The sequence below is a fragment of the Myripristis murdjan genome, chromosome 18 (genome assembly GCF_902150065.1).
Source record: "Myripristis murdjan chromosome 18, fMyrMur1.1, whole genome shotgun sequence".
NCBI lineage: Eukaryota > Metazoa > Chordata > Actinopteri > Holocentriformes > Holocentridae > Myripristis > Myripristis murdjan.
Window position 1 is genome coordinate 14,357,196 of NC_043997.1, and position 288,050 is coordinate 14,645,245.

At 41.5% G+C, this 288,050-nt stretch overlaps 2 protein-coding genes across 5 annotated transcripts; one reads left to right on the top strand and one right to left on the bottom strand.

Moving 5' to 3' along the window:
* Nucleotides 1-13,519: 13,519 nt before the first annotated feature.
* Nucleotides 13,520-174,805, bottom strand: arap2 (ArfGAP with RhoGAP domain, ankyrin repeat and PH domain 2). 4 transcript variants are annotated; one of them, XM_030076540.1, is made up of 34 exons: nucleotides 174,555-174,801; nucleotides 173,439-173,517; nucleotides 170,142-171,040; nucleotides 169,015-169,097; nucleotides 165,500-165,576; nucleotides 165,132-165,196; nucleotides 163,922-164,296; nucleotides 162,407-162,476; nucleotides 153,971-154,091; nucleotides 142,118-142,311; nucleotides 125,939-126,045; nucleotides 114,683-114,882; nucleotides 108,633-108,718; nucleotides 107,334-107,516; nucleotides 100,817-100,991; nucleotides 89,219-89,344; nucleotides 78,488-78,632; nucleotides 71,888-71,990; nucleotides 70,926-71,124; nucleotides 63,429-63,492; nucleotides 62,741-62,904; nucleotides 61,199-61,411; nucleotides 60,654-60,759; nucleotides 58,374-58,521; nucleotides 55,597-55,674; nucleotides 49,749-49,823; nucleotides 48,800-48,917; nucleotides 46,716-46,844; nucleotides 45,194-45,327; nucleotides 43,337-43,419; nucleotides 41,529-41,564; nucleotides 40,091-40,154; nucleotides 37,908-38,033; nucleotides 34,550-36,656 (listed from the first exon to the last, which is right to left on the bottom strand). In XM_030076540.1, exons 3-34 carry the CDS (start codon nucleotides 170,948-170,950, stop codon nucleotides 36,303-36,305), a joined length of 5,010 nt encoding a protein of 1,669 aa, XP_029932400.1. In that variant the 5' UTR covers nucleotides 170,951-171,040; nucleotides 173,439-173,517; nucleotides 174,555-174,801; the 3' UTR covers nucleotides 34,550-36,302. The 4 variants fall into 4 exon arrangements, with proteins under 4 accessions (XP_029932402.1, XP_029932400.1, XP_029932399.1 ...); XM_030076539.1 differs by lacking the exon at nucleotides 173,439-173,517; XM_030076541.1 differs by lacking the exons at nucleotides 173,439-173,517; nucleotides 174,555-174,801 and adding an exon at nucleotides 173,937-173,958.
* A 4,083-nt stretch (nucleotides 174,806-178,888) lies between these two features.
* dthd1 (death domain containing 1) lies at nucleotides 178,889-193,589 on the top strand. The gene is made up of 10 exons (XM_030075732.1): nucleotides 178,889-179,321; nucleotides 180,893-181,439; nucleotides 183,010-183,340; nucleotides 184,038-184,217; nucleotides 185,311-185,570; nucleotides 185,742-185,900; nucleotides 190,183-190,523; nucleotides 191,974-192,224; nucleotides 192,350-192,407; nucleotides 193,276-193,589. The coding sequence occupies exons 1-10, from the start codon at nucleotides 178,889-178,891 to the stop codon at nucleotides 193,587-193,589; spliced, it is 2,874 nt and encodes a 957-aa protein (XP_029931592.1).
* The last annotated feature ends 94,461 nt before the right edge of the window (nucleotides 193,590-288,050 follow it).

The following is a 288,050-nucleotide window of genomic DNA, read 5'->3' on the forward strand; positions in this document are numbered from 1 at the left end:
ATCCACTTGTTTCCAGAATTCTCCTGAATCAAGACTTCATTTTCATGTTATTGGTGGGCTGATCTGTCTTATTCTGCCTTGTTTTAATATGTTTATACGTTTATATTTATATAAACGTATAAATATATTTATATGTTTATATCCCTGAAAAATACCTGAAACAGGTGAAGCTGCATTGGAAACAAGTGGGATTATCTCATCCCATAGGCAAATGTTTCAACTTGCTTGTCAAAAAAACAAGATTTCAAAACTGAAACTGACTTGTTGAGAAGGATTTTTTTCTTGAAATTTTTTTTGCAGTGTAGCACGTAGCATGGATGATTGCCTTTTTCACGATAATGCCGTGTCTCCCCACCGCGCTGCTTAATGAATTGGCCAGTCGCCATGTCACATAGCATGTTAACTGCTGTTTGTCTCCGCATGCTTGATGAATAGCATTCACATGGCATCAATTGGACATGCAGGAACAATGAATTAAACAGTCGCATGTAACATATCTAGTGCTCTGTGACGAATGCAGGGCTAAATACAACATGTCAGTTACGTGTGATAACTGACACCTGTTGCCCTAATTTGACGTGCAGTGCACAGATATCCTTGATAATTTAAGCAACATTTAAGTGAATTACTTGAGACTACTAAATTGAATATGTTGTTTTTTCCCTTTCTAGACTATATAGAAGGTTGCTACTGCTGGAGAAGACTTGCTACTGCTCGTAATGTGTTAATTAACGCATACATTGCACGTTGCCTTGAACAGTGAAAGCACTCAACAGAAACAACAAGTTTTGTTCAGTGTGTATTTCCGTGTTGAGAGTACTTGAGTACATACTATGTCTTTGTTCTTGTCGCTTTTATGCCCTGTGTAGCACAATTGACTGGAATATGCTGTGTCTTGTTTACTACTACAGTTACAGCAAATGCCATTTTGGATAGATTCTCGGGACCCTAGGGATCCCAAACAGAACAAAGATTTGATTTTGTGGGATGACCTATCACAACAAAGAGGCAAGGTTTTGCTCTAATAAGCAAGGTTTTTTTTTTTTTTTTTTTTTTTTTTTTTTTTTGGACAACAACCAGAATGAAAATGGAGAGAGTACCGGTAGAAAAGTTTCCAGGAGTTCATCAAGAGTCAGTACGGGAACACCTTGCCTGTTCTGCCATAGCTTCTGCTAAGTGCCCGAGTTAAACAAAGTACTGTCTGCGGATTGTGGCAGCTGGTCTTTCAGGAGACAAACTGTGCATTGCATGACCCATTTACTGATATATTTATTTTCATCAGCACAAAATGTGGTTGAAGCAGTGCATTTCTACCAGAAAAAAGTAGAATCACAAAGGGATTCCTGATATGAAAAAGTCTGAGAACCTCTGGTCTCAAACAGCCAGCCTATTTTATCACCTGAGTATCCAGCATCACAAATCACATAGCAGATAGATCATAACACTAATTCTTCATAGGTTAAACAGTATAGTATAATATATTTGCAAGTGTTGCAAATGTGACAGTGAAAGCTGTCCTAGATGCTCCCATTGCATCCTTATCCCTTGTTGATTTATTTATGGATGCAGTATGAGGTTGAATAGCACATAATCCTGCATGTCGGTATTGCTCTGCTTGCAGCTGTCTTGTGTGTTGTTGGTGTAATACACTCCAATCACTCCTAAAAATGCACTAAGAACACAGCCCTCCCCCCTTCTCGTAAACATACAGTACACATGCTGAGGGAGAAATCTGTGTAGGGCTCGGGAGCTCCTGTGTGAAGCATGTTTTTTACTGGATTATCCCGTCTCCACCTCGCCTTTGAAATGCTGTAAGTTGGGCGAATGCTCCTCCCTCCCCTGATGCCATGCTGGCTTAATGACTAATACACCCTCTTTTCGGGTGCACAAAGTCAATAGTGGAGCCAGCGCAGGGAAAACAAACAACTCCAATAAACAGCACTAAAAGCAACCTTAAAAGTCACCATTCTCTGCCACGGAGAGCAAAAGCTTACAAGAACACAAAGGGTGCATGTGTTCATTTTTCACTTGACTGCAAAAATTCTTTTATATCAGGTCTTTCTGGACTGAGACAGCTGCAAAGCCGAGTTCAGACTCTGCCTCTTGAGTGTATTATTACCCCCCTCTGCTGGCGTAAAGATGAAATTAAATTTTAGAGATCCACATGGGAAGCAGTTAAAACATCTTTACCACCTCATTGTTATGACCCAACACATCCCGCCTTGGTGTTAAACAAGGAGAAACAGTTTAAAACTTGCTGTAGACTTTATCGGTCAAGCAGGGTACTCTTACTCATTTCCAAGTCAGTGGATGGAGGAGTTGGTTCAGTATGCGCTGTGCTGCTCTCACAGGATGACTTTCTCACTCCCTCTCTCCTCACTGCCTCTCAGTCCTCCACTCTCAGCTCAATTCATTAGCTTCATCACCCTGAGGCCTATAAGTGGAAAGTATATCAGTTAATGTAATGCAGCAGAAATTAACAGCTACAAAAGAATCTAACACTTATCCACTGATATCAACCATCAGGAATAATCTAATCAATAAACAAAACAGAGGCTCTCTCACTGATGCTGCTCTCTCCATAATCCTTCAATGCAAAAACATCAACCTTTCAATACACTTCAATGCAAAAAAAATCTCCATCTGAGTATGTCATTGTCTCATAATCCTGCTTGTTTCCAGTTTTTTTTTTTTTTTTTTACTTGTTCACTGAAAAAAATCCTAAGAGATTGAGAGTGTGAGATTATCTCATCCCACTGGTGGACTTTTTTCCTGTTTCAAATTAACATTTTAACACTGAATATGAGACTAAACGACTTGCTAAAATGGAGATTTTTTTTTCCTGCAGTGTAGCTATTCCTGCTCCACCCGTCCCTCAGTCTTTGTGTCAAACGCACACTCTCTTCTCTACCTCCCCTCAGCCCTCCCTCCATCTTCCTCTCTCCATCTGCCCACCAACACTGATGGATGTAAAGCCATGTGGCTAAATAACCGTCTCCCTTCTTATTACGGTCAATATTTCACACGGAGAAAGGTCATAAAGGCGAGATAAAGACGTTCAGACAAAAGTGAAATGATGTGTACGAAGGGGAGCCCTGGATGAGAAATGCTCACCTGGACTCACCAGGGATGGTTGTCAAAGAATGAATAAGCCTGTGACTCACGAGTGACTCATGAATCTTTATTGTGCACGAACAAGCACCCTCATATAGACATTCGTCAGCAGGTTTACACAGTAGTGTCAGACACATGCACACAGATGCACACACACACACACACACACACACATCCGCCTTCCTTTCCTTGTATCTTTCACCTGCCTTTGTCACTGCACACTGCTTGGTTTAGGCTGCATGTGTTAGCCATTTCCCAAGAGTTTTAACTTCACTCCGCTCCTCTCCCTCTCTCCCCCTCTCTCTCTCCCTGTCTCAGGAATCAGACACAGGTTTGCCGCTGCTGAGGAAGCAACCGTGGTAATCCTTGGGCTCAACTTCAAAAAGAGCCTCTAAAAACTACACTCTCTACGGTTCTGGCAACTCAGCCTGCTACCTCTGGTTGGGGGAAAAAAAAAAAAAAAAAGAAGAAGCACGCCTCCCCTCTCACCTGCCTGTTTCTCCTCCTTGCAGATTCCTCCTCACTCAAACTTGCTTCTTCTTTATCAGCAACTAAATGTTCCTGAGCTCAACACCACCCTAAACCCAGCTCTCACCATATTCTAACTCACTTCCCTGTCCTTATCAGCACATCTCTGGGAAAGCAGTGTGAGTGTGTGCATGAGCGAGAGAGAAAAAGAGAGAGAGAAAAAGAGAGAGAGAGAAAGAGAGAGAGAGAGAGGGAACGGTGGCAGAGAAATGGAAACTCTTGAGAACAGGCATGAAATAATAGGATTGAGAGTGGAGTGGAGGGGGGAAAAGTGGAGGGCAATGTACAGCAGGGGGATAGCAGAGAAAAAAAGGAAAACAGATGTGGAGTGCAGGAGAAAAGAGAGGAGAGAGAAAAGACCGGGTTCCCAGCTCTGTGCTCGGTCTCAGAGGGGAAGCTGCAACACTGCAAAAACATCTCCATCTTAACAAGTCATTTAGTCTCATATTCCGTGTGAAAAATCTTATTTTTCTTCAAAAAGGGAATAAAATCGGTCAGTGGAACGAGATAATTCTATTTGTGCCTAATGGTAAAAGGCTTATTTCCAGAATTTTCTTGCATCAAATGCCAGTTTCTTGATACTGCCTTTTTCTGCTTTGTTTCAACAGATTTATTCTTGTTCCCAGAAAAATTCCTGAAACTAGTGAAAGTGCACTGGAAACATGTGGGACTGGCTCATTGCACTTGCAGATTTTTTTTTTTTTCTGTTATTTTAAGATAAACAGGATTTTGAGACTTGAATATGAGACTATAACTTTAAATAACTTTTTTTGCAGCATGGCACACTGCCAGTGGATTTTCTGGTGTGCAGGAAGAAGAGCAGAGCAGAGAAGATGGAGGTGCTTACAGCTGGAGGGACAATAATCATCCAATCCTTCCTGATCATAGATTTGCTACAAGTTCAGGGTGGTGTGTGTAGGTGTAGGCGGTTAAAGCAAAATCAGCAGCTGAATATGAAGTTGTTGTTTTAATGTTCTTTTGTTGGATGACCACTGGCCTCAACCCATCTGGTGTGGTAACCTATGTGACCTATCTAACTTATTCAAAATCAAGGGTCACACACACAAAGTCTTACTCTTCTGTTTTACTTCATCATTTTCCCAGTTTACAGTTACAGTTTACTGTAATGTGCATACATATAAGAAGCAATCCACCTCAATTTAATTTACAGCCTTTTTCTAACCTAATTTTCTGTATAGAGTATAAATATGAAGAAACACGTGGGATTATCTCACTACTGGCAGAAGAAAAACAATAATTTAACACTGAATATGAGACTAAATAGCTTGTTACAATGAATATTTTTTGCAGTGTATGTGTGCTCACTCAGAATGTGGATCTTACCCAGAGGGGCCATACTGCCACACCCAGCTGCCGAGTAACAACTACATCTGACCCTACAATCACCCATCGCCTCCGTGTCATTAATTCAATCTGTCCCCATAGATGGCATGTTCACTGAACATGGCTTCTAATGAATTATTAATTTCATTACAAGAGCCTTCCCTTCCTTCCTCAAGAAAAAAAAAGAAGACATGAATTACGTTATTGTTTAATTCTGCTGATGCCACAAAGCTGTGCCTTCTCGTGGGCAGTGAGGTGCTTCTGCTCTTATTGTGAGTCGACAGCGACTTTGGAGGCGGAAGAGTCAGACAGGCGCTGCTTAAACATTTAAAATGGTGGAGGCCCACTTCAAAGAAATGGCCTCGTACAATCAGTGTAGCCCTTTTCCCTTTCAATTAGCACACAGTCTGCCGGGCCGGCGTGCTCACCTAGGGGCTGGGCTAAGGCTGTGAAATATTGATAGCCCGTTCTTGGGAGTGAGTGGAAAGCTTTGTGCTTCGTTCCCCTGGGAAAGTTTATGTGTTTAAGATTTCTGACAGCAAACGGTCGAGTATATGATTTTGTTTGTGTGATCTGGGCGGGTGGGTGGTGATGCGCTGGTAGTGAGTGTGTGGAGGGGGGCACGAACTTCAATCAAAAGTGTCTCAGCAAATACAGCAGCGATCTCTTCTAACTCAGCACCACATTAATCTTTTACAGCCATAATACAACAAACAGCTCTTTGTTCGACCAAATGAATCCCTTGTCTTCCTCTATCTTTCTTCCACAGTCTGCCAAGCCCCAATTTTGAAAGCCTGACGATCAAACTTATCTAAATGAGAATGACGCGTACTTATTATACGGTGTGCTTTACAAATCCATCTATTTCACCTCTGGTTGCACCAGGCATGCTCAGAGAGGGCAACTTTTGTTGTAATCAAAGCCTTTTGCCTGTACCCACTAGTAAACAAGACCTCATTATTTGCAGTTGTGTGATCCTGCAATCATCTGGGATGTTGAACATCTGCATTGGTAATTGCAGGAGCACATGTGTTCAACAAATGAACAACACACAAAATCATTTGAGAGCTTTAAAGCTTTACAAAACTTAAACTTCTACTTTGATTTTGCCAAGACTTTTGCACATAGAAGGACAAAGTATCTTATCAGTTTAGCTCTCTGTTTCAGGGCTTGGTAATTAATTTAAAAATGACTTTGTCAAAGGATTTTTTTCCCACTAGCATATACATAATGTTGGCTGTTTTTCTTTTACCTGGTGACCATAGAGCATTGGTTTAAAAAAAAAAAAAAGTTTATGTTTTGGACCCGCAAGTTGACTTTCATTAAGCCATGGACCCTCACTTGAGGTCACTGATAATTAATAAGAAGATAATTTGGTTTGTGTTGAGTATTAAAAAGTTGAGATGTCAAACTTGAACGCCGACAGATTCAAAACGGTGAGGATAAAACACTGTTGAATATTCACCTCATTTTTTGTGCATCAATATTTACTGAATTAAATAGGCACTATGCAAATTTGCCAACAGTTGACTGAAGTGAGGACCCCGTAGACGAGTGTGAATTTTGATGTTTGAGTCTGCATGGATCTCCACACAGGCCTCACTTAATGATAAATTAACTTACTTCACTTTTTTTCAGTTGAGTGTAAATGGTCCTTACTTCAAACTACCTTTAATTTTGCACAATGCACCTTTAAATTACAGTGAAATCACATTATTCATCCTTTTCCTGAGGGCTGCCTGGAGGGCTCGAAAAGACCCCTGGGGGGGTTCCTGGACCCCACTTTGAAAACCACTCCCACAGAGGTTTTCTAGCAGAGGTGTGTGTGAGAGTTTAAGATACTTCAAAAAGAAACAGAATGCAGCGAATTAGTCAGAACGGTGCACATCTGTCACGCCGTTTCAAACCATCAGAAAGAAGATCTGCACAATAATAGTTTGGCTTTGCTTTGTCTCTCCAACTTCTCTCTCTCTCAGTCGCTCATGGTTTGTGGGCAAAAAAAAAAAAAAAAAAAATACTTTCCACACTTCTCCCAATACTTACACTTAATGCACCCAGACCTTCAACTTCAAATCACGTTCCAGAAGTTGGGGTTTGGAGGGGGGAAAAAAAAACCTTCTCAAATAGACATGCTGTGAACATTGACATGCATGACATATCCCTGAAGACATCCTGGCACGGTTTGCCAGGGTGTGAAGCAGGAGAAGAGAGGGAGAGAGAGTGAGAGGAGCAGATTGGGCTTGATATTAGCGAGGGCTCAGGCGAGCAGTGGGGTTATATACTTAGTCATACGATGACACAGGCCCTAATGGGGCAGAGAAGCGATGCACTGATATCCTTAATTGATGGATTAGAAGCATATAACTCCCTGGAGAGAAAGGAGGATGAAGAGAAGAGGGTGGAGAGCGAGAAGGAGAGAGAGAGAGGAGAGAGGGTAAGGCGAGGGAGTGGGAGCTTGCACGTGACCCGAACGCCTAAATGAACGGGGAAATTCCCAGGATATTTTATTTAAACGAGGTTAGAGGAAGACATGAGCATGGAAGGGTGGCGGCGGCGGTGGTGGTGGTGGGGTGGAGATAGGGAAGAGCAAGCTGGAAGATGGGAGGGGAAGCGAGCAATAAATGAGTTTCTATGTCAACATAGAGTGAAGGCATGGAGACATTTAAGTTAATAACACTCCTAATGAGTATTAAGCACTTCAATAAATCGAGAGAGGCGGAAGCTAGGTACATCAAGATGGATGGGTGAATGAGTGAACGTACATGTGTACCGGTGATGGATGAGGTAAAGGAGTGAAGCGAGGGGCCTGGGAGAGGACAAACGTGAGTGCACCATTTGTACATCAACAGTGAAAGGTAGATCCACAGTACAGATGTGGATGGATGGGTGGGGGGGGGAGGGAGGAGGGACCTCCAGAGGAAGACAGCAGATCCCTGTCTAAAACTCGCCTTTCATCTGGCCCACACAGAGCCAGATCAATCCAAAGGCCCGCCCATCATTAAGCATCAAAGGGTTAGAGGAGGAGGATCCTGTCGGCGCACAGCTAATCCCTGTTAAGTGTGTCTTCTCGAGGAACAAAGCTGCCATTACTTCAACAACGCATTTCCGAATGATCTACGCTTTTTCTTGGGGTGCTCCACCATGGCAGCAGCTGTGGCAGAGACCTGGTTTTTATGGGAGCCACCTAATAACTCATGATGTGCAGCATCTGCCGCCACACTGCCAAGAAAATCTCCATCTTACATCATTTAGTCTCATATTCCATGTTAAAGTTTTGTTGTCCTTCAAACAAGCGAAAAGAAGAAAATCTCACTTGTTTCCAGTGCTGATCAGCTTGTTTCCAGAGTTTTCTCAAATCAAGTGTCATTTTCTTAATACTAGTAAGATGATCTGCCTTGTTTCAACATATCTGTATTTGTTCCTGGAAAAAGTCAGGTGAAACTGCAGTGGAAACAAGTAGGATTATCTCATCCCATTGGAAGATGTCTTTCCACTTCTTTGAAGAAAAAGATTTTGACAGTGAATATGAGACTAATTGACTTGTTCAAATGGAGATTTCTGCAGTGCATTTACTCTACACCTTCACAAATGTGCACTAACCACTTTTACACTTTAAATGTCTCCATTTCAGCCCAGCACTCCTGGTTCACCATTTAAGACATTGATCAATGTTCTGACATGGAGTTAGGGGACATGTAAAACAAAGGTCAGTTGCGTTCGCTGGGAGAAAAAATCATTTCCATTGCAATGGATGACAAATGGAGCAGGTTTCCTGCATTATTGTCAAGAGATTCTCCTCTTCCCCCAGTCCTCTCGCTCTCTTTCTTTTCTGTGTGTGTGTCTTACTGTTCCCCCCTAGAATCCATGAATATTTAATTCAAGCCACAGATTTTTCATTTTACGACTGAATATGATATTTATCCCCTACCCTATCTTGCCACCCACCCGCCCCTCTGAAGGCACACATAAAACATTGTGTCTCTTTACCTGAGACAGAGACAAGACTTTGTAAAAGCCCTCAACATTTTTTTTTGTGCTGCTCAAGGATCATCTCTTGAGCTCTGAAATGCTGTCTCAGCACCACTCAAGTTGCTTTGTTTTGTCTTAAGTATCCCTCCTCTCCCAGCCGCCTCCCCCCTCCCTTGCTCCCTGCCTCCTTCACGTACCTCCCTCTTGTCCCTCCACTGCCCTCCTCTACGCATCGCGCCATGAATCTAAGACAATGACAAACTCCAACAGGAGTGCCGGAGATCTTGATACCTCTCTGCATCTCAATAGCTAAGCAACTTGATATGAAGGCCTCGTTATCAGGGCCCTCTTGACTCGCTGTGTGTCGCAGCTCATCTGTCAATAGGGAAACAGAGAGAAAGTGAGAGAGAAAGAAGGGGAGACATGCGGGAGAGGCAGTGGGAGGGAGGGGGGCTATGGTTCGGTTATCACAGCAATGGGATTAATGGATGTGTGGGGTTTAAATTGGCTCTCGATGACAGCGGAGGCCTTACCGTGTTTCAATCAGTTATCGGCAGGTTTGCCCCATTACTCTGGCGCTTTCTCACTCTCTCCTTCCTCACTCTCTCTGTGCTTCTCCCCCTGCAGCTGCACCTTACTTCTTAACTTCTTATCATTTCTCTCTGAATACCCCCCTCGCTTTCCATGTGTCAACCTGCACAGCATTCTGTGGATCCAATCCCCCCAGACAGCATGATGCCCAAATTACAGCATGTGATGGAAACCGATGAAAGAGCATAGTCTGGCGCAGTAAGTCGAATGTATAAATGGGCTAAATGAGCATTTTCAATATTTTATAGATGAAGGCGCTGTCGGGTGTAGTCAGGGAAAACATGGTAGGACATTCTCACACACCTAAGCACACACTCATTTGAACACACAAAATCAGGTGCCGTACTTGTTGGAACTCATACAATATTGTTCAATTTTAAACTGGTCTAATTGGTGAAAGGCCTGTTACTTGCTCTACACACGGCATGCATACACAAACCAAAGCTCTTGACCTAAGCAAAATTTGTTTACCCTTTACATGCATGCACACAGACATGGCTACCAGAGTTTTTCAAAGAGGATTGTATGAATTCTACCAGATTCTCTTCAAAGTCTGCCAACATTGCTATTTGTTTAAACAAGAATCATCATAATGACTTCTTCTTTGCTGATAGTTGTTCTTTAGAGTCCCTACCTGAAAACACATGCACAGCACTGTGAATCAACTGGATGCAACTTTGCACAGACTATGTAATGGGCCTAAGGATGCATGCTGTATCCTGTATTTTGTTGTAAGAGATGTTAATTCACTGCTCATTTTGGTTTAAAAAGGCTTAATTCACTGAAGGAAATACCCATGGCAGCAGATGGGCTCGGAAGGAAGAAACAACACTATCAAAAACTCTTCCTAATAACCTAATTACTTCTCACTCTTGTCAATGTCAGTGTTTCACACTGAGGGAAATGGAGGAAGAGGTTTTAGCGTGGGTAAGACCAAACTCAATGTGGGGAAAAGAAAGACCAAAATGCAGCCATTTCACTGCTACAGAGCTGGCTGAGATCAACAGACGTTTGAGGCTATAAAGCATTCTCAGTCTTCATGGTGGGCCTGTGTTGATCATCTCGGTCCTTTTTGGATCCTGTTTTCTTTATGTCCCACATCCTCTCCGCTGCTTGCTTCCAGCAAAAGTCTCCTGTAGGTCTCTATTATCCCTTGTGATTACTATCAGTTCCAAAAAACACAAGGGGTACTGCATTGCCTTTGGGATTGGATGATTGAATTTGCTTATTTTATTGCAATAATGTGAGCAGGGTAGGCCATTGAGAAATCCATGTGGATTCACAAACATCTGCTGCTGCTGAAAAAGATACCCGCAAGCTTCAGCAAATGTAGAGTGAAAGTTAGCTGGTGTGAGCAATATGCTGCTGCTGTTGTCTGATGAAATGTCAGCTTTTCAGGAATTAAAAGAAAAAAAAATGCTGGATTTTTAGGAGTGAAAAGCATTTTTTTTTATGACACAAGGGTTTATGAAGACTTCCATAACCCAAAGGGATGGGATTTGAGCATCCCGTAAAGGACTGTATCATCTTTCAGGACAAGAAAAAAAGGGAAAATCACCAAAATCAGAGTTACAAGGTTCTCACCTGACAGTAGTGAACTGCTAAAAACTCTGCGTGACATATCTTTATTGGAGTTTGCTTTGAAGGCTTTCATTATTGTGGCACTGTTTGACATGTAACAGAGCTGAGTGCATGGCGTGGCATCCAGTGTCTGTGTTTTGTGTTGTGTGTTTTGTTGTGGGAATGGGGTGAGCTGCATCTTTACACATGGCTTCCCCTCAGTGAAGGCAGAATGAAGGGGAGCCCTCAGGGCAAACACAAAGACAGCAGGATCTGGAAGAGACTTAGATGAGTATAAACACACACATACACACACACACAAACAATAAGCACTTGAGGAGGTGGAGAAAGCACATGCACACTCAGGCTCGCACAAACATCAACACATCCTCAGTCCTGTCCCACAGTTTTCAGCACCATGGACAGCAGCCGGCCCTGCTCACATCTCTCTGCTAACGTTAGTGGGTAGCCTCCACCCAACACAAGCCAAACACACTAACGTCCACACGATTCAGAAATCTCTACACTAACTATCCATTCCAGCTAATAAAAAAGTAACCGCGCACTTTGACAACTTTTCCAGCACCTCCAGCTTTTAAGCTTTTTTAGCTGTGCTGTCTAACCTCCCCATTAGTAATTACCAAGGTCAGGATTTTTGAAAGCTGACTTTCATTAAGATGAAGACCGCAATTTGAAATGATTTTACCTGATACTAAAAGATAAAATGTTTTTTGTTGTTGTTGTTGTTGTTAAGCATTAAATTGTTTAGATGTCAAACTTGAACACGATCATATAGAAATGCTGCGATTAAAACAAGTTAACATAATTACTCATTTTTTTATATATATATCAGAACAATTTCTAGTGAATGAAATTACAGAGAAATTGCCCATTTTGCTGAAGAGCCACTGAAAGCCCTTCAAGACTCCCTGAGTGAGGTATATATTTTAAACCATTAGGGGATAAATGCTTGATTATGTCCCAGACACGTAAAACGCTACCAGGCAGACGGTTTTTGCCAGTCTGGTCTTTTTTTATTGGCTTGTATTGGCTGCTGTGTTTTTGAATTGCGTATGTTTTTCTGTGTGGCGTTTTGATTGTGATGCTCTTGCCCAAATGCCAATAAATGATACCAATGAAATGACCTGACATGACTTTGGGTATTAAAGCAGGGAGCGACCTAAACAGGGTAATTAATTTGACTCATTAATCCCAAGCCCCTTCCAAATGAATGAGAGTGAAAAACAACAGATTGTACCAGCGGAGGGACCCGCAGCAGACATAACGCTTTCACACTGTTACAATCTGAGGGACAAATTCACTTAATGATTTATATTAGGTCTGCGCGATACGACCATACATGTCATCACAAAAAAAAATGATCCTATTTGTCAATAACAAAAAATTATTTCAATTATTATGTCACATTTGGAGGCTACTTTTTGATTCTGAGTTAAATGTGAAGAAACCAGAAGGCTCACTGCGCATGCAACTGGATCTTTCCTGGTTCCCACAACCCAATAAGCTGTTTGTCTGTCAGTCATGAAATATAATTATTTTGAAACCTATTGGCATTCTGTGGATCATTTTTATAGGTATATTGTGTTGTTTGTTTTAATACCCAGCCCCATTTTATATGTTATGGTTATGTCATTATAATTACTGCTTTTATTGCTTTTCCTTTGTAAAGTAACGCTATGCACATAGAAATGGTAGCTCCTATGCAGTGAATACAAAAAACAGAGGTCCTTCACTAACACACACACAGCCATACAACTATTCTCCTCTTTTTTTCTTCTTATTATTATTGGTAATGGTAGCAGTACTAGAAGCAGAAGTAGTATTAGTTAACTGTGGTGCTTTGGCAGCGTTGTTCATCTAACGTTCACTCTTCATTCCATTAAAGAAGATTAAACTCAACTGACTTGAGTAGCAAAATACTTCATGCAGTCTTTTCCTGGTTGAAATGATGGAAAATCCTCTTGTTTCACTGAGACTGTTCCTGGTTAGTGAAGTGGGATAATTGGAGTGGGAAGTGACTTTTATGCCAGTGTTTAAAAAAAAAAAAAAAAAAAAATCAACAACAAAATCCTTGTAGTTTTTATTTTTTAACTCAATTGTTTGTGGTTTGTGATTTCTATGTTCTGAGCAGCAGCTTGAGCATCACACAGAGCTATTACTGTTTTTTCAGAGGGAGAGTTTTGTGTCCCTAGATTAAGTTTAGCCATGAGAGCTTTTTTTTAAATTATTTTATTTATTTATCATTATTTTTTGCCCACTTTACATCTGTTTGCTTTGGGGGTACAATAAAGAAAGCAGGCAAACAAATTTGTGATACATTGAAAACTACTGTTACTATTCAGTTACATTAATCACTTGACAAATAAGGACACAGCACTGTGAATCAACTGGATGCAACTTTCCAAGTATTATCCAAATAACAACCCTAAAATCAGGCACAAAACACAGCAGTGATGATACAGCCATAGCTGCTTTGTCAGGACCCCCTGCAGTGGGAAAAAAAAAGTCAACATTTCACTATTGACTGCACTGTTTATGCTGGAAAGCTATATTCAGTCAGGGTGCTATATGTACAAAATGTATCTTTTCATATTAACCTATTAACCCAGCACTGAAGAAGACACTATTTCCAATGTGGTGAGGAAGCAGCAATGTTGACATGTCACTTGGATTGTACATGATGTTTTCACATAATGTTCTGATTACAGCATGCATTTATAACCTTAGTGAGTACATTGTCTGCTGGAAAGATTTTCATTAACTACTTACAGAAAATGACTGAGTGCTATGTATAGCACTTTTGCACCGGTTAATACAGCATCACCAATGCTACTTATCAGGGGTGAGAAGGAAGGACAGCAGTAAGAGAGAGAAAAAAGGGGGTTACAGATGGATTAGTGTCCGCTACACACAGTATGTGCATCCATCCCTACATGTGTGTGTCCTGCGATTCCAGACACAAGCTACGCCAAAATCTCACAGCCACAGCTCCCTCCCGTCGTTATCTATTATGCTCTCAGCAAAAACTCACAAGTAAACCATCCAAACTTTCTCCTACAGCTAACAGCAGCAAAGGTATTTTATCGCCTCCATCATTATTTTTGTTTGTGGATTTATTTCTCTCTGTCACCGCCTCATCCCCCTCTGCTGATGATTTGTCGCGATTTCAAGAGACAAAACAGGGAAATTGCACGGAGGGGATCAGGAATTTACTTCTTGATAACATCTGTTACTGACTATTCCGCTCGGCATGCAGAATCAGTTGCCCCTGTAGACCCGTTTTCCCCCTTTATCTTATTTATTTGGAGAAAGGCTTATATTGTCTCATACGCCATGAGGTGCACCTAGGAACCTCTGTGCATGGCTAACGGGAACTTTTATAGCCGTCCCTACCCAGAATGGCAATTAGCTGTGGTAGACTGGGGAAAAACACAGAGCAGTGTTGGTATGCAGAGAGCTCTGCAAAGTTAATGGACTTTTAAATCGACACTGTGCACCAAATTCCCTCATTAATGCCATCCCTGGTCCCTGCCTACACGGCTGTTTGATTTCAAAGGTCAACTCTCAAATGTCAACACAGAAACGGTAAATAGAGTACACTTTTATGATGCACATACTGTACACGCTGTATGTGCAGTAAAAGGAGGGGGCAAATAGCAGAATGGGGGCCTCGTTGATCTCTTTTTCCCCCTGTTTTACATTTATTTTTACTGGGAAAGGTTTTAAAGGGTATGCATATTCTTCAGCACCACACTGCAATGCCTTTGTAAGGTTTTTTACGGCCAGTGCAATCACAGTCCTGTAGTGTAGGTCACTGAACCAATTCACTGCAACAGTAAAGTGCTAAGCGCCTTGCCCAGTGGCACCTTGGCAGTAGCGGTTAAGGAGCTGTGAAAAAAATACCCTTGGTAGACTGTCCCAGGTGGACAGAAGAACTGAATCTCTGTCCTGCTAGTCACTAAACCACTTCTTTGACATTTTGGTTACTACCACTTCAATCTTAGGTGACTAATTAAGGAAACTGTTTGATGTGTTAAGTTGCCGTCAAACTGATTATTAAACCCACTTGAGGTATTTTCCATTCCACTACTTCATTTCTTAACCTCACGAAACAGATATGAACCCTGTCTACCCGGTTTAGCGGCTTACTGAGCTGATACGCAAATCTACCTCATTGCACTGCACGATTTCTTCACATGGGACTGACAAGCATGTTTTAAGGTGTTATTTATTTGTGAATAAACAAATGACACTTTTTTGACACTAAATGTGGATAAAAGAATATTACAGTGATTTGATGTCACTTATGGGTGATTTAATGGTTGTGGTAGTTACTACTGAGGCATAATTGCATAGCAGCAGAGTGGGCTATGAAACATTTAAATGCAAGCAAGTCAAATTAACAGTGAGGTACAATTAGAGTTACAGTTAAATAAAGTGGAATTTCTAGACCAGTGATACGATGAGAAACCAGTAGTAAGGAGGCAATGTAGTATAAGGGTCAAATCCCAGGTTAATACAGCATTTGTTACTCCTGAGGTACTACAGTGTTTTTTTTTAGATTTTACAAGTGTGTTATTTTGAATGCAGGTGCTCTGGGCCTACTGGTGATGCTAGAGGGAGAGTAAACCACTAAATTTCCTTGTGATCGAGTAGATTTTGAGATATGGCACTGTCGACCACATCGCTGACCAACAAGTCATCCAAACCAAACGACCACATAGCCCTGGGTTGACTGTTCCACCACTATAATATGACCCAAAGGACCATAAGAAAAGCTTATTGTTAGGGTAAGTTAAGTTAGGAAAAGGAAAGGGTTAAGGTTACAAAACATTAGCTAACATTCACCAATATTAGCTTGGATTTGAACTCGGGTTATAATGAGCTGCTGTACAAACAACCTGTGGAGTTGTTGGTTTTTTTTGCCAGAGGACAGTCTCTCCTGCTGGCAGACTGACACACCAGCCAACCAACACTGGATGTATAGGGGGAAAAAAAACCTTAAAAAACATTAAAAACATACAACTTTAACAGCCAGTTTTGTTTTGTTTTTAACCTAGTCTGTTCTTTCAATCCATTGCCCAACTCTACCAGCTTTGTCCCTGAGATAAACAAGAGTTCTGTGGTATTTGAATTTGCCATATAGTCTTATTTATCTGTCGATTATATGCCACATATAGACAGAGTGATGGGATGTTGCACTGAAGAACAAAGAGAAATGAACTACTTGGAAGCTGCTATGTATTTGGACTTTACCACACCATAAAAAACATTGTTAGTAATGAAAATCTACACACACATAGATAGTTTTTTTTTTTTTTTTTTTTTAAATTATGCTTTCCATTTCCTATTCAGTTGGTGAGGAAGCAGAGAGACACACTGGAGACAGGGGAAAAAAGTCAGGGATTCATTGTGAGGCTATTGTGGCATGCATGAGCCTTCAAACAGACCTGGAGAATGTTACTTTTAAAAACAACTTGTTACATTACTGTCATTAAAAGTTACTGGTTACATTATGGTGTTGTCTATCAAGAAAAGTATTGTGTTCGACGACTTCAGCGTTAATAATAAAGCCCATTGCAATGCCTTGCACAAGCTTATTATTCCCACTACTCCCGTCTTAACCCTGTAGTCTGTGTAGGGCATACTTGTCTACGGCCCGGCCCGTAATTAACTCTGCAGGGTGGCAACGGGAATGACAGACACAAAAAAATAGCAGGAACGCTTCCACAATGTTAAGGCTGTCTTGTCTTTGTCAGTAGCATTTGCTGGCTGAGCTGCTGTAAACACTGGTTGAAAAGCAGTCAAGCTACACAGGCGACGTGCAGAAACAATGGCTGGAGAGTGAATCAGGGTAAAATAATATTGCAGCAGCTTGTGCATTTGCTGATGGTTTACTTACGTCGAAGCATTACTATAAAAATCCAAATAGTAGCCCGTTTAAAATGTACTCATAGTAAAAGCTGCTGAGATGCAATAACGTCAGATTTTTTTCCCCCATGCAAATCGAAAAAGGACAGTATAAAGTTCAAACTAGGTTCTGTTAATTGGAAATTTGGAAATTACAAAAAAGTGCACCAATAAAGTAAAGGCAGATTCTTCCTCTACAGCAAGTTATTTCAACCCTGTACATAAGGTGTTACCGCTGACACAGGGTCCACAGCAAAGGGACTTACAAAGTCGACTATCTCTTGGCACAGAGATTCCATGAGTGATGCAGACAGTAAAAGAAAGCTGTTGCCAGGGAGGTATCAAAGGGATGCTGTGGGAGCCGTCATCATGATGGACATCTCATGATGGACACTGATAAAGTGCCCTAGGTCTGCTCCACCGAGTACAGAGCTAGAAGGGAGAATATGCCATACAGCAAATCTTTATGCCCAGCCTGAAGCTATAAATTGCAAGTTCTCACCCCATGGCTTTGATGGACCTTAGAGAAAATAATGCCCGGGGCACAGTCATTGGACACTGACACGTATACCATAAATGGAAAACAGCGAATCATTTTAGCTAGCTCACCCAAAGTCCAGGACACACAGACACAGATCCATTAATCTGTCGAGGTGAAGATGTGCTGTGAAAACACACCTTGGTATTGATTGCACTGATGTAGCTGAAGGTGCGGCGGGACACGGGAGCAGGGTTAAAAAGAGTGAGAAATGCAGGAAGAGAAAAGGGCGGAATCCAAACACGGCCTCCGGCGAGCACACTGTATCTGTCTATTTTAATTTGCTTTCCTAATTATCTGATTACTGCCTGTACCCATGGACGCACTCCCTTCTCTAAATATAGACGCAGATTGTTCCAAAGCTGCACTCACAAATTCTCTTTGATTGTGTGCTGGTGAAAACCTTCCACTGTTGCATGCAGCAAGGGGGCCCCGCTAAAACAGCATCCCACAGTCCTCCGAAATGGGTTTCTCAGAGATGTCTTCTTGTTTTTAAAGCATTTGTTAGTATGCCTGGAAGGCAAAAGAGTTTTCATCTCAGCATCTCCTGTCCCACTTGAAAGGCGCTCATCAGACGCTCCAGATGTTTCCCTCTGCCCTTTCATCTACTCCCTTTCTTGTCAACAAAACAGCAAAGTTTTGTCTCGTTAATTATTGTTTGCTCGCCCGCCTTTGTGTCGACGTGTCTCAAATGCCATGTTTGGCGCCCGTAACAGAAGTTGTGTTGTGCATCCTCATTCTCCTTGGCCTTCGGGATGTTAAAGTGGAGAGGAAAAGTCAAAAAATAGACAAAGCAAGCAGGAGGGAGGGAGGGGAAGTGTCAGGGTGTGGTGAGAGAGAGCGGGATAAGGCGAGAAATAGGGATATTAAGAATTCAACCCGCTGGTTATCAGGTTGAGGGCAACGGGGTGAGTGTGTAAGTGGCAGCTGTGAACGCTTGTCAAAGGAAATTTGGGTCAACATGCAGCAATCTCCCTGGGACACCATTATGACCACAAAAGGGGATACAGCTTATATGTGTTTGTCAGCTTTTTCTGCCCAAGTGTTTTGCCTTTGCTTATTGATCCCCCCCTACTCCTCCTCTTGATTGATAAGCCAGGCACATTCATCCATTAGTTTTGGTTCTCACAAGCTCAAGATGAAAAGGATAGGATGTTTTTTTTTTTTTTTTTTTTTTTTTGGCGACAGTCCGCATGTGTGTGTCCGTATGTGCGCTCAGAGGCAGATGCCTGTCTACCGTTGTCTAGACAGAATCATGTGCCTGCATACTGAGAGAGGAGGTGACATCCAGAAAGCTGCCTCTGCTAATACTTCTCCACGACACTCATTTGCTGTGACAGAGATCCGAAAGTTGGTGGCAGAACTAAGTTAAAAAAAAAAAAAAAAAAAAATCTATATCTATCTACATATAGATATTTTTTTCATATGCATTTAAGCAGTTCAGGGAGTTTAAGTGAAGCAGGGTGCTCCACAAACAGCACTGTGGGTAAGTGCATTATCATGCAGCTCACTAAATCTTCGATACAATGCTATCAATTGCACGCACACTCCACTGTATCTTCTGTTGGGTGTATTCCACAACACGAGGCAGAACTGATGTCATAAACTCCACATTATTCAGTGTATATATCACAACCAGACATGACACGATACAGTAAAAAAATACTTTCAGTGTTCTTGCATAAAGAGTTTGACACACTTTCCGCTGCCAGCCCCCACCCCATCCTCTGCATCTTCCCCTACATCTTTAATGGAATCACCACACACACCATCCCCAATCAGCCCCCATAATGCTTTGCTGTCTGTGTGCCCCCTGGTTATTGCTGTGCCACGCTATAATGGTTCCCCCTTATCTGACACAGTTATGCAAATATTGGGTTCCACCCGAATGTCTGGTGACAGGAGTCTCTCTCTCTCTCTCTCTTTCTCTCTTTTCTCTCTCTCTCTCTCTCTCTCCCCCTGATTATGCAGTGATAGGCCTGCTTGGCCTGGAATAGACTACTAGCGTGTAATAGTGATTAGTCATATCTCATGTTCGCAGCGGTATAAAACTCATCGCTGCCTGGTCTTTATTGTGCACGTGCGTGGCTCTGTGTGTGTGTGTGTGTGTGTGTGTGTGTATAACACAGACTGATGGACAGTTGGAGGCAGGGAGTTGGAAAATCATTGCTCATGCCACCGGCTCAGTTATATTTCATAGTGATTTGTGACCGATTGACTATGTGAGTACACACAGTGGATGCGCTGGCATTTATTGACACACGCAGACAATCACCCACACACATGCAACCACATGCAAACACACACACACACACACACACACACACACACACACACACACACACGCACACAGCTTACTCCAGCATCTCCCTCCTCAGCACTCTAGTTCTCACAACCCAAATTTGGCCAGGTCAACCAAATTGCAATTTTAATCTCCACTAATCCTTTTTATATTCAAATTAGTTTTGATGCTGTCATGCTACAGGAAAACTTAGCCTACCTTAGGGCTTTTTGTCTATTAGTTTGCAACGAGCGCCTTGATATGCTGACATATAAAACTGTCTGATAGCACTTTAAAGGAACAGCTCACCCAAAATACAAAAGAAGATGTCTCCTGCTTCCCTATGTGTGATTTGGTGAGGTTTCCATTCTGCCATTCAATCCTTTGTCTCCCTTCACTCCAATACAATGGTCAAACGTCAAAAATGTACACACTCAACAGTGCAAAGTCTACAGTAATAGCTCTTTGCAAAAACAATGATATGGATACCCAAAATAATTTACAGCCCTCGGGGGCAAAGAGTTTTCTTAACTATTTCCTGCCAAAGAACACCAGCGAAGAGAATCTGTCCACCCCCCTGAGTACAAATTAGTTTACCGATATTCTTTGGCAGGAAAGAGTTCTCAGCTGAACTCTTCACCCCTGAGGGCTGTGGATTATATCAGGTATCCATGTCACTGTTTTTGGAAAAAGCTGTTGCTGTAATTTTTGGCGATCTGAGCTAAACAAAATGAAGACCGAGGGTTGGCCTCGGTCCCTTAATTCCAGCAAAGAGAAATCTTAATGCTTCTGCTCACCAAGACATTTTGGACAATTCTCTGCTTCCAACTTTGTGAGGACAGTTTGGGGAAGGCCCTTTGCTCCTCCAGCATGACTGTGCCCAAGTGCACAAAGCAAGCTCCATAAAGTCATGGCTGGCTGAGTTTGGTGTGGAAGAACTTGACTGGCCCACACAGAGCCCTGACCTCAACCCCATCCAGCACCTTTGGGATGAACTAGAACAGAGGTTGCGAGCCGGGCTCTCTTGTCAACATCAGTGTCTGAACTCACAAACTCTCTCCTGCATGAACGGGCAAAAATTTCTACAGACACACTCCAAAATCTGGTAGAAAGCCTTCTCAGAAGAGTGGAAGCTGTTCTAGCTGCAAAGGGGGACCAACTCCACATTAATGCCTATAGATTTAGAAAGAGATGTCGTGTCGGTGTAATGTGTAAGTGACCCAATTCTTTTGCCCATATAGTGCAAGACTGTACCTGCACATATCTGCAAGTTTTAATCAAGAGTGTAATCTAGAAAAAAAAAAAAAGTTACAATTACACAATTCTCACCCTATTCATTCAGAATATTAATGGACATATTTATTGACTCAAACAGGATTTTTTTTTTTCAATAATTGGCTAAAGACCCTTCCACATGTGCACACATTTGCAGACACACAGACCTAACAATACCAAGCGATGCGGTCAACAGGGAAGGCTTGAGCTGCAGATGTGAGATAAAAAAAAAAACAACCAAACCCTTTTACACACACTCTCTCTCTCACTCACACTCTCTCACACACACACACACAAACTCCATCTCCCCAGGGAGTAGTGATCTGTGACTCCTCAATGTTCTGTGCACATCTGAGATGACAGCACACACAACATGGCCAGCGCCCGAGTCTGGGTTCCACATGATCACCCACAGCACTACTGTAACAGCAAACAAGATTCAACCTGACTGTGTACAGACAAGGAAATAGGCCAGGACTTACAGTATACTGCATCCTGCACTACTGGACTCCTCACTAGGTCAAATAGGATTTACAACCAACATTTATTTGCTTAAGGGTCAAACGCATGTGCTTTCCCACATAGGACAATGCTGTTTAGTTGTTTTCGTTTTACCACTTATGTATTGTGTAACATGTTTTAACCTCATGTCTCCATGTACCAATCCAGCACTGTGTGACAGACAAACTACCCCATGAGGACAGCAAAATACATCCGGTATCATATTGCATCATGTCATATTGTATCAAATGGCACTGTACTGTATCGTATTGCATCACAGTAACTGCTAGTAAGACTATAAAATCATAGAAACATACTCAAATATCTCTTTCGATATAGCTCTGTCCAAATATTGACAGCATTTATTGGCAGTAACTAAACTGTCTGGTATGGACAGGTATCCAGGCACATAATCATTTTCGTAACAACTAAACTGTATACTGTATACTGTATTGTGTTAATGTTGCAGTTGTGCTCGCTAATATGCTGGAAATACATGTGCTGAATTAAAGAGGAGGAGAATTAGGGTGATCTTGACAAGACGCAGTTCCCAAACAGCTCCTTTGTTCTCAGAGAGACAAGCAACATTATGTCAACCGCTAGACATAAAATTATGTATTATAATATTATGTTGTTATTGTCATTATATTGTTAGCTTAAACATTTTTTTTTCCTGATGCAGGGACATCCTTAAGAAGAGAAAGTGCTCATTATTATCCTAGATTCGATCGGCTGATCTTTTGCAGAGAATATAAAGTAGATGAAAATTAGATCTGTGGAGTCGAAGCCTTGAATAAAGACAGACATTTATTTTAGGTTTCTAGTTATTACAGAAATCAGTGCAAGCCAGAGATTTTGGCATTGAAATCAATTTTCCATGACACACAACTTTGGCTTGGATTTGGTGCTCAGCATAAATTTGTGCCAGGTGCCCATATAAATGAAGCCCTAGGATACCTACAACAAAGAGGGAAGCACTGAGATGCTGAATGCTAAAGGAGGCGCGATGCTACACTTCGTTCTGGCCGAGACAACGGAAAGTTGGGGGAGAAGTAACTCCCCGCAGTGCTTCATGAAAGATGCGTTTCATACATCATGCTAGCGCGAGTCCCACATGTAAACGTGTACATTTCCATCTCTGTAATTTGAACTTGAAATAATGTTTTCTCTACTATCAGGGAAGGGAAGGAGCAGACCAGATTCAATCTGAGGTGAGGTAGTGGATCATGAAGGCATGTCTCCATTCTGGAACAAATTTGATATCTGTCTGGAAGTCAAGACCCATAACGGCAGAGTTGTCAGGAAAAAAGTAAAATGTTGCTTTATTTGCCATTCCAACTCCAATTTCATATCAGTCCTCAAACTTTTCTTGATCGTATCACTTCTGCTGACTTTTCCTTAAATGTTTGCCTTGTGTAAGTTTTCCCCACTTACCTGTATAGATTCACAAATCAACTAAACTTTCACTTTGATAAATCAGACTATTTACAGTCAGCATTTACAAATTTCAGTAGATTTTAAAAGAGCAGATATAGGCAAAGGGTCAAAATTTGCTCTTGTTTCTGTTCAAAGGCTATAGAAACATACTCTATATAGTGTACAGTACATGCTAAAAAAAAAAAAAAAGTGATCTCTGTTTATAGCAAAAAGCTTTTGGCAAGTCGATAACCATTTACAAAGCCTCCACAATATTGTTGTGTTGATGCTATATTGCTTTTTCTCCATTTCAGCTGTGTGTGTCATTGTTTCTCTGAGCCCAACAGCGTGCGGATGAAAATTGAATGGTATTGACAGGGGTCTGTTTCATCTTGGCCGTCAATAACAAAATTGTGTTATTCGATGTCTGGCTTGAATGCTGATAATGACTGCCAATGCATACGCTGGATGCAATATTGACAGTATTGAATTTCCCCACTAGTCTTCCAAATTGTTTTTTTTTTTTTTTCATATCCATAAATTTGAAGAATGAATCAAAATCTACGAAACTCGTGGATTTTTCCCCTTATTTTGTATTGTTAGTTATTTGTTTAATCTGTTTCCCTGCAGCTTTACCTACAAACCTGACTTTCCCCTCACTGACCCAGGTTTATATTTGCTCATTTATGAATAATCAGCGGTTACACAGTGCCTCTGTAATTGCTCATCTCTCATAGCTGTGGAGGTTTGATAAAGTTTTCTTGCTGAAAAGGAAAAAAAAAACATAAAACAAAACAAAAATGTAAAAATCAAAATGAAAAACCGACTTTTTATCCATGGATTGCCTAACAATGTGAGCAGTTTGTTGGGCATAATTTTCAGTTGTGCACTTCTGAAGGTGTAATTATCAACCATATCTTCGAAACAAAAAGAAGCAGAGCCGACTTCTGCTCCCAAAGACGTCTCCTGGTTCTTTTATTTCAGTGATACTCCTTTTTAAAATCTTTGTTGCTTTTCCTCATGATGTTCAAATTATCCCAATATTAGCTCTGCATTCTCCTGTGTGACTTCCTCTACATACGCAATGGTGAGAGGAAAACATCTTAATGTGAACAGTTAATGCTAGATAATTAACACACGGCAAAAAAAAAATCTCCATCTTAACAAGACATTTAGCCTCACCTTCATTGTTAAAATCTTGTGTTTTTCTTCAAACAAGTGAAAAAATATGCCTGTGGGATGAGATAATCCCTCTTGTTTCTGATGCAGTTTCACTTGTTTCAGGATTGTTTTTTTCAGGAACAAGTATAAATATGTTGAAACAAGGCAGAACAAGGCAGATCAGCCCATTAGGATCAAGAGAATGCCACTTGATTCAAGAAAATTCAAATCTGCTGATTAGCGCTGGAAATGAGTGGGATTATCTCATCCCACTGGCAGATTTTTTTTTCACTTACTGGAAGAAAAACAAGATTTTAACATTGAATATGAGAATCAATGAGTTGTTGAGATGGTTTGTTTGTTTTTTGTTTGGGGTGCAGACAGTTCCAAATTTGGGCTGATTTATATTGTGGGCATGTGTAGTGATTTTTTTTCCCCTTATTTGAGGCAATCTCTTGCTCTTCTTTTTCTTACCTGCCCATTAGCACACTCTCTGGTAAGGAATGGGGAAAAAAGAAGGTGGAAGGAAAGCTGGAGTGAAGCATCGGCTTGGAAACACACAGAAACACAAAGAAAAAGAGTGAGAAGGGAGCGATGAGCGAGGAAATGTGATCGAGATGAGGGTATCGGGGGAGTCCAGAGATGCAAAATGAAAGAATAACAGCAAGAAAGGATGTGAGGAAGAAAGAGAGAATGAGTAAGGTGTTTAGCTGCGGGAGTTTGTGTAGGAGTGATGGGAGGCCCCACAGGGCCCTGTGGTAATCTGCCAGTTTGCGCGCCAGCTCTCCAGGACCTCGCAGGTGTGCTACACCAGAGATGTCACAATTCAGTTGTTCTTGCACGCATACACACACACACATACACCCACACAAAGGAGGAGCGAATGCATATACAAACACATAAGCATAAAGCAGAGTGTGAATCTGCGGTCAGCTCATCACCTTGTCAGTTCAAAATTTACCCAGTTCAATAAAGAGGAGTGCGAATAACAACAGCACAACACATTCCTCTCCTAACCCCCTTACCCCTCCCGTTTTAATTTCTTCCAGGCTCTGTTGGCTAGCAATATTAATGAAATATCTTTGAAGAATACAAGTTATGCAGCAATGTGGTTAGCCACGACCTGTAAACACTGTTTCTCATTAAGATAAAAAATACATGCAGGCGGTACGCAGCAGCCAAATGTCCCTGGCTATCTGTCTCCACGCAGTCCAGACCGTTATATCAGATGTTTTCACGTCTACTGTCTATCTGTGCCTTTGTTTTTTCGCCCATAGTCACACACACTTCACTTGCAATCTTTAACTAGCTCAGATGGAAAAGACTAACATTTATATAGATTCCTGCACTGTGATGGGCCTCCCTTTCCCTCTTTCTCTTTGTCTCTTTCCTTTGCAGTGACTGAGATGGAAAACAATGAGATTGAGTCAGCCCATTCTCCTTTAGCAAACAATTAGATTATGGCTTTGTTTTCTTTCAATTTGATAACGGAATCTGACACCATTCTTTCCCACAATCCGCAGTCATACATTATGGAGACGGTGGCGCGTGCTTTTGTTAATATGAATTGACAGGAGCTACTGCAAAAATAACAAGCACCGACTTCTCCAGAGTCTCATGCCCCACCCAAAACACTGCGCATCCACATGCACAGGCGCCCGTGCACCCCCGCACACACACAAACACGCACACACACACTCTCCACCATCAATGCACAACAGCAGTGGGACATCCACGAGACATCCTCATCAATTATGAAGGAGCTCTGAGTACCATCCATTACACCCAATCAGCTGGAGAAATCACTGTTTTACCACCATTAGCATTCCTCTATTCATTAGGAAACCTCACGCACACACACACACACACATCTACATGCACACAGACAATGCATCCGATAAGCCAGGATGAATATGGAGGAACTAAATAGTTCTCAGAATGCAAAAGAAACCAGTTCCAGTCCCTAGTTTATTCATGACCTGAATAGCATGTCTGCACAAACAAGCCCCGACTAATGTTAATTAAGCAGAAAAGAGGCTCGTTAGAGAGCGAGAGAGAAAATGGATTAATCCAAGGACGGCTGGAAGGAAGCGTTCGATTGGAGTTGGAAGTTATAAGAAAAACATTGGCTAACTTTCATGCCTCGAAGAAAAGACAAGTTTCAAAGAAAACAAAAGAGAGATGTCAGACAAAAATGCAAACAGCAGGGCTCAATAAAGTCCGCTGTGCAAAAGCCAGATGAGCAACGCTACACAGGTCGCCACGTTCATCCTGTCCCAAAGCAGGGATATTGTTAAGCGAGGTTCATTTGGAAGTCTGGTAACATGGGCAGGGCGTCCCAGTTGGGTGACAGCTCTCACTCTCCCCACCCCGATGACTGTCTGAATCCATTTACCGAAATCAAATCCACTTCCCTCCAATGCATCATCATCGGGTAATTGCTCATAACTCCATTTGGAAAATGGCAGACCAATTAAAGAAGTGAAATTAAGCTGAAAGTACACCAGTGGGAGCACAGACAAGGGGATGCTGCTTGAGGAACGGGTGTGGGGAGACTTTTGGACAACGTTTTGTTTAATACCTTCTCAGTGAGAGACAAATGAAGATGCCAAGAGATAAAAAGTCTCGTTTTTAATTAGGATAGGATATGAAACTGAAGTGGGTGCATTTTGGACATTAAATCAAGTGTGAGACTTTCATAGACGTCCATCGCATAGATGTATATTCCTTATTAGGCAGCTCTTAGAGCAGAACCGATGGTCTATATATGTCCTACAGGTATGCACCAACTTCATCGGCAAGCTTTTTGATTGCATTTTTGATGCCACTGCATTGTGCTTAATTATGCATGCCATATTGAACCAAACCAATAGGTAATCAAGGTGAATCAAATATTCATTGGAACACATTTTGCTAGGGGCCATGGAGCGACCCCAGTCAGAGCAAAAGGGACACATCAAAGTCAGCGAATCTTGTCACTGTATGAGAAGTAGCCTGAGGTCTGAGATTTACTTTAGCCGAGGAAAAAAATGAGCTCAGAGGGTGATGGGCACAGAGCAGGCATATTATACTCTGGTGTAAGGCAGATCCACCTCTACAATTTCAAAGGTTTAAGTGTAAATGACAGTGATTCTAAGGATTTAGAGTGACTGCACTTGAAAGTTTTGAAAAAAGAAAAAAAAAAGGTAATTTAACTACATTTTCTGGCTCTAAAATCTGAGAGGATATTACACATCTCACTTTTTAGCATCTCCTAGCAACAGTGACAGTAACAATTTGAGCATACAGTAACTACTTTCTCCAAAAAGTCTCTTCGAGGCGCATGTCGGTGAGCGGGGAGTGAAAGTGACGGTGCCGAGGAATCAGGTGTCACAATTTTTTTTTTTTTGCCAGGTTGAGATGAGTAATACAGAAGCCCACTGGTCAGAGTCGTCAACGAAAATGTGTGTCTGCAATAGGACTCAGTGGTGGGCTGAAAATAAAACAGCTGACGTCAGTGAGCCTGAACAACTGTCATTGCTGACTTTCTTCTCATCTTTCCCTTTTGCCTCTCTGTCTTGCCACTGGCCCCTTAGCTTCGGTCCATCTCGATCTCTTTTATATCCTTCAGGGGGAAATCAGCCACACGCACAAACACAGGCATGTACACACACATCCCTCCCCCTCCCCTCACACACATGCACACACACACACACACTTCTGCTCCACCACGGGGCTGAAAGAATCCTCCATCAATGCAGCTTTGTCTTTCAGGTGGTAATTAGCAGTCATTGTTGTTGTTCTGCTAATCAGAAATCTCACACACCAATGAGGGTCATTATCTCACCATCAGATAAAAGACCAGTCTGGCTCAGGGAAGATGCAGTGTGGTGTGTGTGCGTGTGTATGTGTGTGTGTTATGTGATATGTATTATGATAAGAGTCCACAGGCTTATTGAGTAAAACGGCAAGATTGGATCTTTTTCAATCATTTGCATATGATAGGACTTAATATGAATTAAGAGATGGGAATCTGTGATTTCAGTGTTTCAGCCTCCGGCTAATTGTGAAATATTGTAAATCTAATGTAAAGACTCAGCTGTACCCTCAGACTTGCAGGCACATCGTTTTGAAATGGCTTTGAGGCAAACTGCAGCATGAAGAAAAGAGCAGTTAAAGAGCACTATAGAAAAGTTGCCCAGGGTTGATTTACGTAAGGATGCTTTAGGCTCAATTGACCAAAAAAACGTGGAATACGGACATAATTTATCACCAATTCAAGCTGATGATGAGACCTACGTAGGCTCAATTGTCAATTATGTGCTTATTCCACCATTTTCTCAGTTGAGAGAGTGTCCTTACTTAAATAAATCCTCAGTAACTTTGCATTGTGCACCTTGAAAATATAATAAGTCAGAGGGTTAACCAAAGCCAAATATTCCTACTTAAATGTCCGCACCTTTTATTTAAGGCCAGATGTCCGGAACAACTGGCCATAACAAAATAACATTTAATCAACTCACTTGTAAGTTTGAAGCAACATATCTTCAAATCCAATACCGTCAAGATAATCAAAATGCATTTGAGCCTAGTGGGAGAATGGGCATCGCTTGCCTGCAATCAGTTACTTGAGGTCCACACCTGATTTTTATTTAAGGTCAGAGGTCTGGAACGATTGGCGACTGCAAAATAACATTTAATCAACTCACTTATAACTTTTAATCAACATACATTCAAGTTCCAGACGGACCCTTGAAAACTTGCATACCAGTAGGCGACTCATTATTTATGGTCGTGCTGGCTTCGTTCTCACACACACACACACACACACACAAACATACACACAGAGAGAGCTGATCAGAGGAGACACAGTGAACCAGGTGAAGTGAGGAAAGTGCTACTCGACTTGACAGCTGCACTCGTTACGTTACTGTAAGTACAAAAAAAAGATTCACACCACTGCCAAAGCAAATTCTTGAGTGTAATATTAATGCGTGATCTCTGCAGCAACAACATACAAAATAGAAAACTGTACGCTTCATAACGTTCTGTATTCATAACACGAGGTAAGGGCTGGGACCGCCTTGATCGGCTGAGGTGCGGACTTAGGGAAGCTCTGCTGTGCATTGATGAAATGCAATCTGTGATCATTCACCAATGCTAAGGCAGCGCATCCCTGCATAGCTGTAACGGCTCTCCAACAGCGCTGCCAGTTCTTTGTTTGTGGAAAATATTCATCATTCTGGGATGAGCTTTTGTTGAAGTCCATCATTAAAGGGGGACAATATGCAATTGATAACAGTGAAGTGAGAAATTTAGCACAACAAAAATCTATTCTGGGTTGTGCTCATTTCTTGTTTGACTGTGTAGCCAAGAGAATAGCACTCATTCCAACACTCTGTAAACACACTTGCGGCTCCCAAACAGTATGTTCATGTGCATGTCTTGAACTCACAATGGCTAATTAAAAACTTGTTCATGCTAAGAAAAAAGTGTTATATTGTGAAAGTTATTGGAACAACTCAAACTGTGCAATCTTTGTATTTGAGAAACACAATCATGAATTATGACTGAAAGATCTAAAAACTTACCAGAAGTGTGGCTATGGTAACTCTTTTCTCCTCGAAAATAATCGAAAATAGCTTTATTGACAGCTACTTAAATAAGCCAAATCATCTGGGCTGGCATTAATATTGACTCGCTAATACCACCTAATTACTTTCATGCAATAATAATGAGATATGCACACTCTGTGATTGGTGGGTTTGGAGTGTGTATAGACAGTATGTCAGCCATCAAGGATCTCAAACACCAACCAAGGACACATAAACTTCTGAGGAGAGTGCTACTCTATAGAAACTCTATGCATCTTTAACAAGCAAATGTTTAAGTCCTTTTCAATTTGCCCCTTCTCCACTCCCAGTGTTGATAGCGTAATTTAGGCCAAACAGTCCTGAAATGAAGGTTACTGTGGATGGACTGGCATGCTAGATTAGAAGGGGATAAATAAATAATGGATTCTGAATGAGGCAACAAATGATGCTGGTCTCTCCGATTCAAATCAATGGTGTCCAATCTATAGCTGTGTCCTTGGGATGGGGTGGTTTGGACAAGCCGGGGCATGATTGTGCACTATGAAATGCTGACTGTCTGATACGGTGCGCCGCTGGTCACCCCAGGGAGCTGGCTTTCTGCTTTAATAGGCTACTCAAGGTCCCACACATGAACACGGAACCAATAAGGGGAATCTAGGCCTGGGGGTCAGGAGATCATCAGGCATATTCTCACGCTCGCACTCTGTTAAATGCTCATGCAGGCAATCTTGCTCCAGCCGTTGTTCACATTTATCTGATTCTCGCTCATTTCCTTCTCCCTTGTTCTTCCCCTGCCCATGCCTGTCCATTTGTCCACTCCCTCCCCTCGCTAGTGAAATAGGCAGCCCGCCGGACAGCAGTACGCAGAGGTCAGCCGGGTCTCACTTCTCATTCCACCTCTGGAGTGGATTACTAAATGGAAATGACCGCAGAGTTCGCAGGTCCACTCTGATCAGCACATCGCTCCTCTCTCTCTCCCTGTCTGGTTCTCTTTCTAACTCTCTCTCCCAAGGTGCTGAACCCTCACTAAGCCCCAGAGGCCTTCCTGCAGCCTCCCAGCCACGGCTTGTTTGAATCCCCCAGCACTGCTCCCATCAATAAGGGAATTGTCCTCTCCTGCTGCACCAACTCACAGCGGAGAGAACACAGTTCTAAAAAGGACATGATTAAACCACATCTTTTTTTTCATCTTTAACAATTTATCTAATTTTCTTTGGCTGAGCAGCGACCCTGTGAAAGCACAGATGTGACCTGGTGTGCCACGGTGTAAGTTATAAGACCAACAACACCGCTGATTTGTTTTTCAATTTAATTTCATGACCACAGGCAGGGATTTTGTGAAAAAGGTCTCTGTGTGTGTGTCTCTGTGTGTGTGTGTGCTCAGCACATACAATGTGTTATGCTCACTATTCAGCTCCCATTGGCTTGAGAATGGGTTTCCATTAAAGGTACATTATGTAATGATATATAATGATTTACTTGCTCAAATGTGCAAATGACTGCAACACAGCACCGGGGGCTCACAAGTGTTTGGTGACCAATACCTGTCAATCAACAGTTTCTATGATGGCTGCTGAGATTTCTAGCTCTCAAAATAGCCTCGTTGGTCTAACCGCTTTGTTTTGTTTTGAGGACACATGATGTTTGTCAGGCTGACAAAGATAGTGTGGGCCATCGCATGTCTGTCAAGTCTGGTGTTAGTCACGCTAACACACCTGCAACACTGAAAGGTTCATAATTAACTGCCTACATCCATTGAACTGACGATTGACATTTACATTTATTATTCAGCTGAGCAACATATGCTGTATTTAGCTCTCCTTAGCCATGCTGTAACACTACGACTGCTTTCTCACTCTCACCCTACTTGTTGCTGCTAGTTGCACAGCATTACGACTTGGTGTAGTCTCCATTTGAGAGCAGATCAGGCAGCATATTTTTGTCCGAACCTGAATTGAGACAGAAGCATAGTAACTGAACCTGACCCAAATCTGACAGGCATTGTTTTTTTTGTGTCCAAACACGAGCGACACTCTAGCCTCCATGTGTCATGGAATACATTTTTGCCTTGTTTCCAATGACTGTTGCTTGACCTGATACTTGTAGCTTTTCTAAACATTTCTAACCTAATATGCAAGCCTAACTTGAGGTGTGGTGCAAAATCATTGCCACTGTGTTAAATGAAACACTATTGAGCTCATAACTCCGGACCACTTGAGTCTTTATACAGAGATGGATAGTTAGAGCCACTAGAAAATAGAATGAAATTACATAACCTAGCTTTAATATACATAATATACTTACATAATATAGCATATAACATGTATAATGTAGTGAGCAATTTTGTGGAAAAAGTGTGCGAGTATGCATTTGCCCTAAGCACATTCATCCAGCAAATGCTCACTATTCATCGCCAAACAGTTTGGGAATGGGAATATGCTTCACTTAATATATGTAATATAGCAAGGTTATAACCCAAACAAAAACTGTGTTATCTCTGAGGTGACCTCCTCCATCTGGCAACTTTCATATAGTTTCAATAATGGAAAATATGAAAATGATCTACAGTCTTGCATTCATTCGCTGTGTTTAATTGGAATGTTTAACATTCTCCTCTTTATTAGCTTTGCGGTGGCCTGCTCCTTCCCTCATCCAGGGGGGAAAACTGATTGAGGTTTTAAAGACTCAATCCCAGTTGAATTGCGATTGCAGAGGCTTTTAATTAGATAAAGCTTGGCTGGTTTGCACATATACTTTACAGCCATGTCAGGCTAAAAAGGTCCATGTGTCGTAAATATCACCCGAGACATTAATAGAATTGAGATTAGAGGGCAGAATGTGTGGATCAGCGTAAAAAAGGCAGTGAAGAGTGGGACGACTTCATGCGGTGTGCTATTTATAGCTGCTAAACTGGACGGCTCCATTAATATAAGGCTTACCCTTTCTGGAAATGTAAATCACAAGGGCCATGACTCTACATGCATGTTATACAGCTGCAGTGTGTCAGGGAACAGCGGCATGTCTCTGATTTACAGCGGCCTGGGACAAAGCAAAGACTGCTCCATTTTTTAAATTATTTTTTTTCCCCCAAATCCTAATGGATTTCTCTATCTTTGCTGTCTCTCCCTGTACATCTGAAAGCGAGTAAGCATTTAAGATGGAGAATATAGCTGCAGAAGACATTCTTTAATTGCATGCCTGGTTGAATAAACCAGCGTGAGGACAAGCTGGGCTATCATAACAGACACGAATACAGACATCTCAACTGGTATTAGAGCCATGTTGAGCCCTGTCGCTCATGTACCCTTTCATTTCTGCCCTTGATGTTTATATTATTCGCAGAGACAGAGTGAGCGCACGAGCAAGACGGAGAGTAAGAGAGAGAGGGAGAAAGATCAGATCACAGCCTCGGTGGACACTTAAACAGGGCAGAGGGCTGATCAATAACCCCTGCATTACAAAATCACATCGGATTCAGTCCAACATCCCTTGTCTCTAAAACCACAGGCTCCATATTTAATTGAGAAGCATCTCACGTTGAACCAGAGGGCTCATGTCTATTTTTCTGAAATAACTGTCATCTCTCTCTCTTCCCCGAGCCTATCAACTCACTCTTTTTTATATCGCCTCCCCCCCTCCCTCCTGCGTCTCGTCTGTGCAAGCAGTGCACACAGCTAAAGCGCCCTGCTTCGGCACACATGTACTGCATGACTCAAAGCACATAGATCCCAGCTGTGACCTCGCTGGGGCCACATGGTCATTGTCGGCACTCATAATAATGTCCTTAATGACTTTGCAGGGCTTATTCACTGAACTCTCTTCCACCATATGGCTGCTCTCATACACTTGAGGCCTCGGAGGGATTGCAGAAAACGCTGCGCTATTCACACGCTGCCATTGGGTGAGGATAGCAGGGGCAAAAACACACAATACAGGTGACAGACCGGGTGAAGACGCAGAATCCCTGGAGCAGTGGGATCTAGCAACAACGTGGCACCAGAGCAGGAGGCTTAAAGTGGCAACAGAGAGGCTTCTTGAGTCCTGTGTGTGGCGTTCAAAAGGATTGTTGGCTTTTCTACTCTAAAGCATAGATGTTACGAGCCTGAGAGGAAATAGTTATTCATTGTGGGACAAATGAACCACAGAAAAAGTCACGTGAGGTACATTTTCGCACATCAGGACTGAGTGTTTACACAAAAGTGAGATTCCTTTGCTTCAAATGACTCTCAACAGACCAATGAAAGAAAAAATGTACACATTTCTACAAATGAAATGAACACAGTGGGCTAATACAAGCGTACACACATATTTGCACAGCCCTCATAAGATACGCTCAGACCATGAATGCAAAAATCGGCTCGCTCTATGATTAGAATATAAGGACATGAGGCAGAGGACAAGAAGCTAGACTATGAGGCATAATGAAAATAAAATGTTAAAATGAATTTTTCATGGAGGAACCTGTGTGACAATTGCCTACGTGTGCATTTTCCGTCTGGTATACATTATTCAGAGGGAATGACTTGAGACCGAGAGTTTATTCTTACATTTCACTCGAGAAAAGGCGGCATTTGATGAAATCTATGAATAAAATAATGATATGAGTTTTGTGTGTAAGTGGCAGGTGGTTTATGGAGGAGTCTTTTAAATAGGTTTCATGTTGAAATCCGCATTGGGGCTTGATTTGCTGTATGTGCTTCTGGGACCCTGTGTTAAATCTTGCAGAAATGCTCTATAAACAGGATGCAGAAGGAAATCTGTCGAATGGAATATAAAAATCACTATTTATTGTGCATATTTGCCTGAAAGCTGAAACTAGTATATTAAATAAACCAACAGAGGATTATTAAAATACAGATAAATATAGATAAAGAGCTCTCAGCAATTTAAATAAAAAAATCCTATCCTGATGAGTAATAAATCTGAAAACAATACTTTTTCCCTGGAAGGTAATCATTTTTAATGAAACAACAACTGGTGTTTATCGTTTTTTGCTTCATACCATTTCCATCATGGCACCTGAGCTTTTCTTTCAGTTGCTAATTTAAAGGGGGGAAAAAAGTTGTTTTTTAATTTTTCATAATTTAATTTCACAGATGAGCCCAAAGAATCTGTTTTGTTTTCTGACATTTTGATTATTTTATTGTTGATTATTTTAATGGTTTCATTTCATCCTGTATTTTGTTTTACCCCACCTGTAATTATCTGATTGGATGAGTTAATTTTCAAGTTAAATTGCTAGAAACAGTTTAAAATGGCCCATTTGAACACACACATGCACAAGGGCCCGTTAAATCCTTTCTGAAACATTCATCATCTTTTTTTGTCCCTCTGACTCAGCTTTCACACAGCATTTCTGTCTCAAACCTAGGAAAGGCAGCTTTAATTTTTTTCCCCCAGAAGCTCGGTTAAGTTGGAAGGTTTTGTAAGTTATATTGTCGATCTCACTGATGACTTTGTCATGTAATTTACATATCATTTCTCATTTCAGGAAACCTGATGTTGCTTTTCTTCCCTAGATGCCTTGTTCTTGTACAAGAGGTAAAACACAAAACAGTCCTATTCTCTTCAAAGCTAAGGCAAAATCAGTAATGGAGCCGTAAGTTCATCCTGGATAAATGTTAGACAGTACATCATCAGATCCTTTTAATTCAAATGTTTTAACACTTTGGAAAAGAACAAAAGTTTTTCAGTAAAAACTTGTATTGTTCATCATCTGTTCAGGGACATAATCTTGGAGCAGAACTTGAACAGAAAAGCCGTAATAATATTGCTTTTCCGAATGGAACCAATCCAAAACGATTTCATTTTCAAGCCATGCTTCACACTGACTTTGGAAATGATTTGGAAGTGAATATATGCTGGTTTTTCAGTTTACTGGGAACTTGTCAGTGGCAGATAATATGTGAGGTTGAAGGATATAAGTAATACTAAATATGGAATTAAACACTGTTTGCATTAAACCACACTTAGTGGATCTACAATACCTGAAAAAATGTTTTTTTTTTTTCTTCAACATCTGTTGAGAGGATAATAAACACATTTTGCCTAAGCAGATTTACCATAATTCACCTTGGATGTAAACAAAACACTGAAGCGTTTTCAGGGCAGCTGGAGTAACACAGCACAGAGAAGGCAATGTGGACTATTACTGGAAACTTTTGAGGTTTGACAGAAGGACATATTTTTATAACATTCCAGGCTTTGAAAGAGCGGCATATTGTAGTGCTTGGGTCAGCGCCACGTCCAGCTGAGGTCTGCATGACCTCCAGCATATCCTGCACCTGTTCTCCACATCCCCTCGTGCACCAGCATCTTTTTATATATCCAAATCCGAAAGTAGTCTTCAGGCCATTATCCTCCCTCATGGAAACAGGTCATCCTGCCTTGGTCTGAATTACTTGTTCTTTCTCTGTCACTCCAGGCATCTTCCCATTACTCAACCCTGTAATTTTTTTTCTTTATCGCTCCAACTGACCATTTCTGTGAGTGCTTTACTTTCCTGCTGCCTCTCTTCCTTTTAGTCTTTCTTGGCACTGCGGCCAGTCCTGCTCAGCACTGAGTTCAGTTCATTCAGCAGGTTCGGCGGCATCATGCCCTCCCCGCCCAGAACAGGCCTCCTGCTGGGGCTCTTGGAGACACTCGGAGGGGGAATGGGCAAAGTTGTACGGTCTGGCTGTCTGGATGGGGACGGGGACGGGCAGCGCTGCGACTGGCAAACACCGACAGAGGATCTTCTGTTCGCGGCCCCTGGGACGCCGAGGAGGTCGCTGTGCCTGAGGCAGTTGGCCACCGTGTTGGTCTTGTGTTGGAGACTGGCATCTTTGACGATCCTTGGGTTAACATCGCCAAGAGAAAACTTCCTATCTGTCAGCTGTGGGGAAAAAATGACAGATTGAGATGAACTGTTGTGCCTCGACTACAATTAACCTGACGGTAATCTCGTCCGCGGGGGTCCAATGTTACCAAATATTTTTAACGGTAAGACTTGCTCTTGCACTTCAGATTTACATAGTAATTTACATTAGGGATGCACGAATGCTGATCCAGACACAATTCACTGATGTTACGGATCAGCATACCGATACACAGCAGATGGAGATACACATTGCCGCCTGTAGTATTCCTACAATATTTCTACAGTTAATCTACCGCTACTGCCTCTACAACAGTCTCTTAGCCAGCCTGGCTGTAGCTAGTGAACACAGAGCTTTTCTTCTTCTTTTCGCAGAATCTTCCCAGATGCATTGTGCTGATTACAGTATAGCCTCACAGTGGCGTGTGCCGGTATTGCAGCCAAATTAGAAAATTCTCTTACACTGGTCATTACTGTGAACGAAATCTACTTACTAGTAGTTGATTATTTATTGCTTTGCACTTGATTTGTTCAGGTTGTTCAAAACATTAAAGGAGGTGCCACAGCAGTTTTTGCACTCCTGCTTGTATGCGAAGTCTACTTAACCTACAGTTCAAATAAATTGCTTTGGAATACATTTAAATTTGATGCATTTTTGTATATTTTTGCTCTTTTAATTGGAAAATTTGTGTGGTTTACTAGAGCCTCATGTAACCTTGCACATGATACTAACAACAGCAAGAAGAAGAAGAAAACTCAAGAAAAAAAAAACTCATATCGGATCAGTCTTTGGTATTGGCTGATAAAAAAGTGTAAAAGTGGATTGGTGCATCCCTAATTTTTATGTGGGAAAAATTAACGATTTCTTTACAGTAACAGATTTCAGTGTCTTTAAAGGTGCACTATGCAAGATTTAGGGTTGACCAAGGTGAGGACCATTTAGATTGTGAAAATGCGAAATTTATCAGTAAATCTGGCTGTTGGTGAGAACGATGTAGGCTCAACTGTAAAATTTCATTTCATTGTAAAATTTCATTCCATGTTGTCTTTCAGTTGAGTCCAATGGGTCCTCACTTCAACTGACCCTCAGCAATTTTGCAAAGTGAACCTTTAATTCCTAACAACCATGAAATGAAACCAAACCCCCGTTTTCAAAAAAGAACGCATCAAAAATGACATTTTAAACTTAAAACATGTTGACAAATGGGAACCACTGACGGAAGTATTTGAAATGCTTGTGTGAAAATAACGTTTGCACTGATATCTCACCTGCCTGATGGGATTGCGGTTGGGCTGTGGAATCCTCTGGCCTTCAGTCACAGCTCCCCCTCTGGAGGATTTGTGAACTGCAGTTTCATTTGAGTTACTACTCTTCAAACAGAAGTCAGAACCGTACTGAAGACACACAGCCAACAACAGAAATTAGTAATGCGGCAATGCAAAACTTGTTGTGAGGGGAACTCAGGGTGATTAACTGATTGATTGAATGATTGATTTGTTCATTGATTGGTTGATTCTGTCTTTAAAAAGACTGGTTTGGTACAGGTACCGGTGATGTTATTTGGTGTTGGTCACTGGTGTTATGTTAGCTGCTGCTTTTAATGTTGTTTCTCCGTTTTCATCATTGCTATAAGTTCTGGAGAAACTTCTGTTAACCTTAAGGAAAAATAAAACTGGCATCTGACATCTGCCGTTCTTGTCTCTGTGTATGTGTAGGAGCAAATTGCTGTTTTTTTGGCCAGACTACAAGCAGCCATCTTTGAAAATGAAGGAAAGTCACTGGGTGGCGACCTTCTGTTCCATGACACCAGTCTGACCATGTTCTGATCTCTGGCTAAACTTTCTCTTTAACAATGTGTCCTGCTTTATCCTGATGGCCCTCAGAGCTGGCTACTGTCTCTCTTTAACAAATCCTCATTTCATCATTGGCAGGACCTGTCCTTGGACCTTTCACACCCTCCTACAACCCTCCACCTCTCACCACTAACACCACCACCCATTCCACCTCCCTTGAAAATAAAGTCCTCTATAGCCAGTTGCTATGGAAACTCTGTGTCTGAGCGCAATGCTCGCTAACAGGTAAGAGAAAGAAAATCAAGAACACTGAAGTGCTTTCTGTCTAGCTTCTCTCTTTCTTTCTCTCTCATCTGCTCTCTCTCTCTCTCACTTTGTCTGCCCTTCCCACAAGTCCTGTGTCCTTCCCACAAGCCCTGTGTTGGAAGCCGGCAATCCTAATACTTAGCGGCTTTGGAGGTGGGAGCCTAATATTTTTAGCCGGCTATAGTCTGCTATAGATTTAGTTGTTGCAGAGTTTCTCCGAAAGGGTAGAAAAAAGTCACAGAGCCTGCTGTAATAAACACCTTGAAACACTTGGAGAAAGAACACAAACAAACAAAAATTGGATTCTCCTTCAGATCAATCCTTCTTTAAGAGTATCTCCCATTTTTACTTGCTTTAACCTAAAGTAATGCACTAAAAGGTTTTTACAGTAAGCACCTGCGATAAACAGCACTGCGCTGGATATGAGTTCCCATAAGGGAAGTCGAGCCGAGGGCTAATGCAAATGAAATGTGCTGAGCATACAGATACAGCAGTGGAACGCCTACGTTTCTGTGAAATCTTGATCTCGGCTTAGTTAAGCGAGCGCTACAGTAACATCTCTGGTGGTGCCAGTGGGGATTCGGGATGATTGTGATATGCAGTCATTTACTTGGAAATTACGAGAAAACAGAAAACATGCATGGGCACATTATTTAATGTACTGAGAAACAAGATGCTCTTTCACTTAGAAGACAGAGAATGTGAGATGTATACTTTATATAAGACAGTAAGACAGAGAAATAATAAGAAAATCTGAACACGTGGCTGAAAATCTGAAAATCTGTGGCTGGTCTCCCTGTTGTTTGCTTTTCTGTGCATTATTTATGTCATATGTGCTGTGTCAGCGACTGACAGCAACAACACTTAGCTGTATCTGGGGGCTAAGTACCACAATGTGATTGTTACAGTCGCCTTGACCTTATTCTCACAGCTTTTCCACATAAAATGATTTATGTTATTGCTGAGTGACCTCGAAAACTTCACAGTACTTTCCCTGTTTATGTATTTCATCTGCCTTACAGTACAATGGAAATGGATGATTGGGGAAATTAAAGATTGATCTTTCCTCCTTTGTTCTGGGGTGCAGTTTGTAAAATATGTAATTTAGTATTTTCCATCCAAATAAGGAACATAAAAGGAGCTGGTGTCCACGATGTGAATTATTGTTACTGATATTTGGGTTTGGAGGTCATGGAGAGGATACACATACCTCTCTTGCATTCCCACTACACACTACCATGATTACCTTCAAAAGCTTGGTCGCAATTTGCCAGATGTGTTTTTTTCTGAGAACATTTCTCATTTTTATTCCAGCAGTCGTGCTGTACATCGTCTTACCGAAGCCCACTCACCTTCATCCTGATGATGTCAGTCACCCAGCTGACCTGAGCTTCCTTCTCCTCACAACAGAAATGCCTGGGGATAGAAAACACAGCCCAATCAATCACATATTTTCACTCGCATATTATTTCCACTCAGATTTAACCTGGTGACTGTTCGGATTTTGTGATTAAATGGGACCGGCTGCAGTTTCTTTAGATGGGATGGAAGTGCAAAATAGGCGGGCTGGACACCATTCGCCGGTGATTATATGAGTCCGCATGATTAAAGCATCTTTTGCATTGATCAGAAACGAGGCTGATGGTTGTCACGTTATGCGCTGTCTGCTAATGCGGTCATGTGCTGCATGTGGTAGAGCTCTCCCAAAGGACTGAAAGCGATTTCCATCAACCCTGGTCACCTGGCAATCATGACTACTCTTCTCTCAGGTGACAATGAATTTTGAACGCGCCAGCCCAATAAATTGTAAAATTCAAATAGTCACATTTTTAAAAACAAAATATGAGTGACAAGTGGGCCCAGAAAAACACAGCACTCATTATCTCAATTCAATTCTGTCTTTGAGGGAATTCATTCCCCCATACTGTACAGTGGGAAATACAGGGATCATACGTTTAAGAATATTAGCATTCTGTTCACAAGGATCTAATTTAAAAATACTCCATAATTAGACTTCCTTTCCTACCAACAATTGTTTAAGTGTAGGTGTCAATTTGTCTCAATAGAATTGGGTATCTCATCTTGGAACGCAAGTCTTCATTTATGACAGGAGGCCGTGGGTGGTAACAAGACTGATTGTCAACTAAGAACAGAGATGAACTAAAACAAAGAAAAAACAATAGATATTTTTTGCTCTGAACAGTCAACCAGAGCAGCCTCTCCAATATCCTTCATACACTTTAATGGTGCCAAGGCTCTCATTACAAGCCCATTTAAATCATTGCAGGGTGCTTTAACTTCAGCCTTTAACTCTTCAAATATCTGTGCAACCAAAAGACACAAGGGATGAAGCATTACTGCAAAGACTGTGCACAGTAACAAGTCAGCTTATTTATTTTTGAGTCTTTCAAGCTTTATTTTCTTCAAACAAGTACAAAAATCTGCCAGTGGAATGAGATAATGCCACTTGTTTCCAATGCTAATCAACCTGTTTCCAGAATTTTCTTGAATCAAGTGTCATTTTCTTGATCCTAATGGACTGATCTGGCTTATTTTGTCTTGTTTCAACATACTAACACGTGCTGAAATTGCACTGGAAACAAGTGGGATTATCTCATCCCACTGGGAAATTTTTTCACGTGTTTTGAGAGCAAGATTTTAAGACTGAATACGAGACTAAATGACTTACAGCATGGAGTTTTTTTTGCAGCTTTGTTTAAGTATTTAAGTGGAAGGTATGAAAGGCGAGGTCATCGTGACAGAATTGGAAAACCTCTGAAAAGCACTCACCATTGCTGTTTTTCTGTGAAGACTGTGAAGCCCCAGCTGTTAAAAAGTGAGGGACAGAGGTCATTAAATTTTCTACAAAGAGGCACGGCACACACACTTAAAAACACTTTACAACTCATATTAAAATAGGGCAAATAAAGTTCCTTTGTCAAATGCCTTTCTTATTTTCTTGTGAACATAAACAAGTGAACGTGAGGAAACTTCTTATTCCCTTCATTCCTCCACCTGTAAAGTGTCCTATATTTTTTCATTAAAGAAGGATAAAAAAACAGGTGTTTTTTTTAATTTTTTCAGAAAGAACACGTGGGATTTAAAAGTAGGAAACTTTAGAAACAGCAAAAGAAAAACTTTGAGAAGTTCTGTGGAAGATAGCAGCGGGTCAAAACCTTTGTCATCAAAATGCAAAACATCTACTACAAATGCAAGGCTCTAAACAGTGGAATGCATTAAGTTAATCAGTACTTTTCCGGCCCACATGTTTATGCATGGGCAGACCTCAATATGCTTTGGGCCAAGGTGTACAATACGCTGGGTACTGCTGTTCACCTAAACCTCAAAGTCTGTGAAACAAGAGATACTGAATCACCAGCATCTAATCTGGCAAGTGGAGGAATCTGTTATTCTACCATTAATAGACTATGCTCTATGTAAATGATCTTGTACGCATACAGGTAATTGCATGTAGCTACTATCTAGGTTCTATAGGGACCCTCTTCCTACACTCCATCCCAAGATGGAGAGGTGCTGCTTTGTGTTTGTGTATGCGTGAGGGCATGTATACGTGTGTGTTTGTTAACCTGCACAAAGGCAGTATAGGGTGAAAAGACCACCTTCCTGGAGAATACACCTTCCCTGAAACCCTTGCACAGCTGCAGATGAACAGGAGCAGAGAAGTGGGGGAAGAACAAAGAGAAAGAGGGGGCAGAGATGGAGAGCCGGCAGCCTGGAGCACCACTCCTGTGAGTTCAGGCAGCCCATCTGAGCTGGCAGTAGGCCGCTCACAGATAGACCTCTGCCTAATGAGGTACTGAAGCACTGCCCCTCCTAACCCTCTCACTAGGACTCTCTTCACTCTCCCTTTATTTCTTTATTCACACTATAACATCTCCCGCAGCCCACTCGGTATATCTGTGCTACCACTTTGTATCACTCCCTCTCTTTCCCTCCCTTCATCTCCCACTCCCTCATGCCGTTGTTCTCCCCCGAAGGACTGGGTATATGCAGACAATCGGTCGCTCGACTCATTTTTCACGCTTCCCCCAGACTCTAATTCCGACATGGGGAAAATTATGAGGAATGATAATTGGGTAATGTGAAATGCGAGGTTTGGCTTCTTGAAATTTCATACTCTTTGTTTGACCAACAAGAAATACAGTGGGTTTGGCGTGAGTCATAAATTACAATAATAGAAGATCATTAAAATAAAATGAAGTGGCGGCAACGTTTCCTATCCGCACAAGCAGGGCTTGATAATTTGTATTTGTTAAAATGCAATTACATTTAATCAATTTCATTACAGTGAAAAATAAGAGAGGGTCAGGAATGGTTTGGATATACCCCAGTGTTGCAGAACTTCAAGGGAAGACAAAGGGCGGTATATCTTTGGGGACAAACAGCATGCACACAAACACACACACACACATGCGCTCAACAGAAGCTTAATCAAAGACAGACAAATAATGCTAAATAATCATTAATTTATCATAATAACACAGAGATATTAATTCCACTCTCATCTATGTGAAACCAGACTTAGAGCAGTAATTAATGGCGAGAGAGTCGGGAGTTTTGTAAATCATGCAGTTTACCTGGTCGGGGGTTTGAGCTTCTTCTTCAGACCCAGGTAGCACTTCACAGACTTGAGCAGAACCTCTCTCTCTGCTTTAGCACTCTAAAAAAAAAAAAAAAAAAGAAAAAAAAAAGAAAAAATTGAAAAAACACCACAAGATCAGTTTCAATTGGGTAACAGGAAATGAGCGTGGGACTATTTCCAGAGGATCAGAATAGGGACCAAGTGTGGGCACATGTGGCAAATTATTCAAGTGCAAAAAGTGTTCAATGCAAGGCACAAAGGAATGAAGTCTGCACACTGGCCCGAGGAAGAGCTTACAGATCGAAATGTGGCCTCCAAAAACAGAGAATAAAACATCCCTGAAAAATAACAATCAATAAGCAGGGACAGTTTGTTTTTAAAACCGATAGAAAAATTGGCTTTCCTTTAAAATCGACAGAAACCAATATACTGAAGCTGCTGATAGCTGCTATTTTGTACCAATATTCAATAGATAAATAGATAGATAGATAGATGTACATTATTGATACCAAATTGGCAAATTATCATGTTACAAAAGCAAGTTATCCAGACTTTGCACAGGAACAATCGTAGACTACACAAAATATACCTATCAACACTAGAAGAAAGAAATATATATCTTCAGAACACAACAAATAAATAAAGTAGCTCAATACAAAGATTGTGAAGTGCCTTTAAATTTGAAAATTACAATGAACAAACAAAAATACAACTATTCATAGAGTAAATCTCCTCTCACTGAAAGAATATTGGAAATGAAAATGGAAAAAAAAGGGATGATAGATGGCCCAAAGTATTCAAAATAATTTCAAAAAAAGCTAAACAATATTGTCTGTCATATCACAACAAGCAGCCATGGACATGCTAATATCTGATATCTAAAAAAAATGAAGATATGGATGGATATCAGTAAACCAATACATTGGTATGATCACATGAACATGCACATCTTTCACTTTGAATGCTTCAAGCGAAAAAAAAAAAAAAAAAAAGGACAAACTTCTGAGATGATGCTTGTCTCTGACCCCAACAAATCACACAACCTTAACCTGTCTCATCCACTGTAATTTAACTCTAAATCCAGAACTGGCAAGAAACGTTGAGGCCAAAGAATATCAATTAAATTTTAGTGGCAACACTAATTTCCATTCTTTGCGCACTAATTAGCCACATTTTTGAGCAACCTGATATTACAGTAATTAAGCCGAAGGGATGCTTTCATTCAAAGCATCCTACCTCTTGTGCCCACCTCCACCCCCCCATCCTCCGCTCCCCCTCTCCCACCCCTCTCTACAGCCAGAATTACTCCACCGCCATCAATTATTAACACTTCTTCACACTTCTTTACGAATCCCATGTTTCAGCCTGAGAGATGTGCGGGGAAGAAAGGCCCTCCAGGGAACGCAGGCCTGCTGGCCCTCTCTGAAGTGCACGCGGTATTCTTCTATTCTTATTTTATTTTATTATTTTTTTTAAAGCGAGCTGGAAGTCCACTACATGAGTATCTTTTTTTTATTCTCTTAATTCAGAGAGTTGGAAACCTGAGAGGGAGACAGAGCCGGGGAAAATGTAGGAAAGAGAGTCTGAGCAGGGTTCGATCCATCAGCCAGAAACAGAATATCGGCTGTACAGGGTGAAATCTTCAGTGCTGCACCATCGCTGGATACGTACACTGCATCTTAAAGCGCAGGGCCCGTTCTGTTATTCCTGAGCAGTTGAAGCCTCTCGAATTCTCCGGCGACACAAGTTACAGTGCTTTCCGCTCTCCAGCTACCGTCTGTTTGTGCCCTGAAAACCTAAGGTGACGAGTGTTTACAGAAGATGATTAAGCCCCAAATAAAAGTGTACTTACTTTGATATCTCTGTAGAGTAGCAGCTTCTCTGCGCGCAGCACAACATATTTGTCCTGGAATTTGTGTCCCGAAAGCAGTTTGGAGGATCCATCTCTGAACTTCAAATACTCTGCTTTCATGAACTGCTTTAGGTCTGTTATAAAACACAGCACAATCAATACAATTAGAATATCCTCTATCACCTCAAAACAGGGGAATGAACAGAAGGTGCACTTGTGTGTATAATCCTGGGTGGATATGAGTCTATTAATGATAAAAATGGAAAAATACATGAGTGCTTTGTTGTTGCTGTTGTTGTTTTTGTTGTTTTTAAAAAAAATCATTCTTAGAAATGTTGTTAGATATGAAAAACAGCATGGACAAGACTGCCTGTTGGTAATATTATTGCAGTGGAAGCCTTTAAGAACCACAGCAACCAGTCACCAAGTGGCAGACCGCACAAAGTTACAAAGTGGGGTCACTGAGTGCTAAGGCGCATAGTGTGTAAAAATGGCCAAAGCTCTGCTGACTCAATAACTGCGGAGCTCCAAACCTCCTTTGGCTTTAACATCAACACACTGTGCGCCAGGAGCTTCATGGCATGGGTTTCCATGGCTGAGCAGCTGCACGCACGCCTTATATTAGCAAGCACAATGCCAAGCATCAGATGAAGCGATGTAAAGCACGCCACCACTGGACTCTGGAGCGGTGGAAACGTGTTCTGTGGAGTGACCAATCACACTCCTCTATCTGGCGGTCTGATGGACGAGTCTGGGTTTGGTGAACGCCAGGAGAATGTTCCCTGCCTGACTGCACTGTGCCAACAGCTTGTTTTTCTGGACTCGGCCTCGGCCCCTTAGTTCCAGTGAAGGGAAATCTTAAAGCCTCAGCTGACCAAGAAGACATTTTGGACGAATCTCTGCTTCCAACTTTGTGGGAACAGTTTAGGGAAGGCCCTTTGCACCTCCAGCATGACTGTGCCCCAGAGCAGAAAGCAGCTCCATAAAGGCATGGTTGGCTGAGTTTGGTGTGGAAGAACTTGACTGGCCCGCTACAGAGCCCTGACCTCAACCCCATCCAGCACCTTTGGGATGAACCAGAAAGGAGACTGAGAGCTAGGCTCTCTCGTCCAACATCAGTGTCTGAACTCACAAATGCTCTCCTGAATGAATGGGCAAAAACTCCCACAGACTCACTCCAAAACCTTGCAGAAAGCCTTCCCAGCAGAGTGGAAGCTGTTCTAGCTGCAAAGGGTGACCAACTCCATATTAATGCCTATGGATTTAGAATGGGATATCAGAAAAGCTCCTGTAGGTGTAATGAATAGGTTGTCCAATGCTTTTGTCCATACAGTGTAACTGTGATAGATGGAAGGATAAATGTATTCAGCAGTTACAGTTCCACTATCTAACTTCTCCTGAAAGTATTCTTGTTAAAAAAAAAAAAAATCCCAAGAACGCAGACAAGAATGATAAAGGATTAGCTAAGGTTTTGATTTTGAGGTGAAGGATCATTTTAATGGCACTGGTAGTGGTGCAATACCTTGACTATCAGCCACAGCTTTAGCTCCTGCAAATTTCTTTATGACGAGGAAGGGAGAGCGGGGATCGTCCAGAGTGCTCCATTCCAGTACCTGCTCAAGAATATTCTCCCTGTGGTGCAAGGGCCGCTCTGTTGGAAAGAGACAGAGAGAGAATGAACAGCAGATAGAGAGAAAGAAAAAAAGACATAACCCCCTCCCCCACCAACCCTATTCTCTCATGTGACCAGGAAAAAAAAAAAATCTTCAAATCATACATGTATTATATCAGCCGAAAATGCCATCAGGAAATCATATCATAAAATCCACAACCAGTGTTAGATTAACCAAATTATGTTGTTGTTCTCACACACTTTCATCATAGAGAAGCTCAAATTATCCCCAGAAAATCAGAACATGATTAGAAAAACACACTCATGTGCAAAATAGACCTATTATCTCATCCTAATTGGTGAACAGGGTACATGCTATCAGCAAAAAAAATCATTTGTATACCACCATCCCCCTCCTCACTCTGATGCCTCCATCTCCACACTCCCTAGTTTTTCATAACTGAGGGAAACAAAAAGAGTCACAATGGCATAACTTATTCATAACAGTGGGCTTATCTTTCCTCTGGAATCTCTGCAGACCCAGGCCATGGAATTAGTTCCTCATTTCCCAACAAATATTAGCTCCCCTTTTCTGCCTATTGTCCTCGATAACAGTGTTTATCTATAGTTATCCTCCAAAATGGCTAATTAACGCTCTTTCCCTCCTTTCTCTATAGTTTTATGAGCAAAACCTGTCACGCTACCGCCTTCAAAATAGCTTGACTGTTTACTCTGCCGCAAACATATTGTCTTGGCACGGAAAATATGCTGAACCGTCAGCAAATATATTCAGTATTCAACACACCTTCATTTTTAGAAGAGGACGGCCTGTCCTCTGTAACTTTGTGAGGAGGAAAATAAACAGAAGAGTGTGGTGTAAACTCTCAGTGAACTGATGAGAAGTGCATGGGGACCGCCAGCTAAGCAACTTCACGACAAGGCTAAACTTTGACTTCCCTTGCTCGCCGCTTCCCATGAAATGATCAAATGAGGCTGCGCCAGGCAGAGGTGCCGTCGATGCATAATTAACACAAAATGAGGTGGGTCAGCTCCCTAGGTTGATCATGCAAGGAGATGAAGGTAATTTATGACATATGATGATGAAGATGATTAATTAATGTACATATCATCAAACAGACGATGCCTGGCTAATTTCTCAGTATGCTTCCACGTTAACGGACACTGGTTCATTACAGAGATAGCATAATCTTCTAATCATGAGGTCCTTGGATGAGTGGAAGTGTGGTTTCTGCATATGCCCTGAATGAGAATAACCCTTTTCAACGGTGATGTGAAGCATCAATCACTAATTGGATATAGATGACAGGAGAAAGTTTAGAGCAAAGACTTTGACAAGAGCGAGCTGTGGGACTCGCGGGGGATTTGCGGTCTTGAAAGCAGGGCTGCCTTTATTTTAACTTCGTAAATAAAGGTCATTAAAACTCAAACATGACACTGCACTTTAGTGAGTGCAGCAGCAGCATGTTGTGCTAGCTATGCATAAGTTCAGTCATAACTTAGTTTGACCGCGAGGGTCAGAGATATCTTAGTATAAACAGGTTGCACCATCCGATTCATATACAACTTCAAAATTTTAAAAAACTGATTGACCATGTCCACACTAAGCCGGGTGAATTTTAGAAAAGCTGCATTGGTGTACCATCCACACCTCAAAGGCCTTTTCAGACTTTTCTAGAAGTCTGCCCCAAAATGCTTCATGTCCCCTATAGAACATGTGCAGTTCTACATTCATGGCCGGTGCAAGTCTTTATAGTAAACTAACACAGAATCCTACCCATAGGAACCAAGCCACTAGACATACTGAGGTGAAAATGGTATTGAACATCTTGTCTCAGTGTGGGTAAGTCAGAAGTTTTTTTTTTTTTTTTCCCAAAACATTGGAGTATTCCTTTAAATAGGTCTATGAGGGAACACCTTATTAACAAAATGAACAACTGCAAGAAAATGCTCTTTGACTGAGAACACATGCATACCTAGTTCTCCATTCTCAATTACTTCAAACGTGGTCCAAAGGTCATCAGTGTTGACGGCGATGTTCCTCATACTCAGTGCACTTTCTGCCAGCTCGGTGGGCCGCATGCTGGGAGAGAGCTAATGCCAGAAAACAAAACAAATAAATACATAACTAGGCAAAAAAAAAAGGAACAAATCGATGGAGAAACAATCAAACAAATTAAGCACATATATTCAAGCTCAGGTCTTAAACTCTGGAGAGTGGATCAATACCACTGTCTTTGCCCGTCTCTGTCTTTGAGGACGCTTGCAATTTTAAGAACTTCGAACATTTATTGTAATGTCTGATTAACAGCCGGTGTACACAGAGCATTGATTCAGTGCCTGAAGCATCATCAAATTTGTACCTGAATGGGACTGAGGAAAGCAAATGTGCCGCTTTGCTTCAGCACGAGAGAGAGAGAGAGCAGAGTATTAATGTCAAACTGTGTTGCTGAACAGCCCTCTTTAACCCCCTCCCAATTCTACCGCTGCTGCCGACCTGCGAAAGAAGTCCATAACCTACAGCTGCCTGCACGCCTTGTAAAATGCAATTACTCACACAATTAAATCAGACATTTCTTTGATTAGCTCGCTTTTGATTTATTTCAGTGGCGGTAATCCCATCAGGTTTAACCACCGATGTCTCGGCCCTATTCTATCAACCTCTCCACCTCTCATTCCACATACCCTCATCTCTCGCTCTTTCTCCTGCTACTCCCCTAACTGCCTTCATCCCACATCCTCTGCACTCCATCTTCCTCACCCGCTCCATCTCTCTAATATCACCTTACCACCCAGGAACCCATGGGTCCCTGTAGGAGGCATACACACAGACGCACGTGCCCACATACCCCGCTCAAGTGCAGATGCACACATTGCACACACACACACACACACACGCACAAGTATGTGCACACAGTTTTCTACCTTGATTAAACAGCAGTTCTCAGGCTCCCTCTTCTCCAAATATACCTCAAAGATCAAGTCCCCAGCTGGAGAGAACTAAGGAGGGGGAAAAAAGGGGAAAAGTATAGTGAGACAGAAATCAGCTGAATTATGAAGGGGGAAAAAAAAACAATGCAGCTGGATTAATTGGCTTTTGTTCTGAATTCTTGCCCCAGTGTGGCAGGAGTCTAAATGGAGAAAAGCAAAAGAAACATTAGAGCATTTGTGGAAACCAAAGGTCGTGTTCTGAGCTGGAGGCAAACTAAACCCTGTACCATTAATGGGATGCAAAACCTGGGTGGAGGAAGAGAACAAAGTCTGAGACAAAGTCATAAAGGTGGAAGAATATAGGGCACATGGCAAGCATTTCAGTTCAAAATTGAAACGCTCTGTTTAACCTCAGGTTTTCTGTCACTTTAATCATTTTTTGATGACATACCTTAAAATATATATCTATATTGCAGGAGTAAAAAAAAAAAAAAAAAAAAAACATTAAATGCTTGAATGGACCCAGAACAGATGTCACAATACACACAAAAAGATAAATCTTTTCTAAAATGAAATACCTCTGTACAGCAATTTTAGGTCTATAAACTGCAAGGGGTTTGACTTTTTTTTTTTTTTCCTGAAATAGTTACACAAGCCAATCGTTACAAAAAGGGCCGGGCGATATGGACAAAATTAAGTAGTTGGTCAGATATCTTGGACTGAATACCTCAATATTGATATTGTGATGATACTGTAGTGCTTTCATAAAAATTTACAAGCAAAAGATTTCTCATAAACAACTACTAGTAATATTCATATGATAGCCAAGTAGGTAGAGACAAATAACCCATTTGTAAGTTAGGAAAATTGCATCCCTTTACTTTAATGCAGCCTTTAATCACAACATCACAATATCGCTATTATATCAATATATCCAATCATATATACCCATCACAAACTGTAGGTGAACAAAAGGTTTAAAGGTACAGTATAGCAAGCATTAGAAACAATGCCATAACTATGTGACCAGATAGTAATGTGCCATAACTATGTGGTCTCTATATAAACCTTGATCCTAGATATCCATACATAGAACTATTCAAATAAATCAAACAATCAAGACACTGCTCAACTGATTATCACTGTAATCATCAGTTAAGTAGTGACTAATAGGGAGTGAATATGAAATATGGGGAATTACAGTCAAGATGCTCCTTCTCTTACACCTTCTTTTGTGTTTTTCACCTGCAGCTCTGCAGAGTGACGATGGCAGAGAGAGCGCACTATCCTGTACCCACACAGCCCTCACAAACGTACACAGTCTGCACAAAATGTGTGACCACATGCATGTGAAATGAAGAGGAAGAGACTTAAGTGACATTTGAGGCTGACATTCTGGAGGTCAAATTCCCTGTGCCATTGCTCTTTGTCGGTACAAATCACAGCACCTTTCTCCACGTGTTAGAGCAGTAATCTTCACGATATCTAATTTATGAGGGGTTTTATTTCTGGGGGGTTGAGAAACAAAGAAATCAAGAGAGAGACCGTGAAAATGTCAGCTTACGTTTCAAGCGACAGAGCAATACTGAAAGGGATCAAATCTAAATTTCTGGCATTCCCAAAAATAAGCAAATGAGCGGAGACGGAAAGGCGTCTTTTGCCTTTTCTGTGTATGAATTATAGTTTCCTTTTTTCTTCCAATGTCATGTCAATGTGCAGGTGAACTGAGGCCCATTGTTGGCATGAGAAGGGAGAAATATGGTACGGTAAGAGGGAGGAAGTCGCTGCTGACTCCCTTGGCCCTAACATGACATAGAAATTACAGTCATTCAAACCAATGGAGCCGAAGCTATAATTGTGAAAATGCCACGCACAGATATAGGGCCATTTCTGGCTTTTCGCCACGCTTACCCTGCTTCCCTTTCATCGCTGTAAGATGAGGGACGGCCTGGGCAAATTTTACATATGTAGCATGTCGAGCGACAAAGGAGGAAAGCAAAGAAAGATGTTGACAACTTGCACATTTGTTCCAGCTCAGAGTGCCGGAGCAAAGACGAGCAGCAAAGAGCAGGTGTTAAAAGGTTTTACAGCTGATGGAGAGATTTCACAGTGATAAGTGCAACACAGAAGGAAAAAAAATCTGAGGGACAGTAATGTTCTATTAGCAACAGGGAGCTTCATGTCCAAAAAGTGCGAGATGTAAACATATCACCCGAGTCACAGTCTCTGCACTAAAGACCCTGTGAATGCAACCTGAGTGCCACTTCTCACTTAAAAGGCATGGCATGGCCTTGCACCTCATTATATCGCTGATGCACTTGCTCCCTATAAACCCCACCATTCTATCCACGCTCAGGATGCAAAGCTCCTTTTCTCTCTGCGCATTAGAAGGAAAACAGCTGTCACCTACAGGGCCCGCTCCGTCTGAAATGAGCTTCCTGCAAATGTCAGAAAGTCGGACGCTTGTCTCAGTATTAGGCGTGCAACGGATCACGAACCTCACAGTTCAGAGAGTATCACGGTTTTTGAGTCACGGATCAGATCATTTTTCGGATCAACAACAACATAAAAAGATATAAAGACAAATAGAATTTGCATTCACTTTAGGAAATTTAGGAACATTTACCCATTAACTTTGTGTTTGGCATTATCAGTGGATTTGACTGGGATTTGGTTATACCTTTAGCTCAGGTGTATGTTACCATTTTACTACTCCATAACGTTGTTGCTCTAGTATTATGCTATTATTCTACTGGAATTAGTCTACTCTTGCTGTCTAACTGTATTGTTAATGCTTTTTGCCACAATGTGTTTTCAAATTGTACGTATTATTTTGTTGTTCTAGGATGCCGAATAACATCTTGCAAAGTCCGCTGGGACTGCCGATGAAAAGGGACCGCTGATGAAAACTACCCTTTTTGGCTAAATCAGGTATATTTACATTTGTTTGAATGTTGATTAATGTACACTGTCCCTTCTCAAATAAACAATAAAAATAAAAATAACAAAAAATGTTGCTCCCCATGCTCATGTTATGGCAAAAAAGCAGGCACCCATTTTTTTCTGGTGTGTACTATCATGCCACTAATGGTGACAAACTACATTAATTTAATTTAATTTCATTTAATTTATCTAATCTTCTTTAACTTATTCGCTTATTTATTCATTTTGCTGTTTACACTATAGATGAGGTACATAGGAGAACGGACCAAAGGCAGATCAAAGACAAAAATGTCGGCCACTTCATGCAACGCCCATGTCAACTTAACTGCACCAAACTGTAGCCTGAACCTTTATTATTTCTAATCTACGCTGAAACTTCATGGAAAACTACGAGGTGGGTGTTTCTTTTCCTCGTCCTCGTGTTTGACACCTGACCCTCCTGCCTTAGAGGGACAAAATCAGACTTGGGACCCTTTGAGCTGCAGTGTGAATGCAGTCTGTATCTACTTTCCTTTCTCCTTGTCTACGCCTTTCTGTTCTGTCGTTCAATTACTTCAGCTGCCATTGTGTACATTGTGCTTTCTTATCCACACACAAACAGGCGTGAAGACATGCTCAGGCACACACATACAGTGGCAGCCGTTGCTGAAGTCCTCTTTCATGCATTTGTGCTGCATTTATCCTTGATTAACAAAGCAAGGAATTCTTTCTTAATTTTGAAACAGCAAAACCCAGTGAATATGCTGTAAAACAAAATTCTGGTATTTTTCAGCCAACTAGTTAATTTGTTCTGACGGCTGAAAAGAGCAAATCTTGACTTTTCCAAACAATGCCTCATGGGGATGGAGCCCAAGTGCAGTAGCAGCAGCAGCAGCAGCTCTACAAGCATTCAGTAAAAACTAGTACTTCTATAATGGGTACATCTGCACACAGACACACACACACAAACAACAACAACGAGGTCGGACCCTCTTGAGGTAGCGTCATTCCTCATTGATCAGCTGGAGGGACACGGCCGGCTGCATGAATAAAGCTCCATCACCTCAACTGCATCCAAGCTGGATATGTTGTCACCCAAAGTACAGTGAGGCATTTGTTAAAGTTTCTCACTGTACTTGCCTCACTGTACTTTGGGTGACAACATATCCAGCTTGGATGCAGTTGAGGTGATGGAGCTTGTATCCATGCAGCCGGCCGTGTCCCTCCAGCTGATCAATAAGGAATGACGCTACCTCAAGAGGGTCCGACTCGTTTTTCCTCCGGTATAATGCCATCGTTTTCAAAATTCTTCTCAGGGTACGCATGCTTATATGGATGTCATCCACGGAGCCCAATAACTGTAAAATCTCCCCATGTCTCAAGCCAAGCATGAAATATGACCTAATGGCATCATGTAAAGCAGCCATGATTTACAGATGGCCAGTAGACAGTAAACAAAAACACGTTTCACGAAATACTAAAGACACATACACCCACAATTCTCTGGCCGCATTCTTTGAGTGTGTGATGTAATTGTTCAATCTCTTGTTTTTGTTTTGCCCTGTTTTATTATTTCTTGTCCTTTGTTTCTCTAAAGCACCAACAGATTTGCAACAAACCTGTTAGTTAAAAGTGCTTTCAAAATAAATCTGACTTCACTTCAAGCCAATAAATGAACCACAGCTAGAAATGTCTAGGGTGTGTGTGTGTGTGTGTGTGCATGTGCGCGGGCGTCTGTGTTCCCAAAACTGCCTACCCAGACAGCAACTTGCTTAATTTTGCAGTTTGCTTGAAGTCGCAAGTTTCTCGGAAACCTCTGAGGAGTAATTCTGACATTCCAGAGTCTGTCTCAGAGCAAATCACTAAGGTTTTTAGCCAAAATATTCCATCTAGGAGGAGAAAATGTGCACTGCCGAGTGGCTTGAGATTTGGCTTTAGCAAATGGGCTGACAGATGACAAATTCACATTTGATCACAATCCTCATGACTGGGACTCATTAAGCAGATACAGGTATGTAATACAGACATTAGACATAATGCAGATGCATGTTGAAGATAGTTAAAGAATTGCCTTATGTGCTGTTTTAATCTCATTAGCAACTTGTCACCTTTATCAAATATCAAATCATCCTTTAAATGAACCCACCCATTGCTCAATAGAGAAATCTTTTTCCATCTTTATTCATATTGTTCCAAAACATGGTCATTACTGAACTCATTATGCAATAAAAACCCCGGTGAAGGCATATTGCAGCTGTATACTTAGTTAAAAGTAAATTTATTCTTTTTTTTTTTTTTTTTTTTTTTTTTTTTTGCCTGACTCAATACTTCCACATCTTTTCATTTCAATCGTAAACTTTCCAGCTTACTAAAGCCTGTAAATTCTGGTCTGCAACCAAGATTTTGTCCCAATTTTCATCTGCAAGAGATTTATAATAGCACTTGCTTTCCAGTGAGTAACCCTCTTGCCCCACAGTGGCAGATATGTTCTGAAAGCATACAGACGAGAGAGAGGTGAGGAAGGAAGGAGTGGGCATAAAACAACTCATTTCAGATTTCAACAACGGCACAGGCGTATGATTAATTTGCTTTTTTTTTTCCGAGGTTATCTCAACCAAATGTTTCTCTCAGCTGAAGCATCCAGGCATAAAGTAGTTGCCATAAAGGTTAACAGGAACAAAGCCCTTTTTTCTCACCTGCTTGCTCCCGCCTCCTCCTCCTTCCCCAATCCACCCCTTTCTTCCCCTTCTCTCCCTCATTTTAACCAGAAAAACAGCAAAATGGTTCAAATGAATCCCCGACCGGAGAGACCCTGATGCATGCAAGCACATACAACACACACATACACACACACACATACACACAAATACAAACAAACCACCGTGGCTGCTTGCAGATCAGGGCGTGCAGGCTGACTTACTGTGGCGTCCTTCTTGTCGTTCCAGCGTGTGATGAAGCTGTTCTCCCTCTCCATCTGCTGCACTTGGTCCTCATTGACCTGTTGGGAGACGTCACCCAAAAACACACACATGCATAGAAGCACACACGCACACAAACACACATCATTCCTGTCAATTGAAGCGCACCTCAAGAGACTGCGTGATAAAGCAAATCGCTATAGGACATTGTGAAAAACATGAGGTTGCTACAGTGTATAGAACTGGTAGTATCACAAAAATCATCCCGGATAACAATGTCAAGTTGTCACTTAAATAAAACACATGACTATCTAGATGAAACCGGGGGAAAGGTGTCACTCCGAAAGTGCAGAATTGGGTCGCTCGACTCACACTTCTGAAACTCATTTCGAAGTGAGAAGTTTGCTGTGATTGTTTGACGCAGCTCAGCACCGACTGAATAAATGGGCCCCGCCACTCTTTTCTTTAAAAAGCTTTGGGTGGGAAAATGACATTTTTTATTCCAACATTTTTTTCCCTATCATTTTCAGAGAACAATTTGCTTTGTTAGAGTTATACGAATGGCAGAGAAGATTGGAGGGGGGAAAAAAACCTCATACGCGCACGCTCGTCGTGTGTGTGTTTAGGCCTGATAAAGGCCCCAGTCGACGGCATCCGGCACAGAACTGGCGCTTTAATTAGTGAAACGTCTCACTCGTTTTATGTCACAGTGTGTGTATTCACTGCTATTGGGCTCATGATTGGTTGAGCTTAATGGCTATTTGTCATGCGAATGATGGCGTCCCAAACCGATTTGGAGTGAATGCTCCTCCTTTAACGTCAGAACAAGAGGAATCCAGGCGTTCCACTGGGAATTAGCATTCGCTCAGTGCTGCATATCCCATAAGCCAGACAGCTCTCCAAGGGTAACACTGATCCCACACCCCCCTGCCCATCCGTTCATCAGCAAAGTCAAGCCTATTGTGTCGATTTGGCAACGGCAGTTTGGCTCCCCAGACGATTCAAGTGGCGCTGACTAAATAAAGTCATGGCTGTGGCTTGGTTTAAATATGCAATTACTACATATATTTTTCATCTGTCATTGATCAAGGAGACTGTCATTCGTAAACAAGGGAAATCCTGCTTTCCAGCAGTTACAGAGCAGGGAGAGTGAGTGTACTACCTGCTAACACAGGTAAGCCTGGAAAACAAAAAAACACAATTCTGACAGAAAGCTAGTTATGCAGAGTTATACAGCAATGGAATTTAATAAATCATATGAACAAAAAATTATATACAAAAAATAATCTAAAAAATCTAAATAAATTGCACTTTTTCTACACTGATCAAGTATGAAGCAAACTCTGAGGCAAACGTGTGTGGGCTACATATTAACTTTTAGGTATATCAAGTATGTCTTCTTGCATATATTGAGCATAGTATTAGTTGAAGCATGACACAAAAAACTGTTTTCTCTGGCCTCTGAGTGTTTTCTTTTTTTTCTCACCTGGCCCTTAGTGATTTCATGTTATCTCTACTGTGGTCTGCTGTTACAATGTTATTCATTTTTACTTTATTGTGCAGCATTTTGGTCAACTCCGGATGTTTTTAAATGCGCTTTAGAAGTAAACTTGACTTAACTCGATAAAGTCCGGCGCAGCTCGCGCTCAAAGCTTACGTCAGCTGATTCCCTTCTATGCATTCAATTGGCAAAGCTCAAACAGGGATCCTCATTTAAGTTGCTTTAGCCTGTCTACCCCCGCTGCTTCCTCTGCAATTCCTTTTCCGATCCACCTCCACACCAGCTCCCCCTTTACATGCTGTGTCTGACTTAATCAATGTCATTGCTGATGTCATTGATGCCTGCTCTGTTCTGTACCCCTATGGAGGGGGGTGTGGGGGTGTGTCGGGGGGGTGTGGGGGTCTTTGCCGCTGCTCTCACTGCCTTAAGCCTTCCATTTAGGCACATGAAAGGGCGTGTAAGTGTGCTCTCACCGCCCACAGGCTTCCTATATATGCTTATGGGAGGGCAAGGGGGCTCCGAGATCAGAGCCATGCCGCCAAATCTAATTTACTGCAGATGACAGTAAAGTTTTCTCTGACTAAAGTGATCCTGACTGAAATGTTCAAATTCTATCAACAATAACCGAAGCTGCACACAACTGGTCTCTATAGGTCTCGCAGGCAGAAACACGTGTGCAGCAGAATGTTAATCATCATGCTTATGCTGTGGATTTCGTCGACCTATATTCATGTCAGCAGCGTTTTAACCATCTTGACCAGAAATATCACTGGTATCTTTTTATGCCCAAAGCCAGCATGTAGACAATATTGATTAAAGGTTAGGCTATTTGTACTACTTTTACATTTCATTTTAAGTACTGCCATTATTTGTTTTCATAATTAACCAGGTAAACTGCTCTCAGTAATGGTGTTATATGTTAACACAAAGTTCTGGTTCTGTAGTGGGCTTGTGACTGCTTAAAGTGTTGAGTGAAAGGACGAAAATATCAGAAATCAATGATGTGCTGAATATACGGTCATTTTTTTTTTGTTCGTTTGTTTGTTTTTTAATTATTATTTATTCATTTATTTTTGCAGACTTATGGTGTCAGCTGGCTTAGGCTTATTCCACAAATCTGCAGTATCCTGGTTGTGACCCGGGGACTTTGCTGTGTATTATCCCTCTCTCTATCTCATTAGCTGTTTCTTTTGACTGTGAACTATCACACACAGGCCAAAAAAAAAGAAAAAAAAAAAAAAAAAACTAACAATAAACAAGAAAAAGTTTTTTACTCACTTTGAACAGTGTAACGTAGTTGTTGATGAGGTCTTGGATCACACTGATTTCCTGTGGCGTTTGGCCCTGAGTCTGGAAGAGACAGGAGGAGAAGACAGCGGCCAGCCGTTGGCTCGGCATCTGGTTGAGGTGGGAGCACTGCTGAATCCTGGAACGCGGAGAGAGGCATTTGTTAACCACGATTTAGAGACCGCAAATATACTGGCACGGACTCAAAAGCTCGTTATGGTATACACATAAACTATATTCACACCAGCACAAACACTTGGCTTACTCGTGCTTGCTCAGTCACTCTCCACCTCTCACATGCACACATGCACAGGAAAAAATCTGATGGCACGAACAGACACACACAAACACAGTGAAACACACTATATTGCACATGCATTCGGTTGCACATGCATACACACCCATTGCACTGGTTGAAACGCTAGGCCTCCGTCCAAATTCTGCAAAAGGTCCAATTAAGTCTTCTCCAAACAATCTACATCATTACCATAATGGAGCTTAATCACAACTATCCACTGCAGCTTTCTGAGGGATGCATGTGCGATGTAGGCATGAGCGAAGGAGACATCAAGACAGTAGAGTGTTTGTGTCCTAATAGAACTAGAGCCGGTAGAATTAACAGGATTGTGCGGACTAACTGCACAGCAAGATCCAAGCCGTAAGCTCGCTTTGTGTACGGCTCCATAGCTAGCCTGTTATGTTGCACGCATAGTGGAATGTGCTGAATGTGTGTTTGTGTGTGTGTGCGTATGAATGCATGTCTGCAGCACCAAGTTTTATCATTTCATTCCATAACACCATATCAGAACATCCATTTTAAGGAGAAATGTCACTGGATGTTCCTTTTTTTGGTTAGATATGTACCATATAATCCACTTTGGCAATTCCATGATGTCTCCAATGCTGCGGCTGAAGTTGAACAACGTTAACAAAATCAGCCACCAGCATCTCTGTTGCTGGAAATATTAAACTGTGCGGGCAGTAAAGTTTTATTTTTAAAGCATATCACTCCCTAAATCATCGCTCCCTGGCAAGTGGCCAGTGGTACAAGCAGAATAATCCACTCTCAGGGGTGTGTTTAGTGAGTTATGATTATGATGCACTCTGTGGACATGTCATGCATTAAAATCCCTTTAATGCACACCTGGTTGTGGATTATCCCTTACATATAACATTTGTTTCAGAAATCAAATTACCGTATGTAGGCACTGTATTTTACTTCCCGTTAGAATGTGAGGAATGGCTGTCACAAGGGAAATTGTTAAACCAAAGGTTCAGTGCTGGGAATGTTTCCATTTGCTCAGTCAGGTCAGCTGGTCAGACTTTAATTTCATCTGGTAGCTCATTAGTACAATATCTATGATACTGACAGCTCATAATGAGCAATAACACAATGACAAAAAAAAAAAAAAAAAACACACACAAAAAAAAAAAACCCCACAAAAATAAATAATTTACTTCCTGAGAACCAATTGGAAATGTGTGATTTTCGACGTTGTTAATTAGCAATTACTGCACTTATTGCGCTCATGATGAGATCTTCATGACTGATTTTCTGTTAACATAGCTGGAAAATGTAAAAAAAAAAAAAAAAAAACAGGGCAAATTCATGAGGCTGGTAAATGTCTCCATTCCTTCATCTTACTGATACATTAATCAGACTTGATAAGGGGTTGTCAACTACCTGCTCTGCCAGCACATGGACTGGGTGTCACCGGCTCTTGCTGCGGACACTGACTGTGTGTTTGTCGTAATTGTGTGCTTGTAAAAATGAGCCACTCATCTACCTTACTTGGAAATTGCCAGGAAATGGTGCAAATGGTCCACAACGAGACTGATCAATCATTACCATTCATTATCCTATGGAAACTGTTGCTTCAACGGCAAAAGAAACAGCCTCCTACTGTGGGTTTGTAATTTGAAGAAGGCCTAGCTCCAACCATGGTGCTCCACGCAACTCTGATTTGACAGAAAAATCTCAGCAGAGAGGCAAGTGGGCAAATAACGGAGTAGAGATGCAAAAATTACAAGCTTATTGTTGGGTGAAATAAATAAAAAAATAAAAAATGGAGTATTTTTTGGACATTGACGCATCCACTCCATTGACTGACTAATCCAACATCTTACTGGCCAAACCTACTGTCTAACCCTGCTATGTTATATGTGTGGGGAGGCTAAAAGGGAGGTTAAAAATAAGGATAAGGGTTAGACATGGAGGTGTGAGAGAAGAAATTCATTTGTGTGTATGTGCGTGTGTGTGTGTGTGTATACCTGTACAGATGTTGCAGCAAGGCTTTGAGGGTTGACCTGTTTATCTTTGGCAAACTCTGGATGAATGTGGAGTACTTCTCCACTCTCCGCCTCTCATCCTTCTCATCTACAAATAACAGCGTACATTAGACACATGCATATGTACACATACACAGGAACAAGAAACAAGAAAACACACTCTCATCCTCTCTTCAAACCATTCAAAGCACGTCTTTTTTTAGATCACTGATAAAGCGTATCGCAATTGTATTTTTGTTATCTTGCCACAACGTAAGCTACACCGACTGTTACATATTTTGTTGTCTTCGCTTCACACCGTCAAAGAATCAATACAGCATATATATGTAGTGATTTTCCTGTTTGCTGCAGTGCTGCACTGGATATGTATACGCCGATTTATCCAACTTTTGCATTGATATTAGTAAATAAAAAATCCTGGCGATGAAACCATTTAGCTGCACTGAAAAACAACTTTTCCACACACATCTTAGGCATCTAAGCCTCACTGGAGCTTTTACACAAGGCAGCATTTTTGCCTCACACACCCAGGGCCGACACCCAGTAGGGATAGAGCTCTTTGGTCAGCAGGGCGTCCTCAGCATGGGACAAGAAGTTCTTCAGGGTATCTGTGACGTCCTCTAGCTGGTGCTCTTTCTCCCGCAGCTTGACATTCCGGGCGTCCCGGTTGAACTCCTCAAGAAGCAGGGCCACGCGGTCAGGGTCCCCTGGCCGCTGGTAGACCCCCTCCTGACACAAACCTGGGTGAAGGGATACAGGGAGGGAAGGAGGGATGTATGCCAAAAACAATATACTGTATCATGCGGTTGAAAGACATTTAGTAAAATACTGTATCTGCTTGTGTCTGTCCACATAAACAAGGGTGAACACGCTAAGAAGCATTTGAAATCTGAATAGTTTGATCCACTCAGACTTTGAAAACATCCTGGATGCCTTTTTGGTGTGTTCACATTTGGATTTTTATGTACTAAGACACAATCGGACAGCAATATGATTACCCAAGATGCATTCTGTATTCAAAGTGTAAACATGGCCTAAATGTGCATTGCATGGCGAATGCAAATCCATGAAAAGTCTGGATTGTGGCATCTAGAGCCTGCTGTGTATGGACATTTCTATATACGGTAATTTAGAGGTGGAATAAATAAGCTGGTGCTGTTGATGCTGCAATAATCAAAATTGCTGACAGTCGATCTGAGGGAGGACTGTCGAGACTCAGCTGACAAAAAAAATGAGAAATAAGCATTTAATTTTATGGTTGAATCTACATGGCTCTCACTGATGAATTATGTATTTGTTCCACATTTTTTTGTCACTAGAGTCTACATGTCGACGAGCCCCCTGATCTGATTGGCTACTTGTGCAATGTGTAGGCAAGTGTACGTGGTGATTTCTCTTGTTGATCTGAAATGATTTTACCATTGATATTATGATTGGTATTATTACATATTATATTTCATTTTATAATTATTGTACTTTATTTCATTTTATTCTATCTTAACTTTTAGATTTTGGCTTTGTACAGCGCTTTGGTCAGCTATAGCCATTTTTAACTGTGCTTTATAAATAAATTTGATCTGACTCGACATGGTCCTTATTTTTGCAGTTTCAATTGTTGTAGCCTTAACATTGCATATTACTACACAGTATCAGCCTGTGGTGTCTTTACCTGAATCCACCGTTATAGTCTAGTCTAGTACAGTAAAGCACAAGCCATAGTAAAAGCCCCCCATCCTTTGATATACAGTACCATGCATTACTTCAGCACCACCCAATTTGTCACTTGATTATTTGTGAAATAGACAAATAATCAGACAAACAGAGCAATGGTTCAGTAGTGGTGCAGCAGCTGGGCATTAAAATTGATTTCTATGACTGCTGCATTTGTATGAATACAGTGAAGAAAGACAAGAAATGCTGTAGAGAATAATGTCACAGCGTTACATGAGACAACATTTGAAGCTGTGAAATTCTCAGCACAGAGAGGCACACTGGATGACTCAGCTCCTCTAGGGGGGGAATCATAATAATAGTTATGCAGTACTTTATCTTTCTTAAATGTCACTCACCATACTGAGTGACAAAAGCAATGCAACTGTCCAGTACAATAGGGACGCCATTTTTGCTCAGCTGCTGGTTGCCGAGCGCCCTGCCATCTGTGCCAGCAGCCAGCGAGATCGCAGAGTGCCACAGTGCAAAGTCCACTTTGTTGAAGCCATGGATGTAAACTGTTCTGTGAGACCGAAGAAAAGATTTGTCATTGTTACGGATAAATGCCAAAGGCCCAAGGCTGTTCACGACGTTAGAAAATGCAACGCTAAGTCATTCAACAAACACCCAACAAGATTAAACAGCTTCAAAAGGGCTTCTAAGAAACACATCTAAAAAGAAGCAGCAGTGTTTCCCCACAAGATTTTTTTTTTTTAAAAAGACAAATGAAAAGCAATTAGGGGAGTGAGTGCAACTTCTTATTGTGTTACTCGGAAAAAGGAGGAAAAAACTGTTGCCTTTTCTGTGAGGACTTAGATGTGAAACATGTTTTCTCACCTCTTGTGTATAACTGAAGCACATTGTTCTAGCAATTCTAGGCTAATTATATAAGTTGGTTACTACAGGTGAAGTACAGACTGACTAACAAGTCTCCCTCACAGAGGCAGAGCTAGAGCTTAAAGAAACCACAGTGTTGCATAATTCATAGTGGCACTGTATCACAAATAAGTTGCCAATTAATGCACCTTTGTTCAAAGACTGACATACCTTCCACCTTCCACCATCAGCAGGACTTGAATCTTGTCGTCACCCTCGGTATGTGTCGAGACAGCTAGGGAAAAGGTTGACAGGCTGTGGGAAATGTACTCAACAGAGATGCGTGCAACAGCAAGAGCAGTGTGATGTGCACTGATGCAGAGTAATATGCTAGGAAAAGTTCATATTCGGTGTTTGAAGTTGCTAACTCGCAATCAAAGGTGTGCGAGCTCAAAAGCTTTCCTGAAGCCATGCACAGAGAAACTTGATGCCGTCATTATCTGCCACTGAAAAGCCTCAGTGCTCTTAAGTACTAATTTACTTTTAGAGCACATCATGGCGAACAATATATGCTGCACAATATGTCTAGACATATCAGACTGGTCTTTTCAAATGTTGCAGACACGCAGTGCCAAGTAAAGAGCGGTAACACTACAGGTGAAGACTGCCAAATGCATTCCAATGGAGCTGACAGTGTTTCCTTGTTGTGGTGGGCAAAATGAATTCAGTATTAGTGTCTTTGATTTGATGGCGGGAGGTTAGAGCAGTGAGCATAAACACTGCTCTCAGTGGCCATCGAGCCTTAAGAAAAGATGGTCTGCATGCTGCTGAATGAGATCACAGTTTTTATACTTCAAACCATACAAAAAGTACACATTTAGAGCTTTTGTAGCGCCATCTTCCTCATCCATTTATCCATTCTTCTCTAATATCAAAGACATGACAAATAAGCTCTCATGTGAGTTGAGATCATGACAACAAATGTAAACAAGCATGTAGATGCCCTGTTGGTCCTACTGGTGGCGCTAGATGGAAGGTCACCAAAATTTTGAGGTTTCATTTCATCCAGGCCGCTGGTTCTCATGTGGGTTTGCGGTAATTCTGAGTAAACCACAGGCATGTGGGATGAAAAATAAAAAAGTGGGAGTGTGGTACTCCAGTGCAGGTGGGACAACCTCTGACTTAGGTGGTACAGCTCATGAGCAGCTGCTGTTAGTTTTTCTCTCACTCTGTAGCCGACGAATGGTGCAGCAGATGAGGTTCATTATATCAGTGGTAAAGCTGACCTAAAATTAGGCACACTAATATATATATGTCAATTTGTGAGTGTTGTATAGGCCTATTGTGTGTTTGAGAGCAGTGATGGGGTTTTTCCAGCAGAAATGTAGCTAAGGATAATGGCATGATCATTTCTAAAATTCTAAAAAGCCTTTTGGAATGACTCAGCTGCTGAGTCACTCTAGATTTTCATTGTGATCGTTACTGAGCGACTGTTACAAGAATAGCCTGGGGAAATCTGCTGATTCCTATTTTAGTGGCACACACTTTTTTTCTAAAATAACCACATCACCATGTATCATGGAGGTCCAGTGAGTGACGATGGTATGTACAAATGTAAAATGTAACCAGATAATAACCACACAGTAAACAAGTGTTCAGATAAAGCAGATGTGTAAATGTAGGTTACTGTGGAACATCTTGTCCTCTGGTTTCTAGACTTTACGAGCGGTGTGACTTGAGTCTAAGTTTGGACTTTTACATGTTCCAGACCCCAAAAAGACTTGAATTAAGCACAGACCCCTCATTTGAAGTGATATTGCCCCAGGGACCCGGTAATGAAAAGATACTTTGGCTTGTATTAACTATTAAATTGTTTAAAGCATAATAAAGTAATCACTCATACATTTTTTGTACATTAATTGTAAATTAATTGAACTATACCTCATCTTGTAGAGGACCCTCTGGGGGTTCCTGGACCCCACTTTGAAAACCATCAATCGAGTTAAATAGCCATCAGGTTAATTTTGCAGGGCATATATTATTACAAGCCACAACTACTGCTAACAGTTCCCTCAAATTCTGCACAAGTGAAGTTTTATTTTTTACTTTTTTATTTTTAATGCAATAAGGTACACTGCGTCTAGCATTTCCTGCCCCACTTCCAATTCTTCAGAGCTTTCTCACCTGGACACAGTTAAAGTTTATTTCTGCTAAGCAACACATGGACACAATTTCACACATAAACCTGCCGTCCAGCCCTCTGGAGATCATGACAATTACATTCCTTAAAGAAGTTTTAGAAACTGTAGGACCCAGCTTGCTCTCCATTGTCAACAGCTCTCCGCTTCATTGTTGTTTCCCTGGATATTTTAAGACTGCTTGTGCTCGGCCTCTTCTTAAAGGGGTGACAGTAGCCCCAGTTTGAGCCTCTCTCTCACCCTATTTTGTCACGGCAGTCGGATGGGAGCCGCGTGGCATTTTCTGCCATTCCATTCTTTTTACGCTCCTGGGCTATTTTTGCTGGATTCGCTTGAATCTGTGCAGTGTGGAAATGCACTACTTTGCCTTGTGGCTCCATGTATAGCTACACAATAAAGAATCAGAAAATCAATAATTTTATAATCTCTATTTATTGTACCAAAATATCAGTTTCACAGCTCAAACCAATGAATGAATGATGAAAGGCTGCATTGTAGCCCACTTTTTCCTTCTCTCAGTTCGACTGGGCTCTTTTGTCAGTCTCGTCAGCTCTGTGCTTAGAGATGAATATATAAAGTAACCTCTTTATTGTGCCAGGAGTTCAGTTTCCTGATTGACAAAAGTGTGCTGATACAGTAGAATACGAACGGATGAGGTCAATTAAAATATTTAAAATGAACCCACATTCTACAGTGATGCGTGGCCCATAACCGAGGCAAACAGCAACAAATACTGTCGAAAAAAAACCTCAGATGAACTAAAGCCTAGCTGTCGCTGCTCTGTGCTGCAAACCCTGCAAGTAGATATTACATCCATGACCTGAAAGTGATGTGAATGCCACAGAGCAGGGATGCACATGCACCAGAGCCAGTGTGCATTAGCCTTTAGCCACGGCTGCCCAGGAAACGTGGACGTCCACTGTGGCCGCTGGTGGGTCTTTTACATCACCTGAAAGCCCTCCATAGATGCAGAGAGGACACTGATGCACTGAACTCTGGAGGCAAAACTGCGTCTGCCCTGGTCTCCTCTAGCCTTCAATATTTCATACAAATGTGTGTGTATTTAAGACGGGGCTGCAGAGTGGGGGTAACAGAGCGGAAAGGAGATTAAGAATAATGAATGGATATTTTGCAGCATAAAAGTTCATAACATTGAGCCAAAAACAGCAGCATGGTTGAGTGATTTGTATAGTGGTGAGAGCAGCAAGTCGGAAATATATTCCATACATTAGAAGGGAAAAAAAAACGTGCAGCATCCACACATGCAAACGCTATATTGGATGTGCATATATAGATAATCAACTGTGTATGTACACAACACATGCATATTATCCATAACAAAATCTCCCTAAGTCTCTTCTATTCATTCGCCAAATCCCCCACAATCTCCGTATCCCTTTCTTTCATAAACACATTGATCGATTATCCGCACTGACTGGAAATTTAAATCTGGTTCTGCTGGTGGAAGCCTGGTGTGCGAAACAGAGAGCTTTGATAAAACTACCGCTATATCTAAGTCAGCCTTTGTATATGGAGGTTAACAACGAAAACAATTAATCCCCGATAATCTCTGCGGCAAATAATTTGCTGTTATTTTCTTTGGCAGATTTTCAAGGGCATGGCATTTCACTTAGATCCGAACAACAAGAGGCAAAAAAAAAAAAAAAAAAGAGAGAACTTCAGAGATTGTTGTTGACTTGAGAGAGCTTTATTAACACGGTGTTATCAGGTAAACGCAAAACACTTGTCGTCATTGTTTTGAACAAACATGTGGCAATCCTCTTTTATCCATCTTTCAGCTCAGCAGGAAAAGTTTTATTGCTTATTATGTTTCTGTGATAAGAAACTAACTCTGCGGCCTTGTTACCCCCATAATTAGCGTTGGCGTTCCTGTAAAAGAGATTTTCATGCTCTGTTTAGTCTTTTGAGAGACGGGATGATTTAGGATAGCGGTGCACATTTTTCAGCGGAAAGATTAAGCCGTTTTACTGGACAAGTATTATGGGGCGACCTTGTGGAATTATGAACTGTCCCCCAGACGTCATTTTCCATTGACACATTCACATTGAACTGCCCTTAACCAAGCGCACCGGCTGTTTCAGTAACAGTCCCTTGAATTTTACATTTTTCACAGTCAAATTATTTCACCCGATTCCTTATACAAGGTCAGATATGATATAAGGCAGCTAAAAGTTGGGATTTTTGAAGCTGTGAATGGTTTGCTTTTATACACAAAATCCTATAGGGCTGGTACATTCAGCTGCGGTGGGATTTCTAAGTTGTTAGAAGTTTATTTCTCATCAAGTTCTTCTTCACGATTGCTATATCAAAAAAATGAATGAATCACAATTGGAGAATGGTCTTTAATTTGTCTTGAGGTATTACGCGACCTTATCGTTTGACTGTCCTTTGTCGGCCACACTACCAACAGCAGTACACCCCACTTAAATATGCTGAACCGGAGTCTCGAGCTGATGCCTATCTGAATTTTTAGATGATTGAGCAGAGCAATGGGATTAATACTTTTCCTCTATTTAGCTACAGCCTTAAGAGAAATCCACTGAGAAAATGGCACTGAATGATTTCAAAGTAAGTGTGCTTATCTTGTTTGAAAACCTTTCATTTCAGAAAGTTCTGAGTGGGCGGCCTGAGTTGTGCACCGTGACAGGTTAATGATTATCCAACTATATCTGTCATTTTTCTCTCATTTTACTTTGCTTCCATTTATTTGTGCGGCAGACATCTTGACACAAGGCATTACAAAAGACCAATCTACTCCAAAGTACACAACTGAGCCCCAAGGAAGCCATTTTATGCAGAATTGCAGTCCCATTCTTAGGGGAGAGGAAATATATTTTTTGGTTTGTTTGCTTTATTTTACTTGTGAGCGACGTTATTCGTTTAAAAACACAGTAACAGTGCTTTGCAACAAAGGAAATAAAATAAATGCACAATTCACTTGGCTCAACAGAGCATATGGAACAGTGAGATAACAGGATAAAACAATCCTGATCATAGGGATACAGCGAATGTGCAAATGACAGACGATGTCGCAAGGATAAAACGTGTAAAAGCCAAAGATTACGGAAAAGGCCGCATAATAACAGTCCATTCTGAGAAGTGTTTTAAAACGCAGCCCGAGGTCAGAAAACTAGGAACAGCCCCCCTCACTCTTCCAACCAACACTTCCACTCCTAAAGTGCTACATGTTATAACTATGTCGTGATTTTAAATGAAATGTGTATTTATTTAATCCCTCGGTGCTACACGGGGGCACCTTTCATGTGGCGGTGTAACTGTAGAGTAAATAACAGTTAATCCCATGTCACAGACTGTGATTCCTAAAGGGATCCTTTCAATGCTCCGGAACCTTCCATCCCCTGACAAAACACAGTCCCCTCTGGCACTAAGGGCTCCCCAGCTGTGACAAATATGGTTTCAGAAAGCCGGGAATAAGAATGAGCACTGCGGCAGTTCTTTGCTCCCGCCCCAGGTGAGAAGACGGAGCGGGCACTTGCGTGATTTGATTCGCAGTGAGCTGTAAATGGATTAAAAAGATCCATTGATTTTTTTTTCTTCCCCTCCCTCCCTCTGTTTGCACATCACACCGGTGCAGCTGATTGAAATGTTTCCAATCCTTATCATGTGCCCATGTGTGAACTTTGTCTCCTGACACCCCCACTGGCGACTACCCTTCACTTGATTGTGCATTATAAATAATCTGGCATTTGCAAGACTCATTGGTGGGCAGTGGGAACTGAGCCTTGTAGAATGACTCAGCTGCTGAGTCACTCTAGATTTTAATTGTCATCATTACTGAGCAACTGTTGCAAGAATAGCTTAGGGAAATCTGCTGATTCCTGTTTTAGTGCCACTCACTTAAATGTGCATTAAGTAATTATGACCTTCACTGACCTCTATTGGCAACCATTAGGAAGTACAACATCAATCGGACAATATCTCCTTCCACACAAGCCTCTGGCGCAGTCCCATCGCTGGAAACTGCTCCTTTTATCTATTTTCCAACATATATGTACCTAGAGCAATTTTAAATGTGCAATGATTTTTTTTTTTTTTTTTTTTTAAATTTCATGCCTTACAGAAAGCGAAGACCACAAGAACTGTAGCCACTTCAGTTAGCATTGAATGATCAGCAACTTCAGCAAAAAGCTCAACAAAGGACAAAAAAAATGTTTCCTCTTCAGTTTCTACACCGACTGCAGCTACAGCCAGAAGGACTCCTGGCTTGGAAGCGGGTCTTTGTTTCATTGGATATGCAAGCCAGCTGCACACAGGTACATGTGCATGAGAACATTTTCCAGAAGTGGTATATTTGCCTATATATTTTATTTTTTCCACAGTTACACTGGTTTGGAACATACAAATGGCGAGTTGACACTTGGGTTGAGTTTGAGAGGCTGAAACAGAAGTTTTCATTTTCTTTTTGTGGCTGTTCGTAGGAGTCACTGATCAACTCCATGGCTGCAGTATTCGTGTGAGGCATGTGACAAAAGCTATCATGAATACATATGTGAGTGCATGATACAAAATAAATAGCTTTAGGGGAAGTATTCTTTTGCAGGTATATTTTTGCAATAGAGACAAGTACGCAAGCTAATTAAAGAAGGGATCTGAAAGAAAAGTCTCTAACGTTAAAAAGTTAAAATTACAAAATTACCACTGACACCAATCAATGACCTTATCATCTAATGATTATTTCTTTGATAAGTCAATTAATCTAACTTGCAATGTCTACATTATTACACATTACATTATTCTTTTTTTTAATTACTTGATTAATATAACAATTAATTTACCCCAAAATACATATCAAAAATGCTCTCATTAATATTTCAATATTCTATTCAATCATCTTCTCTTAAAAAAGAAAACAAATGTATGATATTAATAATGATAATAAAAGACCCTGTTTGTCAGATGTGTGATCAAGATAATACTGGATCCCAAATTCAAAAAGATTGCCGTGACACAAACATTAATTTAATAGCAATTATTATTAAAATAGCAGCTGTATTGCTGTGATAAGCCAATCTGCAGAGCCTGCAGACCAGCACACTGCTTTAATACTCCCACACTTTAGATGACAGTCTAGGTGATCTTTGGCAAGGTGCTTTAGGTGCAGCTTCCTCTCCAGGGGAATATATGCTTCGACCGTGTGCAGCCATCATTGTGTCAATGCATCTTATTTCTGTAATCATCGATTATGCCGAAGAGTTGCAACATGCCTAATAATAACTTTGTCGCACAGGGCTATAAAATCTTACTCACTGCACCTTTAACAGCTCCCCTGCAGCTATTCAGTGGACTGCTCGCTAATCCAGGGTATATGCAACACGAGTAATCTGTGGTGTTTTTAGACCAAAAATGATGTAAACGGATGAGAGGGAAAACACTGCGATCAAGCTGCCTCTTTTCGTAACATGTTCAGAGCAGGGGTGAGTGATCATAGGGAAAGAAAGCACTCAGAGATGGACAGAGAAATCATAAAATGGAAGGAGCAAAAGCTTACTGAGTTCTTGTAGCTGTTTGAGCTGGAGCACTTCCTCCACTCCATCTCCTTCTCCCGAGCTGAAGTGCAGGGCTGAGCCTTCCAGAGTAAACCAACCTATTCTCCAGTGGTAAAGATCATGACCTTCCTTGTAGTGGAGCCTGCCAATCAGCTCGCTGTCTCTCTGCACCATTCCCTCAACTTTAGATGGCACAAAGCACTACAAGTGAGAAATAACCAAAAAGAATTTGGGGGAAAAAAGAATAGAACAGAGAACAGAAGTCAACTAAAAAATGAAAAACTAACAATTATGAAAGTGAAACTTTTTTTATTGTACCATGTCCCCTCAAAAGTGCACCAGAGGAAACAACAGGAGCAGACACTGCCATCTTAAAGGGACAAACCTTTCCTCCACTCTCGGTCCCTGACTGAATTATCATCAAGTACATTTTCCTCAGTGCTGCTCTGTCTGGCCATTGTTCTGCGATTCAAATTGAAATATGGAAGTGTGGAAGGCCTACGGTACAGATGGGGAGACATATGGTGTAATGCAGCTATACCTCCCACTATCTTCCACTGGGTTGTCTGGGATTAAAGAGATAAAAAAAAGGAATAGGGGACACATTTATGTTGGGTGTTATTACAAGATCCTGTCAGCATGTGGGGGAAAAGATAGCAAGACCACTTGTCTTACTGAAAGAAGCACAGGCAGCATGGGGCTGGCTGAGCAGAATACATGTCTGTGTGTGTGTGTGTGTGTGTGTGTGTGTGTGTGTGTGTGCGTGTGTATGTGTGTATCCACATTCGATGGATCTGCTGCGGCTGTGCAGCACGCATACACATTGAGATTATTCTTTGTATCTCAAGTGAAAAACAAACAATTATAAAGAAGGCAATGAAAAATGTCTTCTGTTTTGTGTATGTGTGTGTGTGTGTTTGTGTGTGTGTGTGCGTGCGTGCATGCTGAATGCACATTATATCACCTTTGCGAGAGCCTGGAGCCAGTCATGCTGGGTTTCCTGTGTTTCAGCTCCCACCATCAGTACTCTCTCTGTCTGCAGGTACAACTCCAGTGTAAACACAGCCCTGAGAGGGAAACACAGCTCACTAAAGACACATACAGAGGGAAATCACAACCAAATACACACACACATACACACACAAACAAGACAAAACCAACAAAGAAGAACCCACTTGTGTGCACATTCACATATGCTGTGCAAAAATGTATGCAGACATATAACAAACACATAATCCCACATAAAATAGGATCACGCACGCATGCCCACATGCACACATGAGCGCACACACACAGGCAAAACCCTCGCTGTCAGAAGCAAAAAGGCAGCTATTAATCTTTGTTGGTCTTTCTCCCCCTGTCTTCCCTCTCTCTCATTCTCTCTCTGTGGCACTCTTCTCTCAGCGAAGGAAAAGGAGGTCAGAGTATCACTATCTTAATGGTTTCAACACACAGCCGAGCAATAGCTCATTTTTGGGCGGTATGGTATAGCGAGGCGGGCTCTAAGTGCTGCAGCAATGGCTGTTTAAGGTGGCGTGTCATGAGGGTCATGGCAGCGCTGAGTCGCTCTCTTCTCATGCGTGTCGGGGGAACATGCAGGACACGGGTGTTTGTGTGACCTTGTCTGACCCCCCTCCGACAGGTGTGCAGGTGCTTGTTAGAGAGGGTCCCAGAGGGAGTGAGGGAAAGAGAGGGAAAGAGAGTGGTGGTGGTGGGGGAGTTTGGGGAAATGTAATAGAATCGAATGATATGGAGGAGATCATGCACCTACATCCTCTGTTATTGAATGCGCTCCTCATCCTTTTCTTCTTCTGTCTCAATAACAACACAAAAGCAAGATTAACATTTAGCCTCTCTCACTTCTGGTTGGATAGGTAAGATAATAAAGCCCTTCATCCACCAAAGTCCCGGGGCCAAAGTTCCTGGGTCTTGCTCTTGAAAGAGAGTTCTGGGGGAAAAGCGAGCACCCTAAGCTCTTGCGTGTTTGTTTCTCCACTGCAGCCTGAAGACAGCAAACTTAATGCAAATGAGGAGGAGGTGTCCAATCGTTCTGCGTATGGCTGACAACAGCAAAACAGTAAACATGGAAGATGTCAAAGCTATCGTTACATTCATGGTTATTTACTACTGTGATGCTGCATTTGGTTTTGGGGAGGAGATGCATGAAGATGAATCAGATTGAAGAAGCAAGAAGAAGAGCAAGCTGCTTTTACGTTTGCGGGGATGTAGCGCCTTGCATCAAAATAGTGCACACACTTTGCACATTCCAAGACTTAAAACATGGGACTGCATAGTCTTGAGTGGGCCAGATTTCAATGGGTTGATGAGATGCTGAAGTCGATGTGTAGGTGTTAGCAATGACAACCTGGACATAATTTTTGAGGTGGTTTGGGCACACATGGTAGGTGCCAATGCAGTTTCATGGACAAGAGGAGAGCAACCTCATACCTGGAGAGGAATCATCAGGAATCAAGGGAAAAGACAGCTATAATAAGATAGGCTCCTTCTGTACCTATCACAAAATACATGTAGAGCCACCACAGCCTATTATATCCTATGATAATTTGTCACTTGGGGCTAACAGCTGCTGAGATCTGATGGGATTACAAACCGGAGCAAAGAAAAAAGTCGGCGCATACACAGCTCAGCCCAAACCCCAAACCGAACCAAGCAGTTAAGTCAGAATTTAAGCCCGAGCTAAAGCAAGCGTCAGGTTCAAGCGTGAATGTCAGACTCTAATCCTGCTGCAATCTATCTGGCCTGTGTGACAAACCGGCTGCTCGTACCCTCTTAAACTATGAGAACAACAGCAAAAATATCAAACATGTTTGAAAATAATCAGAGCGTCCCAGACTGCATCGTGAAAATCGGGATGCGGTGCGCTGACCCTCTCCCACTATGTGAGCAACGACATGCTGCTTCCTGCGGTGGGAGAGGGGTGTCAGATAGTTTGCGAGTTGTTGTCAAACTCTGTGCTCTCGCTCTCGCTGTGTTACTAGCAGCGCTCACAGCTGTGCTCGAGCATGAGAAAAAAAGCGTCCCATCTGATCACAGCCTGAAGCAACACTGAGAGCAGAAATAGAATGAGCAAGATGTGAGCTTGTGTGTGTGTTTGTAAAGGGGCAAGTCAATAACCCGCTACCAAAACTTCAGCTTTGGTAGATAGGTTTGCTTGAAGAATATTACTCTTGAGTGCTTCCAAAAGTGTGTGCTTTGATTTTTACGAGTGGTAGATTTCAGTGCTTCTTTTATGTAAGAAAAAAAAAAAATAAATAAATAAGTGGCATTATTCATTTGCAACCAAACAGAAATTACTCTGCTGTTTGCTCTACCACCTGTAATTGATAGCAACACTGTTGATATGAGCAAAGATTCAGCCTCTGGGAAAACTGGATTTGATTCTGACTGATCAAAGGCAAAGAGGTTAATTGTTTTGAGTGGTGAAAATTGTTCACACTTTTTTAAAAAAAATGAATAAATAAACTTCATTTTCAATTTAATTAAGTTCAAGTGTTCTAGAAAAGTACTCCAGGACTGAGGCTACTGCACAAGCTGTATTTCTGTAGGCTTTTTTTTTTTTTTTTTTTCCCAAAAACGGATTCTGCGCGCTCTGAGAAAGTCTTAATTCCCACATCCCCATGTATAACCCATCTTGGGCAAAGTTAGCACCTAAGCCCTTCTAAAAGTCCTTAAAAGCTCTGCTGTTTGTGTCAGTGTGTGTTTGTGTGTGTGTGTGTGTGTGTGTGTGTGTGTGTGTGTGTGTGTGGGAGAGAGAGAGGAGGAGAGAAACCGAGAGTGACAGAAACGGTGTGTAAAACAGCCAAAAAAAGAAAAGAGGAAAACAGAGAGAGAGAGAGAGAGAGCACCAAATTTGCTTCCAACATTCTCAGTAAAATCTGAAGGTCAGACCTAGAAATGCTCTTGTACAAAACACAGAGACATCCAGAAAAGTCACCAAATCACCTCAACTTATCACCAGCCAGCATATTTCCTTTGCATTAATTCCTAAGAAGTGGGTTGGTAATATTCCTACAAAGGTGTATATACTGCAGCTATGCTATAATTCAGTGTCCTCTGCCTTGGTGAAATTACCCAAATGCTGTGTTTAATGGAAACGACACCTACGGCCTCCTGTAGCCTGGTGATAGGCTGCTGGTGGGAGTGTGTCATCTGCATACGTTAATATTCATGAGCGGAAGACAGTCAAGAGGTGAGGCGTCCCTGCTCTCTCTGCGCGTAGGCATGCTGGGAACAGTAGAGGTTGCAGAAGTGAGGGGGAGTTTAATCTAGTAAGACTTATGGCCATTATGATGGGAGAATATTAGTGACAGAAAAATAATAGCTTCTCTGGAGCGGCGCTATGACCTGTAACTGATATGTATGCACATAGTTTAAAACGACGCATGTCGCTGTTGCTTTGTAGATTGGGTTAGTCACATCGTACACTCACAATATGAGCATCGTGGCCTGTCATGACTGTGTCTGTGTGTCCAGTTCATTAAAAAGGTCACAGTTTTAGCTAGCCAGATGTGTTTCTAATGGCTGTATAAATAACATTTACAAACAAAAAACATTGTTCCCTGCTCATAACATCTGCTGCTGCCAAAATGGGCCTGCCTTATGCTCTAATCATAAGCCATTATCACACTCCTCACTTTGGATGATAAACTCAAGCACACACACTTACACAAAGCCGTGGCCAAACACATGTACATCCACACACAGGCAAAATCATTGTGTTACCACAGGGTATAAACACACAGTCCAGTGGAGGAGTATTACAGGGTTTGTGCCAAAGTGATGCTGCTGTGTACACTGTTGTACTGCTGTTGATGGTGTTTCTTAGAGCATCTCATCTTTGTGAATTAGTTTGTTGTCCACATGGGCTGCCATTTGCATTTGTGGCCTAAAATGTCTATGAAATGATATATAGTATGGTTCCTCCCCTACCATTTTTCCACACAAATGTGCTGGCCTGGCTCTACTCAAACTGACTCAACGCAACCCCACACGGCTGGGATTTGCATTTCCATTACAACAGGGCTACCCACCTGAAAGTGTGCCTATAAACAGCGGCGCCCCATCGGTCACTTTGTGGGCATGCTGACTAGTTTTTCCTCCCCTCTCTAACAACATCCCACACAAGTGTTTTTAATTTAAAAAATAAAATAAAATAAATAATTCAACAAAACCAACACAGAATAGCTGCTTAACATGAACAATACTGGTGTAACTAAGAGATTCACTGAAAGAAATATTTTTTACATTGGTAGATTACTAATTAAGCTTTTGATTTTCCAGGTTGTAAGCGGCTCTGTTTCTCAACCAATGAATGGCGACAAAGCCCTCTGATGTCGCCACAGCCCGCTTGAGGACAGCTCCAGCACGCTTTGGCTCTACTGTGGAGACGGTCATCTCAGCACACCTCAGTGCGCTTAAACTGGTAATGGAGATGGAAACGGCCAAAAGTGCCAGTGGGAAAACGGTATCAGTTGCTTTAATAACCAATAGATAAGCACATGGCAGGTTACAAGGGAGGTGACAAAAGGTAATTACATCATCTCGCTTAGAAAACTGCTTTTGGTCAGTCTGCCTTCTCAGTACAGGCAACATGAGTGGAATGTTGCACCAGTTCGCCTGAACCCAAAACTTAAGAGTCCCTCTCCAGACAGTGAAGATCACACATTACAAGTCACCAAACCTGCATGTGCAAATGTATGTGCTTGTTAAGTGTGGTATGTTTGACTATCAAAATACATAAACTGTCGACATAGTTTGTCTGTCAACATTTTGTCCATCACCACACTGCATGCTGCTAAACTGTTGTCCTGCTGCTTGGCTTGCATTAGGCCATTCTTGTCCAAATGCTCATTTCTGTCTTTACCTTGCCATTTTGTTATTATCTTCCTTCCTGTTGCTCATGTCCGACTTGCTTCTGTCTGTTTCTGTGATTCTGCTTTCACTGCAATTTACATGCCTTTCATAATGATGTGATTGGCCTATTTACCTGGCCTGGGACTTCAGATGAACACTAACCTTCTGGCTAATTCCGGCATATTTACAGAAGTGTTTATTAATGTGCGGTGTCCCTGAGAAATGAACTGAATAAAAGAATAAAAACATAGCCATGGAAAAAAGTCATGAAAAGTTGTAAACTGTCAGTCACTTGAGACGACAATAGATGAATGTAAACAACAGCAAATAGTGACAGCCGACTAATGGAGTCTCTAAAGAATGAGATACAGTAACAACACTGTATGCAACAAAACAGTGCAAATGTAAGGCATACATCATACACACGCAACTGCATCATTGTGGCACAAATGGAAACCCATACATTTCTACCCGCCACACTGGAAAACATACAGAATAGGTTTGAGACACCCGCTTCTTCATGTGTGTGTGTCTCTGTGTAGCACTTCCATAAGAGATAAAGAAAGTTTGTAGTCAGACCAACTTTTTAACTGAATCATAATCTGACACAGGGACGAGGGAGGTGATTTGGAAGATGGCTCTGTAAAGTGAATGGAGGAGGGTAGTTACAGCTAAGCTGTTAGCCTGCATCTCTGCCCAAGTAAACAGGAAATATGACGCTCATAAAGCCCTGATAGGTTCCGTTAAAGTGAATAATGGTCAAGTTAAGTTTATGCTAATGAGACATATGACGAGTGAGAGTTAGGTAAACAGCGCAGGATGTTGTACGTGTGTGTGAGAGATGTGTTTTTGTGTTTATGTCCTTAGAGCAGGTTGAACCTCTATAATACTCAAATCCCATGTAAATTCTAATTTAGTTGGGTGGATGCAAATAAATCACTTAAAATGTCTGTTTGTGTATGTGTGTGTGTGTGTGTGTGTGTGTGTGTGTGTGTGTGTGTGTGTGTGTGTGTGTGTGTGTGTGTGTGTGTGTGTTCTGGTATTTAAAGCAGGTTGAACCTCAATAATATTTGATCCCCTTGTAAATTACACTTACCCCAGTGGATGCAAATTAAGCATTTAAACGTGAGTGCTTGTGTGTATGTGTGTTTGTGTGAATGCAAGGGGGAGAAAGAGAGTGAGAGAGAGAGAGAGAAAGAGAGAGAGAGAGGTAATGAATGTCATAAAACCTGGCTGAACCGCTGTAAAATTTGAATCCTGTGTAAATTGACACCCAATTCAATAAGACTGATGTTAAAGGTACCCAATGCAGTCTTCCTTGTAAACACATTTGCCTTTGTTTATTGAAAATTTCTTACCAAATCAAATTGTTTGTGTCCTTGAGGCCTAATAAACAAGCTGAATGGCTTTCCTACCTCAAAAGACATTTGCAAAGCTTTATTTTGAAATATTTTGCTTTTTTTTTTTCCATTGGTGTGTGTGTGTGTAATATGAGGCCTCCTTGTGTAGAGGAACTCGAATGAATTGCTGCCAAGTTAATAATACTCGGCCCAAAAAAGCTGTTTTTCACAGTTCTTGAAAAGTTCGAATTAGTTATACAAGTTTTAAAAGTTATATTTAGTTATAATAAAGTTATATGTTTGAGCAGTGGTGTGTGTGTGTGTGTGTGTGTGTGTGTGTATGGCTCTACCCAGCTCCAGTCATGGTCTCTGTGTTGCTGACCGCCATGCTGACCACCTCGGTGATGTCCACCCTGCCGATGGCGGTGGGGCTTCGCTCGCTCTCGTAGTAACTCAGGAAGCCGCCTTCCAAGGTGCACCAACGACGTACCATGTCTACATCACACACACACACACACACACACACACACACACACACAGGTTATTTCTTGCAGGAGACTGGCAGGTTATGTTACAGTATGACCGGGCTGCATGGTGTTATGGGATATCCTACACAGCGAAGCACCCACTTGATGTTTCCTTAGAATTTGGACAAATGTAGGAAATAAGTAGGATGTGTCCTGTGCTTCCTACTGTAAAGAGACTTCAAACACAATGCAGTGCAGTTGTGTTTGAACAGAAGCAGCCCCCTGAAAAATGTGCGCTTTAGTTGGTGGACATGACAATCGAGGTGTGTCTTCTCATTGTGAAGATTCTGATACTAACTTTGGTCAGTCTGCAGCTCCCGGTCTTTATCAATTGCTGATAGAAAACAATACACCTGCACACAAGTGCCAAATACATCAAATAGGGCATCATTTGTGGAGTCGCACATGGGAGAAATTAATTCAACTGTTCAGTATGACTGATTGGTCTGCGAACAATTAAAATGGTATATATGGCAATTTTATGAAGCTCGACTAAGCCATCAAGGTGTGTCCAGCCATTCATGAGCTTGCACTTCTAAAAAAGCTCAAGGGAGACCCTGACGTCTGCTTTGCAAATGTGACTGCTGCCATCAATTGTGGCAGACAAATGAAAATATTACGATGGAAAAAAATAAAATAAAATAAAATACACAAAACAGGGGATGGAACCGGCAGTAATTGCAAACAAAAGAAGGATTTATTAGGGTAATCAACAGACTTAGTGTTCCAAAGAAATAACAGCAAAAGCACAAAAAAGCCTTGGGAAAAGAACATGGATACACATAAGAACTAGGAAAAAAAAATGCATTTCATCTGAGCGGCTTCTTGAGGTAGAGGACCTGTTTTCTATTTGCAATCAGCAGTACACATTCGATCATCAAGGCTCCACACAAGAAGACGTTTTGAGGGATAGGAAAAGACAAAAAACACTCAGTTGGTATGTGTTGCCTTACTGTGAGGGTTTCAATAAATAACACAATCATGATGATTAGACTAAAATTGTTACTGATCAAGACATCATTTGATACACAACTCATTTTTGATGATTGTCACAATCTCTCAAGTATATATTATTGTGCCTCTAATTAAAATATTCAGTGTTGTGCACTGTTATCCTGAACAAAACTGAATCAAAGATGCACGGTATTTAGAGGCAGCGCTTCAGCAGAAAGACAGGAACAGGCAAAAAAAGATTTTCCACCATAACATTTGGAAGGGCAAAGACGCCAAGGTTTTGAATAAGCTTGTGCGCAAATGGTGCGGCTCAAGCCCAAGGATCTCACTGTGCAAGCCCTGCTTAATTTACACAGTGTGAATCAAGACCTAAATGTGCAACCCTAATGCTCATTCCGACTTAACATCCAACCCTAAAATGTCCTTACTGTGGAGAATTCTCCTCATCCTTCAATCCTTGTGAGAACATCTGGGCCAAGTGCATACGCAAGCATGCACATGCACACCAAGAAACACACACACACACACTCACCATCTTGCCCTTTTACACTATTACTAATGTGCTACTTTATTGAGAGTTAAGAGACTCCGAGTAACCAGCAGATTTCAATCAGCAAAAACGATCTCAGTGGAAAAGCTGGAAAACACACAATGTCTTTCATGACTGTCTGACTCTGCGATTTACATAGGCAATGAGCATGAAGTTCATGAAAACATACCTAATTTTGGATTTTCAAAGTCACCGTGCCATCTGCTTTTTTGTTCCGCAACAAACACACACAAACCCTCACATACACAAACAAGCCCCCGCCACTTACACACCCCCTGTCGCTTGCGACTCCAAAGTTTCAACTCTATTCATCTCATGAATATGCTAATTGTGTATTCCTCTGCCAACTGTGTGTGATGTTTCTGAAGGAACAGATATAGTTCCAATAAAAAAGGAAGTGTCTACAACTGGCTGTTAAAAGCAAAAGGATGTGATAAGCATAGGAAAGGAGGATGTCAGTTTCACTCTATCCACCCTTGCTCTGCCTCTTTGTATGGCTCTCTCCATCTCTTCCTTTCTCCTTGCCTCTCTCTATCTCGCAAATAACAATCTGGAAAACATTTGGCAAACAACTTTACGAATGCAAAATGACTAATATCAAGTTACTGACTGTGGCATTTAAAAAAAAAATAAAGTGCCTCTGACCTCGCCTCTCGTACAGAAACTAAAAAACAGAAAAGCATCCCAGCTGCCGAAAAATCATCATCTCTATCTGAAAGGAATCACACATTAAGTCCATCCATGTGCTGGGAGCAGAGTGTGTGTGTGTGTGTGTGTGTGTGTGTGTGTGTGAGAGAGAGAGCGAGAGAGACAGAGAGAGAGGGATAGAAAAAACGAGAGAGGGAGCTGGTATTTAAAGTCATTACCAATCCAATCTCTCTGACAGCAGAAACCGTTGTCTTGGTGACAGAAAAAAAAATCGTAATGCACTTTACCTGCGTGAAAACATGTCCCCAGATTGCCATGGTTTCGCACAAAATGTCATGTCCATCACTTTTCACAGGAGGGAAGTTCTTTTGTTTCGTTATACATTTTGTTGTCAATTCCTCTCTTCCCTCCTTCCTGCGTTAATAGGCTAATAAATGAAGCTTCCATTCTTGCATGTGCAACATTTGCACAATTGTCTCCTTAAGAGGCCCACTTGATTTCATAACTGAAGCCGAATGTCATCATGAGCTGTTAAAAAGCTGTTATGTCATTGATTATCCAGGCATTTCTGCTTTGAAATGGTTTCCGTGGTTGCAGGAGTTATTTAGCAGTTATGTTATTATGAATGAACAGTTGCTCTGGAAACTAGAGGCATTTGCAAGGTTATATGGAATATGAATAGCTATAAGGAGATATTGTATTAGATGACTCTAGGCTCTAAAAAGAATCGGGATTGTTCATATTTTGATTTTGGTAACAAAAAAAAAATAAATAAATAAATAACCAGATCCTCCAAGTTGAACATTCCTCTCCTTGAGTCCCTTCACTGGCTGTCAGTTAATATAGATTTTAAAATCCTATTACTGGTGTTCAAACCACTCAATGGACTAGCGCCTGGATACTTGTCAGACATGCTTTTAATGTATACTCCTTTTAGATCGCTCAGGTCCTCTGACACACACCTTTTAGTTGCTCCCAGGATGAGGACAAAGAACTACGGCGAGGCAGCATTTAGTGTGTACAGTCCTCGCCTCTGGAGCAGAGGACGTCAAAATCTGTAAACAACTTTAAAAGGAAGCTTAAATCCTACCTTTTTAGCCTAGCATTCTCTTAATCCTTTGCATTTATCTACTTACTGATGCATTTATTTAATTGGCTTTATTGTTGTTTTATTCATCTATTTATTATCATTATTTGTGTTTCAGTTCACTTTAAACCTTCTTCTGCTGTGCTTCACTTGTTCTTATTCTATGATGCCTCTTATTTCTCATTTTATCTTCACTGTATTGTTAAGCACTTGTATTGCAATTTTGCACGAAAGGTGCTAAATAAATAAAGTGTGATTTGATTTGATTTCAGCGGGGCAACTTCTAACGACATTTTATATCTCCCTGTAGGGAAAGAGAAAATGTTTTCAATTCCCTCTCTAATCCAAGAGGAGAGGGACTATAAAAGTTCCCACCAGGGATCTGGGAGCCGTAATTGCTGTGACAACCTGGTTCTCGACAGAGTGGACACGCAGCTGCTTCACAGTCCAGTTTCTGAGGAATTATCCTGTTATTGTCCAGCACGCCTACAGGTGCAGATGCTCGCCTGAGGTCGTGCCCCCCAGAGGAAGCAGTGGGTGGAGGGTGGACAGGCATCGAACGGGGGCCAAAAGGAGTACAGGCTATAAATGTTTGACAAATGTACCGCCAGAGAGAAGTCACCACTGGTGGATGAACCGACATTTAAATCGGAATAAACTTCTTTGGACATGAATGGAGAAAACAGGTGGACAGACAGCAACAGCAGGCATTAGGTTCTTTGTGCATATGGCATTAAAGTCACAATGAAACTTCAGCTTTTTTCGTTGATTTTTAATGCCTGATTACACACATATGATTACAACAAAACATTTCAAAGAATTTAGTAAATTTTGATTGTGTTGAAATTCTGATGTCATGTGTGTGATGTCATGCGGCACCAGTGCGCATGGACAAAAATTTCAACTGATAGAAACGCCACATTTTTGAGTGATCACCCAATTGGTTACACTCTCTTGTGTTAAGCCCCGCCCCAACAACCTGTTTCAAAATACATCAAATTAAGCAAGATGCCCTCCAAACGGCTGTTCATTGTGACTGCAAAGCAACAGACCTTTTTCACAGAGGAAATAACAGCGAAAACACAGGCATTACTAATGACATCGATAGGGTGACCAGACGTCACTAAAATTTTGGACAGTCCCGAATTACGAGCAGTCGTCCCGAATACCAAATTCTGTCCTGTTTGTCCCAAAAAATAGACTAAACTCTGAATTTTGATTGGTTATAGCCTAAAACATTAAATACTGATTGCTGTAAAACATTATTTTGGTGTTGCTCACAGATGGGCACTGTTATATCAGTAGCCCACATGAATTATGGCTCATCTGGTCACCCGACATTATCATTAACAAAGGCTCTGTTCCACGATCCTGGTGTTGTGCATGTTGGCTCACAGGAATAAAACCTCAGGTGGCAGCGTCAATGAGAATGGGAACCATTAATTAAATCATTAGTATACCTGTGTTTAACCCTAGCCTATTCCATGTCAAAATGGCTGCTGCAAAGAGGGTCTATTAATTTAACGGTTACAGCAAAAGAATATCTCCAGGCAGCAAAGCAAAGAAAGCTGAAGCTGAATCAGAATCAGAAATACTGTATTGATCCGCGAGGGGAAACTGGGTCAGGTGCAGTTGCTGAAATACTAGAGAGAAAAATATATATGAGCATAGATGAAATTACAAGAGACAGAAAGGGAAATTAGAAACATAAACTATGTGCATCAGGAATTTGTAAAAATATGTACATTATGTAAAAAAGTGCATTAATCCTACAATAATATTACAACAATACATACAGAAATAAGAACTTGAGAATATGTAAAAAGTATGCCTATATACTCCATTTTTACACCAGGGTACTGCACTACTGAATTATTGGACAGTTCTACAGGTATAAATTATTGCACAGTAAAATAGTTTACAAAACAGTTAAACAGTGCACAGTTATGCACTCGGTTAACTCAGACTGTCTAAGGGAGGCATTAAAAAGTCGGATGCCACACGAAGGAATGACTTCCAGTGGCGCTCTGTGCAGCATCTCGGTGGGATCAGTATCAGGATCTGACTGGCTCAGATACAGTAGCTGTACCTCCACAATGGATGAAAGCTACCAGATTTACCAGTGCTATGATGTGCTATGATCACTGCACATGTAGATCAGGTACAGGAGTGCAACAGAAACGCTCGTGATCACGGTGTCAGTTGAATGTAAGGATTACTATTCGTCGACTTTGGAATCTGCAGCATATAAAAGTTTTTCAAACTTCATTCCAGATAAGTGAATGGCTCTGGATACCTTCAACACATTACGCCAGGAAACTGGCTCTTTGTTTGTGGTTCGCCATTTCTTTTAGTGGGTGGGATTTCCACTAGCTCCTACAAAAGCAGCAGCACACTGAGGGGAACAATAGTGCTTGATTTACAATCAAGCAGCTGCGTCCGTCGCCAGCTGTTCCCCACACACGGCTACGGCCCCCCAGCCTAGCCGTTCACCACGGGGGTCCGCAACGAGCCGCCAGAGAGAAAAAGAGCGGAAGCCAACCAAAATACATCACTCCACCAGCTAAATTGGGCCAATTAGCTTGTGCACCAAGAGCGCTGTGTGCAATAGCATTTTCCAGGAGAATAAGGGCCGGCAAATCTACAATATGGACTCTCTCTCTCTCTCTCTTTCTTTCTCTTGCATTTTCTTTTTTCCCCATCCCAACTCTCACACTCATGCTCTCTCTCTCTCTGGCAATTTGTGAAATGTGCTGAATACTCCAAGCATGCAAGATGAGCAGATTGATTAGACTAATCAAGTCATCAATGTACCAATTAAGCCATCTTATTGTTCATCGACTGAGCAGCCAAGTTGGAGAAAAAGCATTGCATTAATAAACTTTCTCAAAAGTTTTGATTCTTTTTGTCTTGCATGCATATTTATTTTATAATACACTATTCCACATTTTCCCCGTGTCACCCTCACCATTTTATCAACACTGCACAGACACCCAGCTCAGTCCACGCTGAAACAGCAGGCTGTGCCCTTCTCCACTGAGTCATCCTCTTTCCTCCTGCACTCGTTTGCTCCCCCTCCTTTCCCCTTCCACCCATCTTGTGCCTATCTCGCCTTCAGACTAAAATATCTGCGATGAAGACATCTGTTGGACAGCTTGTCAGGAGGGCTGGAAATGGAAATTGAGAAACTGAAGGGATCTAAATGATCTGTCTGTGCCAGAATTACAGCCCACTTCATTACAGGGAAGAATGGACAGATATGGCAATAGATAAAGAAAAAAAGACAATAGCATCCACCATGTTTTTCTGCTCCAAGCAACAGAACTACTCATTTGTTCAAGGATATGAGGCATCGAAGAGCCACAGGAAGATAAACAAATGTAGTCTCTCAACAGCATACCAGAATAAAAGCAATCATTCAAATAAATCTCATGCAATTCTCATAATATAAATATTAGAGCCGAGCATCCCCGGCTTAACAGAGATTGAATTTGATTCACCAGTTGGAGCGAATCAATCTGACTTGAGTTTGTCAAACAAAATTTAGACTAAATTTTATATCCATTAGACACATGCAATAATTTAACACCATCCCTTTTTTTCCTATTATTTGTACAATTATTATTTTTTCAGAAAGTTGAAATAAACAATATTTTGTTATATAATTACAACATTAAGTCTTTTTCTTTCTTTCTTTCTTTTTTTTTTTTTTTTTAAGAATTATGACTGAATCAATTTAGGCGGATTCAGGCTGAAGTCAGACTGATCCATTCTATTTATTTCTTTTTGCAGCCTGATGCAGCCAGAATTCATCATCGATGCATCAATGTCACGAATTTTGTTGCTGATAAATTTGAATATTTATATATTCCCAATGACTGACATTCTTTGAGAGGCAACATTGAGCATATACATGTTACTGGATTGTTCATTTGTGCTCGAGGTATGTGTGCTTTCAAGGAAATTATTAACAGCAATGTGTCACACTGCCTCTCCCCCTCATCCCCTCACACATACACATACACACACTCACACAAACACACACACACACATCCGCCTCCCACCTGGGAGTTGTGAGTTAGCGTTGCAGCGAGGAGCAGAGCAACAATGGTGAGGAAAAGACCAAACTAATCACAAATTAGGGCTGCCATTTCCCTGCTGCCACTCACCATTTCAGAAAGTAACTGCCTACTGTCTGTACCTCCCAAGACTAACAGACAAGCACACACACCCACACACACACTGAGAGAGTCCTGATTGAGCATGAGAGTGGCTCAGGTCACTCTTCTGTCCATTTAGTGGAGAGGCTTCATTTACCATGGAATCAACTGCGTAAACCGCATACGGAGCAGAGCTCAACAAAACAGCAAACAGCAAATAAAGTGGCACCACGCTGGAGAATAAACCAGTTCAACCTTGATTTCAGCACAAACAAAACAACAACAAGGAATATTGTTTTTCTATTCCCAGAATCATCTGCGAGAAAGTTGGGGCTGCTAACTGCTCGGCAGCACAGTGCTTTATTTCACCACGCTGGATCTACACAGTGATCCCCTGCCACCTCTGCCAAGCGCATTACCGAAATTGCTCGCCAAATTAATTTATGGCTTACTCTGAATTTAGCTCCCATCAGTTGAAACACAAAAGCCTATTGGCGTTGTCTCCAGACGGGAAAAGCCTATGTTTAAGATGCTGCGGCACAGTGCTTTTATTAAGCCCTGAGCAGAGCCTATGAATTATTAAGAGCTTGGGTGTATCTATAGACCATCAAACCATTAGCCTGGGAGCGAAAGGCATCCAGGAGTACACTCAAAAATACCTCATCCCACCATACTCACAAAGTCCCGGCAGCACTTCCTCATGATTGAAGAAGTTGGAATGCATGGAGTTTTAAAAACCACCCCCTCTAAATTTTTCAACAGCTGCAGCTACAGTTAAAGCACCATTAACGCGCAAAATCAAACTTGTAAGGTTCTCCATAATAGATGAAATAACAAGGTATTTATCGGCTGAAATATTACGAGCGCTTGTCTGTGGATAGAGAACTTTGGGATGCTGTGGGCATTCACGGAGTACAAAATGCACAACTGAAGCTAAAATTGGACACCTGTGGCTCCACTGAGGGGACAACACACTCCACCCCTAGTGCGCTGCATGTCTTATCTGAGGCGAGCGCGCGCGGCACAGCAAGCCAGGTCTTATTCGTGCAGACCAATGTGTCTTCCAACAATACTGCACAGCATCTAGTGAACAGCAGAAATACCTTTGACAAGAACCATCTGTAAGAGTGAGTGCATTATGTAACATGAAGAAATGGCACTGGTTGCCTGGCACATGCTCCGATGAAACCCACTGGAAAGAGGGATGCTCTGTAAACACGGGTAACACAAAATAACCAGAGCCACACTAAATGGATTCCGTCTTCACAAAGGTATGAGAATTACCAAGGGGTTGCACTGACATAAATTCACAAAGCCCTCCACCAGTCCACTCCAGGTGACTATTTCGAAGACCACAAACTTGATTATTATAGCCATTATAGCAGAGTTTCTCAATCAGTGGGCTGTGGACCACAAGTCACACAAACTGATCTAATCGTCTGTGGCGGAGCCAGGTCTGCCCACTGCATAGCGTCTGTCTTCTTCTTTTATGCTTAAAAAAAAAAAAAAAAAAAAAAAACATTCTTAAAGGTGCACTATGCAAATCTGAATACTGATTTTGATAAGGAGCATTTAGACTTAAAGGACAAAAATGCAGAATGAGCACATGTGTCAGGCTGACAGAAATAGCCTTCAAATTTTGTACTTGAGCTATTTTTTTGGTCAGATGAGTCTGATTTTGTGTTCATGATGCATTATTTTGTCAGTTCCCTCTAAGGCCAAGTCCACACTAATGCGGAGAAATCATAAAATACCGGTTTCGAGTCAAATTGTTTTGTCTAAACTAGCATTTTCCCGAGTGGTTGAAAAGTTGGCCATGCACACCAAAATGTCAAATCTCTTACATTTTTTTAAACAGGCATGTGCAGACTGACACATGCACCGCCAAATTGATTGTTGTGGTTTCGCTAGATAGACTTGGGAGAGCATTTTACTTTTTTAGGATTATTTTTCACCAAATTTCCACTTTATATGATAGTGACAGCGGAGAGCGACAGGAAAGGCAGGGGAGAGAGAGGGGATGATATGCAGCAAAGAGCACAATGAAATAGAGATGCATTTTTACATTTCCTCCAGATTAGTGTGGACATGGTCTAAAGGGTCGTCACTTCAATGTGACGACATTGAAATCATTACATGCTTTTAAATTGGTTCCTATGAGAGAATTCAAGTGTAGAAATCTAATTCTGACACAATTAACAAAGGGTGACAATAGGAGCCAAAAGATTTTTGTTTTGTTTTTGTTTTTGTTTTTCAGGTGGGCCTTGCCTCATTCTAATTATAAATGGGTGAGCCTTGAGGTTGAAAAGGATGAGAATCCCCAAATTATAGCTCACACAACAGCCAATAAGAGGAGGAGAGATGGAGGTTAGGGAGCTCGGTGTTGATGGGGAATGATCTAGAAGGGGGAGGGCAGATAGATGCTTTTGTCAAAATGTAGGAGACTCAGCTCTTTCTGCTGTCACCCCCACCGTCTTCCATCCTCCTCTCCCTCATCCCACTCCTCCACCTTCCCAATCACCTCCTTCCCCAGGGGGAGCATCCAAAGCTGGCTCCTTCTCCTAATTACCCATGGGTCCCAGAACCACTCCAGCTGGTTGGAGAAGTGGGACCATTCCAGTGCACGAGGTGCAGCAGTTTGGACGAGAAAAACGAAGCCTGATTAAAAAGTTTTAAACGGCTTTGGAAGACGAGAGTAAGGTGATTTGTAAGTTTTGGAGGCAGCATGAGAGTCAGACCATGCTCAGAGTGCCATCTGTTGGGTTTAGAAAGGAGTTGTGGCATGATTCATTGTGGTTGTTTTTCTGTCTTTGTTTTTTTTTTTTTTTTTTTTTTTTTTACCTTGGCCTTGATTTACCCAGCACATCAGTTGTACACTCAGCGCCGGGTCTTCTAAGAACATACTTCTATCTGACAACAATTCTCAGTGGACCACAGCAGAAAGCATTTGAAAGACAGATTTATTGATCGTTTTGACTGGACTGTTTGGTGTACGGATTAAACGATTGGCAGTTTGACAGCTGACAGACTGACATTGATTGATCGATCGGTGCTTAACTGGGAGGAACCTACGACAAACAGGCAGTTTAAATGGCTTGCAAATGCATTGATGGATGATTAGCCTTGCTGGGGTTTTGTGCTGCACTGACACTCACCATCTCGTCCGCGGCGGTCCAGCGTGGCCTTGGCGGGGCCGGGGGAAAAATACAGAAACCCATCCATGAAGACGGGCGCATCAGACAGGCAGGAGCTCTCTGACCACTGATCCAGTTTGGGAAAATCTGCATAGGACAAACACAAAAGAAGAGCCAATGTGGAAGAATGTATGAATAATACAATACATTCAGCCAAGCTATTTATTTTACAGCCCTAAAACATCAATAAAAACCACTTTACAAAAAAAGCTATTCATTTTAATAGTATTATTATGATAGATAAGGTCAAGTGTGGCAACAATGAACAAGGCACAAAAGTGATGGAAGAGATAATCTCAGTGAAAATAGAAAGATTAAATACTGAAATTTTAGAATGTGCACTGTATTTTCATCCAGCTATTGTTGGCATGGCTCCCGCTAACGCCATGACTTGGATAATAAATGCATATTGCTGAGGAAGAAAAAGGAAAAGAAGATACAAGTGGGCTATGCAAGTGGGTCTTGAGATATAAATTTATATAAGAAATGTATTCAGCACTTGACATTGTTCCCATGTCTCTATTGCCTCATCTAAATGTTCGGCTGAATGAATGCCTGCATTTGTACAGCTGAAAGCTAAAATTTCAACTCACGATTTCTAAACCAAATGCCAAAATAAACACCACTAAATTCAGCAGTATGTACTGGTAGGAGGGATTACATGTACAAGATTACAGAATATGACAGAACATGACTGGACTGACATTACAGTCAGAATGCTGTTCAGGGAAGATGTTCAACCAATATGAGCGAGTTAAAAGATGAATAAAACAGCATCTTTGGCATGTCTGTGTGCTAATTTCTTTATGCTGCCATTCACGTCACAGGATTTTGGAACCGACTCGCCGTGAACCTAATCCCAGATGCCGATTCCAATATCCAACTCCTTTCTCTCCGTCCTTCTGTCTTATTCATGTGTGATCCCTGAGGAGGAAGACTGTCCTTCAACCACAGAACTTGGATTCAAGCTCCAGTGTTGGCAAGCGTCCACCTTTCTAAATGTACTAAAGTGTCCTAAATCAGCAGATCAGGGATAAAAAAAAATTTCATGTTCCAGACCCCAAGTTGGGTTTCATTAAGCCGTGGACGACCATTTGAAGTCATTTTGCCCGAGGAAGCCTAATATGAAAAGATATTTTGGTTTGTGTGAAGTATTACATTATTCCGATGTCATTCTTGAACATTAAACAATAGATTCAAAGTAAAACATAATATTAAAATAATCGCTCACACTTTTTGGTATCTAATAATTTCCAGCCAATTAAACTATAATAAAATCAAACCTCTGGAATCTCCTCAAAGGCCCCTAGGAGTCCTCGGATCCCACTCTGAAGTGGTGGAAAACTCTGGATTTGGTAAAAAAAATAAAAAATAAAAAATGATCCAACAGTCTCCTCTCTTCATCTCTGTTCATATCTGTCTCGTCGTCCTCTCAGCTAATTTTTCCTCTCTTTTTCCCCTCTACATTCTCTCTACTCATCCTCTCTTGCTACTTTTGAGAGATCCCCACATTCAACCTTATCATTCTCAAATTCAATTAGCTTCAATTCTGGGGTTCAATTTTCTGCCAGAGCCTGGGCAATATCTTGGAGATTTTATCTTCAGTACCTCCAGCTCTCTCATCAAGCAAGGTAAAATAACTTTAATTGAAACTACTTTTAATTGAAGTGACACCCTCCGCCTCGCTGGCAGAACCCACCATCACCTCATCTAAGGAGCATATATCATTCCAAATTAAAAAAAAAAAAAAAAAGACTAGACAGCTTATTCTTGACTTGCTTGTATTCTGTTTATGGACCCAATGTGTCAAATTCATTAATTATGTTCCCATTACTGTAATAATCTCTTAATTTCACATAATGCAAGAAAACAACATGGATGTCATCAATCACATATTAACACATGAAGAGTTTAGATCCAAAATGAGATATTCATCCATTATCTGATAATGAAGCTCACTATTAGAAACTGATATCACATAAAAGTAAGTACAGGTTACCAAAAAAGGTTAGGAGCATTTTGTAAGGATGAAATCATTTGTGATTTTAAAACACTGCAAAAACCAATTCTAAGCAGCAAATGATTGGGAAAAACAGTATCTATTGTTTTGATTTAAGTGGGCCAGGGTAATACAAATGACAACAGATTTACATTATCACTGAAAGGTGTAAGGGACAGCAAAAAAAAGCACCAAAACAAATGCGCTGTCATCCATAATCCAGCAGTAGTGTAGTCAGTAGCACGGAGCAACTGCATCACCTACAGCATCTGCCTGGCAGGGTTTAGGCATTTTTATGCACCGCCGCCAACACACACAGCAAAGTGAAATACACTGTTGATTTGAAACGGAATCAGGATGCAGAGCCAACCAGGATCACACAAAGTCCGAGTGGATTTAGTTAGCAACATCTGTAATCTAGCCTTGAAAGTAACTTGGACAACGCCGCTGCCAATAGCAGCATCATAAATACATGGAGAGTGACACAGGATTTAATCAGCAGACTCCAGGGAGGTGAATGTGCCCCTAGCAGCCTCAGTCCAACACACACATACACACACACACACACACACACACTGTTTTCCAACCACTCAGGTTGAGAGAATGTAAATAAGCCGGTGGGTAGATGGTGTATCAGTTGAAACAAGGCTCTCTGTGTGAGCCTCCTAAACAGTCCCTTTGGGCCCCTAAAGCTGGACTCTGTTAAGATGGGACTGTGATGTCTGTGGGGGCGGCAGTTGAGAAGTCTGGCCTGCGCTGATTGGCTCAGTCCCCAGTGAAGGGAGGTAACATGACAGAGTGCTCAATTAGCCATCTGGTCGCCCACGGCAACGGTCACAAAGTGGTCCCTGACAGGCAGTGGACAGTGGGACAATCAGAGGCACTCGTTCTTACACGCACACACACACACACAGTAAGACTACATGGACACACAATCATACAGCACATACACATACATCTCCAAATGCTGGCAAATGCACAGGCACATATTGATGGTCGATTTTCAGGAGAGCAAAAAGTACCGGGAACATTTCCAAGAGCGAAAACACGCTAACATTCACTTTTACTGATATGAAACCAGGTAAATGTTGATTGACCTATTGAACATGAGAAACAAACCGACACACACACACACACACACACACTCAAAACACGCACATGCACACTCCTTTCAACACCACAACACTTCTGTCCGGAATTAAAACCGTCCACACGCTGACACTCTCCACGAGGGAAAGCCTTTAATTTTCCCCGGCTCTCAGCCACTGCGGGTGACCTCTTGACTCCCTAAAAGGACAGTGTGCAGTTTGTGTGTCGGTGTAAAACATAAACAACTTCAACAAGCCACAAGCCAAGAGCCACCCAAACAAACTGCCAGAGCCTCAGAATGTCGCTGAGAACCGGGATGGGGATAGAGAGCCAAGATGAAACAGGACCTCTGATTTGTGTTTATGTGCTGGTATGTGTGTGTGTGTGTGTACTTGCATTTGCGTTGCATCTTTTTATTATCCACACAGAAAGCTCGCTGAATGAATTTTTAATGCGCCGGGAGATTCTGAGATTCAAGGCGTCAGGGATGGTAGGGCTGTAACAATAAACCTCCTCTTCCTCCAAATCCACGGTGTGTCATTTTAAAAAGAAGGGAAAAGCTGTCAACAGTAAGAAGCATTGCTGTTTAGCTTGGTGTTACAGTGCACTGGCCTCCCGGTTACAGCGAAGAGCCCCCCTAAAGCAAGATTTACATGTTTACATTCCACTGCATTTACATTTTAGCCACGCTGATGCTCTAATCCGAAGATTTACAGTAAATTAGCTGGCCAGGGATTAGCGTCATGCTACAAGTCACATTCCCCATTGAAAACAGAAAAAAGCAAATATGACTTTTTGATTATGTAACACCTTTGTTAACAAGGTGCCTTGTCACTTATGGTACTGTTGGGCATGTCAGTATAAATGGGTGAAAACAAACAATTCTAAGTAATTTGTTCATCTTTCTACTTTGTTTTTCTATATTCCTTTTTAATAATGTTTATATTGCTTTTTGCTATTTATTATCTGTTTATACTGTTTATAATGTAAATTATGCTTCATATCTTGCTATCCACTTGGCTGCTGTAATGCGTGAAATTTCCCCACCGTGGTATTAATAAAGGAATATCTTATCTTATCTTATCTTAAAATAAAAAAAAAAAACACAACCACTCTGGGTTCTGAGGATCAGAGGTGCAAACTAGTACTAATACTAGTACTAGTATTTTGTCATCACCAGACGTTTATGTAGCTGTTGATTTTTAAGGCAATGAACGGGAACTGAATTCAAGTGTGTGTGTGGCGCTTGTGGTGGGTTAGGTGGGGCTCAGCCGCAGGCGTCTGCAGCACATAAGCATCAATGAACAGCCTGCTCTGGTGCTCGCACTGAGACCGGGATTGAAAGTGATTTGAGACCTCTTGTTATGGTGGCCTGTTTTCTTGAATGTTAACAATGCCCATGTGCCAAACTGATCCCTGCCCCTCTTGCTCTCGGTGCCATGCCCTAATAGGACACTTACATGCTTCATTTTTACCCTAGGGCAAAAAAAAGAGGTGAGGTTTTTCCCTACCATGGAGGCACTCTAATAGCACATGAGACTGTCACTTTTTTCATTTCAACAGGCATCCTAATGCCACACTTTCCTGCTTCACAGATACCAAACTGTCCTTCTTACCCACCACCACTGGACTGATACACCCCCATGTTATTCTGTTTATTGTGATATTGTCTTTGTGATACTGTAACTACTACAACAACATAATTTCTCAATACTCTCTCTCGTGCTCTCTCTCTGTCTCTCTCTCTCTCCCTATCTCTCTCTCTCTCACTATTTATTCATCGATTTAACTTTTGCCCTGAGGTAACACAAAACTTGAGGCAAAAACTCAACTTGTTGTAATACCACAGGGGCACCCAGTGGGCACTTGATGTGACCCTAGGGCAAAAATGAAGCATGTTATTTGTACTGTAGGGAGATCCTCGTAGAGCATGAAACCATACATTTTCCCATCCCAAGGGGCATCCTAGTGGGATATTATATGGATACATATGATTTTTTTTTTTTTATTTTTTTTTTTTTGCCTGAGGTTACAAGGAACTTGGGGCAAGTTCAGTTTGTGTTTTCTACCATAGGGACACCCTAATGGCTTGGCTCATGTGTCATGTTGGTCTAAGCGTCAGCCAGGCTGGAACCCTAGATTGACACGTGCTTTGTTTTGTGAGTGTTTTCTGCATAAGTGTGTGTGTGTGTGTGTGTGTGTGTGTGTGTGTGTGTGTTGTCTTTACATGGCACGTCTGTAGTTCATGTAAGGGGACTAGGTGGTGACCTTTCAAAACTATCTCAATAATTGTGGTCATTTAGCAGACACTGATGTCACACTGTCTAATCGGTTTTGATTTGGAGACAAATGATATCTGCGCAGGGCAGAAAAATGCCTTCACAGAAAATCTGTGAATGAGAGTCTGTGCTGAGAGAGACGCGCTTTCTTTAATGTGTTGTTGTTGTGCGTTGCTTTAATGCAGAGAGCCTAGGCACACCACTGCATCCCACAGAGCTGTGATACAGAAAACTCACAGCAGTGCTGGAAATGACTGGTAAGATTCAGGAAATGGGCATGTTCTTATACACAGAATGTACTACAATGATTTATAATTACATTCTGAGTCATTTAGGCTATAGTCTTTCTCCACAGTGACTTACAGTGTAGGATAAATGTTCATGATCTTGTTCCTGGAAACTTTAGCAAGACATGTACATGTTTGTGTACACAAAGACTTACTTAGACTGAATTAAGGAAGTCTAAAGTCAGAATGGTCCACTTAAAAGGTGGTTTATTTAATAACTAAGCCGACCTGCTCCAGTGGAAACAACACAACACAACAACACAAATTAAACTACAGTATCTGAAGTGGTATATGATTTCATATGAATTCCCTCGAAACTATTCCTTTCCGTTTCCTTGGCAGTGTGTCCTTGTTTTGTCCGTAATGTATGGTGGTGTTTACGGAACGGCACAAAGAAATTATCATGGGGAAAATGTGCCTAATAAATTAGTACACTAATGTATAGCCTGACAATTTCTTTGTAGATTCAGCAGGCACTTGTGGTTTGAAATAATCTGATCACAAACTAATGTGATCTCCATTCATTCATTAAGAGACAACTGGGTAAGCTCACTTTCAGTTTGCTGCTTCCATCCTTTGAAATCCTGTGAAATGTACTGAAAATGTTTCACCACTTGAAGCAGTTCCAAAATGTGTTTTCCCTGGCGGTGTGTCATCAGAAGAAAATAACAAAACCTTTTTATGGATTGTTTTTCTATCACTAGCTTCTCAAATGGTAAAATATTTTGGAGTCCAGTGTTGAAAAAACTAAAAAAAAAAAAAAAAAAAAAAAAAAACTTGAACAAAACACTTACACAAAATGCATTTTCTAGTGGTCAGTTTATACATTGTCTGGATAAAAAAAAAACAAAAAAAAAAAAAACAAGGGGAATACTCAGACTTACACAGACAAAAACACCAGAAATGTATTATACCTAAAAACACACTAGAAACAACCACAGTGGACGCCTGTGACAATAAGGGATCGGGGCCATCATCAAAGCTGCCCTCAGGGGTGCCCAAAATGCTAGGAGACACTGCCTTGGAGAGTTGCCATTGGCTGCTTTAATTGACTCTGGGATGGGGATATGCAAATGACCATGCTCCTTCAGTATCCCAAGGTGCTTTTGGGCAAGCAAGTGTAGGCATTAGAATGAGATCCTTCGAGGCTGATTGTGAACATGAATGCAGACACAAATAGACACACAGACACGGCTAATGAAGTGGCAGGGCTCTGTCATTAGGGCACAGTGGTTTCCCCAATGTTGGTGCACTGGGGCTACAAATGGCAGGATGGGACAGTGGAGGGGTTTGGGGAGAGGCTGCTTGACAGCTTTGTTTCAATTCACTGCACCCGGGAGAAAAGGTTGGTTCTCTTATTTTTATTTTTTATTTTTTTACAAACTTGGAGTGTGTTTCACACCATGAAGAGACACCTGGTAGAGAAGTGGCGATTTTTCATGCAGAGCAGAGCTTCTCCAATTTAGACTTGAGTTGTTGAAAGTGAGAATTGTTCAGGGTGTCTGAGGGTTGTTCGTTGTTCAGCTACATCCCGCCCTGCCACCACAGTGATAGTTAGATAGTGATGGAGACTGAAGGCATCCACTGAGATTGTTTTCGTATCATTCAGCTCATTCCCTCCAACATATGCACTTTTGGGCTTAAAGGGCTATGTTGTCGGTGAATATGGATCTGAACTGCACCCTTGCTGAGGATGTGCGCCTTAATTTATATGATAAACAAGAAAATACTGACTGCATAGACACCACAGGTGTACGCAAAGTAGCAGGCACAAAAGTACACAAATCAAATAAATATGCCCCAATGTTACTGTGTGTACTCTGTGTGCAAAGGATTATCGTCCTGTTGGAACATAAATCGTCACCCCAAACTGAGGTCTTTGGCACTCCAAAGCAGGTTCTGCTCAAATTTTCCAGTATTTGGCTCCGTTTAATGTCCCCTCTATCATTATAAGCTTCCCCGGACTAGTTGCTGAAAAGCCAACCCACAGCCTGATGCTGCCACCAGGACAGCGTGTCCGGTTCCTGCCAGATTTAACTCTGTGCATTACAGATGAAGGCTCCATTTTTGTTTCATCACACCACAGAATCTCTTGCTTCATGTTGTCAGTCTCTCACAAACCTTCTTTGCACACTCTGGGTATGCTGTCAAATGGAGTGACTGCATTCGGGCCACTATGCCATACAGCCAACATTTATTAAGAGTTGCACTGACTTTCGTCGTTGCAAAATCTCCCACTGCAGCCGAGGAACTCTGCAGCCCTGACAGAGTGGCTCTTTGGGTTGCGGTCACCTTCCCTGACCAAGGTCCTTGTCCTGATACTTAGGTATGATTACTGCCTATTGCAAGAGTCTAGGTGGTTTCATATGTGTTTATTTATAATGATCTAATCTAGAAGTTTTCAAGCTTTTTCACACTCTGGACCTTCAAGTTGATTTTTACTAAACCACAGACCCACGTTTGAAGTGATTTTGCTTGCCTGCTTGCTTTCACAAACATCAAATCATAAACACAAGAGATCTGACAATGATCACACATCACTGATATGACATTTAATTTCTAAAATAATGTACAAAGGTAGTACATCACAAATCTTCAACTCAAGGGGAACAAAACACACACATTTCACATGTTTATTTGTCTCACATCACACTAGAAAAACACTTCTGCTTTTCAGCACACACAGCCTTCATCAGACACTCTGAGAGACTAGACTGTTTGGCACAGTGGTGAGAAAAACATTTCCGTGTTTCAGCGCAACACCTTCATCAGACAATCTGATGAAGGATGAATTGAAAACATGGGATGTGCTACCTTTTCGCATTTTTTGAACATACCCATTGGATTTTGGATTGAGTGAGCACTCCACTGCAAATCATATTGTTGAGGTGCAATCTTCCCTTCCAACACAGTATTGAAATTATAAATATAACTAAATTGAATATTATTAAATTATATATATAGTTTTCTTGATATTTATTTATTTATTTAGTATTGTATTTTGACTTGTTTCCCCTGCTAATCTGAAAACCCTATTGACTTACTAATTTCTGCTTTTCTGGTCATTTTAAATTTTTTTCTTTGGCTAATTTGCTAATCTGCTTTTTTCACCAAGGGTTTTCAAGGGTTAACTTAACTTAGACATCATACGAGAACACTGACAAATCATGGTAAGAACCAGAAAAATGAAAATGTTAAAATGATCCCTCATACATTTTCTGCACTGTAACAATTAAATTACAGAGAAATTAAAACTTTTCGCCCTGGAAACCTCTCAAAGACCCCTGGGGTTGCTCGGAGTCTGGAAACCACTGAGCTAATCCATATTTTCATCTGTGCATATATGATCAATCAAACGATGAAGCCTAGATGCACTGCCATGCACATATCTTTCTGTAAAAAACTACTGCTTGCACCAATTTCCTTCAACAATAACATTCCCCTTTCTGTGCTTCCGAAAATTAAGGCATTGGGACTCACCAACCACCAGGACCCTAGGTGGAGTGAACACCATGACAGGGAGAACCAGCAGGGCCTCCTCAAGCGTGTCAAGCACCTCACAGCCACTCTAACTGACCTCCCAGCCATTTACAGCCGCTACATTACACCGGTGCTGGAGTATGTAGTCCCTGCTTGGCACTCTGGGCTCATCCATCCAGCAGCGGTGCACGCAATAGAGGGTCTGTCACATACTTTGTGCGTTTCACAATGGCTACCAGCAAGCTTGTATCAGCCTGGGAATCCACTCGTTGGCCATGAGACAGGAGCACGTTTGCTTGAAATTCGCCAGGTCTTTGCAGATATCGCAGGTCTTTGAGTGGGTGCACCCGGCTCAACTGCAAATATATGGATGCATCACCCATAAGCTCAACATACCACTGACAAGAACAAGACACTACCAGTCCCATCACATATCAAACCTATCTCATCAATTCTCACACTCCATTGCTTACCATTGACTCTGCCATCCAACCAGCTGTGAAATCATGTTCTGTCTGTCAGAATGTGCTTTCATTTATATGTATATAGGTGTTTTTGCATGTGTGTACGTATGCATATATTTTTTCATTCTTAATCTTAGTGAATGCAATGTTTTTGACACTTACATATTCCTTTGTATATTAGTGTGTAATTTCAGTCTTTACTTGCTAAGCACTGATCAACGGCTTCTATACGGCGCCTTTGTGAGCTGTGAACAGATAAGAAATTATTTTATGCCCTTTCCAAGATATCTGCCTCCTCACAAGTCTGTCTCTGTAACCCAGCACTGAATTCACCCACTGTCATCTGTGGGAGTTTATATAGACAGATAAGTTCTGAAATATGTCCAATCAATTTAAACTGTTTTTATTGTGAGCGAGAGTGGCGCCTCTGCACTAGAACTTTGCTTTTTGGCTGCACCTACTGACATACTGTAGACAGAGCAGTGTGTCGACTCAGACCATTCTGTCTACAGTATGTCAATCAATGAACTGTCCGCTGACTCGAGCCAGGCTGAGCAGACATCTCTGCGGCATTGCAAATAATTTGGATTCACCTTCGCTCAATTTCAAACACCATTGCAAAGAGGATGACTACTTGTTGAAACGTTTCAGCGTGTCATGTTTAATTAATTCGTTCAAAAAAGTAATTACAGGGTTACTGTGTTTAGATCGGTGACAAAAACTCTAATGTCATCTTAGATTTAACCAGAGACTGCAAAATGTGAAAAAAAGGCAATGGGGCTATACAAAAACACACCAACCTCCACCTTTCAAACACTTTTAATGAGCATAGAGATTGCCTATATGCCAGGAATTCTAACAATAACACAAAAACACACATACACACACTTTTTTTCAGCTTCATTACCAAAAACTTTGATGAGGATACAACTTGAGGGATAAGGGGTTGTGTGTGTGTGCACTCACATGTGTGTGTGTGTCTTCCAGCACACCTCCAAGTAACGGCCATCACCATGGCGACCAGGTGACCCATGCCAGCAATTAGGAGTCCCTAACAGGCTCGGTGCTGGCGAGTGTGCACAGATGCAGTGCATACATTATGCAAAACACAATCCCTGAGAAAGTCTCCCCTGGACCGAGCCAACGGCCTCTCTCGTTCCTTTAATTTAATACATTCTTATCATCACCCCTGCGTGGAGCCATACAAACACAACACGTGCGTCATGGGGAATCCGCACAACACAGCACATCTGTAACATGCCTCCAATGCCGGGAACAGGAGGTGGGTAAAACAAAGGAGAGCAGGGGGAGAGAGAGAAACAATTTTCCCTTAAAACAGACTATCTTGAAATTTGTGGGTTTTTCCTACCTTCATTTCCTATTCATGAGAGCGAAAAAAAAAAAAAAGAGAGAGAAAATCTCCCGCTGTGGTTTTATGAATGCAGCGGCGTGGCGGTGGATGTGAGTTTTAAACATGATTGGCTTGTAAAAGTATAAAGACAACGGGTTGAGTGCATGTGGCGCCAACGGTCGGGGGGGAAAAAAAATCCTACAAACAAACACTCACACACCTAGTTTAAAGGCCTTTTCACAGATTTATCTGAGCACGTCAGCTCTCCCGGGTCTGAGAGGGAGAATATATTAGTTCTTTTATGTGGCTAGCGGTTTTGTGTGGTTCAAAGAGCTATTCGGCAAGAGGACGCTAAATAATGTGAGTGAACATGCTCATATGCACTGACACACATGAGACAATTAACATTAACTTTAGGGGAAACTGAGTGATTGCCGTTGTAAAGAATATGGCAATAAAAGCAAAATAAACAAAATATAGATGATTGTAAGCTCTTTTTTTTAGTTTATATAACCCTGCGTTGTAAAGGGATAATGAAGAGGTAAAAATGATCATAACACACACACACACACACACATACAGAGACATCCACCACACCTCTGCTGCCTACCAGAGAGCTTGTTATGGTGAAGAAACTCCATCTGAAGCCTCTGGCCAGCCCGCTGGGCCAGCAGGTATGGGGTGGAGAAGTCTGGGTCTCCTGTGGCGCACATGACATCCGCCCCGCTGAACACCAGCGCCATCGTCTGCAGGACGTCGGGCGACACCACAGCCGAGCACAGTGCCTACACACAGAAAACAGGGAGCACACAAGACGACATAAGCAGTTTTTCCCCCTCGCACGAGTGCAACACTGTGCCTGCGCTGCATCTGCCATGATGCAGCATCAGCAGCCTCTGTAAAATCCCTCGCCTCAAAACCCCACGATTAGGCTTACACTTGCCATTTCAACTTAAGTTTTGACATCTGATTCTAAAGTTTGGATTGTAGGATCACGCTGATGTACAGTGTGTCTGGAGTTCACATGAAAGTGACTCTTAGGTGTGTCCTATGGCTGTGTTTATCCAAATCTGCACCTCCATTGCCTTTTCCCTGTCCTCTTTATTGCTTCATTTTATTTGTACTTCTATTGTAGCTGGAATGCAACCACACTGGCATTTCGCCTTGAACGCCAGTGCTTTAAATAATTTATGATAGACCCCCTCACTTTTCCTCGACACCCTGAATTTTCCTCTAGCGCCACCGTCAGGCCAAACAGTCAATTTGTGATCACAATAACTCCAATACTTTTAATTCAAATCTTGTAGGAACAAAGTGGCAAGATGCCAGGAGGATTCAGGTCATTTTGGGGACATACCTGACTGAAGTTAACCAACAGCGCATTTCTAGTTTGTTCTTATACAGCTGTTTGCCTTTTTTTAATGAATAAAAGCTTAATTTAACAACAAATGTCTGTGTGTTGTTTAATTATTCTGATCGAGCCGCATGGTTGCCATATTTTCAGTATCAAAATTGGCTGGCGTTTAAAACCAGGCTACACTCAAGTCTGATCAATATGAGAGCCTGACCACTTCCTTATCAGGTGTTGAAGAAAATTCGGTTGCCAGAATCTGATTTTTGTGCTCTCAGGCCAGCCACTTACTGCCTCGCAATGTCATCAGATGATAAAAGTCAGACGGGAATGACGAGTGCAACTGTTCATCGGTTCTTCTTATCAACATTTCCTGCCTGGAATGCAGCTCTCAAATTTCCATGGCAGCCCAAACAATCCCATGACGGCAGGGAACTCTTGGATATGAGGGCATGATCTCACTTCCTTGCACAGGAGCACACTGGCATCACTGTGTGTGTTACTTCTGTGTGTGCATACTAGGTTGATAAAGAAGGACCCAGACTCCATAAAACACTGGCACACACCACATAAAGTTAGGAATTGAGTTCTGACTGCCGATGTAAAAAGGAGAAGTTAAAATAAGATCAGACTTCAATAATCCCTGCAGGGAAATTGGGACCTCGCCTCCACAGTAGTAACAGGATAAAGCAAAGAGAAAAGAATACAAATAAGAATAGAGCAAATGGGCATATTAAATATAACGCTGCCAACGCTTTCTAAGAGCAGGAATGTATGAAAAAGAATAAAATTTACATAATGAAGGAATGCAAAATAATAGTAAAACACACTGAGGCACAGAGGGAAAAAAACATGCAAAGTATGTAAAAGTATAGAAGGTTATAACTGCACAGAGAGGATCCAGCCAAGCAGAGGTGGCTTGTAAAACCTATCTACCTTTTTTCAAATCGGAAGGCAGATGAGAAAAGCTCAAGACAGAAGAACACAGTTTGGCCGTGGAAAATGTTCTCTGAGCCTGTCTGTCTCTTTCTATCTATCCAGTCAATTGAAGCGACATTGTGTGTGATGACCCACAACAAAGCGGACAGACAGAGGAGTCGAGTGGCAAACACTGGAATTCCAACGAGCAAACTCGCCTTTCATCGGCCTTGGACCGAGTCGGCGAGCTGCATCGATCTGCAACAAACAAGCCAGATCTGTCTGAAAGTGAGGCATGGCGAAGCTGCACAAATACGCACAGGCAAACACGCACACACACACACAAACACACACACACACAAACACACAAAGTGCCTGTCAATATAACCTGCCCACCCACACACAAGGATGCACTGAGATAAAGACGTCTAAGGATGTGTGTGTTCCAAGCGTTCGTGTTCGTTTATTTCCATCTATTTACACAAACAGTTTCTGCAGAAAGGAGAAAATCAATACAGCTCCATGGATGGGTCAAAATGATAATAATAAAAAAAAAAAACACCAGAAACTGAATATACATAAAGATAGGATTAGTTTCTCCTCTTTCTTTCTATCCCATTCACACACACACACTCACACACAGACACACACACACACACAAAGTCTGGGTCAGATTATGGCAAAATAGTCCCATGTAGCCTGGCCTTATTCTGTATCGTCTCTGGAAATGACCTTCTGTGTCATAGCAATTACTGCAGCCACTGGAGGGTTCCTGCGTGTGTATGTGCGTGTGCGTGTGCGTGTGTGTGTGTGTGTCTGTGTGTGTGTGTGTGTGTGTGTGTGCAATGATCTAAGCAGGTCCTTTGACACCTCCCTCTCTAGGTCATGTGGCCTGCGGAGACTTTGTGGAGGTCAGTGGGATATGAGCTTCTAATGGGGAACATGGGACTATAGCAGCGAGACAGAGGGCAGGATATAAAGAAACTATAAGGAGAAAACGAAGCAGAGAGGAAGAATATGTGCACAACGGAGATTAGCTAATGAGGGGAAGGAGGGCGAGGCGATGCGGGTACAATCAAATTTCACAATGTCTTCGACTTGAGTACCTCAGCACTGACAGTCATTAATAATGTGGATATCATGACCAAGCAGGTAGAGGCAAACAACAGCTACAATAAATTCAGGAAATTGCATCTTTTCACTGTAAGGCAGCCTTTAAAATCAGGAAAAGACAAAACTGACGTTACATCTCTATATTTCGACATCCAAAATCTCAGACGGTATCACAATATTGATAGATCAGTGGATCACGAAGCCCTACAGGTGAGACTTACTGATGCGGTCAGGTATAAACTACATAGCTGAAATTTCTTTTAAACTCATTTAATTTCATCACTTGAACTTAACATGTGACTCAGAGCCGATAGAAAACCTCTGCTGCACTGCCCTCTAGAGGTTGAAACTTTCAGTCATTCGCACTTCTGGTCACAGCCAATCAGTGACGCGGACGGAGGTACTGGTCACACTGATTGACTGTGACCAGAAGTGCAACATGCCTGAAATTTTCAACCCCTAGAGGGCAGCACATCGGAAGTTTTCTGGTGTTTGTGATTTCGTGTTGAGGTCCTCTTTAAAGTACAAAATCTAAATAAATCTAAGTCAAGAACGTTTATGTGTTGACTGAGATCCTTGACCATTCAAGCCTGTAAAACCTGTCAAAACATCACCGCTTCAAAGTTACATGAATCTCGACAAGAAAATTGCTGGCATTCCTTTCGTCTTCTTCTTCCTCCAGATAATTTCCTCACAGGAACAGGTTTTGTATGACTTTTGTATTACAGTTTTATTGCAATTTTCAGAGAAAGCAAACGTGACACACATGGGACCGGAAGCACTGCTTATACACTCCTTAACAAAATGTTAAGACCAGTTGAGAAATTGCAAGAATTTACATTTTGCACTGTTGGATATTAAGAAGGTCCTAAGTAGAGTGTACTTTGGATTTTATACTTGTCTTAATTACTCAGCACTTGGCCATTTTCATGCTTTTCTTCATCAATTGTTCATTATTTATTTATTAAGTTAGATGTATTTTACTCATCTTTGGACCTGTTAATAACAACATTGTTTGTATCCTTCTTTATTAAAAGCAAGGGTTGAGTATTGGGCTTGGGCTGATATACGAATAAGCTAATAGCAAATATCATGATATTTGCGGTCACATGAGGTATATAACTGCAATATGCAAGTCGCTGATTTAACAATTAACATCACAGCGCACAGAATTTTTGATATTGCTTGCAATTGTGCTTGCAATTTTGATTACACATGACACTTTTGACTAATGTGCAATTAATGTACAAAAAGTGTTTAATTTACATTATGGACTGTTGTGATATTTTGACAGAACAATAATGCAAAATTCAATTTTGGATAATCCCTTAGGCCTAGTCAGTCCGTATTGCCCTCATAAGCAGCAACTGATGCACACACATACTTCACACACACACACAATGTCAAGGTAAGATGTGTATGAAGGCTCTATGACATATTGATCCCTATCAAATCTGTTGAGCCTTTTCATGAAAGCAGAGAGACAGCCAACACCTCCACCCACATCTCTCCCTCTCTCTCTCTCTCTCTCTGTCTCTCTCTCTCTCTGTCTCTCTGCCACAGTCTCCTTGCTAGCCACCTTTTTTTTGTCCATCTCTCACATTTTCTCTCCCACACCACCCTATAAAACTCTCACTATAACAGCAAATTCACAGATCCCCAGTGGAAAAACACACATGTTCACACATATGTACACACACACACATACATACACACACATACACACACTCACACAAGCCAGCAAAGCCGCAATAAAACCAACCCAAGCGTTTCTGTTGTGGATCCTAATCCACTTTTCCACTTAGCTAGTATATCTCTTCCTTCATTTCCCTCTCCCTCGCTCTCCCTCTCTCTACATCTCAATTTCTCTCTCATCCCCCCTTCTCTCTTTCTAGTCAACAAAACAATACAAGAGGGCTGATCTGCGTAAATGCTGACGCAGGTGGAAACTCAGCCGTTTGGAGGCTCAGTGCACCACGCTTTTAAGACCGTCATCTGAGAGGCAGCCAAAAAACAGGCACTTTTTTGCTGCAGCAATAAACCCTAACCACAAACCAGCAGCGAAGGCCTCAGCACCAACCTGCTTATACCGAAGATCGATAAGACTTCGACTTTGGCTGCTGGTGCTCAGCATCTTCAGATTTATAGTGCAGTTTTACTGACTGTCAAAAGGTCAGGGAGATATGGGTTTTTTCGGGTTCAGTGGATGTAGCTAATGGAGTACGCTATGTACCAGGGCTTCGTCTAAGTACAGATGTAGCCATCGCAGGAGCCCACTTTTTACTGCAGGCCTGCTGAACTTGTGCTGCACTTTGTTTTGTCCACATAATCAACTGCTCAGAACTGTTTTGCTCTTTTTCAGCTGTCAAAAGTAACAAGGAACTAGTTTGCTGCTGAGAGACACCACAGCAAGAGTCATCAACTCTTGGTTTGTCCAACGGCCAGAATTTTTCCAAGCTGACACTGTGGGGGCTGGACTTTCAAATAACAAAATTTAAATTTATTTAGGCTCAATTAGCCTAGGCTAATTGAGGCTATTCCAAAATGAATTTGCTAATTAGTTAATAAAGTTAATTCGTTCATTTTATGAACCGATTCCCAAAAACAGTGGGAAATGGGTAATAAAGAGATTCTGAACTAGAAAATTCTCAGTGCTTACAGCTCGGCCAAGGAGGCAGTTCGGGGTGATGGTTCAAGTCTGGAATTCAAGAAATATAACTGCAGAATGCAGTGCTTATTGGCTGAAAATATAAATAAATGTTATTTTATTTTATTTTTTGTTGCTTTCATGCAGGCTCCCGATTGGGGTCAAATGCCTGGTGGAAAAACGAAAAGTTACTCGAGATCCACGAGTTTGTCCCCATGTTTGAAAAAAAAATTCACATTTTATTCATAAAAAGTGGGACTTGGTTTCAGTTTCCTAAATTCACATCCTAAATACAGGAACATATTTTTCCCTCCTAATATTTTTTGAATATATTCATATTCTGCAGGCCGAATGAGCAGCTTTAGCAAGCCTGATGGGTCCACTGGCCACCAGTTGATAATCCCTGCACTAGTGGTTTGCATGAGACATAAAAAAACATGTGAAACAGTGATTTTTGTTTCTCTTCTGTGTTTAAGCCTGTTTACATTACAGATCATTGAAAAGAATGCTATTCATATGAGAAATGATTCATTAACTTTAAGAAAGTTTTTTCCACACTGCATGAGTTTACACACTGGTGGACATTGTGTGAAACCCCAAACCACAAAAAAGCCCCTCAGAAAGATACATTTCCAGCAACAGACATCTGCTTTTTTCAGAGAGGAACCGTGGAGGCCAGTATTGGCACACTGCTATACAGGATAAAAGAGAAAAAAAAAATCACTATAAAGGTAAGGTGTAAAGGTAAAGGGAAGTGGGCTGGGTCACTGGATCGAATCCTCCGCCCACCCCTCCTCACACGCCGAAACTGAAGAAGCATTTTCCCCTCCATCAACAAGGGAAGTGCCCTTTGGACACTAAACTGTAAAGATCAAGTGGAGCCACTATTGGGCAAGTCGAAAAAGAAAAAAAGCAGTTCAAGGTGTGAAACTGTATGAATGTCACAGGGTGAAAAACATCAGGAGTCAAGTGAACTTTTTCTGGGAACATAAATGCTACAAAACTGTGTGTAATACTGGAAACTTCAACTTTCAACATTTTCCAAGATACATTTATAGTCCTGGAACGACGCGCTCATGTCTTTCCTGAGTGCTGTACCTGGTTGAGCTGCTCCTGATCGTGAAACCCCTCCAGGACCTTGCAGTACTTCCTCTCCCTGTACTTCCTGCGGATGAACGTGGCCCGCTGCTCGGCCGAAGCCGCCCTGTACAGCTCCTCCTCCAAGGGAAGGTTAGCGGCCCAGAAGCTGTTGGCGTTCTTGTTGCCGACCTCCAGGAAGAGCTGATGGGTCACAGAGGACACAAAGAAATCATGTCCAACAAGCTCTGTCGCACTGGTAATCACGTAACTTGGTCCACTCAGAAATATAAACTACAGTTATTCTTGGATTCCCAGGCTGTACTTTTTAATGTATTTATTTTATTATTTTTGTCATCATTTTTTAATTGGTCCTTTTCCTGTGATACAAACCAAACATAAAAACAAAAATGCATGCAAAACCATGGCAGGCATGGCACCTTGTAGAATTTGAGAGAGAAAAAATACAAAAACACAAAATTAACAAAAAGCAATATATTGTGTATTTGGGTAAGTCAAGACTTAGTTGGCTCACATACTTGCACTGCACTAGAGTGTGTGTGTGTGTGTGTGTGTGTGTGTGTGTTTCTGTGTGGGTAGATAAACTCGGTTACTCAATGCTTTGATGTCTGCAGGGGTTCTTAGGAGAGTGCGTGTCTGTGTGTGCATGCGAGTGTGTGTGTGTTGTGACTGGCAGAGATGGGGGAGGGGGGGTGATAATGGTAATGGACCAAATTACCCATTTGACTGTTCAACTTACTGACAGATCAAAAAAGTTAAAAGCTCACTGCTACACCAAAAGATGAAACAGAAGCATACTTCAGTACCTGTTTTTAGTTTAGTTTATCAGCGCTTGGCAGGTGAGCAAAGAAAATCTTAAATTCAGGCACTTCCCACTAAACAGCACTGCTGTCCAATAGGAACTCAAAAATACATTTAATTGGACAAAGCCTGAACAGTTAACAAAAATATTATCAAAATCGCCATATGGCCAAGTGGCGCATCCGAATCACAGGAGCTGCAATTTGCGGATTGAGGCAAAATGTGTGACAATTTACCATAATAAATAAAATTTCCTTGTGAACATATCAGTGAAAATGAAAATAACGATGCAAAAATTCCCGTTAAAATTATGAATGATATTGCAATTACAATATCTATGAAAATAAGGGCAGTATGATTTTTTTTTGGCGACATTGTAAAGCTCTAGATTGAACCCTTTCAAACTGTATAAAAATATTTAAGCTGGCGATGAACATATACAATGAGAAAATGGGTGATTTTCCTAGCGTGCCGTGCGTGTTTGGTCGCGTACGTTACCTCCACCAGCTGATTGCTCCAGATGCTGCTGTCCAACTTCAAGCTCCGCACTTTGGAAATGTTTGGGCCAAGGGAACGGTGCTGCCCTGGCAGACGGAAACACACACACACACACACACACACGAAGAAACAGAGAAATTAACATAAGCGCACAAATACATAAACACATGAGCGTAACATCTTTGTCTGGTGCAAACCTCATAACTCCAATATTGGTAATGTTTTAAAATTTAAATCAAATTTAAATAAAAAGGACTGTATGTTCGCTTATGGCAAGGATTTTTCACGCTCTCGACCTGCAAGTTGACTTTCATTAAACTTCAGGTCCCATTTTGAATTGATTTTGCCTGATTTTATGGTTTGTGTACTAATAAACTGTATAGATATTATACTTGAACACTGACAAATAAAATAATAACTCTAACTTTTCTGGTAGCCATTTCTAGTAAATTAAATTAGGGTCAAATTAGGATATTCTTCCTTTTGCTGTGGACCTCCTGGAGGGCACTCAAGGACCCCTTGTGGGTTCCCAGACCCCAATATGGAAATCACTCGTCTATAGGAGAAAGAAATGCCATCTACAACCCCTGGCTTCGCGAGGTCTTCTCGGCGCCGATCCAATCAATTAAAGATGCAGGGTCGTCGAGCAAAAAAACAAGCCTGTTTTTCTGAGTTCCTGAAAAGTTCACGTGCAAAGAGACAAACGAGCACGTACATAGTTTACGCACAATCATGTCCACGCCGCGCACGCAAACACAAGCACCAAATGTCAATGAGCGGATAAGCAGTAAACAGGCAGTTACAAGACAGAGAAACAGAGCATGACTGCAAGCTTATTCTCTCTCTCACAACAGACATATTTAGTCCCTTCAGCACTCCTAATTGGAAATGAAAGCACAGAATGAGGGCCATTAATTGCTAATGAATCATGAGTAATTCATTGTGTTTGTTGGTCGGCCTGTTTATTTGGGTGAATGGGAGGCTTCTGGGGTTGCTTATGGCCAGAGACAGATCACGCATGCATAAAAGATTAGAGAAGCTGTATGTGTGAATGTGAATTATTGTCTTGTGTGTAACTGGAGATAATTTTAGAGGATTTTGCATGATCTCATTACTGTCTTCTACGCTCAAGTAGAGCAAGTGTGTATGTGTGAAAGTGTGGGGCAATGAGCAGGGGGAGGGCGTCCCGACACAGATACACAGCCTGTCACAGAAGAAAGAAACAGATGAAAAACTTGCCACATAGCAGATGAGGGTAATTCTTATTGGAGGAAGAAAAACCAGAAGAAATGAATATTACTGATTCTATAAATGCTGGTATTCATCATCTGTCTATTCTTGTCATTCTTGTCTTGTTATGTTATATTTATATCATGTATCTAGATCTGGATCTGTTACTGGACTACTGTTCATGCTGTCTTGAGTTACCTTCAGATCTAGTGCAAGTGCTTTTCAAAGTCAGGGTCACGAGTGGGTCACCGGGGATTTTAACTGGGTCATCAAATCCAAAAGAAGAATTTTGTTCTTATTCATTTGAGACTATCCTCATACCTGCAGTGCATATATTAGCCAGATGGGGGAGCTAATATAAGTCTAGGAGGCATATTTACTAACAAAACATTAACCACAGGTTGACCCTCGCAGTCATGGTGGAGGTACATAATCTAATGTGTGTAGCAAATAATATGCCAAGTGGGAATTCTGATCACAGTTTTCAATTCTAGTCAAACAAAAAATAAAATAAAATAAAATAAAAAATTGGGTGCCAGCGAGAAGACACAAAGATATATAGAAATATTACATTGTTTTGATCATTTTCATTTCAATGACACTAAATTTAATGTGAATATATTTTGGTTAATACAGATTTACAAAAACCTAAGCCATTTACCAGGAGCCACTTACGAGGAAAATAACCTCATATTGCACACCTGTTATGTCTGGATATTACTGATTTCAATATAGCTGAAAGTCAGAGAAAAACTTCAAATAAACACAAATTTATTATTCTGATAAGTCTGATTTTAGTGACACTGAATGATCTGTCAATGTATGGCTGTGTGGAGAAAAACTAAGATGAAGAACAAGACAATTTTGTGAATGTAAGTTAAGTCGTGACAGTTTGTCATTTTTTAAAGACGAACCAAACCCCAAACCCAAATCTGTGGAAAGCCTGACCTCTAGTGGTGAAAAGCAGGGTGCCTCGTCTTTGGGGGCAGGTGATGTCATCATCCACAGAGTAACAGGTGGGGACATCACCTGCCAACAAACACCAGGCACCCTGCCTCACAGAGATTTGGCTTTGGGGTTTAGTTACTCTTTAAAAAGTGGAGGTTCTAGTGGACAACGATGTCAAACAAGAGATTTTCTTTGGACTACAACAGGGAGCAGCCATAAAGTTGGGAAAATTACACTAGGGGAAGAATTTTCTTACATTTCATGAACAGCCATGAATAGCAGGGCATACATACTGGGGTTGAGAAAGACAGGCTTTGACTTTAGTCAGTAGGGTACCACTGTCCCAAACTTGAGTTTGTAATAAAGCGTTGGATCCTGAGGTGTGGTGTCTTTGAAGGCACATTTCTAGCATGGGTGCCTGCCACATCGCTAATGCCATCCTCTGCCCATTGAGTCATACAGCACCACAGGACCATTTTCCACTTGTGTATAGGTAATGAAGCAAGGGAAGTGTGTGTACGTGCATGTGCCACTGGGCGCACAGTGAGATTCCCACATAAAACCAGCCTGTTGTAAATAGCCTCTTTTCCCTGTTGGATCCAAAACACCACATAAAAAGGGCATTCTCACCTCACCAGCTCACACAAAAAGCTTGCCTAACCCGCCAAAAAATTTCAACCCCAATTAAAAACTTTCCCAGTGACTTCGGCGACACTACAAGGAGCACTTTTCCAACCCTCCTTACTTCTGTGGCATTTTGTTGGCTCGTTTCCCCTCTCTCAACGAGAGTCAGGAGAGACGGAACAAAGGAAAACAATGAGCCTTGCATTTTTGTGTTGCTATGGCAACTGTTGCCGGCAGTCGTCTCCGTGCGTTGTGTCCGGGTTTAAAAGAGTTTATTGCAATTACATGTGTGGAGAGGGGCCTCCTTGTCGTCAGAGCAGTGTCATTCTCGCTGGTGGTCATGTTTGATAGTAAGGTAGAGGTCAGAGGGGGCAAAAAAAGTGCGGATGGAGGGGAAGAGAACATTATTGCAGGAGTAAGATTACTGGGGAATGTGTGTTTGTATGACAAGAGCTAAAGCCTAAATTAACAGTGGAAAAAGAAACACCAACAGCCATGGGTGGGAGAGGTCTGTCTCAGGGGAGAAAGTCTGTACACAGTGCTCTGTATCTAAGCAAACAAGACAAACTGTTACGCTCTAAAGCCGCTACACATCAGAGAGCGTAGCTACCGACTATTTAAATTCTCCTGTAGCATCCCTCTCCCCTTTTTTTATTCTGCCTTGGCACCAAAAGAAGAAAGCCAATCTGGGATCATTTTTACCATTAGCCCTCTCATTACTTCGTTCCTCTTCTTCTTGTTCAGCATTTCTCTTTATTGTCCATGACACGAGAGCGCTAATTAAAAGCATGAGCCATCATTGGTATTCCAAATGGACTGCCGCCTAATTTAAGGACAGTGCAGTGTGAGAGGACAGCTTCCTCGTTGCAGACACTCACCCTCTCTCTCTCCCACCGTGTCGACAAAATGTAATATTAAATACCTCTGCAAATGAAATCATTTAAGGGTGTTTGAAAAGGGATGTCGGATATGTGATGCGTACCAATTACATGGGCTTTGCGGAGGCGAGGTGAAGGATCAAATTAAAACTTATGACTACAGGAGAAATCTAAGTCCTGTTGAAGGAGATGGAAGGAGATGGAGGGTGGGAAGGTGAGCGGGAAACGTGTGTGTGTGTGGGCAGTGTGTGCATGAAAGTATGCAAGTGCACACAGGAGTCTGCAGTTCCACATACAAATTATATGCAGGACTAGTCACCTATATGATTAAATGTTACTGGCCCTGCTATTTAGCACCATATCAGTTGTTCAAATCTTTCTTTTCTTTTACTAAAATGTAATTCATTCCTCATTTTACTTGTCTTGATATATAAACCACATTTTCCCTTAACTGCCACTGTGGGACTATGTAATGATACTGTGTCCTTGCCTAAAATGCTTGGATTTTCAGTGACATTTCAAATATAAAGGCATACTTGACCAAGCCTTTCAAATGGCCATTACCGCATAATATATACATATATTTTTTCCTACTAAAACTTAAGTGGGACCTGTTTTCTGAAAAGTTCTCAATTTTAGTCCAAAAGTCACAAAACCTGTTTACACTTCAGTCAAGTTAGTCAAAATGCAAATCCCTAATACACATATTTGTATGGATAGGGTTTTATTATTATTTTATTACTCATCCAATTCCCATCTCCCCAGCCCTTTGTCTAGCCTATCTCAAACAACACATCTCCCACTGCTCAGAAATGAAGCCTCAGCGATATATTGATATTGTAATATGTTAGATATTCTAATATTGTGATATGACAAGTGCTGTCTTTTCCTGGTTTTAAAGGCTGCACTACTGTAAACAGATATACTTTTCTGACCTTATTAAATGTATTTGTCTCTACTTGCTTGGCCATCATATCCACATTACTTATGTTTGTTTATCTTGTAAATATCTTAAGGAGGCAACAACAGTCATGCCTACAATATTGTCACAACATTGATATTAAGGTATTTAGTAAAAGACACCATGATTTTTGATTTTGTCCATATTACCCACCTCTGTGAGAAACCACTGACCACCATACCAGCCTGGTATCCCTCTGCAAGAGGCGAGGCATTCTCCTCCCTCTAATCATGTTTAGTGTGTCAAGAAGCGGTTTGGAAGCCCCCCACACCCCAGTTCCAGTCCATGGGTCTAATCTTTATTGTCATTTCATCTGAGCCATCCAGCATTGCCAAAGTGATTACAGAGAGTCCAGAGGCCAGGCACCAACCCCGTAAGTGGCTTATCACTTACGGGATCTTTCCCCAATAGAGCCTCTGGGTCAGAGGACGCACTCACACTCAAAAGGTACAAACAATCAGAGTTTGCGCACACACACACACACACACACACACACACGCACGTGCACACACATACCCACACACACACACACACACACAAGAATCAGGCTCTGTAAAGCAGTCACTCTAAGACGTCTTTTTGTTTTTGGTGTGTCTCTCAGGAATTCATAACTTTATCTCTTCACTTCTGCCGGTCCCATCAGTGGTTTCGTATTTACAAATGCATGCTGCACCACCGCGCTTTGTTCAACCCCGCAAAACTTTATATAAATTCTATTGGAGATTCAAAGGTTTTCCAAAGAAACCAAATATAACCTACTGAATTGCAGGGAAATGTGTATAAAATGATGCACAAGACATCTAGATATTTTCTATTTGATGTAATACTGCAGCCATAAAACAATGGCATCTTAGGTTGGAATATTTCACTCAATATAAGTGTGATGTAGCTTCACTGAAGCATTGCAAACTGCAGATACAGAATATGTAAGTGACACTGTGGCACGATGTGGAAATAAATATTTTTTCTAACTTTGAAGCTAGTCAAAGGTAAATTTAAGGGAAAATCAGAATTCAAGCGGTTAAAGGCCTGACTTTGGTAGGATGGCCTCTCTGTTTGCTGCACACTCTGTCTTTTTCTGTTCATTTATTATGCTTAGATGTCACCCCAGAGAGAGCAGAGTCGATCACTCAATTAATGTGAAGGCACAGGAGCAGTGTGTGTGTCAGTTTGTCTGTGAGAACGGGTGTATACAAGTGTGATAACATGCTGCTTTCTCCAATTTGCACATCGCTGTGTGCTTTTATCTGAGTTTATGTGTGTATGCTTGTGCATAATCGCATGCTTGTTTATGCATGTGTGTGTATCCTTGCATGCAGTGTGTGTGTGTGTGTTTGTTTGTGTGTGTGCCAGAGAGAGAGCAGAGGGAAACTAATAAACTAATATAACTGTATCAATTGGTCCCTTACCTGCACACTTTTTACAGATGACCACACCCAGGTTGACGGACGCCCACTCGGGCTGGGGGGCGCAGCAGTCGGCGCAGCTCCTGTTGGCCTCGTTGAACCAGATCTTCTCTGCCACTTCATAGTCGGAGAGCGTCTCAACAATCGATTCCTGGACCGCTTCAATCCACTCCTCCTTCTCCCGTTCTGACTCGGCGGTGAAGCTGCAACAATTGATTTTTTGCCCCCCAACGACACATGCCTCACTGTTATTGATTTGATTTGAGAGAGCAATTAAACAGTATAGTATCGCTTGGCAGGGTTACGAGGGTGTGCAGTATTTGGAGTAGTTTTGGGGCTTGCTGAGTGTATATGTCTATGTGTGATTGCAGTGGACGATTTGGTGAAATTGATAGAGTTGTTTGGGGAGGGGGGCAGAGATGGGCAGGTAAATCATTCTGCCACACTTGCACCCCTGAAATCTATGAAGCACTAATACAAGATACTTTCTCGTCATATTATGTCTGCATTCGATTCAGGAAAGATAAAATGGTCATGGAAAAAAGACTATGAAATGTAAACATAATTCATTTACATGTTTACTATAAAATAATCTTGGACGATATGAAATCTCCTCTAAAGCACCTCATAAATGCTCAGTTTGACCCTCTGATGCATACAATTACAGCAGGATGATGATTCTGGTAGCCCCCGCAACACATCTGCATTAAAACATTCTTGTTTATATTCATTAGTGATTTCTATTGCCAGTCAGAGTCACATGTGAAAAATAATTATTATAAAATAGAAAGAAAATAACTCCATCAAGCAATACACAAAACAATAAAGAAAAAAGCAAGTAGCAATGACATATACATCACCGAAAAACAGCAAAGCAAACACGAATAAGACCACAACTCAATTCAGTTTTCAATAGGTGTATTAAACCAAGCAAGTAAAGCAATGCTGGTGTGTGTGTAACTCATCCTGCAGTCTCAGAGTTCAATCCACTTGGCAAAGAGCCCGTTTAGTTTTTCCCGACAACCCTGAATCAGCTTAATTCAATACAGTTTGACTATCGTGAAAGAAAGACTACTCAAAAGTCTGCTTGGGTTTTTACCACGGATTCCCAGAAATCAAACAGGGAGTCAAAACTGAGCAAACAACAACAATAATCGCCGCTCAGTGAAACAGTGATTATTTTCTATATAACGTTATACGCCAGGTTCTCGTGCTCTTACCAAAAGTTCGCTACAAAGACAAAAGACTTTACAACGAGGAGTAAAACTGGTGCATCTGTCCTCCACTGACTGGGTGAGTGCATGTGAGTGTGCATGTGTGTGTGTCAGAGGGAGACAGTGAAAGAGGCGAAACACCAAAGTGAGTCTCATGCCGGTGGCTTATTAAAAAAAAAAAAAAAAAAAAAAAAATCACTTGAAAATTTGCATTTGATGTTCACGATTTAGTAATTTCTAACATCGCAAGGAGAACAAGCCACGATACATATTTGGGTATATTCGAGATACATCGCCCACGCCAAGTAAATGGCCAGTTGTGTCTGCATCTTGCACCTCTCCAAAAATGTAGCCTTGCTTTAATGCTATGCCAGCACTGGAGAAAGTTCTGGCTGAACCCATTATCAGTCTGGTACAGAGGCTTGATTGTATTTCTTTAAATCAATCAGAATTGTCCAGGATGCAGCGACGGCGCCAAGGCAAACAGTAACACGCCGATAGCGGAAGAGGACGAGAATTCAGACTGAAATAGTTGGCCAACAGCAGGTTTACTACCAAAATGTAACTAAAAGTAGGGTGACATAAGACAGCACGAGCTGGCATTGGTCTGTTCTGTGCTTCTTCCATCCTTTACAGTTGGAGCTGATCGAGGAAAGACGAGCTGAGAGGGTTTGTAAGTATGTTTGGTGTTCATCTTTGTGCCTACACATCCTCAAACAATACAGACTGCAAAATGTCATTAAATTCATGGTGAGAAATATCCCACAAAATCGCTTTGGACCCCACCGGTGTGACCAAGAGTAAACTGTTTCAGAGACTGTGAGTGTAGTTGCTTCCACTTTTATCTGTGCTTTACTGGTGCAGCGTTGATAAAATCTTGGTGCTTCTGTCCAGTGTTTCACTGATCGGCTCAGTGTGTGCACACTCTACCATGCAGAACTGAAAATGCTCACTCCTGCGGAGGCTGCTACAGTGACATTTCAATGCAGAACTAAAAATCTAATTTAATCAAATAGCAAAATCATTTTGGCCATAGGAAGTGGTGCCGCTCTTTTAACCAAACCAAAACTTCCAAAAAGCCAATTCTATCGTAAATAATACAACAATTTTGCAAGCAAAGGTGTCAGAAACTCTTGTAACTCTTCCTTGTTCGACCTTTAAATTTATCGTGTGTGTGTGTGTGTGTGTGTGTGTGTGTGTGTGTGTGTGTGTGTGTTCGTTCAACATCATCAGTGCCCTGACCATGTGGAAGAGACTGGGATGGGCGCCTCTAACAGAGAGGAAGAGAGCAAAGGCGGGTGTGAAAGTAGAAGGAAAATTCTAGCAGTGTCCATAGTCACATGCAGGGACTAGTATGCACAGTAACATACAGTTACACAAACACACCCACAGAGACACACAATAACACACAAACACTCACACACAGGCACACCGATCACTCGCTTTCAGACACTTGTTTAAATTCTTCTCGTCTTCGCCAACTCACACGCCCACACACAGGCGCACATACTTTGTCATGCCCTGCTTTTCACCCCGAACTATGGGAGCTCCCAAATTGGGTGTCTATCAGGGACCCTTGTGCATGTGTGCATTTGTGTGTATGTGCGTGTATGTGTGTGTGTGTGCATGAGAGAGAAAGAGAGAGAGAGAGCAAGACAGGTAAAGCACACAGTCATTTGCCTGTCTCTCTATCCAGCCATGTCTCACTCATTAGTCTTCCAGAGTGAAGAGACAGCTCCTGCTTGACAAACACACACACACACACACACACACACACACAGGGATGACTGGATATGTCTATTACTGTCTAACGAGTGCGTATGAGGACGCGCGTCAGTAACATACCGCTCATTTTCGATGCAGAAGATGAGATTTTAGCGTGTTCAGTGTGTGTCTATTTCAAAAGAAGTCGTTAGGCGCTGCGTGTTGAACAACTTAAAATGAAATAAGTACAACAAGGAATCCGTGCATGTGTGAATGTCAGAGAGAGACAGCAAAAGAGATGGCTGGATGTGTGGAAAGATACAGAGAGAGAGAGAGTCCTAGCTCGACTGAAAGTAAAGACACTTAGAAAGAAGAAATGGGACCACTGGTCTCCATGGCAACCTGGCGACCGCTGTAAAGTCAGATGGAGGATGAGGGGGAAGGAAAGGGGGAGGGAGGAGGGTTGTGGGTGGGGAGGTGGTGGTGGCGTGGGGGGGGAGTATTGCCCGGAGCAGAGGATGTGCACCGGCCCGGCCTCGCCCAAGTAACCCAGCACGGATCGATAGGTTGATTGGGTTCAGCCGTTCTGTGCCCACCGGTCTCTGCCCAGGGCCCGTCTAAAGAGATGACTGCTCACATCTTCTGTTGAACTACAACGCGGCCTCTGAAACCACAGAGGAACAAAAGGATGCACGAGGCAGGAGGCAGTCCCAGGCTCTCGAGCTGCAGAGCACGTCAGACGCCACATCTGAATCAGTCAAAAGGACTCCACCCTCTGTCACGGTCAACAGAGGGTGATATCTGAGTGACATGACTCAGGAGGTAAAGCGGTCATTTGAGAATCAGGTTGCTGGTTCAATCCCTGTAAGTGTTCTTGAGCAATACACAGAAGCCCTAACCACTCCTGATGGGCAGCTTGACACCTTGCATGGCAGCCTCTACAATCAGTGAGTGAATGGATGAACGGCAAACATTTTCTCGACTAGAAAAGCACTTTAGAAATGCAGTCCAATTAAAAGCCAAACATATTTTACGACCAAGACACAAGTAGACATCAAAAGAAAACCCAAACTGACCTTCCTTTCACCGAAACCTGAAAACAATTAACAGAAATCTAAGAGGAGAGTGCTCCGCATGCACACAAAAATCTCATTATTGCTTTTATGTTGATCATGAACATAATTATGATGGAGATGTAGCAAAAAAAAAATTTATGTCGTGCTGGAATTTGTCAATCATCCTCACAACCACAGGCTACACCGTTTCCCTCGCTGCCACAAATGAAAGCCATATAGCTGGCATGTTAATTCATGTTGCTCCCATGTAATTATCTTGCAAGTTATCCAAAGTGGAGGCTTGAAAGACATGAGTAAACAAGAATGATATGTCTGCACTCCTCCACAGACTATAGAAAATGTAAAACTATCCATTTAGCTGCACCAATGATTTTTTGGTTTTGGTTTGGATTTTGGTTCATAAAATCTATATCATCAGTTACTTCAGGTAACCAAAAGGTAAAATTCTGGCACTTGAAAATGTGAAAATGAAAATGAAATTAAGGAAAGCATGACATTGCACTAATTAATGGTATAATAGGACCACATTTAAAGTCAGATTTAGTCAGACAAGTATATGTATCGTGGCAAGTAAGTGCTTTTACAGTGAAATTTTGTTTGACATTAACACCTAAAATACCAAGGGTAATTGATTAGTGAGAAACATCAAAGTAAAAATGTATTCTTGTCAAAGTGCATTCTTATTGTGCCCATATTTCTGCCTCCATTTTTAAAGTAGGCCATTTGAAAATAGGGCTCCATAACTTGTCAAAAGTGCCAAACAAACAAAGATAAATTTGATAGAAATTGTACAGAAAAGATAATCCTTTCTCTTTGGCAGTACCTGTAAAAGTTGCTGCGAGTGAATATGAATGTTTGAACGGCCTTTCAAATGGATTTCAAATAGATCCCAGTTCCTCCCTTCCAATGCATCTGTTAACAATGTCAAGAGAAAAAGGTAGAACGTTTCTGAATTCCCAGTTGTCCTGAATCTACCATCACTCCACTGCACACTGCAGCTTCTATAGAGAACACAAGCACAGCAAACAGTAATAAGGGGTTTTGCCATATAGCTAAAACTTCCAAAATACAAATAATGGCTCAAAATCACAATGATAGACTGACATTGCATTTTGTTCACTATAGCTACATGGCAGTGTTTCTTTCAATGCTTTTGGAACTGAATGAAGTTTGAGCCCACTGGCGTCCATTGTAATTATGGCGAGTCCAGCATGAGGCCTTGAAGATGTCAGTGTATTATAAGGATCAAATCATCGATGAAAATGTCATGTGATGTACTTAAGGGAGCAAGGGCATTCCTTTGTGTCGAAAATGTTTGTTGATGCAGCAACTAACATCAGCGATGACACCGAATGGCTCAGTCAAAGCTTTGGTGACAAAAGACAGGATCCACAGTTGGAACAGAAAATGAAGAGTGCATGACAAGGTGAAAAAGCATCAGGGAATACTAAATCATATTCACTGACTTTTTTTTCTCTTTTCTTTTTTTGTAAAAAGCACAGGCTCATAATGAAGTCTCGCATTCATTAAACTGGATCAGCTATGTGGAGCGTCTGTCCTTTATGTCAGACTGCGATGCTGATCTGTGCCATCGCCTGCCCAGAGCTACTGTTTTTACAGGAACATCTGCTGAAATACAGAATGATCTCATTATCGCATTTGTTGATGTACTGAGTGACTCTATTAAAAAGGGGATCAAAAAACAATTACCTCGCACTCATGCTTGATGAGACCACGGATGCCGGCACTGCTGCACAAATGTAATTTGTCCTCAGGTAAGTGAGAGGCGGCAGTGAAGGACAAATTTTGGTAAATCGAGAACGGTGCAAAGAACGTAGTGTGCCGACAACTTTGATTCACTAATTATTCATATTTTGGGTAACTCTGAGTGCAGATCAAAGGCAGAGCTGCCATTGTGGCATGTGGGATAAATTATGTAGGCTGACATTAAAGAGTAACTAAACCCCAAACCCAAATCAGTGTGAAGCCTGACCTCTATAGGTGAAAAGTGCACATACATTACGTCAGTTTTCATACGTGTCTGTTTCGAATCAGTGGAATAGCTGATGCTTTGTCTCATTGTTCATCTGGTTCAGTTTGATTTGATTTGATTTTTTTTACACTACATAAATAAATTGATTTCACATGGCAAAAAATTCAAACAGGACGAAAAGTCATGTGGGAGACGTCAGCCTGCTCATTAGTCAAGGTCAAATAAATTCACAAATATCGCCAGATTGAGGGGCGGAGACGTTTTTTTTCCCGGATATTTTTTTTCCCCTCGTTTCCTTTATTATACAAACAGATTTAGCCAACACAGCATCCAACATGGTGCATGCAGCGTCATCAGCAGCAATGTTGTGTGTTGCCGTTTGTTTGTTTGTTTGAAACAGGACCAAGACCCTGTTAAGTGGGCGGTCTTCGCTGTTTTGGTGCATACCTGAGTCCGGTTGCTGTGTTCACACCTGCCCAGACAAACAAAACACCAAGTGGGCAAGGGCACCGGGGTTCGTTTCAGTGGCACGAGGCAGGTGTTAAAACGCCCTGAAGTCCTGGGATGTTTCTAGTGCAGCCAAAATTCAGCACAGAAAGAAAAGCATGCTGAAGGTCTGGGTGCATTTTTCTCACTCTCATCCAAACATCTAAAGTTGTTGTTGTTGTTGTTGTTGTTGAGAGAATACCGCCACAAATTGCCCGGGACAGATGAACCTTCAACTCAAGGTTAGTGGACAAGGTCCGGGAGAAAAGAGCTGAGCTGGTCAATCGGTTTCAACACATGCTGGACAACTTTGCCGAGTTCGACACTGAATCAATCCACTTGACAGCAGGTCGAGTCTCTCAGGTGAGAAGTTTTCATATTTTTGTTGTTTACTTTTCACTTTAAATGCACTTTTTGACTTTCCTAGCATGCTGTTTTCCGAGCTCTGAAAGACAAGAGTTCAGATGTGCTTTGAAGGCTTTGAGGACACTGGAAAGGCCGCGCCAGTGCCAAGAGCTTCAAGAGGGAGAACAAATGATGCCCACGCTCAGTACAAAGAGCTGCTCAACGCTGTGATCGACAGCATTCTCTCTCAAATAACCACCTAATTTCAAGGATAAGACCCTCGATCCACAACAATTTGCACATTTCAAACCGTCCTTCCCATAAACTTCAGTGGGGAGTTCAGATGAAAGTTAATGAGGGAACTCAGAGCGAACAATGTGCAACTTTTCGCTCTTTCAGGGGCAAAAAGTCCACTGGATTGTCAGCGGGACAGTTCAAGAACCCATGGACAACCACTGGGCAGTAGCAGAATGAAGAAAGAACGAAAAAAGAAAGAAAGAAAAAAGAAAGAAAGAAAGAAAGAAAGAAAGAAAAAAGAAAGAAAAAGAAAGAAAGAAAAAAAGAAAGGAGGAAGAAAGAAAACTAATTTAAGTGCAAAATTGCAGAGGACTGACTGAAGTGAGGAAATTCAAGGAACAAAAAAAAAAAAAAACACTGAACAAGCATCGAATTTAATGGCTGAATTTGTGCTTATTCCATGTTTTTTGTCCGCTGAGTCTAAACAGCCCGTAATGTTGCATACTGCAACTTTTGAGCAAAAGAAGGTATCAAAGAAGATAGAAATGGTTAATGATTTTTTTTAGAAAAATAAATGTGAAGTGCAAATGTTGGACAGAAGACTACACTGCATGAGGAAACATCCTTTCATTGAAAAAAGAAAGGTGCTGCTGTATCTGGGCTGTGTGCAGGTACGGTAACAGAACTTTGCAGCGATACTTTAATTTGCTCTCAAACACAAAAGCAAACATGCACAGAATTCCTCCAATACGCCCTTGAGCTAAACATTTATCTGCAGCAATACATTAGGAGAGCTGCTTTCTGATCGACAGAACAAAGTTTTTCCTTTTCTCCAAACTGGAGACCCTTTTGCCCGGCAATATCTCCTCTTTGCCTCATTGTCATTCCATCTTCTCATAACGGTCTGCTATTGTATCTGACACAGCAGACTGAACGCTCTGTCCATTTAGCAGCAGCAAAACAATGGTAAAGCCAAAGTGAGTCTCCACAGCTTAAAGTGATTAGATGAGTTTCTCTCTAATCCCCACCTTGAGCAGGTAGGAGAACGCTCCCAGGGCTGCCAATCGATTTGATCCACACTCACACACACACACAGAGACACACACACACACACAAAAAGAAAAAAACGCCTTTCAGCAATCACCTCATCAAAACAATTCGGGAGACCAGAGCTCATTTTGACTCACCCTTTTTTTTTTTTTTTGCCCTCACAAAATCGCAATTACGTCCAGCGTATTAACGAACCTGCCAAACGATGGGACCATTAACAGAACTGAGACAAACAGATCGATCGGACATACAAAAGACAGGTGAGTGAACGAGGAAGAAAAACACTCTTTACACAAGGCAATGGGCAAAAGGAAGGGATAAAAAAAAAAAAAAAAAAAAAAGACAAAACAATGAGCGACCGCACACAACAAACAAGCCATGTTTTGTCCAGGCAACTGTGACGGTTGTATTCCAAATGGGCCATTAAAGCACAAACAAGCAGAGCGCTCATTGATTGTAGGCCTTCAGGGACCGGAGTCACCTGAAAGGCCTGATGCCCCAGAGAGGCGGAGAGGCCTGCATGTTTCTCCCGGGGGATTTGTTAAAAAAAACAAGAAAATCCTGATCAATAATTAGCGATTGCTGTACAGGACTGCACATAGGCAGACCGTTTATACTATAATGACTATTAGCTCTTTTTGGGGTGTGTGTGTTTGTGTGTTTGTGTGTGTGGGCGCGCGTGCATGTGTGGGTCACAGCAATACTTTGTGAAAGAGATTTGACAAGGACTTACAAAACAACACGGCACTACTAAAAGTGTAGTCAAGCCGACATCAACAACTGATCCTCTTTCTCTCATTAGTGCTCAGTCTCCACTTTTCAGCACACTTGCTTATTAGTTTTCTCCTTGGATCTCAAAGGAGAATGGGTTTTCTAAGGTTTTTGTTTTCTTTTAGTCATGCTTTTATATTAAAAAGAGGCAGAAATTCTGGTTTCAGGTTTTAACAGGGGAAATGAATTTCATTATATTAAAAAAAATACAACTTGCTGTTGTTACTTACTAGCAAAATTCCACCCTAAAACACACCGACACTGTTTAAAAGCAGGGATTGGTGACTTGCATTGCATTTCTGGTGCCTTGTTGTGATTTTACAGTGTAATTTCATTTTTATATAGGTGAACTGGCCAAACACAATGCACTCAGAGAGCGGCTGCAGCTACAATGGAGCTTAATGCAAGACAGAACAGTGCTCGCCCGTTTTCATGCTGGATTTCTCCCTGTAAGTCGCTGCAAATGGCTGATTCTTCAAGAAAGCTCTTACTGATTAATTTTTAGGGGTTGGGGTTTAGCTTTTAATTAGGCATCATCCCGGAGCTTCAATTTCCAAGAACCACTTGGAGACTTTGGTTCCATTTCAACAATAAGAACAATTTTAAGTATTTTTCCCTTACACTTTTATCTTTTCATTAGACTTGAACATTAATCTTGTTTTTAAATAGATGTGTGGCTGAATTGCCCTGTAATGGGGACCTATTATGCTCATCTGCAGCTCTATAATTTTATTCTGGGACTCCATTAGAGTAGCTCTGCATGATTCACAGTGTAAAAAAAAAAAAAAAAACCTTATTTATCTCATACTGGTTCTTTATGCTGTCCCTCAGTGCTTTCTGTCTGAAATGAGACATTTTAGCTCCTGTCTCTTTAAGGCCCTCATCCCTTAAAGGCCACTTTATTCTCATTGGCCAACCTCCGAAAGTCTGCCAAGGTGCTGGTGCCAATGGAATACGGCATTGCGACACCTTCCCACAGGCATGTGTGGAGGTGTGGGCGTGTTTATTTGTTCTGTAGAGGGTAACCGCTGTGAAACCATCAAAAAAATAACAATTTATTTCTCTGATTTACCGCTTTGTTTTTGCTATCACCACTCTCTCTCTCTGCATTCACTCTCTAGCTCGCTTGACCACCACTGCTCTCTCTCTCTCTCTCTCTCTCTCTCTCTCTCTCTCTCTCTCTCTCTCTCTCTCTCTCTCTCTCTCTCTCTCTCTCTCTCTCTCTCTCTCTCTCTCTCTCTCTCTCTCTCTCTCTCTCTCTCTCTCTCTCTCTCTCTCTCTCTCTGTCTCCCTCGCTAATGAGTCAGCTAATGGCCAAATTAGAAAACAATGTTGGAAAGCTAGTATTCAGAGCAGTCTGAAGCCTGAGCTTTTTGCTCACAGGAATCATTTGAAACTTGGGCCGTGTTTAATATGCACAACCAGCATAGTAACATAACAGAAAATAAGGAAAAGCATAATAAGTCCTCTTTAAAATACATCATATTACCCTAAAAATGACTTGACTTCTGGTATACTGACAATGATATATATTGCAAAGGACTGCACCCATATTATACACTTACACGAACAGACATAACTTTTTTATTCAAATATATCTCTTTGAGATCTTTTTCAAGACTTCAAGTGCGTCCCGGTTCAAAAGATTTGGATTAATCCTTCAGGTCTCTCCAAGTAAAGGTGAGAAAGAAAGACAGACCTTGATTATGAAAATAGACAGAAAAGGCCAATCTGATATCACTATTTGAATATTGTTTCATTACTGCTACCATGAACTTTTATCACGCCATAAGACTCCATAATACTTTGCATGTTTAAAAGCAGATTAAACCAAAATGCTTGCCCTTGACTTCTAACTGAATTTTTGGATGCTTTATGAGATATGATTATTGAGATTAAATTACACCTTCGCAAGAGGCTTAGCATTTGTGAAGGACATTTCCTGAACTACATGGTTGAAATTAGATGATAATGCAGCGGGTTTTGTCTCAGAAGGATCTTAAGTGGCACGCTGACATCGTACATCTTCCTGCATTAGGATTTCAAACAAATACGAACGTGCGCTACAATCTCATCACGCCGAACACATCAGGGAGGCCAAGTCCGTTCTCAGGAGAGCTTCCCTCAGTTAAAATTCATCTTTCAGATAGTGGAGAAGCAATAAGAAATATGTGTCAAAGTGAAGTAAAAGCAGTGTAGTACATAGACTGCGGTGTGAGATCAAACGCAGCCAGAACACACCTTTCTCTCTCTCTCGCTCACAGAGATAATTCTAGCATGAATATTCCTTTGTAGTGGGAGGAGAAGTGGGCAAGACAAACAAACACACTGAAACCCACACATACACACACACACATATATATGTAGACGAATGTACACGCACCAAAAGTTCTTGAAGGGTGTGTTGATCTCAAAGGCCCTGCGGTCCACATCTTTGACTCTGGCAGCAGTCAGTTCCACCTCAGCAATCGCCAGGCCAGCTTTATAGTCCTGTCAAAACAAATAGAGACACAGGGACCAATGCATCTAATGTAATTAATTATGCAGTAGTTACGGTACAACCATTTACATCACCCCAGGTATTTTGCATTTTGCGCATACCAAGCCTCTATTAGTGAGAAGCAATGTCTAAGGAGTCTCCAATGTTCATCGTCACAGTTACAGGAAGCAGGGATGGAATAATACAGTTTTGTTTTGTTTTTTGAGGCCGATACCGAAATTTGACATCTTGCCTAATACAACTCACGTTGCAGTGTTGCAGACAGCTTTACCTGGTAAATTTACCTGAAAAGACAGGTAACTTGTGTGAATACACATACCTCATGTTTGTAAGAAACTGGTTAGCACAGCAGGCATGATTGGCAGGAGGGCAAACTTTTTTTTTTTTTTTGTATCAAAGAAAACATTACAACAAGTTAGTAAGGCTTTAACTGGAAGTCAGGTGGATTACTGTGCTGCTATTTGGGGTAATGCTGCTGGTGGTGGTGAGATTAAAAGACTCCAAGCTGCACAAAATAAAGCCGCCAGGATCATTCTTAGATTTCCGAATGATATCCTTGCTGAACAATGCTGTAAAATGTTAGAACGGTCATGTATCAACAATACAGCGGCAATAAATGTTCTACATATTTCCTATGATCTGCATCTTAAGAGGCAACCAGCACTATGAAATGACAAGCTTCAGTCGGTGAAAAGCAGACATGATGTTAACACAGAAGCAGCAAATACCACTAATTGCAAGTGGCATTTTACAAAGTATGAATTATTCAAGCGAGCACTGTATTATGAAATGGTCCGGAGAGTGGCATAGTGACTTGGGTTTTTGACAGTGCCCTAGTTCTATCTTAATGATTTTATTTATGACTGTTGCTCAAGATGTGTGGAAATTGTGAAATACATTAATGGTGTCTGTGGATGGAGGAATTTTTGGTGTGGATTGTGGTAGTGTGTAACCTTGGCTGCGTTATAATGTGCTTTTGTGTTATTTGGTTTTGTATGATTTAAGCATTTTTGGCAAGATGTACTATTAAATGTTGTTTTAATGTTAAGGAATCTTGGACGAATAACCCTGTAAGGCTAAAAAAGATTAAAATAAAAGGAGCAACAAACACACTCCTAGAGAAAAGGTTGCATAGGTGCCAGTTCAACAATATCCGAGACGTTGCCAAGCTCAAACTCGATCTATGTTCACTTGTATGACATCTACTTTAAAAATAAAGTGAATTTAACTGAATAGCTACAAATTGTGCTTTCAAATGTGTTTCGTTACATCTGCGGCACTGGAGAGGGTGCTCTGAAAGAAAAGGCAATCAGACAATAAAATGGTACAAAATTAGACACAGGAGGTAAGCAACTGAAGAAGAGAGCTAATTAGTTAATGGTTCCCCAATAAAATCCCATGGGCCTGTGGGGCACTTTCATTAAAAATCATTAAGGGCAAAGGGCATGATCTTTTAGAGAGTTCCTAGACCACCAATGTCATCATTACCACAGCGTCCAAGTCAAAGGTCACGGCAAAATCATGAACTTGATGAAGCAGATTCTTGAGATGATTTATTCAGTTAAGAGCTTCTGCCTCCCTTTTTGGTCTTTAATAAAATCCAGTTTTTTCTCCCCAGCTGCATCCATCCCTAATGGTCTTTTGACTGACATACTTCCTGCTCTGCACAGCATTAAAGTATGCCTTTACCTTGCATCTTTATTTTATTGATAATGTGCAGGTTTTTAGCAGTTACACTTGTATGATTTACCGCCTACACAGCTAAAAAGATTAAACATCAGCTAAGGTACAAGGAGTTTCATTCTACTCGGTCTTCAATCAATTTCCCATTTCCTGTGAGTGCATCAGAAATAGCATTAAAGTGTCAGTGTCAATATGAATGCAAATGTATAAGTGCTCCAAGTAAACCTGGCGACTTTTCAAAATACTCCCACACTGAAAAACCTGCACGATGCAATTTTACAATCTGATGACAATCCTGGAACTTAAGTGTGCTTTATGAAGACTTTTTGAGATGAAATGATATTAACCAATATCAGCTCATGAGAACCAGCCCTGTCGATGTCTGCAGCGCTTTCCGACTCTTCTCCAAAGTTATTGCAAGTGTTCTCAATCCATGAATTGAGTGCAAGTTGTGGCACTAAGCCAAAAAAATCTAAAATCCTCCATAGTAGAAATGTACGGCAAAGACTCATCTGACTTATCCACAGTCAGTTTAACTTGGCAATTATAGTGCAGGCATAAAGTTCAGCAAAATTTGTCCTCGGCCAGCTTCCATACTGCCATGATGCCCTGTGTGTGGGTGAGAGGAGTGGCTTCCCCAAGAGTTCGCAGTCAAACTTGTTGAGGCCCTCTATACCATCTAGCAGTTAAATAAAATTGCATAGTGCACATTTAAATGCGCACACACACACACACACACACACACACACACACACACGCACACACACAAGAAGTGTGTATCCATGAAGGGAATGCAAGTTAAATCAGGCCCTGCAAGTTTTAGGATCCCTAACTAGACACCATTCCCAGCCCCAGGTAAGAGACGCCCCTCCCCTAATGAGCTGGAATCCACAGGTCGCCTTATTAAAAGTCAAACTTTGCTTCTTGTGCAGAGCTGGAATGTCATTTGGTTTAATCAAAACTAACGAATACTATATTGGGAAGACACACAGTCACCGCGTGGGCATTAAACGTCCCTGCTGCCCTATTTGCTGTGGGTCATTTTGTGTTCAGCCAACGGTATTGGATATGGAGTCGGATGTGAGGGACAGACCAGCTGAAAATAGTTTGTGACAGACCAATAACACACCAAGTAGTCATCGCCTTTTCTCCTTTTTCACCAATGATGCAGAAACTGAATCTGTGTGTGAGTGAAAAAGCCAGAGACAGAGAGAGAGAGAGATGAAACGGAGGATATGTGTGGAGTTGTGTGAGTGTGTGTGTGTGTGTGTGTGTGTGTGTGTGGATTCACATGGGCCTGCGCCGGCAAAGCTCTCTGAAAGGCAAAAGGTGCATCAAGGGAATCCAAACCAACCCAAGCTTATACAGCCTCTGTGTTTTCTGAGGCCCACTGCAGAGATAGGGGTTAGATGCAGAGGCACCGTTTTCATAAGCTCTACTGTAACTCGGCATCTCGCCGCGCCCCTCCCGTCTCCACTTCACCCTCACACACTCACAGCAGTTTAGTGGACCATTTTCAATAGCCTTGAGCTCTGAACTGAGACAGAAAACAGACAGAAAGACAGAGAGAGTGCACCTACACCCACACACACATAGTCACAACACCAAAATAGAGCAAAAAAGAAACATCATTAAACCTAGCACGGCCCGAAACATCACAATACAAATACACACTGTACTCTATCACCGAGGCACAGAAACAAAGGCAGAGAGAGAGACAGACAGAGAGTCAAAGATGGGGAGTGAAAGAGAGTGAGAACACAAAGAAGGAGAAAAGGGGAGAAAGAAAGAGAGAGCGAGGTACAAGGGCTTGGTAATCTTCATTGAGAGTGGATGGGATGAGAGTGGGGTCAGCTGAGCAGTTTGACAGGAGGAACAGAGTGTGTGTAGATGGAGGGAGAACAAAACAGGATCCCAGCCAACGCGCCACAACAGTGAATCACAAAATGTTGCTTTAGCAAGCAGCACTAAACGCTGCCGGCTCTGCCAGCTATAAAGCACGTCTGTCTCTCTGCAAACTGTTCTTCACCAGCACAACAATTTACCCTAATTACACCCAACAAAGAGAGGAAAATGAATTGACACCATCTTTGTTGATTAGTCGCTTTTTGGGGAATAGATGGCACTGCCTCGCAAAAGGGACTGTGTGTATGAGTGTGTGTGTGTGCGCTGAAAAGTGCAACCACATTTCCGGCAGATTTCTGCAACTAATTAGATGCAAACTTGCCATACCAGCCAACTTTTAGAGATTAGAATACAAAGAGGAAGCCACAAAAAAAACATTTGCATCACCCCGATCTCTCAATACTGTGTGGGATGGTTCAATTGGGGCTAATGTTGTCAAAATCTTCATTTGACCATCGTTAGCCCCAATTAAACTACTTCACGCAAATTTGGAGGACTGTGCTGAAAAACTAAAGTGTAATTACTCTCCCGTCTCATAGTTCTGCACAATGATCTTGAAAAGTCTGCTGAGACAGACATAGCCATAGCGAGAGAGAGAGAGACAGAGACAGGCCAGAGGAAGTGGGATCCTATGAAGCGTTATGAGTAATTAAGACACTCCCAGCTCCAGAAGAGGATGAGAAGACATGAGAGACAGACAGAGGAAGGCAAGATAAAGAAAAGCAGGGGAGCAGGAGAGCGTGAGCGAGACAAGTGAATTCACTCTAATGGCCAGGTCCTAATTGAGCTAAAAGTTTTGATGTGAAGACTTGGGAGCCATGGAAACTTGCCTTTCTGTCCTATCAATTATAACAGCGCAGATTCATTGCTATTTCAAGTTCGGCGTGTTCTGAGGTTTGAAGACTCATCATCCCGTAACAAGAGAGCGAGGACGACAAAGTTTAAACCAACCTCATTTGAAGCTCCTTCCTACTAACCATTCAATTCAACCAAGTATCTCAAGGCTACACACCACTGCAATCTAAAAATGTCACAACAAGTGGCTTATATGTTACGCTGAATTACATACAACACTTTTACAACAAGCAACCACATTTTACACAGGTGTTTTTTTTTTTCTTTTTCTTTTTCTTTTTTTTCAGGACTGCCAGCTTACGGAGAAAAAAAGCAGGTGATTCCTTTTACATTATCGAAGTTCCAGACTGCATATTTCACCTTAAGGTTAACCGCTCTCACAAATTTCCAACCCCTCAGAAACAGTGTTTTTTTTTTTTTTTTTCTGATGTTCTGGCTAGGCAGTCTCTCATTACAACTACACTATGAATATGTGCCCAATCCAAAATATGGTGATTTATTAGTAATTTGGAGTGTAAAACAGAACTGTAAAAAAAAAAAAAAGAACCAATTTTAATCCACTATATGAGAGCCATCTAACTGCGCAGCTGAAGAATTTATCAATAAAGTGAGAGTATTTTTATGTTTGTCTGAAATCGTCTAAGTAGACACCTTTGCTGTTGAAAGAATATTTGTTGATTTCATATTTTTAGCCAAATCTCTGAATGAAAAATGATTTTTGCAAATAAGAAAAAAATAGAGAACATGAGAAATGGTAGTTTTTTTTTTTTTTTCCAATGTACAAAATAAGCCGAGCTGAAACCAAAACCTTGACCCAAAAACTGCGAAGCAGACCAAACTGTGGATTTATTGAACCGTTAGATCCCTATTGGTAATGAATCATGTAACACAGGTTAAAGTTACCCTGAGGTTAGGACTGCCTACCTAAAATGTGGAGCACGTATATCATCACACCTAGGGGTTGCAAATTAGCAGGTAACTTGTTTGCACCTCCGCCAATCAGAGCCACAGTCGAAAATTACCTGAGACTGCGGCAGAGTTCAAAACACAGGAATGAGAAGCCGGGTTAACTTGTTTACACTGAGGTCACGTTCAGGACTGTATTAGGGTTTCAAGTCAGTGTGAAAGGGGGTACCAACACGATGCCACTGTCAAGTTATACAGTCCACGTGTCAGATTTTCTCCAGAAGTTCATTATTTCTTCACTGACTTGTTGCACACGAAACATACCTGTTCAGATTCTAGCCACTTTTAAGCCGATTACCGCAACAACATGAGGCCAATCAACACTCCACCGCGTTTTGGAAAAAAAAATAGCATAGCTGTAATGTCTACAGAAGAAATGGGCTCTCCAGTGGCCACATGTTGTTTGATGGGTCCAATAATGGCGAGTTTTCCTCGTTGCATGCCTGCTGATAGACACAGTAATTTCATTTCGATAGTGTTAGATGAATTAGTTCAGAGGCTATTCACCTTTATGGGAGAAGCCACAAAACCCTTTAGCTACTTGGAATGAAAAGCTGGGTGCCCCCCGAAAAACCCAAATTGCTCAAACAGTTACCATTTGGCTGCTCTGGATGACCGTTTGAACACTTTGAGGTACTTGGTTGATTAGTCAAACCCAGCTGGGCCACTGATTCTACCAGCCAATCAACAGCCAGTGGCACATTAATAATAAATGAATATCTCCAAAATGGCTTTGCTAAGTTCTTGACATCAGAGGAGCGCGGGGAAATAAGCTTCCTAAAATATTTCCCCACAGTTTTCCCACTGTATCATTTAAGACTGCCAAAAATCGTTTAAATAATGAAAAATAGGGTGAAATATAACCCCTGTTCAACGCCGCTGATGAAGATATTACAGTACTTTGTGCTGTCTTAAGCATGTAATTTGTACGGGAGAGGAAAGTGTGTGTAAGGTGTGTGCTATGGTGTGTACTTTCTGTCCCGCCTGATGTATGTGTGCGTGTTACTCTCGCCGTCGTCCTCCTCTGTGTCCGAACACACGTGTGAGTGCAAGTGTGTGTGTCTGTGCATTGAGAGGAGGGCAAGCCGGCCGCCTATACCTAACGACCCTCATCCCTCTCAGGCAGCCAATTAGAGAGCTGGGTGTTAGCAGCCGTCCAGCCCTCGCCACTCGTTACCTCACCAATATGTGCCACAGCCTCCTGACCCCTCCAATTAATTCACCGGGAGGGAGAGAGGGAGGGATGGAGGAATAGACGTGTGGAGGAAGAGGGAGGAGAGGCATTAGAGGTAAAAATAACTCGGCCAATTACAACAGCCGAGGGGCAGTCTGCACTAATGCTGCTTATAGATATAGAGGGGAGACGGCACTCAGGTGTGTGTGTGTGTGTGTGGGTGGGTGTGGGTGTTACTTTCACTGTGATTATATGCACTTGCCACGCTGGTCTATATTTATTCTGAATAACCACGGGTATACACAGTCTAAATAACATGCTTGTAATCCAAGCTAAGAAACCTGCATGTTATCAACTCAAACCAAGAAACTTCTAATAAGCACTTCCTTTCCCCTTTCACCTGAAATGAATGGCCTTAACGTGCCCAGCGCTCTGCAGAGGTCTGCCCAAAACATTCCCATCATGCATCCAATTATAATTTATTTCCAAGCTTTCCGACCACTTACTGTGTGAGTCAGACACCCCGCAATTGCCAGGCGGCTATAAAGGAAGCCAGACTATGTCCAAAGAGGCAGCGCTACTTCTAACTACCAATCCCATGTCCACTCAGCCACTTGAAGCTGCTCTAACGGCATTCTGGGTAAGACTGCCTCACAGAGGGGTGTGGGCGCTTACGAGAGCAAACACTCAATGGAGACAAAAGACTTTTGATTATTGTTGCCATCAAGCAGAGACACGGAGAGGCCAAAGAGAGAGGGGAGGTATGAACTATGGTGAGGGATAACGAAAAGAGGACGTGAGGTGGAGTATCACAGCGGAAAAGAAGCCATATGAATCTATAGGAACAGGAAGAGAGGAGGCAAAAAAAAAAAAAAAAAAGACATTCACATGGGATGTTTACACTGGAAGTAAAAACATATGTACGTTCAAAGTTGAAATATTATATTACATTGTGGGTGCTGTTTTCAAAGCCGTGCAGTACTGAATACCCGACAGTGAACACTAATTTCAAATTCACAGCACTGCTTTTTGCAAATTTATAAATGCAAAATCATAGATTAAATGACATATTTCAGCTGCTGGGTGATTTAAATGTGCTAGGACTGTATCTTTTCAGCCTCGTCAGGTATACAAACAGAAACAGAGGCATAAGGAGGGCAGAGGCACAGTGGAACACGCTCCTGTATCACAAATTCAACACAAGCGCCTTGCTGTCTTGGGATGCTGTTAATTGTTACAAAGGCGTGTGCGAGAAGAGCAAATGAGTAACAGATCTAATTAAAGTAGAGATTAATTAAATCCTCAGCCCCCCTCGCTTATTGTACATTTAGAATACCTTTCGACCAGAAAACGCTGCGACTGGAGCTGTTGTCGAATGCAAATTGAAGCCGGAGAAAAACATCTGCAAAGAGCGTTTCCTCGGCCAATCATGATCCAAGACGGCGTTCAAAACCACGTGTTATCTTGTATGTGAGGTAGTATTATGATTTGGTGAGATACGACGATCAGGGTCTGGATGTAGTGAAGCGGGAAAACAGGAGCGGAAAAAAAATAATTGGAGCTGAACGTCTGCCAGCCTCAGAGAGAAGTACAAATTATGATCGTCCATGCAGTCAAACTACTCAAACCAACACAGCCCTTAATGGGAAATGAATGTCTTTTAAAGCACTAACAACAATAGATGATGCCTTAATACCTTGCACCGCTAATACAATTTTATATGACACTGAGGTAGAGATGCGGGTAAATCCTGTGGGGCACATTTAATCTGCGGAGCCTCGAGAAAAAACAGCAACAAATTTTGTTGATGAATCCTGAGTTTATTCAAGGATACAGAGGAGTGACTCTCAACTGTTCTTGCTTCAGGGGCCACGTTTGTCTTAAGTCTTTTAAGTCATGATCCACACACAGTCTTACTGAAGAGGCATTCAGTTTTATTTTGCAAAACAAGAAGTAAAGAAATAAGAAGAAGAAATCAAAAAGTGTTTCCACGCACTGTCAAAACCCAGAGTAAAGTGCAAAAACGGCTTAAAGGCAGAATGAGCAGGATTTGTCGGTGTGGTTTGTAACCACAACATTCGACGTTGGCCCCTCCTCCTGGCTCGGCTATCTGCCAACAACAAGTTTTCCTTTCCTAGGATGGCGAAACGAACGCCCCCAAAACATTTTGTGACCATTCTAGGAAAAAACACGCCTCTAGCACCTACCTGTCCAGCAGAACAGAGGCCAACTCCTCTCCTTCAGCGCTCGCCAGAAGGTGAAACCCAAACCCCAGATTCACTCTCGTTACGGAACGAGCTCTGTCCTCTTGGCGTTTTGCCTCGCTAGATTTCTGCTTTTCCGCAGTCCTCAATTCATCTGCGATTTTGTAGCTTCCTATTGGATTTCATGCTATTAATTTGACACTGTGCACTGTTATTGGCTGGGAGCGACACACCCACTGCCCAAAGGCCGACGGCCAGAAGAGTCCTGAGCTCAGCAAAACATGAAAATCCAGGCAGAGGGCAGGGGCTCTGCAGATACACACACCAACACACACTTCTAGTAACTCATAAGTAATGATTGACAGGGATTATTTTTGTATGAGTCTAAACAGAGTATTTTTTGGGGGGGAAATCCTACTCATTCTGCCTTTAAAACTCAATGAAATTAAAAACCAGCAGCTACTAGAGATGAATTCGTTAGGGATGCACTGATATCACCGATATCAGATCTTGGTCTGTACTCTACCATATTACTTGCAAAAATTTGCCAATACAAGCACACACCCACGACTAACCAGCATGATGTGAAGACAGATGATGAAGGGGCAATATTACAAGCAGGCACAGAAGCAAGCTCCTTCAACAAGACTCGAAGTGCATGAGTCCAGGACTCGTGATGAGTTGAAATCCAGCACTGATGATTCAGACTCCAGCATTAACTGCCTTTGGACTCAGAAGCCACATTTGAGAACTCAAACTTTTTCTTTTCTTTTCTTTTCTTTTTCTCTTTTTTTTTCTTCTTTATCATACAGAGGTGCAGAGACTTTAGTTTCTAAAATGAGGTAGCAGAAATGACACTGATGCCTCAGATCGTTTTATAGCCGACTGCATGCTGCATCACAAGCGTTAAGTGTGTTCATAATAAAATGAAAATAAATACATAAAATACATAAATCAAAATAAAAGTGCTGTTCTGGATAACCATTTTTTGGGACAAAGTCGATCCACTCAGAATCAGCGTCCCACCAGTTGAGAACCACTAATATAAAGTATCGATTTCTACATATTACATCGTGAAGCATGAATAATCAGTCTCATACTTATGCGGTGGAGAACAAAACCAGAGAGACTTGTGATGTATGAGATGTGAGACAGGAAACAAGCGAGCTACTCTCGTCGTCGCACGCTGCCTTTATGCAGTCCGTGGCGGGGAAATCATTCTTGGAACAAGCATGTGTGATGTTGGGAGGCGTGGGGAGATGAATGCACCAGGCGACACATTTTGTTTGTCCTGGTCGCTGCTTCTGACTTTCTTTACCTTGGTGTTCAAATGACCTTAAACACAGCTCCATCACAAGGCTTGCGGTCCGTGAGAAATGGGGAGGGGGCGGCGAAGTAGGAGCTGGCGGAGGGGGGCTGATGTTTCCAATAGCTCGTTCATCATGTTAGATTAAATACTCCACTCCACTGAACTTGAACGGGGCAACAGTCTACCTCCCTTCTCTCTGCTCTTGCTCTCCATCACTCTCTCTTTTTCTTGCAAACCACCAACGCTCGTTTCTCACTCATGCGACCTCTGCATTGAAGCGCTCCTTCCATCTTCCTCACTTCATCTTTCTTTCTACCTCTATCTCTTTTTTTGTGTCTCTCCATTTCTCTCTTCATCGTTTCGTTTGCCGTCTCCTCCTCCTCCTCCTGCTCCCGCTCCTCGTGCCTGGAAAATGCACTGCTGCTGCCGCTACATTTATGCCAGGGATTTAGCGTGTAAGCTGAAATAATACAATTAATTTGTTCTCTCTCTGATTCTCCCTTTCTCTCCATTTCTACCGCTCTCTCAGATCAAGGAAGTGGAAATGTGCTGACATGGAGTGATACCCAAAAGAGAATTCTAACAAAGATGTTTGTTCACGCTAATGAAGAAAATAATGAAAGGCAAACAACTAAACTACAAGAGAGGGCGAAACGAAATGAGAGCGAACGAGGGATGGGGGAAGAGTCGAATGCGTGTAGCATTATCAAATACGCGCACAAATATGTGTGCGGCACTTTACAAAACAGTATCACTAGTGTGAGATATCTTTCCATCTCAGATAGGATATTATCTTACTGCCGGGACAGGAGTAGGCAGAGAACAGACTATCTACGCAAGCAGGGACTATCACCGCTTAATTGGATCGACATCAAATAAGACAGACTCAAAGGAAAGTATGCGTAAGAGAAGACTCTCTCCCTTATTCAGCAGCTAACAGGAGATATCAGCTGGATTATCAAAAAAGGAGAGGGTAACACTATTTTACAATGGCCTTACTCCAGTGTATTATCCTGAATTAACCTAGCAGAAAGTATTCTGAGTGCACAGCAATACCCAGTAAGCACATAAGGTGACAAGATGGCTGACACCAAAATCATCTCTGTCAGCCTGGTAGACAGCTCCGTTCCCTTTAACACACAGTATCTAAAGTCATCACAGGCGACTACTTATGCCTTATGGGACTTAGGCCACCAACAATCCCATGTCAGTCATGTCAGTTTTTGTAATATCCCCTTTCCTTTTCTTCCCGATCTCCTCCTCTGCTGGTAGCCGGTTGGTTCTCTGCCACAAATCCTCGCTGCAGGCACTGTTTGACCATTTTCAGCAAGGCAACTATTTACAAAGCTCTGGACATTTTTGAGGGTAGACTTTAGACCAGTGATACTCACAAATACAATAATTTTTTTACACACTGGCAACTTTTTTTCCATTTATTTCAGTGAGAAAATGTTCAGCAATGTCCCCTGGGGGTGTTACTTGGGAAGTTGCATGTTAGCCCATCAGCGATGTGTGCAGGGCGCAGAAGGGGTGACACTTGATTTCTACAAAAAAGTTCATGCACACTAGCCCAGCACGGGGTTGCTGTGACTAGATTTGCCTCCTGGAAAAGATGAGTGAGGACAGCCAATGTTATGCAGAAATGAGTATAATTCTGATCCCATAAATGTGTATTTCATGCTATGAGCTTAAGTGCGCTTTTCATTTTGTCCCTGGTAGGAGCAGTTTGTGTTTACGGCTTTTGTTTATGAATCGTTCCAACATCTGAGTGATTGCATGACGGAAAGAAGCTCCAGCTATATGTTTAATGTTGTGTAAACTCTTCTAAATACTGCATAATCACAGCATTTAAAGCTAAAATCCAGTTGCAGCTGTTCAATGCAGTAAAACATGTGATTTATCTGTCATATGGGCCAACTGTCAGCCATCATACCAAGTCAATCTGGTTAATAAGTCAATAGATTGTGTTTGAAAATGTGAAAATAATGAATTTCAAATAAAGGTAAGTTATGGATCTTTTACTATTTATTAATTATATCTGATATCTGCATGTTTATTTACTGTCCCCTGGCCTCCTGTCATTCAGTAAAAGTGGCCACTGGGTGAAGCAGGTTGAGTCTCCCTGCTGCAGACTCTTCCATAACGCACGACCGACTTTACTTTTGAATTGAACAATTTAATCTTTGTGAGCGGGGTCACCATCTTGGAGCTACAGATGTTCTGGAGCTGTAAAAACGCTGCTCTTGTAATGCAGTTCCTGGCCTTAAAAACTGAATGTCCATCAGTGATACTGTCAAGGTAGAGAAATGATTCAGTGTCCTCGAGGTGGACTTCAATTATTTGCAACTGAGTTCATGCCTGTTGATGCCTGTTTGAACATGTGGGTGGTGACTAGTGGTATCCTGAAAGTGAGAAAATAAGAACTGGTTGCAGCTCTGAGGCTGGATGGTGACTGAATGTTGACACACTGAGTCTGCCTCACTTGTTTTAGTTTAAAAACTGGTAAAACAGACAAAAACAATATACTCTCTCAATGCCAGAGGAACTCCCTTTCTTTGAGCTTAAGTTTCTGGGGCTATAGATTAATTATAGACTACAGTAATGAGGAAGAATAAGATTTTGTTTACACAAATTAAGAATCTACACTCCAAACCAATATCAGTGTACTCATATTGTAGATAATGCTCATCAGATACAATGCTTAGCAGAGTGTGTCTATGCTCCCTGGGTCCAACTTTCCCTAAATGTGATCAAATGGCTCCATGTTCCTTAAAACCATATTCCCTTAACAAATCAAGCAGAAGAGAAGTCCTGGTGGTCCTGTCTGGTATATTAATAAAAATGGGTAATCTGATAGTACGTGTTCATTAAAAAAAATATATCTGAGGACTTTTATCTTTCCTATTGCAAACATTCTGCATGTCTTGTCTTTTGCCTCTTTATACACCTTCTGAAGCATCGCTTCACTTTATGACACTTTGGATTTTTTTTTATGTCTTTTGCCTTTTTTATTAGAATTTTATGATATTTTGCATGTCTTTATTAGATGTGATGAAAAACTATATTATTTTTGATTTATATTTTTTATTTACTTAATTGCATATATATATATATATATATATATTATTTTATTACATTTTTTTAAAGCACTTTGTATGACCATTGTGTTTACAATCAAGTGCTGGGTTGCACACTGATGATACAGACCCTTTCCAGAAATTATTTACTTGACACATAGTATCAGATTATGCAGATTAAGAGCTCATGGGGGAGTTCTGACTTTGAAAAAATGACTCTGAGGGAACAAACATGACCTTGAGAACTTTGGGTATATCCAGACCTGATTATTTAAGATACTGTATATGAAAGTATTAGCACGCACACAGAGCGATCTGACAAAGAGATGATTCTTTGCCAATCGTCTTGTCAGTTATTGCGTAGGATGACCCATGAGCCAAACTCCCAAAAAGTAGGCATTGTTTTTAAATGAAAACCTCCCTTACAGTGGTGGGCGGTATATCAATAGAAACAATACATCGACAGAAATCTACATCGAGGCCGAGATTTGCCAATACTGTCTCTGCTGGATGAGCCAAAAAGCTGGAGGTGCAAAATATTTGTGTTTAAACCCTCCACAGAGTTAAGGTCAAACAGTTTGCCGGTCACAAAACTGCTCAAAGTGTGAACAGAGCTGCTTTATGAGTGGCACCCATGTGGGTTAACAGTAAGCAGAGTAAAAGCTTGAGGGAAGTGAAAATGAAATGAGAACAGTTCCTAATCTCCAAATAGACACTGAGCAGGAAGCTATCATTTGCAAGCTCTGCTGCAGACTGTCAGTGCCGATGGGGGTAATATCAGCAACCAATTTTACCAGGGACAAAATATGTGAGTAGTAATACTGGTGGCTTTACTCTATCAGCTTCATCACAAAACTTGCACAAGCCAGAATATTAAAACCGCAACAATCAAAACTGCAGCGTGTTTAAACTTCACTGACAAAAAATGCGGACGACGCACGTAATTTGACAGTTGAGCCTACACAGTCCTCGTTGTAATGCTGTCTCACTGCAATATGTACTTATTATTTTGTCAGCTGATGCGAAAAGTCCTCAGTTATTGCGGCTGTAATTGTGATATCTGCCGTTAAATTGTTACGGTAACTCCACTGTTTACACCACAGGCAACAAACCAAAGGCACAGTCCAAGCTTCGTGTTTGCAATTACATTATCACAGAAAGGAGATATGCACAATTCTATTTAAATTTTTCAATCCGTATAAGAATTATAGGAATGATAGAAATTCAGGCCACATCACTCACCACTTCCGCCTAATGCAAAAAGCATTGTGTGGTGAGCAGCTGTTTGCACTTATGTGGAGCTGTCACACACTTGCTTAATGTATTTGGGAGATTTTGTTTTACGATGAGTATCTTTTCATATGTTAATACAGAGTAGGATACAGCAACTGTACAGCAAACGTCACCGTGAGGAGGGAAAGAAAAAGAACGGGTGTGAATGTGCATCTGGTGTCCATGTAGAAAATTCAATCTTAAGGATACAAGAAGCAAACAGGGAAAACCTTCACATTCAGTGGGGGGAAGGGAAAAAAAAACATTTGAATTGTTTTGATTACTAATGATCCATCACATCAGCTTGATACAGAATATACCGTGCTGCCCCCCCCCAGGCTAGCATTACCTGCCTCGATGAATAAAAACAAAAAGGGCTGCCGTTTCACTCCACCAGGATTTGCCTTATCTTAAAAGAAATGTGTCAGATGTCTCTTAAGATTAGATCAAAGTTGGAATATAAGAACTTAGAAAAAGAGCTTAAAGAAATAGTTCACACCTAAATGTAAATTCAATCATTCAAGCTCCAGTAACTTCAATAGTTTGGGAGAAAGCCGCTGTGTGTTTATGGTCTATGAATGAGTTTAAACTGACACGGGGGTGAATGATTGAATTTTTTGGGGGGTGAACTATTCATTTGAAGGATCACTTCACCGAATTTGAACCTTATCTCTATCTATCCTTATCTCTGCTAGGGATATAATGTGAAAAATGCCTACAGTTGACAGGCATGTTCATTTGTGCTCTAGAATGTCACCGCTGTGAAACAATCAGAAAATAACACTTTTATTTCTCCGATTCACTGCTTTGTTCCCGCAATCATCGCTCGCTCTCTTCATTCATTCTCTGGCTCGCTCGACCACCACTGCGCTCTCCCTCTCACTCTCCCTCTGTACCGCTGAGCTCACTCACGCTATCTCTCTTTTTCTTCCGTGAAAGCATGATTGTTATCGGTTTTCTGATCAAAGAGTGAAGATTTTATGACAAGAAGTCTAACTTTTTGTTCACCCAGTCAGATGGAGATGGGCGGCTTTTGGAGGGATTTCTCTGTCCATGGAGCACACAGTGAGGAATTTATTGCTTTAGCTGACTACATTTACTATCAAAATTGACTGGACATCCACATAAACAATGGGAAAATTTTCCTATTAAAATATTAACTTTGAAAATTACACCTGCTCTTCCAAAATAAATGCTGACCTAAGGGTAAAACATATTATGGGTTACAAGTAGCTGTGGAAAATCATGCAAAGTTCCCCTTTTTGGCAAAATAGTTTAGTTTTGTGGAGAGAATAATTTGTGATTTAAAAAAAAAAGACTGGTTTGCAGGCAGCAATGACTTTCAAGAGTCAATACTGATAACTGAGTTTTGGAATGAAAGCATTCATATTCAGTATGGGCCGTATTATTGAAATGTGTTTTCTCCTGTATCCGCATCAACCCCACAATATCTCAGTGAAACAATTTCACACACATGCATATACTTCTTTTGCATTATAAATTCATGAACAAACACCTCCATCTCTGTCATATCTGCTTCAACTGAGTTGTGATGATTATCTTCCCCTCTCGAACAGGAAGCAGTCATCCTGTAGAGAGGAAGTCCCGGCGGTGTACCTGTTCTGTTTTGCAGAGCCTGACTTTACTCCCCGCCAGGGACACCAGCACTCTGCCTTTGTAGCCACGCAGCTCCAGCAAGCCTCGCTTGTTTGTGGAGGTGGGGAGCGGGAAGCTGTCGGAGGGCTTCTGGGAGCTGCGGGCGGGTGGGCGCGCGGCCGTCTGAAGAGTTTCCATCCACTCTTGGCGCTCCCCTGTGAGTGTGTGTGTGTGTGTGTGTGTGTGTATGAGAGAGAGAGAGAGAAAGAGAGAGACAGAGTAAGTAAAACAGAAAGAGATGAAGTGATGAAGTCAGGAAAAAAGAATAAAAAAAGAAAGATCAGGACATCTTAAAGCCTTTTAATCATACATACTCTTAATTAATCATTTCTGTATCCCTTTCGTAAGTTACACTGTAAGTTAAGCCACCGCTGAATAATGATACAGCAAATCCCACTATAAAGAAGAGTAATTGAAACACAGGATGAGTCACAGCTGGGGAAAATTAAAACAGCCCCTTGGAAAATAGAATAAAACAGTATCCTGCAACGCTGGAAAGTGCAAAGTCTGGTGCCAGAAATAAATGTTTCTCTGACACTTGCGAGCCTCGAGCGAGGTGCAGCGGGGGTAATTTTAGTCAAAGACAAGAATTATTTCATTTAGCAGCCAGTGAGACGCAGACACAGCTCTGTGGATTTACTAATTTGCCTCAACCTGTGACATAACGCTGCAAAGTCACTGGAAGGTGCTAATGCATTTTGCAAACAGTTCCTTCCACTGCTTGTGTAGGAAATAACTTTGGAACTGCACATGCGAAAACTAAACTCTGCAGTGTAGAGTTTAGGTGGCCACTTGGTTAGAGCAACCGTCCCATAGCTACAAGGCCACTGGTCCAATTCCTACAACAGCGATACGTCCCGTCAAAGTAGGGCTGGGTGATATATTGATATTATACTGATACTGTGATATGAAACATGTAAATAGTAAATGTAAACAGCAAAGAGATACCATTTTCTGAACTTAAACTATTATGGCAGTTCTATTATTTGCCTCTACCTGAATGGTCGTCATATCCACATTATTAATGAATGAGCCAGTGGCCATCCCTTCAACATCATCACAATAACAATGCTGAGATATTTGATCAAAGATATTGCGATAATTGATTTTGTCCAAGGACAACATTCCGGGGAAGTTTAATCGTCAAAGTGTCCTTGAACCGCTAACGCGCTGTAAGTCGCTGTGGATGAGAGCATCAGCCAAACGCCTAAAACGTAGTGCAATGCATCGTGTTCCAACAAGGTTTCACAATCAAAAGACGTACACCCAACAGGCCCCTCAGACATCTTCCTCTACAGCTTTTCAAACGGACATAAAAAAAAAAAAAAAAAAAAAAGAGAGAGACATGAAGCCGGCGCTGTAAAGCCCATTCCCCTACCACCCAAGACACTGTGCTATCAAAGTGAGCAAAGTGGAAACACAAAAGACACCAAAGGATTGTAAACACACAAGCACAGATGCCTGCACGCGTGCACACACGCACGCACACACACACACAAACAAGCCGAGCACAGGTCCATAGCAGCACCTACTGTAGCAACTGTTCAATACAAGAAAGCAAGAGACACAGGAAGACAAAGAGAATTCAAAGCATTCTGTAAACTGATATGAAAACTAAACTATCAGTCGGCGTGGACCTGGAAAGTTGAGATAAGGCCACAAAAATGTCTCCCTTCCTGCTTTTTTCTTTTTTTTCTCTTTTTTTTTGACAAAGCACAGAGCAATCAAGTTGTTGAAAAGTAAATGTACTGTGTGGCTATACCCTCATCATCAAAAAAACAATACTCAAACTGACAGGATGACAGACGCTTCTCTAAAATATACAAAGTGACAAAGTGAGCGCAGACATACACAGACAGAGCCGTCAGAGCGACGCTGAGAGTTGCGCGGTCAGACAGGGCCTCGCATCACACCCCTTTTTTCAAGAAATGTATTTTTGGATGCCTGTGAATTTGAGAAAATAACAGGCCGTGGGATCTTGTGAATGTTGTTCTCCAGACACATCCACAGGAGGCATGACATCCGTGCTCCCCCGATGACCCTGCTTTGTTACAGAATCCAGTGCTCATTGAAACTGAGCCCGCTTCTTAAATCAGAGCTCACAAACTAGATATATAATGATCGGAGAAATCTTCACTTTCCTTTTATCATCCGTTATTGCGTGCCAATTCGGCGCCTGAAGACAAAAAACTGCTGCCACACAAAATCGATTCTTGCTATTTAGGTTAAGGCAACATGCAGAAATGTTTGCAGGAGTTTAACAAATAATGCTGCTGAGCCGGCCAATTTATGATTCAGAGTCATTTTTGTGATGCTTTATTGATCCCGCAAAGGGGAAATTTGTCCTTTTGTTTTGCATCCACCACAGGCTGGTCAAAGCGCAGGTTCTGGAGCTGGCAGGGATTTCGGGCCATATCTGCATTTGCATTTCGGTGCTTCATCCACTTTACAACACGGTGGCATTTTCAGATCCTCCTCCAAAAGTCCACCACCTGCCCCTGAAACGCCTCTGAACACTAGTGCCCCGCTCGTGTGATGTCTGGTTTATTATGCGTCCCAGTTTTCCAGCAGGAAGTGCACATGAATTCGTACACACAAGGCAGGTGAATTGGATGAGCTGCAGACATCCCACCCACGAAAAACTGATTTCAGGGAGGTTGGACGGAATGATAACAAATTAACACCTCAGTGAGCCACAGCTGAAATCTTCAAACAGAGAGGCATGACAGTCATAGTCCCCTAATGTTTTGCTTTCTGTTACGGTTGGTGTTGTTTAATGACAACAACGTTTCTGCTTCCGTGTTGCAATGCAACTGGATGCAATGCAACTTCTTCCAAACTTAGAATCGGGAGCTTCCGAACCATCCCATGAATCCAAGGAGGAACGCAGTATCAGGCACCCTATCAAGCATGCAGGCCTATGCACATGGCCTGCAGTGCTCAGTGCTCGATTACCACCTTGATAACAACCCATTTACAGAGATCTCAGTTTTACCCATTCACACTACAACGTCAGACCGATGTTTTCCAATTTAAACATATCGGAGAAAGTTTTCAAAATCCCTGTTTTCATGAGCGGGAAACACCAACTTAGTGTGAACAGGAGGCCCAAAGGAAGAAAATAAGCTTTGTTTTCAAATTTACCCAACTTAGTGTGGACATGACCGTGGTGTCATTCTCAAATACTAAATCACTAAATAATACTCAAAAATATAAATACTAAATAATATTCAAATAATTAACAGCCTGTATAGGAGCAATATTGAGTGCAAATGCAACATTTTGCAGATTCACTGTCAAGGATAACAGGTGTCTATTACCAGCTTCTACTGACTTCAACTTCTTATGCAACAAAAAAACAGATTTTTTTTTTCCTTATTTCATTCTTGCATCAGAGTTTGACAATAATTCATGCATGCAGAACTACAGCAAAGAACAAGACTGTTTATGGCTCAAGTCCAGAGATGGCCATGTGATAAATTCCTAAAAATTGAAGACTCATTTCTGGCACTGATTAAACCCTTAAAACTCATCTCTGTTGGACAAAATTACATACTAAGAAGATTTTTGTCCAAGAAAAAAAACACATTCATGCCTTAAAATGGCTTAACTGTAACTCTACACCTTTGCCTTCATTTAGTATGCACGGATGTATGAATATGCAAACAGTCCCCACCTCTATTCAAATCTCCACCCCTCTGCTATGCATATACCTGCTCAACAAGCACACAAATCTCTGCTTGTTTTCTGTTTTACTCGCTGCTGTACGCTACACTAGGGCAAGTGGTGATACATACACGTTCACACCAGAAACCATTTCCAAAGAAGAAGAAGAGCAAATTGTGCAGGGTTGCCTACAAGTGAACGTATCAGACTGGTAATGTATTCTATGCATCGCTCCGTGCGATGTCAGAAACATAGCAGTAATAGATAACATGAACCTTTGGCTTAACTACATTATCAATCAGCTAATAATGTGCTGCTAATGTTCGATAAACCCTGGTCCCATCTGTGATGTAAGAGACCAGTGAACATATGTGGCCTGCATCAATCCTGATCTCTGTGCATGCAACTGGGAAGCGGCGTTTTGACCACCATCAGGCAAAAACCGAGCACAAAGAATATATTACAATAGGAATTTCTAGAAAAAAAAAAAACAGAAAAAACAGAAAAAACAAAATTTTAAGTGAAGTGGGTGTTTAATAAGTGACTCAACTGACCACTCGAAAAAAAGAAATCATGCCCCAGGAGAGTAAAGCTGTCTCCATACTCCCCTGACATACACATATGAATTTGATTTTGAGCCAAAATGTAAATTCTGGACTCTGCAACAAAATGAGGCTAAATGTGATACCTTTCCATCACTGTCTGTCCAAACTCCTATGTACCCCTCTGTGACAGGATTAATCACAGCTGCCACTGCATGAGCCCGGTCACGCAAACTGTGCATGCAAGTTGGAAAATTGGCTACGCATCCTGGCAATTTTGAGCAACAAGCAACAAAATTACAGACAAAACAAAATAATGGCCCCGGTCATTTGTGGTCAATGACTGTGATTGAAAAAAAAAAAAAGAGAGAGAGAAATAAAAGAATAACTCCCACTGTCAAGCCAAACCTGTTGTAGTGATTTGGTAAAATAAACATGTTAACTTGCCAAGACGCTTGCTGTGATTACAAACACTTGTCCCGTTCAGAATTAAAATGCACTGCTTAAACCTCAACGTTTAAAATTGTATTATTTGTTTGCTGCCAGGGACGGTGGTGGAGGTTAATGATTTGCTGTGTGATCATCTCCCCTGACCATGGGAGGATAAAAATGAACGATGATTTAAAAAATAAAGAAAAATACTGAGCACACTGAGTATCTCCACAGAGCCAAAACTGGGAATAATAGCATGTCCGGGTTGAGCAGTGTGTGCATGGAAAGTGAGAGTTGGGAAGTTTTTTTGTCTTCGAAGCAAGAAAAGTTTTGAAAAGCTGCAAAGTGAGCCTGTGTTCCCGCCCCGGTGTGGATTCTCATGACAACCCTGTCCTCTCCTCAAGTCAAAATCTCCCAGCCTCAGCTTGTCATGAACACATTAATACTGTATATTCTAATATGCATGCCAGTGACATGTCTCACACCCCTGAAAGGACCGGCTCGCCCAAAATACAAATAAAGATATTTTCCCTTTTTAACCCTGGTGCAGTCCATCCAGAGATGACACTAGAGGTAAATGAGAAAATCCTTTTTTTTTTTTTTTTTTTTTTTTTAGGGGGTGTTCCTTAAAAATGAAAAACACTGACAGGACTGTCACTGTTCTGTTTCCCTGAGACAACTCAGTCCGCTACTTTCCAATTCTGGCTTGACAGAGCCAACTGTCTGTTTGCATATTGCCCTCAGAATGAATTGAGGGTGTGTCCTGGAGTAATGGACAGGGCGGTCCCTGTCTCACACGCCAGTCATTCTGCAGGAACGGCTTCTTCAAAAACATGAATGCCTTCAAATTCCGCCATTGCCGCTTTGACATTGTCCTGACTTTACCTCCTGACCGTCCTTTAGCCTTTGTGTGTGCGTGCTAGCGTGTGCACATGTGTGGACGCATGTCTCTGCATGGGCCTGCGCGCCTAAATCAACCCACGTCTCCACTTCTGACAAGAACTTCCTCCTCCCTGATCATCGAATCCCAACACACACACACACACACACATACACCCCTCTACTGCCAAAAATTCCTCTGCCCAGTCCCAGACTCAGCTCTCCTGGTCCGACTACCCCCTCCTTTCATTCTTATGAATTCACAAGGAGAGACTATCAATAATGGATGGGCCTACTCAATTATTGACTGCTCTTTACATCACTAGGCTTTACCGTTCCGTTCCCTTCCCTGCTTTCTGAGTTCCATTACCTGTCCCGCACTCACTTATTTGCCTGTTCATTTATTCAGAGCCTTCCTCTTTTCCTCTCCTCTCCTCTCCTCCGGAGCTGTCAATCTGTGCAGGAGAGGGATGGAGCGAGGGAGCAGGTGGGTGGATTGAGAGAAACTTGAGAGACAGAGGAGACAGTGTAAAATAAAATAGCTCCTGGACGGAAGAGGCACGCACATATGACTGTGTGTTACTGTGCATGTGTATTTTTTTTTTTTTTTTTTTGGCTTCTGCTCACTTTCCACATGTTAATCTCCAGTGTGCATGTCGAAATTATTTTTACCCATCACCTCTCCATGCAGACGAAGGGGAGTCTGCAGAACATTCAGCGACCCTCATCACTCCTGAGAGGATGTATAGCCTCATATGTGAAGGACTACTCCCTTCTATAGAGGTAGAGGCGCTTTGTAATCCTCATCGAGTGCGGGTGAGATGAGAGCGGGGTCCGCTGAGCGCTCGACAGAGATCTTAGAGGCTGCCCACACAGTCTCCATCGACGGGAATTTAAAAAAAAAAAAAAAAAACAGAAAGAAAGAAAGAAAAAAACCACAAAAGCAGACGGATTCTGGCCCTCTTCTTTGTTTTTCCCTCGCTCTCCATCTTCTCACCCCACAGCACACACACACACATTTTTGTTCCTTCCTCAAACCTCCTCAGCTCACAGTCTTTGTATTTCCTTAAATTAAATATCTGCCCTCCCACCTATCATTTTGCAGTGCCAGATTACAGTCAAAAACCGTGGTACGGATCAGCATTTTGCTGTTCTGCATAGAACGTAGACACATTTTATGCAATATTTTCTACAATCGCCAAGCTGTGGAAACATGTCAGTTTATTAGGTGTAACAATGGCAAATCCACAAATAAAAATAAATAAATAAACGTTTCAAAAAGGTGTTAAAATTCAAATCCATTCCAGTTGTTCTGGTATCAAAAATTGGCATGTATCAACTTTGAAAAAAATGCACAATCATGCTATGCAAGAGATATTTGATTTGTTTGAATTTGATGACCATAGTAAATTATGGTTTGTTTGTTTGTTTTTTTTTTATATTGTAACATTAGTCATATGAAGAATGCTTTTCTTAGACTGTAAACTATTAAGCACAACTTTATTAAAATAAATACCTTTTTGATTTCTTTTTGGGGAGTGGGGAAGTGATTGCAATATTGCAATATTAAAGAGTAACCAAACCCCAAAGCCAATTTTTTTGTAAAACCTGACCCCTAATTGTGAAAAAAGGTGGGTGCTTGGATTTTGGGAATAGATGATATCACCACCTGTTGTTTACTCTACAGGTGGGGACATCACCTCCCACCAAAGACCACAAACCTGAATTTTCTTCACAGAGATTTGGCTCATTCCTTAAATTCTTGCTCTTGCCCAAGCCTAATAAATCAGTTTTGGTGGGGATTCCTGAGACATGCTGAGGCACGATGCATAGATAATGCTTTACACCTTAACAACTCCGCCGCTCCCATCAGTGGGTTTGTCTTTACAAATGCATGCTGTGCAGCCGAGCTTTGTTCAAACCCACAGAACTTTATTTCAAAAGTTTTCAAAGATATCAAATATGTCCTGCTGAATTACAGGGATGTGATGCACAGGATATTTTCTGTTTGATGTAATGGTGCAGAAATAAAACAATGGCATCTTGGCTTTGAATGTTTCACTCCGTGTAAGCATCATGTGGCTCGTTCAGTGAAGTGTTGCAAGCAACAGATGTATAAAAAGTATGGAATTTTCTGTATGATATGGAAAATAAAAATGTGAACACTGAAGCTACTTAAGAGGAAATTGAAGGGAAAATCAAGGGGCGGATTACATGAAATGGCTATATAACTCTGGCACAGCTATTGTCTTTCTCTCACTGTGGCCCGAGTCTAACCTTCTGTTTCCATGTCTTCCTGTCATTCTCTTGCAAATCCGACACGCTTCATCGGCAGGGATGTGGAAAGCATCAGAATACAAATAATCGATATTTGGGGTTTTTTACATGATGAATCCCCTCCTCTTATGATGTGCTTGTCCGTCTGAGCTGTCACTTTCCTTCCCTCTCCCTCTTGACCGTTTTTCATCACTCACCGCTGCGCCTCTTCCTGCCAAACTCTCCTTGCTTCTTCCTTTCTTCTCCTCCCTTGCTGCCACCGCTCTCCCCGTCACTCCCTCCCCCCTTCCTCTCTGTAGCTCTCCCTCTCCTCTGTCTTTTCTTCTCTCCCTCCCTTCCTCCTTCCATCTCTCCTCGCTCAATCTGACAGTACCTGAGGGAAGAGGCCACCTGCGGACCAAGTGGAGAATCAGCCGACAGCTGTGTGCACACTCTCTCCGGTGGCCTTCAATTATTCACTCACTTCTCCCTCCTCCTCTTCCCTCTCCGTCTTCACTTTGCCCTTTTCATCTCTCTCCTGTCTCTGCCTTTACCTCTCTCTTTCTCTTTTGTTTGCGCACACAGATTGCACATCTGCCTGCTTTTCTTAGTTTCGGGTCTCGCTCTACCAGTTTCTGCTGTTCCCTCGCCTCAACCCTCCGTAGCCTCATCGCTCCTGTCTTCCTGTGCAACTCCTCCGCTGCCGGATCCAACGCACTCCTCTGACCATCACTCCCTCATTTCCTCTCTCTCTCTCTCTCACCCCTACTGCATTAGCCCAGCTCCCTAACTCCACTTCACTAACCTACTCATTCTCTTTCCCTCTGTCTTCCTCATGTTCCCCGCGCTCCCTCTCTCCCTCTGCCATGTGTTTCCCCAAAGATTGATGACTCTCCGCCACTAGGCGAGTGGGCCTGTTTAAAGATGCATGAGGTGACGAGGCCAAGTTTTCTCCTTCTCCCTCTCTCTCTCTCTTTCTCTCTCTGTCTCTCTCTCTCCCGCTCTCTCCATCTCCATCTCTCCTCCCAAGCCTTTCTTCTGATGGCAGAGCCACCTCTGCGAGAGGCTTCCCATGGATCTCAGGCGGTCAGGGGCCACCTCCAAATCAGACAGCTTTCTCCCCTCCCAGCCCTTGTCAGGAAGGCTGAGCGTGACGTATGACGATCAGCTAGCAGACAGAGTGATAAATGATGCCACTGAGGACCCATGACGCATAAATGGGCAAAAAGGTGTGCAGAAAAAAGGATTCAAAGGAAATACTAAATGATTAATGTCATTTATAAGTGATAAATAATGATGATGATAATAATAATAATAATAATAATAATAATAATAATGGTTAATATAAAGGTTCCAGTGCTATTCTTCATTCCAGCAATACTTGAATATTGGCTTAACAAAGCTTTTTCAGTTCTGACACATACAGTAAGTTCTACAAAGAGTGGTCATTTACAATTTGCATTTAAACCCCTTAAACTCTGATTTTCTCTTAAATTTCTTCTCATTATTTCATCACATCAAATAGAAAATATCTTGATGTGTTGTGCATTGTTTTATACACATTTTCCTGTAATTCAGCAGGACATACAGTATTTGTTGTGTCTGGAAACCTTGAGGCCAAAACTGGAATTTAAAATAAAGTTCTGTGGGTGTGAACAAAGCTTTGCCGCACAGCATGCATTTGTAATGACCAACCAGCCCACCCAACCAGCCCCAACAGGAGAGCCAGAGCTGAAGGGTTCACAAAGTTTGTTTGTTTTTTTTTCCACAGGTAAATACAGGGCAGAGTGGTAATTTTCAATTCTCATTTTGATTTCTTAATGACCTTTCATTCAGATGCAGATTTGTTCAGCAAACATAATATTTGACAACATTTGAACTGACTGCTACACAGTCACAGCTTGTTCAGGCATTTACAACAGCTCTCAACATGGCTCCAACCCAGCTATCCACTTAATAATCAAAGAGAAGGACCAATACTTCAGATGAGATTGTAGAGCTTGTAGTATGTTTTGAAAATCGCTCATGCAAAAGAGTAGCTGACCAAAATTCACTTTATCAGAAATCATGACTTTCTGTTATGTTTCAAAATTCTCTCCATTCCTCATTCCTCATTCCAGCAGATTCACTGCAAATGTTTTAATGAGTCATTGGGGATATCAGCCAAGCCAGTATCAATTATGCCCATTGGTATCAAAATGTAATACTGCTATTACTCCTTTCTAACAATAAAAGTACTCACATTACAGTTACAGTTAATTCTTAATTAAGATATTGATTCCAAAAACTACTTATAAAAGTGTAATTACTTGGTAAATATATTCAAGAATGGTTAAAGATGTAATGTTACTTCTCAACTGGCATTTGAACAAGTATGTTCTGAAAAGCAATGTGTTTTCATACTATGAGGTGCATGTCCATTTCCAAATAGTGATTTGATCCTTTTTTTTTTTTTCCTTGCATCATTATTTTGTTTTTTAACTTCTACAGGGAAGATTTAGTGAGCATGTGCGCTCTTTTTCAGCAACGCTTCACCCCGATTCAGTGGCAGCCTTTCATATCAGGTACAACCGCAGGCTTCCCACAACTGGGATTCAAACCGGCAACCATCTGGTCACAAGTTTGCCTTTCTAACTGCCACCCCTCATAGTACCCTAACTGATAAAGCTTTGATTGTGTCTTGAGGCCTCTCACAGAAACAGCTGGGAGACCTGAAACAGCTGTTAGCATGTCAGACTCAGGCAAGAGGCTTCAGCGTACAGTCAAACCGCTTTAAGGTCACAACGGCTGACTAGAAACTTATGGACTAGTTCCAGTTTTTTGCCCATAGTATTGACTGCTACATGACCACTTGAACTTAACAAGACCAATAAGCTCATGCTCAATACATATGATGGGGTAGGTCAAACACTGATGGCACTATTCTGAGCTGGCCCGATGTCAATACGTCAATAACTCGCTTTGAGGTCTCCCTGACCTCCTCGCCATACAGACACCATCCTAAAACTCCACTGCGTTCTCAAAGATCGCAACGCCCGATTCAAAAAAAGGTCCCGATGCCGTTGCTGTGCCAATATTCAACTATTTTCAAATCTCACTCAGCCACATGAATCAAAGGAAAGGTCACAGGCCTGTGTCCTGTGATGTAATCAGACCCCCAAGAGGGCGCCCTAGATTGATGGATAGGTCATTTGACTCAGCGAAGCTTATAGATTACATCAAAGAAGGCAGGGGGGCAAGGAGTGGAAAACGCGCCTTTCCCCTCTCATTAAAGCCAGCACAGATGAAGCTTACAGGTGAAGGCAAACAGCAAATACAGCTCCCACTCCATTTTGGATGAAAGAGAGGCAGGGGAGAAAAGGGAAAGACGAGCATTAAGAAATATGAGAATCAAAAAGAAACCAAAAAGAGAAGGAAACGGGAGAGAGGCTTATCATAGGGGCTTCCAAAGGGAGAGAGAGGTACGAGGGAGAGAGACGAGAGAAAACCAGACAGGTAGGGAGGAGGGAGAGGAAATGATCGAGACGCAGAGCCGGGGAAGGCGAGAGAAAAGAGACACTGTGGAAAAAAAAAAATTCCAGCTGAACATATCATTTAGTCTCATATTCAGTGTTAAAATTTCTCTTCAAACAAGTGATGAAATCTGCCAGTGCTTGACATAAATCCACTTGTTTCCAATGCTAATTGACTTGTTTTCAATATTTTCTTGAATCAAGTATCATTTTCTTGACACTAGTGGGCTGAACTGCCTTATTCTGCCTAAAAAAAAAAATCCTGAAAAGAGTGAAACTGCAATGGAAACAAGTGGGATTAGCTCATCCCACTGGTAGATCTTTACACCTGTTCTAAGAAAAAAAAAGATTTTAAGACTTAATGTGAGGCTAAATGATATGTTCAGATGCTGCTTTTTTTCCTCTCCAGTGGAGTTAGAGGGAAAAACAGAAAAAAAAGCAGACAAGTGGAATGATGGGAACGAGTAACTTCAAAATGTAGAAGAGGCAGAGGAGTAGAAAAGTGAGTGGTGCACTTCTCGTTGTACCTTCTTTTTCCGCCCGGAATATGAAGGTCCTAAGGCCGGTAACAACCTCGAACTTGTTGTCCCCAAGTCCTCTCACCTGCCTGATGGCACTGGCCAGGATCATTCCCTTTGAGTACATTTCCTGGAGAGAGAAACACAAACACAGGCATGAGGAAGAGAGTGAGAGATGGTGATTTACATATACACACAAAAGATGCACTGCAGAAACAGCCAGGCACAAACACATACCAACTGGATATGAAAGCACAAGCACATATCCACACACACACACATACACACTAATGCCATTATTGAATTTTTGCTCATTTCTATTATCTGCATCTGCAGACCCACCCTTGTTTTTCTTGTTCAGTGCCTTGTTTGCGTCAATACATGTGTAATTCAAAGTTGAATTACCTTCAACTGCTCATAAGATCTCATTCAATTTGAAACACCATCAAATATCCTACTGACAGACATCTTCATCGAACCAAAACCATAACCCATCAATGCGGCGTCAAATTTATTTACAGAAATAGCTTCCCTGTTCCTTTCAAGCAATAACTTTGATAAATGGCACACAGTTCCTGGACAAGCTGCATTTGAATTAAACCTGCTGCAGGAATAATAGAGTCTGCGCTGGAAATGATAACTGCAAACTCATGCTCGATATTTGGGTATGAGCTGAATACTGTTTAGCAAGCTGACAGTCACTTGTGTACATGTGATCTTTGAACTACACAGAAAATGACCATGCATCAAAATATACACGCACCGAAAAATATGAGGTGCCAACCGGAACTGAAGATGGTTCTTCACAGTCGTGTCCAAGTGTAGAAAAACACATCTCTGATTCCACAAGGAACCTTTCAGAGCACAGTCCTTTAAAAAGCTGCTTCTTTAAATGGGTCTTCCAAGAATTCCCCAAGGTGCCTCTAAGAACTACCAGAAAAAGTTCTTTGAGGAACTTTCTTCAAAGACACAATTCTCTGGAGAACCTTTTTCAAAAGAGTTCTCCATGGACGCAATCGGTTCAAGAACTCTTTTCTAAGGGTTCTTTAGCTAAAAGTAATGGTTCTTTGAGACTTAACCCTGCAATATAAGGTACGGTAGAGAAACAGGACATGAAAAAGGTATTCATTTCTATGGCAAATTATAGTGTATCAATCCAAATCAGCATCAAATCTAATCCTAAACAACCTTTAGTAGGTTTTTAATGGAACCACTTTGTTTAAAGAACCATTAGGAGTCCATTATGTGTCTGTCTGAACTGAATGCAATGATGTGGTGTATGGGTAATTTGAAATCAAGGTGCAATGAAGAAAACTGTCCAAAAGGTGAATATACTTTGAAGAAACCCAAACACAAGCACAACACACACAGCACTGTCATCTGGGTGTTACCAGACTTCTAAAACAAATCTACATGCTGAAAACAAACTTCTCAAATATTTATAAAGAGGCAGACACACAGTGCTGGGGATTTGAGTAAAGCGCAGAAGTGCTTGTTGGGTAAAGCGGGATTTGGCTGTGTGTAGTGTTTCATTACCCCCACATTCCCCCAGCAGCTCTAGCAAGGCAAATAAGGGCAGGGTGACACAGGAGGCTTTGTGACCCTCTTTGGGGTGTCCCCTGACGATGGCAACGAAAGTATTGGGTCATTATCACAGCGAAAGAGCAAGAGCAGGGGCGCGAAAAACCAGTAGCCAAACCTCGGGATTTTCACTTGCAAAAAGAGGCAAGGACAGAATGGAAAACCGAATCAGTATTCAAACCGTGTTGTGGCAAGTATAACAGAGGAATGCCCTCAAAGCGACTGGAAAAGGCTACGAACATCTCATATTGTAATGTTCTTGCAGTGGAGTGAAGTAGGGGACAGAACATTACGCCTCGGCAGCGGCGTGAAAATCGCTGGGTTAAAAAATAAATAAAGAAATAAAATAAAATAAAGAATGAGGGTCACTCCAGACATTGCATTATTCATGTCGGTAATGTCATTATCATCGCAAAGTACGCTGATAGGAGAAAAGGGGGGAAAAAAAACACAGACGTCTCACTTTTTTTTGTCCTTTTTTTTTGTGCTTGACCTGAATTTTGATTCTTCGCAGGCCGAGGCATGACATATAATGGCCTGTAGTGATTGCGATGCATAGTGCCGCGCGGTCCTGTGCAGAGGTTGGTGATGGGGGCGAGGACGGAGAGCGAGAAGAACGTGCGGGAAGGAAGGAGGGACGGATGGAGGAAGGAAGGAAGGGAGGAAGTGGACTTCGGACTCCCTCTCGCCATTCTTAATTAAGCCAGTGACCTTGCCATCCACAAAAGCCTATTTCTAGAGACCGTACAGCCAAAAATACCAGCCAGCGCAGTCAGTTAGGGAGAGCGGGGGCGGTGGGAGGGGATGGAGAGAGCGTGAAATGAGGAAAAGAAAGAGAAATTAGGTTTGTGTGAAAGGCCAAGGAGAGGACTACGGGGAAGGAAAGCAGAGAGAAAACAAAGACCGAGAGGAGATACAATGAAAGAGATAAAAACAGACGAAAAAGGCGAGAGCACAAATCCATAATCAAGACAAAAAGGAGACATGGGAAGCAGTAACCTCGCTGGGAGGCAGTGGTAGGAGAGGGGGAAAAAAAAAATCTGGAAAAGAGAGACATCAGGCAGAAATGAAGATGCCTAAGAGGGTCAGAGAGGGGTCCTTCCACTCATATTAAAGTAGGATGTTAACAATGGCAAGGAGTGGCTCAACCTAATTACCGACAGCCAGCCAACGCATCTCTCTCCCCAGGAATTTCACACCAATCTCTCTCTCTCTCTCTCCCTCTCAGTCTCAGCCTCTCTCTCTCTCTCTCTCTCTCTCTCTCTCTCTCTCTCCCTCTCCCTAAATTTAGACTGAAGTTAAAGAAGGTGAGGAAAAGGAGAAAGGGAGAGAATTAGCTCTGTGGTGGCTACGTGCTGATAATTATACCTAATATGGGTTAGCGTTAATTAATTGTTTTAATTCTAGTTTTTGGGTCATGAAGGAGAGAGTTGTTTAATTGCGAGCTACAGTATATGTAAATACTCTGACGGTGGGGTCACAGGAGAGCTGTTGTTGTTTCCAAAGAAGCAGTCTAAGTTAACTCAGTGGACACAGACCCACACATATACAAATGCATTATGTATTTTAAGCTTTCAGCTACTTATTGTGTCATATTCAGTGCAGAGCTGCTTATTTTTATAGTAACTATCTGCATTATTTGCACACTTGGTCTTCTATTTATTGTGATATTATCTTTGTGAGATTGTAACTGCTGCAACAACATTATTTCCCCTTCTGGAGATCAATAAAGTACTCTATCTCTGTCTATCCATCCATCCATCCATCTACACACACACACACACACACACACACACACACACACACACACACACACACACACACACACACACAGAGTTTATAGACTAATCTCAGAGGACTGCCAAAGAAGCAATGAGGCCTAACTATCTCTCTCTCCAATAATGGACACACCTGATTCACCTCCCTCTCCCAACATCTCCCCCTACACTCGTTTTCCTCACCCCGGAATCGTCCCTTCACCTCCCTCCCACTCTCACTCCTTCCACAAGCCCCTCCGCTCATTCATCCAAGCAGTTCCTGTCTCTCTACCTCTTTTTTTTTTACCCCCCCAAAAAATTCCATCAAACTCTGTCATTTCACGGGGCAGGGTTTTGTGGAACTGCCCCTCTTGTGTGAATAACTATGTCTCTTCATTCTTTTCAAAAACACAACCAAGGAAACTGCAGGAAACAATTAAGGCAGAGCAATGGAGCTAAAGTCTACTATAATAGAGGCACCATGTAGAGAGAAAGACAGAGGAGGGTAAAGGGGGTAGGAAGAGTTTTACCACCAGCATGGACTTTGAGTCCTTGAACTGCCAAATGGGTGGGTTTTCAGTGGAGGCACGAGGACACCCACTGGCTAAGGTGTGAAACTGCATCTCAAACAAAAAAAAAAAAAAAATGTACAACACACTGAAAGTATTTGGACAATGACAATATATCCTTAATCAGTGGCTCCCCGAGTGGAGTCCCTCAAGGGTGATGATGATGCTTCCATGCTCAGTGAAATGTGTAAATGATGCTAATATTTCACTCATTCATTATCACAATGACATTTTAGTTGGCAAAACTAGAGGGAGTTCTCTGACAAATACATGCTTATTTGAGGGTTCTTGTCCAAATGTCAGTCCATCTGGGGGTCATCAGCCCAGAGTTTAGTTTGACAACAGCCATTTGCTTACTGAGAAAAGTAAGGGCAACTTTTTGTGCCTCTATACACCTTGAATTCCTTATTTTACCTTAAATTTCCCTGTAAGTACCTTCAAAGTTGGATTATTTTGTATTTGCTGGTTGCAATGCTTCACTGAAGCAACATCACTCTTGGGTTACATCTGCACCATTACATCAAATAGAAAATATCAGGATGTCTTGCGCATCATTTTATAAACATTTCTCTGTAATTCAGCAGGGCACATTTGGTATCTTAGAAAACCTTGGAATTTCCACTACATGTTAAAACAAAAATCTGTGGGTTTCAACAAGACTTGGCCACGCAGCGTGCATTTGTAAACATGAAACCACAGATGAGAGTGGCAGAGCTGGAGAGAACAAAATGCGATCAAAACCAGGACACAAACATTCATTTGAAAATGTACCAAACATCTACAATGATAAAGACTCAATCAGCCTCCAAAGTGATGAAAAGGGCTAAGCTAAACTAAATGGAACTGAACGCACTTATCTTACTGATCAAGACGGAACAAAATCAAAAGTGAAAGAACAGGAAAGCTTGTGTCCAAAAAAGCAACAACAAAATAACACTGGGGTGTTAAGTGTCAGTGGTGGGGTTTTGAGAAGAGATGGGGAAGTAAGTGGAGGAGCTTTCAGGCTTGGCATGAAAGAGCTTTGCAGCGTCAGACAGACAGACAGACAGACATTCAGAGAGACTGACACACCGAAAGACTGATCCCTGATCCTAAAACCTCATCTCCCCTTTACCCTCCTATCCAGCCTCATCCCCCTCCCCATCCTCTCATCCCTTCATCCCTCTCAGCGATCCCCCTCACCTCCTCCCCTCACATCCCAAAGCCGGGCTTTGGACAGGTTGGACTGTTTTCACAAACACACACAGACACACACTCGCTCGCACACACACATACGACACAACATCAGGACCCTCAGGACCGCATCTCGGGCCCTGGAGCAGTCTCCCGAGCCAATCCCGGGGTTGACGAAATCAGGCGAAAGGGCCGATTGATGAGATGGATTGGATGCAGCGCTGTAGGGAGGGAGAAGTGAGACTGAGGATCTAGCTACTCTCCCACGCCACCACCACCACTACCCCACTGATGACATCACCAAGGCCAGAGACCTTCAGGCTGCGACGGTGATTAAGTGCGATTAGTTCTGTCTGGAGCTGACGGATCCCATTGGATTTCAAACTATAAAAGAGTTTCGGGTGTTGAAAGTTGGGGAGAGGGAGACTGAGCATGGGAATGTCTTAGTATTTACGCATGCGGGCCTCTGTGTGTGTGTGTGTGTGTGTGTGTGTGTGTGTGCCTGTGTGTGTGCCTATGTGTGTGTACATGTGTGTGAAAGTGGGAGGAAGAAAGAGAGAAAACAGTGTGCCGCCTGATGCCATCACACTTATATCAGTCTGCCTTCCATCTTCCAACCCAGACTCCAACATCTCCATCTTAACAAGTCTTTTTCTCTCATATTCAGTGTTAAAATCCTGTTTTTATTCAACCAAGAAAAAAAAAATCTACCAGCGCAATGAGATAATCTCACGTCTTTCCAATGCTAAGCAACTTCTTTCCAGTATATTCTTGAGCCAAGTGTCATTTTCTTGACATTAGCAGGCTAAACTTCCTTATTCTGGCTTAATTAACCATATTTATGCTTAATGACAGAAACAGAGAGCTGTAACAGGTGAAACTGCATTGGAAGCCAGATCCCATTCGTTTGAAGAAAAAGATTTTAACACTGAATATCAGACTAAGTGACTTGTTCTGATGGAGATTCTTCGGCAGTGTACGTCTCTGCACTGTGAGGGACTGCAAGCCCCCCGACCCATCTTTCACTCGCTGACAAAGAAAAAAAAAAAAAAACAGCATTGAGAGGCTTCCTGTCTGCCCATGCAGTAACAATCTCCTCCTACCCTCGCGCCCCACAGAAGTGGCACCGGGTGGCACGCGGGGTGGCACGGGGCCTCAGCTGGCCAAACAGAGCAGGGATGACAGAGAGATTGTGCTCGACCTCTCCACTCACCCGAAACATGATGAAGCCCTCTGCTTTCTCAGAGGGGAAAGTCACATTGGCAGAATGACTTTATAAAGTCTAAACAACAATCCCTGTTCCCTCACACACACACACACACACACACACACACACGCACGCACACACTCATACACATACAAACTTTCATCTTCCCTCCAACTGCCGAGCCTACACAACTACAGCGACACCAAGTATAAAGTGCTGACTTGCCGGCCTCCCTGCCGATACCCACTCTGCCAGCGATGGAGCGTGTCCTGATAAATAAAGCGGCAAACGCAATGGAAAGAAAATGGAGGGAAAGAGAGAGAGAGAGAGAGAGAGCATGGAAGGCTATAATTAGTAAGTGATTAACGAGCAGGCATCAGACAGGTCCCACATCATTGATTGTGATGTTGTGCAATGCTGCTGCAGCGAAAAAGAGCTGGCCTAGGGAGGGTGTGCTGAGGTCGCTGCCACACTCTCTCTATCACCCACACATACACACACACACACACACGCTCATACACACACACAAAAGAACACACTGGTTCATAATGTGCTTTGTATCTGAGGGTCAGCTGCAAGAGCAAGAATGTAAAGAGCAATTTGTCCAAAAAAGAAAAAAAGAAAAAAAAGGCGCATACAACCACTTGACCCTCGCTTAAGCACATAGTGTATATGTCCAAAAGTCTTGTTTAATAATGAGTAAATACTAAATTTAGTGTGTTAAGGAAAAGCTCCACTGATTTTTTTCTGTTAGGGGAAGAAAAACAACATTTTCTGTGAGAATTATCCAGAAATGTGGCTCTACTGCTATGATTTCACATGTTGATTTCACATATTTTTTTGTGCCTGAGCATGGCTGATCATGGTATGACGTAAAACTAATAATAATAATAATGTGAGGAGCAATTATAGCAATAATAGTAACTAGAATAGTAACTACAGGAGGGTCAAGACTACTACATACTTTCACAAACTTTAAAAATTCCAACAGATTTGCTCTCAGCTCAGCGCCGCAAAGGAAATTTTAAATTTGCACTGCGGACAAGAAGGGGTTACAACTCTTGTCTGCATCTGACTAATGTGATAAAAGGAAAAGGTGGCAGCAGTCAAAGAAAACGCATGCGCTCACATACAATACATGCATTGCCAAGCCGAGCACACCAGCACGCCGCTTGGCTGAGTATCTGATTGCAAGGCGCCCAATTCGGTGAAGTGTCAACCGTTCAGGCAGCTTTTGTGCGCGCCTCAGCCGAGGACCCGCTGTTGTCTCCGTCCCAAGGTGCAGCCCAAACCCATTTTTGGAGCGGAAGACAAAAGAAAAGGCTGTGGGAGAAGGTAGAAAGACAAAAAAATAGGAGTATTCACACTGCAGAGGTGGAGGTTAAAATGCCCTTTGCATCTTTGGTTAGCATCCAATCGAGTTTCAGCTCCAGGCATTTTTTTTTAAACCCCCCCCTTCTCCTTCTCCTTTTCCTCCCCCTCCTCCTCCTCCTCGTCTTCCCCGCCACCCCTCATCACTTTCTTCCCTTCTCTCTGATGGCGAGGCAGGTGATGCTAAGCGGAATTTCAAACTTGACTGTCAAGACAGAAGGAGGATGAAGAGAGGAAGAGGGAGACAGTAAGAGGAGAAGTGCTGAGGGAGGCGAAAAAGAGGTGAGTCGTCTTCGCTCCCTTACCTCCCGTCCCCCTCCTCTCTTTCTCGGGGAAATTGGTCAGGTGCCAACATCAATGTACTTTACTGTATGACAGGGCGGGCATAGGGAGAGCGCTGGGCAGTCATGCGTGGCGTAATGTCGCAGCGTCCTTGCCCCCATTCTTTACCCCGCCGGGCTAATGATGATGATGATGACAACGAGGAGGAAGCAAGGCGAATGTTTGGCTTGGCTGACTCCACGGCACAGGTATAAGTGAACGGACCGGAGGTGTTAGCAGCTTAAAAATAGATTTCCTTTCTATGACAAAGGAGTGAAATTGGCTTAGCGAGCGGGGGGGCCGTGGGTGTGTCAGGACGGAGTGTGAGGATTGAGAGGCGACGTGCGAACGGGCGCACGCAGGAAGCTTTTGTGTAGGTGTGTTTTCTCCAGTTGGTGAAGGTCATGTGGCAAGCTTGTCGTTGCTGCGTGTGTGTGTGTGTGCAAGCGGGACATCTCTCACTCACCTTGTCATTGTTGTAGTAGGCCAGACTCTCCCCGTCAAATCGCACCCACCTCCTCTGAAATACGCAGTTTCTGAAAAACAAAGCGAGACGAAAATGGAGAGCGGGAACAGAACAGATGATTGCCACCTGCTTCTCGGACTGTCACCAATTCTCCGCCAATCTGACTCATTCAATCAAATTAATTCGGTTTTGAATATTACTTAACTAAAGTGGAAGATAACTCAAGAGGCACATCAAGAGCCACGCGTCCAAGACAACCAAGGTATTGAAAGGCAACGATTAAATATGCGTTGAACAGGTACTCATATTTCATCAAGAGTGCCATTGATTCATTAATGTCAAAAGTTGTATCAACAGCTGTCAATTAGCATAATAAAAACAAATGGCCACTTTCAGTTTGAATATTCAACAGCCCAAGGGCAGCTCGCCAAAACCTATGCAAATCAAGTGGTAAAGCAGAATATAAAAAGATAGGATATGATTGATAGCTTCGGCTCTGCGCGGCGGTGACGTGCACGGCGCCAAGACACTAAATCAAAATGCAGCTTTGCCAGGTTTATGAAAGCCAAACTAGCACGCATATCAGTGCCCTGAAGTTGCCTCCTATATCTTCCACTCCTTTCCGTTACTTGCACTGACACTATGCATAATGGATAGGGCCCGAATCAGGCGTCTGTGTCTAATATCACTTGTCAGTTTTAAAAAATCATCAAAGACAGGAGACACATGAGGATAGAAGGAATACGAAAAGTAAAAGAAAAGGAAATTACATCAGAATACTGAGGAACGGGGGCACAGATAAACAGGAAGCCGTGGTGTTACCTGGAGTGTGGGGTTTCCTGACCACAAGACTGAAATGGCTCGAGGCAGGAAGTGACACACTAAAAGCCGAGTAGCCGCACACCATTGTTTGGTGTTCATACTGACAGTTAAAATTACCAACCCACAAAACATAAATCCCTAGACCACATAGGGCAGCAGTGACAAAAACTGCTACATGTTCTACTGCAGAGGATTACACTGCAAAAAAAATAAAATAAATAATAATAATAATCTTACCAAGTCATATAGTCTGATATTCAGTGCTAAAATGCTGTTTTTCTCACATCAAGTGAAAAATTGACAGTAGGATCAGATAATCCCTCTTGTTCCCAATGCACTTTCTACTTGTTTCAGGAATTTTCTGCAAACAAGTATAAATATGCTGAAACATGGCAGAATAAGGCAGATCAACCCACTAGGATCAAGAAAATGACACTTGAGTCAAGAAAATGGAAAGAGGTGGGATTATTTCTTTTGACTGTCTGCAGCAAAACAAGATTTTAACACTAAATATAAGACTAAAGAGTTACAGATAGAGTTTTGCAGTTTGTATGGAGATAAGTGTATCATTGAGTGGAGGATTTTCTAACTTAACGTTGCCTGAAAATTGCACTTTGCACTGAAATTATTAGAAATGGTGTTTATCATTGACCTGGACTCCAGATGCAATATGATTGGCCAGCAGTGACCTACCCTTGAGGAGACAGCTTGTCCAGCCAACCGGCTTTGATCAGCTGTTGTTTCGGGGGTCCATAGAAGCACGCGTACGGTGAAATGTCCGAGGTCACAGGCAGCACGTTTCTGACCGGACCCCCAAGAGCATCAAAAGGCTCTGAATAGAGGTCACAGACCACCATCTTCATAGCTCCGCCCTGAGAGGCGGGGCCAGAGGCTGTTAGGCTGGTAGTTTGAGGTTCAGGGGTCAACGTAGCAGCTTTCAGCATGTCCCAATTGGCTCGCTGCACAATAGCCGCACACTCTTCCACCGTCGAGTAGTCTTCCTCATAGGGGTCGGGAGCAGCTGACGTGTTTTTCTTGGGCTCCCGTCCCTTGTGTTTAGCCTTTTTCCTGTAAGAGGACACGCGCGTGTTACAGCTGAATTATAAATCCACTTTCATCATATCATTTTATGAGGAACAATCTGCAAAAAAAAAAGCCTTTACAGTGAAATAACAGTTAAGGTCTAGTGCAACCAAAACAACATTTGTGGTGTGCATGATCAACTTTGAGCCAATAACCGGGGACTTGAGACTGCTATGACAACCTACAATTAAACTGTCACAATACACAGCCTTGAACTGTTTTACAGAAAATAAGTGAAGCAATGTTTGTTAGACCGAATGAGAATTGTAATTATTACAATTATCATTATTACTGTATAATTTGGATATTATTTGTGTGTATTAAAGTATTATCAGCTGCCTATGCTCTTATTCCCCTAGAATACAATCGGTCATATCCTCCATTTTATCATTATTGTAAGTGGAGCTCGACAGCTGTATTAAGTGTGATGATGCAAAGCAAGTATTACTAGCGTATAGGCCTTTGTTTTCATCCTAAATTTCTTTTAAAACTTAAACCTTGTTTGCAAATGGTTAATGTGACTATGAAAAGTGACTTAAATTTAGTGATGGGCTTCAAGCATGTGTTTTGGTTTAAAAGGCTGACATCGTTTCAGAATTTCCCGGTCTTGCACCATCGGCTACAACAGCGGCATGTCATAATGACTTTACAGTACTGTATCGTTTGTGCTGAGACTTGTAGCCTAAACCACAGCAACTTCATCAGTGGTACACCTTCCTCTTTTCAGAACACGTGAGCTTCTATTTGTGGCCGTAGCAGGTAGGAATGTAGGACGGCAGTGGCAGACAAAACAGAGAAGTATCACATCAACATACAGTACCTTGGCTTCTTTTGCTTTATCTTGTCTTTAAAATCTGTCTTTGCCGCTTCTTTAGCTCCTTGTTCCTGTAGAGGCCAAAAGAGATTAGCATCAGAAGAAACAGATGTCAGTCTTTCAGTCAGATACTGTTATCATGTTGGCATGGTAGCCAGGTTTGCTTGGTGGCTACTTGACATTTCTATTAACCTCAGAGGCCAATGTGAACAAAGCACATCTTCCACTTTGCGCTGTTTGCACGGTGACAACACACCACTAAGGGGGAAGTTTAGTGTGAGCACTGTGGTTGGAACATAGCTGATAGTGTTGGAGACCTGCTCCCCAACAAGCTGCTAGTCACTGTCCACTAGGAAGAGTTTACACCGTCTCACCAGAATGTTTTCGGGGTTGTTGTACAGGAACGTCTCTCCATAGGGAACAATGGGAGTCAAGGTTCTTTGAAGCGGAGCTAAAAAAGGACACAGAGAGAAAGCACAATTGTTGTTTTGTTGTGGCATTAGCGGAACTAGCGGTACACAGTGTGAAGGCCTAAACATGGTGCATTAAAGTAAGGAGCTTAAAAGGATTGTTCCAGTTAAAATTTAAATCACTCAGACGTTATAGTGCCCTTTGATTAAGCCAACTCATTGATCTTAAAAAAAATGTGCCAACCCTTGATCCATGCAAGAAGTAAACCAATTAAATTTTGTTTTTGCATGCCTATCTCTCTGCCTGTGCCCCCTCCTTGCCCAACTGGGAGTACGATCCTCCTTTTTCCTCTCTCAAACAGACAGCCTGTGCCAAGGCCATTTCTCTGACTTGGCTCCCTGTAGGGACCGTGGTCGGTGGTCGGTGGAGGCAGGGGGGTGTGGGTGGGTGTGTGGAGGGGGGTGGGGGGTGGAGGGGGGTTGTGGAGAGACTCGTCCCAGACACTATTAGAGTGGAGACCCGGGGCCACCCTGCGTGGGCCACTGCCTGTCACTGTGAAAAATGACACCACCCTCTCCTGAGGATGGTGAGGGCCAGAAGACACCACCACGGGGCTAAGACACACACACGCCAACACGAGCAGAGGAACAGACACAAGCACAGACAGTACAGTGGCACATACAGATTAAAAGGGGGGAAAAAAAGAACACTGAGACACATAAAGATGCCCAAAGCCAAAAAGATGGACATTTGCCTGAATGAGGTGTTTTATCGCACGCCAAATTAAAACCAAACAGATATCTGTTTGGAGACAGTGCGGGCAGACGCTAACCACTCTCATATATTCTGGACTTGTAAAAAAAAAAAAAAAAAAAAAAAAAATCTCAATGTCTTGGGACACGGTCTGCCAGACTTTTAAGGACATTTTGGGATGCAAAACTACCAAGGACTTTAAAATACTTTAACTTGGGCAACCTAACTGAGGAGGCAATGGAAAAAAGTGACTTTGTTGAAATAATGTTGGATGCTGCTTTAACAAAAAAAAGGAGCTGGTATAAGATCGATCCCCCGATAAACTACCATTCACCCTAAGGGTTAAGGAGGATTTGTTTAATAGCAACTGGGAGAAATGGACTGATAAAACTACAGAGCAAAAGGCTCGTAATGTATTATTTATAATATTAAAAAAAAAAAAAAAACAGAATGTGCAATGGGTTGGACACCTAAGAGGATATAAGAGGATTTGTTCATTTTTGTTTTATACTGTTAAAAGCCAACAAATGGACATTACAAAGATTCAAGATAGACATTTTAAAAAGTGCAAGAGATACAAGGAAAAGTTCATGCACTATAAATAAACAGGCAAGGTATACAGACACTGAGTCACACATCCAAGCAATCCATTACAGAAGGGCACAGAGGGCATGTTACCAGGCCTGGTAGCCTTTATGAAGGGGTCAGTTTGCTTGATGATATAACAGCGTCCACTGTATCACAGAAACCTCTCTGTGGACAGGCTCGGTGGGCAGGCGGTGACCATCATTTATCATCATCTATTGGTCGACCTTCAGGCCACTCACGGCTCTCTCGGAGGCCCACAGGATGCTGCTCGCGCTCTATTCCCCTCAGATTCCCCTCTATTCTTCCTTCGCTGGCTGCGCCTCCATCTTCTGCCTTTGTTTCTCTCAATCTGCCACGCAGCCTCTTTATCTGGCCCTAACCAGACCCTCTCTGGTCAGAGCCTGGGAGGCGACTTTGATGTAGCCGTCAGCTCGGACTTAGTTATGAGGGGACTGGTTTTGCTCTCATTGAAACTTCCTCCTTTTTAAGTCAGGCAACTGCGGGTCAGTGTGTTAATATCGCTCGTCTGTGTCGCTCCCAGCACTGAGATTTAGAGGACACAAACTGCCACCATGTGAATTCAAAGTAGTAACCAAACAAGTCATCATATTGTACGAGTTTAAATCCATTATGAATATGTAAAAGAGAATTGAGCTATTTTGAAAACACAGCTTTGAGCATGATTCATAAATGCCCATTAGCAGAGATACAATGAAATATATTTGAGCCATGTGAGACGAGATGCCTCATTGCTACTTTGAGTGTTTATTCTGATGTAATGTGTCTTGTGTACAAGTAAGAACTTAAGTCACGATGGGACTTGATAATACCACACCAATGTTGCTGTAATTCTGATTAAACAAGACAATCTGCCATTTCTGTTTAATAAAATGTATTCAAGTGTCCATTCAAAGACCTAGCAGTCCTACTGGTGCAATGTTTTTTTAAATACTGACTAATCTCCCCAGTCCACTGTTTTAGTGTAGAGCAACCCCTGAGGCACTACAAGACAAAGTGTTGTCAAAATGATATTTTCCTGATCAAAAAATGTTTGATATTTCGTTTACTGTCCATCTGTTGTAACATTTAATTTCATATAACAGTCCTTTTGTGAGACTATATTTCACTTTTTTCCAAGTGATGGAGCTCACCTTGGCAGGAAACTCTTCAAATATGCTTGGGTGAAATGATATGTCAAACACCTCCTTGCTAGGCCTCGCTGTGAAGGGAGATCTAGCTTGCTAGGCAAGCTCCCCGTTTCCCTGCTCGGGGACCGTCTTGGCTCCCTCTCTTCCTCCTTCTCTCAGACTGTTTTGCATCCATCTCCTCTTCCCTCTTCCCTCCCCACTTCACCGTCTTGCTTTACTCCCTTCTTCTGTCTAGTCTCACTCCCTCTCTTGTTCCATACAGACAAGAAGTTGGAAGACAGGGCCTACCAAGAGACTACTGCAGTAAAAGTACATGGAACAAGGAGGAATAAGCCGAAAAAGAAAAGTGAGGAGAGATGAAGTGCAGAGACGGACAGAAATCTGTTCCGTGTCAGGCACGGAATAGATTTCGGTCAGAGAAAGTGTCACGATGTATGCAAAAGCAGTCCCGCGAAGACATTTCACAATTCTTTCACGCGCGTTTATGCATATTATCATCAAGAGGAACTATGAGCCTTAGCATGTCTGGCTGTCAGAAACATGGCATGTAGTCCTGGGAGAACCTCCAAACCTCCCCCCTGCATGCACATCAAAAAAGACATGAGGGTCAACGAAGTCCAATGAACACAGCGAGGGGAAAAGAAAAATTCACAACATATTTGTACTGCATGTATTACAAGACTGTGTGTTATTAGCAAAGTTAAACAACTTCTTAAAACTTTGGTGAGCCTGGCGGCAGGAAGACACACGAGGGCCTCACCACGGAACGAGATGTGAGAGAGCACATTTCCAACGAGATGCGCGCTCAAAACAGGGCGACGCTTTTTCCCACGACACAGCCACCGAACACCCCCACCCCACCCACACGCTATCCGCCTCTCCTCTCCCTTCCTCTTTCATCCGGGCAAACAACAGCACCGCTGACTCTGCTGCCAAATGAAATATTCATGGCAGAGATGAAGCGGGTGCAGCTGAAAGACTGTGTGTACCTTTCTGTATGCCGTTTGCACCGGTGGGACCCTCGGAGCCGGGTAGGTGTTCAGGGCTGGTTGTTTGCGCTAGTGGTGTGCTCCTGAGGAGGAAGAGAAATCAGTGGATTAGAACCACCACTGTAGCACGTGGGAGAAACAGGTAACGCCATGTACATGTGGAATAGAGATGTGGAAGTGGAGAAGTTAGTTTCATAGTTCAAAAGTGCAGCAACATACATGGATAGAGTATTATGTTGAGCAGAAAATTCAGTAAGACAAGTTAGAAGACTCAGGGGCTCAAGAAAGATGATTCTCAAAGCTAAGTGAGCAAATATTTAACGTGTTGGTGTTCTTTTACAAATGGGCAGTGTACAACTTTATCAGACCTTGGAATTTCCATTCATAAATTTCCAACCTGAGAGAACACTACACTCACAGTGTGGTTATACAGAAAAAAAATCATGCTCTTTTCTCTGGTATTCCCCTCAGAGGTAAACTGAGTTTCTTCTTTTTGTGAGCATTGATTCATTTATCCCGAGCTGACACTGTGAGCGCCATGTTGTTGCAGGTCACAAATTCGTAAGATGGAAATTATCAGGTCCGAGATGAAGTGAACACAGCGTTAGCCGACATAGCCGCTGAGCATGCATGTATACAAGGCAATGTATGGAAATGCTGAATAAAACTTGTGGAAAAGCACCGTTGGCAACCACTTTTTTGGGGCAGACAGTTTTAATATGTGTTTGAGTGTTGCTGTGAGCTTCCTGCTTCAAAAACAACATTAATGATGGTTTGATGCTGAAATCGAGTGTCCTGGTGGATTATGCTGAAGGCTGGCAACAAGCTGCAGCAAAGTTTTATGTTTCTAGTCACTAAAGCCTGCAGTGAGGTTGTGCTATGTACAAATAAAAACAACAGGAAACAAACATTTTAATATGGCCTTAGTTATAAACTACCAAAACTATCCCTTATAACTCCCATATGACTGTGATGCAGCTTCAATGAAGTGTTGCAACCAGCAGATACAGAGGACATGTGCGCCGGTGTGGTACAATATGGAAAAAAGAGAAATTCTAACTTTGGAGCCACATAAGCAAGGTTGTAGCCGATTCCAACTCGTTGAAGCGAAAGGTTAACGTTTGTACCTGTCCTGAGGTGGCAGAATGACCTGATTTGGGATTTCAGGGACAGGCCGGTGCCTCAGCCGATAGGAGCGTGTCGGCCGCGGACCCCTGGGAGCCTCAATGCTGGGCTCTCTTTCATAGATGGCATTTTCCACCATCTCGCCCTGAAAGCCACTTTGGTCCTCAGTCGGCGCTGGGTGGAAGCCTTCAGGTGGATAAGGGACAGAGTCAGCGCTGGAGAAGGAAGGGTCCTCGGAGGAAATCTCCCAGTCGGACGGTATTTCAGAGTGGGAAGAAAGGGAGAGAGAGTCACTGCTGGTGGTGGAGATGGAGGCAGTGGAGCGGGTGCAGATGTTCTGGGGGTTGCGCGGCGCTGGCTGGGGCGGGGAGAGGCCTCTGTTCTCTGAGACAGCCTCGGTTTCCACTCCTAATCCTGCTCCTGGGGGTAAAGTTTGACTCCCCTCCAAATCATACTTCCTCCTTTCCACTGGCTGAGCGTGCTGGCATGACGTCCCCCTTTTTCTGTCCTTCAGGAAGATATGTCTCGGGTGTGGGACGGGCTTCCTCCGGCCCCTCACGTTTTCATTCCCCGCCTCCGCCTGTTCCTCCCCACTTTCCTGCTCCAACACGAGTGCTTCCAAACTGCGGAGGATGCGCCTCCGGTGGCCGGTAGGAAACACCCTGAGCTCGAGGAGGCGCTCATCTGTGAGGTCCTTGCAGTCTTGCAAAGTTTGGTAGCCACCCTGCTGGAAGCACAGGGTGTACTGGGGAAGACGCAGGGTGTCCAGCCAGTCCACGATCTCCTGGCTGGGCTCTGGAGGCTCGGCCATGGTGCATCAGACCCAAGGCCGCCACATCAGGGAGAGGCTGACGAATGTGGTGAACACCGACAGTAGAGGAAGTAGTGGGTCACCATTAAGCTGTGGATACACAAAAAGATAAATCATGATAGGTGAAAGAATATGAGGGCTACACCCATGCAGGGCCATTAAAACTTAAGTCCAAAATTAAGGAAATCAATGTTGAAAAGTACAAAGACTCTTGTGTAACAGCCAGGTTGTTTGACTTCTGAAAGTTTCATGAAGGTTAAAGAGGAAAATATGCCATTATGCTACAGTATAGATATTTATACATTCATTGTCCAAAACTGGCTAAATTAGACCTCAAATTAGAGCTTATACTTTTATTTAAATTGATTAAAACTAATTGAGAACTAACTAAGTGTACTTGCATCTCTCTGTGGTCCAACACGCGGTGTCTTCCATTGTTCTTTCAACAGATAACCACATGAATAATGTAGCCCCTAAATTTAGGCAACTGAACATACTGTATCATCACTTCTGGACGAAACAGCAGGAAACAGAAATAGCTACAAGGAAATAGCACAAACTGTTAAGTGTCTCTGTGGTCAGCTGTTGGTATTTACATGTTAGAAGACTTGCCATTTCTGTCTGGCATTTGAATCAGATGACACGGAAAATAATTTCTGGCGCAAAGGGCAACTAGCTGGGGTTTCAGCTGGCATCTTTATTGAAACGTCAGTCTTTGGCAGCACTTACAACAGCAAACCGTGTTTAAAAATGCTTAAAGCCAGGATTTACATCACAGCTCACTGCCTCGTAATAAACATAACGGCCCTGGCAAAGAGCACAGCCAGTTGTTATTTTGTCCAATTCTTGATCCTCTCTCATTCAGGCTTTCTCAAAGTCAAGCACTGATGAACTCTTGACTTGCAAAATTAGATTTGCCATCCTTACTGTGTCTCTCTGTCTCTGTTTCTCTCACAAACACACACACACACACTCTCTAACTAACACACACAGGAAGACAGGGGAACACACCACAGCATCACGCCCACTTCTCCTCTGTGAGGTTGCACATCTACATAAGGTTTCAAATGTTACTTCTGCTTTTTCAAGTAAGCCTCATCTTTCCTTGAGGGGTGTTTGGACATGTGTATATGTGTGTGTTTGTGTGTGTGTGTGTGTGTGTGCATGTGCATGCGTGTGAGCACACTTGAATGTTCTTGTTTTTTTTAAACCACACAACTTGATCAAAGCGACCAAAGAAGAAGGAAAACTGACCTTTAACTACCGTGTACTTTCATTTGGTCCCGGTGAAAGACAACTGCATGTGTTACGCTACAACATCACTGCTCACACATTTCTATGACACATATCTCAAAAGGCGAGCGCTGATGTCAAAGGGCGGTTGACATCAGCTGTGTATGGTATGAGTAAAGACTTTCAAAAGCCAGTTTTCGTCTCTCTGCTCTTCTGGTGTTCCTGGTGAACACAAACAACAAACTGCTCTCAGCCTGTGTTGTGGCTCCATCATTTAAAGCACATTATAGCACTTCACATTTTTAGTAGTGAGGGCCCCAGGACAAAAAAAAAAAGTCCTTGCTCCACGCATTATCCTCCTGTATAAACTCCATATAATAGAAGTGCATTTATCAGCCCAGCCCAGCTGTGTATTGCAGTGTTAACATGCAGGGACCTGTATTGGCTCCTCGCCAGCGCTAAGTAAAGCAGGCACACGCCAATGCTTGCTAGCACATTTGACCTGGCCTGCTCCGCATTTCTGCCTTTTAGCACTAAACACCCACTCGCACCAACTCTCACACATGCACACACTGCCATACACACAGGCACAAACAAGCAAAGAGACACACTCAGAGAGGCACAGAGGCACACACTCAACTTCAGCAAACATTATTAAGGGCTGCATATGAGCGCTTTGATCCACTGCCATTGCCTCTGTGTGAAAGCCCATGTAGTTTGCAGGATCAATAGCAGGGAGCCAGAAGAGAGCCTCACAAGATAAACTGCATGTTTTTAAATGCCATAGGGGAACAGAAACATACGAGACATTGGATTTGGGGACATAAATGGGAAGCAAAAGGCATGCAATAAGCCGTATAGAGACACACACACACACACACACACACACACACACAGATACACACACAGTAGCCTACAGTGGGTCACCAGATAATCAAAGCACTGGGACAGAGCCAAGTTCAGATAAGCTCAGTCCTCCACACAAAACAGAGTACATTTGAAAATGAATGCCAATGTAGTGGTGTGTGTCTGTGTGTGTGTGTGTGTGTGTGTGTGTCACGCCCTGTGTGTTCTGCAGGCTACACTGCCACTAGCTATGGTTATACAATGACTCACTCTCTCTTACTCATGAAAACACACATCCACATCCGCACACACGCACATAAACACACCTATATCATTTCTGAACATCCCTCTGCCAGTCAACTAAGATCAAAGTCCAATATCTGGAGCTTCTTCCTGGTTTGGGAAATACCTGTGTGCGCTCTGGAATCTCAGCCACAACCGCATGCCCTGTTGAATCACCGTGGTTTGTTTAACTCTTCAGTTGCGACCTGTCAGAAAATGTTTTGGCTTCGTAAGTACTGTGCTCTTTGTGTATTCTGTCCTGATTGCTAATAAAAACTGGCACAGCATTAGTGCACAGGACACTCACCCTTTAATCGAGATGTTACTGAAACTGCAATGCGGCCAAGTGCAATATCCAAATCGAAGTAGTTGCTATTTTATCTCATAAAGGCACAAAATGCTACTGAAATGAAGTACTGAGGTGCTACAAACTGCATCCTCCAGATATAACCTGGTATACACTAGGGGTGTAAAACCAAACGGTAAAAAAAGGAACCACTGAGTACACAATGCACCCAACAAACTTCTCACCAGAGATGGTTGGACCTCCAGAGCGAATGACCTAATCGTCAGTGCAAAGTGCAATGTTACAAATACATCCACCATATGAGAGCCAAACACTTACCTGATGAATTTGTCTGTGGAAGTATTCCTATTTTTTTTTTTTTTTTTTTTTTTTAATGTTATCTATCTTTTTTAATTTATTTATTTAAATGACCATGTTGTTTTTGTGCTCCTGCCTGTGTCAGGGATGCTTTGTGCAGAGTGCACTGGGTTAAAGTGCTGGTAAGCCTGAACTTGTCGTCACTCTGGGAGAAACACAGCTGCAGGGCCGATGACGCTCTGCCACTGACAAACTCAGACTAGAGGCTTGGTTAGTCAACATGACAAGGAAGAACTGTTCACTGACAAAAGGTGGCACTTTGAAATGCTTTGTGCACTAACTGGTAACTGTTATAAACGTTTACACAGCCTTGTAACATTGGTGTAACAGAGAAAGAAGCAGTTGTCCTTATCTGGTAAGCCTTCCTCTAACATGCGGGGCTTAATTGATAAAATCATAGTGAAGTGCTAAACTACTCCACAACTCAAAGGGATAAACATACCACTGGACTTGATTGTTGTATTTTGTTTGTTTCCCAACTAGTTTAATCCGTTTTCAGTAAGGTGCTTACAACACAGGGTGTGAAGTGGAACGAGGTATTAACGCTGTTGACACAACGCGCGTCACGCAAAAACTCACCTGCGGTGTCAAAGGGAGCTGGAAAGCCCAGGTAGAATCCATAAAACTGCGCTCCTCTCCTCCGCCGCCGTCTACGGTCTCCAAACACACTCATACATACACACACACACCGGCGTAGGAACTCTGTGTATGTGTGTGTGTGTGTGTGACTGAAAGTTGTAGGCGTTCAAGTCCACAACGTGGTTGGACTGTCGTTTCTGTTTCGTTCCCTCTGCTGCCTGTTGGGGCGCTCAGACCAACTCCACGCCCACTTCAGCCTCAAACTGCACGGTACCTGCTGAGAGGAACTACTGCCACTCTGATGATGATGATGATGATGATGATGATGATGATGATGTTTTAGTCAAGTACAGGCACAAGCACTGCTGTAAAACTCTGCTTAAGTCAAATTAAAAGTATCATATCAAAAGTACTGAAAAGTTACTGAGATAGTTTTTTTCAGAATCACAACTTTGCCATGTGTGATCTTTTCCATGCAGCTGTTTTCCATTCTTTTAAAGGTGCATTCTGCCAAACTGCACAGGGTTGACTGAAGTGAGGACCCTGTAGACACAACCGACAAATGTGGAGTAAGCGCCACACTCATTTTACATTTTTGCCATCTGACTGTAAATGGGCCTCGCTTCCATGAACCATCTGTGGTTTTTCATTGTGCAGCTTTTATTGTGAGATTTGGATATGACAAAAATAGAACCAATAAAGTAGAGGCAAGTTCCTCATCTTATCTTTGCTGAGTGAGCTTTTATTGTGAAAGGTTCCACAATCTGTCAATGATCATTTGTTCTCTGTGATGGATGTGGTTTAAAATGTAGCCAAGTACAAAACTCAAGCAAAAATGTACTTAAACAAAAGTAAAATTACTGACTTTAAAATATACTCAAAAAAGTACTCAAAAGGCTTCTCAGCTACAGTAACATGAGTAATTATTTACTTCCACCTCTGGTTTTGGGGTATTGGTAGATATTTCTAGTTTACCAGACTTACCACATCTTTTATACACTACTTTTCAGAGTGAAGTACTGTACTGTATGAATTACTGAACTTTTTTAATACTCTTTTAAATCTTGTTTCTGTGTCTTATTTTATTCTCATTATTTTTCTTGACTTTTAATTGTGTCTCTTAAATCGTGTCTTTATGTCCTCAAATTTTATGTAAAGCACTTTGAATTGCCTTGTGTTTGAAAGGTGCAATATAAATAAATTCGCCTTGCCTTTTTTCTTTTTACTCCTCTACATTTTATTTGATAGCCGTAGTCACCGGTTACACTGCAGAATTAGTTTTCACATGCAAAACATGAAAAAAGTTCATAAACTATGATGCAATGAAACTAGCCTAACTAAGGTACTTGACACCACCCTATTTAAACATAACTGGTTCTTTCAACATTATAATATTTCTACAGACTAATGCAAAGGCCCATTTTTCAAGGGTACTTTTATTTTCCCCACCTGTACTTATGTACTGTAACTTGAGCAAAATTACAATTGCATGACTTTTACATTTAATGGAGTATTTTTCCATAATGGTAGTGCTATTTTTACTTCAGTAAGGGATTTGTGTAATTTTCCACTACTGCTGGTGGCAATATTAATAAAAGTGAAGGAAGTAACAGAAGATATGCTGTGCTGAACAGAAGATATACCCCTGTTTGTCAACTGCAGGTTGTGTAATCTTTCAAGAGGACCCTATGGGAAGAGCTGTTTCCTTGTCAACTAATTTAGGATGCCAACAAACAATAAAACCAAGTTGTCAACACTCAGCAGAGCTCAAAGTTTGGCTTGAATTGGCAGAGGAATGAAACATTTTGAGTCTAATTGTTCAGAGCAAGCCTGTATCCTCAAAAAAAAAAGAAAAAAATGTGTGCTTGCTGACGATAAGCAGTAGAACAGCAAAGTAGAGGCACTTGTGATGTTTTGCCGGGCACACTTGCATGTCCCGGCTTGATCCTGAGGCCCCAGGCTATGCATTCAACACAGACAGGAATGCAGCAGCCCGCCCGCCACACACTTAATGGAGCGAGTCCGGAGGAGAACGAATACATTTTCATTATTTTCATCCATCATTATTTGTTTCATTATATTATTTATGTGAAGCTATAACATGCAGCGTGCTGGAAATTGTCTCCCGCTGCTGCATAACAATAGGGATTTATGTTTCAGTGCTGGCATTTGGTCTGACAATGATGTTGACACAAATGACACAAACATAATGTTTATGTGCAAAACACCAGCACAGGAAAAGAATGGACTGCTGAATCTGTCCGTCATACTTTCTTCCAGTAATAAACACACTGCTTTTAATAAATACACAGGTAAGACTCCAGCCACAGTGGGGCCATTGTCAGAAAGCTAGTTTAAATAATGTGGGACAGAGTTTTGTCCTCACAGGCGCTAAATCAACAAGAATACAAGAACATGACAGCAGCCAGGCGAGGTTGCTACAACATAATGGGTTGGACTGTGTGGGGAAAATAAACTGCATGGCTGTTTGTCATGAACACTTTGTAAAAAAAGATGAAATGATGAAATGAAAATGAAAGATAAACACCATTTGCTCAGTCGAGGTTTTTGTTCCCTTTTACATCTCCACTGGAGTTAATCAATTATTCATCTCCACACTTGCTATATTATTAAACACATTGTCAGAATATTCATGGGGCCAATTTTTATTTATTATATCGAAGCTTTCTCCTCTGTTTCTGTCTTTATCGGTGGATGGTATCCCTGTGCTTTGAGAGCAGTAAATATCCACACAGAATGCAGAAGCAGCCACATGATGGTGCTAGCATACTGACTGAGTTTTATTGAGGCTCGTATGCATGTGCTACTGCAAATGTGGCTCCAAGATCATCATGGACAAAGACGTGCATGACTGAGAGTCATGTCTTTGCTGGGCTCCTGAAAACAGCTGCACAAAGGCATGCAAGTTACAGCGTGTTGCCGTGGAGACGCTGTAACATCCTGGCTAGTGCTGTGTCTTTTTCTGTCTGTGCAACAGGTATTTGCATCCTGCTACCCCTGCTGTGACGATGCGATGGTTCAACTCATAGTGAGACTCACCCAGACAGTCAAAAGAAGAAGTGAAATACTTTGAGGAATTATTTAAATTATTTAATAACAACAATTGTTGTTGTTTTTGTCATTATTTTTGTCACTATTTTGATTATTTGTAAAATAATGTAATAAATAAATATAAATATAAATTTTTAAAAATGAAAAATAAAAAATACAAGAATACAAAAAAATACAAAAAAATACAAGCTAATAATAAAATATATGAAATATATTTGAAATAATAAATCATTGATAATAAATAAATTGACCAAAATTTATATCAAATTTACATCAATATAAATAAATTAAATGAATAACCTAATAATGTATGCTAAATAAATAAATATAAATGAATAAATAATTTAGAAAGAATGTTTTGATGATGATGATGATGATAACAACAACAACAACAATAACAACAACAACAACAACAACAACAATAATAATAATAATAATAATAATAATAATAATGGTTGAAAAAATTGAAAAAAATAATTTAATAATTTAAAATAAACAATAATAATAAATCAATCAATGTGATAATAATAATCATAATCTCAGGTCTATGGGTGTCTAAGTGAAGTGCTACACTGGCCCTTAAAGTCTGACAACTCATACGTAGATCTATCAGTGAATCAAAGCAAAGCATCATTTTTGGTATTCACTATGATAATACTGTGCAATATTCATGGTGGCGTTACGCATCAGTGAGCAGCTGCCAGCTGTGTTGCTGAATGATTCATGGGAGTGGGTGAAGTTTAGGAGCTGTCTTGTTTTTACTGTGCGGCTGGAAAGGCAGCGCAGAAAGTGACAGCAGTCGAGACAGTGAAGGAGAGAGGGACCAGACGTTTGGAGGACAGCACTTTGTCTTCCTTTGAATCTTCTGCTGTAAACTGACTTGTCTTTTGTCCCTCCCTGCCACGCCTCCAGGGGTCGCCTTGGCAACATGTTTTACTGCTGGCTGCCTTATAAATACGGCATTGGCTCCTGTAAAGCAGGATGGCTGTACACAGTAACAGGCAATGCCAAGGACACTGGGAACAGCTTCACATCTAAACTCAGAGAGGTGCATAGGGGAAAGTGGTGCTTTTTAACTGAGTATTTGATATTCACCATCAGTTTCTTCAAAGAAATAGATGACATCTTGCTCCACTTGCAAGAAGGACTACACTGTTGAAAACAAAAAACAACAGCAAAACAACAAGTCAGCTACCACTGATCCTTATCCAATCACACTTTTCAGCTGAGCGTGGATGGGACTGTGCATCTGAATAAAAACCATGGACGAAGCTGGGTGTCATCACAGCAAAGAGACAGAGGACAGGCTTCTCAGTGTGTTGGTGGAAAACATTCAGGTGCTTCAAACTGCCAGATGCTACTGGGAAAAGGGAATGGAGGGCAAGAGGAGCTGCACAGCAGAGGAAACACGTGCAGGTGAAGGAGGGCAAGGAGAGCCAGGGAGTGAGGAGAGGACGGTTAATCCTGCCGGGAGCGAGAGGAAGGATGTGGGGACGAGGGAAGGAGAAAGGAGCGCTGGAGGAAACGAGTGGAAGGAGAAAGAGTGCAAGCAGAGGATCGTGGGAGTGCTGAGGGAGCTGAGTGTCGTTCATGCAGACAAGGTGTCAGCTTGGAGAGGAGCACTGAGAGCAGCAGCCTGCATGTTCAGCTTTTCTCCACCAGGGGGCGACAATCAGCAGCTTCCCACTGTAACAGGTACCACCCAGAGTCTGTTGATACTTCAACACCTTAGAGTTCAAGCTTAAATGCTTGTGCAAACCGCAACTTTGCAAGAAATGATCCAGAAATTTGCAAGAAATAAGTAAAAGGTGAATATGATCTGGAAATTAGCTTAACGAAAGAAAGAAAGAAAGAAAGAAAGAAAGAAAGAAAGAAAGAAAGAAAGAAAATGGCCAGACAATTGCAATAAATAAATAAATAAATGAATAAAATAAAATATATAGAGAGAGAGAATTATTGCAAAGTTATCAAAGGAGAAAACTATATTCATGATTATTATAATTATATAATTAAAATTATGTTGCAGGTAATAATGACTAATTTTCAGGTCACTTTCTTGTCGTGTTTTGTTTTGTTTTAATTTTCAGGACTTTTTTGGCTACTTTGTTTCAGGTCATGCCCTTATTTTATTTTGTTTTATACTTTTTATACTATACATTTTATTTAATGAATTTATTTATTGATTTGTTTTTTGTTTTGTTTTGTTTTGTTTTGTTAATTTTCAGGTCATTTTCTTGTAACTTTTTATTAATGACTTGCTATTTTTTTGGCTCATTTCTTGTGAAGCTGCACATTGTGTTTTGCCCATGTTTTTGAAAGAAATTAATCTGCTCAGATGTCAAAGGGTAATGCATTCCTCTCTACTCGATCATCCTTATTGTGAAGTTAGTCTGAATTTATATTTGCATGCAAAAAAGGGAATTGTCCTTACACTAAGCTATGATATGCCACAATTATAAATTTGCACAGCAGTTTAACCCCTTGACCCAGATTTCCCTTAAATTTCCCCTTAAGGAGCAAAAAAGTTAGACTACATCACATTTATATTGAGTGAAATACTCAAACCACAAGATGCCATTGTTTTATAGCTGCACCATTACATCAAATAGAAAATATCCCGCTGTCTTGTGCATCATTTTACACACATTTCCCTGTAAATCATCAGGACATGTTTGGTATCTTTGGAAACCTCAAGATCTCCACTAGAATTCAGCATAAAGTTGAGCAAAGCTTGGCTGCACAGCAATGACAAACAGACAAAGAAGCACACAAACAAACAGCATAACAATACACTGTATATACTCAGTGTCCACTTTATCAGCTCCACCTGTACAGTCTAATGCAGTTCAATGCAACAGCTCTGCCATAAATTCTACCTTTTAACAAAGTTAATAATGTTCAGTTTTTGTTGACATTGTGGAGAATGTGTAAATTTAATTCTATGTTTGTTACTGAGGATGTAGTTTGCAGAGGTCTTGCACTGGACTACATTACACTGAGAGGTGTTTCTAATTTTTTGTCCTCACCATTTATAGACATGAGGGGGGACAGAATAGTGGAAACACCTCTCAATAAAATGCAGTCCAGTACAACAGCAGCACTAACTATGAGCTCAATTACTGAGACAAAAAGACAGCCACAGTGTTGTTCTGCATGCTACTTACTTTCAGTTACACTAAATGTAAGTTGGACAATTTGTATTGTTTTCAGTCTATTTTGTGATAAAACCCAATTGCCCATTTTATGCCATGTATGTTTTGTTTCAGATGTTTCAGAGCCTAATGATAATCCTTTCTTGGACCCCTTCAGCCATACATTTCTAAGTATTGTAGAAGACATAGAGATTATTCTGAACACATTAAATGCTATAATTTCCAAACTGGACGTGGAAATCATCAGATTATGTGCAGAAGAGCAGCAAGACACCGCAGCACTTGAGGAAACCAGAGACTTTCCCAACTCGGTGACACCTGAGGACACCAGCCATCACTCAGACTCCCATGATCCCCCTGGATCCGACTCTGGGCACAGGCAGGGGGTTTACGATGGAGGTGATCCAGGCTGCAGAAAGCCATCAGACGCTCACAAGCCACTGGACACTGAGAGAACATCTGATTCCAGTTTTGGCACTTCTGACTGCTGTGATGGAACAGAGATGGGGCCGGGATTAGAGGTCGGAGAAGGGCAAGTGACTGATAATCAGTGTGCTTCCCCAGAGAGCCAGGCAAATTTCAGAGATGAGACAGAAGAGGATAGAGAGGTCAAAAAAGCCAAGGGAGAAGAAGAGACAAAGACTCGGTGGGTCACAGTGGGGTGAGTTGATAAAATCTACCTCAAACCACTTTAATCCGCAATAGTGTGATGTTTCTAGTATTTGGCTAATGAAAGTAGTTCACATTGTTCTTTAGTAAAATATTAAGCCAGTCCTGACAGCAGGAAATGTTCTACAACCTTTTCATGAGATGGATTTTTAAGACAGACAAGTATGTGAGCAAGAGAGAATGGATGTAGCTCTTCATTGCCTGCTCTTTATCCCGGGGCCTGCTTGGGAGTCTGGACATGATTTAATTCTTTCCCCTCGTTTCTCCTGCTCACTGATACAGAAGCAAACTGTCCGCATTCTTTATCACAAGGTGCACTTGTTTCGACCGCCTGGCCTCCCCACAGCCAGCTATTTCATATATAGTTCACCGTCGGGTCAGCGCTTGCATTTGTCCAAAAGCTAAACAAATCAAGAACATTCAGATCACTGGGAGAGGATGGGTCCGCGAGAAGCTGATATTAATGGAAATATGCATGATACACCATCTCAGAAATTCTTGAGACGGTCAAACATTGCTCTGTGCTTTCATATCCAGTGTAGTAGCAGTGTAGCTCACAAAAGATAGAAAAAAAGATAATTTTCATCATACATACAATAAATAATGAGAACGCTGAACCTTTTGTTAGACGCAGCATGTTGCCTCCTATGGAGAGGAATTCAGGCCACATTGAAATGTAAGCATAGAGTGGAAAAACAGGGGAATGCAAGGAAATTAGTTTTAATTAGTGATGTGCCAAAAACATGCTAAAATGAAAAGCTAAATATTCATGACATTGTTTTACAAGTCATTTCATCTGAAGCCTGAAAAATAATGAGCGGCGGTGTTCATTTAAAGAGTGAGACGCTGAAATCCTGTCATAATTGAGTGCAAGCCTCCTTGAAATGCAATCCGCTCGGCCGTATTGCATCTGACAGAGCTAAATGCTGAGCACAACGTTGCATTTCTCAAAATCACATTGTCGTCTTCGCTGCATTTCAATTGAAACAACGCTGTTCAAGCCAAAGCTGAATGTAATCACTGTCTGATCACAGCCTTTTACAGACCTGTGGACGGACCGGAGGTGACTAATTGCATTAACTTGTGGTCATCATATTTTAAAGCCAGTAACTTTCCTTTTACTTCAGAGCATTGTTGATTATACTGTAAGTATTATAGCTACATTTTAAATAAGATCCATGATTACAGAGTCCAAGTATATAGGCTCTCTGTAGGCGTTGGATACTGGACTGGATGTCTGTAATCTCACTTCACTTTGTTTGTTAGGTCACTTTTGTGTTATGTTAAAATTCCTATTAAAAGAATCTGGTTTAATCTAGTAATCTAGGAGAATCTTTGCACTCTAACCCTTTTAGAACTGAATGGACAAAGATCTCATCCAACACAGTTTTTGCTTATAAAGAAACATTTATTCTGAGTACACTTTGACTGAACTACATTTTGCTGTGCTTTGTAAGCCTATTAACCTGTTCACTCTGTGTGTGTATATATCTGGATTATAGTATCATAGAATCATTGTATTCTGTAATGACAGACAACTCTGCACTGCATGTATCCTCCAGGCTCGGAGGGCAGCTGGAGGACAGCCGATCAGATGAGCGTCACGTTTGCTACATCAGAGCGCCTGCAGGCGTGGCCGAGGCCATGAGGTGTGAGCTGGCCGACACCTTGAGCTCCCTGATGGTGACCGGCCCGGAGGAGCTGGTCAGCAGGGTGATCAGGGTCAGAGTTCAAGAGGGAACCAACCTCCATTTCCCTGTGACTGTTGTGGTGCCTTTCCAGGCTCGTTACCGTGGCAACTACAGGGACGTTGTTGTCAAGGTGGTAGACAGAGAGAAGAGGGCGAGCTACATCATTCCTGTGACAACAGAGGGCACATATGGAGGGCAGAGGGTGAAGCACTCTTTTGCAGTGTGAATTTATGAATGTTAAACAAATACAACAGGGGGGAACCAAAGTTTGTCAGATTAATATTAGGGGTGTTCAGTTCAATCCACAATTAGATTGGATTTGAGGTTTAGTTATTCTTTAAATAAATACGTGAGACAAACCGTGTAAGACAAACACCTTTTCTTCTGAAATATGAAAAAAAAAATGATAACAGAATTATTTAAACATTGTTTATTCTATAAAATGGCCAAAAAAAATGCTTATCATTGTTATTCTGTTCTGTTAGATTAACACAGTGTTGTTTATTAATAACTGTGAATAATTCTCTTTATTTCTATTTATTTTAGCAGAGAGAGAATCAGCAGAATATATATTCACTGAACGTATGCAATAAATAAATTATTATACCGCTAATAAATATGTTTCTGTTTTGGTGGACAAAATCATTATGTGATGTTCACTCATCAAAGTTATGTTAAAAATGATTGCATGGTGCACTCATGCTTGAGTGAATATCATAAGATAACTAATATCTTTAACACCACAATATGTAATAAGTTTTGTTTTCATGCTGGCAACATTTATAAGGATAACAAATGGCGAATATCTCATTAGAGAACCAAATTAAAAAGTCATTTCTGAAGTTAATATGTGTATGCATGTATGCAGCCTTTGTGCCAACTGTGTTTGTCTCCGTCAGGGCTCATTTGCAGAGGTGAGGGTGTACGCGCTTGGCCTGTTCGCAGTGGTTTCCTGTCTGAGGAGAGAGAGCTACACCGTTCCCAGGAGGGGCTCCTCACTCAAACTCCCCATGGACCCTCGCATCTGTCTGGACTACCTCCCAGGATCCTTCACTGCTCCTGTTTTCGCCCAGGTCATGGTAAGAGGTGACTCAACAACGTGCAAGTACCTCACTCACTACTCATCCCAGCCAAAGCAGCAGGTGGCCTCATATGGTGAAGGTGTCATCATTTAAGGCTGACTTGTACAATGTGAGTGAAAAATATATTACTATTAGGAAAAATACATGTGAATGAAATATACATAAAAGCCATTCACATAGGATTTTATTTCTGTGGCCACCAACTGGAGGAACAGCAGTCTCGTCCAGGAGCGTTTTTTTGATAGTGCATCTGAAAAGTCTTGTCTTAAATCTAATTTAAGATTTACGTGAAAACCACAAAATGTCTTAATTTTCTTGAAGATGACACTTGTATTTAACTGTCATTAAGATTTGCCCGATATGGCACTGCATCTTAACTTGAACTCAACCCTATATCTGGTCCTTGATTCAAATTTACCTTCAAATTGCCCTTAGAAGAGCTTGTGAATATGTGAAATTTTAGCAAAATGCTTCACTTTATCTTACAGCAGATAGAAAAGCTAATGATGTCACCAGCACTCATAACGCTTCCACTTCATCTTTATTATAAATGTGCTATTGTGGTAATTATAGTGTGACACAACGAATATGCTCGGCAATAAATAAAGTAATTTTGAGAACAATCTCGTCTCGGTTTGGGTATGCAATGGTTGAGAATGCAAAGGTTAAAATATCAAACTTCTATCAAAGAGCGAAGGAGAAACAGAGACATAAAGAAAGAGAAACATGGAGTGTAATGAGCACAAGCTATAGAGTGAAATAGAGAAAGAGACGGGGGGAAACTGCTTAGAATTCACCGACTTCAGTTTTCACAGATGTTTGCTGTGATGAGGAAAAATGAACAGCTGTGTACAATATCTGAGCTGACTTGACTCCAATCATCTGTGACACAGCAGTGGCAGAGCAGTTTTGTTGCTTGATCTCATGTCAAAAACAGACAGCACTCTCTCGGTGTGATTTTCTTTGATAGCACAGTGACCTGCCTAGGCATCCGAACAGCTTGACACAACTATTTCTATTTTATACTACAGCGCTGTGCATAAATTGCAATGCAAAGAAAGTTGACTGGCTCTTCCTCCATCTGTTTCAGATCCAGCCCATAGACACCATGCTCCTGGCTGCTGCCAAGTCCAGGAATGATGCCTATTACTCGGTTGTGTCCACCAGCCCGCTGCTCTACCTCGCCCATCCCTCCTCCCAGCCCCTGCGCAGACCCCTCACAATCACCCTGCCCTGTCCCCCAAATCCTGAAACCAAAAGGACAGGACCACCTGAGGAGTCGGAGCACCACAACGTCTGGCCAATCAGTTCTGCTTCACTGTGGGATCAACCCACGTTGCACAGAGTACGGTGAGCTGAACATGACCTCTTCCTGTTTGTTCAATTTGCCATGATAAGGGTCTATGAGCAAGGCACTGATCCTTGAACTGCAGCTAAGGAGCAGCTCAGCACTCAACAACAGTGAGGGGTTTGAAAAAAATGCATAAAATGAGAGTATTTTGTTTTGAACCTCTCTGTCAGGATGCTGAGAGCCTCTGTGAAGTCCTGCAAGGAGATTTCCAATGAGCTGCTGGTCCTGCTGGGCTCCCGGGACAAACAGTGGGACGTCCTGGACAAGGTCACTGTCAGGAACCTGCAGAACGGACTGGTGTCCTTTGAGCTGGCAGAGCACTTTGACAGGTTTGCAACAGCTTGTTTTCTACCTCATAGTGATGTTTCACTTTGGGATAACATTGTTTTTCAGCAGCCTTGCCCGCAGTGTAAATGCCTTCACTTCTTAATCCACCCATTTCAGAGGGGGCTTGCCTGAAATAATAGTAAGAAACCAACTACAGCAGTAAGGAAATTAAATGTTTTTTCTCTTTTTTTCTTTAAAAGTTTTAAAACATGTTTTTAATTCATCAGTTGTACCAGTATGAGTGCAGCAGATTTTTTTCAGGCACTGTGTGTAATTCATTGAAACTGAATGACACTGAATTCAAGACATTTAATCCATTCAATTCCTATGGTGTTACTGCATCAAGGCTGTTGCCCTGCACTGAAGTAATACTAAAAAACAAACAAACAAATAAACATATTAGACAACCAAGTTTTCTGTTCCACTGAAATGTATTCCACAATTTTTGATGTTTCAGAACTTGCCTGTTTCTTTAGACAAGGCCCCAAAAATGAATGGCAGTGCAATTGGATCCTGTCAAGTGGCAACCACTCAGCAATACTGGCTAGAGACAGTTAGAGGCGCTTGTGTAGCTGGTGCACTTTAAGGATCTTTTACATGGGAATAAGGCTGCTGACAATTATGTATGCTCGGGGCTGTATCATATTGCAGCACATTTTTATTTAAATGAACAATTTTAAGGGATCAAATTAGCTCTCAAGGGTGACCCTCCAGTGGTGGTCTCAGTAAATCTTATCCGACTGTCCAGTGGAACTCAAAAAAGCCAAACTGTTTCTTCCTGGTAAATGACAGACTGCTCAAAAAAAATCATGAATTTACAATCTTTATTGTTGGTATTTTTGTCAGAGGTGGTGCTGCACCTTGTGAGCTAAACAGATCACAGCACAAACTGCAATACAAGGCAGAAACATCCAAAACAAGAGCACAAGCAGTACAGACAGTCCTAGAGTCAAGATCTTAGGGTATTTTTGAGTGTTGTCAGTGGTGTCAGAAACAATCTGTGAGAAAGAAACAGCAGATCCGTTGTTGATTTGTTCAGTATATCCACTCACAAACAGGAGAATCTGAAAAAACATATAGTATAGTATAGTATATTACAGTATATAGCACTCAGAGGCCAAACAAGCATAACATAAATAATGGAAATACATGACTTTTCAAAGCCTGAGGCTGTGAGTCTCCCCTTGGCCAAAGCTTAAAAGAGCCCCCCTCTTAACGTAGCTCAATTCCTGGATGTTTGTGGGATCATGTAGCTGCTATTTGATCCTATAGACATCCAACAACTAAGTTAAGATTGCCTGTTATTGCTGTTCGATGTAACATCAAACTGCACAAAAATCTATAAAAAGGGCTGACTCCAAGGGCATCTGTTGGTTTGTCTGACTTGTGGAGAAGTAGGAAAAACAAGAAAAGTTTCCAGACGCATCTTTTAACTGTCTTTCCAACCAAATGTCAGACATGCAGGTTTTTCCACAGCAAATTGTTTGCAGCCCGCCTCCTACTTTGAAAACCTCTGACTTAACTAATGTTATCAAGAGGTGCTGCCAGCTTTCTGAAGGCACCAAAGCAATGTGATCAGTTTCTATCTCTTACCACATCTCCCCGGGCCTGTGCTTTGCTACCAAAGTTAGCCAGCCATCGCAGTTGATGTGAAGGAGTGTAGCTTTTCAACATGCTGCCCTGGTCTCCCATGCACAGAGCAAGGACAGGCCGGGTGCTCTTATCCAAAAACAGGAGGATGTAATATATCCTGCACCTGACCATGGAAAAGAAAGCACTGCAGAGACCCTGCAGAGGAAAAGAACTTAAACCAAAACAGTTTGTGTTTTAGTATCCTACATTTTCGTTGAGACACAGTTGGCAGATGTTGATTCCAGGTTCTCAGGGGACTGAGACAAACAGCGCATTCCCTTGATATCACGGGGCCCCTGCAGTCTCGATCTTGTCACATCAAGGACGCTGTTTAAGCTGAAACACACATACAGCCCTGTGAACACATTTGATGCAGATGGGGAAATGGAAGCTGGTGAAGACAGGAGTGAGTGACTCAAGTCTCTTCAATACCTCACAGTGAAGTAGAGCCTTTTTGGTTTTCCTTTTGTCTTTGAGTTCACCTGCAAGATAAAGCAAACAACATTTATCAACAGGTGAAATCATTAAAATGTGTTTTGTTTTGTTTTTTTCTTGGTAGCTAGTGAAGTGAAGGAGGATGGAAATTATTTTTCAAGAGGGAATTCATATATTTAGCCATGTGAAGATAACAATACCTGGATCTAAGCCTGTTTTTTGCATGTGTTCTCATTCAGACTAAATGGTGCATCAGTAAGACAATGGTGCTTGAGCTGGACTAGATTTGACAGGTTTCTCACCACAAGGATTTGGCATCCCAGGAGCCTCATGAGGGTGGTAGACAGGCGCAGCAGGTGGGCGGGATGCTGGGCCGTCCTGACAGCCACATCCACACACTGGCTGCCGCCAATAGTGACTATCATCAGAAGTCCTCCCACCACGTAGAGGAGGTAGACGAAATTTCTCCTGGAGAACAGAAGGCACGGAGGTGGGAGCGTGCATGAAATGAAATGTAACTGGTTGTGTATATCTGGTGGAGTGTAAGACTTGACTGAAATCCTCTCCCTTACCCCTGGAGCAGCAGCTCAGTTGAAAAGGCGGGCATGGAGAGGCTCGATGTGTTGGGCCTCAGTCAGCAGCACTCTAATAAGGACATCAGAGTGGGTGACAGGTTTATGTGCACATGGTGCCAGCATGGAGCATCAAGATACCAAAATTAACACAGTTTAGGATTATTTATTTATTATAGTTTTCCATTTTTACTTGGATTTCAGTTCAGTTTTGGTAGATTTTTTCTATGGATTCGTTATTTATTTATTTATTTATTTTTAAATTTTTTACAAATGTCTACTTTCAGTTTAGAATTTGTTTTTTTCAGATTCCATTATTTTTATTTATTTTATTTTATTCTATTTTATTTATTTATTTATTTATTTATTTATTCGATTAATTGGCAGTGGTGGTATTTCTTTAAGGAATAATGACATATATTTTGTATTTTGTTTGCAACAGCTATCAAGTACCATAACACAAACACTAAATCATGAATTTGTTTAAAATGTATTCACAATGATTTTTCAACCCTTTCCACCAAATTAACATTGGGACCATTTGGCTTGGCTTCCCCCGAGTATATTTGAAATATCTTTAAGACAGCATCAGTGCTGGCATTTCTACCTATAAATAGCAAAAATATTGTCTGACTAAAATTGTTTTCAAAGATTTAATGTACTTTTAGATACATATTAGATATGAGATACGAAGTTTATTTTTCCCTCCACAAATCCAAGTATTTATTTTTATTTCAGTTTACATTGTCTACATTTAGTTTCAGTTTACTTTCAAAACCTTGGATGATAAAACATTAAAATCACATTCCAGCCTCTGCACAGCATAACAACATTCATCATCATCATCATCATCATCATCATCATCATCATGAATATCACCATCCTCAGCAGCAGAACAGAGGCATTGGCTTTACTTTATATAATGCTCTTGCCCTCCTTTAATCCAAAATGATAAACTTCAGTCATAATTTTGTAAGAGTGAAAAGAAAAAATTTATATTTTCCTCACCAGTCGTCATGAGGTTAAAGTGTGCACACATCCATTCAGATATTGTTCAAGACTAAGCGACAGCGTAAACAAGGAATGCTACTATCACTAACCCTTTTCTTTACATAAGGGGTTTAAGGAAACCATGTGGTTAAGGTTGTATGGATATAAATACCATGAATTCCATGCTTTTAGCTTTTGCTGTCAGAACATAACAATGGCATGTTAAGTCATCTATAGAGAAGTTAACACACACTGAAAATTAAAAGAAAGTAGCCGTTCCTGATATATTTACCAAAATATTTTAGTTGTTCAGTAAATTAAAAAGTAAGAATTTTAATATTAGACCCAACATAATTTGTGAGCTATACCTTTAATAATAAGGATGGCTTTTCATAATTTCCTCCAGTTCTATAATTTTCTTCGACTTTCTTATCTGAAACAGTTCCATATCAGTAGAAAAGGTAATACTAATTCTTCCTCTTTCTAAGGTGTATTCGGTCTTTATTCTGGCTCAAGGTAGCGGATTCAACACTTTGTTCCATTCAGCAACTATCTAATCTCTCCACTAAGCTCAGGTACTTAACTGCAGACTGCCTCATTTTCTGTCTATCTGCTTCCTTTTTTCTTCTCTCTCTTTCCCTCCCATTCCCCTCAGGCTGCTGGTGGTGCGTCTCCTCTCCCCGGTGCAGCATTGCCACCTCACCTCCCTGGCAGAGGAGCTGGAGGAGTCGGTGTGCTGCCACGCCGTCACCATCGTACTCCAGCGCCGACGAGAGGAGCCCCACGCTGTCCTGGTGGCTGCCCTGCCCAGCAGAGACCTGAGCTGGGAACTGGCCAAGCTTCAGGCCCAGGGCTACAACGGCCTCCTGGAGACTTCATCAGAGATCTCCATGTGTGAGGGAGACCAGCTGCTGCTCCGTTTCAGCGGCAACATCACCTCCACAGGTAGGGAGGGGGACAAGGTATGGAGCCATCAGAGCAGCCTGCAACTAAAGGGTGCCACAAAATCTTATTATAACCACCACAGAAGGACCTCTGCCATGCTATTTGACATATTAGATCACAGTATATGCAATGGAGTCACATTCAGATGTTCTTAATTCTTACATCTCCAGTCAAAACATTTTTGGGTCAAAAGGACAGATGAAGTCTAAAGGCCGGAACGTCCTCTCCAGAAATGTGAGACAAAAATAAAAGGGGACATGACAATTTCAGCTTGACACCGTTCCACACATTGCCAAGGTCACTTCCCCATAATCCCACCCATGACCTCCTCGTCTTCCACCCAGCTGCTATCCCTGCACTCTGACCTCCCTGCGGAGGGAGAGAGGGGGGGAAAAGATCAATATCACAAAGTATTACAAAACAATTATAACTCAGAAAGTCAATCTATGAGACGGTGCCCTTTGTCCATGTGAGCTGAACCTGTATGAAGGGATGTTATTTTGGATTCGCTGGTGCTGGATGAAAACTTTGTATCACCAAGAAGAAAAGTGACCACGCAGGTTTTGATCCATAGAATTGCTTAGACTGGAAACATTCAGTACAATTCAGTTCAGTTCAGTTCAGTTTAATACAGTTCAGCACAAGGCAGTGCAATGTAATGCAATTCAATAAAATTTAATAAAATTAAAAAATTAAAAATCAAAAAATACCAATAAAAAACCCTGGAAACCTTAGATTTTCACATGATAACACAGTGTACACCATAGTGGGATGCTATTGGGTCTTCTGTCAGCTGACATTATGACAGTCATTACAGTATGTGTCTGAGAAACTGATATTTCTTTATAGCAAACACCCACCACAGACACCCTATAGTGGGCTGGATTAACAGCATAACCAGCAACCAATAAAACCAAGTAACTGCCCTGCCGGGTCAACATAAGCTTATCTTCCTCCAGACGCCAGATGCCACAGACCTTACAATAAAGTAGATGAATTATATGTTTGCACAGGGTGGAAAACCTAAAATCAATCTCGCCCAGGCTCGCCAGTGTGCTCACAACAGTGACGTCAGTGTTCGAGGTCCTTTGTTAGGGCTGAGCTCAGACCTCTTCCTCCCCACTTGTTTGCTCGGCCATGAAAACGTGACTTGCTTTGGTTTGGCCGGCATTCAGTAACACTCTAAATTCAACCTTCAAATTGCCAGAATCCAGATTTGGTTTGTTTTGTGGAAAAAAACTGATGAAGAATTTCATTGCGGTTTGTGCAATGCAGTTTGAAGAATCTGAAACCTAACGTTCTTGCTTGGGGAAAAATACATTTTTGTGATTCAATGTCCTTTAAATGAGATGCAAGATGAGATCTTCCTTACAAAACGATGACATGTTGAGCGTAGCCATCTGCCTCTGAAATACAAAGCCATAAACATCAACATCATGTGGCATTTTTGAATGGAACCCTTCCAATAGTTAAAACTGTGCATTTTCACATTTTTTAATAGTACTTCCAAACAACCAAAACGGTGCCACATGCGAGCGAATCACCTTCCACAGTCAGCGGAGGAACCAGCTCCTTCTGCGTCTGACTGAGGTGGACTCCTTTGGGAACTACAGCTCCCCTCATTACAAAGGCACGGCCGTGTTTTATAAGGTCGCCAGAGGTTGTTTGGAATGGCAAAGTGACAGCTCCCTCCCACTGGACACGACGCTCCTGGGAGATCCCATCTGTAAACTGTCCCTGACTTTGCCCAAGGTGCAGCAAACTACAGACTACTCACAAGTATTCAAAAGCATTCATAAAAATTAAATATCATACTTACTGGAGTAGACTTTGACCCTGACTGTAAGAGAATATTATGGCATATTATTCCGTTTCAGAAAGTGCGAACCATCAATCGGCCTGTCAGAGCAAGGGTGAAGCTATGTGAGGAGACAGGTGGGTGAATTACTCTTAAGCTTAAATGTTCTTCACCTTTTCTTTAATTCATACAGCCTCCATCTGTGCAGACACTCTTCGTCTTCCCTTGTCTCTTAGTTCCCTCCTCTTTTCTGACACTGCCGTATTCCTTGTCTCTTGTAAGTATCAAGATTTCAGTCGAGACTCAGAGTGGAGATCTGTGAGATGGACAGCTTGGGTGCGAAGTTGTCATTGATGTTTTCGCACTGTTCTTCCGAGAGATCACTTGTCAATCACACTGTAGTGGCAAGTGTGATGTCTTTTTCTTTGTTTTTGCTGTTGCCTCGGTTTTTGAGTTTCTGCAGCAACCACTGTTTTTTCTCTTTATCTGTTGAGTTATGGCGGCTATCACTGCTAACACAAACTAGAGTTCTTCCTCTCTTTATTTCAAACAAACCATTTTTGTTGGTGCTGTAAAGATAACACCACTTCCCGGTTACTGGCTTAATGTCGGGTGTTAATAACAGGATCCACCGTATGTTGCCACAAACTGTGCTCCCTCGATGTATATATATATATTTTTTCAAACTGAGACCATGTCCCTAAATGTTGTTGATTGTTGTTGTTGTTTTCCCCAGATTGAATACAGCACCATGTTCCTTCCCTGTGGTACCTCAACATAAAAAAAAAGATAATTTCCAGACATGTTATATTATCAAAAATGTATAATCCAACAGTACAAGTTTTGTAAATAATATCTAAAACCATGTTTATATACAAGCTGAAGCTGCCTCCAAAGATTCATTCTTATTCAAAAACAGAGAGATATTTATTTATTTATTTAAGTTATGAAAGCTTATTTTCGTTCAGCTATTTCTTTATTCTTCCTCCCCTACCCACCCACCAGAGTCCCTGTCAGACTCTCTGTTGCTCTGGCTGTCTGGGGAGCTCTCAGAGGAGGAAATAGCCCTGCTGGTTCTCTCCCTGCGTCTTCGTCGAAGCACCACTCAGCTGGCGAAGCTGCGTGCCGGCACCAGCCTATCTAACCAGGCCTTTCACCTCTTGGCCCTGTGGAGGAGGGGACTGCCCGCTGCCCCCCAGCCAGCCAAGGCCTCCCAATTGGCCCACTGCTTGGCTAAGAGCGGTAGGCCGGACCTGGCCCGGGAGCTGCTGCTGCGACAAGCTGCGGCCACCAGAGAAGGCTCAAATGGGCTGAAATAACTCAACATGTATAAACAGGACAATGGAATGCACACTGTTTCTTATTTGCAGTTTAAAAGTCAGGTTAATCACATGTGTCTGCCAAGTGAATTGCCTTGGTAGTACCCTATTTCATCCACAAGGGGTCAGCACTGGACTGTGTGATTTTACATTTGTTTCCAGACTCGGGTCAAATAATGATAATAATTCCCAGGGCTTCCTGTAGCAGGCTTGGGAGACTCAAACAGCTTGGAGGTGCCGCATTACACATTGATTGGCATATGTTTAAACAATCAAAGTCAATTTAACAACATTACTCCACATTACTCCACACAAACACAGGGAATCTTTTTGCAAAAACAACTTGACCTGAGTCTGCACACTTCAAGTACAGAAGTATTGTAATTATGGAGACAGTTATGCATTTCTGATTTTCATGTTTACAATGTAGTGATGTTATGTGCAACAATTTGATATTATGTACCGGATGTTAGCCAGTAAGTGTTAACACGATGTGCCTTAACACATTCCCAAGATGATACATTTTCTCAGGATTTTCACAAAGGGTTCTTGTATGGTCTGACTTTGAAAAGCATTCCTGTAAAATACAGTTTCACTTGTATTTTATGGTTTGTTTCCATAGGGTGATGGGTGACAAGATCAGTAAAGAGCCAGCCACTTTTTACCTCCCTGGGTAAACTCTTGCTGACACTGAGGCGTGACCTCTTTTAAAGTCATTGGCACTACATCATCTTTTGCCCCTTTTCCACCAAAAGTGACAGGGCCAAAGCTCAAGGGGCCAAGCGAGCGCCCTGAGGTCTTGTGTTTATGTGTTTCCACCCTGAGAAGAGTGAACTTCATGTAAGGAGGTGGTGTGTAGTCATTCTTCATGTGACTGACGACAGCAAAACAGTAAACATGGAAGATGTCGAAGATGTTATGTTCATGTTAGGTGCCACTGTGATGTTGCATTTGATTTCAGAGAAGATGGACACTAAAAAAGCAAGAAAAAATATGTAGAGACAAACAATATGGTTTTCTGGCAATTACTAGCCAAATGGTCTCTTGAGAGAATTGATCATTCATGATGAGGTTGATACTTTCACACTTAACAAACGTAGGGACTGGGAACAGGAGTAATGGTTCCTATTTCCTCAAAAGGGTTCCTGTATTCTGGGGGCAGTTCCTGTTGTCTGTTAATGATAACTGATTAAACATACTGTGATACAACAAATTTCTTTTTTTTTTTTTTTTTTTTACAGTGCATTATGTTACATGCATTCACTTAGAAGATGTATATTTTTATGGCTTTGAATAATTTTTAAATGAATCATGTTTATCCATAAAAAATATTTCGTTGAAGTCAGGTTATAAATTTGTGCGGCTAAATCAAGGCTGCCAGAAAAGCACTCTGCCTTTTTAATGGCATTCAACAGGGCTCTCTTTTTCATCCGGGCTCAGGGCCTCATGCTCAAGCTGCGTGACATTCTGGAGACCCACGGCTGAAGCACGGGGTAATGATAGATGCCATGTGTGCAGGTGGGGGGGCTCGGGACCCCCTGCCAGGAGAGAGGGGACCACCCAGTGTTGCAAATAGGGGGGACAGTTAATGAAGTATGAAATGGTAACAGGTGGAGCAGATGGATTAAACACGATGATCAGTCTTTGTCTCCCTGTGTCTGTCACTGACGAACATTTGCAAGCTCTCTACCTGTCTTCTACTCGTTAACCTTTTCCCCTCCCTGTGTTTCCCACCTCTTGATCGTTCCCTACCGCCTCCAGCGGTGCCGTCACGTATCTATTTTTCTCCCATCTCCATCCATCTGAATATTTCTCTGTCAAACTCTGCTCTTTCTTTTCCATCTTCCTCATTATCTCCTCCTTTCCCCTTCCTCTGTCCCATTCTGTGTGATTCAAAGGGACATGTGTGGCATCACTAGCAGGAGAGCTTGGTACCTAGAGTGTGTGTGCCAGAGGGGGGTATCATTAGTTTGACACAGGGCCGTCAAACACTCACACACACACACATGCAATTTACCTCTAGGGCCTGGCTAGAGGTAAATGTCACAGAGGGGGCTCCCACTGAGCAAGGAAATCGTTTCCCCTCTCATTTTCACTCTCTCTTCCGCTCTACATTATTGAAAAGGCCACGCAGCAAGGCACTCTGGGAGGTTGCCCATCGTCCAATGGGGAGGGGTCCAGAGGTCTGATGAGGTGAAGCATTCCCACGGAGCGCCCGCATAAAGAGATCCTGATTAAAACCTTGCACATTTCATCATTCATTGCATCATCCTCTTCCTTAAGAGAGCTTTCCTCTTTTGAAGGAATCCTAAGTCGCTCGATCAGTCGCTGCTCTCACACTTTGGGCTGTCAAGGTGTAACGGTTTGATGTGATTGAGGTGCAGAAGTGGTAACAAGAGAACAAGCACAGTCACAGCTCATTCTGAGGCATACAAGACCTGCACATGTACTGTACATGTGGCTGAAATACAGACATACTGTGGCACCGCATTGTTTTGACCTTTGATTCTTACCCATACATTTGTATTTGCTATTCCATATGAGTGTAACTGCGCGTTCACGCTGTTGCGTAGTGGTACAGAAATAAAGTAGTTCCACCAGTTAGCAAGCAAGAGGCTGGAAAACAGCAGTGATGATAAATCCCAAATAAATGTGACTTTTTGTGCATCCCTCAAAACATTTTTTCAGCTTTGGGTCACCATTCAAAATCATGTTGTTTGCTGGGGCAGATCCACTTGCCTTGGATACCACTCCCGTTGAAGAGCAGTTCTTGTGACGGTGAAGGACATCACGAGTCAAAACTGGAGGATCTATTACACTTATGCAAATACCATTATACCAATGTATACCCATTATAAGGGTAAGAATCCAAACTATCACTTTGAAACCCCCAAACGGTGTTTTTTTCCTTCTTGAATTGGGTGCAGTTGGAAGGAATATACTTGTAATGCAAGTCCTGGAGCTGTTAAGGCTGATGATTTTTGATTGAAGATTGGTTTGATTATTCAGACCCTCATTTACTCATTTAGGCAATCATACGCTCCATACTACATCATCTGCATGTATAGTCACAGCTGAATCCTCATTAAAATAAAATGTTAAGCGGCTGGAAAGAAAAGCAGATCAGCTCAAAAGTCTGCAGTCTTCAAATGTTGGCAGATTCTGTAAAACACACCCAAACCTCTGCCACATATTAAAAAGAAAGCTCAGCATCAATAATGATAAGATTAAAATAATAATAATAATCATGAACTTTTCGATGCGGCACATCTCAAAACCAGAGTTTACAGAGTGCTTTACACTTGTCAAAACAAAAAAAAATTAAAATAGAGTTAATATAATCTCAAAATGCTCAGTTAGAGTAGCATACCTTCAGCATGACTGAATTAATTATCACATTCAGGTTAATTCAGTTTGTATTTTTACTACATTTCAGGATGCTATTTCACATCTAAAAAATAATATGGCTCTGAAATAAGGAACATCGAATAAAGTGGTAAAAAGTTAGACCACTGCCTCACAATCAGATTTAAATCAGCACTTGTGACCTGGGAAATGCAGGTGTGGAGCGCCTCAAGGTGCTGTGGCTGATTCTAGGTGGTAATGGCTCGTTGTGCCTTGGTGAACCCTGTGATAAAGTAAAAATGAAGACCAGTCCTGTGAGACTGCCCACTCAGACAAACCAAGGAAACCTGGATGGATCATATCTCTGGGGTCATCCTGACACTTTGCACGGGCTATAGCTGTATGTGTGTGTGCGCGTATGTGTGAGTGTGTGTATGTGTGTGTGTGCGCGTGGGTGTATGTGTGTGTGTATTTGTGCTTGTCTGTGTTCGCACTCACAATATATCAGGTGTAGTGCTAACTGGCCCATGACAAACTCTTCAACCATCTTTCATCTGGCTGCACACACACACACACACACACACACACACACACACACACACAAGCACACATGCACGCGAGCCACAATCACATGACACACACTCCTGTCTACCCTTGCAGAATCTTTTCAGAATGGAATTAAATTGGTATTGTTTACTCTGGAAATCCACCAAGACTGTGTGAGATGGTGTGAGACGCTGTGCAGGAGACAGGACGAGAGCAGCAAAAAGGTGGATATGACAGATTGAAATGGGGGCGTACGAGAGGTAGGAGGTGTGTGAGGAGAGGAGGGGCAGGGTGAGACCACAGACTGAATAAAAACAAGAGAAGGAGACAGGGGATGAGAGGGTGCGAGGTGACGAGAGAGAGGGTGAACCGTTAGGGAGACAAGGTTAGCAAACATATATAGTGGCTCCATTGATGTGTGAAACCAGCCTGACATCTGGAGTGTGTGTGTGTGCATGTGTGCGTGCATGTGTGTGTGTGTGTGTGTTTGTGTGTGTGTCTGTGAGTGCGCGCGTGCATGTGTGCATGTGTGTGTGTGTTTGTGTATGCATGCGTGATTGCTAAGCCGGAGAGAGTCATGGAGGCTGGCTCAGTCTCACGCTCTCTTTCACATAGACAGAAGCACACACACACACACACACACACATACACACAAACACACACACACACACACACACACACACACACACAGAAAAAGAGAGAGAAACACCACAGCCTTGGCTGAGGGGATCTCACAGGGTTAGAGGGTCAAAAAAGAGTGTGGTGCTCAGCCTCCCATGACGGCTATATTTCACACATAAGGAGCACCAGACACACATCCTAACATACACACACACACACACACACACACACGTACACACTCAAAAACACACACGTGCATACACACACCCTGACATGACCTTAAAAACAAGTCCAATACGTTGCAGGCAGCATCAACTCTGTATGCAAACTAGATTTAACTATTTCAGTTCCATAACAACCAGAAACAGTAGCAAACATTTCACCATTTCCCACAGTGAGTTAATAACCAGTTTCACTTCTTTTATCATCCATCAGCCCTCTAAGCCACGTTGTGCAGTCAGGTGAAAGAAAACCCACCTAGCTTTTAAGCAGATGCTTGGGGTATGGAGCCATTAAAACTATGGTTTATCGCCCCGCCTTGCTCTGAATGGGACTTAAATCTTTTTCAGAAATGTAAATGCTACAGGTCTGCATGTCTTAATAATTAAGTGAAGCTGACCACCCTATGTTCCAAGGCACCTGTGTTCCCTCTGTGCATTTTCTCTCAATTCTATGTTCCCTCAAGAAAAAGGTGAATAACGTCCAAACCTCTGTTACATTAATAATGTGTGCATCCCACAGTGCTTGCTCAGTAAATCTAAAATAGCGTTTATGGACGTTTCCAAAGATATACTGCATTTAAACACGCTTATTTCAAAATATTAACATTAGCACCGGCATATAGCCACATTAACCACATATATACCGTTAAATATGAGCAACTGCTGTTTTCAGGAAGAGCTGCTCTCAATTTGGGGAAAAAAAAAAGAATACATTGAACTGAACTCACCCTAGGGACACAGATATGCTCCAGTTTTGCTCTGACATGTTAATCACCCAGTGTTGCTGTAAATTAAACAACATGGCTCAAGTTAACTCAATATTACATTCAATATAATTATCCTTGGCTCCCATATTAAAGTATTATCTAAAGGTTTCAAATTACTCATAATTTGTGAGTGGTCTGCTTCTAAACAGCCCCACGTCTGTGTTAGCATGTCTTACATACGCCAGGCATGTTATGTTCAAGTAGGTGAGATGCAAACTCTTCATTCTCTCTCATCATTCTTCTTTATAAATAAGGCTCTGAATGTGAGGATTTATAATTCTATACTTTTTATTTATTGAAAACAGACCCTTTTAACCACACACAACTGATATGAAAAAATATTGTCATCATCAAACAAAGTTGCACATGAGCACCTTTATTGACATTCAAAGGAGTTGTATGGATAATTCTATCTCAATTCTTTTTATTTATTGGTATTTTCTTATGACACACTGAACATAGGACATAAATCAAAGCAAAAACCAAAATAAATTGATCCCACAGGCCAACATATTCCAAAAGGGAAACCTCTCCGTTTATATTATAGTGACCATTTCAGAGAACCATGTCGAGAAAGAAGGAGGAGACGAATATATTGTACATTACTATTTGCGTAATAACGTCTGTGAATACCTTTGAACTGTATTAACTGATTGCTATTAGTGAACAAGAAGAGGCTCTCCTTCCATATATCCTCTATTACATAAACCCCCAGCTCCCTGCTCCATGCCTTCCTGAGATTAACAGCTGAGATTAACAGCGTAAGGTTAATTATGAATGAGTGTATCAATTCCCTAAATGCATTAGTACAATATTTCAGAAGGTGGTTAGATAGTGGACAAGAATTAGAACAAATAGATCTTTGGATAACATGAAACTTACATTTTTAGACTTTATCTCCCAGTTTGATGCTTCCAAGAGAGATGTAATAGAAAAAAAACTGTTTCCAGCAGCTCTACTTCAAACATCTGCTAAATATAGAGAATCAACTCTGCAAGTATAATTCAATTTGTAAGCCATTAAGTTGAGTTAAGTATTGTTTAGCATGATATTTTGTTTTAATTTTGTGTTATCAATCATCTTTTCAGAGTGGGGTAGTCAGGATTCTCCAGTGTTTAATATCTATTTGGCAAAAATGTCTGTAACATATTACAACTGTCATGCACAAAGGCTCCACAGACAGGCAACAACAACCTGAACCTGAACCTGAAAATCTCCCAAAAGACAAATGTCAGCCATGGTTCATATCACTGCTTGTCACAGTAAATTCAATGTAGTTATTATAAATTTGACCCTGGCTGTGTGCTGGCAGCGTTTAGAGGGGGACTAACAACTCATTTTTGGTCCAGTTGTCTCCACTTTACAAGAAATAAAGAACTTACAGGCAGCAAAATCCTTCACACTTTGTGAAATATATAAATAAATAAGTAGTCAGACCTGTGTGATGAAAGGCAATAGCTCACTTATTTGTATCTCGCATGTGTTTGTACGGCATAAGTTTATGTGATGACACATTTCTGCACTCAAACTATTTATTAAGGGTATGAGTAGGCACGGACGGCCTTAACCTCTTTTAAGAAGCCAAAAGCTCTGAGGGGGACTCACACAAAGATGAGGTGGCAGGAGAGCAAGGAAGAAAGAGAATTGCATGCCAATGAACACATTTCTCTGTTACTCACGCTCTGCCTGATGCCCTCTGATCTCTTCCCTCCATGTCTCCTCCTCTGTGTACCTCTCTCCTGTCCCCTCCAGTGGCCATCATTAACTAGTCTCCTGGTTGTGTCCTATGAGTCAGAGCAGGGATTCATCCATGCTGACAGGAGCTGATCACACAGGGAGGGCAGGGACCTACGACCAGGGACTGCACAAAATCTCCATCTTAACTTATTTTAAAATCTATTTAAACTTATCTTCTGGCATTTGCTCTCAAAGGAACAGTTGAGCTGAGAAAAAGACGTACGCCCTAGTGCAGTCTATCCATCCAGATACTTTCAGTGCGATTTGGCAAGGTTTCCACTCTGCTTTGATCTCCCTGATTCTCATTCACCCCAATACAATTGGGCTGGATGGGTATTTGTTTACAAAAATTTACATGTAAAAAAACTCAACAGCAACAGGTCTTTCCAAAAAGAATGGCATGGATACACGACAGAATCTGGATGAAGAGTTTCATGAGGAACTGTTTCCTATCAAAGAGCACCAGCAAACAGTATCAATATCTGCCCCCAAATGAGTACAAATTAGAGGCAGATAGATACAGTTTGCCCTGTTGTTTCAGGGTTAAGGGAGACAAGAAATGCTGCAGCAGACTGGAAACTTCACAAAATCATACAAAATATCTGGATGGAGAGATTACACTCAATGTAAGTCAGGAAATAACACCTATATTTTTTGTCTTTTGGGTGAACTGTTCCTTTAAAATACTTTTTTTTTTTTTCAAGTACTCCATTCTGTAATGTGGTTTGACCATTTTGAGGGGCTTTCTAGTGAAAAATGTCAAAGGAATAATGCAGATCACTCCACTTGTATTGAGAATATTTCCACTTGGTTGGGAAAATAAGATATCAGGACTCCATACTTGAGTAAATGATGTATTAAGATTTGGAGTGTGGAAGTCTCATCTCCATCTCTCTCTCTCTCTCCCTCTCTCTCTCTTCCCAAAGTCCCTCATCTAACTACCAGCTGTCTCCTTTCCTTACTAATTCCACCGATCCTCATTAGGTTCTGCACTGCAGATGACCCGCAGTCAAGTGGTCTCATTTCCTTCAACATGTGGCCCGTGGAGTAGGACTGATATCGATGCATACTGGCTGGGGTTGGGTTTCCGAAAAGCATTTCACCATTAGGATCATATTCATTCCAATTGAAGCTGATGGATAAAGATGATCTTTGTCTCGAGAGGCTTTTTTGCAGAACCTGATCCTGTTCATTTTAGATTATGACAGACCATATTATACCCTGAGGTCTGCAAATACGCTGCAGATATCGCCTCTGTCAGCTGTAGTGATGACAATTACATGGATCCAGTGAGCTGCTGGATTGTGTTTCTGCAGTGTTTGCTGTTGTTATTGTGATGGTGACCCCAATGGCGCACTACCCAGTATGATGCATATCCTGTAATGGCAGCAGGAAAGAGAACGAAAGAAAGGAGGTGGGGAGGCATGAGGACACAGTAAAAGTGCACATCAATTCAACAAATATGCTGCACTCCTCCCACTAGACAGTGACTTGCCATTTTACCCTTTTCTCCAATGGACTAAGAAGCATAAACGTAGTCACTTCCTGTTCTGCAGTATAACAGGGCAGCCAGATGGAGGTTTTGGCCAATGTATTCTCTATGGACTGATGCGTTTACAGACAAAGAAGAGAATGAAGGGCTGACAGTTATTCTAAGGATGGCTGGATGAAAGTTACATGCAAGCATCCATTGAATGTCTAGTAAATTATGAGCCTGGCTATATGTTTGTCCATTTTTCCGCAATGCCCCGCAATTATTTTCGTACACCAATTATGCACAAAACAGATGCTTCATCCATCCAGCCCTCCAGTGCATTCAAACAGATATGGGAATGAAGCGAGACGATTCAGTCACTTGCTACTTTTGTCATCCGCTCTGGGAAAACTAAGCAGAGCTCAGAAGGAATGGGGATTATTTGAGGCTTATTTGTTGGAGCAATATATTTGAAATATATATATATATATATACGATCATAGCAACATTTTGACGTGCTTAACTGGGGATGTCATTCCGTAAATTTAGAAAGAAAATGTTTCCTCAGGGGCACCCTGGTGGCTCATCTGGTAGAGCGTGTACCACATACCAAGGCAAAGTTCTTACTGCTTCAGTTCTGAGCCGAGCATTTTGCTGCTTATCATCCCCTCTGTCTCCTCTGCCGTTCCTGTCACTCTCTGCTGTCACTATCAAATAAAGCGGAAATGCTAAATGCCACATGAAAATGGCCACCACTTTGACCATCTTGGAAGATTGATTAGACTGGGAAAGACCATTCCATCAATATAGGCTCATGTTTTTTGGCATTTGCTTTTTCTATTAACCATGCACTGTATGTATATAACACGGTCTGTTACTGAATTTAAAGTACTACAAGTACTGCAATTATGCTCACAGTATGAATAGCTAATGTTGTGTTTTACTCTGGGCAACAACTTATTCTAGTATTGTACAAAATTGAGGACATTGCCCTACCTTCATTTGGCTTTAGTTCCACCTACCCCTTCTTCCTCTTTGATTCAAACATCAAGGCCAGGTCTATACTGTATATACTGGGATGGGCTTGGAACGACTGAATAACATCACCAGTATTTGTGCATCTTGTCCGTTTCTACACTGTTTTAATGTAATGTCATGTAAGTAAAAATTTAACAGCATGCAAGACTCCGTTCCAAACCCTGGGTTCATTTTCTGAGGGCACTGGTTTCATGTTCCCGTTTACAGTGGCACACTAGCATGTTGTTAGTCTCTTCACTGTGAGCCAAGAGCCTGTCTGGTTGGCTGACCTTTCCCTGACCCTTGATCTTTTGCCTCTGGCTGCCGCCCAGCACAGCAGCCGCTAAGGGAGGTGAAACAGCCCTGCTAATGAAACAACCGTGAAAGAATGGCTGACTAGCATCTGAGTAATTTCATGACATTTGATACATGCAAATGCACCCATCTGACAGTGCAAATGTTCAAACAGTATTCCCTCTTGCCATTTCTGTGTGCTAACGAAAAATAAGCAGCGAAATATCTTTCACTTGTAATTTGACCGAGAGTACATCTGCTAAGTTATGCCTTAACAAATGTCACAGTGGCTGTGGTTTCTGTTTTACATTCATGTTACCAAACAATTAGCAATTAGAAGTGTTTTAAATAATAAGTAAATAAGCAAAACAAGATGTCCAAAGATGTCCAAAATTTTTATTTTTGAATGCTAAACATTATGTGAGAATGATTACATTTATTTAGAAATGACTGAATATGCATTTTTTGCATCATAAGACTCATATGTACTGCACTACATTTGTGTCTGTCATGGTTCTGAGCTTCTGGTGTTTTGGACTTTTGGTTTGGACTCTACTTTTGTTTCTCTGTGTCTTTTTTGTGTTTTGGAGTAGTTTCCTTTTCCCTGCTGTATCACTCCCATTAGTGGTTTCACCTGTGTTCTGCCCTGCGTTCCAATACTCATACTACCATACTATTTAGTAGGGAAAATAGTATGTCCCAATACATACTATGTCAGATGCAGTATGCCAAGAGTACCAGGATGTTCTACTACATCCGGTCAGATTTCGCAGTATGCATTTCAGCATGCTTCTATGGCGATTCTGACCCACAATCCTTTGCACAGCGGACATTACGTTGCACAGACTGAGTTGTGTGTACAAGCCACGCCCACATACGGAAGACAATAAAACACAGATATCGCACAAAATGCTACGGACGGCGGCGGAAGTGAGCAAGAGGGTCGGACTTCAGGGACGATGTATGTAGTGTGTCCCAATAGTATGCATACACATGCATATTGCATACTACACAACATACTTTGTAAGGGCAGTGTGTATGTGATTTGGAACGCAGGGCAGGTTCCTCAGTCTTGTTTGCCCCTCCCAGTTCCACACCTGCCCTGAGTCTGTGTGATCATCCCTGGTTGTCCTGATCCCTCCTCATGTTTCCCTCAGCCTTTCCCTCAGTCTTCAGTTCGGTTCTTGGTCCAATGGTTGTCTTTGCTGCCATGTGGTGTACTGCCATGCATGCTTCCAGTGGCCCCTGTGATTATTCCTAGTGCTTCTTGGGTTCCTTGTGTTATTTTGTAGTTTCTGTTAATAAATTGTTTTGGTCCTACCAACCTCCAAACACATGACATGTCTGCATTTAGATAGATTATTGAGGTTTCCAGTTTTGTTATTTACATGCCTTATTTTTAGTTTGTCATTTCGAAGAATTAAATGGCCTCATTTGTAATTCTTATTCACCTAATAAAAAACTACCTTGAACTCAAATTTGTACAACTTCTCTTTTTTTCAAGAAACAAGTTGCATGTAACATTTCTTGTGAACTTGGTTTACAACGTCAGTCTATACAATGACTTTGAATTTTGTGTAGAATGAAAACAAGGCACTTTCTGCGATGGCTATGTTGGTGGTGACTGTTATTATATGACCTGTAATTAACACTTTGTCACTACACAGTGTAAGTAATTGCTGTAATCTGTGAGTCTGTTTGGGCGCAGTGTGTGTAATCTGACGTGCATGCATGTGTGCAGCAGTGAATGTGCGTGTGTGTGTTAATAAATGGTACAGTTGACACTTTAACAGCCCGAGGCTATCAAACAGCAAATGTAGCAGTAGAGCAACAGCAAATATTCACATCACAGTCATTTTAATGAGCGATGGCAGCGCTGCAATTGCCTGAGTCTCAGCTGAGCATTTGGGCTCTGAAGTGCCGTTAACTCTCTCCCTTTTCCTATCTGTTTACTCACCCCACACTGTTTATATTCCCTTCCGTTTTTCTACCATCCCCACATCGTTTCTTTGCTTTTTTTAAAAATAAAAAAATCTGTCATTTCTTTGCTCTAAATAACAGAGTGTGGACAGCAGATGAATAGCTCTTTAAATTTTCACAAAATTGTGTGAGGACACTAATGGCCATGCAGAAACAAACACACACAACTCATGGAGTCTGGTGAGCCTAAGTAAACATGAAAAGGAAATGAAGCATGCTGAGTTATTTCAAGGTCAAAGCCGCCACATTAACATAATCTTGAGGCTCTGTGTGTGTCTGTGCATGTGTGTGTGTGTGTGTGTGTGTGTGTGTGTGTGTGTGTGTGTGTGTGTGTACTGTACATACTCTATATAAGTCCCAAATCTAATTAATTTCATAAATATGGATCATGGGCATAGTTGTCACGGTCAGAAATCCCCAAATAAACAAAAAATATACAGATCCATCTGCCATTTATAAATCATCGAGTATAGACTGTTGAGCCTCAGAGTGAACAGAAAGTTCACTCTGAAGTTCACTCCTGTTTTGCTGCTAGAACCTTGGAGAAGTGAATCAATATTTTCTGAACATAAACAGAAGAGCTATTAAATTGAATCTCATTAAAATCTCATTAAACAAACACACAAAAAAATCTTAAAGTTTCATTCGGCAACTTTGCACAGTGGAAGCTCCAAGTGGACTAATTGACTGTAATGTGTCATCATTAAACTGCACACAACACATTCATTTACCAGCCTGGCCGGTCTGTGATGATTTATAAGCACCAGAGGATACCAAATGGAGACAAGGACCGAAAACATTTAACACTGGTGAGGCCAGCTTTCTCTTGCTGCTGTTTAAGACGACATTTTGCATTTGTCTTTGTCTGCTGGTTGCTATAGGCAGAGAGGTTTCCCATCATATCCAGCACCAATGAATGTGTAGCGTGTCAATTAGTGAGGATGGGGCACGGCTCTTTATTGCAGCTCTTTATTTTGTGATTCATGCTGGAGTTTTAGAGAAAACTATTGTCTAATGTAGCTTCAAATTGCCCATACCCCTGTTATTGTACATGTCAATGTCTCATTCTACCCATTGAGCAAAACAACAAATGCAGCACCTGAGGCCGTATTCAGATGTTGTTGTTTTTTTTGTTTTTTCACTCACAACTCAACCGCTCTAAAAAGGCTAATGACATTATTTTTTCTGTTTTTTTTTTTGTTTTCAGTTACACTTTTGAGAAAAATGGCACATGACTTTTTTTTTACCAGCTGACCAGTCACGATGGGAAAGATCTAAATTAATATCTGACAAGGAAGCTAATAACGCTGAAGTATCTGCAAAATTGTGAGCGTTAAGTGTAAGTAAACCAAATTTAATGCTACTTTTATCATGCATGTTTTTCTAACCAACAACCCGTTCTGTCTGTCATAAAACTGAGCATATTTTTGTTAAATTAACAGTTTAATAGTGTTAACTGTTGATATCGACTTGAAGATTTGTAACATTAGCCTATTTTCCTTTTCAACAGATGTTAACATTTGCAAGTTGTGTTGATGGGATCTTCCGAGCTCTACCTTCCTTCCCATATGTGTCGAACATATCGTTATGGATTAAGTCTGTCATTAATGTCACCATCTGTTTTTTTTTTTCAGCCCAAAAAGTGTTTTTTTTTTTTTCACCCAGACAAAGCCGGTTTCACAGCCCAGCGTGGACACGGCCTTGAGGCAGCTGTACACTTGCTGTGGAAACAAATTTCGACAGGTTTATATTAAGAAAGGACGGCATTTGCAGAAAAACAAAGTGCTGTGTGGCCCTCACACTCTGCAGTGTGCTTACGCTTGCTGGGCAAACTAGTGAAATTTTTCACACACCGGGCTGCACTGCGTGACCGTCTGTGATTTGTCTAAAATGTCAGATAACTGGTTGTGGTGCCGTGCAAAATAGCTTCTTCTTTTGTCTCCCGCTTTGTGGACTTTGTTTACAAGTTTTCTCAGCAGTAGCTATCTTTGTCACATTGTCACCTTAATTATTGTAGTTGTTGTGCGAGTTTCGGTCACTGCCATGTCTGGTTGGCCTAATTACAGTTACCTCTTAAACCCCCCTGCTGCTCACAACTTATTTGAAGGCTTTGTTGTTTGAATATCACCTTTACTGCCATGCTGTACTGACTGTGCAGTGCAAGTTATTATCCCAAAACTACATTTTGAAGACAGGGAACCCAGATAACTTTGTGACTTTTGTCAAGCTTCATCTCCTTTGCATGTGAATAGTTTTGAACCAGTAAATTCATCTAATTTTCTTGGAAAATATACCTAGCAAAAGTGGCCCCAATATGCCTTGAAAATGTACCCAATAACCCCAGAAACCCACTTAAATACTGTACTACTGTCCAAGACTCTCATTAGTTGTAAATGGAGTCGCTCTGAAAATGTCCCTTGATGGCCTTATAAGTAAGAGCCTTGGCTCCTCCGTATCTTTGAGGGACATGACTCATATTGCGCATGCATGTCCATGTTTAAGGGGTGTTGCTGTTTCATTTACTCTTTAATTTTTCTCATGCTTACAGTTTTTCCTATCATAATATTCCATCTAGGTTTTTATTACTTCCCTGCTATGTTTCATCACTGTGTCAACAAAATAAATCTAACCATACACACACAGTATCTAGATAAAAACGGATGATAATTTCTATTGTAAGGGTGAATTCACAGCAGTGTACTGTACAATCTAAGTTGTCCAAGGGCTGTCAACATATCAGATTGTGCATTTTGTCTCTTTTTTTGGCAAACAAATTTCACTCAAAATACAAGTGTAAGGGGGTGGGCAGAGAGTTTGCAACCATAACTGTATGAAAGCGTACAAAAAGAACAATTACAGTCTAACTGACAGTGAAAAGGCATCCAGATGAACTGACAAACAAAAGATCCACAGTGGTAGCCACACACTGTGGTAGTTCACTGGCTAGTTACTGTGTCACGCAGCACCAGACCAACTTTTTCACCATTGTCCCAAAAAGCAATTTAAACCATCTCAAAGTCAGTGCAAACCATCCAGAATTATGTATTTAAAATTATTGTATTTTATTTAAATATTTGCTTGACTGATTGTTTTGAAAAATCTTGACATTAGTAGATTTAATTATGTACTATAAGCTGCTTAGAATTCATGTTAGTAAGTTAAGATAGATAGATAGATAGATAGATAGATAGGTATACTTTATTGATCCCAGACTGGGAAATTCACATGTTACAGCAGCATCATCAATAAAAACAAAAAATTTAAAATTAAAAAAAAAAAATTAAAATTAAAAGTATATACAATAGAGACTAAATATGCGAAATATATACACTAAAGACAACAAGGGCTAAGTATATACAATAAAGTAGCCTGAGAATATGAGATGTAAGAAATACTGATGAAAATAATAAATATGAAAAATTCCCTCTCTAATATCTATTTTATAGTTTAGTGCAACAAATTTCTCCTTCAAACAGCTCTATTTGTTCAAGTTTCTCGCCAAAAAGTAACTTTTACAAGATTACATTTGAACACATCATGATAACATTATTCTTTTCAGCAAAAATGAGTATTGGGCAAAGGTACATCCTTTGCCCAATACTCATTTTTGCTGAAAAGAGCTTGAACCCACCATAATGTAACTCGATGAAACCTCTAATGATAACAAGGAGTCTCTGTTCCAACTCGGAGCCAGTTATGATCCTCATCCCTGTTCTTTCCTGACTTGTCGGCCAACTCAGGAGAGATGGAGCTCTCCTGTGTTGGTGGTTGGTTTATGTGCCATCTGTGGCAGCGCAACAGGTAATATTTTTATTACTGGCATGACTGGGGCAATGATTGCTACCATGGGATCATTTTGGAATCATTGTATTTTTTTTAATGGGTCTCGCGCCTCAGTCTAGTCAGGCAACGCGCTAGTGATTACTAACAGTAACAGCGATGTGCAGTCGACCCAATTTGTCATTTTCTGAGTGATTGGCAAATAATAATGATGATAATAAAATACCTGAATTGTCCTTTCATCCAGGAAGCATTCCCCGGGAGATGTTTGTCTGTCCCAAACTGTACCCTGAATGACAGGACACCCTTAGTTGCAAGCCCAGGCATCATGGCCTCACTTCAGATGTGTGTGTGTGTGTGTGTGTGTGTGTGTGTCTGTGTGGTACTGGGGAAGGGAGACAAAGCAAGAACAGTAAAAAGCAGATATGATTTAACAGGCGCTGGATTATTTGCACGATATTACAATATGCCTATTCTTAACATGACGTCAATATTTTATTTTTTAAAATATCATTTGTTATCATCAATACCAGTATATTGTGGCAGCCCTAGTCCAGATAGCGAAGGGGTTAAATATTTCGTATTAAAATCAGCCAGACGGATGATCAAGTTAAACCTGGCATGATTGAAAAAAGTCATGTCTGTTTCATGTCTCCTATGAGCACAGACATATGCTCCCTCATCTGCAATTGGCAGTGATTACTGCCCTGTGTTTGTGTATGTGTGTGTGTGTGTGTGTGTGTGTGTGTGTGTGTGAGAGAGAGCGAGAGAGAGAGAGAGAGAGAGAGAGAGAGAGAGTTGTGGGGATGTAGTGCACTTCATGTGCAAAGGACAGCATACATGCAAGCATTTGAACTGTATTCATGCACACACTGAGTCTCTGTCACCATGTGTGTATGCATACATGTCTACACTTGTGCATATATATATGTGTGTGTGTGTGTGTGTGTGTGTGTGTGTGTGTGTGTGCGTGAGTGTGAGGGTGTGTACGAACGAGAATGTGAGTGTGGGTGTTAGGGAGAGAAAGAGAGTGTGTGAGAGAAAAAGAGGGAGAAATGGAGAGAAAGTGCTTGTGCGTATGCGTGGATGCCAGTGTGTGTGTGTGTGTGTGTGTATGTGTGTGCGCGTGTGCGTGTGTGTCTGTCTGCGCTCTGCCAGTACCATTTGGTATTTCTCAAACAGCTGTCAGCTTCAGCCAAAGTGTTTCAGCTGACTGATCCTTAAACTGGGCCAATAAGTTCCCACACAAACCCCACATTCCCTCTGCGTGGACGCTCTGGGTATATTGCTGCATCTATCTCAACACATCACTCTCCATCCTGCCATCCATTACTCTCTCTAACCAACAACCCCCACCCCCATCCCTCCCTTCTCTTTCTCTCCCTCCTTCCCTTCCTCTCTCTTTCCTTCCCCCCTTATTTCCTTCCCACACTGCCAACTTATGAGCAATATCTTCTGTGAAACAATGCTGTATGATTTCCAGGACTGTGGGCAGCAATAGCGAATGCAGAGCTGTGTTCGATCCATCTGTGTGGAAGCCTGTTTGAAGAGGATTTGTGCTCTTGTGTGCAGCAATTAGTAGTCTTTTTTTTTTTTTTTTTTTTTTTTTTTTTTTACAGTAGATGGCATATTATAGGTGCAATATGCAAAAGTGCTGAGGGTCGATTTAAGTGAGGACAGTTTAGACTAAACTGACAAAAACACTTGGAAAAAGCACAAAATGGGACTGCTGAGTCTATATGGCTGTCGGCCAGACTCGCTAATAAAATTCATTCTTATTCCATTCACGCTTAATTTTTGTTTGTTTGTTTGTTTGTTTTTTGTGTTGCAAGTTGAGTCTTGACAGTCCTCACTTCAATCAACCGTCAATAATAGAATATATACACACTAAATCACAGATGGCATGTTGCACCTCTGGCCACACCCAAGCGGTGATGTTACCAGGATTTTTCATCAGGTGCCAGTGGCAAGGTCTTCACTGCATACCTGAAAGTTTAAACCTTTGGGGGGCAGTGCAGCAGAACTTTTCTGCTAGTGTGTATACACTCTTTAAACTTCCCCTTAAGTAGATTCAGAGATTAAAAAAAGAAAAAAAAAAAAAAAAAACGCATTCCATATTATATGACAGTGTCACATACATATTCTGTATCTGCTGTTTGCAACGCTTCATTGAAGCTTCATCATATTTATACTGAGTGAAATATTCCAACCCAAGACGGCCTTGTTTTTTATGGCTGCAGCATTACATTAAATAGAAAATAGCTAGATGTCCTGTGCATTTCATACACATTTCCCTGTAACTCAGCAGGACATATTTGGTGTCTTTGGAAAGCTTTGGAGCTAAGCTCAGCTGCAAAGCAATGACAAACCCACCCATGGGAACAGCTTAGTTGAAGAGGTTACTACCCATTTTCTTGTCTTTTTATTTCTTGATTTGTGTGTGTGTGTGTGTGTGTGTGTGTGTGGTTTGTGCGCTTGGATATGCATCAATGCAATGCATATACAAGTTTGCCTGCAGAGGAGCGGTACGTACAGTATGACCATGCATTTTTGTGTTTGTCCATGCATTTGTTTGTGTGTGTGTGTGTGTGTGTGTGTGTGTGTGTGTGTGTGTGTGTGTGTGTGTGTGTGTGTGCTCCATGGGAGAAGCATGACAGAGCTGGACCATATAGCAGCTCCTCTGGTCCCACCCCCTGCCCTCCAACTACCCCCCAAGGACGGCCAGCCCATTACAGTAATTAACTAGAGAGGGGGTTGATGGGGTGGAGAGGAGAGAGAGAGAGAGGGGGAGAGAGAGAGGGAGAGCCATGAAAGATAGAGAAAGGAGGGTTTGAGAGAGAGAGAGAGAGAGAGAGAGAGAAGAGGGTGCAACAGAGAGAGGGAGAGAGAGAAAGAGAGAGAAGAGAGATGGAGGTTAAGTTTGGGAGGGGTGGACGGGGTCTTTTTTTTTGCCGAGGCAGCATGTGGGTGGGGGCCCTTGCCTGCCTGCCTGCCGTTAATCCCTGAGTGACTTTCACTGCGTACAGTAAGCAGTGCAGAGCGGGCCAGAGCCCCCGCAAATTAATCTAGCAAAGAGCTTGAGATGTGGCCGCGCTGAACCCGCTTTACAACACCCCCCCATCCCCAACCCCCTGCTAAAAGACTCAGGAAAGAGCGAGAAGGGAGGGGAAGGAGGGCAGAGAGAGAGAAGGATAGTATAGAGAGGGGAAGTGGGCTGGGAAAAGGAAGAGAGACAAATGGAGCGGTTGGGGGGCAAGAGATAAGCTGCTGCTGTATTGTCCAGTGGGTGGAAAAAAGGAGAGAAAAATGTGGAGGATATAAGGGAAGAGACAGAAATGAGAGGAAGTGGTGGATAAAAAGCAAAACGATAAGGGACCACGGACTATTTAAAGCACGGTGAAGCACCATGCCTGAGCAAAGACTGACCGGGTGACCTCACTCCAGTGACATCACTCAGCAACATGATGATGCCACCCAAGACACTTCTCTCCCACAGCAACATCATGTCACCCCCCACCAACACAGCCAGCCATGAGGTCGCTGAGGTCTGGACCGCGGTATTTTTTCCCCCTCTCAGGCTGACGTTTCCATTATATGTGTGTGTGAATCAACATGATTTTCATTTTGTGAACAAAAAGTGTTGTGACGTTATTATAAATCCCCCTGCTGACGCATCTATTAGACTAATATTAGAGCATAGCCTAGGCAAAACAGTCTCCAAATCTGAGTGAATTCTCTGTGGGCCCTATGGTCGTGTAAGTTATTTCACTGAGTTGTGTTTTAGTGAAATGTTCTCTTGGTGAATTTCAGTTTCCTCTTGTAACCACATAGGCACTGTATATATCTATGCCTTTTACTATGAAAGGGAAAAATGGAGCAAGTGGAAATGTGATATACTGCCATGGATAATGTTGAATGCAGTAAAGGTATGCTGCCTTGGTTCAGCCTATGGAGCCTTTGTGTTATTATTTTCTAATCCTCATAAGTATAGGCTCAACTCCCAACCCCCTGCTGTCGTCGTATCGATCCACCAGATAAGACTCATTTCAGCCAATTAGAACTTATTCCTCAGTGATAAGTGACTGTGTTTCTGTCACATGTGGTAATTGGAAGGATAGGAACAAGTAACTGTAACCCATTGAAATGTAGGGCTGCTAAAACCCTGTATATCATTTAGGGGTGTTATTGTAATTCCTGTAAACATACTGTGCAATGACATTCAGTGACAAACATTCTTGGTATGAAACGCCACCGAATTTTGATTATTTCCATATATCAGCTGTGAACATGGAAGAGACAGCAGAAACTAAGTCTAGTCATATGTCTAGCAGAGAGTAAATCATATCAACTTATAAATCCAAATTATCCGTTTAAATATCTATACATGGGAAAGGCTGAGCTCCTATATGCAGATTAAGACTGGAACATTTTGTTAGCAGGGGTTTATCCTATCCATATCGTGTACTTGAATCACAATGAGTCTGAATCGGGCTGAGGACCTTTATCACATGTCATCTTCCCTCCCTCGCACTTTTTTTTTTTCTTGCTCTCCTTCCGTATGCTAACCAAGGGAGCAGATGTGTCACTGAATACAAAAAAGGAATTGTTGTTTTCTATTGTTCATGTGGCTACATCTTGACCATGATTACTTTTCAGCCTAGGTGAAACTCTATTAACTCACACACTTCACAGTCTGATGGTGATCTGCCACAAGGTTGCATCTAGGGGAGGTTTAGCCAGAGGCGGAAGGTGCTCTTTAGCCGCATCAGCTCACCACAGAAGGAGTGGGAGGTGCTGTCTAAGATTTCAGGAGTTCAGTTTAATCCTCATCTTCTCCTCGGCGGATGCTGCCTCCAGGGTGTCCAGGCTGAACTAGAACCAGCCTTTTTTTTTCCACCAATTTGTTTATCCTCCTTGCATCCCCCGCCTTGGTTCACACGGCTGTAAAAATCAGTGCTGGCCATAACTAATTGATTGAAGAGCGCTGTTGTTTCAATGCAAAAACATGCACAGGCAACTATAGGTGTGCAAATAAAAAGAAAAAAAACTGACACAGCTGAGTATCATGGTATTCTTCTATTGATTCTCTAGCCTTTACTTTGATATCTATCGTGCACGAAACTGCAGGCAGAGTGCATCTGACTGGCTCTGACCCTGATTTGCAGAATGCGGGTGGAAAAAAAATATAATGTGCATAATGCAATGTAGCGTAACATCAGTCTTGTAGAGTACATTTTCATGATTCTGATAGGGTGGGAAAGCTGTCAGTCTGGGTGTACATGTGCAGGCCCATCTGTAGAGCCGCCTCTGATATAGTCTCATGTTCAAACCCTTGTTCTTGAAACAAGTGAAAACGTCTGCCAGTGGCAAGAGATAATTCCACTTTGTTTCCAATACAGTATCAGTTTTCCTGGGAACAAGTATGAAAATGTTGAAACAAGACAGAATAAGGCAGATCAGCCCAATAGAATCAAGAAAATCACACTTAAACAAGTTAAATATCATTGAAAGCAAGTGGGATTATCTCATCCTGCTGGATTTTTTCACTTTTTCACTTTTTTCAAGGAAAAACAAGATTTTAATACTCAATATCAAACTAAGTGATTTGCTAAAATAGATTTTTTTTTTTGCAGGGTTCATTTTCAGATTATGCTAGAACATCTACATTTTAGTGCACTGTGTTAAGTAAGTGCATAGTGCTAATTCCGCTTAAATAAAAAGGACTGGAACTTTTGGACTGTATATTTTATTAATCTACACAGATGTTCTATTTTTAGCTCTACTCTGTGGAGTACTGCAATGTATTCTGAGGCGTACTGTATCATGAGGACCCCACCAATGCCCAGCACTCTTCTCCCTCGTCTTTCTTTGTAACATCCACATGAACACAGAACTGCATCTCTCTCTACATCTTCTTCTCTGTCTCTCACCATACTCTTTCTGTCTGTCCCTTTTACATGCACACATGCTCTTCCTCTTTCACCCACTCTTTCCCTCCTTCCTGCCACTATTCCATCTCAGCCGTATCCACTACCATTAGCCTCGCGCTCTTTATTTTTGCCTCCCTCCAATCCCTCCAATCAGCTCATATATCTTTATCAGTGGCAGCTGCTAGTCTTCCTTAGGGGAGCACAATAACCCAGCACCATATTGTTAGGGCCAACCGAGGCACGATGATGAACGATGATAGGACTAAACAATCTCCCCAATATCCTCTTTCATTTAGTAAGCCACCCCCGAGGCCGACACACGCTTATTGAGCTCCCTACTACAGTGTTTAGCCTCAGGACCCCGCAGGGCTCGCCTACAGTGGCTTTGATTGACCTGATACCGCACGAGGAGGAGAGGTGGTCCTCTCATTTGTGGCAGCGGCAGCTCGTTTGTGCCTGTGCTGATTGCTGGACCAAACACAGAGGAGCGGATTGGGGGGGGGGGCTGGGGTGGCGTGGCGGCATTTGCTGTGTGCAATTATGAGAGCAAATGGGAGAATGCCGCTATGGGCTGGATGGTGAGCAAATCAAAAATCATGTCGAGAAATCATGTGCCCCACATCCCCACTTCAAAACCGACACACACACACTCACACACACACACACACAGACACACAATGTCCCCTGTAGGCTCATGTTATCAGGCATTAAACAGTATGCATGTAAGAGATAGGCTGACCCAGAGCGAGGAGTGCACTGACCGAAAGAAAACAGGCCCTGCAACACCAACACCAACACCCATGTCAAATTGTGTCTCCCTTTCTGCTAGCTCTGCTTTTTCTTCCTGCTTTCAATCTTGCCTTCTTACCTCATTTTTCCATGCCAAAAGAGGTTTTATATATTTGAATTAATGCGATTAACTAAATAGGTCTATTAGGATCATTTTTACGCAACACTGATTGCCTGGATGCCAGTTTTCTGACAAAAAAAAAAAAAAAACAAGAAAAATGAGTGTGACAGTTTCCTGGTTTAAATACTGGGGGTATTGTAAATAATATTCTCAATGCAGGAACAGATGACTGAAGAGTCTCAGCACTGACTGATCTGAATTTGCCTTTTGAAAGCCATGGTGTTACAGCAAGGCCACCACTGTAAAAAATATAAAAACCACAGGCACAAAGTCTGGAAAATAAGTGGCATAATGCAGTTTGTTTCCATGGGAGAATGTGTAGTGGCATCATTAGGCAGCAGTCAGAGGTGTAAAACAACAAACACAGAACCTCAAAATTAATGCTCAGAAAACAGAAAACTATCTAAAGTGGAAAACTCTTTCTTTCAAACAGGTTAGGAAACTTCAACTTCAAAGAAATATTCTTGTAAGCGATAGGTTACATATAAAAAAGACAATGAAGGGCCAATTAAATCAGATCAAAAATATGACCACCTTGAGGTTTGTGGCACTCAGACATGGAGCTCTACTTTGCAGTTAATCCTGTATTTCTCTCAGTGCTTGCTGTGCTCCTCTTCTGTTATTCACCGCTGTTGTGCTGTGTATCACGAATTGTATTTGAAATATTAGTCATAAATAAGATTCCTGCACACTCCGATGGTACAATAACCTTTTGTGAATATTTTATGATGATTTGCTTTCATTCTCATTCATTGTCTTCTAGTCCAAGGAAGAAAAAGCGCTGTCAGATGTGTTTACTGTTCCATAAAGATACATTTTAAATAGGTAGAATACATGCACTAATTAAACAGAAAAACAAAATATCCCAAGGACTAGGAGGAATTATTTCCATGTTGGCCTAAATGAATATGTAATTCTCTGTTTGTGTATTCTTTATCTTTGGGACTGTTTAGTCCTGAAGGTCAAAATAGAATTACTTGAACAGGATTTCTGGTTTTGCTTATCGTGCGCCATAAGAGGATAAAAAATATTCTACTATCCTCACAAGTAACTTGTCTGAGGAATAATTTGCAAATAATGGATCTTAAAAAGTGTGGTTTTGGATCTTCTCGTCTCAGCCAGTAGATGTAAACCATTTGTCAAGGATTTCCTGTTAAAATATCATTTCCCTTACAACACTCACCACATGCTGTCAGAGTGTGTCAAAGTGTGTCAAAGTGCTCAAAGTTACAATGAAGTAGATTCGCTTCAGGCCGTGCCAGCTGAGCAGCTTGCATCTTAAAGGTTATATAGCATAGCGGGGATTGCTTCAGATATTCTTTATGATCAAAGCCCATATCAGAAGTAGCAGGCATGTTGTAATAGCATATCCCCTTTCGTAATATTCTGTACTCAACATTACATTATCCCATTGAACTCGAGTGAGTGGGTTACTATCTGGCCCCATCCATCTGTGCACTTGCTGCTGTGTTACACCAGGGGCAGCTTTTGCAAATTTACAAAAATTTTGTCATAACATATAAAGTAACTGGATACTATGGTCAGACTTTTTTTTTTTTTTTTTTTTTGTCAGCCTACCAATACATCAGGTCGCTATCTGCCTTTGTGGAATACAGATCTTTAATATTGTTTGACCTGATTTGTTTATTCACAATATTTAACTAAAAAGAGATTTGCTCTGGCAATAGTTTTCTTGTTTGTTTGTTTGTTTGTTTTTTTGTGTGTGTTTGTTTGATTTTTTTTTTTTTTTTTTTTTTTTGGAAAATGTTCAAATGTACAGCTTTTGAATAATGGCACAATATTGCAAAAACTGTTCATCCTAACAAGTCATTTTAGTCCCATATTCAGTGTTAAAATCTTGTTTTGTCTTCAAGCAAGGTAAAAAAAAAATCCACCAGTGGGATGAGATAATCTCATTTCTCGTTTCCAATGCAGATCATTTTTTCTCTCGAATTTTATTGAATCAAGCATACTTCTATTGATACTAGTGGCCTGACCTTTCTTATTCTGTCTTGTTTTGAGATGTTCATACTTGTTTCTAGAGAAATTCATGAAACGATTGAAACAAATACGACTGAATATGAGACTAAATGATTTGTCAGATCTATATAAGAACTTTTTGCAGTGAGAGTACCAGTCAAAGTGCGGTGAAAATCTGGATCAGTATCGGTCTTAAAAAAAAAAAACCTGTATCGGTAAAACCATACCAGACGCTAACTTAAAACAACAACAACAACAACAACAAAACTGTAAAGTAATTGCTGAGGAGAAAAACTGACATCTGCTCATGTTGTGTACAGCAGTGCGGCATTACACAATAGCTGTGGACCAGGTGTCAACAGTTCCACCCAAGCTCTCGCAGCAAGCACTCCAGACTAATTAGACCTGCAAATTGTCTCCACAGAACCGATTAGCCACCGCTGACACCACTCGAAGCTCTCCGTGTTTCTGGGTTGAAAGGTTGTCCAGCTCGCTGGACTGTGGCCAATCAAGAGCCCGGCAGCGGCTGAATATCAGAGCTCAACGGTCAGAGGTGAAAAGTCACAGCCACTCCACAGCAATGGGCTTAATTAGACGCCACAGCACTCAAGGTACACCAGATAGAAAGCAGTAATATTCAGACAGAATTTAACATCGCGTGGATTCCTCCGACTGGGATTTTTCCTGAGTGTCATTGGGATCATTTTTGGTGGATGGGTGATTCAGGGAAAAGGGGAGCTGCCCTGGAGGAACTGGCTCCTCTGCCTTTCACCCTCACAGGTGGAAGAGGAAGAAAGTACATACATTATCCTGGTTTTGGAGGCGAATGTCCTCACTCATCACTTACATGCTCTTAAGCTTACTTTGAAACTATTTCTGGAGATTTGTGGTTTGCCATTGACTCCTGGATTACATAGTGTAATACAGTCTGCAAATTATTGATATGATATCCCTGAAATGATTGTTTTTATCTTCATATTTGTGTTATTACTCAAAAATCAAGATATAAAGAACAATGTTCCAGATACCCACTCTCCAAATCCATAAGTTTGTCAAACTAATTCACCTTGTAACCATTTCTTCACTTATGATCCACCTCAAATGATCATTTTTATCTTCATACATATTTTTTTTTTGTATAGTTATACTAGCACAGTCATGATCTAAAGACGACATAACCTCAACTATCAGGGTTCAAGACTCCCATTCTCCAACCCCGCCAGCTGTTTGCTAACTAGGAGGCTAATTCGCCTTGTAACCACGGTGTCCCTTAGCAATAACCTCTTTTTACGAGGACGATATGAGTTTAAGTTTTCTGAGGAGCGAAAATCATTACAAGCCAGGACATGTGGAGGAATTCAGTTCTTTTGAGCGTCAGATCACCGGCTTGGTCAGATTTCCGCACACAGAATCTGATTAATCTGAGCAACCCTCTGAGATATGTGTTTTGTGAGAATGGACTACCAACAGGGCTACAAATATTATTGTGCTGATGTCGCAATATGGGACTGGGTACCATCTGGCACTTTAGATGTGGTGGCGTGGCGTAGGTGTTATTCTTTTCCTGGTTTCCAAGGCTGCATTGCAGTGATGTGCTGTAGTTTTTCCGAGCTTGCCTGGCTTTTCTGGTCGTTCTGTTGTTTGCCTACACCTACTTTGTTATTGTATATGCATTGCTGATGACTGTCTATAAAAATCTCATTGTGGAGATGTTTTTGCAAAAGCACCAATGCCAATATCAGGGTTTTTGGTCCCAGCTGTTGTGTTGTATGATTTTGCTGCCCTGGTCTTGGGTATTTGTCTTGATCCCTGATTGGAGTTTTCTATGTGCTTGGTGATCTACAATTTTGGTTTTGTCTTTATCTTAGTAAATATTTGATCACAAAAGGACTACACATATTAAAACAGTACATTTTCCAAGCCGTTTAAACATTTAATGAGGCCACATTAATTGTGACATCACATAATCTAATCCAGGAGCATTTCTGATCTTGAAGCACTGCTGATCTCGAGTGATGATGTCTGAAGTTCGAGATATTTTTGCATTGGGCTTTCCTTTCAAAATGGCGATGATGATGGCCCGCACTTCAAGCAGACACAGGGCATGATGGTATGGATCGCAGAGGCTAAAAGGGCACAGGTCAGTATTCTCCCTGTGTCTCTGAACATACTGTATGTGGATGTGTCTGTGCGTGAATATGGGTCTGTGTGTCTGTGGAAAAGAGGAAGAGACAGTAAGACATATTAGCATGAGTGTGTCTCTGTGTCTGTGTGTGTGTGTGTACATGTGTGTACGTGTGTGTGTGTGTGTGTGTGTGTGTGTGTGTGTGTGTGTGTGTGCACGTGCGCATGTGATTTTCTTTCATCTGACTCCACTTTTGGCCTTCACTGTTAGAAAAAAAAAGTGCATCAGGAGGAAAACAAAACAAATGAAGGCGAGAGGAGGAAAAAAGCTCCGTAATTTGCTGGCTGCTCTACTAATTGAGCTACCACAGCACTTCTCAAGAGGCTGGTTGGCTAGGAGATTGGATGGATTGATACGGATGCACACTCCCACGCACACAAACACACACACACATGCAGAGAGTAGGGAAAGAGAGCTGTGCACACACACAGATAGGAAATGCCTCAGACAAGCTTTCATCTGTTGTTTTCTTCAACAAATTCGATTAAGTTCTGCACAGGCAAAACAGCAGAGATGGTGGCCTGCTCTTAAAAGCTTTGAGAAAGCTGGCCTGCCTCGCCAAATTAGTCCACATGGATGCATCTCAATGAGATTTCACCCATTGTAGGAGAAACATATTTATTTCATATGTTGAATGGGTTTTCTGTACAAGGTAAATGAAAATCATTCAACACAAAACACCTTGAGATCAAAGGACCCTGCGGCAAAAATGACTTTAAAAAAGTAGTAGACTCGCCCAGTCTTCCTATCTTCAGTCTCTCCCTGAACGCTGTAGTAGTATGCAGGAATTAAAGTAAAATATTAAACCCAGTGGTAGAGACAGCATGAGAGAGAGAGAGACCTCAAGCTCTCCCCATTTACGCAAGCAAATAAATCTCTGTATTGTTACTATTAATCCTGTGTCAAACAGCAAAGCTCCAACATCATCCAGAGAGGCAAATAGGCGCTTTCCATCGGAGCTTTGCATCTCAATGCTGACAATCCTGACTCACAGCACCCCTCAGATTAGCGCCTCATTTGGGATTTTTAATGACATCCTAAGGCACCGCCGCAGTTTTTCATGTCAACTAATGCACACAACATTTTGTTTCTTGCAACCTAGAGTGGGCCTACATGGGAAACACTAACACTGGAAATGTAATTTCCTGTGGGGTTATAAATATATGTGAAACATACAGTGTAATACCAGGAACAACGAAATAGTTCGTAGTATTAACGCACTTTAGCCCGTAGTATGCATTACACAAATGTCATGGTTGTACAGGGTATCTTGCAGATGAAAGTAACAATGCAAACCATCCGTGTGGCTCACTTGGAAAAGGCGCACACAATGCAGCCATTGTAGGAAAAAAATTCGGCCTTGTGCTATCTTCTCACCTCTCTATTCTGTCTCGCTTTACTGTGTCAATTGTCAAGTATCAAATAAAGAAAAACTAGAATTACCACCTAGCACTTGTACGCCTCTGCAAACCTGGCAAATTGCAGTTTATATCCATGTCTCTCCAGATTCATATAATTTTTGTAGTGAAGACTTTGACGGAATTTACAAAAAGGTGCTAAGTGCATTTTTTGGAAAAAAGGAAGTTATCGCTATACTGACATTATGATTGACATTACGGTATGATTCCAGTGAAAAACTTCACTTAGAGGCAGTTTTTACAGGCTGTCATCCAGGGAGAGCAAGCAAAGTGAAAATGCTGAGTTATGGTGTTGAATAATGGTCAGAAGTCTCTTGTTTGCAGATAATCATGACATCACAGTGTAGTTGACCTTTGACCTTTTGGATATACAGTAAAATGTCATGACTCCATCATTTTGTCCTATTTGACATGTGTGAGAAAATTTGTCATAATTAGGAGTTATGGCCAAAAATGTGTTTTGTGAGGTTACAGTGACCTTGACCTTTGACCTGTGACCACCAAAATGTAATCAGTTCATCCTTGAGTCCAAATCCCACATTGGTGCCAAATTTGAAGAAATTCCCACAAGGCGTTCCTGAGATGTCGCCCTCACAAAAATGGGACAGTACGGACAAACAACCCGATAACATAATGCCTCCGGCCACAGTTGTCACTGGTGCACAGGCATAAAATAACAGAGAGAGATATTGGGTTTCTGCGTGAATCCAGGTGGATTCAGCTAAATGAAGTTTTATAACTAGGTTTGGGAACAAAGACCACGCCTCAAATCATAGCATCTCCACACTAAAAGTTTTTGCACACACCTTATCCATTATTCTCCCCTTTGTTTCAGTTTTCACATCCCTCCCTCCCAATCCCCCCTTTTCCATTCTCTCTCCACTGTTTGAAAACAGGAACCACTGGCAGCTCAATCTGATCAGACTCACTGAAAAGACAGCTCCCCGATTCAGGGTCTCGACTCCCCCGGTTCCTTCCTGTCTTCCTGCCACCAGCTGACACCGGGCCATCCATCCGTTCTCAACCCTGACTTTTCCCTCATCCCTTCATCCCCCACCAATCCTTTAATCCCTCATCCTACCTTGCAGACCCTTAATCCATCCATCCTACATCATCTTGGCTCTCCTACGTCCGTAATGCTCAAGAAACTATTCCAAATGCATGAACAGGATTCCCCATGCACAGCCAGTATTTGCAATCAGGTACTGGTCGGTTGCAGGAACATATAGATGAAGACAAAAATTAACCATCACACAGTGAAATAACTTTACTGTAACTTTAATAGAAGTGAACGACGTGTTTCATCTGTTGCTTCCTCAGGTTTGCTCAACAAAAATAAGCATTCACAGCTGTGATTTGTAATGTTTTAGGCTTACCTAGGAAACTGACTACGCCTAAACATATCAAACCTCACTAGCTACAACTGGATGGATAAAAAGGATGGGATAAATTTCATAAGAATGATGAATAATGAGTCCTACCTCTGTCCCGCTTCATCATAAAATAGGAAGGTGAATGTCAGGGGACCTAGTGGCTTCTCCCTTCCTATAGGACCCAGGTCACCTGTAGAGAGAGGTATAAATTCATGTTTTCATATCACAGAAATGGGTAATCCTTGTAACTCTGTCCTATGTTAATCATGTTGTTTTTTTAATAAAGTAAATTTGTGGAATAATGTCATGGGTTTTGTAATATGACTCATCTTTTTATTAAAAAAAAAAAATGCTAAAATCCTTTGAAAAAATGAATCCTGTGATGGCTGGTCATGTGACTGAGAGGTATTGATCGCACCTGTGACCGCTTAATTTTGTTGAGCGAGCTTCAGAAGGCAACGGGTGAAACGCGTTGTTCACTCCTAACAAAGTTACAGTAAAGTTACTTCAGTGTGCGGTGGTTCGTTTTTGTCTGTTCCAAATTCATGTCTTTACTGGCCTGGTCTTTGTTAGTGAAAGGGAAATTAAAGCAAGCAAAAGCTCATTTTGGAACCGTTATAGCTACATTATTCTTTGATCAGGCAGTGAAAAGAATTGTCTGTCGGGCATACTTTTGCCTCTGATTCATTCACGTTTTAATCTCTCCTTCTCCAGGACTCTTGTGGGCTGTTGTGGCTTTTTATAGGAATAATGAAGAAAGCATTATCAGCATTAAGTTATTGTTTCACTTTCTTGGGCCGATTTAGCCTGTAGCCACTAGCATGAATAGCCCAGCATGCTAATTAACACTGTGGGTGAAAAGGCCCAGTTGGTACCCGAAAAAAGCAAGCTCCCAGACATAGCTTATTCCCCGAATTAATTCCTCCAATTCAACAAATTACTTGTCCAGTGGCTTTTATATTTGCAGATTAGCAAACTGTCAATGAGGCATTGCACTATTAGCTACAACAATGAGCTGTGTGTTGCATGATTGGAGAACATTAAGTTGGCTGGAAAGCAGTTCCAAACAAGTAATTAACACAACTGCTGGACAGCAATACATCCCTGAATTAGCAAAATTGAAATAGAGTTTGTTAGACTTAACAGTCTATTAAAGTGAAATATTACAGCCCGACAAAAAATTACCAACTTGACCTTCACTCTGACACCACCACATAATTATACTGAGTCCTAAATGGCCAATTCAGTCCTCATGTTGCCATTGTAAAGCAACACAGATTGTCCAAGTTGGTGCTTTTTGCAGTGCTGCTGGTTGATGAGCTGGGCTATTCAAAACACCCATCATGATTATGCCAATAACTGTTTATTAGCCATTCAAAATGTTTAAGCAATAATGCACCATTACCTTGCCCACTGAGTTGTGAATGACATTTCACATGCTCATCATTTTGGGGAAATAATGAGAGTTTAACTAAACCCAGGGGCCTTGTCAAATTGTACTTGTAATGACAGCTGGGCCTGGAGGCTCACAGTGGAAGTATTTCCCCAGAGGACGCCATAGCAAACAGGAATACTAACAAGCCCGTCCAGCATTAAGTGATGAATTTTCCCCAAAAATTATTGCTCTGTTTCACTGGATTTTAAAATCACATTCTACCTCAATGTTAGTCCTTGAAATAAAGATGTGATGAATGAACACTCTCATGGGCATGATGGAGTAAAAACAAAACATAATTTGATGCTAAAATTTCAACTTGATTCATCAATAATATGTTTAGTAAATGGCATTTAACAATTTTAGGCCATGAGTTTTCATGTCAAACGAGCACGGCAAGCCAAGCAGTTCATTGTCTCTAACATGCAAGCCTATGCTTTAGGGGCAAAGGGACATCACTTGCATTCACAAACACACATAATTAGCAAGCTCGGCGGTGCTTTGTTCCCTCTCTGAACTGTATTTTCTGCAGCACAAACAAAGACCATCTAATCATAGTCTCCCGTTGCCACGATGAGCAAATTGCATCCAGAGTAAGCGCCTTTAAGCAATTAACAAGTGTGAACAAGTCGGATTGGCACATGTCAGGGGCAGCACCCTGCAGTGGCTGGCATGTGACTGAGATGAACCAGCGCTAATTGACTAGGTATTGAAACAGCTACAAAACTATCACAACAGTGTTTGTGTGTATGCATGGGCATGTGTGAGTGTGTGCGTGTACTGTTTATGTGCATGGGTGTGAGAGCTTGAGGATGACCAAAATGCTGATGTATGGTGGACTTCCCCAAAAACAGCCAACACTTTAGAGGTCAACATTATTATTCTTATATACTTGCAGTGAAATACAGCAAAGGCATTTACACTAAGAGTTTCTTGTTATGTCATCTACTGTACTTTTGATGATTCAGCCTTTGGTAAATTCATAGCATTCTGGAATGACTCCAGCAGAGCATTTACAGTAAGACCAATGGTACAAAGCTCAAACACAGACTATTAAAAAAATGAGAGGGAGAGGATCTGGATTTGAGCAATAAAAAGAGACGTGCGTCTGGCACTGCCACCACTCCTTGCATTCATTTCAAGCAAGAAATCTACCAGAGATACAAGGACACGGTTAATTATTTGACAACCAAGAGATGACATGTGATTTGTCTAATGAATATAATCCTGTGAAAACAGTTGTGATTACACACATTTGTGATGCTGCGAATGCCTGAAAATCTGTGGAAATCCCTGTTTAAAAAAAAATGTGGCAAATAGTCTTCTAAGCCTATATTTGGAGTGACTTTGATGTTCTCATGATCAATTTGCCATGGAAAATGAGGGAGCACCTTTGGTGAGACTGATCATTTGTGATTGGGGTTAAATGATGAAATAAGCTAAATCAGCTTCCAGCAGATCTAAAACAAAGCGGTCATTAGCACAATTAATATGACATGGTACACTCAGAAATAAAATCTCATATGGATAACCTTTATCACTAATCATGAGAGTGGCTGTGCATGAAACGTGTGCTGAAAACTGAAATAACTACACATTGGATGCTTCCCTCTGTCTGTTACTTTCCCTACTTTTCTCTCCTCACAGTGCACCCTTTCACCATCGTTCCATCTCCACATGTACGATATTTGAGCAACGGGATTCCTATTAAAACTCTGTCTCACTTTCCAACCTGACAGAGGGAATCTGTCAAGATGGCTGCCATAGAGTCCCCCTGGGAGCCATTAGGGGCTCTTGTTCAAAGTGGAAGTGATTAAAGGATGCTTTGTTGGACACATAAAAGCAAAAGAGACAGCGAGAGAGCGAGAGAGACAGCAAGAAAGGGATCCTCTCCTTATGTCCTGCTCATCAACAACATGCTGTCTTCTGAGCCTCCTGTCTCCCTCATTTGGCAGCGGGCTGTTAGGATCCGGTTGTGAAGCTTCGCTGTCAACTAACAGCTGATTGATTCATTACAGTTATCAATGTGATGCAGCTAATGGATGTTAAAACATGAGGATCAAAATGCCTGCCTACCATGGAACAATATGATGCTTTATGAGCTGCCCTGTCAGCTTGGATGTCCATCAGCCACTGTCTCTCTTGCTGGCAGCTTATCGAGGGCTAGTCGCAATATTTGTATGCATCTGTGCATGTATGTTACCAAAGAGCATTGCATTCACCCAAATGCAATCCAATCAAAAAAATCTGGATGTTTTCTTGGAATAATGACTTTACTATGTTATAATTATGACTTAGAGTCTCATAATTATGAGAAAGCCATGTTGTAATCACGAGAAAAAGATGCTTATGCGAAAAAGATGATGTAATCATGAGAAAGAGATACTTAGGGTGGTTTATCGGGTGCAATAGAACATTATACAAAGCCTATCATTACATTGTCTGCAGATAGACATACTTGCATTATTGTAATGAGGAATTTTATTTTAAGAATAAATGTTTTAAATGCTGGTGGACCCAGTTATAAGGAGTGACTTCTTTATTTTTTTTTTTTTTGAAAAGCAGCAGTTACATGTGGGTTTCATAAACCAAACATGAACTCTTGACTGACTGAACTCTATAGCCTAAACATTACCATGATTCCATCCATCCATTTTCAATGCCCACCTTTTCCCATCAGTGATTCTTCTCCCTTATTTCTTGTGAGGTAAAGCCATAAGTATGAGAATCTATCTATCTATAGCCTATCCTGAATGGTTAAAGATTCCAACCAAGTTAGTTTTTGTCTTTTTAATACAGCAAAGAATTATTCTCTGTGTGTCATCCAGGCATCATTATGCCAATCAAAGGCACTGTCAATCAATAGATACATGGAACTACTTTGAAAAGGGACAGCGATTTATGGCCTTGTTGGTAACAAAAACCGGGAGGAGAACTGAAAATTCAATTTCATGCCAGTTGGTGTGACATTGTGCAAAATGAAAGCTGTACACTTTGAGAAGAATGTGCTCAGTAAGCAGAGATAGAGTATACAGTTCTGCAGGGCTAATTTAGAGCCCAGTAGGGTCCCACACCCACACACACGCTCGATATCCCCGGTTGATAATCTCACTGCCCTGAGTTCAAGGAGAAACCATGCAATCTTTTGTCAGTGTGCTGTATGTGAGTTTGTGTGTGGGAATTGTGAATGCGCATGCACCTAAATGTACAGGAGTGTATGTCATTTTGTGATTGCAAGTGTCACTGTGCATGCTCGCACTCTGTATGCGGCGGAAAGTCACACTGCGTATTTCAGTGTGTGCTGATACATTGGCTTTGCCAAAGAATCCCCAGTGATCAAGTCCAATTCAGCAACTCTGCTCTAATAAACTCTGCACATCAAGGCTTTTCTCTGTCTCCCTCTCTCCCCGCCTCACTCCCTCACTCTTATCCCTCCTCCTGCTTCCCTTTGACTGCCACCCATTAGTCGACCCAGACCACACAATAGGACTCAATCGCATCCAGCAATTTAAATTAGCCCTATTTTCTCTGTCTCCTGCACCTCAAAAAAACACCTCTCGACTGAATGGCCCCCGCTTCCGCTGCGCCCAGATTATGTGGCTCTCATTTATCCGCGTGTGCATGTGTGTATGTGCGTGTGTGTGTCATTATTTCTGAATAAAACTCGTGTACAAAGAGACGGGAGCCCAGCGATGACAGGGGCCACACTCATTAAGCTTTCTAAAGATATTACAACAAAATTCCAGCACTACTCTCTCTCTCTCTCTCTCTCTCTCTCTCTCTCTCTCTCTCTCTCTCTCTCTTTCTGTCTCTTTCTCTCTCTCTCTCTAGGGCAATTTGTTTTTGCATATTCGCTGGAGATATTCGATCTGTGTGTTGGTGATAGCAGCAGTATGCATATACATGAAGAAACAGGGAGAATTAGACAGCTTGTCAATTAAAAGATCCCTCACCACCTCTTTCAGTGCTCATTCCTTTTTGGTTGCTGGCAGAGGAGGCTGGTAAAACATAGAGGTTGACACACACAGGCCTAATTAAGAGACAAATGTGAGGGCATGTGTCCATACGTGGAAGTGCCATGCCAGTGTGTGGCATTGAGTGTCATACTGGCTGCTTTGGTTTGTGTCCCAGCATGCATTTGGGCTGTGTGATGCGGTTTCTCTGGCAGCGGTGCTGTGAGGTAAACACATTAGTCGTAACAAGCTGCCCACAACAAGCTGGAGAAAAAAAAACAAAAAAAAAAAAAACGGCTTCAATAATAAAGCAAGTCACACTTAAGCTCTTGTCTATGTATTAGTGTTCACACAGGCTTGTCCATGATTATATATGCACACACACCCGCTCACACACACACAGTCTACACCTCAGAGCGGCATTCTGTATTCAAACCTTACATTTTATCTCTTTCTCTCTCTTAAACACACACATATACGTGCACACATGCACACACACTCACAAGGCCCTTTTTAAGAGAAATCTTGGCAGACAAGCGAAAGCCTTGGACCTCAGTGTGACTGATTGGGAGTGTATGCAACTCTGAAGGCAGTGACGCCTCTAACCCAGGGACAAATAAATCACGGTGGTGAAGAGAAAGAGAAACGGGGGAATAAGATAAAGGAGTCTCGCTGTGAGGAACAACGCGGCTCCGTGTGCCAAGGAAATCAATTAGACTATTGTGCTGTACACAAAGAGCAGCTCCACTACGCCTTCAAATAAAAAAATGCTATATAATGAGGTTCTATACATCAATGAGTTTGTATGTATGCTATGCATGTACGTTTGTGGTGTGTCACACTTCCTATGAGGACTGAATAATTATTCAAAATATAATCAAAATCGCAGTATGGCCAAGTGCATTATGTAAATCACAGGGGCTGCAATTTCTTGATAAAGGTAAAATGTGTGGCAAAATGGCATTACAAATGAAGCTTTATGATGATACAGAGATGCCGTGGCCTACAAACTGTTTCCTCCAGATGTAAGAGGGCATGTTTGTTTGCTACAGTCCCCAGCAACAAGCACATCAGTGTCATTTTAATTTTTTTTTAAGTGGAAATGACACAGAAATTATCAGTCCCAATGAAATCTCAATCCCAACATGTCTCAAAATAATTTCAAATTGATTTTCTCATCATATCATTGAGCCTTATTTCCTACTGTTGATGTTTTAGTCTGACATTTCCATATGGAGGATGTAAATATTGATCCAGGAAATGTGACATTTTGGAGATGGGAGAGTCGAAGCACTTACATAGCTTTGAAGACATTCAGGGTTTACTGAGATCAGCAGTGGCCATGCTGACAAAATGAGCCTCGATACAGCAGCTTAAAGCAGTTCTCTCTCTCTCTCTCTCTCTCTCTCTCTCTCTCTCTCTCTCTCTGTCTGTCTCTCACCTGTATCTCGCTCCCACTCTCTCCTCTTTTTTTCTCTTTTTCTACTTTTCCATCTCATTTGGCCAAGTCAATCAACAGCCCTACAATAATTTGTCTCCATTTCCCACAGCCTATTCACATGTCAAAGTGGCAGGGCTCTTGCCTGAAATACACTGCCTAAAATAATCTATCCCTCCCACCCACCCAGCGCCAATTAACTTGGGTAAGTGACTGCTGCTAGGCTAATTAGTTTTTGTTCAAAAGCTACTGTAAGGCAACACTAAGCGAGTGTTGGGTTGTACAAGGATTCACTTGTTTTGCAAGAGTTGGCAGAAAAGCACACATACTCTGTAGTTTTAGTGCAATATACTGGCTTGTAAATTTCCCCAACGTGTTGTCTATAATGTCCGCCACAGCTAATGAGCCTGCCGATGGAATAATCACATTTGTGTTTCATTTTGGGAAGATGCAGCATTGTCTTTCAGCTAATTAACATTTTTTTGTCCTGTTTTTGCACCCTCCCATACCCACACCACAAAATATATCCATCTTAGCAAGTTGTTAAGTGTCATATTCAAAGTTGCAATCTCAGCTTTGAAGTGAAAAAAAATCTGCCAGTGGGATGAGATATTCCAACTTGTTTGCAGTATTTTATTGATTCTTTATTTTGACTTTGTTCAACATATCTGTGCTTCCCAGAAAAATTCCTAAAACAATTGAAACTGCATTGGAAACAAGTGGTTTAATTATTTTTTTTCACTTGTTCTAATAAAAAAAAATATTAAGGCTGAATATAAGACTAAATGACTTGTTAAGGTGGATGGTTTTTTTTTTGGCAGCACACACATCCAATTGTTTTACCTTCCCTGTCTCCTCTCTTTATTTAGTGACGTCTGCGTTGATTAAGTGGCGTGGTGAGCAGCTGGAGAGCGGCAGCAGCATTCGGCGGCGATAAAATCCCTTCAGGTGGAACTCTGTCAACACCTGCCATCTCCAGTCTGCTCTCAGCAGGCCCGAGCAGGCACCGCGAAACAGCAAGCGCAGCAGTACAGCGCAACAGCACTTCCACCGTCTGCTGCACCCTGGACAGCTGGGTGCCAAGGACGGGTCAAGTGCACGTGGGGTGTCTGTGCGTGCCAGGGTGCATGTGCCTCCTCAGAGACGACGGTGAGAACCAAACCGGGGAGCGTGGAGGGCGGTGCGTGCAGGCGAACCCTCGTTCAGTTTCCCTGAAGAATAAAACATTTCCACATCTCTCCTTCTCTCACTGTCATGCCCGTGCTCCATTCACAATCAAACACTTTGGTTTCTGGCCCCTGGATAACACAGTTAACTCCACTTCCATTTCCCAGCATCCCCCTCTCATAGCTCTCTTCCTCCAGTCTTCTGTTTGGAGAGCAAGTCATTTCCTGTCTTCTTGCTGGGACTCCTTTGTGGAGTGGCAGCCTAGTTTCCCCCCCTTCAATAAATGATCGTCCCTTTTTCTCCGACAGACACTAACAGCTGCATATATATGGATCCAAATGAGGCTAGGCGGCCTTTTTATGGCTGTTTATTATATATTAATATTTATGCCCCTGCCAACCGAGATAACGATAGCATTTGAATTTAGCACTCGCAATTAACAAGTTCCAGCTGCTGCTCTTGGGGTTTGTGTGGATGGGCTATGGATTTGCGTGTGTGTGTGTGCACGCATAAGTCTACAGAAGTGTGTGCATGAGCGAGGGAGTTAAATGTTCCATTTAAATGTTATGTCACGGACTAAAGGGCAGATTGAATCAATCTTTGTTGGAGCACAATTAGACTTTTCCCTCTGACCACTGCTGTAAATATAAATGCTATTTCTGAGTCCAGACAGTGGCCTCAGTGAATGGCAAAGTTCACGACTCCTCAATACAGCCTCATAATCACCCTATTAATATTATGCTATCAGGAAGCAGCAGGATGATGATTGCATTGGAATAAATGCATATTTAATAATCATTAGTCTTATGAATGTATTGCACTGAAATCAAGTCATTTAGTCTCACATTCAGTGTTAAAATCCTGTTTTTCTTCAAACAAGTGAAAACAAATCTGCAAGATGAGAGAAACCAACTTGTTTCCAATGCTCATCAACGTGTTTCCAGAATTCTCTTGAATTAAATTTCATGATCTTAGTGGGATGATCTGCCGTATTCTGTCTTCTTTTAACATGTGTATTCTTTTTCCAAAGGAAAAACATCTTGAACAAGTGCAATGAAAATAATCTTCAAGAAAAATTTTAAAACTGACAATCAGACTAAACTGATGGGCATTTTTAGAGTGTGCATTCACCTTTTCACATAGCTCCTCAAGATCCCTTCTTCCAGCACTAGAACCATGCGCCGCAAACATAAAAATAGAAACGAGAAACTGAATTAATGTGCTATTTGTAACCTGCTCTCAAAAGCCAAGAGCGTACCATGTTCGATGTCATGGGGCTCCCCTGCCAGATCACATGTGTGTATGTGTGTTTGTCTGCGTCATACACTCGGTGACATCCAATGGTCTTAGTCATCCCTGCCAGATATGGAGGGGACAGAAAGGACAGTGTGTGACAGGACCCATGACTCACTCCCACGCATCTCGGCAGCGACAGCGCGGAACATACAAAGACATAGGCGGTGACACTGGTGGTGGCAGACAAGTATGTGTCATTTATCTGTGTGTGTGTGTGTGTGTGTGTGTGTGTGGTAGCTAAAACAGTATGGGAATGACAGCATCAATACGCGCATGGCAACAGTCAAAGTCTGGATTATGACTTTGAACTTTTACATATAAACAAATGTTTATTGCACTATATTATATTGCTATATGCCAAATGAGTTCAAGCAACGTTTATTTAAGCCTTTTGGCCACTGCATTATTGCCTAAATTACAAATCTGTTGTCTGTGGCGACTTTCCTGCACTGGTGTAGGAGCGTGGCTGCCCTTGAGTGACACACTTCTCAGTTTCTATTGGAATAGTGTAATTAAATTAAAGCATGACATTTACCTTGTCTGATGAATCCATCACTCTCAAAGAAAATTGAAAGGCATCCACTGAGTGACCCACGTGTGTATTTTTCAAGCAGCAGAGGGAAACAAATCATAGAGAGCCGGAAAGTTCCTCACTGCAGCTTTAATGCTGTCATTATGTATTGCAATTGCGGTACTGTTGTTATTTTTAATCTGTCCTTTGATAGGTGAGTAAGCACTGGAAATGTGAAACTGCATTGCTTTAAAGATGCCTCAAAGTACACACTGCCAAAAATGTCCAGAACCCAATTATGTTCCAACCACACACACACACACACACACACACAAATTGTAATGTTGGTTTTCTACACTAAATGCACTCATAAATCATTGCCAATAATAATAAAAAAAAATGATTACACTACCTTATTATGTGTTATTTTTTTCTGTCCATTCTGTAGTGAAAATGAAAATAAATGGTCTTTTATCAACAAAAAGCATGAGTTTATTTATTTTACATGAAAGGGTAACTCATATCAGTGAATAAAGTGATGCTTTAAAACTCACTGCAATTACATTTTGCATTATTTTAACAAAATTATTCATTACAAAATCCTCAATTTCAGAAGTAAGTCCAGAAAGCAGTATGTTCAAAGCCTCCTGAGTTGAATATTGTGTGTGCATAATCAATAAGATGTATTATAAACTGATTGTTTCATTAGAAAATCAAATCAAAACAGTCAGAATAATAAAAAAAACAGCACTTCCCCATTCATCCCCCCATCCATCCCAATAGACTGATGTTTCTGAAAAAGTCCTGAGTAAAACATGATGTAAGTATGATGTAAGTATGTATGCATGATATTTTTGCATGTATAAATAATATAACATCTAATGTTTACTTTAAACATGGTTTAAACTCAAATATATTTGTCAGATGACAATAATTACAGACATCCTAGAAAAGTTATGTCCATTGTAGCTGAAAGCGGATCTGAGTGGGTTAAGCCATTTAGTCTGATATTAGTATTTAAATTTTGTTTTTCTTCAAACAAGTGAAAAAATCAGCCAGTGGGATGAGACAACCCATTTTTTTCTATTGCTAATTAAATTGTTTACAGGGTTATCGTGAATCAAATGTCATTTTCCTGATATTAGTGGGCTGATCTGCCTTATTCTGCCTTGTTTCAACATAATTACCCATTTTCCCAGAAACAAAATCAAAGTGAATCTGCACTGGAGATTAGTCATCCCATCCCACTAGCACATATTTTTTCAAAACTCTTTTAAAGAAAAACACAACTCAATATGAGGCCAAACGACTTATTAAGATGGAGATTTTTTTGCAGTACAAAATATCAGTAGTGACAAGTCAGACAATGTAGAGGCAGACCAAACACACTTTTTGGGACAGCCAATCAAAGCACAGAAGAATGGAAAGAGTGGCATGAATACTGGTATTATATTAGCATTTGCATAATCAATACCAGCATCTCTCAAACACACTGTGAAGTCAGTGCAGATACCATATTATGATGTCTGGCAATCAATTTCCGACAAGCATTTTTTATGGCCAGTAATGAAGCCATTTCTGGTTGCACACATAAAAATTCATGAAGAAGTTGAAGAATAGTGGCATGCCTTGTTAGTCTTATCCAACTTTGCCACCTTTGAATGCTTGTTGAATTCCTGCCTGGCTGACTTTTATGGCACTAATAAGGTATCCAATGTTCTCTTGAGCCCAAGCTTGACATGTCTTTGTGATTTCTGGGCTATTCTTATAAATACCTAAGCATAATAAGAGTCTGGGCTGCAGGCGAGTGAAGACATCCAGTCAGCCAGTGGAAGAGACGGATGTAGCTGGCTGAGCCCAGCTGCTCATTAGCGAACAGGTCCAGTCATCCTTCCTGACAACTCGGTGATGTCTAACCTCGCCCTGGCATACCATAACTCTGAGCAATTCTCAACCAGTCAGGCACAGCAGAGAACCATGGGACCCGCTGAAAGCTGTGAATATTTCACAAAAAACGTTCCCATTCCTATTGGGTTGTTATTATTTATCGCATTAGCCTTGCTCTGATACTTTCATCTTCACTTTTTTGTAAAGCAGCTACCTTGCCGTCAGCCAGGTACTCCTTACAAGAATGAAGTTCCATCAGAGTGGCAAGAAATGGAAATGGGTTTGGTGATTGATCCTGGTCACCATGAAGATTTTCAGTTTGTATAAAAGACCAGAAGAATTGGCAAGGAAGAGAGAGAGGGAGAGAGAGATAGAGAGAGAGATAAAAAGTGAGAAATACAGAGCATTTTTCAGAGGACACCTTTCTCCTCCATGTCAACAACCACATATTGACACTCTCACCCTCACGTTGCATCACACCTGTTTTCTCCCCCCCTTCACTTTCTCCCCAGCTGTCAAATCCGATAACTTTGACACACTCCAGATGTGGTTGTATGTGAGCAGACCACCACAATGTGAGAAAACTGAATGGCTTGGCATTCAGGTGAACAAGTAAAGCATCAACAAACTCAGAGAGGTGAATTAATTACATTACATGTAGAGAGTTGAAAAGTTAATATAAAGTCAGATTTGTACAAGTTTTGCACTTTGAGTTTATGTGAATTCAGAGAGAAATCACTTCATGTTGCACAGGTCAGGCCCTGTCCATTGCAGCCAACACACCTTCACAGATATTTGGTTTCTTTGAATGGTCCTTGCAATTGGGAAGAGAATCTCACACACCTCTCACAAGTAATTTCTTCTTTGTCCTTATTTATTCAATCTTCTATTTCTTCTTTGCCCCTTTCTGTGAGTTGAGGGCAAAGTATGAAATCTGAAAAACGTCTGATGAAGGCATACTGCGCCTCCATCAAATATGCCTTACAAGTTGTCACTTTCAAGAAAAACTGCAGGCATGATAAAGCTCACCTTTAGTTACAAGCATAAAAGCCAAGCCCTCGGCTTAAAGTCAGTGGAAACCTTGGGCCTAACCTAAGATGATATACACTGCAAAATGTAGAAAAAGAATCGCAAAGAGAAGCTGGTGATGCTCAACAAAAATGTATCTCTGTATTGCACATTCTTGGCATACAACGTAGCCTGCTGATCTGTTAGTACTTTATCCTGTATAATTGAAGTATCGAAGAATAATTTTGGCATCAAGTGTATTATTTTAAGTGAATTTTCAGATCATTCTTGTTTTGTGTGGTTGTGTTTGCTATTTTTTCATAGATTTGTTTGTTTGTTTGAATGCCCTAAATGCAAGCTCAGGTTCCCTTTCCCTGCAGCTTTCTGAGAGAAGTGCTGATACCTTGGTGGTAGACTTATCGATGGGTGCACCTCCCTTGCTCACTCAGGGTAGGCCTCAACAGACAACTCATTATTTGTTTTTCATTCAGTGGCCTGAGTAAAATGGCTGCCGGTCTGACACTGATGTATGAGCATCCCATAGAGGGCAAATCCACTGTGCTGATCCTGGGAATTTAAACCCGAGTTAATAGGCAAAATCTAATCGAAAATGATTAAAGACAAAATGAATAAAACTGAGGGGGGAAAACATAACGGCAAATGCTGCATAAGTGGTATCTCAAGGGAGAGATGTCGGGAATGAATGGGTGATGAGGAAAACACAGCAGATTTCATTCTCATTTGCTAATTGAGGAGATAATGTAAATCATTCTCAGAGTCAGCGGGATAAACGGCCTTTTAAAAATCAATGGGAGCAACAGTGCTTCATTTTCCTTGGTTTGAGATGAGTCCTGTTGGAGTGAATCAGCAACTTCGAGAGACGGATCTCATCCTGAGGCTAGCTTTGCCTTCTGCTAAGCGAGACTTAACACTTGGAGCGGAATAAAGGTTAATGACAAGGGCTTGGAACCTGTAGAGCTTTGGTTGAAGACCAAAATCCCATCATTAGCAGACGCAATTGGTATTGTATGACTCAGTTTTGTTCGTTTCAAAAATGTTGAAAAACTTCCAGCCCTCTCAGACATGTCAGCTTTTCTTGAGAGTGAAGCGCAAGACTAAGCTGAGGACAAAGGAGAGATTCAGTGCTCAAGTGGCCTTTTTAAATACCGGGGCCTTATTTAAAACCCTTGTCGAAATCCTTGAAGCACCAAATTACTGCACTGTTCTTAGAAAATACGGTCTTTGTCTTTTCCAAACTTGGTCTCAAGACAATCAATAGAAAATTCAAATTTAATGTTGGAGTCAAAAGGTCCTTGGTGTTATTGTACTGGAAAGGGGGAAGGGGGAAAAAAAAACTTAATGAGGAAACGGGAGGAAGGCTTCTCAGATCATTTAATCAACATTCTTTATACATCCGCTTATCATACCACAGCAAAACTAGTCTTAATAGCTTGGCTGTGCTAGGCAGGATATTATTTCATACATGAGGGAATTAAATGAATGCATGGTAGAGTTCAGTCTCTGGGAGAAAAATAATGGGAATCCGCTCAGCTTAAAATATTGGATTTGCTAATGAAGGGAAGTAGTTAATCTAAAGCTTGACTCTGAGAATTCTGAAAAAAAAAAAAAAAAAAAAAAAATCTGGAGGAATGGCGGATAAAAGGAGTAGAAAAAAGAGAAAGGAAAATGGGGTGAGAAACCAGAGAGGGAAACGTTTTTGATAAACACAGTTACTACCTCCACATTAACAACCAACATCCGACCATAAAATGCCACAAATACCGACTCTAATAGCTTCAATCACCCAGCTCTCTGAGTGAAGGGTTTGACTAGTTTAGATGAAGGTCACCCGTTGTTTCTCTAGCCCTGTTATTATCTGACAGGGAGAGAGAGATAAGAGGTCGCCAATAATAAATGTTCTGCCATGATTGGAAATCATCTTGACAAGAGCCTCTCCAACGGTCTAGAAAAGTCAGTCAATGAAACAGGATTGAGTATGACATGTGTTTGTCCGTGCCAGCTACTACAATATGGACACGCTGCAATTTCAAATAAATCTGTGAGGGGCGCGGTCGATAAGGAATGATTTATGCAAGCGCATTAACCGCTAATGCGTCTCGCTGGGCATAACACTTGTGTAACCTTTACCTCACTGTGAAGAAAGGGAAAGGGTGATGTCTGCATTTTTCACTTCTCAAATGAATGTTGCTTTTTGAAAGGAGTCACTTGGGAGAGACAGCGACAATTTTATGAGAAGTGAGAGTTGTTGTTGCCTCCTACATTCTGTTCTGATCCAACAAGTGAAATTAAACGCTGTTACATAAAGCGGTGTGAACTTTGAAACTCTTTCTCTTTCAGATAGACAGACTGTGATTCGTGGAAAAGGTTATATGGAGGAATCTGGGGCAGGTGCTCCCACAGTGTAGTGTGCACCATACATTGTCTCTGTGCTTTGTTTTAAAATGACAGCACTTTAGTGACATTAGCACACAACTGTTATTACTCACTGCTTAAAACAATGTGGCATTGAGCTGATTTCATGTATCGTTGTACTAATCTAATATTTAATAGATTTACATATACGTATGTGATTCATTCAACAACAACTTGTACACAATAATCAACAAGACATCTGATCTTCCAGGATCACTCTTGTCTGACTTGTGAAACCATCTGGGCACGCTCAAGCCGAGGTGTTATTAAAAGACACCAAATCAGTTTCAGTCAGTGTCGGCTGAGAAACTCTGGGTGTAGTTTATGTGAGGACAGTGAGAGGTGATAGTACACCAAACTCAACAACAGAAACAACACCAAAGAAGATTTTCCTTACAAAAATGGCAACACTCGTGTGTCAAAATTCTAACCACGTGGCAGCACGCTTACCAATATGCTCAATGCTCACTTTCACCACCACAGTTGTCGCTGTTCATTTAGCTTAGGTGCTCTCATACTATGTCATACTACCACGATGAGTGAGCCAATGATAGACCAAATGACTGATCAAATAATCTACTATGTGTTTTTGTAGATGTCCGTTGCGGCTACACCTATTCCAAATGGTGAGAACCCAACACAGCCCAGACTCTGTTTTGTGAAGTGAACAATGCAGATGAAATCACACTATTGCTGTGGCAGCCTAGCAGAACCACGAAGGGGATCCAAACTGAAAATCACAATATGAGATGGACAAAATTGATGACATTTTATGATGATTTAATGACCCTGTCTAGCTTTCATCATGACCTGAACTCTATTACTGAAGTACTGAAGATCCCCGCCGTTATCGTCTGACATCCTGATCTTAGTCGTTTGCTGTCCCTCCCTTTAATTCATTCTGCTGGTGAACGGTGTGCTTGTGGGCATCTAATTGCTGCACCACTTGTCCAGCTGGAACTCCAGCCTCCAACAGGCCTAAAGCTCTCTGGTGGTTTTCTCTTGGCAATGAACTCATCAAGCCACATTTCATGGCCTTTTATAGGGAACACTTTAGAAATTGTTTTGGCTAACACAAAGTACTCATTATCACAGGGATTCAACCCAGAGTCGAAAATTTGCTAATTCCATATGACCCCAACTTTGGCAAGATAGGGATTATTGTCAGGACTGAAACTGCAGTGAGTATGATCATTGTTCAAGTAAACAAAGTCCAGCATAATTATGTTGTGCTGCACTGACCCAGTTATATAGCCCTTGAAAATGAATTGGTGTGTGTGTGTGTGTGTGTGTGTGTGTGTGTGTGTGTGTGTGTGTGTGTGTGTGTGTGTGTGTGTGTGTGTGAGAGAGAGAGAGAGAGAGAGAGAGAGATGTATATTCATATAGGATATAGACAGATAGATAGGTGGATTTTTTAATAGTTGACAATGGATTTATCCCACTTATAAAAAGAAAGAGTCACTCTATGAGACAGGCAGCGCAGCCGGTTTGACTGACAGGAAACCCAACATCCAAAGCCGAACTATCGGCGACCTCTGATTGTCTTGCTGAGCGATGCTGACAAGATGTTTTTTGATAGAAAACTAAAAGTAAAATCGCTGATATGGACTCATTTTGAATTTAAACCAAATAAAAACTGAGCTAATACGGAAGAGTCAATCTACTGAATTTGCAAAAAAAAAGGTACAAGCAAAACAGTCGAGAACAACAAACCTAAGAAATCACGTCAGGAGCCATCACCCAACAGCATATGCTCAACGGGACGGCGACAGATGGGAGAGTGACGGAGGGAATCTGTCTGGGGAATAACAACATAGTTGGTGACAGGACCGTTTCGCATGGTGGAAAATTGTGAGTAGTTAGCTGTAGATGTTTAAATGTTTATAAAGCTAGTTTACAGCAGATTGGTGCAGTGCAGTGCATGTCTATCTACTCCATGTCCTTTAGTGGAACAGTGACAGCAATGCAACAAAAAAACGCCCAAACAAAATGAGTCAGTGAGCCAGCACTGATTTTATCAAACCAGCTTCTTCTTATCATGGGAGAATCAGCATGATCTTGCAGTGTGGCTGCTGTAAAGCCTTTATCAATAGCACTGTGATGGAACGATAGAGATTTTAAGAAAAAAACTGATTAAAGTGTGATGTAACGCCATGTCAGACTTTTGCTGAGTTTGGTCATAGTTTCAAGTGTTTGTAAAAGTTCTTTATCCAGAAGGGACAAGAAATCCAGTCATTTCAAATTATCTGGAATTTTTTTGGTCTGCAAATGCAAGAGGGGCTATTCCTCTGTAGACATTTTTTTTCCTGTCCAAAAGGGAGAATCACAGTCAATACTTTTTATCTCAGCGTGGCATGGGGACATGCCAGCAGGGTAACCTATACAAAGACTCAGATGATTTCAGATATTCGGGAATGTAACGGTAAAGGTAAAGCGGTTAGTAATGCTTCTTTTCACTCCAAGATTAACAGCAGCTTACTGTGATGTCAAAATGTTGCTCACTACAGTGTATAGCTGTCTCTGCATAGCCTAACCTTGAACTTAGATTGAAAAAGGTAAACCCAACACTCACAACACTGCAAAAATTGTCCATGTTAACAAATCATTTAGCTCTACATGCAATGTTAAAATCTTGTTTCTCTTAAAGCAAGCGAAAAAATGGGATGAGAAAATCCCACTCGTTTCCAGTGAGGTGTCACTTGATTCAGGAAAATATGTTGAAACCAAGCAGAATAGGGCAGATCAGTCCACTACTACCAAGAAAATGGTATTTGATTCAAGAAAGTATGTAAGCAAGTTGATTAGCATTAGAAACATGGGATTAACTCCAACTAGAGCATTTTTAACTTGTTCTAAAAAAAAAAAAAAAAAAAAAAAAAAAAAACAAGATTTTGAATATGAAACTAAATGACCAGATAAGTATTTTCATTTGGTTCTTCCTGGGTTTCACTTACTTTAGTCTTCTTGGGTTTCATTTAGTTCAAGGAACAGGAAACAGAAGAGACAGGAAGCCCTTACAGGAAACCCTGTCTTGGAGGTCCAGTGTGAGTGTTGGGTCAAAACCTCTGTGCTGGTCTGGTATAACAGTGGTTTGCAACCTTTTTTGTTTGGGAACCCTTAAAATGAAGCCGTGTCTATACTCGCAACCCCCGCAAAATGTCAAACAGTATGTCCAAAGAATGATTTACTTTTTCAGGTTGTTTTGTTAGATTCATTATCAGAGGAGATCTATAGAGGCTGATAACTCCCTAGTATCTCATCTAAAAACAACAGAAATCTGAGAAACTTCAGCAAAAATAGACATGATAGTAAATTTGCGCAGTGAAAATACATTTCATCCTATCCCATGTGCTATCTCATGACGCCTCAAAATCCTCTCATGACCCGCTGGTGTGTCCCAACCCGCGATGCAGGCAGTCACACTGGAAGCTTTTCTATTTCCTCCAGGGATTATGTTGTAGAGAAACAAAGGAAGAAGGTGAGCTGGATGTGTGCTGGGTTTCCAGTTACACCTTTGTCCTCCACATTTCCTTTGTCGGCTGCCAGAGTGATTGCTGATGGGAGCAGCTGCACCCAATGACACACAGGTGCAGGTCATTAGAGGTGATTACCAAATCCATGACCTTCAAATCGATACGTGTGCCCTTGTGTGTTGGAGGGAACAAATGCCTCAAGCATGTGAGCAAAGAGCTTCTTTACATTTAGAGATAAGGTGTGTGCTTGAGGTCAACCAATCAATTAAGGCGCGCAAGTTTTTGTTTTCCAAGACAATTCAACCGGCTCTGTCGTACATCTCTGTCATTCATGTAGTGAATCTTGATGCTTTCCATTCATTCTTGTCAGCAAAGCCACCATCTGATGCATCCCACAGTTGCCAAGTAAGCTTTGGGGGACTTTATCCATCCTTCATCCTTAATGTTAGTTTATTTTGGAATCCTACTTTGGCCAATAAATAACACATCAGATGCGTCATGGAAGACAAAAGAAAGCACAAGAACAAGAGAGACCCACAAGGGCTGTTTATTTTTGACTTGTGCAGATCCCTTGCTTTTGTTCCCATGCTGGGAACTAGAAGGGTTTACTTGTTGTACATCAGACATTTTGTTTTGTTTTGTTCACTGAAGGGAATACAACCAGAGATGATGACGTGCTAATTTTGATCTGACTGAAACCCACTGCTGGGTTTCATTAGCGCTTTAACATACCCTCGTTGACTTCAGCTCTGCACTCGCCTTCAGGGGAATCTCTGCAACTATCATAGTTGTTGTTACATTACACTGAGAAAGTCAAGCGAACTTCTTGAGATCAACCTTGCAAGGAATAAGAGAGCAAGTCAACAACAGTGGTCGCTCCAGTGCAAGTGTATATTAGTCACAATGCACTACATTTTTGCATTATTTCTGAAGTAATGTGAACATGTCAGAGCAAGAAATATACAATTGTAAGTGAAAAAAACAATATCCTTGCATGTCAGTACAGTAATCCTATGTTGATATCCAACTCGAATGTTATACAGGTAGGCCTCAGAAGTGTGACATAACATTGAGCACAAAGCTTTGCCAAAATTTTGAATTCAAGATTCAAGGCATTTTCTCTCTGGGGGAAATAGATGAGTTTTCAGATGATCATCCCTGTCACAATCTGTAAGATTTATGCTTAGGCTTTTTAATCTGCTTATTTCTCTCTTAAATGGAAGGGACTAGATCCAATGAATTCTGCTGCCACTTTCTGAAAATAAGTAGTTTGCTAACAAAAAGTGAACTCTAATGTGTACATTTAAATAGATAGTTCTCTAACTGATGTTGCATAATGAATTCATGACTACCTTGCTGCTGAGCCAGAACAAAATACATGGTCAGCTACTGTAGCCTGAAGTCCATTTCTTAAGCTGATCTGTCATCTCACTGCAACTCCAGTATGTGCAACAGGTGGCAAACCGCTAATTAGTATTTCATTAAAAAAAAAAACTGACAACATGACTTCTGAGGTTTATCGCCCAGTAACACGGTTACATGAGCAATTGAAAATGAAACAACCAATGAAAAATAATGCAGGCATCTCTGCTGTTTTCCCCCTGGTGTGACTTGTGTAGCTGTCGCTGGCCATGGTGCTGAAACACCACTGGTGAAGCCTTAGCCTCTGGCGCTGTCCTGGGTGCTGAACTCTCTGCTGATGCTCTAGAGTGGCCTGAAGCCTGCGTCTGAGAGGGGGTCTACCTCCACCATCACACTCAGACATCAGACACACTATGTGAACCCCTAGATTAACAACCGGAAATTCGGAAGTAGAATGCTGCTAAGGTGTATGCAAACCTGAACAGCACTACGCATGTGATCCAAGTTTAAGTAGGAGAGCAAGACGTTAAAGTGGAGGTAAGTTGACTTTCCAGGATAACCAGGCCCATTCTCCTTGGCTTAACAAGGCAATTATCAGCCACTCATACAGGCAGCTCTCCTCTGCACCGTCCACCACATTCTGCCTCAACTAGCACACACACACACACACACAAACATATTGACATAGACCTCATTAGAGTGTGACATGACACACAATTCAGTTGCTGTGTTTGCATATACGAGAAGTGGGTACACCGGAAAATGCATAATGTGTGGCATGCATTTAAATGTGCACAACTGTTTTGTTTTAAACATGAGCATACATGCTGCTCCATATATTACTTTAAATCCAATTAAAATGTGCGATCCAGAAGAAGTCTTCCCAACACACAAACACACTCACACTCTTAATGAGGCGCTGTGCAACCAGCCAGAGTTTGTCGCTGCTGTTCTCCAAGCATTAATGCATTTCACTCTCTCCCTCTCTGTGCGTCAAAGGATTACAGGCTCATTTGGAGTTAGCATTTTTCCTGTGTGTCTGTGTCAGGGGAACTGGGCGCCTAAGCCACACTGCAAAAATGTTAATCTTAGCAAGTGACTTACTCTCATTTCGGTTTTAAAATCGTATTTCCTAAAAAACAAGTATGTTGCCACTGGACTGAGACAATTCCACTTGCATAACCTCTTAAATGTCCCCTTAAATAGATTCAAAGCTACAGCAATGTCACATGCATATTATGTATCTGTTGGCTGCAACGCTCCATTGAAGTGTTGATGTATCATCAGTGAAGAGGTATATTGGAAACCTTTAGATCACCATTCCAACATTTTGGGCAAAATATCATTTTCCCGATTTACCCAGACTGAGACAAGATGTTCGATACCATTTTTACCTCTGTACCCCCAGTGGTTCAGTCCCTGTGGGTGGCATTTTGTGTAAGCTTAGCATAAAGACTTGAAGTCTATGGGAGTCATTAGTCTAGCTTGGTCAAAGTGAAAAAATAAACCTTACAGCAACTCCAAATCTGTCTTATTTACACTATTTACACCAGTCTTGGAATTTTAAAAAAAATGTTTGTGCAGGATTTTGCTATACCTTCAGCAGTGCATGGATCAAAGACAGAAAGATAAATGTGTGCAGTGGTTACAGTTCCAACCATCTAACTTCTCCTAAACAACTTGGAAAAACGGTATTTTGCCCAAAACGTTGGAGCATTCCTTTGAAATAAAGTTCTGTGGGTTTTAGCAGAGCAACATGCATTTGTAATGACAAGGTTAAAATACAGTGTCAGTTGTTATAGGATTTTTTTTTTCAACGTCTCAAACAAGCCATAATACATGAGCTCTCTCCAGCTGTTCACAGAAAAATAGGATTTCAAGACTTAACACTGACTTGTTAATTTGAATCATTTTTATGCAGTGCACTTAGCAACAGCACTCCTTTCTGCAGCCTAAATGCACACGTGCGTGCGCGCGCACACACACACACACAATACAAAAACTCTCTTCCTCCTTGTCAACTTGAATGCACTAATCTCTCTCTCCTCTCTCTCTCTCTCTCTCTGCCTCTCTTGCCTCTTTCTCCCTCACAGTTATTAGAGACTCTTTGATGTCTGACTTTTCATGCTGCCTTTTTTGTGTGAAAACGGAGCGTTTGGTTTGAAAGTGCAAGAAAATGGGCAGAATGAATCACAGCTGACCAACACACCACCATCAGCCCCACCTTAAACATACGCCATTTCAGCAAACACACACACACAAGTACTACTCCTAAACAAGTTGTTTTACTCCATAAGAGCAAAACACCACGCTGATGGAAGTAATGAGCCGGGAGAGGAGAAGGAGAGAGAGAGAGGGAAGAGTATGAGAGATGTGAGAAATGAAAGGCGAGGGTGGAGAGAGACGATAGAGAGAGGGGGAGATGCATTAGCAGGGATCGAGAGAGCGTTTGCTGTTTTTTAGGTTGAATCGTGTGTTTGCCGTCGCTTGTTCCAATTTGCTCACTTTCTCCACTCAGCTCTGATGTTGCTCTCTCTTTTTTCCTGTCTAATTCTTTCGCTCTCGCTCTTCCAATCATCAACACACGCGCAGACACACACACACACCTCCAGCAAACACACTCACACTCACACCCTCCCATGTTGTTGCCTAGTCATTGGGATCCATTCATTTGGTCTGACAGCTTTGGCAGATACAGCACTTAGTCGTTATTGGGGAGGTAATTCATCTTTAATTCACTCCAACTGCTGCCTCAAGTTGGTCAAACCCACCCCCACATACACACACACACACACACACACACACACACACACACTCCACCACCACTTACCAGCACCTTGCAAGATGCCATCACACTTAAACCACCAGTGCACTTTTCTCACAAAATAGTCACAACTACATGTGACATCAAAGATAGTTAAAGGTAACCGCTGTCAAATTATGTCTCTTAGTATTAGTGTCAACTGAATTGAGCTAAAGACTACTAGTGCTACGCTTTATAACCCCAGTGAGATGCTATCTTCTGGCAGATATTGTTTTCCATTCCTATTCCTCCTGCTTATGTTGCATGACTTATGCATTTGTCTACTTTTTGGCTTTCTGCTGTTTTTTTTTTTTTTTTTTTTTCCCTCAATGAATTGAGTCAGAGACAGGAATTGGAAAAAGCCAATTATCAAATCTATTGTTTGTATTGCCGACAGTGTAGCAGGGGAATCTTTTTGTTTTCTTTGTACAGTCTGAAGCCTGCTGTGCTGTCACGTTACTTTTAGAAGTAACCTAATCAAAGTGTGCATGTTTTCCTCTTGAAATAAACTTTGATAATGCCTGGCATAAGTGCCAAAAATAGGCAAAATTACTGAGAATGGAAAAATGTGACCTTTATAATATGCCATCACCAGTCGAAAAGGTATAACAAGGAGAAAATCCTCAACATGACAGCTCTGAGAAAGTGATCTGATGTCTGATGTGTTCGTGGAACGAGGTTTGATTTTGTAAGATTCTCCCTTGCCACAAAAAGGGAAAGACTAGAAAGAGCCTAGAGACAGGATTTTTCAGTGCAGTCAATTTTAAAAAGACAAAATAGGCAACTTTTCCCCCAATACATGACTGGGATGTTATATTGCACTCATGCTTCAGTGAGCAGACAGCAGGAAAATGAAAGAACAAAGTAAAAAACATCAGAAATCCTAAAACGAAGCCAACAAACATTGAGAATTTATGACTACAATAACTTAATGTCTGATAAATATCTGATTTTCTCCTATGAATCAAAATTTTCAAGTACAATATTTCTTGCTTTGAGTTAATGATGTTGTGAATGTATTAGGAAACAGAGCAGTGTTGAATTCAGCATGCTAATTTCTGAGTAAAGTTTTCAAACAGAGCCAGCAAACACTGCAAAGACAACAAATTATGAATACAAACATCACAGCTAACAATAAACAATCTATGCTAATGTGCTCAATCCATAGATGCCTACTGAGTGTTTTATGCATCGTGCAAACAATGCAGGAATGCATGCTGGGACATTTGCACACATGCACACGCAAACAAACACACACATGCACACACACACATGCGGAGACAAAATCACCACGGAGTGACAGAATTGGCCGCGCTCATTCTTTAGGCCACGTCAATGAAATGGAACCAGACAGAGGTCTCGCCACACAAACACACACACACACACACACACACACACACACACACACACACACACACATTATCCCCACAGGAAAGAGAGGGATTCCCCTGACACACAATTACACACTGACACATGCATGCACACAGACACGCGTGCATAAAGACATTTACATTTGTAATCACACCACCAAGCATGCAACACACACAAAGTCACACAAGTGCACACACACACACACACACACACACACACACACACACATACATACAAATGAAGCAAAACATGCCAGCGTTGTAGAAGATTTCCTAACAGAGGTGGACAGGAAGGCAGAAATCTGCCTTGCTGAGGGCTTAATGACCTCATCTCTGGTCAGCAACCGACATGACTGATAACATCCAAGAACACACACACACACACACACACACACACACACACACACACACACATATACACACACACAGAGCCCCAGAGGCCCGTCCTTTCATACCCTCTCTGACTCTGTTCTCACCAAGTTGTAAGGGTTTAATTTTACACCATGCTACATTGCTCCCTGATTGGAAGTGAGCTGCGTACCCTCTTTGTTTAACAAAGTGCGATGTGCAGACACTCTCTCTCTGTTTCTCTCTCTCTCTCTCTCTCTCTCTCTCTCTCTCTCTCTCTTACACACAACACTGTGGGTTTGTTACAGTAGGACACCAATTTCTTCAAGCAACCCTAACACAACTGTAACAGTCAAAAGTGAAAACAGCAGCGTGCTCTGTCTCGGTTTCTCTCTCTCTCTCTCTCTCTCTCTCTGTCTCTCTCTGTCTCATTGTCTTGTTCACACACAAACCTCAGCACTACACTAAACAAAACCACCTCAACCTATGACAAGGCGAAGAGAGAAAGGAGGGTAAAGAGAGAGGGAGATAGGGATGTGCCAAAGAGTTCAAAAGGATGGATCAGATGGATTGAGATTTCCAGAGAGGAAACACAAAATGATAGATTATGTCACAGAAAGCAGGTACCACCATTACTCTGACACTCAACATTCCTTAACCCCCTTGATTTTCCCTTCAGGTTCCCTTCATGTAGCTTCAAAGACTTTTTTTTTATATTCTATGACAATGTCGCATGCATATTCTGTATCTGCTGGTTGCAGAGCTTCACTGAAGCTACATCACACTTACACTGAGTGAAATATTCAAACCTAAGATGCCATTGTTTTATCACTGCAGCATTACATCAAATAGAAAATATCTAGACGTTTTGTGCATTATTTTATACACATTTCCCAGTAATTTAGCAGGACATATTTGATATCTTTGGAAAGCATGGGATCCCCGCTAGAATTTAAAATAAAGTTCTGTGGGGTTCAACGTAGCTCGGCTGCACAGCATGCGATTCTGACCTCTAGCGAAAACCGGAAATTCATCTCCGCCTGCACAAATAATGTATTTACGGTCATATCTGTGATGCTGTCCATGTGCGCACAAACATGTCTATTTTCTCTCCACATCCCTGTTCACTGTTTCCCGCTCATCCCTTACTCTCCCTGCCATCTCTCTCTTTTCTTTTTCACTCCGTTGCATTCGTCAGTCGTCTGTCTTTCCATTCATCATCCTATCATCATCCCGGCCTCTCTCTGTCTATCTCTCTCTCTCTCCCTGCCTCCTCCAAGCCGTGTCTAATTTTTACCCGTTTTCTGGATTTCCACTCTTTCTGTCTCTTTTTGCATTGGCGGGCTGCGCCCTGCGTTGTGTTAGGCGTACTGTGTGTGAGCGCGGTGTTTGTGTGCATTTGTTTGTATGACATAAACCCTTGTGACAGGTCTGAGCACAGCCAACCAATGATGATACCAGCCTCCCCCCTCCTTGCAACTCTGCCACCCCATCACCCACCCCCTCAGAGCTGCCAGTCTCCCTCGAAGCCTGAGGTTCTCTCTCTCCTTTCTCCTCTCCTCCGCCGACCATTTTCTCCTCCAGTCTGCTGGGGGAGGTCCACCCTTCTCTCAGTGTATATCAACGTCTACAATATTTCAATATTTGACATGAAAAAATGACTATTGTGATTTGTTAGCTAATTTTCCAAGCCAGAATATTTACCTATTTCACAATAAATGCAGAAGAATTTACCAAAGTTAGATTTTTTTGTACATTTACATCAAAATTCATCCTGAAAAACAGTGTATAATGTGATGTTGAGTCAATAGGCCTAAATGTGAGCAAAAATTTCAACCAACACCCAATGAACCAACTAACTGAATAACCAACTCCAACTGGTTTACACTCTTGAAAGATGCCTCATTAGTGATGCGACAAATTGTGTCCTTCCAGCTCCATAAGATGTGTCTATCTGTTGTTACTGGGTTATGTGAATCCTGTAATCCTGTGCATTAGCTAGGTAAAGCCATGCAAAACAGCCTACGAATTACAAATTCATGCACACAGATTTGCAAACTGTGCCCTTGGTTTTGCAATCCATGCGATAAAACAACTTGGGCAGAGATTCATAATCCAAGGGCATGGTTTACAAATCTGTGTGCGTGGTTTCGTAATTCGAGGATATGGATTATGAATCCGAGAGCAAACAAAGATTTCCAAACCGGGGGTACAGATTTACTTGTCTTTTTCTAGCTTTTTCTGTCTTTCAATCTACCTAACTTACATTTTTACACATTTTCATTGACTCATATATATCAACATTTTCTGACATTTTCTAATATTTTTCTGGTGCTGTTGAAGATGAGAGAAGATTCCCGAGAGCAACAGGTGCTAGCTGGCCCTTAGAAACCTGTTAGCACCCAACAGCTTAAAAAAAAGTTGGAATAACCCATTAACAATACAGAGCAATATATATGTAGGTAAAAACATGGTATATGTGAAAAGCCTGCGATGAACAGAGAACGTGACAGAGATGATAATGTGAAATCTCATCCTCATTTGTAATAAAGAAAATAGATACACAGTGGAATCATGTTACTGAAGGCATTTCCAAGGTCTATGGTGTTTCTCCTGAGGCTAAGCCGGTTGGTCTGTAGATAGTCGATTGGTCAGGTGGTGGAGTGTATGTGTGTGTGTGTGTGTGTGTGTGTGTTTGTGTGTCTTGCACCTTCAGTAAATAGGCCAGATATGCCAGATAGGCCCGCTGTCTCCCTGCCTCCAAGGCTATTATTACAAAGGCAGGCTTCCTAATTGGGAGTGTGTTTTTATATGTAAAAATATAGGTGTGAGCTTGAGAAAATACAGCTTGCGTGTGTGTCCGTGAATGTGTGTAAGTGCATGCTACGCCTCTTTAAGTGCGTTTTCAGCTAATACTCTATGACTTACTTTTACCCTCCCTGTGGCTGTTTTATTTTCTCTCCAATTTCCAGTGTTTCAGCATAACAGCACGCTGTCTGGCCCCGTGCTGTTCCCTGGATCCTCCTCACCGAGTCTTATTTCCCATTTCCTGTTCCTGATTCATTAGCAGCCCTATAGCGTGAGCTCCACCAGCCCAGAGCTCCGGGATTGGCTGGGGGAGATATTCATTTCTAGAAGTAAATAAATCTGTTACTTCCCTGACAGCACAATTCATTAGGTTTCGCAGCAATCTGCCCGTTCATGCCGAGTGTTTTGACGCAGCGGCGAGAGTGTGTGCAGTGAAGGGGGCTGTTAAGAAAATGTGTCAGTGAGCTCTTTGGAGGTTTGGGTGAGATTAGAGGAGGGAATTGCATTCAAGGGAACAGAGCAGCATGAGCAGGGAGGTTAACAGTATGTAATTGCAGTACTGTCCATTCTGTTGAAATGTTGTCACTTCCCAACTGACTTTTGTTTTTTTGTTGCTCACTAAATTGAAGGCATTTTTCCCATTCAGTCTGATCAACTGAGGTGTTGCTACAGGGATGGGCAGTATCTAACGACGAGATGTATTTACTCTGAAGTGTGTGCCCAGTTTTTGCAAACTCTGAGGCAAGAAACACATCTGGGTTACCCTGATCTGTGAAAGGTGAGAAAGGTTTCATTTACATGGTCACGGGATCGATGAATTCATCGTGACGTGAACGCTAAAAAATGCAAATGGGAATGTGTCTAGACATTATACCTAAATTTAATTTTATCTTCATTTGCTATCCTCAGAAAGCCTCCTGGTTGGGACTGTCAGTGTTCATGGACTGATCCCTTAAATGTTTAATATAATTGTAATATAATATTTTTGTGTATGTATGTGTATATTTTTGTGTGTGTATGTATGCGTATTTTAATCAATGAATGTGAACGGTGTTCAGAATGAGCTGGGCATAATGAAGCATGACTACTAAAAATAATTAATCAGTCAATTTATTGAGCGGTGTGCGGTCAAACCCACATTTTCTGCAAACTTTGTTAAACGCCAAACCGATGAAAAATCCTCTCCCAGCATTCAATTGTGTCATCAGGTTATTTCATATATGATTTTCAGAGATGTTTTAATACTTTCATTTTATTAATAGGGACAAACAAAGTACATTACAAGACTGCACGTGCATTATAAATATTTTTTATGAGCTTACACAGAGTGCTAGCTGAGGGCAACAAATAGCTTATAAGGTGCTTGCAGTTTGTTTGTGATATCTTGAATGCCTTTACAAGTGTTGAAAACAGCGTTATAATGTCATCAAAGCTCATTTAGAGTACTACCACCGTCTCCCTCACCTGCAGAGATCAGCTCTAGTGATCAGGGAGTTGAAGCCGCACAGGAGCGACAACACTTGGACCCCGAGGTTCTGATGAAATCCATTTTGACACTGTTTTTTCCCGCAGAGAAACTTAACACCTTATCAATGCCAGCACCTTGCCAGAAGTCTACCTGATGCGTTAATTCCCCTTAAAATAGCTAAAAGGTGATACGTGTACAATCTGAAGGGTAAATACAGTACAGTACATATCGGTTTGGTGGAAAAGTTGTGATGTGGCGAGGGGTGGAATAAAATATTTCTGTTTAATTTTTTTTTTGGACTGGCATGCACCTACCATTTCAGAGCCAACTTGAAAAATGAACAGAATCCATGCCAAGTGAGGGTTAAGTGGAGGGAGATATGATCTCAATAAAATGTTAAATATTTGGCTATAACAGAGAATGTTTTTTTTTCTTCACATTAGAGAATCAGCCCCCCTTGTGGCTACAGAGATAAATGAATTCACTCTGAACCAGTTTTTGGAGAGCAGCGACACTCACCACATACTGAGTAAAACCTAACCTCCCCATTCTGTCAGGCAGCCCAGTGTGCCTCACAGTTTAATAGATCCCTTTTGACTAGTCCCTGCAATGCAGTAGAATGGCAAACCATCATTCATAAAAGTTATGGCAAACGGCATACATGCATTAACAGTCCTGGAAGCTCCAGCAGCCACTGTAGCCAACAGCGTCTTTTCAAATAAGGTTTGTAGGACACTCGATGAGTGACAGATCGCTTGCAGACTGTTCTCAAAAAAAAAAAAAAAAAAAAAAAAAAAGAGTCCCAAGCTTTCACTGAATAGCCGATGGCAACAGAATAAAATAATACTGAGACAATCATTCCTGAGATACTGCTTTTCACTTTCCATGAGGGTTCACAGTTTCAGTAGAGGCTCAGAGAGGTTTTTGTCACCTATTTGACTTTGCTAACAACTAATAGCTGTGCACAGTAACAATGGCATTTGTTTACAAGTAGGCTTGGTTATGTGCCCAGATTCTTCCCAACTTTTTCGTGAATAGCAGTGCAAATAAGGACAAGGCAATGATCATAGGAACTGAGAGAAACTGAGCTTTGCTTTGTACAGTGATGCAATGGCATGGTGTCGCCTGTTCTGACTGAGAATTTGTAGCTAAACACAGTGTTGCTGCAGCTATATAGCTTGGTTTATTGACTGTTCACCTGTTTTTTGTTTTTTGTTTTTTGTTTTTTTTTTTTTAATTTATTTTGAACATGTTGCATAAAGGACAACAGACAATGCAACAACAGGGCAACAGAAGAAAAGTACAAAAAGAGATAAATAAATTCAATGCTATTTCCTAGATGGCCAGCACATGTTCAAAAGGGAGTAGGAAGAAGTTAAAAACTTATATGATCCTACCCCTTGAGTTCCTACATATTACATATATATTGTATTACACTCTAGTAATTATCATAAATATTATATTATTAATCTATGAACATGTAGAAAAATATAAAATCTGTGTAATTAACAACAATATTGTATTATTAATATATCAAAATACAGAGAAATATAGAGTCTAATCTTAGTCAACATTACATTACCTGTAGTACCACTTACAATGCGCTAATATTTAGTCATGTACACCCACATACATACATATACACACACATATATATATACACATATACACATGTACATACACATGCATACACACACACACACATATACACATATATATATACATAGACACATATATATATATACATATATACACACATATACATAAATATACAAGGATACAAGGATATAAGGAAGTTTATTTGTCATTATACAACAGGTTGTATAGTGAAATTAAATATATATGCATACATTGATACATACATATATACATACACACATTAACATAGTTATATACACACATACACACATATATTCACACATACACACCTTTGATACCAACCCTGTAGATGGGCTGCAATGTCCTAATATATTGCCAGTGAAACACAAATCATTTAAAGTGCTTTTATCATATTTTTTCTGGCCACCCAAATGTGATGCAACTATGAACACATCGGGTTCCACAGGTATTGGGCTGCCCTACACATTTTAAGGTACGCTCATTTTATATTTATTGTAAGGTAAACCTCAAATCCTTAACCTTCAGCATGTTGTCACACCATGGCAGCAAACTGCAGCAAAGATGGGGGAGCATGTCATGCCTAGCAGAGTGAAAATGTCATCTCCGACCAGGTAACGTGAGCGTGAATATATTATTCATTCAAGTGTTGAAATTTGAAAGTAAAATAGCATGGGATGATGTAAACATGTTGATGCGACAGCAGGTCCACAGTAACTCACACTGTTTATTTCACTCATATTATGAAATAGATTTTTTTCCATGCACTGCGCTGCTAGTTAATCTCTTTGTATGTGCATGGATCTGACATTGCTGAGCGCCTGGTTGATTAATCTGGTTTATATTGTCAGAGCTCTGTTTTGAGCAGACTTTATCAGCACTGTCAACTGGGGAAGGTGCAAACAGACAAACTTTACTTTGGATTTCTCAGTAGCAGAATCCAGAGAGCCTCCAGTCATGGCAATTATACCCCTTTTAGAGTTTTACCAAACTCGACACGGATTTAATTCATAATTATACAATGGTTCTAAAAAATACAGATTTCCACTTTAAAACTTACTTGCGGTTTATATCATGTATGTTTAAGTGGCAAGATTGTCTTAAGGTTTGCTAACCAACTTATTTGTACGTTTTTTTCTCATAGATAATACTAATACTTTTACTAAAGCGGTGTAGGTCAACTAGTAAACAGTATATTACAGGTTATCTGATATGGGTTATCTGATATGAACTTTAAGTCCCATCAAACCAGTAAACTGTGCTCTGTCATATGCTATCCCCTTCAGCTTTTCTGCTAGGCTAGCCTCCGTCCCCATCGCTGCCTTCATGTGCTGCTTAGGCAAATATAGAAAGAGACGTGGCTTGTGTGACATGGAAAGCCATGCATCGAAGACCCCTGAGAAGGCGCATTCGCATTTCCCACACACTGTTACATAATAGATAGGCGATGGCAAGGGCGCAAGGCGGCACAAACGATAGTGAGCGAGCGTGTTGGTGTGTGAGTGTGTGTGTGTGTGTGAATACTTGAATGAGAGTATTGTATCTAGGTGTACAGGATTTGTGTGTGTGTGAGAGAGAGAGAGAGAGAGAGAGAGAGAGAGAGAGCGAGAGAGATTGTGTGTGCAAATATGCCTATATGCAAAGTTAAGCGTGTGTGTATGAGTGTGTGTGTGTGTTGGAAGGGAGGGAGGGACAGAGAGAAAACTAATTAGCACAGCACTTTAAGCATCACGGGCCACAGACTGCTGCGAGTGGGGACTGCCACAGACAATCCCAGTCAATTTTCCCACTCAGCGGAGAGAGCTGAGGCATGCTCTGACATTGTGTTTTATCTCAGCGGGCCTCTTCACTCATGTCAAGAGCTGGGGAGAGAGGGGAGAAGAAAGAGATAGAGTGAGAGAGGGGGCTAGGTCGTTGGGCAGAAAGTGAGAAAGATAGAGAATTAAGGAGAGAGGGAGTCAAAGAGGAGTTAGAGCAAAATAGAGCGACGGCGCAAGAGGGAGACCAAACAGAGGCAAAATGCAGAAAGACAAAGACAAACGCACAGAGGGAGAAAAGGAGGACAGACAGAGACAAAGAGCACAAGAGCTGCAGCACTTGGGCAGTTGTGTATGAACAGTCCCATTTATACAAGCATTATCTCAGCTTTTAAGTGCCGAGTGGCTGGGGAATGGTGTTTTAATTGGCTGTGTTTCAAAAAATGTTGGTTGTCCAATGATAATACATCACCACATGCAATAAAGTGCATCTGTAGAAAGGTCAGTGCAACTTATTTATAGAAGACAAATCAGTGATGTGCAACCAGCAAACAATTCATTTGTCTAATGAACTGAAAATTAGTTTTTGAGGTTCATTATTTTATTTGAAACGTCCCCATGAAATGGCCTCCGGTTACTTTTAGCCTACTTTTTGTAAAACGTCTATCCGTGCAATCCATCCATCCCAACCCCTCATTTCCTGCAGCAGACCCAATAGCAGTTACAAGCTAACATTACTGGTACTGTGTAATATTGGTCTGTCATGAGCTAAAGTTTACCATTTTGATGGTCAATGTCTCTTTTCAAGTCTCTTTTCAAATAAAGTTATATTTCTACTAACTATTCATCACAGCATCACAATTTTCAACCTTTGGAAAATGGTTTTGCACATTTTCACTTTGTCGCCAATAAACACACAACATACACTACTCACAAAAAGTTAGGGATATTTGGCTTTTGGGTGAAATTTATGGAAAATATAAAAAGTTCACGCTACAGTGATAATATATCATGAAAGTAGGGCATTTAAGTAGAAGCATACACTGGTGATTTCCTCATCTCAAGCAATTTCTTGAAACAAAAGCCAACAACAGTGGTGGATATACCACAACAAAAAATGTCAGTGTCAATAACTTGTCATGTGCCCTTGAGCATCAATTACAGCTTGACAACGACGTCTTATGCTGTTCACAAGTCGACTTATTGTCTGCTGAGGCATGGCATCCCACTCTTCTTGAAGGGCGGCCCTCAGGACATTGAGGTTCTGGGGTACATAGCTCCGAGCCTCTACACGGCGACTCAGCTGATCCCATAGGTTTTCTATGGGATTCAGGTCTGGAGAAAGTGCAGGCCACTCCATCTGAGGTACCCCAGTCTCCAGCAGCCATTCCCTAATGATACGACCTCGATGAGCTGGAGCATCAAACACCTGATGTGAATTTTGCCGTTAAACTCCTTGTTAGAGAACAGCAACTTGTGCAAAAAGTACTGAAACATTGAACAGTTGGACATGTGCATTCAAAAGTTTACAGAAGGTCACATTAAGTTCACCTGTAAAGGTTATAATGCATTTTAGGTTCATCCTGAAATTTCACCCGAAAGCCGAATATCCCTAACTTTTTGTGAGTAGTGTACACAAACGGCGAAACGACATGTACTGAGCCCTCTGACTTGCCATAGCAGTCTATATTGTCTGTTCTGCTGGTGCCTGCTTTGGTGTCTCTCCCCACTGCCGCTTGATGATTTCCATAACATAGTCGAGTCGCGGCGTAAGAAGAGAGTCTTCTCTTTGTTTTCATCCACCATCTTTGGTCTAATGCGGCAATGCACAGCCATGAATCCCAATGGCGTTCCTGTGTGCATTTGACTCGCATTTATTGCCCCGAAGCTCCTATACATTCATTAAACAAATGACCAAAATGTATTGCAAATATTTATAAAATCAGTTCAGCACATCTCATCGTGCTGTAAAGCCACCGACATAGAGAGAGACTGGTAGCATTGCTAGTTATCTTCCCTGTGTACATATACTCTTAGCCAGTCTGAATAAATCATTGTAAGAGACAGCCTTTGCACTTGGCCATTACTTTTTAACAGCTCTATTTTTACAGGCTCCCTGCCATTAGCATTAACACACAAAGCCCATCTACTCACTCACACGTTGCAAAATGCATCAGACCAAACTGTTGCTATATAGCCCAGCATCATGAGAGGACCATGAAATGTGGCCATACAGAATTAGATGCAGTCAACGCACGCAATGAGACATATCACAGAAAAATAAAAGAAATATGCATGCTGAACGTACAAAACATTAGGGATATATATACTTTTTTTTTTTAATATTGAGAGCCTTTCACACGCTTATACAATACATATCTCGGCCATCTCAAAGCTTAAAAATCCCTCTTTAAGATCGTTCTTTAAGACATTTCCTCTGAGGCAATTGGTACAGATAGGGAAAATCACTAAATGATCATGGCTTTTACCTGAATTCACCGTATCACTGTAATACAGGAAAAAAAAAAAGTGGGATCCAAATATTTAGATTCATTCAGAATGTTCATTTTTTTGATGAACAGATTTTCTGTGGAGCTTATTAATTCAGCAGTGCAGTTGTTTATTTTCATTTAAATGTTCATTGAGATGTTCACTCCGACATGGCGACGGCGCTGTTGAACATTAAACACTCAGCGGCGTCCTCCAAGGAGCATGAAACGGTGGCAATCCAAATAAAATCCATTCATTGTGTAATGATCCCTATTTCATGGCCTATGTCCCTGTATCCATGCTCCTTGTTCATTCTCTCATTTCCACACACTAATCACCGTGCTCAGCCTGTGAAATGATCACTCCATTATTCCCAGGCCCATCCATTCTCCATGTGGTGTGGGCACAGTAAACGAAAAGAGAGGGAGAGAGAGGGAGGGAGGGAGAGAGAGAGAGAGAGAGAGAGAGAGAGAGAGAGACCTGAGCAAAAAACAACAGTGTTCTCTGTTTTCTTATCCTCCACTTTCTTCCTTTCTCTCTCTCTTTCACACACACACACAGAGTCTGTGGGAATTCATTAGCCTGCTGCTGATTTATGGCGCGCTCTTGTCAGTGCATAATTAGCAGTTGAGGATTGTTTATGATAACTTTGCAGGGGGAATGGTGAAGTGTGTGTGGTGTGGAGCGCTGTCCAAGGCCAATGCTGCAGGACAGCATGGGCAGAAAGCAAGAAAGAAAGAAAGAAAGAAAGAAAGAAAGAAAGAAAGAAAGAAAATACAAACAAACAAACAAACATCGTAATTAGGCCTATGCCCAAACCCACCTCAGGCTCCAAGCCATTATGTCATAGACCAAGCTCACATGCACCAACCGAAACTGAATTTCAGATTACAAGCTTTTGATTGTAAACACTTTAGTTTTTGGACAACTGTGGGTCCTTTATGTCTTGAAATGCATCTGAAAACTCTTTTGGGTCCTTTAATATGCATGTACCAAATTTAATAATACCTGGACATAATAATTGGACTGTTGCACAGTACTGTGTTATTTATTGATATACAATGCCTTTTTTAAAGTTCAATTATTAACACTGACTATATTAAAGGAGTAGTTTGACATTTAAATTTGGTTTAAAGGTCATTTTCCATACAACATACAAGGATGTGACATGTGCAACTCCATAGCAGCCTTCTACAAAACAACTGAAATAAATAGGTAACATTTTGTGAGTTTCGAAAAAGGCAAAAAATGACTATAAAATTGCTCCATACAGATCATGGACCGTATTCTAAATGGTCACATCATAAGTGGAAAAGACCCATATTTTTTTGTTACTGTTTTGCACAAATCTTCACTATGGCCTTGAAAACTAAATATATTCATGCTAACGTTCAGCCAAGCCTTGCACATCCACATTCTACTTGACGAGATCTTGCAAGAGTCCCTTGTTCATGATGAGTTCTCACAAGTCATCAAGCAGGACATGCAGCAGACATGCGAGGCTTGAGCGTAAAACATTTGTGCGGTTCAGTGACAGTTCAGCCAAAAATTACAATTTTTTGCATGAACTGTCCTTTAATGTGAGACTGAGGCAGTTCATTGACTATGTAGTGAATGGTCAGCACTGGCAATTAGTCTGTCCAGTACTGATATGCCATGTTTGGTGCAGACAGGTTCGAAATGGAGACAGCCTCAGAGACATATTTTCCTCGGTGTCAGACATTCGTTGGTGCAAACGCCCCATTTGTCGAGCGAGGTCAGCTGTGTGTGTGTGAGCTGCATAATTACAGCCGCAGCATAGGAATTACAGCCTCTAAAGCATTTCGCATTTGATTGTCAATTGTACCACCCCCATCAAGCCAACTAGGGTAATGGATTCATATTTGTCCCCACCGAGCGTTCTGTTTGCACGGGCACACATACACACCTACACACACATACACACTACAGGAATACAGAGCCAGCAGCCATCATTATCCCTCTCTGTCCCTTTAACCCATGCACACATCACAGAGTAATAGGCTCAGGCACACACATATACATACACACACACACGGAGCACACACGCACAAAAAATCAAAGGCCTGTTCAGCTAAGAGGAGGGCCGAATCAATGTCTCATCTGATCTTAGGTCAACCAGCCTCCCTTCACCGAAGCATGATGTGTTGTGTGTGTGTGCACACCTGTCAGATCAATACCCAGTTGCAGACAGCTCAGCCCCACCCTGCCTCAGGTTGTGGGCTGTGGGGAACATGCATGCACACGCGCACACACACACACACACACAGACACAGCCAGAGCTCTTAACTACCTCGATATGAGTGTATCTCTGCTTCAGGCACAGGGGGTGTTGGGGTGGGGAGGGGATTAAACAGTAAAAAGGAAGCAGGAAGAGTTAGAGGAGCGGTGTCCATCTCCTTATGCGAAGCTGGATAAAACATGTGAGCACAGAAACAGGGAGAGGGGGGAAAAAATGAGAGTGAGAGCAAGAGAGAGAGGAAGAGAGAGAGAGGGAGATTAAAAATGACAGATAAAACATGAGAGTGACAAGGACAAGGAGAGAGAGAAAGTGGAGGGGAAGGAAAAAAGAAATATGCAGTCTGGAAATAAAAAATTAAGATCCAGCGAAAAATGTGAATTGATGGCATTTGATTTTTTTTGCTGTCCTTTCTGCTACCTTAGCAGAAATGACAATGTGTCATCAAAGCCGCAGCAGCCCAATTGTGATTGCCAAATCCCCCTTCAAGTTGTGACAGTGCGGAGGTGCGCTTCCCCCCGCTGTTCGGCTCTTTCCTCCATTTTCTATAGGAGCCCCATCCTCCTGCTCCTTCTAGTCTCCTGCTTTCACTATCTGACAGTGTTTTTTCTCCCTTTGTGCTCTTATGAGGCTCTTTTATTAGCAACTATCTGAAAGTGGAGTTAGCACGAGACATGGATCAGGAGACGGAAAGAGAGCGAGGGAGAGAGCAGACGAGGGAGATTCCTCTAGGCGCCTGCTGTGCTCCACACATTTTGCCAAGGTGTAAATTGAAATGCAAATGTGATGTGGCTTTGATTAAAAACTTTTGCATTCCAATATCTCACAGAGCGCCAAACCTTCAGTCTTCAACCTTGCTTTAGTCGGCCTCAGTGAGAGCTTCACAAATGCATAACCTTGTATTTTAAATTTTTAAGGTTCTTTCTTTGTTTGTAACTCACATCAAACACACTCATGCATATTACTGCAAATAATTAGGCTTGCAAATTATGCATCCTATCATCTAAGCATGTGCACGGCATAAAATACTCTCTTAACATTTGAGATCAGCCGTTTCTGGTGAGGCTCCATTCATCCAATAGGAAACAAACTGGGTCTGAAATGATTATCGATCAGATTCCCTTTATTCTCTCTCTGGAATATTCCTGGGCACCAAAGATGAGGCATCTCGGCGAATTCATCCATCAAGAAATACCTTTGACTTCACCCCCACACACAACACCCCCGGCTAATGAAAACACAAACCTCAGAAGGATGGAGAGAAATGGATTGGAAAGTCGGTTATATCAATGCTCTTCGATGCTCTGCTCAGAATTTATTGATTGCTTTCCCTCTCTTGCTTTTTCCCACTCCTCTGCTGAATTTTTTGAGACCATGTGTAATCACCGGCAATTTGCAGGGCGCCTCGCAGCTGGACTCTTGCCCACTGCTGACTTTGTGTGTGTGTGTGTGTGTGTGTGTGTGTGTATGTCTGTGTGTGTGCAGGGTTTTGGAAGCACAAAAATGCACACGCGAGCGAGCATTTCTGTGCATTTGTGTTTCCATTTGTGTTTGTACGTTTGGCATGCATGTGTATTTATGTATGTGTAGGGCTCAAGAAAAAGGGATTATTTCTGGAAAATGGGCACCATCCCAGTGTCGAGTAGGGTTAAGGTTGAGGTCAGTGAGAGGCAAAGAAAGTCTTTTTATAGATTCTTGATTACCTAGGGGGGTCCCTCAGCTTAAATTGAGCTGAGGGCCAGACAGGGGGGTTATATGAAGGGTAATCTGACACACACACACACACACACACACACACAAGATAGATAGTTCAGATTAGATTCTACACAAACACGAACTCGCTAAAGTGAGGATAGTTTTAGACTCAACTGACAAAAAAAAAAAAAAAAAATCTGCGAAGCACTTAATTTGATGGTTGAGTCTAGATGGTTCTCCTTGTTGGACTGACTAATCGATTATGTGCTGATTTCATGTTTTTTTTTATTTTTTATTTTTTTATATTTTTTTTTTGTCCGCTGAGTCCTCACTTCAGTTGATTCAGTTTTAGATAGTGCACCGTTTTTGTAACGTACAGTTAGCCCAATTTCATAGCCTGGAGATGCAAAAATGCAAGAAATAAGGGACTCGATGCACAAGTCAGGCTTATGAAAAGATCTGAAAAAGTTCAGAATGGCAAACTTTAAAGATGCAATCATTGAAACTGCAAAAATGAGCACTATTTAGACTGACCTGATGAAAGAAAAAATGAAGCACTACTTCATCAGTTCATCATCAGTGAGAACCACACGGGCAAAAACATAAATACTGCGTGTGTGTTTCATTGTTTTTGTCAGTTGAGTCCAACAGTCCTCACTTACAGCTGAGAATGGAACTTTTACATATAAATAAACAGTTATTATATTGTGTATGCCAAAAGAGTCAATAATGATTAAGCCTATAATAAAACTACCCACTATTGGCCTTACTGTGAATATTGTGCTAAGCTGCTGTCAATGACAACATTACTGCAATAATGCACAGTTGACCTTTAGTGATGTAGGCTATTTTGCATCAACTACACTAAATAATTTCACTGGAATGGTATCATTGAAATTACAGCATGGCTAATTACTTTGTCTGATGACTCCATGACTTTCTCAAGGTTTTTTTTTTTTTTTTTTTTTACATCATGATTTTCTTTGCATGTTAAGATTGAAAGCAACTCGGAAATGCATTTTCAAGCAGCATTTAATTTACTGGCACAGGACAGAATTGTAAAGTTATTACACTGACCTTCAAACATTTTGATTATTGTAGCATTTTCCAAAAAAAAAAAAAAAAAAAAAAAAAAAAAATCATTATTTATGTTTGGTCATTGGCAGTTTGAAAATGACACTCTTACTTGGCTTGCTGTAATGAAACTTTTGCAGGATGCTTTTCAATTAATGTTTTCACAACATCAAAATTAGCTTATTAACATTAACACTGACATTAGCTTTTGAAAATATGTCGCAAGAAGCCAGTCATGTTAGAGAAATCTAAATAGATATTCAAATACAAGGCCCACTATAATCCATCCTTTAATAGAGTGCTTGGATAACAAAGGGAACAAAAAATGTGTAAATATGCAGCCCCTTTTTCGCCCATAATGTCTGTTTCATAAATGCTAATGCAAACACTGACAGCAGGATGTGTCAGGGAATGAAGTCTGGCTAAACACTGTTCATGTGAAGGCAAATAGGCAAATTCCCATTAGAGCCCCTTCAAAAAACAGCAGCAGCACACTCCAGAGAGGAGCTGGGTGCTGCTGGCTGATTTTCCTGCCCCACAAGACCACAGCTGTCAGCGTCCAGACTTTCAAAATGAAAGTGTCGTACAGCAGCTGGAAAATCCGCTGACATTACTCGGGAGAGGAAAAGTCCAAGCACAGCTCAGAGTAAATTTTATATGAGAAGGAGAATATCGCTGGCTGGGGTGAGAGTGTGTGATTCTGTGTGAGTCTGGCTGTTTCCTGCCGACTGACTTGAACAAATTGAGAATGAAATCAACAAGAAATAGCATATTGTAGCATGTAAAATCGTGTAATTATGTAATGATCATGCAGAGGCCGTGAATTATCATGCAGTATTGTCACGGATGGCCCTTTGCCAAGCATGATTGCTTCCCATTAATTTTCAGCGTGGTTCATATAATGCGATAACCACAAATGGAGAGGTTTGTCTGCCATTGAGCTTCCTTAATTCTGTCCTTCTGTTCTCATTTCTGTTATATATTTTACAACTGTACAAAATCACATTAATAATAATTACCATCTATCGTGCTATATTACAATTTTAATGTCCCTTAACACAGGACTGTGGATTAAAAGGGAAACTCTGGATAAATAGGTTTGCCATTTATCATGTTTGATAACAATTACTCATACATTTAATGAGTAATTCTTGTGGAGCATATACCACACATGTAGGGAACACATGTACAAACAGATGTCTTTGCCACACACAGAAAATCATTCACACATTCAGGCATGGCCACACATCATTATGTTTTGCTTTTCAATATGTGAGGATACATAGCTCTCTAGAGTAATGGAAGTCACCTTGAAAGCACACACACACCTTATTCCTAGTCCGACCCTGAGCCCTCTTCGAGCAAACAATGCACTGACAATACAAACCAATTGTGTACTTGTCAAGAAAAAACAGACACCCCTATACGCCCACATACTGTTGGTTTCTACCTCTCACACACATATACACACACACTCGTGTACACTGGAGTATATGAGCGCAATCCATTCCATGGAAACATCAATAGTGCTGACAGATGATTGGTGTGGCAATAATATGAGGACAGCTTAGCGCTATTTAGAATCCACTACGGCTATCATAAGGAAACTAGGAGTTACGGCACAATAGCCTGGTCTAACACAATCCCTTGTCACCCCTATAGCGACGAAGAAAATGTGTCTTTAATAAGCCACTCAGATCGATAAAGCAAACAGATTATGGAGAAAATATTTAAAGAGGAGATAAAAGACATACATGTCGTGTCACAATGAGTTTCTTTCCAAAATGAAATCTCTACTATTTCAAACAAAGCCTGCTCTGACAACGTGACTGCTGCCTTGAAGCTAAATCATGTTATGTGTCATTATAAAAGTTATGAGTCACCTTATGGCCCACGGTTAAGTGGTTATTGTTGATCACACTGTGGTCTGTGTGAATACTTGTTTAAGTTATGCATGTCTAATGTGAATCAAATTTGGATCAACTTTGTATCACAGATGTTTCACAGCTGACTCAATGTTGATGCTAAATGCTCATATTAACCTTCATATTAAGCTAAGTTGGGTATTTACACTGTTGAGTGTAAATACAGCGTACCCACAGCCACCTCTAGTAGTTTGAGGTGGAGAGCTAAAGACACCATGAGCAAAAGAATTGATTGAAAAACAGAAAACGGAAACTGTTTCAACACCAATAGGAGACCGACTACCTGCATTCAGAGCTCAAAGTTAGACCCACAATGTTTGTGTGTGCCTGCAGACTGTATCAGAGATGAAAGAACATAATATTAACCAGCACTATAATCGCACCAATAGAGACAAATATGAAAAGTGCCGCCAGACTTGCCATCATTAAAGATCTTAAAGAAAAAGCAAATAAGCCCAGAGGCTTTTCAAAACGCTACAACACAAAAAATGTTCTCTTGATGCCTCCTACCAAGTAGCGCTGGAGCTCACAAAAAGCCATTGCCTGATGAAGAGACAGTGAATGGGTATGGGCGTGGCTGTGGGTACACTGCAGCCCCTCATAATGACTCAAAATATTTTGTGGCCTTTACCCCATTAAAGTTGTCCATCTAACCTGTAAATTTCAGATAGCATTTTATTTTTGTCAGAATAGATATATTGCATTCAGATGAAAACCTTTTGAATTCATTTTCCACAACACTGGATGTTTCACATGTATCCATTTGACATTGTGTGTATGTTTGTCCTTTCAGCAAGGGCAAGTCACCACCTATCCTGGTACTCTGGGAGAGCAGGGGCAGGGCGGGACTGTAAGAACAAAAATAGCAGCCCTGGAATGGCTCTTCCATACCTAATCCCAATCCACAGCGAGAGACCTCAGGCTCACACACACAAAACACCCCCCTCTGACACTTACACGCCTCCTTTTCAGTTCTCAGTACATGCACTGTACTGTACACTCCCCCGTCCCAAGACGCCATGTGGTCACCCTCAGCCTTTGCTTTTTCACACTTTCTGATGGATTTCCCCCGGAGATGACAAGGGCATATGGGCTCTCCTCTCCAAAAGGCAAGGGAGGAAATATTATAATTGCTGGGATGTGTTGGTCATTCAGACATACCGTAGAAAACCACCCAGGGGAAGAGGAGAACACACTCCACCAAATGTCACCACAGAGACTCTGTTCTAAAAGCATCCTCTTGCTTCTGGTGTGTAGTCATGCATGTATGTGACTCAGTGCATGTTTGCGTATGTGTGTGGTGTGTGTGTGTGTGTGTGTGTGTGTGTGTGTGTGTGTGTGTGTGTGGTGTGGTGTGTGTGTGTGTGTGTGTGTGTGTGTGTGTGCGTGTGTGTATGTGTTTGTGTGGGTGTGTGTCTATGTCTGTCAGTGTGGGTGAGCCATCCATCTGTCTGCCTGCCTTTCCCCCCTGTCAGCGTGCCTGCATGACTGTCTGCTGCGTGCATGTGCATTTTTCATGCAAAACATTTCCAAACAGCATAATGAAATGGCTGATTATCATATACCCTGAATCTGCAGCCCTTGGGTTTAGGCAAATGCACACAAAACACACAGAGGACCAACATGACAGGACTCAACAGGACAGGCTAGGGCGGCTGATTCCAGAGTTGAGCTTGATTTGCTATCATTTCATTCAGTTCAAATTCACATCTTGATTTTTTTTTTTTTTTTTTTAATATTGACACACTGAATTTATTATGATGACCTCGCTGTTGCTTTTATTTACAACTGATTCAGAGCTGATGCCTACTCAGCCATATCTCAGTGACTTATCCTCATTGTCAAGGCTTTGATTTGTCACCTTGTGCCCTGCCTTTTGTATAAAGGTTGGTGTCATTCAGTTGCTTAAAGAAGTTCCCAGAATGAAACCTTTTATTCCCAAACAAAATATACAGAATAGTTTTTTATTATGTGATATGACTGAAAGTATGCTGAAGAGTAGTCCTGCTTGATACTGACTCATAACCCAGATATTAAAGGTATACTATTGTTTTTGATGTCATGCCATGTCATGTTTTTGTTCTGTTTTGCTTTTCAGTTTTGGTTTGTTTTACAGTTATGGCCTTTCAGATTCTGCAAGGCACTAACTGCTTCATCTCTTAACCAATTCCATGGAAGCAAATTTCTAATTCCACAACTCCTATACTACACCTGCTTATTCTATAATTAGAAATGCAATGTAACATTACTCCAAACATGCACACACACACCCATGAGGCCAGGCACGTGCTTGCTCCAGCAGACACAGGTCGATTCTGCAGACTTGAGCTTCGGATAGTGGCCTTTATCAGATGCCGGTAGCCTTGCTGCGCGCACACACAAGCACTGATTTATCGCAAAGCTATTTTTAGAGAGTCACTGATCTTCATTTACTTTCAGCCATAAGCTTAGATGAGTCTGACCAGTTCGCAAGAAAGGGCCATTTTTTTTCACAGAGAAGATTTCTAGATACATGTAAACAATTGGCATACATCAGTTTTGGAGCATTTCTTTCTTTTACTTTTGGCTTACTTGCATGCCTGTATGAGCAAAAAATGCCCTCGGGAGTAGAGCTTTTATGTAGTGCTCCAGTTCAAAACTGGACACAATCACTGCTCATTCATCATGACACCAAATACACACACATGCATTTGCATTGTATATTCATTGGAAACACACTTAGAGCAGATGGACTGCTGCTACTGTAGCTGAGTCAGTAGTGAAAGTCCTGTCAACTGTACTTTCACCCTTCTGCATGTGTGTGTGCTTGTGCTCATGCGTACGCAGGGATATCTGTGAGAGTGACAGAGTCCTCAAGACAGCACAGCGTTTAACGGGAAAGTGGGGCGGGCTCATGACAGGTTGCAGTGGTCATGGTTTATTTGACAGGCTCTCCTCCACACCCCCGTCAAACGCCTGAGTGCTGGGAAAAAAGTCTGACTCCAGCGCAGGCAGGCATCCTTCCCACCACTGAAGCAACAGACCGGCACCAGTTTCATTTGTGCCATTTCCGGTCATTTCAAACCAGCAGGGTCAGCTGTCCATTTAGCTGATGAATGCTGGCACCATTTTGTTTCTCAACTGTTGAGTGGACAGTTTCAAGCCAGCCAGATCAGCCGTCCCATTCGCCTACTGTCATCAACACCAACAACCTGGTTAGAGATTGTTGTCTACTGATGTGAACTGAGGCTATTTTGAAACAACACACAAAGCCAATCTGCTTTTCAAATCTGATAGTTGAGGCAGAGTGTCAACATTTTCATTTACAACTGAACAGATTGGATTTGTGTGCTTGGACAATACAATCATCTCTTGTCATTACAAACTGATGCTGACTGTGATTTTGTAATCACAGTGGATAATACATTTGGTACATGAGACAAGGAGTCAACAAATGACAGGATGGCATCAGCCATGTTGTTGAAGAAGCATGAAACCCTTTCCTCTTCTTGATTGATTGATTGTTTTCTGTTCCTCTTGTCACAACAGGTGATGCCAAATATGTATTGCATGGGACAAAGAAAAACACTTGAAATCTTTTTTTCCAGAGATGTTATCTGAGCAAACGTGGTTTAAATATGATGTGAAAACATGTGATTCCGTGTGTTTTTTGGTTTGTTTAACTTCTTTTTTGTGAAAGTACATTGGTTTGGGATATAATAACTATACAAATGGAGAGTTAAGAGGTGGATTATGCTGCACTAAGAGTTTAAGAACATCTTCTTTTTTTTTTGCTGCTGATTGTTGCAGTTGCTAATCAACTCTATGCTAGAAGGAATGGTTAAAGCTTTTGGGACCTTAAGTTTCCATATTGCATGCAGTCAAAAAGTTTTTGTTGGACGTTCAAGACAACTTGGGCTTAGCAAATGATACAAATGGACTTTGAATCAGTGGAGTAGTTTCTGGCATTTGGAAGAGTTTGAATTCACACAGCAAAATATTCTTACAAACAAAAATGACAGTGGAAATGTTTGCTTCTGCAATTTGTTTATTTAGAGCCCATAATGGGCAACAGCGCTGGCTACTGGCAAGTGCGATTTCTGGTTTCACACCTGCCCAAACAAATTGCACCAAGGGTGTGAAACCACCAGGGTTCATTTCAAGCAGACTAAACAAGGCAGGTGTGAAAGCACCCTAAGCGTAAATCCAGAGAAGGTAAAGTAATGTAGTAGTGGCTCTCTGGAACCAAAACCTCCCGTTGAGCCCTTGGAGGTACCATGGGCCTAATTCAATTAAACATCCATGATGAGAGGTGTCCATTCAATATTCCCAATGGCAAACTCAAACATCCATTCGAAGCTCTCACAGTGTTGACAGTAGGTGCTCTCCCAAAAGAGTAGCAGGGCTAGCGACATCAGATTGTGTATAATGGTAAATGGATTTCATTCATTAAGTGTGTTTCCACACAGAAACGTTGGAGCCAGGAGCACGGTAAGTGGGAGCGCATTCAGAGGGCACTAAACAAGAAGACATCTTAAGAGAGACAAGGTGATCCAGGTTTGACACATTCGGGTGGAGGGGAATGGTGCCACACATTGTGAGGCAGACCAGAGTTACCAGCAGCCCCCACAGTTCCAGTTACTAGCTCATACTCTGGCTAAGGGCCCAGGTGCTGTGCATTGTATTTTTATTGTATCACTTACAACATATTACTTGCTGAATATTGAATTTGTTTTCTACAGTTTCAGAGCCTTTTTGCTGAGTAGGGTCAGGCAGCTATTAAAATGCAGTGCCATATGTCTCACTTAAAAGAGGGGTTTATGATTAGATTTGATCTTAGAAATGTGTGTAGAAATCGACATTGACGTTATTCATGAACTCTGGACCTGATGTTCCCAAGAAAAATGCAGGTAATAAGATTAAAAAGCTAAAATGTATTTGCACACAGCATTCTTTATTGCAAAATGTAGCCAACTATACCAATTTATTTAAGATGTTCATTGCGCAACCAAATGGTGTGTTTATATACATCTTTAATGTATAATTTGGCATTTGTTTGATCTTAAGATCATTTGAGCTGAGGGTGAATCTTGGTATATTTCATTTTTGAAAAATGAATCCCTTGGCTCAACTCTCCTACAGCATAAATGCAGGGTAAACGTTGTCTGATGCACTTGCAAATGCTATGCTGATGTGTGTTTTCCAATGCCTACTCAGCCTAGGGGAGACAGGCCAGATGCCTTTTTAAAAGATGTGTTAGGGAAACCTACTATCCAATTTGAATATTTAACCAGCTTCAATTAAAACAGTGATTAATTTTTGGTTGAGGACACTCTAAAAGTTACCGGAGCATAAAGGAGGAGGGAGGGGAGTAAGGGAGAAAGCGAGATCAACAAGGAGAGAGATTGAGAGCATCTGAGTGTGTATGGGTGTGCGCTCATGCTTGTGGGTGCATGTTTTAAAAACTGTAGTAGAAAAGTGTGCATCAAACTGACAGGAGAAATGGGCATAAAACAATCTAAGAAACCTGGCCTTCTCCTAAATATGCACCTGGTATCCAGCCTGTGGGCTCTTCTGAAATGATTTGATTCTTTATTGTCTCCTCCCCCTCTCCATATCTCTTTCAAGCTCTTCTGTCGGCTCCTCTGGTGAAGTGAGGATGCTTCACAACAGCGGGGGGAGGGCTGACTGATTGATTGAGATGAGAGAAACCTGATGAAAGCCATCTTGGAGATTGCAGTCCTACTAACCAAGAATATATGCTTGACTGTGGGATAGTGGGATGCCATTGTGAATTCAACCACCATAGGTAGTATTTTTCATACACATCTGTGGCATCAAGGTTACCTGTTTTAGCCTTTTTTGCTGTTATTTATTACAGCCAAAATAAAAAATGCTTTTTTTTATAGCTTTTTCTCTTCAAGGTTAGGTTGAATATATTATACTTGAATACACAAAATCTCCATCTTCGCAATCATTTATTTAGCTATTTAGTGACGTGGTGATGTGAATGGCATTGTGTGTGTAAAAGAAGTACTAGCAATATTTAATAATTTGGATTGGATTCCTCAGAAGCAATGGATAAAATTTGTTTTATATTTGATGACGGGAAAGAAAGACGTGCATCTTGCAATCCTCAGTGGAGCTCTTTTATATGTCAGCTGTTGGCAAATAACTCACTAAATTGAGTTGTGCCCCACCACTTTCTTGGTGCATGCTGCTCGTTTGCACCTGCCTGAGTAAATTGGGGGGAAAGTCTAAAAGCCAGTGTTTTCTTCAAACAAGTGAAAAAAATCTGTTTTCCAAGCAAGTTCACTTGTTTCAGGAATTATTCAGAGAATAAGTATAAATATGTTAAAACGGGGTAGAATAAGGCAGACCAGCCCACTGGGATCAAGAAAATGACACTTGATTCAGGAAAAATTATGTAAATAAGTTGATTAGCATTGGAAACAAGTGGGATTATCTCGTCCCACTGGCACTTGCTTTTCGAAAAAACACAATTTTTAAGACTGAACACAGGACTAAATGACTTGATGAGAGATATTTTGCAGTGTAACTATAAGCCACCCAGTGAAACTACAGTCTTCCGGTGTTATCCACTGCACTGTAAGCACTGAGCAGTTGCCATTTTGCATTGCCCAAGGGCGCATTTATAATAGATTTATGGGGAGAAGCGGTGATATTATATTATTCTCTTCACACATCCACACACTTTGCACGCATATTTTTCATTGGTAGAAAGAAAAACTGGTCACAAGCTCCTGTGACCTTTAAGCTTCTGCTGCAGCCATTTAAGAGCAATGCAAGCTTTGAAACGCAAGCTGTGACCTGCCCGCACCCCACCTGCCAATCATATGGCGAACTACAACCGCCAGATGTTCACTCAGCCAATCGGAGGCCCACCGGCATGTACAGATGTTACCGATGCCCACGAGATGCTTTGATTGGCAGGTGCAGATGTCAGTAAACACTTTATAAGCTGATTCAATGGGAACACACACACATGCTGCTACAACTGGTAAAGTGAAAATACACACATGAGGTTGGGTAATGTAGTGGAATGACAGTAATTGGAAAGCAAAACACTAAAGAAAGTAATCTTAAAAATACAAGAACACAGTTAATTAGGAAGCCAGATAAAGGGTGCTATGATAAACTATACTGACATAATATAATTTTTCCCAACTTGGATAACCACTTCATTTCAGAGAACATAATCTCAATTTTGGAGGCAAATGTAACAACAAATGCGATTTAAATTTAGCCCTCCAGATTACATAAGTGATGACAGTTTAATTGTGTAATCACCAACATTTTATATTTTGAAAGTGACCCATCTAACCCTTCACCCACACAAAGACACATACACACACAATAGACATCACACATGTACACACTGCTTGCTCTTGGGAGAGATACCTGAGGCACCAGGCCTTTCTCCACAGAAGATACGTTGTCATGGCAACGGGCTGAAGCGGCAGCTAATGGCCTTCTTATCAATTCAATCCAAATGACTCTCAGGCAAAACAACAGTCGACTCCTCAGCCTGCCATACTACACAGGCAGAGGCAAACGCAACGCGAGCCGCTGCCTTAGTCCTTGAGATTTACATAAATACAGAATACACTGCACGCACGCAAACTCACACACACACACACACACACACAAATGTAACAACCAATGGAGAATCTGCAGTTCTACATATTATTATTCATACACAAGTAAACCTGTTCATATATATGCTATGACCTCTACGGGCACACACATTTACATACACATGCATCTACATACTCAATCATATTGGCAGGGTCAAAGGGAGACCTCACTTTCGTCTCCATCTCTTCTGGACACACACACACACACACACACACACACACACACACACACAGACGCACAGCCATGTCCCGGTGGAATCCATCTTCATTTGCTCTGTTTGTGAGCGACTCTAAGATACAACTCTGCTCTCGTCCATAACTCATAATTATGAGTCCAGATGCTCCTTGTATCCTCTTGCTGTTTCAACAATGCAACAACATTCCCTGCCACCAGCAGCTACCATGGGTCTTCATCCTTAATTACTTCCTCACATATTGAATAAAAGCACATGATTTTGTCATGTGGCTGAAAATGAACAATGGCACTTTCAACCTTTCTCTCCACTCTAATATGTGATAACGCCGGTATCTTCTTGTTACTGTTATTAAGCTTGTCACATGCTAAACAAATTGCAGACAGCATATTACCAGTCAGCAATATTATTTTTCCAAACAGATGGGTAAATACAACAAAATAAAGACAGGAATTCGGATGATGTTTGTTTGATCCGTGAAATGTAAACCTGGCGGTTAAATGACCTATTTCAAAAACAGCAAGTGGCTGAAGTTGCTGCGCTGCGGGAGGAGTCAGAAGTGGTGAAGATTGATAGCTGGTTTGCTGAACCCTGATGATGCTTCAGCTGCTGCATAAATAAAATAATTGTGTGTGTGCCCATCCCAATGCTCCCCGCAGTTTGGCAGTTTATGTGTGCAGAGGGAGGCGAAGTGTGAAATGTTTTTTATTCCTGTTTGAATCTGTTTAAATAATGATGGACTTGATGTTACTTGTGTGTAAGTAGGCTCAGCAAGATGAGCTAGACCTCAGTATCTTATTTTTGCACAAAATTCTCCTACTTGCACTCTCTTACTAACTTGCTTCACAAGTAATTTAGTGTTACAATTCAGTGTTAAAATCTTGTTTTTCTTCAAACAAGTAAAAACAATCTGCCAGAGGGATGAGATCATCCCACTTTATTCCAATGAAGCTTCGCTTGTTTCAGGAATTTTTCTGGGAACAAGTACAAATATGTTAAGACATGGCAGAATAAGGCAGATTGGCACAGAAGGATCAAGAAAATTGTGAAAAACAAAGTTGATTAGCACTGGAAAGTGCACTGATAGTGGGATTATCTCATCCTACTGGCACTAATTTAAAGAATAAAACATTTTTAACAGTGAATATGAGCTAAACTACTTTTGAAAACGGAGATTTTTGCAGTGAACATACAGCTAACTACACCAGGGTTATGTCCTCAACATATAATATAATGTCCTCAATCTTTGTCTTATATTATGTGCAGCTAAATGACAACACCCAAAATAAATCTGAAATAAAAGTTTACACGAAAGCAATCATAATCAATATATGAGGAAACCTACATTATATTGTGTGTGTGTATGTTTGTGCATGTGTGTGTGTGTGTGTGATTGTGTGTGTTTTAAGTGTGCTTGTTTGTTTTATGGCTTTGTTTGTTTGTGTGCACTAACGCAGGTGCTGTGCGTGATTAATACTTTGGCAGACAGCGGAGCAGCAGAGAAGTAAAATTAGATTAGAAAGAAAAACTGTTTTTTTGCTTTTTTCTCCTTGTGGTATCAGGCGGAGAAATTAACATATAATAAAAGTATGGTTATATAAGCACATTAGGCCAGTTTTCAATGTAGTATTGGAGTTTGATGCAATATTTAACATACTAGGCTAATATAAAAGAGAATGGGAGGGAAGATGTATTATATAATTCAGCATGCTGGGCTAGGCCAACAGTTCAGAGGACCTATGATCTGCTGGGGGGTTTGGCAAGCCGAGCTAAGCCAGGGCTAGACTGAGCTCGACTAAGCTGGCTGGTGAGGGACTTGGTGGGGAGTGATTTGTCAGTGTGCCAAACCAGCACTATCCTGAGGGAGCTCATTAGCTTAGCACTCTCTCTCGGTGGTCCTGCGTTGATTGAATGCAAGCACAAACAGAAAAAAGCACTTGTCATGCCATCTCTCCCAGATCACTCTATTGCCCATTTTCCTTCTCTCTTTCCTCTCTCTCACGCTCTCTCTCTGTGCTCTCCCATCTCTCTTTCTTCTTTCCCATCAGATGAACAGATTAAAGTGACACCTCTTCAATTGAGCAAGCATCGTTCTGCTCTGAAACAGCTCCACTTTTAAATTCATATTTTTACAGTGCCTCTGCAAGCAGGTGCCCTCCCTGAGCCAAACATACCTTTAAAAAAAACTTTCAGCCTGGACCGACACCAAAGAGACTCTCCCCTGGCTGGTGCTGCCTCGCACTTTTCCTTCCGCTCGACTGGCAACTCAAACAGAAAAAACTTTTGCCTGCCTTAACAGTTTTTTCCCTTTTCTTCATCAAGGCTATTGTGCACCATCTGCTTTTCGCTTACAATTAGCCCTCGCTGCCTCTAACAGCCAGAGAAACATTTATATCTCCATCATGGAGCAGAGCCATGCCCCCCTCGCTGCAGCTAAAGACAGGTGAGTCAACAGTGAAGGATTCCCGTCTATGAACGTGCCATGTGGGGTGAGGGCTGACTTTTTGCTGGAAATGATGCTGCAGTGAGACTTGGCAGTGAGCTTTGACAGCAATGTATCAAGGCCACCTGTGGAGGGTGATATATGGACTTTAATTAGAGGCTTTTTAACTGAGATGTCAACTGTGTGAGTTGGGTTATTAAGACGAGACCACCTGCTCCAGCTTAATGATAAGTAATGAGCGTGCCCAAGCAGGGACTGCAGAAACCAAGCCTCGCTCTGAGGGCTTTGGATCTAATCAACTTGTCTGTTACAAGGCGTGCTCTGTATATGGCACTTAGACAAAGTTATTTAAATCGGCCACCCGGCTAAAAGCACTGGTTTTATCCCTGGGATCAGTCTCTTGCTCTGCTGAAAACAATGTATAAAGATATCCAACTTAACCATGTATAGTGCACCTTTAAGCTGGGGTCGATTAAAGTGAGGAGCACTTAAGACTCACTGAAAAAAAAAAACATGTAATGAGCACAATGCATCTTAAACTTCATTGAGGATATCATCTCAGTATGTAAACTGACGGTATTTGTTGCATATTTGGGGTTCGACAGGATCTCGGTGTAGGTGTTAAGTATAAAAGTGTCAGTGTAAGCATGTAATTACTGCTGTGTTGTTTACTTTTGTGCGCTAAAATGCACTAGAGTCACGTCGGCAGTAAGAACCATGTAATCTCAATCATCATCTTTTTTTTTTGTCAGTGGAGTCTAGTGGGTTCAGTTCAGTTGTCCCTCAGCAATTTTGCATAATGCCCCTTTAATCAAGTAGCTGAAAATTTACAGTCCAGCAACACCAATAAAAACAAAAAGAAAGTGTCTATTCTATTATACTCTATGTTATTTTTAAGCAATAACTCATAACAGGCAGCGGTGTACTGTGATTATATCATGGTTAAAGATTTTGTAGGTAGCTATTTTCATCATAATTTTAACAAGCCACCATTATACACAAGGGATCCGATCCAACCTAAATTCACAGAAAAAAATTCTAACTTTAACCCAAATCCTACCCAGAAAACCTCCACCTAGCCTACCTGAGCTCATAGACCTTTAGTACTTTAGTGCTATAGTACTACAGTTTTGCAGTTTGCTTAGGTGGAGTGATAGAGAACTGTACAAAGTGTAGCAGTGGTAGCACAGAGCTTAGGAATGTGCCATTACTACTCATCACAGTGGGGGTTTTGCCATTTTGGGAGAGCACTAGCAGCCTATTATAAACAGTTGGCAGGTTTGTGGATTTGCAGGTTGTGCAGCCATCCATTTGTACACTGCATGTAACTTAACATTTTTACGCTGCTGACAAGTGCACACCCTCACTCCAAACACAAGATACGCTCTGATATTGATGACTGTTTTTGCAGTGGGTCCACTTCTTGTCTGCTAGTTCACACGGATCCACAACATTAACAAGACATAGTTTTTTTCTTTGGATTGCTCTGTGGCTTTAGTGAGTTTCTCCCTGCAGAAAACATTTTCCTTTGCATGTTCTATGTACTATAGTGACCAAAACACCTGACAAAACCAATGTAGAGTGTAAAACTGATGTGTACACTATATGAGTTGAATGTAAATGAAAAAGGCCCTTGGATGACAGCACAACCCCACAATGCAGTGCGCTTTTCACCGACAAAGTAACACTGATTGACTCATTGCCAAGCCCTGCCATTACTAAAACACAGCTTTCAGATCATCCAATCAGACCGCATGATTTGAGCTACACATTTCATAATATTCTACATTCTAGTGAAAAGCTCATGCACAACATAGATAGGTATGTTCAGACAAAGGATTGCGTACACACACACACACTCTGACGCTCACTCCAGCAGTGGAGCAGAGGCAAATGGTTTTTCTCAGTGATTAGCAATCACTGAAAGGATGCCATGGGAAAAGAAAGGCAGAAACGTAAAAAAATACAAGTGTGCGGAAATATGAGCTTTATGAGCTCTGTGAATGTACACCTCCATTATTTAGCAGTTCTTGGAGTGCAATGTAACCGATCAAAGCCCACACGCCCCCACTGCGGGGAATTTGTGGCGTTCCAGGAAGAGAAGTTGTCACTGCATTCCTCTCATCAAAAAAAAAAAAAAAAAAAAAAGCTTTTGATCATTTACAATCACAGGATGGCATGCATTATTCCAACCATTCGTACATCTTACATACTACAGCAGGCAGCTAGATTATTAATCAAGGGGTTTGGCATTTGTGAGTCACTTTTACATGCACCAGGGGAAAAGGGTTGAGCAATTTGTTCATGCGCGCATAAATGCACATTCACACATGCAAGTGCACAAATATATGCAACAGCATACACATACTTTAACACACACCTGAACATACATACCTAGTACACGCACAAACACACACACACACACACACACACAGACACACACACACACACATACATTTTGCATTTCTTCACTGGGAAGTTTTGTGAAGACCAAATCTGAAGGCTTTTCTGTTTGCTTTTGATGATCACATTAAATTCTGATAAAAAAAAAAAAAAAATCATAATGAATAATGAAAATAATGCTCTTATTAGTTTAGTTTCTGCATATCAAGTTTCACACCAACTAGCAAAGGTTAGTTTCAAAATTACACATACATAGAGTATATTACATAACTGACCGTTCACCAGAAGGTTACAACCTTTCCCTCAATAAGGTTTTATGCAAAACCTGAGAGAATGTTGTAAGAATCACCAAATGGAGGAGAGGAACTAAATCTGGTGAACAGGATCGGCAGGGGGCCGGGGATCACAACCAAATCCCCTCCGTCATACTTCACACACATTTCTACCATTCCTCTGAAGCTGCCTGATGTTAAGTTACAGATGATGAGAGGGAGAAAAAAAAAGAAACGCAATTTTTCCACGACTTTGTGGGGGAAAAAAAGAAGATGAGAACAGGCGGATGTGAAAGAAAGCGAGAGGACTTCCTGTCAGTTTTGAGCGAGAGCCGAGGTACAGTGGAGGGACACACACCCCAGAGGCGAAGCTATCTTTGAAGTGCAGCTACATCAAAGCGCACTCCCCATTCATACTTTTTCTGAATCTCCTTTTTTTCTCTAACTCATTCCCCTTCTCCTGCTTCCCTGCAGTCGTCATTCCTTCTGTTTACTGCTCTGCTTTAGTGAATGAGGAGCCGTGAGGGTGACTGACGCACATTTTAGAGAGCTCATCAATCTGCGGGCTACCAGAAATCTAAGGCACCGTCTGGGCCTGGGGGTGTTTAGGCTACTAACGCACAGCACCCCAGGGCGTGCACTGTATTGACATGTGGGAGGCTCTCCAAGGCATGCAATGGGGATTATGTGCCAATGAAAGGCCAAACTTGAAGGCGCACAGAGAAAACAAAGATTAAACAGGCGCCTGTCCGAGGATGTGAAGGAATTTTAAACACCCCATGGTTTTACGCTCCAGATATGTGAGACGAAAGAACAATATGAAGTAAAGGATAATAAGTTGGGCTGTAAACCTTCAGCTTTACAGAACTTCAATTCACGCAAAGTTAGAGAAAACTTTTTTTTCCATATTGTATAACATCCTATATATACTCTTTATTTGCTGGCTACAGTGATTCATTAGTGGGATCAAATGGGGATACAATTAAAGCATAAGAAAGAATTATAATAATAATGATAAAGAAGCTATGTCACACTTATATTAAGTGAAATATTAAAATCCAGGATGCCACTGTTTCATGGCAGCAGCATTACAATAAACAGAAAATATCTAAATGTCTTGTGCATCATTTTATACACATTTCTCTGTAATTCAACAGGACACATTTGGTATCTTTGGAAAGCTTAGGATCCCCACTAGAATTTAAAATAAAGTTTTGTGGGTTTGAACAAAGCTTGGGCATGAAGCATGCATTTGCGATGACAAACCCACCAAAGGGACTAGCAGAGTTGATGAAGTTAAATAAACAATAATGTCAAATTGTCCTTTTTCTACTGAAATGTGGGGGGAAAAAAATCAGAGTTATTCAAACAATATTTATTCTAAAAAAAAAAAAAAGAAAAGAAACAGTTACAGCTCATTGTATTCTAAACTTTAGATCTTGTTTTTAAGAACTGTGATGGAAACATATTTCAAAGCATTTCACAATTCACACTAAAGTCAGAGCAGTTCGTTCCATTTACTTGTCTGAGCAGATTGATGCAGTTGAATCAGCACAATTTATAAACAATGCACTGATACGATGCGTTTCATGTTCTGTATTTGTGGATAATCAGTGTAAAGCCCTAGCAGCAGGAACTACATTAAGATAATAAGATAGTTAGTGCAACCTTTGATACTCATTTGAAGTTCCTGGGGTTCCTGCGGTACTTCAGAAACTCATATAATTCAGAATCCTCTGATGGAGGGCTGCAGGAAGATAAACATGGACTGGGATGTTTACAGATGAGCAGAGGGAGATATATATGTGACAGAGCATGGAGAGCAACACACACTCACACATAAAACACAGCCCACCTCTATCACCCCCAGGTGATTGGCCGTGAGTTGAATTCTTATTATGTAGTTGCCTCTTCTAGCCATCTCATGAACCCAATTGAGCCCTCTATATAGCACAGGATCACACACAATCTATCTATCTGTCTATCTATCTATCTATCTGAATGACTGCACATACAGTCTGGACTGGACAATTTCCAATAATTTCCATTACAGAAATTCAAACACTGAGAAATGTAAAATATAAATTGTAGGTTCCTACCAACAGGTTACAAAAGGGTTGGTTTATGTCATTTTTTCTGAAAATAAACCTCTGACCCACATAGTTTATCTTTCATTCCCGAGTGGAGAGTCAGAACCAAAATAAGACATAGTACAGCTATAACTACAGCTTTTGTACTTTTTGACTAAAAGATGGGCATACAAGAGGGAGTGAGATACCACTTTACTCCCGGGAGCTCCCAGATGGGATACATGATGGGGGAAGCTTGAACATGATAGACTCTACTGCCGTTTTTTTTTTTCTTTTTCTTTTGCCTCCCTGTCTCTCAGCCTTTTATCTTTTTGTGAATTGCTACAGCAATCTGTACACACACATACAGTAAAAAGTGCGTGTGCACACACACACACAGGGATGATTTGCGAGGGGCTGTCATTCGCAGGATGTATGGAGGGAATATCCCCTCTAACATGTCAATGTCTAAGGCTTCAGTGGCTACATCAGTCATGCTATCAAGGCAAACATATGGAGGGGATATGAGGCCTGTCATTGCAGAAATACATCCCAAGATGTGCCAGATAAATGTCACAATTTAAAGTGTTTACCTTCATCAGTTCAGTGAGTATAAGATTCAGAAATATTTTATTTCTCTTCTGTGAGCAATTCTGTGACTGTCCAAACAATGATGGTAAATTCAATGGTAAGCACCATTAAATCACTTTAATCGTGCTGGTTTGTGATATGCGGATGTTTTTAACATGACTGAGCATAACCCAACTTCTCGGCGTGACTGACAGGTATTCCTCTCACACTAACGTTACAGCAACCGCATTTTGAGCCCTGCTAGGGATAACAAAGGGCTATTCAATTTTTTCAATTCAGTTTTATTTGTATAGTGTCAAATCATAACAAAAGTTATATGAAGGCGCTTTACAGAAACCCAACAAATATTGGCCAAATCCATGGACCAAAATCTCAGCCAAAAGCAAGCACAAGGCGACAGTGTCAAGGAAAAAGCCCTTTTAACAGGGCCAAAAACCTCGAGCAGAACCCAGCTCTGGGTGGGTGTTCATCTGCCTCGACCGGAAGGGTTGAAAGATGGACAGAGAGAGAGAGAGAGAGAGAGAGAGAGAGTGGAGGGAGGAGCACATTGCACAACATAGAACAATGCAACTTTGACATAGGGCTGTATAGTGATACTAGTAGTGATAACAGCAGTAATGGCAATACTAATAGTGGTTGCAGCAACAGTAGTAATCATAATAAAACTAATAGCAACAATTATACTACTTATGATAATAGGAATAGTAGTAGTAGGAAAAATGATGGCAAGAATAGTAATGATAATTGTAGGTCTGATTGTAGTGGAACTGAGTAATACTAATAACTGGAGTCCTAATAATATGACTAATGACAACTAAAATACATATTGTCGAAATGGGTATTGATTAGGATAATTGGGGGGGCACGTGCTTTGACATCACCGATACAAACTCTACAGCTCCAGAGGCAGAAATACCTGCTACAAAGTAACTGAGGAAGAGAGAAGGGAGGCTATATGTTGAACATGCCCAAAACCGTCCCGAAGTCAGTTTAAACCATCCAATTTGTTATCGTTGATGAAAGTGGTTATTGGCATAAAAAGCTCTATTCAGATGATTAGGAAATAAATGATCATATTTTTATTTTAATATTTGCTTCAGTTAAAAAAATCTTGAAATTTGTATTGTTAAGTATATACAAGGTACCAGTTATAATTAGTGTTAGTAAGTTAAACAGGTCACAATTCCCTCTCTAATATTTATTTTATATCGCTGTGAAAACATAACAAATTGGTCCTTCAAACAACTCTATTTACTCAAGTTTTTTTCATCAAAAACTAGAGTTTTACAAGATTACATCTGAACACACCATGATAACATAATAATGTATCTTCACCCATTATCAATTTTTACTGAATAGAGCTTGAGCAAATCATACTGAAACTCAGTGCATCCTCTAACGATAACAAGGAGCCGACAGTGGCGTGGATAAGGTTGTGGCTCAGGAGGACCCGACTCTTGGGAAATTGTGACCCAGTTCCAGCCTCATCCCTGTTCCGTCCTGTCCTATCAGGGCTTCTATGCCAAATGGTAAGGTGTTGGTATTGGTGTTGGTGGTCAGTTTGCGTGTCATCTGTGACAGTGCCTCTGTTTGCTCCTAAGAGCACGAGCAAGAGTTTGTCTCGTTTGACGTGGGGAATGGTCAGTGCCGCGGGATCATTTCAGATTCATTACATTTTTCACAGGTCTCACCCATCAGTCAACCAAGGGGACAGCCAGTGATTACAAACAGTAAAAAGCAAGAAAAGAGACGCTCAGTTGTGGTCAGGGCAATGGTAGGTGAAACCATTTTTGGTAGCAGTTATAGATGCGTAGTCGATCCAATTTGTCATTTTCTGTCATCATCCCCCCGGACTATAGGACACCAAAATTCACTTTATTGAAGCATTAAGTAGTGTGAGCTGACACAGCTTCTTCATGTCACACCATGTTCACTGTAAAGTAAGGCAAGGGCGGTATTTGCATAATTTAGTTGTTGTGGGAAGAATTTACTTAGTATTCAGCCTTATGACCAACAACACAGACCTTCATGGCAATGTTACTAAATCATTCATTTGTTCAGACAGCCCATACAATCACTCTCGTCTCTAATCCAGACAGTGGGGCTCTTACACTCTAAGGCCTAATGTGGGCAAAATGTGCAAAAACCTAAATACTAAAACCTTTAATGTGTGCGAAAACATAACCCCTGGTTTGTCAAGAAGATTGTCTTGCACCAGTGACACGTCTTGTAGCTGACTTTGAGCACTGGAAATGTTTTAGTAATTGTTTAAGTCAATGTATGCCTTAGTCTTGTTTTACACACACACACACACACACACACACACACACACACACACACACACACACACACACACACACACACACACACAGTGTATTCATGCATTTGAGCCCATTTCAGTCTGTCTAACCAACAAGAAGCATGGTACCAAAAACTTGGAAGCTCATACTTTCAATCAGAAGACATCATATAAACCTCTTGAGACATGAATGCATTTAGTAGATCTCATTAAAAGATTAATGAGACAATAAGTTGTGGCTATGCTGCTGCGGTGGTTTAGCTGTACAAGCTCTCCACTGGGCTGAGGGAAGTTCAAAAATTACTTTCAAAAAGAAGTTTTGTTTTTTGGGATTCGGCTGTGCCTCGTGCTCAGTGATGAACATTCAAAGAGAAATCATTGTTCTCAGGCTTGACAAGCTGTTTTTCTCTTTTGTTTCTGTCACAGTATGAAGGCAGGAACACCAGGAGATTGCACCATCAATTTCCACAAGATGACTTTTTTGAATTTGTAAAGCGTGTCCCGGCGCCCATATCCTTACACTGAACATAATAGCACAGTACAGTACACTATAGTTGAAAACCTTAATGGTATAAATCTGTTTTTATTATGGATGATCTGTTTTTCACAGTTTGAACTGTTTTTCCCCATCTGTCACTTTCTGTGTGTGTTTGTGTGTATGCATGTGTCTGTGTGTGTTTACATGCACATTTACACTCGGGTGGTCTAGGCCTCCTGTGTGCTGCTCCTAATTACATGTGCTTTTTTGGGAGCACTCTTGCATGTCTTTGCATACATACAGTACCAAAAAACATTCTCTCTATGGTCCTCTATTGCGTGACGGTGCCTCCTAAAGCATATGTATGTATGTATGGATGTGCCCTTATTGGATGTGACATGTTAAAGCATCCATGTTTCTACAGCTATCTCACACATAAATAATGCAATATTCAACAAAGATATTCTCTCTCGGTTGTTGAAGGTGATCACTCGGAATATTTGATGTTCAAGAGGACAGCCGTGACATGAGCAAAGAGCTCATCTGTCTATTGGGTGACATGGGCTTTTCATATGTATTTTTCAATAGGAGGCAGTACAGTTCACCACACTGAGACAGAAATGTCAAAGGTATGCTTGGTTCTTTGTATATCAACACGCAACCAGGACAGTAATAGGGTTTTCTACCTTATTTTTTACAATGAAGGGATGAAGCAAGGACTAAGGAAAGAGCTTTTCTTTCTCAGCTGTGGGAGAATAAGGCCATTACTATCATCCCTGCACATGGCAGCCTGACACTTAAAATGGTAAAAGAGAAAAACAGCAACTACATTTTACATTATTTATGCTACATTACTCTGTGCTTGCCTCATGCTCTTTTTCTTTGTTTGAGTCAGTTTGTCTCTTCCTGTCTGGTTGTGAACAAACGCTATTATCGCTCCGGCCCTCCTCCCTCCCCTGCTCTTTCAGACTGATCCCAGGAATACCAGGCAGAGGAGCAACACCCGCCTGTCCACACTGGATAACATGCATCCTTAAAGGGTGATCTAATGAGAAAGTGGAATAGAGAGTAGCCTTCCCTGTTCTCTCGCTCTCTCTCTCTCACACACACACACACACACACACAAACTGGCTCCATCCTGTTTGTTGGCATAGCGAGTTCTCGTCGCTAGTGCAGTGTGACCACACAGACAGCTAGAGGAGCTACAGAGAACCGGGGCCAATTAGCACTGCTGTCATGGCTCTCATGCAGTTAAAATGGCTATGCAATGCAAGCAGGTGGACCGTTACAGCGATCTGACACCACTGTATAAACTCTTGGTGCAGAACTGTTGGTGCTAATGCCAAGTATTAGTTTTGGCATCTCCACAGTAGGGCCAAGCGGAGTTTTCGGTGCCAGGGCCTCCTCAGCATGCCTACAACACAAGATTGATAGCGTAATATATTTATTTGAAGCCATAGCCCCGCTGACAAATCAGCTCAGTTTTCCAACAATATGCATAAAGAATCTCATACTGTAAATCCTGCATTAACAAGAATATGCATAGTTACCAGTTTATGGCCTCATGGTGGAAATAATGCTTATGTGAAGTTTCATGCCTTTCACAACAATGCAGACTCTTCTAAGGTCCAATATTGTGTGAGGCTGTATGAGGTCACTTTGACTCACTTTGGTCCAGTAGTCTATATATGTTACCATTTTAACTGAGTTACTGTGTTTATATTCCGTAACCATTCAACACAGATATCCAAGCACTGTTAACCAAGCTTGACAAACCTGCAAGAATCTGTTTGCCCACTGAATCTGGCTTATCCTTTATATAAAGGAAAAGAAAACTGCACCATAAAGGAAAATACTACTACGTATCAGTCTATACTGTCTGTTTGTTATAAATGCCTCGTTCTCTTTTTTTGATTCTCCATTCATTTTCACATAGCCCTATGCATGCATACGCTTGCATGTGCACACAGAAACAAACAAATGCCACTGATTACTGCAATTTATTGTACTTGAACATTACAATCAACTACATTCGACCTTTTATTAAACCAATTTTGCTTGGCATATGAGCGCAAAGTGCAGCAGTAATATTACACAACAATAAAACATTTACCAAATCACTGAAAATGGAAACTTACAGCACAGAGGTTAAATGCAGTTGACATCCAACATCAGCTCTAAGATATTATGAACATTACTCAGAGTCATGGGCACACTGAGGTAATTCAATAGTGAACAATAACTATAACAGGCCTTTGTTATGCTCAGAAAGCTAAACGACCACTCGAATGAAAGAGCATAGTGTTATTGATATACATGCATGGCAATGTGAAAAACCTCCTCTATTAATTACAATTATAATTTAAATTCCTTTGCTGACTACGCATGTCATTAAAGCCTTTTTAACTGCAGATAATACTACACAGTTGACTGTATGTGCATGTGCATTTCTCAGTGTTTGTGGTATTATGTATAAAGCTTGAACTCAATATACCTCAAATGCACAGATCTTTGCTTTGTATCGTTCCACCGACATTCCTGAGGGGTTAAGGGGAACACAGTTGCATTACGTCTGAACACACATACGTAAATGCCGACTGCCACATCCGGTAATGAAGGTAAATGTGCTAAGAGAGCGGGGAAAGTCCATAAGAGGTCTAATGACAGCCACACTGCACAAGAGATCAATAACACCCCAATGAAACCCTCCCCAGCCAATCAGCAGTGCTGTGTATATGAAGGTATGTGTGTGCACTCATGTGTGTAGTCACACAGCTCTGTTTGTATATGTCAGTGTATATGTATGCCTGTGCATGCATGTTTCTGTCTGTGAGTGCATGTGTGTATCTGTGTGTCTATGACTGTAAGTGGGTAATTATGCATGTATATTTCTACCAGTGTATTTGTGCATGTGCATCAGTGTATGTGCGTGTTTGTGCATGACGTGTGTGTGAGTGTGTGTGCACATTTGCATGACTATATACGTAGGTGCATGTGAATACATGCAAAAAGATGTGTGTATAATGTGTGTTTGTGTCTGTCTTTCTATGAGTATATGTGTGCATGAATCTATGTTTGTGTGTGTGTGTGTGTGTGTGCATGCGTGTGTGAGTGTGTGTGCCTGTGTGCGCATGTGCATGTGTATTTAAATCATTACACGTTCGGTCTCACCCAAAAAAAAAACAGTGGATTCAAATCAATTACGCACTAAAGGTCACAGCGGGAGCACAAACAAAACCGCTAATTGGTGAGTGCTGAAAAGTGCCATGGTTGACATGGCTGTAAATAGCCATTAATAACTCTGCGTGCCTCACCTCAGCTTTTGTTTGGCACAGAGGTAATGCTATGATAGCTGAAATGCCTCTCGAACTCACAGTGACCTGACATAACTGCAGTGACTTGGCTGATGCTTGTTGTGGTGGAGGATTTACTCTCTGAGGGAGGAGGTATTTTAGCAAGATGGAGACAGATTTGTATAATGCTACAAAGTATGTATAAGTCTCTACATTTTACATTTTAGGTATTTTGCTGATAATCTTTCCAACTTTGGTATACAATAAGGTGAGTGAGCAGGTGCATCAACAACACACACTGTTAAAATATGTTGCTATAAGCACCTGAAGTGAACTACAGACTTTTTTTTTTAAAGATGTTTAAGAGAGTAGCAACTCAATTATGAGTGTATATAAAGGCTAGAATATATGTTTTGTCAGCTCTTCTTAATTACATGGGCTCCCTCTTTGCAATGCATGTGAGATCCAGTTATCCTTGCGGCATGTGTGCCAGTGTGAATTGTGCCTCTGTTGTCTCAGGTCTTTGCACAGAGCCACAAAGACATTTGTTGTGTTTGGTGGCTTGAGTGCTTGCGACTCAGAAATGGTGTCATTGACACTTGTTTTTAAACCAAAATTGTGTTTGCACTGATAGCATGTAGGGGGTAAGAGGTTGGCGGTGACATCTTAATCCTGTGTTTTGGTGGTAAAAAGAGTTGGGGGAACTGTTGTTGGGGCTCTGATTGGAATCCTGTCATGGCTAATAGCAGGATTATGTCTGAGTCCTCCTAAGCCACCGCTAGCAGGTTTTTATTCAGTTGCAGCCTATCTCCTGGTTTATGAGAGAAGTAGTGTTATCGGATGCGTGAGCGTAAACATTGGCTGGTGGAAATGTGGGGGAGGACGGATGCATTCATTGTTAGAAAAACACCTAATGTACAAAGAGACTGAATCATTTTTACGATTACTCATCAATAGCACAAGAGTTCCTCTTGTAGATTGATGGCACAGATACCTCACTTATACACACAAGCACTGATCTGCAAGGTCCCCGAGTTAATTTACTTTGCATAAAGTAATGTCAGCAACTGTCTCGCCTACAGCCTTCCCAAACACCTGTCACAAACTTGTGTTTTCACCAGAGGGCTCATTCTGAAGGAAATTTCAACAGGATTAAACTTTGACTATTGCAGGGATCTAAGGTCGCAAGAACATCTTTCTAACCTCCAGACCTCTCTGGTATACCACACTATATGTGGGGTTTCGTTTTTGTTCCACAGTCAAATTAATTGTAACAATGATAGCTCCCCCAGACTTCCAATAATGAAACATCAACGTCCAACCTGCCACAGAAGAATTCCCACATTTTGTGTGTCCCACATGTAAGCAGAAATCAGATTATTGGGGCTACTTGTTTGTCACGACTTCAATCAGCAAAACATATTCCTGCTGAGATGTGTCATGCTGGGCTTAAAACATGGGACTCAAAGGCAGATTGCCATGTGTTGCTGAAGTACCTTGATCTCAGCTAGTCAGAAAACTGGAAGGAAATCAAGTCCACTTCAACTGGGTATTTTAAATAAGGAATGAAGTTAGTAGTACCAATGGACACAAAAAACAAACACAGCACAAAAAACAGCCAAGCACATT

Bases quoted from the DNA above. Each gene is read 5' to 3' on its own strand.
- arap2 (XM_030076539.1), bottom strand. From the start codon at position 170,950: ATGGCCGAGCCTCCAGAGCCCAGCCAGGAGATCGTGGACTGGCTGGAC. The intron at 154,092-162,406 runs GTGAGTGAGAGA...TTCTCTCTCCAG, and splicing joins CCTACTACAACAATGACAAG to GAAATGTACTCAAAGGGAAT. The intron at 40,155-41,528 runs GTGAGTGCTTTT...TTCTATCCCCAG, and splicing joins TTCACAGAAAAACAGCAATG to GCATTTCTGTTGTGAGGAGA.
- dthd1 (XM_030075732.1), top strand. From the start codon at position 178,889: ATGGACGAAGCTGGGTGTCATCACAGCAAAGAGACAGAGGACAGGCTT. The intron at 184,218-185,310 runs GTAAGAGGTGAC...CATCTGTTTCAG, and splicing joins CTGTTTTCGCCCAGGTCATG to ATCCAGCCCATAGACACCAT. The intron at 185,571-185,741 runs GTGAGCTGAACA...CCTCTCTGTCAG, and splicing joins CCCACGTTGCACAGAGTACG to GATGCTGAGAGCCTCTGTGA.